We start from the raw sequence: 259771 nt of genomic DNA, 5'->3' as shown, positions 1-259771 counted from the left end.
GTATTTGAGTGTGTGTCTGTGTGTGTGTGTGTGGATGTGTGCGTGTGTATGTTGTTTTTGAGAGAGAAAATAATGAGGATTTACGTGGGTGTGTGTGCCAGACAGACATCAAGTGTGGTAATGGGTGTGTGTGTGCATGTGTTTGTGTGCGCGTATGTTTGTGTGCGCGCGTGCGCGAGTGTGTGTATGTGTGTGTGTGGCAGGGGTGCATTGGCAGAGAAAGAGTATATGCATGCACTTGTCAGTGACAGCATGGCTATCAGAAATCTGAGACAGCTGGTTGCTCAGTCTCACCCTAGCACCCCCCTGAGGGTGAACCACACCAGATACCTCCACCCCAGCTGTTCCCTGAATGTGTCTGTGTGTGTGTTATGCCAGATAACTGGGTGGTACATTTTGAGTTAGACATGAGCAACTTATGGGCAGTGTGTGGTCGAACTGTTGCCATAGCAACCGAGGTGAGCCCAATTTAGGAGAGTCCGTAAATTTACATTGGCGCCTCCTACAACACTCGGTTTGGAAGCATACGATTGTTTATAATTAGCGAGTCTGTCGCGCTGTGTGAGTTTGTGAATAAATCGTCCTGCACACCGTATCTAGTACTCATCCACTAGTTCACTTAGCGGCAAGAATCACTGAATATTCAGTATATTGTGGAAGCAATCCCGCATCATCTTCATTTGGCAATGATATTTAGTTCATGAATCCTTTGCTGTAGATGAATATAGCACACCGTGACCAGTGTGATTTCATCCTGTACATGAGGTAATGTGTGTATGAATGCTGTGATGAATCAATACCAATCGAGTCATCAAGGTCTCAGTGGCCTGCTGTTTGTGTTGCTGTCATTAAAAATGAGTAGTATGCAAATCTTCCTGGAAACGGCCTTTCTAAAGAGTTACTGTTATGAGGCCAATGTTCGTGTTAAAAGAAATAAAGAGTTACTGTTATGAGGCCATTGTTAGTGTTAAAAAATATATAGCGTTACTGTTATGAGGCCATTGTTAGTGTTAAAAGAGATAAAGTGTTACTGTTATGAGGCAATTGTTAGTGTTAAAATTTAACTCTGTAAGGTGTCAAGGGTTCACAGAATGGCTCACTGCCTGTGTTTCAAACTTTATTTGCTAAGTATATTGACCCATACCCAGACTTTACAGTCAATTCCAATGAAATAATGGATTGCCAAACAATATCGTTACAAAATCCCTTGCAGAATGTTGAGAAACATCAAATTACTTCAAAACAAATTACTTCAAAACAACATTTTAAAAAGGAGATATTCTCTGAAAAGTATTTGTAATCTTGTGATTCTTGGTCATATAATGTTTGATATTTCAGTTAATGCCAATCCAACTCACATTCACTCCTTGAAGGAGATTTAATTGTAATTCACTGCACAAACCATTGAAACTGTCACAACAGTAGAAAAACACAAATAAATGAAAACATGTATATAACATCCTACTCCACAACTTTAGATGGTGATTGCCGGTTCCGAAAATGGTCCCAGTGGACGACACTGAAGAGTGTTGCATAATTGATGTTGTTACTTTTAATTCCCCTCAAATTACTGACATTAGGGTGCCATTGTATAACAGGAATTGAACTATTCATGTCTCTGTAATTCTATGATTACACTGCTCACTCGTGTTGCCAGTTGGACATGGGCAGAGAGGCACATTTCTTTTGGAGCGGATGGTCGAGGGGGCCAGAAAATAATTCTGAAAAATAATTTGTACTCTGCAATTTCACCATTTTCAACATGATTTTACAGGGTTCCTCAAGGATTACATTTTCTTCTTTCAGTGTGACCCATCTAAGGGTTCATAAAAACTGGAAGCAATTTGGGATGGACTCCAGCTATATTGTTTTTGATATTTTCTTTGTTGGCTGTGAAAAGAAAGAGAACTCACTTCATACATTTACTGTGAGCATGTATAAAGTTTCAGCTTGGAAACTGATGTAAGCTCATCAAATAACAATTCAAGTTTGCTGTGAATGTCTACATGAGGGAGTGTTTCTGATAATTAAAGCAGTTTATCCTAAAACCAGCCAGTAGGGTGTTTTGTTAGTTTGTGTGTTCCTCAGTGCTGCAGGGATCTAGAGGATAGGCAGCAGGAACAATGTGCAACGTTTGAACAGTATAAGATGGTGTCTTCCTCAACAGTGTGGATTGAGAGGAGTTAGTTTACATCATGCCCCCCTCTGTCCGGGTAAACAAAGCGGTACCAAAGTATCTCCTCTAAGACTCCAATAACTCATTTTAACCAAGCCTGAATGATGGCAATTCAACAAAGATATTCAGACTTTCCTCTTTATGACTGGTCCTCGAAAGGAATGGCAGCAACCAAGCTGAGACTCTTGATATGGGCAATGGACCTAGAGATGAATACAGTGAAACTGTAGCACCAGTATAATATAAATGGAGAAATTCTGTGGCTGCATTTTTACGCATTAACTAACAAGCTGTGACCTTTGGGTTCTGGCTCACTGGGATGAACCAGTCACAAAGTTTCACACAGATGATGCACATCTGATTGAAAATCAGGTTGAAAATCAACTCTAAGTTTTATGGACAGGCTGTTTACTGGCATAACTCATTGTTCCTTGTGCTTTTTCCAAAAACCCTAGTTAAAACCAAATTGTGTAGTAAAACATTTGTCAGTAATGACCAGAAGTACTACATAGTTATTACGTCAACATGTTGTTAGCCAACAGTAGCTACAAACCTTAGCAAACATAAGCCAGCCACGCTGTAACGCAACGTTAAAGCAAGCTAACGCCTATTAACGAGCAGCAGCAGTTAGCTAGCTGTCACTATTACAGTAGGCGAGTCTTCCATGCACTCGCACAACACTGGTTCAATAATGTTATTGTCATTGTCTTTGCATTAAAAAGTGTAGCTAAATTGTTACATTGTCTGTAGCATTTAAGATACACTGGCTAACTAACATCAGCTTAAATAAACATGTTGCTTTTTTCCATCAAGCATTATGTTTTACACATTTGTCCCCTAAATTAACTATGACTGTCCAACATGGTTCTGGGGGATTATGTAATTTAGTATATCTATGTCTGTGACAGACTAATTTGCATGTTTCGTTAGGGTACATTACAACACTATGCTAAAATATATGATAAGTTACAAATTTATAAAAACATCTGATTTGTTACGAGATTAAGATTTAAGGTTAGGCATCACAGTACTGAAGACGGGTAATGGTTAAGGTCAGAAAACAAAAAGTATAGGTTAGGGTTAAAGCTCGATATAACAGTACCAAGGTTGATTTCTATACATACGCTTTTTGAAATTGTAAACTAGAATTAATCAATGAACACAACAGGGGATATAGATTTCTTTTATTAGGATAGTCTTTCCAATCATGTTACTTTTTTATTTCTTCATATAAGAAAGCCCAGTTCATCTATCTTAAAAATACAATATACTTCAGACAGAAAACACCACTTATTAGAGAACATAATACAGCAATGTACATGCAATGTCTTGGCATGAGGTTCTGCTCCTTTGGGGCAGTGCCGGCTCTAGCCTTTTGGGGGCCCTAAAAAAACTTTTTGTTGGGGCCCCCTCTCCCCTGTCGGTCGGGGGCTCCCTAGCAGTCGGAGGCCCCCATCAGTCAGGGGCCATAAGCAACCGCTTATGATGCTTATGCCTGGACCTGGCCCTGCTGTGGGATAATTCTTTGCCATCACCTGATTGTTTATGCAATACTTCCAACAATAAAATAAACATAATATGACTAACAGCAATCCCCATAGCTAATGAGCAACGTACGCAGTATTGATCCCGCCCACAAAGGAAACACAGAACCAAACAGGTGTTTTTGTTTTTAACCAGCATGCTAGGACGACCATCAGCATATTAGATGTCAGTAACCTGATGCCTAAATAGACAGGTATAAAATCTGACATTGTGATAGGAGCAATCTGCATCGGCTGATGTATCGCTGACCAATAACCACTCAGGTTTCCTGGCTGAACTGCCTAGGCTAATTTCTTATGAACAATTAGCAGGTTTGTTCAAAATGATTTCATCCCCTAGGCCAGCAGTCCAGAAGTATTTTTAAATCCATGCAGCCAGATTAGAAAACCTTTGCCTTTATCAAGTCCTATATTCATTTATATATAATATATTCCCGTTTACGAGACAGGGGGACCCATTTAACATCCAAAAAACGGCAACCTAAGTAGAGCAATGTCAGTTTTACTGCCTGGTGATTTGGTATTATATTCGCACCATAGGTAAGCGTGCCCTCATACCATAGCTGTGGGCCTTAAGGTGCTACGAGTGTTGTAGCTCCACCTGTTGTAGCTGGTCATAGCTTCTGCACTACCTGACTAAATTCTGAGAGACACTTTTAGCTTTGTATTGTTCGCTATTCACACTACCAATCTGCTTGTGAAACAAGTCTGGTAAACCACTGAGATACAATTGTACTCAAAAGTTTGCATTCCCTTGGAAGATTGGTAATATTATCCCATTTGTAAAGAAAACATGAGTGAGTAGGCAAAAGACTTGTCTTTTATTTTTTATGGGATTCATATTCAACTTTAGGTTATAACAGAATGGCACAATCATAAAACAAAACATGGTAACACAGAAAAAAATAAACTGACCCCTGTTCAGAAGTCTGCATACCTTAAGGTCTTAATACTGTGTATTGCCCCCTTTAGCATCAATGACAGCGTGCAGTCTTTTTTAATAGTTGTCTACGAGGCCCCGAATTCTTGCAGGTGATGTACTGGCCCATTCGTCTTGGCAAAATGCCTCAAGGTCATGCAAAGTCTTTGGTCGTCTTGCATGAACCGCACGTTTGAGATCTCCCCAGAGTGGCTCGATGATATTAAGTTCAGGAGACAATGATGGCCACTCCAGAACCTTCACCTTTTTCTGCTGTAACCACTGGAGGGTCAACTAGGCCTTGTGCTTAGGGAATTAGGCCTTGTCGTGCAGGAAAGTCCAAGTATATCCCATGCGCAGCTTTCGTGAAGAAGAATGCAAGTATTTTCTGATAACATGCTGAATTCATCTTGCCATCAATTTTCCACACTGTCTTTTTCCAGAGCAGCCTATTTTTCTCCTGAGGTTACATGTGGGTTTTACTTTGTATCCCGAACAATTCTTCTGGCAGTGTTGGCTGAAATCTTTCTTGGTCAACCTGACCATGGCTTGGTACCAAGAGATCCCTGAATTTTCCACTTTAAATAAGTGATTGAACAGTACTGATTGGCATTTGCAAGGCTTTAGATATCTTTTTACATCCTTTTTCATTTTTATAAAGTTCCATTACCTTGTTACGCCGGTCTTTTGACAATTCTATTCTGCTCTCCATGGCTCAGTATCTAGCCTGCTCAGTGCATCCAAGTGAAAGCTAACAAACTCATTGACTATTTATACACAGACACTAATTGCAATTTAAAAAACCACAGATGTTGGAAATTAACCTTTAATTGACATTTTCACCTGTGTGTGTCATCCTGTGTGTCTGTAACTAGGCCAAACATTCAAGGGTATGTAAACTTTTGATCAGTTCCATTTAGGTGATTTCTGTTATCATTATGATTTAAAATGGAGCCAAACACCGATTGTGATAATACATGGCTTCATATGATCACTATCCTTAAATAAAAGACAGGGATTTTTTGCATGATGACTCATATTTTCAAAATCAATGCCAAAATGTCCCAATTTCTGCCAGGGCATGCCAACTTATGCGCACAACTATATCTTCAAACATATATATATATATAAAAAAGAAACAAAAGATAACACATTGAGCTAGTTCCTATTTACATTTTTAATGCACATCAAATCCATTTGCTTTCTGTCTTTCTCTCATTTTCATCCGGATGTTATTCCTTGCCTGAAGCTCAACGCTCCATTTCCCCAGTGCCTAATGAAGAAGCCTTGCTGCTGATATTAACCAATGCATGCTCCCAGCTCCTCTCCTCTCAGCATGTCCCAATGTCCTTTACATGTTGTCACCAGAGATAGTACAAAAAGACAGCCATCCAACTTGGAGGAATGCCCTCATTATTTTTAGGTATGGGCAGAGACACTCTTGTGGGGATCACAGTGGGGAACCTTCAGGGCCCTCTACGCCCTCAGAGATGGCCTAAGGATAGAAACAAATATATATTTTAATCTATTATAACTTGGAATTTTGTTTTAATTAATAACATATTTTTTCCTTAATTGTATTGATCTTCCTATTGAATTTGTGTTGGAAAAAGAAGAGTTAATATCCATGTGAAAAAAATATCCAATCAAAATTTTCTGTGACAGTATCTTGGTAGAAAATATATTGCTCTGCTCAACACTCATTGGCTAGGTCCTCAGGCTTTGAATAGAAGGCACCAGCCAACCTCTTAGACATTGACTTCAGTTAGAAAAGCATTTTGGAATGACAGTAAAATCAGCCAATCACAAATTGTCTTGTAATTGATGGGACAACTGCATGACGCCTTAAGGCCCTGTAGAGGGCCTAAGTGTGCATCCCTTATTCAGAGCCAATAGCGAGCCTTATCTTGTTTTCTCTTGCTTGAGCCTATAGCTAGCTGGCTAGCTTTTTGCAGCGAGTGTGTGTAAAGATGGCGATGGCCCGACTGTGAGCCCTGGCTTTGATCTTAATCGAAAAAGGACTTATTTTGGATTAAAAGTAGAAAGACAAGCTACATGAACCTGCCATTTCCCATTTCATAAAGTAGGACAGGAGAAAGGATAATCATAATGGTGAGTGGACTTTTCATCAACATCTTGCTTTTTGTTGCTATCTCGTTCATATCATTTTGAATGCAATGTATAAAATATTTTAACTTAGATCCCTCGTTATAGGGTGAAAACAAAGGAAATGGCGTTGTCATTGGAAGTACTGGGTAGGCCTACATGACATTTCCTGTTGGGGTGATTTTTTTTTATTGTTGCATGCTTGAGATAGAACATCCAATAGCCTGCAGAGCAACTTTTCTCTTTGACAGCATTTGCTGTCCGTGGTCTTGAAACAATTTTGGCAGATTTTTCTTTGAAATGCCTGTATTTTCTTCTGATGTGGTTCCTGCTATCTATTTTATTTGCAGCCGTTGTGGGCCTAGCTCCAATATTCACGGGGCATAGCCAGGACATTACAGTATTATTATTCCCAATTTTTTTAAATAATTGTGTTGGGTTGTGTTTTTGAAAATAATAGAGTTTAACCTAAGTAGTTAGCATTACACAACTTTTACAGTCTTTTAATCCAAAATCTTGACAAAGGCAATGCCCATGTCCTTGGACTGATGCATTAGCCATAGGTGAAGAGACCAAAGATGACTACACTTGTCAGCCCTACTGGAATTGGGCCAGATGCAACAATATTTTGAACAAAGTTCCAAGCATTTTCCAGGAGCACCAGGACATCATGATCCAGTGCAGAAAAATTGTCTGATATTCATTACTGACACCACCATAGAGAGCAAATTAAAGTGGCAATGTTATGATTTGACCCTATAATAATTTTTTCATTCTGTGTTTGGCCTTTCATGAGGATTGTTTAATAGGTGCAACATGGCGGGACCACCCTCTCAAAAATAATGGATGGTCCAGTGGAGTTTGTCCCATGTTGGTGACGTCCCAACGGAAGCCACATCTTGTTTTTAGTGGGCAGGAGTGATAGTCAGTTAGGTCACTCCTCTGCCCATTTAAACCTTAAATCAACATGTTTCACAATGGCTAACACACATTTCCTAAATGTGTACTACATTTTCCCAAAACTATAAACACACTTCTCGAAACGTACACTTTACTGACAAAACCCCAGAATTCTCATGCAAAACCATAAGTTATAATCCAAACCAAATTATCTACCATATAAATTCAACTTTATCTTCAAAAGTCACACAAAAGCTTCAAATACAATGACACTACTGAATACCCATTGCACAGCAGTGAGTGGAATGGAAAGCACTATTATAAAACGGTATTAATGAATCGATAACAATAATGTATTCCAGAATTCCCACTAACAATTTTGCACTTTGCATGATTATGATTATTATATGATTATTAAAGACTGTTGAATGATTATTACTATGATTATTACAGACTGTGAATGTAACGTTATAAGAATGCAGGACACAGGAGCAGAGGCACATCAAATGAAGTAAATCCAAGTAAATCCGAGAACATCCAAGAACATGTGACAGACAAGATACACTAGGGCAAGAGACACTAATGACAGACAAGAAACAGTAGGACATGAGGAAATTAAATAGGGACTTAACAAAGGGTTAACGAGACAGTGGAAACCAATTACAAAAATGAAACTAAACTAAACATAGAAACAGGACATAACTACACAGAACACAGAAATATAGAGACCAGCACGGCACACTAGAAGATAAGTAAACAGAACATAGAAATGTAACGACCGGCAAGGCACACTAGAACATAAGTAAACAGAACATAAAAATGTTATGACCGGCACGGCACACTAGAACATAACTAAACAGAACATAGAAATGTAACGACCGGCAAGACACACTAGAACATAAGTAAACAGAACATAAAAATGTTATGACCGGCACGGCACACTAGAACATAACTAAACAGAACATAGAAATGCCATGCTATGCTGTGGCGGTCGTTACAGTAAATGATATACAGAGAATGCTGAAGTGTATAGAAAATATACAAAGTCTATGATTGTTCATTTTGGGGTGGGTTTTGCATTGTAATTCACCAAAACCTAAAAAGTACAAATTAGGCCCAGATTATAAAGGTAAAAATAAGTGGGAGGGGGCAGCAACAACCCCACCCCCACCACCTCTACTTATGCTTATAAGGTTATTGTCATAAAAAAAATTTTTTATTTGGCTTCAGCATCCTGTGTCTGACCTGAGTCTGAGATTTCCACCAAATTCTCAGGCTACATTTTCTGTTTTCATTTCTGAAAGCAGCAGTGAAATCTCTCGGGTTTGTCTGTACTTTCCGCCCAGATTCCTTCATTGTCATGTCATGTACAGTACAAGAACAGTTGCACTGTTACAAATATCCTTAGAGATTATTCCTCTCCCTCATCCACCTCCTCTCATTCTTCCTCTTCCCCTTAATCTCTCTCTGATGTTGTCTTCTATTTTTCCAAAACACAGGTGAGCTTACCTGTGGCCCATTTTACTTGTGCCAACGTCCTGATTGCTTATTGGCTCATTATTGCTACTTTGCTAGTTGCTAATTGCTAGTCTTTACACCTGGACAACTGTTTGTTGAGAGTGCTATAATTGCAATGATTTTAGTTTTGTTTTTGAATGGCTCTGTTTTCCACATGATGTTGTGACAATTGTGATCTACAAAGAGAGTTGTGTGTAGATTTTTGTAAAAAGAAAATGTGAATGGAACAGAGATTTGTATGAAAATAGGTGAATAGTGCTTATGGGTTTGAGTAAATGGTCTTCCTCAGCAAAATGAATTTAGCAAAATGGTTTTGTATGTACAGTATTGTTCATAGAATTATTTTTGTGTCTCAGTGCTTGTGAACTGCATGTAGCAATCCAAAGGTATGACTCAGAACTTGCAGGATTGATCCTTTTCCATGAATGTGGTGGTGTACCAAACGTTTTATGTAGAAGCAGCAGTGGAGACAATGAACAAGTAACAAAATGGGCAGCAGCTCTGTGACTTGGAGGGGGATGTTGCCGGCTGGAAGTTAATGTTGTCCACCAGCCAGCTCTCCGATGTTGAAAGGTCTTGTCTCACAGCAACTCGTATGTGAACATGAAAGCAGCAGCGTTGAAATCCACTAGTGGTTTTAATTGGCTGGCCTTACCATCGCCATCAGCCTAACCCTTTGAACATTATGGGCTTAAAGTGTGATCCACCCTAGTGACTTAAAAAAGGAAGTGAGTTCGGAAATAGTTTTCACGTTAACCTTATTCGCCCAAAGAAATAATTAATTTCTACAAAATAATTTCTACTTCCATTTACTTTAATTGAAAATGTTCACCAAAATGTCAAGACCTATCTAATACAATTGGGTCACCCCTAACACAACAGGCTCACTCCCATCTCCATTTACAACCACAATATACAGATGGCGATTTTTTGAGAATTTAGTAATTCTGTAAATCCACAATCTCTACATTCCAAATAGTCTCACACTGTTTACACTGTGCACCAGCAATTTGTGCCTGGGGATTAAGCTCTCTATAAGTGGATCCTGAAAGTGCAAAAATATACACATCAATTGATAGAAAAAGATTCAAGAAACTCCAGAACCACCTCCACTCTGGGAAAACCAAAGTGTAGACCATTGTACCCTCTTGCCAAACCTGCCTTATGAATAACGCTGCATGCCGTTTGCAACCACAGATAAGATGCTATAATGTTGATTCAGTACACCAAGGTAACCAGTGGCGTGTCCTTAATATAACCTCCTGTCAGAACAAGCAAAATCAAGCTAGCAGGTCATCACACCAGCATAGTGGTGTGAAAGATATTCACAGCTTCTCTTGTAAGTCAATCTAAGCAGGTCTGTTATTCATGCGTCCCTGAGGTAAACAAGTCTGTGTTTGTCTCATTCACACTGCTGTATGACTCAGACCTGGGTTAAAATACATTTGTATTTGAGTATCTGTTGTGACATAGTTTTTTAATACTCAATCATGTAACAGGTCAGTAACATGATTGAGTATTAAAAGATCATTCCAGAGAGGATGGGCCTGTCAGAATGAGTACGGGGAGGGGTTCACCACATTGTGAAAGACCGCATAGGCAAATAGTGCAACAATTTAAGAATAACGTTTCTCAACGTAAAACTCCAGGGTTTGGGGATTTCATTATCTACAGTACATAATATCATTAAAAGGTATTATGTACGATGTGATGTATGATATTATGTATAAGGAGGAATCTGTACGCAAGGGACAAGGTCAAAAATGCATCCGCCATGACAACGAAGCAACATATGCTGCCATCCAGACAACATCTTTTTCAGGGAAGGCCTTGCTTATTTCAGCAAGACAATGCCAAACCACATTGTGCACATATTACTACAGCATGGCTCCTTAGTAAATGTGACTGCCTTAACTAGCCTGCCTGCAGTCCAGACCTGTCAGCCATTGAAAACATTATGAAATGAAAAATACAACAAAGGAGACCCTGAAATGTTGAGCAGCTGAAATCCTATATCAAGTAAGAATGGGAAAACATTTCACTTTCAATACTACAGCAATTGGTCTCCTCAGTTCCCAAATGCTTACAGAGTGTTGTTTAAAGGAGAGGAGATGCAACACAGTATGTTTCAACACAATCTGTGTCTGTGTTGCTGACATCAAATTCAAAATGGGCGTCTGTTTTTCTAAAAACAAGAACATTTCTTTGGTTCATTATTTGATATGTTGTCTTTGTACTGTTTTCAATTAAATATTGGGATTAAATTATTTGCACATCATTGCATTCTGTTTTTCTTTGCATTTTTCAGAGCGTCCCAACTTTTTTGGAAACTGGGTTGCAAGAGAAAATGAAGCCAGGCTCATGTCCTCAAACATGGAAAAGGTACTTGGTCAATCAAACTGAAATAAGGACAATGTTCACCTGACCCATGTCAGTCAGTTCGTGACATATGTAATTTTGTTTTAAGAGTGGTGAGAGGCCTCAACATTGCTCAAGCTCCCTCAAGTCAGATGGGGAAAAAAATCCACATATTCTCAACTGTATTTATGTCCGGGCTTTGACTAGGCTACATCAAGATATAGACCTTTTTTTAAGCCACTACATTGTGACTTTGACTGCATGTTCATGGTCATTGTCCTGTTGGAAGATGAATGTTCTCCCAATTCCCAGGTCTCTGTCAGACTTCATTGGCTTTTCCTCTACGTATTCCAATGACACCAGGTTAGTTTTGCTGCATCCATTCTGAACTTTATCTTCACAAGCTTTCCAGGCCTTGATACAGAGAAACATTGCTATCTCATGATGCTACCACCTCAATGCAGAATGCGGGCCAGTGGTTGTAGCTTTGGTGAATCCTTCGGCACCCTCCTGGCCATCTTCCTCCTCTTCCACCCTCTTGCAGCTTCAAGTCTGGCTACTGTACTCCTTGACATACTGCAGGCTTGCTCAAAGGTTTGGAAAAACAGCTTTTTGCTATTACGCACCCCACTCATGGAATACCTTGCAAAGTACCTGTTACATTGATATTCTGGTGCTTTTCTGGTTTGCAGCTCTCAACATCAAAATTGCCAGCTCCCAATAAGGGGTTAATGTATAAATGCAGGACTTTTGGAGAACAGTATGCTGCCTCACACTTCAGGCTGCTTCAGTGAAGGCTGCTCCATTCTCTCTCTCCATTGCTCTACTTTGCCAATCCTCATCTGTCAGAGAACTTCTACCAAATAAGAATTGCACATGTAATGATTTACTTTGTATTTCTCAAAAGGGGAGATAAATTGGTAACGGTTAGATTGGGGTCAATTGTAACAGTTAAACGACAACCATGGCAATATTATGATCTTTAAAACATAGTTTTCTAGCAGGCTATGTAATTGGATCCCTCACAAAGAAAGATTGCCAATAAGGCGTCCAAAATTTCATCGCTTTAATGCAATTTCAAATCTGCAATTGTTTCTCTGAACCTGAGGCAGTAAGCTCAAGCTATTTTATTCTTCATTCAGTGGCAGGCTGTGGGAATAGGTTGGGTAACCACTGATTTAACTTCTGCAAGTTTTTCATTCAAAACATATTGCCTAGGGCAAAAACATAGCCTTCAGCTGTAACACTCTAGCTCAGCACCTGGATTAAAACAAGTTTAATGTCAACCCTTACAATAACTGCAGTCGGTGCAGTACAACTGTGATATGCTGAAAATACTGTGTCTAAATTGCAGTTTGTTATTTACAAAAATAATTTTGCATTCTATCTGCAGTTACACCTGAGTTGCAGATCTGGCTTTTCTCAGGCTTTTATAGAATAAATGAAATTTTTGCTGAAAATCCAGAAGATTCTGCATGTGTATTTATTCTTCAGTTATCAGAGTTTGACAGGAGAACTACTTTCTAAAAGGCCCAATATCCACAAAAAGTCTGAGGCCACAGAAGGAATAATACAGGTGTTTGAAGCGATGCACTTCGTCTTGTGCTATATGTGAGCGCCTTGTTTTGTCTGATCTGTGTTTTTTTCTGTCTTTAACTGTACATTAACTGTATGTGTAAACATCTATACACAGGGTCAAGCTGTAAAAGTGACCTTGGTCTCAGTCCGTGTTCCTTGTTAAAATAGAGGTAAAATAATAATAAGATTTTGTCTGGCTATATTTTTAAGATGATTAGAATGCTGTTTTGGTGACCGCTTTGATATGACTGTTGAACGTGAGGTCTGAGTCTATCAGAACACCAATATTACGCACTTGGTCCCTAGTTTTTATGGCCTGAGAATTCAGCTTGTTACTAATACTAGTTTTCTTGTTTTTGTTGCCAAACATAATAATTTGTGTTTTATCTTGGTTTAATTGTAGATCATTTTGTTTCATCCAGGTACAATATCTCACAAAAGTGAGTACACCCCTCACATTTTTACAAATATTTGATTATATCTTTGCATGTGATGACACTGAGGAAATGACAGTTTGCTACAATGTAAAGTAGTGAGTGTACAGCTTGTATAACAGTGTACATTTGCTGCCATTAATGTCTAAACCGCTGGCAACAAAAGTGAGTACACTCCTAAGTGAAAATGTCCAAATTGGGCCCAAAGTGTCAATATTTTGTGTGGCCATCATTATTGCAATTGCAATTGATTTGAGCATTGCTTATTGAAAACCATGCCTGTGAGAATTAACGATAGACATCTGTGGATAATAATCTGCTGTAAAATGTATAGATTTTTGTTTTTACATATGGCATGCCAGATTAGTGGAAAGTCGAGAAAGCATGAATTCTTGTTTCTACTGACAAACATGCTTAATGTTTGTATTTTTGCCAAACACCTGCAAAGATATCGCCTAGTCCTCAAGTACAAAACATCAGTGTTTACAATTCTGTTACAATTCTGCGTATATTCAATCCCTTAGGAAAACAGTGAAATAAATTAACTTAGCTTTTCGACAGAAAATAACAATAGAAACAGTAATTTCTACATGTAAATTTTAAGTTACTGTTTGTTGGTATGGTTTATAAGTGGTATAAACGCGAACGTTGTGTTTCTTGGTTTGATCAGTTACTTATGGCTGCATTACTGGCATCAAGCAAAGAAATGCAAGGGAACACTTTTCTACATTGCTTGTAAATTCTACAGCCGTAACTCAACACGAGCAAGACAACCTTAGATTTTCCAACAATATCTATTTCTATTATATCTATTGTTTATGTTTTTGCCGGACCGCGTAAGTGGAGCCGGCCAAAAAGAGTGAATGTCTCTTACTGACTGAGTGAGTGGGTGAGTGACTACTAGCCCTTGTCAAATGGCGTAGTGGTTAGAGAAGCGGTCTACGGAATAACAGGTCCTGCGTTTGACCTCCTGTCATAGTCAATACGCATTATGCCTTCGGATTTGTTCCGGACAAACCAAAGCTTTGTTAGCTACAACCTTCAGCAGCTACTTTATAGGAAGCCTAAAATAAAACCGTTCTGGTGGGTATTATGATATGTTCAGGATAGACAAACACTTTGCTGGCTACACGATTCTCTCGTCTTTTCACTATATGAAAAAGTCAGTTATCGTCACCTATATTGATAGATACTGTATCAATGTAATTCATGAATGGCTAATTAGCTGTTAAAACCGCCAGTGACAAAAGAGGATTTGGATTGACAAAAACTTTCCTGTCTACAACCTAGTAGATATGTTATCGGAAGCCTTAAATGAAACTGTTTACTGTTATATTGCAACTATTTCTGGTGGATTTTCAAATGATGTCTTAGGATTTGTTCAGGATAGACAAAAACGTAGATGACTACACGATACTCTCGTCTTTTCACTTAAGGAGAAAATCTGTTATCGTCACCTATATTGATACAGTAGTTATTGTATCAAAGTAATTTACGAATGGCTAATAAGCTGTTAAAACGGCCAGTGGCAAAATCCATACAGAACATTTATGCTGTTTGTGGTGGAGGTAATTTATTCAGTAACGTTACTCTGTTTAACACAATGCCTAATGGTGTCTAGTGACATATTACTGGCTATTAGGCTTTTTAAACTGCCAGTGGCAAAAGCCATACAGTTCATAGATGCCATTAGTAGTGGAGGTAAACTTAATTAGAAACGTTACTCAGTTTAACCCAATTCTTAATGGTGTCTAACAAAATATTTAAACTTGGCGTGATGTTAATGCATGAAAACATTGTATAATGTCAAGAGGCTATACTGACACCCAGCTGCTGTATATTTCTGTGGCGTAGTGGTTAAAGACAGCCTTTCAACTGGGCGACCCGGGTTTGAATATCAAGAGGCCAACAGTTACTTTTTATTGCGGCCGGCTAAACTTGGCTTGCCTGGTTTCTTGTTTAAAGTGTTTTTTTCATCTTCTAAAGATTCTTATCTTATCCTCAGATTGACATTTTGTTATGGAGGCGTTTATCTACGTTTGCTGTGAAATCTGATATTGTGCTAATTTAACCTTAACACAAAGCATGCATCACCATCAAAGAAAACACTGATGGTTTCATGACCGAAGCAATCTGTACACTGTCTTGTTTGTTTATTATGCTAAATTATAAACTTGCAATATGCACATTATAAAAGACAGATAGCCTTCATAATGATGTGGCAATGTTTATTAAATAAACAGATACATCATCATGTCAATCTAATTAGTTCAGAAGAAAGTCAGGTAAAGAGAGAAACTCAAATGTGTAAAACCCACATGCTGTGCAGAACATGGTTCTTATAAAGAATTCCACAAGGGCTGTCAGCATAAGGGCCTTGGTAATTTTTTAAAGATTTCTACCAATGATTGAAGTGCACAGAAAATTATTTTATGAATTAAAAGGGACTGTTAATAATGAAGTTATCCATTGCCTAATTGGCCACAATTAAAGGGCTTCCATTGCCATTCATTACGTAGGATCTATGAGTGAACTTAAAGAAACATTTCATGGTAATTTTTTACCTGATGGTACAGTACTTGATGAGTAATTCAGCTCTTTTGAGCCGATGGGATAGAATGTCCTTAACCATTTCAATTCAGTGACATTTCAAAGAATGCTTTTCACTGAACTCATTTGATAAAGATGGTAGAACTTTTCTTAATGAATACAAAAGCTCAGATTCATTAAGTATGAAAACTTAAGTCTTATTATTATCATATCCTTGCTCTATATAAAGATAACAAACGCAATTCTGGCCACTCCGCTAGTTTTCCACCTGATTACAGTTGATCTCTCAGTTGGCGCTTGCGTTCTATTGGACTATCATTCATGGCAGAACAGTCATTGGCAAATGTGATCACTTGTGGCATTGAGAAGAAGGTCATATAAGCATCAGGGACCAAAATCCAAATGATTAAATGCATATCAAAACAAATGACATATTGCCTGGAGCAGGGAAACCTTCCCACTGTGCCAGAGATACTGCTGTGATTTGAGAATGCATAGCCACTTTATTCCAGCAAAACAAACAGCAAAATCATTATTTATGATATTCTGAGAGAGAATGAAGGCAATCTCTTCCCTATTTTTTTCTTTTCATTATACTTGGTTGATATCAAACCATCCTCACCTTACCTTCACTGACGTTTCTCAACAAAGAAAAGAAAATCAGTTTGGTTTTCTAAGGTGAGGTTTGTCAAAAAGACTTAGTCAATAAAGAAGTTCTGGATGGCAACTTCAATCATTATATTTTCAAATATTTCTTCAGGCTACTACGTAATGCTGCACTGTTTAGCTTTGTCATTATGGGCTATTGTTTGTTGATTGATGAAGAAAATAATCCTATATTATTTAATAAGGCTGTAATGTAAGAAAAATGCGGAAAAAGTGAAGTGGTCAGAACACTTCCCTAATACAATGTATTAATCTGTCTTTCTTTTTTAGATTCCAATTGGAGAGATGATTGGCTTCCCAAACTTGAAAATTTAGTATTTGTCTGCAGATATCTGGGTTGCAAAGTTTTGGGTTGATGATGCCCTTGTATCATTCCGTTGGAATAAAGAATAGAGCTTTAGGATTGCCACACACATTCTAAAGGCACAATGTTTATGTCTCCTATTTTCATTGAGAAGTCTTTTTTGTTTACCATAATACCATTATGCATAGCACAATTCATATTTGGAAGCAAATTAAAGTACCCTTTGTACTTAGACCACCGACGATCCCTTTCTCCCAACAACGGTGATTCCTTTCCTTTGCGCTTTCCAGCCTTTGAGGGAAGGGAACATTCCTGTTTCCTTTACATAGTTTTTTGTTTGTTTTTGTTCTCCCCTTTTATTTGTGTGTTTATAAAAACATAGGGAGAATAAAGAGAGTTGATAAAGCAATACATTACTGGCCCTCTGTATAAAGGCTTATTCATGCAATAACTGTCAATAATTTCTGCCATACAACCCACATATCAATCAGTTACCCATCAAAATTCCTAATGGTGCAGAGAACCTTTGACAAATCTATTTTGAGATTCCAGCAAACACATCAAAATGCTCATCCTATTTGTGCTCACAGGGAAGACAACAAAGTCAAATGACTCTGAATGAAAGACTAAGTATAAACAGAGACTCAATTAACAAACCGAATTGAATAAGAGTCAAATGACCCGTGTTGCACTCTATAGCTGGATTAAGTCGCCCAGTCATAATTACAATATGTTCAGAGTCTAACGAAAGCTTGTTACATAACAAAATTCACAGCATGGGTGGTAGCAGTTGATTAGATTGGGGTCATATTATATAAGACTGTCTTTAAAGCTTCCAGACTGCCAATTACTGTGCATTACAATAACGTCCAATAATAACAGGTGTTTTAATATTTAATCTGCCTTAAAACATGGTGCCAAAGTGAGATAGAGTCAGGTCAAGTCAAGTTGAGGCAGCAATATTAGCAGCTGTTGGGATTTTAAATGAGGAATGACATTTAGAAGTCACCTTTTCTTTTTCTTTGCTCTGCAACTTCAGGGCCCTTTGCCTGGGATGTATATTCCCATTCTGGAACTTAAGAGAAAATGGAATGACGGGAGTGCTTGACAACCACCTCACACCAATCAACTGGCCAGTGTCAGACTTTTAGAAATAAGGGTTCCAAAAGGGTTCTTCTTAAGGGGTTGAAGTTCTTCCCAGAACCATTTGCTTTTGAAGAAAGTGTTCTTCAAGGGTTTTTTGTAAGACTAAAGAGTTCTTCAAGAATTGTTGAAATCATGGGTGTTAGAAAATCTCAAATATTCAAATGTTTACCCATGTTTCAAATGTAGATGTATGTGGAATCCCCTCAATCAAGTCATTTGACTTGTGTTCTGGCATAGTTGATATCTTTACCATCATTTCATGCCATACAATAGTTATTCTTTCAAATAAGATTATTTTTAGGTAATTTTCATGCTTAAATGGGATAGAGACATAGACATGAAAGTTGGGGAGAGAGAGGGAACTACATGCAGGAAAGGGCACAGGCTGGATTCAAACCCAGCCTGCTGCTGAATGAACTCAGCCTTGTGGTACACACTCTACCATTGAGCCAACACATTTGGCGACTGATTAGTTCCTCCAAGGTGAGATACAGTGTGTTTTAGGCTGTGGAACTCTTACCCTACAAGGGCCGAAGCCTGCTTGTTTTCTGTTCTACCTCATTGTTAATTGGACCCACCTGGTGTCTCAAGTCTGAATAAGCCCCTAATTACTACAAGGCTTAGTCCTTACCGCAGCTGTCCGGGTTCAAATCCAACTCCCTCTTTCCTGTCTATTTCTATCCCATGCGCATAAATTGTTGATCGTTGATCATTCATTATGGCATGTTTACTGTTTTGGGTGTGTTACTAACATAGTGAAATATGCCTACATTTTTGTCTAATCTAATGAGTAGCAGAATACCTCCTTGGACCATGATGCTAGCCTTACAGTAGGAAAACTGGAATTTCGATAACATCCACTTCATTACCAATCCTACATACAGCAGAAGTTGCTTTCGGAGGTTAAGGACCTCCCCCATCTTTAATCGATGGCTTGTGTCTACAGTCGGCTGCTTTAGGCTTATCTCTCGAGTGGGGCCAATGTGCAATCACCTGTCTATCTGTGTAGGAATTAATACTACACGCTGGATTGAAGTGATAGAACATCAGAAACTTCAGGTAAGCTAAATGTAATATCTTATTTCAGCATGTTTGGGTCTAGCTAAGAACTTTATGGTGAAAGGTGATCAGTTTTAATGCTAGCATTTGTTTCTTGCTTTTTTGGTAGAAAAGAACTATATAGCCTGGACAAACTATGAGGTGTGCCTGTGGATTGAACAAGAGGGTTTAGGTGTTTACACACTGGTGAGATGGTATAAAGCATTATCATTATCCGTGTTGTCCAATTAAAACCAGAACACAGAAGAAATATCTAAAGCATCTTGAATTGTATCATCAACGTGAGATCAATTTTGTTGTTGAATGAGGCCAAAATGGATGCCTCAGAAAATATACACTGCTCCAAAAAATTAAGGGAACACATAATCATCACAATATAAAACCAAGTCAGTTAAACTTCAGTCTGTCCAGTTAGGAAACATAAGTGATTGTGAATCAATGTCACCTGTTTTGGTGCAAATGAAAGTGACAACAGGTGCACAGGAGAGGCAACAGCAAGACAACATCCAAAAAAGGGAATGGTTTTGCAGGTGGTGGCCACAGACAATAGCTCTCTCCTTATCCTTCCTGACTGATTGTTCTCTAGTTTTGTATTTTGCTAGTGTCCTTGTCACTACTGGTAGCATTGGGCAGTACCTGCAGCCCATTCAGGTTGCACAGGCAGTCCATCTCCTCCAGGATGGCACACAAGGAGAGCTGGACAGGGTCGTAGAAGGGCGTCAACCCAGCAGCAAAACTGGTATCTGCTCCTTTGTGCGAGGAGGAACCGGATGGCTACTGGTGTGCATGTTTCAAGCTCCATGAGGGTGGCATGAGGGCCCGACGTCCGCTAGTGGGATCTGTGCTCACAGCCCAGCACCGTGCAGCTTGATTGGGGTTCGCCAGAGAACATCAGAATTGGCAGGTCCGCCATTGGCACCATGATCTCTTCATGGATGAGTGCTATGATTAATGTTATGCTGCCTGCAAAATCATACAGCATGATTGGTTTGGCAGTGGGTCAGTGATGGTCAGGGTAGGCATATCCTTGGGGGGTTGCACAGACCTCCATATGCTAGCCAATGGTACCCTGACTGCTGTTAGGTACCAGGATTAAAACCTCAGACCCATCGCCAGACCTTACGCTGGTGCAGTGGGCCCTGGGTTCCTCCTGGTGCAGGACAATGCCTGGCCTCATGTAACCAGTGTGTAGGTAGTTTCTAGATGATGAAGGCATTGATGCCATTGACTGGCCCTCACGTTCCCCAGACCTGAATCCAATTGAGAACCTCTGGGATGTTATGTATTGGTGCATCCGACACTGCCAAGTAGCGCCACAGACTGTCTAGGAACTCACTGATGCCCTGATCCAGGTCTGGGAGGAGACCCCCCCCCCCCCCGGACACCATCTGCTGTCTCATCAGGAGCATGCCCAGACATTGTCAGGAGTGCATACAGGCACGTGGGGGCCATACATGCTAATGAGTCTCTTTATGAGTTGCCGTGATGAAAGGTACGCAAGTTGGAAATAGTTTACTTTGATTTTCAGTGTGAGTTTGAATCCAGTCTTCAATCGGTTGTTGACTTTTGTTTCCATGGACCATTGCTACGTAATTTTGTTCTCAACGAATGACACAATGAATAGTAAAGATTTCAATGTTTAATGTATTTCATTCATCAAGACCCAATGTGTGTGATTAAAGTGTTTTCTTATTTTTTTGAGCAATGTATTTTAATGTGAAAACTGTAGTGTTCCCTCATTTTCACCTGATTGTGTGCCAGTGGAGGCTGTTAGTATAGAAGTTGGAGGACTGGCTCATTCAATCTGTTCAACTGCCAACGTTATGTGCCCATACTCCCACTTCTCTCATTGGACCCTGCATTACCTTGTTGTATGTAAATGGCTTGCTGCTTCATCTGGTGTAGAAAGTGGACCTTGGCATGATGCTACTAACTGTCTTTTTTCTTTTCTCTCTTTTCTATGTCACCATTGCCGGAGATTTCATGAATTTATCTGTTGAGGGCAGCATGATGTCCCTGGCTTGTGTCCTGTCATTTGCTGATTCCACTGGTCCTATGTTCTTTTTGGGACCTACACAGCCTCTCATGTTCTGTTAGCTTATTCTGGAGAGGCTCCCCTCCTTATTCATCATTGTTCCAAGATTAGTAAATAATAACATTTCTATTAAAAAGTGTTTGAATGTTTTCTCAATGTCCAGAAAACATTGATAATTGTAACCTAGATTGTTAAAATGATGGATGACCACAACATATGATATATGTGATTAAATAATTTTGCATCATCTGTAGAATATGGTTCTTTGTAGACCCTGCATAAGACAATAGGGTCATAGGAAAACAATTTAAAATGTTATTTTTAGAGCCCCTGGGTGGTTTCTTTATGAAACCCTTGGAATATAAAAGGGTTCTCAGTGAAACCCCCTGGGTGTGTTCTAGATGAAACTCTTGGAATATAAAAGGGTTCTCAGTGAAACCCCCTGGGTGTGTTCTAGATGAAACCCTTGGAATATAAAAGGGTTCTCAGTGAAACCCCATGTGTGGGTTCTTAATGAAACATTTGGAATATAAAAGGGTTCTCTGTGGAACACCCTGGGTGGGTTCTAGATGAAACCCTTGGAATATAAAAGGGTTCTCAGTGGAAGCCCCTGGGTGGGTTCTGGATGAAACCCTTGGAATATAAAAGGGTTCTCAGGGAAACCCCCTGGGTTGGTTCTAGATTAAATCCTTGGAATATAAAAGGGTTCTTGGTATAACCACTTAGGTGGGTTCTTGTAAGCACCCATAGAAGATAAAAGGTTCCGGATAGAACCCCCAGAGAGAATTCTGGGTGAAACCATCACACCATGGAAGGGTTCTCTGTAGAACCTCTCATAGGGGTTCTGGGTGGAACCTTTTTCAGACAGTTCTAGGTGTAACCCTGTATGTTTGGTTCTTGGTAAACCCTTTGAAAGGGTTCCAGATGTAGCCTTTATAAAAGGTTCTACCAGGAACCAAAAAAGGTTATCCTGTGAGGACTAGCTGAAGAACCCAAAAAGGGTTATACTTAGCCCCTTTATTTCTAAGAGTGTATGGATGACTAAAAGACTTGGACTTCATCCATTACTAACTGCAAGGTACCATTCAGCATATCTCTTTATTGCCATTTTTAGGTGGTCAATAATGGTTGGGCATGTGGAAGTGTAAAGCAAAAGGATTGTGTATAATATTTTATACTGACATGACATTACATACATTTATTGAAATAGTACCTATATCAGCAAGAAAATATAATTTAGAAAACAGGTAAACAATGGAGTAATTTCAAATGACAACTAAATAAATTAAATAAATTTTTAGGAGCAAGCAATTAGTTTTTAAGATGAATAAACATTAGACATTTTGAAAAATAGTACATTGAAACAAACTTGGGAAGGAAGGGAAAGGTATTGGTAATTTCCCGAAAATCCAACCAAATGTACAAAATACAAGCAGTTTGAACGTCAAAAAAGGAAAAAGAGACAGAAGAACAATAGGCTAATAATAATAGAACATCATGAATAAGACAAAATTAGAGGTGGATAATTCTCAAATGTATGCAAAGTAAAGTACTTTATGTTTCTGGAACCTGGAGTCTAATACAATTTCAGTAGTAGTCCAAAAAACCATTCACAAGGTCATTCTTGAATAGTTTTGTTCATAAACAACACCAACTATGGATGGTCTGTGGTCTGAACACAAAGTGTGATGTTCACATTTTCAGTTTATAGTCTTGGTACAGGAAGTATATTCTCTGGAAGTATTCTCTCACATTTTCAGTTCATAGTCTCAGCTCACAGCTTGCTCAGGAAGTATTCTCTGGAAACAACACGTTCGGAGGGGAGGGCTTTCAACAGCCAACAACCACAATTGTACTTGGATGCATCGAACAGCCACTAGGAGAAGCTATATTGCACCAGCAGAAGGCAAACCCTGTCTGAATTTGTAACCAATCTCCCAGGAAAGTACGGAGCCAATTTGCGCCGTCCCTTGCTGGACAACCCGTGCTCTGTCAGGATTGGACCGTTGGTAGGGATGAAGCAACCACACAGTGGGGCAGTGCCTTAGATGACCATGCGGATGCTGCTGATAGGAGATTTGATAGAGATAGAAAGTGTGAGGGAATGCGGGGGCCCACAGGGGTGGGCGGGCCTTCCTGCAGGGACCTTGTTCCACTGTTTTGATCATTGAGGGGTTTGGTCTGCATACCCTTTGACCTTGCTGCTGTCTTTCATGGATATACTGAGTCGATACTGCTCTTTGGTAAATATATGACATCTACAGTATGTGGTGAGGTGATTAATTCATGGTTCTACTTTGATGTTGCTCAAATGTATTAGATAATTTATGACCTTTGTGATGAAACAGCTACACTGTTCTCTGAATCACATTAATATTTGTGTTAGTATTGGGCGGTTCTTGAATTGCATTTTTTGCTCAATGTATGTGGATATTTTTACCATAATGAAAATATTGTCCACAGAACGTAAAACGTTTAAAGTGACCAATACTGTTATTTTTCCCTCAGTGAAATTCACATAGAATCATAAGTTTGATTGGATTGAATTCATCAACTGAATTGGTCTGTCCCCACTCAAATCTGAAATGTCCCCACTCAAATCTTGCAGGGTGACACACGTTCATTTTAAATAAAGCTTGTCCATATAGCCCCTCCCCTGCTGCCTTTTACCATTGCTGAAAACTTTGTGTGTGTAGTTTAGATAATTTTAACATTGCTGAAATCTAAAAGGTATGTCTAATACAACCAGAGCTGCATTTGTTCTTTCTGTCATGGTTTTGTGAATGCTTTCAAATCACCATTTTGTGAGCCGCTTTAAACATTTTACCATCTGTAACATATTTTGATTTGACAACAAAGTACATGCTATCTAGCCGCTACCTTATGATTTGATTACTGGAACAACGATTTACAAAAATCGGATGGCCCAGGAAGAACAGGGAAAAGGGATAGTCAAAGCTACATTAGAGATTCAAAAAGTAAGATATGCAAGAGTGGGGTCCCCCTACAGTTTTAAAGCTGCAGTCAAATTGCAGTAACAGCACGGAACCAATACGATTTCTAAAAAAGGCAGGCTTATTGTAGTAATTTCAAAATAAATGCAGTTACACAACATAATTATTGCAGTAGAAAATCTTTGTAAGCAGTGTTTGCAACATTCCAGCACTCTAACTGCAATCATGCTGTAATCTGACTGCATCCTTTTTTGTAAAGGGTTGTGTATGCGTGCCACAGAGAGAGAGGGAGAGAGAGAGAGAAAGAGACCATACATGTGAGACAGGAAGTAATGAGAGAGGGTTTGTGAGAGAGAGAGAGAGAGACCATGTAGATGTAGGACAGTTTCTGGTGAGATGGTCAGTGTTTTCCTAACATCGTTGGATGGGTCTAAAAGCTATTTGTTCTTTGTATCCATAGAGACAGTTCTTTATTCCTATAAAGTAATCAACGCTCCAGTTTACAATATCTGTAGCTTTAACGTGTGTGCGCTCTGCACAAATGTTTATAAACTTCAAGACAATTGGTAGGCCTAATTAATCGTTGGTAACATTAATACAGTAGCTGTATGTAACAGTGACTTTTGTGTTTTCATCATAATGCTTTAAAGAAACACATTCATGTTGTAAACTACTATTACAGCTGGAAACTGCAAGTTTTTTATGGAATATCTACACAGGCCCAATATCAGCAACCATCAGTCTTGTGTTCCAATGGCACATTATGTGTTAGCTAATCCAGGTTAATCATTTTAGAAGGCTAATTGATCATTGCAAAACTATTTAGCAATTTTGTTAGCACAGCTGTTATACTGATTAAAGAAGCAATAAAACTGGCCTTCTTTAGACTAGTTAAGTATCTGGAGTATTGCACAAATGGGGGTTCAGTTACAGACTCAAAATGGCCAGAAACAAATAACTTTCTTATGAAATTCGTCAGTCTATTCTTGTTCTGAGAAATTAAGGCTATTCCATGTAAGAAATTGTCAAGAAACTGAAGTTCGCATACAATGTTGCGTACTACTACCTTCACAGAACAGCGCACACTGGCTCTAACCAGAATAGGAGTGGGGGTGCCCAATGAGCAAGAGGACAAATACATTAGAGTGTCTAGTTTGAGAAACAGCCGCCTCACAGGTCCTCAACTGGCAGCATCATTAACAGTACCTGTAAAACACCAATCTCAACATCAACACAGAGATGCTGGCCTTCTAGGCAGGGTTGCAAAGAAAAAGCCATATCTTAGACTGGCCAATAAAAGGAAAACATTAAAAGTGGCAAAAGAACAGAGACACTGGACAGAGGAAGATAGGAAAAAAGTTTTAAGGACAGAGGTATCTAAATGTGAGGTTTTCGGATAACACAGCAGACCAATTGAAAAGATGCTAGAGGAGGGCTTGATGCCATCTGTCAAGAATGGTATAAGCAATGTTATGGTCTGGGGGTGCTTTGGTGGTGGGGAAGTGGAAGATTTGTACAGGGTTAAAGGGATCTTGAAGAATGAAGGCTGTCACTGATAGGCAAATTGACAACTAGAATGCTAAAAGTCTGCAAGGCAGTAATTGCTGCAAATAGAGGATTCTTTGACGAAAGCAAAGTCTCAAGGACACAATTATTATTGCATTTCCTATTCATTTTGCTGATTCCATTTCAAACACATTTCATGTATTTCTTTAATGGAAAGCAAGGATATTTCTAAGTGACCCCAAACTTTTGAATGCTAGTGTACATATCTAACCTAATTCAACTGAACTCCATGTGCAGGATTCATTAATCAAATAGTGAATGATAATGATTAATTAGGTTATCCTAAATTGCAGCCTTAAAAATTTCACATATTCTACTGGAAATCCCTGCATAGGATAACAGATTGCAGACTGAAATAGAGATTATTGCAGGCCGTTACGAATGTGGAAATGACTTCTGCCCTCCACCACCACTTGGCGCTGACAGGAGGCTCTTGACAGAACAGCATGAATGCAATTAGAATGTCGGAACTGTTCTTCTTCAGAGCGAAGCAGTCAAGCGCAAACGTACATAATTACTGACACTGTAGTTGAATTGTGTGAGCTGTGCACTTTCATCATTCATACAGTAATGTGCATACGTTTTTTTCCACCAAGCCTTTTACTTGGATGAAACCAGGCAATGAGGGACCGTCTTCAGGAGAAACAAAATCACGAAGGAAGAAAGACACTAAAGAGCAAGTGGTGTCGGAGGGGCACTCTTCCATTTTGTGGTATGGTCCAATCTTAATGCCCCAGGGCAGTGAAGGGGAGAATGCACTGCTCAGGGATGTTCAGGGATAGGATGTTGAATTGGGGTTCTGACTGTCTGTGGCTGAAAGTCCAATGGAGTAGGAATGTTTAAAAAATAGCTGTGGCCTCAGTTGAATTATTAGGATAGTGAAGTTTTTTTTTTGCATGTGGGTTTAACCATTTAGAAAAAAATATCATTTTTTGCAAGGAACAAAAAGTATTAGGACAATTTGCCTAGATGTTATTTTGGGTTGGGTTTCCTTCAAATGATTTGTGCAAGCACAAGAAACCTTTAAATATTTAGTCTTTATTCTTGGCTTTGCATCATCTTTTGAGTCTGTTATTGGTTTCTGTCAAAATGAGGACCAAAGATCAAATCAAGTACAGTAAGCCATTTTAAATACATTTCTGAAAAACAGATCAGGAACACTCATCAGTAGATGGATGTGGATATGTCAACCACAACAATCAACAGAAGACCACCAACAAAACTACTGTGGCTACACTGCAAGGTGCCAACCACTCAGATGGCCAGGTTACAGCATCAGAAAAGAGCCTGCCTCTCTAAAAAAAAAGGTATTGTGGACAGCTGAGACAGATTAACATGTACCAGAGTGACGGAAAGAGGAACGTGTAGAGAAAATAAACCAGCACACCTCTTCAACTGCCACTTAAGCTGATACATTTTCTGGAGTGTACGGACCCATCTTGTCTGCTGAAGTGCAAGCAAATGCCTCCAAACTCATTGGCTGGCGTTTCAGCAGCAAGGACTTTAAACATACTCCCATCAACAGAGAAGATACCCAGCGTCTGGGTGGCAAGCTTTCAAGTTGTATTGCATGTTATTCAAATGCGACCAAATGGTAAACATAAGTGCTTGGATTCGATATTATATGATTTTGACCCAACACTTTTGGTGCCCTGAAATGTATTAAGTGTTGTCATTTCTAAAGCTCAATATAAACAGAAATAAATGCTGAGAATATTTTAACCTCTGGTCAGGTCTTAGCTAGGGGCCTCTAGACACCTGGGGGCCACAGTCAGGGCCTGAACACAGAGGTGCCTCCAGGCATCTCTGCAATCCATTTTTATTGTCCTCAATTAGAGGCAGCTGTTGCCTCTAATTGCGGACCCTATTTAAGTTGCCCATGTTTGCCTTGGTTTGTTGGTCATTATTTGCTGTTTGCTTCAGTTCGTGTTTGTTCCCTAACTTTATTATTTTGCAATTGTTTCAAGTGAGTGATATCAGTAATGAAGGAATGTTTCATGTCCTGCCCCTACACCGTGACAACTCCTATTGCATGATTTCATATCCAAACTTTTGGAGTATGAAGAAGAAATGTCACTGTCCTAATTCTTACAAAGGACACGATATATAAGTATTTTGTATAGGCAGATTTGCCCGTCTCAGTACATTTTTGTGATTTATGGATTTACAGATTTATATAATTTTGAACGCTATTGTATTTTACAACGCTGTTTTCAAAAATGTGGGACACTTTGTAAAATGCAAATGAAAACTGAATGCAATGATGTGCAAATAATTGATCCCTATATTTATTTGAAAACATATCAAATGTTGAAACTGGGAAATGTTATTGTTTTTAGAAAAATACATGCCCATATTGAATTTGATGTCGGCAGCACGTTTCAAAAATTTGGGACAGGGACATGTTTAGCATTGTGTTGCATCACCTCTTCTCTTAACAATACTCTCAAAGCATTTGGGAACTGAAGAGACCAATTGCTCTAGTGTTGAAAGCGGAGTGTTTTCCCATTCTTGTTGCTTGATATAGGATTGCACCTGCTCAACAGTTCAGGGTCTCCTTTGTTGTATTTTTCGTTTCATAATGCGCCAAATGTGTTTTCAATGGGTGACAGGTCTGGACTGCAGGCAGGCAAGTTTAGAACCTGGACTTTTTTACTAGGGAGCCATGCTGTTGTAATACGTGCAGAATGTGGTTTAGCATTGTCTTGCTGAAATAAGCAAGGCCGTCCCTGAAAAGGATGGCAGCATATGTTACTCCAAAACCTGTATATATTGTTCAGCATTTATGGTGTCTTCAGAGATGTGCAAGTCACCCATGCCATGTGCGCTAATGCACCCCCATAACAAAACAGATGCTGGCTTTTGAGCTGTGCGCTATCAAACAACTTTTAAAATGTTTGATTAATACATTTTGTTAATCACTATTATTAACCTTTTTTGTAAGCTAATTGAAATAACAGTGCATTGAGTTAGAGGCATTGATGACGTTTGATTGTAAGCCTCTCATGAAAATACAGATTATTCAGCAGGGAGGTCCTCACACAGGGGTTCATATCAATTGGTGGTCCATGGCACTAAAATATTGGGAAATAAATCTCTGTTAAATTACTCAAATGTAATGTTTCCACTGCTTTCCACTGACCTAAAAAGCATCCGGTGAAGAATGAATTGATATTCAGTGCCTGTACGCTCAAGTTATTCAAGTGATATTGATTGATATTGATGAATTGATTGTAAGTTAAGTATTTCTGATCAAATTGATGTGATTTTAATGGACAAATAATGTGCTTCTCTTTCAAAAACAAGGACATTTCTAAGTGACCCCAAACTTTTGAACGGTTGTGTGTGTGCTTATAGGACAATAGATCCATCGACACTATTACACATATTGTTGGTATTGATTGTGCAAACACACTGACACTTGTTTATGTATGCCTTCTATTGCCATAGCAACAGCAAAAGTACACTACTATCTGACAAGAATTGTACTGTTTTACCAGTTTGGGTACCACTTTCTTGAGCTAACATCCTATTCCTTGCCAGAAAGTCTTTGGCTGGTGAAAGGAGTGGCAAAGAGTAGAATGTTGTAGCTTATATAGCGACAGCACTTAGACAATTGTTGTTCTACCAAAGCAAAACCAGTCTAATATACATGGTATCATATAGACAAGCATGCTCTTTTCTGACCTGCTATTCTGTTTCACACACTGTCCCTTTGTGCAACCTACTGTGCTCATTTTCTTTCACTCTTCAACTGTTACTTTGAAAGGACAGCATGCTCTGAGTGTGAACAGGATGAGCACAGTTACACTTACTGTATGTCACATGAAACAAATGGCAATGAATATTAATAAACACATGGTTGGTATGCTAATTAGCATTGCTGCTGCAAAAACTTTGGACGTTAGTTTTTTCCAAGAATCTTTACATTTGATTTTAAAATAGATGTTGATGAGACCAGAACCATTTATTAATGTTATATGTTATTCAATATCACAATCGTCAAGACAGGATGAAAAGTCAACAGCAGCCATTTGAAATTATACATTTCAATTAAAGTTTGTTAATGTTTACTGTAATGATTTAGGAAACAGGACGCCACACACAGACCCAAAGGACAGTGAAGGCTTTAACAACTATACTCAAACAGGCCAAAAAAAAACTACAGGTAGTCAGGCAAAACTCAACCAGGGCTGAACAGAACTGGGCAGACTAAATAGGGAGCTAATGAGGGCAAATTACAAACAGGAGAAAGCAATCAGGACGAAGAGGACAGGCGTTCAGGAACAAAAGGCACAAACCCAACAGAATAAAACAGAACCTCACATTAACATCGCAAGTGTGCTGTAGAAGTGTTGTGCAGTGAGCATTGAAAGTGACCTGAAAACAGGAATGGATGCTGAAATAGACGATGCTAGGTCCTGGTGTTCTAGCTATTTATACTGCGCTCCGGGGAGAGGAAGTATAGAGAGATAGCCTTTACAGTGCCATCCTTTCTACCTGTGAAAATAAAAACGAGCTGTAAGTTATCTGTAAGTTGTTTTGGATACGAGTGTCCACTATGCCAGAGAATCTACAAAAGTAAACATTTATTTGTATTCATTTGTTTATGTTTTTCTTAGTCCCTAAATTCAAATGCTGGTTTTAATATACATATTTTTAGTAAAATACTTATCAATATTCCTGTCTTTCCTATCCATCTCCAATGATAACTTTTCATAACAAGCATATAGATTTTGCCCTTGCCTATCTCAATCTGTACACAAGTTATAGTCAAATCATGTTTTCTTGGGCCCCAAACTCCAGATGGCCCCAATCCAGTTGGGAGCAAGAGAGGCCCCTCAGCAAGACGTACTGGTGATGCTCCAAAGGCCACCCTTAGATAGCAGGAAATTGGATTTATGCAACAGCATTTTCTGTCAGCCTCATGGCATAATGTGTCCAATAGTGGGTTTACCATTGGTAGTCACTGCACAGCTCGCATGTTGCATGCGCCTCTCATGAAAATACAGATTCTTCAGCAGGGAGGTCCTCACACAGGGGTTCATATCAATTGGTGGTCCGTGGCACTAAAATATTGGGAAATAAATCTCTGTTAAATTACTCTAATGGAATGTTTCCACTGCTTTCCACTGACCTAAAAAGCATCCGGTGAAGAATGGATTGATATTCAGTGCCTGTACGCTCAAGTTATTCAAGTGATACTGCTCTGAGAAAACACCCTGCGGTCCTCTAGGGGATTTTCTACACACTCAGAGTTGTCCTCATAGGTAACAGTAATAATATTTGTTTATTTGTAGTGGTACAGCAAACTATAAATCAAGCTTAAGGAGGATTAAAACAGAAAAACAAGGGAGAGTTTTGGGTGTAAGCGGAGCTCCCCTGTGTGCTTGTTCTCTATTACTTCAATTCAGAGCCCTTTCTTGGCGTCTTCAATTGGCTAATGTGTTGCCAGAGCACGCACGAATGTTAATTCATTCTTTCTCCATCTCTCTCCCTCACTCTCTTCCACTCTTTCAATGCAGCCCCCCCCCCCCCACCTCCTCAGCCAACCCCTTCTGCTGTCTTCACTCCGAAGGACCACACGATCCAGCCTCGTGAAAACATCTGCGTCATTTCATCCGGAATAAAACTGCATTACCACCCCCCCCCCTTTCTGAATCTGGGGGAGAGTGACTTGAATCGTCCTCCAAGAGCCAGGAAAAACTGGAGCATTCAGGGCATTATCCAGGACGGAGAGCTAAAGCCAGGAGAAGGAAAGAGGGATGGGTGGTGGTTAAAATGGAGAGAAGGGAAGAGTGGGGGGAAATGAAGGAGTTACAAGAGGAGGAAGGTGGAAAGATGAGTTTAGGGGAAATGGGGGGGGGGGTACAGGGCGGAAAATGATAATGGAGAGGTGGTGGAAGAGGAGAAAGGAAGAGGAAAACATGTAGGGAATATGCTCAGATAGAAGGAATGCATTATTTTGCTGGTCACAGGAGCACAGCCTCTCACTGAAGGCCCACTAGCTTGGAGGAAGATGGTCCTGGAGCACAGTCAAAGCAGCTCTCTTCCACCTGGCCAGCATTAACCTCCTCAAAGTGGAAACACCACACCGTTGCAATATGTGTGGCAAAAACACTGAGCAGCACACCGAGCCACTGATGTCACGCACAGCAGTGCCACGGAAGACATCACCCGTCTAGAATTTTAGGTTTCAACTGAGCTTTTTTTTCACTGGTAAATTGCCATGTTTTGTCTTAAGTAGCAGCTGGATGCCTTTCACTGAATTCAGAGAAGACTTGACAACCCAGAAAGCTAGTGTGTTGCGCTTGAATATACATATATTATCATTTATTTATTTTCTCCCCTCCCCTATTTCTTCTATTTAGACCAGGCCACATCGCGGCCACTCCCAGGAGGGCCAGTTGTTATGAATATGTTGTCTCAAGCAAATCCTGTGGGGACCTTCTGCTTTTTATTGCGCCGCACAAACTGGATGTCTCAGCTAAAAACCAAATGCTTGGAGAAGAGCGCGTTCTCTGGTGGGCGACCACAATTGAGCTTGCAAGGTGCCCATCCAACCACAAGGAGTCGCCGTAAGCCAATGATGTAAGGCAACCCTGCCCAACATCCTTACCACCCACCATGGATAGTGACAGTTGTGCCAACCGGCACCTCCCTCTACGAGTGTGAGTATGGCGTCATCAAGATTCAAACTCCCGATTCGCTGACATGTAAACATGCCTGGGTGTCTATGTGACTTGTTCTAGCAGAGCCAGTATATGTACCAGGCATTTCAGTTGTGTAATGGTTTCAATCCGGTGTGCACACAAAAGAACTCTATCCTACTCACAAGCCTCTGGATACAGATATACCCATTTCATTTCGGACCTGAACTCAATGAGCTGCCAAATGTAATCCTGATAGTGGTGGTGGCCATTAGCAGTCTATCTGGGTTAATAAGCAGTATATCAGACGATAATCGGAAGGAAGCCTGGCCGTGTGCCAAAATGTGCCCCCTTTTCCTATTTAGTGCACTGCGATTAGTGTGCATTATATAACATTTTGGAAAATACAGGGTGTAGGATTTCATTTGGAAGGCACCCTATCACTCATTTCCACCGTCAGCCAACTGGCCTGTTATTATTATGGCCCCGAGACTTATCTCTCGTTTAATGGTCTATTCTTATCATTCAAGGCTATGAGCTTTCAAAAATGAACGGGGGAAAAAAGGTTAGCTATTAAACCTCTGGTGGAAAAAGGAGAGGCTAGCACTAACCTTGTGTCCCTTATGTTATGAATATGTACAGTGGGGAGTATTTGATACACTGCCGATTTTGCAGGTTTTCCCACTTACAAAGCATTTAGAAGTCTGTAATTTTTATCATAGGTACTCTTCAACTGTGAGTGACGGAATAAAAAAAAAATCCAGAAAATTTTTTAGTAATTAATTAGCATTTTATTGCATGACATAAGTATTTGATACATCAGAAAAGCAGAACTTAATATTTGGTACAGAAACCTTTGTTTGCAATTACAGAGATCATATGTTTCCTGTAGTTCTTGACCAGGTTTGCACATACTGCAGCAGGGATTTTGGGCCACTCCTTCATACAGACCTTCTCCAGATCCTTCAGGTTTCGGGGCTGTCGCTTGGCAATTACAGACTTTCAGCTCCCTCCAAAGATTTTCTATTGAGACACAAGCCCAGCTCAGAGAATGAGGCAAAAGTCTGTTGTGTCTTTGTTCCTGGCACTTAACCCCAATTTCACCTCTAAGTTGCCCTGGATAAGAACTGCTCAGTGACTGAATTATCAAATGTAAAGTTGATGGTCTATCTACAGTAGACATTCTATACTATATGGATACAGTTGTGATATTGCCTGACTGTTTATTTAACTACACTTTTTCAGGTGCCATGGTGGGAGGTGACAATGCTCAAGGATGTTAAATATACACCCATTTGGTTAGAACTATTGAGAGACTAAATAATATTCTCTTGCCAGTTTATGCCTGTCCCCAAAAACTGTGGGAAATGGGAACCATTCCAGCAAGCTGCATCAAAGTGTTTCTGGGGTGAATCTGTTTGGATAGATTGATATTTTACCCACTTTCTATTCCCTATGTTCTCACTCTAACCCCTCTCCTTTCTCATGTTCTCTTAATGTAACACTGCTCTTTTTTAGAAAGCTTTGGCTTATGTAGAAAGTGCCATCTGTCCCTGGCATGGTGAGTCATGGTGCGCTTCTGACAAGCTTCTAAAAATAAAAGCAGGGCCTGTAGTGACTGCAACATGTTAGTGTGGATATAGTAAATAATCACATGCCATGTGTCACTTGAATGGTGCTTACAGCTCTACATCCATAACTCCATGTGAAAAATGGCCCCAACATCATTTTGTCCATGTCATTTTTTGCTTAAGACGGAATGATCATAAGCAAAACAAACAATAGTAATCTTAAAACATCCTAAAGTGCCGTTTATAACATGTTGAAGTTTAGGATCTCTAACACAACACAAAAAAATATGAAGATAGGTGTTTCCAGTGACCTAAAATATTTCGTTGTAAAACTTTGTGTCCTCCTGAACATGCCCCCAGTGTGCCTTGTGATTTTAATCAACTATGAACTGACAAAACTGGCAAGTGTTAATGTTTGGAAACTCTTTCATTCCTCTAGCTTTTCTTTACTCAAAACACAGTGCAATCCATTAGTGTTTGGACAGAGACACTAGTTTTATTTAGGCTCTACAGAGTTCTGGAAAATGGATTGTGAACAGATGAGACAGTTTACATGTACCAGAGTAATGGCATGAGAAAAGTGTTGAGAAAAAAACAAAATGGGCTGACAACGTGTTTGTGAAATAAGGTGGAGGGTGTGTCATGGTTTGGACATGCATGGCTCTGACTGGAACTGACTTGACTGTCTTCATTGATGATATAACTGAAGACGGCAGCTGTAGGATGAATGCTGAAGTGTACAATGATGATGATGATGAAAATCTTCACTGATCAACAATGTAACAAGACTAAGAGATAATTGTGTCTCCAAAAGCCAGTTTGAATAAAAACAAGAACAGCTCTAGGTCTACCAAGGTTTGATCTCTGCTACACATCTGATCTCCAGACCTCAGTCCTTCCATCTCTTGTCAGGTACTTGTGAATGAAAACAATGTTCAGTGGCTGATACATGCAAGAAACAAGGAACAATTTGATACATGCACTGAACATGTGGTATCCTCAAAAGTATCCAGGAACTGTTTAGCCCATCCAAATCTTAATGAAGGTCACAATTTAATTAGTATTTTAATTAACCATTATTTAGGAAAGTCTCTAAAGAACCAATTCTCATTTTCCTTCTAGGCCTGGCTGAAGCCATTTAATTGCAAGATAAGAAAATCAACACAACAACATAAATACAAAAAAAAACCTACTAATAAAAGTAGACATAGAAAATTGACAAATTGACAGTATATAACATTATACCACAGTGTTGTTGAATAAATATTGCTCATTAGCTAGAATGAGTTCTGGAATGCTCATTAATTCCTCAAATGGAACAGTTGGATGTCTTTGGGACAGATGTATGGGATACCTAATTATGATGTATTACGGACACCACATCACTACATTAAGAAACATTTTTGGAGGTGTTTTTTCCATTTCACAACAACATATGAAAAACAAACAACAACATAAGATTTTCCAGCAGATTACATGTTAAGTTCTTAAATTCATTCTTAAGTTCTATATGAATACAATTAGAGCTATCTATCAACTATCAATCGAACCACTGGGTCGCATCTACCGCACCCAAAACATGAGGAAGTAGAAATACTAATAAAACATGGATATGTAATCTAGCGTGTATGATTTTGTACTAGTGTTTTTTTTTTATGTTGGTGTTTGTTCCATTTAAACCTGTAAATCGATACCTGCAGGCTGATGACAATCGTCTCGTTAGTCCTTTCCCTACATTTCACGAGTGAATTCGATTTTATGAATTTACAGGCTTAACAGGCTTAACATTTTTGTTTACCCGCTCATGTTGTTGTTGTCTGTGTACTGTGGTATAAACAGGAGAAACAACTCAGTGCAGTACATTACCTTTGGAAAATATCCTTGTCAAAGGACATAATTAGTGTCAACCAAAGAAGGTATAGGGTGTTTTGAGTGACCAGAGTGACATCTCTACTGGAGCATAGGTTACTAATGGAGTAGCAGATGTTGAGTGAGGTAGAGTGGGCATTTACCCATAAGAATCTTGTAAATTAGTTGGTAGTGTACCCTTAAGTCTGGTGTTATGGGGGGGGGGCACTTTCCGTTGTAAGTTTGTAAGTCACAAATATATACAGCGATATAGTCACAGATACATAATGCAACTTTCAAATTAAAGTCATATAGTATATGCATATAGTTTCACAAACATATTGTCATGAACACTCTGACATGGGATGTGGCTCCAAGCGCAGAGCGCTGTAATGTTTAATAGTAAACACACTCAGTCCACAAAGACCAAGTCACAAGGCAGGCAGCAGAACAGTACACGGGTGAGCAACAATCAGCGGGAGCAAAGGTACAAACGGGCAGAGATGAAGTTGAAAAACAAATGAGATAGAGAGGAAATTATATGCATATATTTCTTGATAGTGATTTTTATTTGACATTTGCATTCTGTATCTGTGACTCGCTGTATATGTTTGTGACTCTCTACTAACAAGTTTACAACATTTTGATAGAAATCCATCTCCATAAAATCTACTTAGGCATAGAAGCCTTGCACTCATGTAGGTGCATCCTTATGGGAACTGGAAAATATATTTTCCTAACCTTAATCTAAAAAATCGATGCTTACCATCCACTGTGGCTAGTGGTTTTCCAAAGTTAGTAGCCACTCAGAATTTTCACTACTGTAGACACAATTTTGTTGTTGAAATTACGTTATTTGATTAAAGTTGACTATGGTGTGCTACATCGTAGCCTGTATTGTTCACGCTGTCAGTCACTGGCAATAGGCCTAATACAAATGGACCAGAATCAAAAACCATATGCAGGGAGTGCTCATGGAAGTTGTAGGGACATTGCTTGTAGTGTCACTCACATTGCAAAGAGTTTATTATTTATTTTGTCTTTTGGCTTAGAATTAAGCCACCAAAGTGGGCGGTAAGAGTGACTGCATTACACTCCACAGCCAAATTCGACCCACTTTTGGCGAGTGGGCAGGTGCAAACGTCAAGCCCTGATCCTAAACCAAACCCAAAACGCAGAAACGTTAAAATAACTTAAGGGATAGTTCGTCCAAAAATCATATTTGTGTAACAGTCCACTTACTACAAGTTGTTCCTAAAGGCACATTGAGTCATTTTTTATAACAATCCATTACTCAACTCTGTCTCAGTCCGTAATTAGCATTATTAGCATCATCCAAATTCATGAATGGAAACGGTGCATACCACTATATGGACTGTCCCTTTTTGTAAACATTTTCTTTTTATGTCTGTTTTAGTTTTTAGTTTTAGTTATTTTTATTAAATGTACTCTGTCCTCCCTGCGCGAATGTCTTCCTTCAAACAAGCAAACGTACACATCACCCTATTCCTTACCTAATTGTTAAGTCAACACTAAACCTAACCTCTAAGCCAAAATGTATTTTTCCTAATTGATTCTGCAAAAAGGTTTTCCTTGTTTTACTGTGCTTAATGGGATGTTGGATCCCCACAAATGCACAGGCGCACACACCCCCCAATTGCAATCTACATATCTAATGAAACGCCTAGCTTCCGAAAGAAGGGTTTTCAATAAATAAACAATAGCACAGGAGTGATGCTTAAGCAAACAAACCTGAGCAAACATTAATATTCATAAACTATTGAACACTCACAATGACACATTAATTATAATTTTGAAGTGATTTCTCACACCCAAAGCAAAAAAAATATAATAATCCACCGACGACAATAAAGCTACGGTTGCCAACAAATCTGGAAGGATAAGACAAAAGAAATGATCAGAGGTGGTTGATTCTTGACCTGAGTTTTGATTAGGGCAGAGTCTACACAGCTGTAAATATGTCTGGGTGTGCGTTCTAAAGCCACGGAGACACTCTACTGAAAGCTTTGTCACCAACGGTTCACACTGTACGATTTGAAGAGGTAAGTGATGTCTATGCTGACGTTGTAATCCGAAACGATAAATGATGCTCAATAATACTGAAAGAAGTGGGGGATGTGGAGTTGGGTGTAAACAGCTTTAAAAAGGAGTGCAATCAAACCACACGTCACGCACAATCTCTGTTCTGCTGTGAGTGGTGCCTTGTACAGTCTGTGCAGCTGTCAATTTCTAAAATGTGTACATAAAGATCAAAAGAGCCTATAAAGAACATCCGCCATGCCTCTCTCTATCATAGCAGCCTGATAGAAACAAGTCAGTTTTCCTGTTTGAGAATCTAGTCACACATCTCATAGTGCTCCAGGTCTTAAAATATGATTCCACATTAAAACAATAAGGCATTCAGGATTATCACTAGTGGTCGTACAGTATATTGCCCTTATACCACACTCCCTTAGGCACCGCACTATGTTATAATCCACCAGTTTAGTCTAGCCCAGCTTTCAGCCAATCAGCATTCACAGCTCAACCACCTAGTTAATTAAACTGTATGGCTGACTGAAAACTGAGGAAATGGTTTGGTTCACCCAGCCCGGCACTCTCTAGTGAGTGCTGCCCCATGTGACATTCAACACTGTCTACTACTGTTCCTCACCATAGACCATTCTATACACTACAGAACATATAGTACCCTTCTCAATGTATTACTATGATGTACACCACACCTTTCTATTCCCAAATGTTGACATTGCTCGTTATATATATATATATATATTTTCTCGCTGCACCACTGAAGCAAGGAACACAAGCACTTTTCTGCACCTGTTACAGCATCTGCCAAACTGCACCCGGCCAGTGAACGTTGATTTTATTTGCATTTGTTCATGAGCTAGAGAGTTTCTTAGGGGGAGTTTCTAGGTTTTTTGTAATGGCACCCCATTCCCTATATAGTTGTGCACTACTTTTGAACTAGGGAGTATTTTGGATTGCACAAATATAAGATAAAGGAAACGAGGTCAGTCTAAGTTAAACCTGTGGTGCCGTGTGGCTTAGTAGACATACATTTCTGTTTTTAAATGTAAGCACTCACGGGTGAAAGTTCCTCCGGATAAAAGCTCTAAATTACTCAAATGTAAACCCAAGGCAGCAATTAAGCTGTTCATCGACTAAAGCTCAGTGTTTAATACCTTACTGCCCTCTAAGCTCATCACTTAGCTCAGGATTCAGGGACTGAGCACCTTCCTCTGCATCTTCAACTTCCACCATCCAAGGGGCCAACAGCACATCCAACATAAGGGGCCCCTCAGGCAAGTGTGTAGATTGCAGGGGACGGTGGTGTCATGACCCCCCCCCCCCCCCCAAATATTAGTAAGAGGTTAATTTGCCTCAACCATGAAAATGTACACTGGTGAATTAAATTGCCAAAGCAAGGAACAATAACTCAGGAATAATTACTTAACTGTGTTGGCTATATCAACATGCAATTCAAGGTCATCAGGTGTGAATTTGGAATGGTAATTATAACGTACAGTGGGGAGAACAAATATTTGATACACTGCCGATTTTGCAGGTTTTCCAACTTACAAAGCATGTAGAAGTCTGTAATTTTTATAATAGGTACTCTTCAACTGTAAGTGACGGAATATAAAACAAAATTCCAGAAAATCACATTGTATGATTTTAAGTAATTAATTTGCATTTTATTGCATGACATAAGTATTTGATTCATCAGAAAAGCAGAACTTAATATTTATCCAGATCCTTCGGGTTTCGGGGCTGTCACTGGGCAATTACAGACTTTCAGCTCCCTCCAAAGATTTTCTATTGGGTTCAGGTCTGGAGACTGGCTAGGTCACTCCAGGACCTTGAGATGCTTCTTACAGAACCACTCCTTAGTTGCCCTGGCTGTGTGTTTCGGGTCGTTGTCATGCTGGAAGACCCAGCCACGACCCATCTTCAATGCTCTTACTGAGGGAAGGAGGTTGTTGGCCAAGATATTGTGATACATGAACCCATCCATCCTCCCCTCAATACGGTGCAGTCATCCTGTCCCCTTTGCAGAAAAGTATCCCCAAAGAATGATGTTTCCACCTCCATGCTTCACGGTTGGGATGGTGTTCTTGGGGTTGTACTCATCCTTCTTCTTCCTCCAAACACGGCGAGTGGAGTTTAGACCAAAAAGCTCTATTTTTGTCTCAGTTGGTAGGTGATCAAATACTTTTGTCATGCAATAAAATGCAAATTAATTATTTAAAAATCATACAATGTGATTTTCTAGATGTTTGTTTTAGATTCTGTCTCTCACAGTTGATGTGTACCTATGATAAAAATGTCAGACCTCTACATGCTTTTTAAGTAGGAAAACCTGCAAAATCGGCAGTGTATCAAATACTTGTTCTCCCCACTGTATCTGGTAGATCCCATTAGTAAGACAAAAAAGTATTCACCAGCTTTTGTAAATATTTAGTAGAGGGACCTTTGACAGCATTTGTAGCCATGAGTGTGTTTGTATGAGTCTCTACCAGCTTTGCACTCCGGACACATCACTTTTTGTTCATTCTTCTTGCAAATTGCTTAAGCTCCGTCAAATTGGTTGGGGACCTTTGGAAGAGCAATTTTCAACTCTTTCCAAATATTTTCAATTGGATTGAGGTCTGGGCTATGACCTTTTTTCAACTCAATTCAGTGTGGCTTTGGCTGTATGTTTGGGGTCATTGTCCTGCAGGAAAAGGAGTCTTCTCTTAAGTCCAAGGACTGTTACTTCAGGATGTTTTCTTCAAGGATTTCACTCTACTTTGCTCCATCCACTTTGCCCTCAAACCTCAAATGCTTTCCAGGCCCTGACGCAGAGAAACATCCAGTTAGCATGATCATGTTCCACAAGCAGACATATTTTGTTAATGAATGCAAAATATGGGGAAGGAATCCAGATTATATTGATTTTGTAAAACCCTTTTAAATCAGTAGTGGTATTTTACAGGTACCCCGCCTGAAACCCCAAAGAGCAAGCCACAACACAAATTGATGCACAATGGCTAGGCAAAACTTCTCAAGCACAATCATAACCTAGGAAAAAACCCAGAGAGGAACTAGACTGCGGGGAGGCCAGTCCTCTTCTGGCTGTTATAAGAGTGCATGTCCTTTTGTGCCTCATCGACATCTTTGCATATTCAGATGACCAACAAATTTATAGATGAACGTGTTCTGTGTCCAGAGTCACACCCAAGCCAAAAGCTGATCTCTACTATCACATGGCAAGCAGTACCAGTGCTTCCAGACTGTAATCTAAATTACCCAGCAAAGTTACTACCCCCAAAGTTTCTGCCCCAAAAAAACTGTTAAACAAGATGGTAATAAAATGGCCACCTGGCTGTCTGGTCTGGGTTTACTACTGAATATACACGCACAGGCTAGACTTTGCCCACACAGTTATACATAATGTACTTTCCAGCACACTCAAATACACACACACAAACACACACATCTAGGTTAACACGTGCAGACATGTACTGACGCAGCACACACACACACACTCACACAGACACACACGCTCTAACACACACACACACACGTATCTGCTGTTACCCCTCCTACAGTATATGTACAATAAATAAATGATCCACATTGTTAGTCATATCAGTATTATCTCAATCAGATTCAAGTGAAACGGAAATTAACAAATGCTGCAAACAGCTATGATTCTCAGTTTAGTGAATACCAACAAAATTGGTATTGTGAGTAGTGGCCAATATAAGCAGGTCAAGATCAGTATGCTATGAAATGTCATGACATGCACATGCAGACCACACATTGCTTAGCAAAGGAGGAATGTGTTCTACAATGTGTGAAAAGGTTTGAAGCTGTAGATTGGAAGAGACTTGGGCAGGAGATTTTATAACGGGGCTTTGATGTTAGAAGCATCCAACAGGATTTTTCCTTAACAAACAGTCATGCAAAATGTGATGCAATCCGGCAGGGAATAATATGCAATCTTCACACTTTGTGTGTATTTGTGTATTTGTGATTGTACACTTGTGCTACAATTATGACTACAAATCACCTCATTAAATCCAACGGTAGCTATGAATCCAAATGTAATTCCAAAGGAACTAGCATACTGTATCTCCTCAGCTGTCAAAACAATTTAGTTTGAAAACAATGAGAAGCAGACAAAAACACTGGGACTAGGCAGTAGGATGAATAAACAAACAACATTATGATTAAAATAGAGAAACAATTGATCTGGGAAAGTTAACCAGCTACAGTGTTGCTCAGTTCAAGTTCAATTGGAAAACTCCAATTGCTTCCATTTCACACCACAAGGCATCCCTTTCTGGTCAACACCAACTGACCACAGACGTCCATTGGCGTCAGTTACAATCTGGCCAAAACTATAGACATCTTTGACTGGTCTATATTAATCCATCTGGACTGGTTTTGATCTTGCCAAAGAAATACAAGTCCATGATTGGTCCATATTTAGTGTGTCCAAATCAGCCTTGATCTGGCCCAAACCGTTGATGTTCGTGATTGGTCCATATTTAGTCTTGTCCGGACTGATCTTGAGCTGGTCCAATAATTACATCAGATGTTCATGATTGGTCCATATTTAGTCTGTTCAGGCTGGCCTTGATAAAGTCAATACGGTGATTGGTCCATATTTAGTCCGTATAAAGGATTTATTTCTTCTACTTATTATTTCTTCTTAATATACATTTTATGTAGTAATTTATTCCCTTTGTTTTAACTTCATGTTTTTTATTATATTTTTATTATTTCATTTTATTTCATTTAAATCCTTACTGTAATATATTTTATCAAAACATTATTTATTAACTGTTTTTATTCAGACTTTTGTTTGCAGGTTGGCCCTCGTTCCTCATGGGGGGATTCACTGATTAATTTGTACAAATAATTGTATCTATTACTTTTACCCTAGTCATGTTACAGTAGATATAACATAAGATCTGATCATTCAATCATATTTTATGTACAGTAAGATCAATTTGGCACCAGGTTTGTAATTACAATACAAGCCCAATTTCTAGAAATGCTTAACAAATGTATTTAAACATTTTTGTTTCAAATATTCGAAAATGTAAGTCTGGTATGTTTATGTAGTCCAACATAATTATAATGATAGAGCTACAAATGTTTTAGCTGTTTACTATCACTGTGCTGGTGTGTGTGTGTGTGTGTGTGTGTGTGTGTGTGGACAAAGCAATTTCTCAAAATGTCAAGAGAAAGAAACCAACAACATAATTTAGATAGCTAAGCTAGCCAGCAATCTCATTTTGGTAGAGCTACTAAAGCTAGGTATCAGTACTGTAATGAAAGCTGCAATGCCATGAGTACATAGGTTACTTATATTACTAATGTAATCTAGACGATTAACATGATGAAGGTCAGAATGTATTTAAGTTAGCGTCTAGTTACAACGTTAGCTAGCTAGTAAGTTAGCCGGCCGACAGAAAAGGCGAAATATTTAACTGCTACTTCTTGATTGGAACAGTGATTGGATTTAGCCACAGAGTCAGATGGGTGGTACTGTATGTGGTCCAACCCATAGTAACAAGCTGCAGCATTACAACTTACTAAAACGTTGTTATTAAGTTATGTTGACAATGGTTTATTCCTACTTACCTCTGGACCTCAAGGGGGCTTACAGCTTCCCTTTCCTGGACTTTTACTGAACTACTCAGGAAAATTTATTTTTTGAAAGAATACTTATTTATTTCAGTACTTTGATTAGTCCTTCAGAGTTCCTGTAATTATATTTACCTATTGCAGTGTGAATGACAATAGTTACAGTTCTGCTCAAATGTTTGCATACTCTTGGAGAATTGATAATATATGTACCAAGTAAAAACACGTCTTTTAGCAAGTAAAGCACATGTCTATTATTTCTTATGGAAATCACATTCAACTGTAGGTCATAACATAAAGGTACAATCATAAAACAATATATGGCAACAAAGAAAAAAATTAACTGACCCCTGTTCAGAAGTCTGTATACCCTTAGTTCTTAATACTGTGTATTGCCCCCTTTAGCATCAATGACAGCGTGCAGTCTTTTGTAATAGTTGTCTATGAGGCCCTGAATTCTTGTAGGTGGTATAGCTGTCCATTCGTCTTGGTAATTTTCACACGATTCCCTGTGCCTTTAGAGCTCACACACCCCCAAAACATCAGTGAGCCACCACCATGTTTTACAGTGGGGATGATATTCTGTTTCACTATAGGCCTTGTTGACCCCTCTCTAAACATAACGCTTATGGTTGTGACCATTAAGCTCTATTTTGGTCTCGTCACTCCAAATTACAGTGTGCCAGAGGCTGTGAGGCGTGTCAAGGTGTTATCGGGAATATTGTAACCTGACTTTTTTGTGGCATTGGCGCAGTACAGGCTTCTTTCTGGCAACTGGACCATGCAGCTCATTTTTGTTCAAGTGTCGTTTTATTGTGCTCCTTGAAACAACCACACCGTATTTTTCCAGAGCAGCCTGTATTTCTCCTGAGGTTACCTGTGGGTTTTTCTTTGTATCCCAAACAATTCTTCTGGCAGTTTTGGCTGAAATCTTTCTTGGTCTACCTGACCTTGCCTTGGTATCAAGAGATCCCCGAATATTCCACTTCTCAATAAGTAATGGAACAGTACTGACTGGCATTTGCAAGGCTTTGGATATCTTTTTATATCCTTTTTCATCTTTGTAAAGTTCCATTACCTTGTTACCACGTCTTTTGACAGTTCTTTTCTGGTCCCCATGGCTCAGTATCTAACCTGCTCAGTGCATCCACATGAGAGCAACAAACTCATTGACTATTTATACACAGACACTAATTGCAATTTAAAAAGCAACAGGTGTGGAAAATTCACCTTTAATTGCCATTTTCACCTGTGTGTGTCACCTTGTGTGTCTGTATTGTTGTGGAAATTTCTTTATACAATGTATTCTCACTGAGTAAAGGACTGAGTCCCACTGTTAAGATAGGTAGAGGAATGTGGGGGATCTGGTATTTGCATAGGGGGCATCTATTGTCTGTCCAGATGCAGATCAATGGGTTCTAGGACAAGATAGGAGAAGATAGAACATGGGGCAGTAAGGTCAGTTGGCCCTTTGGGTAAACACTACAGTAAACATTATGGCAGGAAGGATAAGGTGGGGGAAGATAGCATTTGACTTGTGTGATAGAACAAAGGGAAAGGTGTTTGATTGACATGAGACAGATGGCAGCATCTTACCACACCCCTTTTCCTATGTAATAAATACTGTCGAAATGATGTTTTTATTTAGAGACTATTCACTGTTACCTTGTAACCTGCATACTTTCTCCTTGCAAGTTTAATTAAAACTGTTTATTGCGCAATTGATTTCTCCTGTCTTACCTACCATTTTCATAGAACTATTTGGATTTTAGAAATTGCCATCACAGTATCAAGGCCAAACTTTCAAGGGTATGTAAACTTTGATCAGGGACATTTGGGTGATTTCATTATGATTTAAAAAGGAGACAAACAACTATGTGATAATAAATGGCTTCATATGATCAGTATCCTTTTTTGTTTTTTGCATGATCAGTCATATTTTCAAAATAAATGCTAAAAATGCAAACTTATAAGTACAACTGTATGTCTTCCAGGGTCAGTGTCTTTGTCTGTGTCCAGGCACATTGTAATGAATGGAATGTAAGCTGAGCAACGCTCCTCGTCTCTGTTTATTGATGAAGGACTAGGTCTTGGGCCCAGCAGAAACCACTTCAAGTGTCTCTTGTTAGGGAAGACTCATTGATAGCAGCTGGGGGGCTCCTGCTCCTTTTGTACAGTTGAACATTACTCTATTCCTAACTGGGAGAGCTGAGATTAGCCAAACAAACTACAGTAAAGTGCCCCAGCGGTCGTGCATGCGATTTGACCAGGTTGTCTGGGCAACCGACCTTCCATGATTACATATGTCTCCTGGATCTATGTCTGTGTGTAACCTTGCATTCCCCTGGCTGCATCACGGCAGCAACTATTCCTCAGTGTAGTTTGAAAGGAATATAAAATCGAACCATGGCAATGTAAAGCCAGAACTACTCTCATGACATTACTCTGTACTGGTCTTCGTACTTCTACTGTGTATCTGTTGTGACTCTTGTTCCTGTATATATATGACTAAACCTGAAATAATCTAATGTTATACCGACGACTGAGTCTCTACTTGTTAAATTGTGAACACCTCTTCCATTGATGTACACCACAACTGATTATAAGTGAACTACGAGGCCAAACTCTGTAATAACATTAAGGAACATAAATAAAACATGCTTTTGGTTTGATAAGAAATGTATAAAGCCCAGTCATTTTACACCCAATAAAATTAATTTCAGAAGAGCAAAATATAGCAGCACTCAATGTCATAATCAGTGATATCATCTTCAGATCTCATACACTTAAAAAACAGGTATTACACAGGTAGTGATAGCGATGCCAAAAGTTCACAATTTCTGTACATCTGAAAAGGAGTTTACTTTTTACTGATTCCTTTTCTACTACTCGGCTCATGAATGCTACAGAAAGGAAAATGGTTAAGGGAGGGAAAGTTATATCCTTTGGATACAAGGTTTGACAGCAGCTTTCATTTTGTTTACCTGACCACTATATCAAATGCCACTTTTAATAAACTGCATTCGTTGCTTAATTAAACGCTTTTAAAATATATTTCAGTGGTTAAAATGTTATTCTGGTCCAGATTTCGATGTTAGTTTGTCAATTTTGAAGACTATGTTTATAAAATGTGTCTTTTATCTCCATAAAAAATGTAGTAAAAGAATCAGGATATGGCTAAACATCCAACAAAGTTTTACGTACATGATTTATGTCTTTTATTAGGGCCATGAAAGACGTCGTAAAAACTTTCATTCTGGCCCAAATCTGGACATTGGCTGAATGTCAGAAAGTCACGTCTTATCTAAGGCTTTGTGCTCACTGGGTCTGGTCTTTGCTCTTTTTAGTGAACCCCACACTAGTGAGAGAGACAAAAATAGCATTCTGCTGCTAGAGAGAGAGGGGGGGGGGAGAAGGAAAAAAGAAAAAGGGCGAGATAGATGAGTAAAGAAGACAGTGTGGAGAAGGAAAGCTTTCCAGGCTAATTGTAACGGTTTCTCATGCATAGTGCAGTGTAACAGCAAACAGCTTGATGTCAGGAGATTTCCGTGCCAGCAGAAGGCGCCTTCCTTGGGCGGCACAAGGGGAAATTATGTGTGGTCAAAACAAAAGCTTGAGTTTTTCTATCCTTGAAACTGTCTTGAAATGTTGAGCCATTGAAACATAAGGGTACAGCGGCACCCAAATGTAAATATCCCGAAACCAGTGTTATTGCCAGTGTTTGATACATAATGCTCAACAGAACAGATTACATCATCTCTCCCCATTCCAACTCGGAGAAGGTATTAAAAATTAATGAACCCCAAAAAATGGTTGCAGTCCAGTCACTGGATATTTTTTAATTAATCTGAGCTGTTCAAGCAAGAAGGATTCATAGTGAAGTCATGCACCTGAATTGCTTAAGGTACAGTATAAGAATAAACCAATTCTGGAAGGGACGGGATGCATAAGGTTAGACTTGCATGAACACAACTGACATTTTCTACTGCATTATAGTTCTCTTTAAATAGTTCAGTCAGAGACTCTTCTTTTGCAGTCATTTAACTGAAGTCAGAATGAGGGGTGTTGTACATAACAACCAGTCAAATTGCGATTTAATAATAACCAGAGTCTCAAAGCTAGTTTCAGGTTTTGATGTCAATAGTGTAAGTGCATTCTGGCTAGGGCCCACCCATTTATTTAGTGGAAATGTTTTTGTGATCTTGAAATCATCTTTGAGGTATATAGATCCAGAGCCTTAAACATTTTTGATCGAATGTCAGTATGGCTTAGGATTTGGTCGGAGCCAAGGAGTTTGGGTAAGGGTTTAAGCCTCAGCAATTGAACTATTGCTTACTTTCAGTCACTCTCTGATTTAAAAGTTTAACAAGTATCATTACCATTCCATTTTATAACCCATTTTTCTCCCATATTATTTTATGTCCTATTTGCGATTATGGCTTTGGTTCGACACAACAAATCCAGAGCAGGTGTGAAATAGATTTACCACAGCCATGTTTTTCACAAGTTTTGCGGGACACAAGCACAGGAGGCGATAGCATTCCCCAGCCACTTACCACGATTGATCTCATAGGTTCCTCTCCTACCCCAAGTGAATAACAATACTGACCTCCTTTGTGGTGGCTGCCTGTCCATGCAACGTTGAGGTTCGATCCTTGACAGTGTCACTGGCTGCCATGTGGCTGGGAGCTCCAAGGGGCAATGCATACTGGGTTATTGCTCTAGCGGCTCCCTCAAGCAGGGGGCGATAATATGCAAAAGCTTACGGAGGGTATCATTCGAGCGAGCGTGTTCTCATTTGCACTGATCTGACTAATGTCTTGGTTAGACTTGCAGTGAAAATATGACTGAGCATGCAAAAAAAAAAGTATTTTATTTAAGAAGTGGAAAATTTGGGGATCTCTTGAAGAATTGCCAGAAGAATTTTTTGGGATACAAAGAAAAACCCACAGGTAACCTCATGAAAAAATAAAGGCTGCTCTGGAAAAAGATGGTGTGGTTGTTTCAAGGAGCACAATACAATGATACTTGAACAAAAATGAGCTGCTTAGTCCAGTTGCCAGAAAGAAGCCTTTACTGCGCCCATGCCACAAAAAAGTCAGGTTACAAAATTCCCGATAACACCTTGACACGCCTCACAGCTTCTGGCACACTGTAATTTGGAGTGACGAGACCAAAATAGAGCTTAATGGTCACAACCATAAGCGCTATATTTGGAGAGGGGTCAACAAGGCCTATAGTGAAACAGAATATCATCCCCACTGTAAAACATGGTGGCGGCTCACTGATGTTGTTGGGGTGTGTGAGCTCTAAAGGCACAGGGAATCGTGTGAAAATTGATGCCAAGACGAATGGACAGCTATACCACCTACAAGAATTCAGGGCCTCATATACAACTATTACAAAAGACTGCACACTGTCATTGATGCTAAAGGGGGCAATACACAGTATTAAGAACTACGGGTAAGCAGACTTCTGAACAGGGGTCAGTTCATTTTTTTCTTTGTTGCCATATATTGTTTTATGATTGTACGTTTCTGTTATGACCTACAGTTGAATGTGAATTCCATAAGAAATATTAGACATGTGCTTTACTTGCTAAAATACATGTTTTTACTTGGTACATATATTATCAATTCTCCAAGAGTATGCAAACTTTTGAGCAGAACTGTAACTATTGTCATTCATACTGCAATAGGTAAATATAATTACAGGAACTCTGAAGGACTAATCAAAGTACTGAAATAAATAAGTATTCTTTCAAAAAATAAATTTTCCTGAGTAGTTCAGTAAAAGTCCAGGAAAGGGAAGCTGTAAGCCCCCTTGAGGTCCAGAGGTAAGTAGGAATAAACCATTGTCAACATAACTTAATAACAACGTTTTAGTAAGTTGTAATGCTGCAGCTTGTTACTATGGGTTGGACCACATACAGTACCACCCATCTGACTCTGTGGCTACATTGGAGTCAGATGCATTTAGCCAAGACGAATGGACAGCTATACCACCTGCAAGAATCCGGGGCCTCATAGACAACTATTACAAAAGACTGCACGCTGTCATTGATGCTAAAGGGGGCAATACACAGTATTAAGAACTAAGGGTATGCAGACTTCTGAACAGGGGTCAATTTTTCTGTCTTTGTCTTTGTCGTCATGTTTTGTTTTATGATTGTGCCATTCTGTTATGACCTACAGTTGAATGTGAATCCCATAAGAAATAATAACAGGTGTTATGCCTGCTCACTCGTGTTTTCTTTACAAATGGTACATATATTACCAATTCTCCAAGGGTATGCAAACTTCTGAGCAGAACTGTACATGTGGGAGTTAATGTGTATGTCTATGTTGGCAAAACCTTATAAACATGTATCTGCAGTAAGTGGGAGTGATTTTCCCTGGATGCAAGTTTATGACACATTACAAAAACTTTAATTGGTAGACAGCTTGACATCATACTTTACTTGGTACCTGTCATCATGCATAAACACAAGCCTATCTCAAGCACTGCCTCATCTGCACTTATCTGTTCACTGCCACGCTTTCCCCCACAACAGCCCTGCATCATATCAGCTTGGATCTTGGGCGGGTTTATTCTCTACCTCTCCCCATATCTTTCGCATTATTCAGGCCTTGTTTTAAGTGGGTTAGGCCTCTGTGGACATGAAGAGGATTCTGAAATAGGAAAACAGAGAGTGGAACATCCCTGTATTTGCTCGTGGGTCTGTTGTGCTACAATGTTCCCAAAATATGCATGGTGGATTTAGGCCATTTGTTTTTGACAATTTGTGCTTTGCTAAACCTTTTGGGACAAACATGCATCCATCCAAGCCTATTTGGATTACTATGTCCCCCAGTAAAGTACACTCACAAAATGTTTTATTAAAATCACATGAAAAGCCTTTTTTAGAAAGCCAGTGGAAAATCGCTGAGTTCTCAGCCGAGTACAATCAATTTGCTAGCTGGCTGGTCTTGCTGTTGTGGACTAAACGGTCACAATCACTACGCAGGCTACATTCTCTACTGTGTAGAAATAGAACAACTTTATATTTTCCCTGTCTTCACAGTGGCCTTCACATGCACAATCACGCTGACCCTGTCTAGATAGAATTCCACCTCCCACCTAGGGTTCATAGAAAATGATCGGAATTATGATTTGGTCTTGCATAGAAGTTTTCACTTCAGCTTTTTCCCCAACACAGTGGAAGAAGTGCAGGGTCACATGGGGTAACTGGGAGGAAATAGGGATACTGCTTTGTGATTACCTTCCATGTCTTCACTTCACAATGTGGGTGGATTGACTTCCTGCCTGTTGGGCCCTGTCCGGGGCCTCCCCTGAATAGGGCCACAGTGTCACTGGACCCCCGTGTCTCAGTCCCCAGGTTTTACGATGCTATATTAATGTGCCGGTGGGAGTAGGGTCAGTTCTCCTTCTCCGCTGTAAAACCTTGTAAACCTAAGGAATGCACTCTCTTAATTTTCTTGTCTCCTGCTCCATTCAAACTTCAAACCTCTTAGGGAGTTTTTCCTAGCCACTTTGCTTCAACATTGTTGTTGCTTGCTCCTTGGGGTTTCAGGCTGGGTGTTGTGTAAAAGCACTTTGTGACAAGGTCAAATGTAAAAAGTGCTTTATAAAAAAAATTTATTGATAGATTGATTATACCAATACATTTTGACGTCTCTAATTTAAGGTTATCATTTACATAGAAGATTGGTTGTCACTTTCCACTGACTAATCAGCAAAAAGTTATGAGGTTGAAGCTGTGGTGATGTCAACAATTTTTTTATATTGTAATTGTTTATTTGAAATCATATTTACAAACTATTACAACTGTTAAAATAACATATTATTATCTATATGTATATTATTATTATAATACCCTTTTTTATTAAACAGCAAAAGTTTTGGTTTAGGTAGGATTGAACTTTTGGCCAACTTTGTGTCTCCAACGTAATGTCATTATACTAGATGCTGATAAATGGCCAATGGAACTTGCTCTAAACATTGGAAATGGCATGAAAATTCTAGTGGAAAAAAGCATGTATGTTGGGAAGCAGAGAATTACTGGGTCATCCTCTGATTCCTAACCCTAACCCACTCTGTGTGGGGCAGGCAGACTGTTAGAGGAAGCTAAATTGTTTTCAGCAACACATTTTTAGTTCCACAAGCGGTGCAGTAATGGTTGCTGTGTTTTCTTTCTTTCTTCCCTAATACGATTCATTTTTCCATTCCCTGTAGTAGCACTGGTGAATGTTACTACCCATTTTAATACGCAAAAACGTATATACATGATTTACATAAAACAGGATATACAGTGGGGAGAACAAGTATTTGATACACTGCCAATTTTGCAGGTTTTCTTACTTACAAAGCATGTAGAGGTCTGTAATTTTTATCATAGGTACACTTCAACTGTGAGAGACGGAATCTAAAACAAAAATCCAGAAAATCACATTGTATGTGATAATTAAATAATTAATTTGCATTTTATTGCATGACATAAGTATTTGATTACCTACCAACCAGTAAGAAATCCGGCTCTCACAGACCTGTTAGTTTTTCTTTTAGAAGCCCTCCTGTTCTCCACTCATTACCTGTATAAAAGACACCTGTCCACACACTAAATCAAACAGACTCCAACCTCTCCACAATGGCCAAGACCAGAGAGCTATATCAGGGATAAAATTGTATACCTGCACAAGGCTGGGATGGGCTACAGGACAATAGGCAAGCAGCTTGGTGAGAAGGCAACAACTGTTGGCGCAATTATTAGAAAATGGAAGAAGTTCAAGATGACGGTCAATCTCCCTCGGTCTGGGGCTCCATGCAAGATCTCACCTCGTGGGGTATCAATGATCATGAGGTAGGTGAGGGATCAGCCCAGAACTACACGGCAGGACCTGGTCAATGACCTGAATAGAGCTGGGACCACAGTCTCAAAGAAAACCATTAGTAACACACTACGCCCTCATGGATTAAAATCCTGCAGCGCACGCAAGGTCCACCTGCTGTAGCCAGCGCATGTCCAGGCCCGTCTGAAGTTTGCCAATGACCACCTGGATGATCCAGAGGAGGAATGGGAGAAGGTCATGTGGTCTGATGAGACATAAATAGAGCTTTTTGGTCTAAACTCCACTCGCCATGTTTGGAGGAAGAAGAAGGATGAGTACAACCCCAAGAACACCATCCCAACTGTGAAGCATGGAGGTGGAAACATCATTCTTTGGGGATGCTTGTTAGAGTATGTCTGACCCAGAACGCAGAGAAATCACACAGACCACGTAAGGTAGGTTCAAAAAAGGTTTTAATGGAGCAACAGGGTACTCAGAGAGTACTGTGTAGGCAGGGTCAGGGCTGGGAAACTCCTGGCAGGTCCGAAGCCGGGGGACAGCTGACGGCGAAGGCTGGGTGGTGAGGCTAGGAGCAAGTAGGTGCAGCAGAGGAAGCAGCAGGTCTGAGCAGGCAACAGGAGAGAAACACAGGGTAAGTACAAACTCAGGGAACAAAGGCAAAATAGAGTGCACGAGAATACACGGATGATAACAGCAAATAACTAGAACTGAGAGCCAAGTACCACATGGGTAGCAGTTAACGAACTGGCGCCGAAGAGGTGATCAGCCCGGGTTTAAATATTGCTGGAGTGAATCATGTGGATGAGGTGTAGCTGCGAAGAATGGCTCTGCAGTGAAGACTCTGCCACGCCCCCTGACCTACTGAACACACCCCCAGCACTCCAGATGGAAAAACAAACAGGGACCGAACCACCCGACTCAGGGCGGAGGGGGAGCAACCCGTAACAATGCTTTTCTGCAAAGGGGACAGGAGGACTGCACCGTATTGAGGGGAGGGTGGATGGGGCCATGTATCGCGAGATCTTGCCCAACAACCTCCTTCCCTCAGTAAGAGCATTGAAGACGGGTCATGGCCAGGGCAACTAAGGAGTGGCTCCGTAAGAAGCATCTCAAGGTCCTGGAGTGGCCTAGCCAGTCTCCAGACCTGAACCCAATAGAAAATATTTGGAGGGAGCTGAAAATCTGTAATTGCCCAGCGACAGCCCCGAAACCCGAAGGATCTGGATAAATATTAAGTTCTGCTTTTCTGATGTATCAAATATTTATGTCATGCAATAAAATGCAAATCAATTACTTACAAATCATACAATGTGATTTTCTGGAATTTTGTTTTATACAGTATTCCGTCACTCACAGTTGAAGAGTACCTATGATAAAAATTACAGACTTCTACATGCTTTGTAAGTGGGAATACCTACAAAATCGGCAGTGTATCAAATACTTGTCCTCCCCACTGTACATTACGTCATTGGAATTCTTAGATTCAAAGTTTCTAGGTTTCCACAGCACCATTGTGTCATTCTACACAGAGAGCTCCTGTACATTTTGTAAATATTTTTTAGAGTTCATATTTTTCATTACATCCTGAGAAACATATTGTTCTCTTTAACTTAATACTATAGTCTGAATAGTTTGAATTCATGTTTTCTTAACGGAATGTGGCAGTTGGTTGAAAATGTTTTGATCTACTAATACTCCGGAGGTTGGTGGTGTCCATATGGTAGTTCTGAAGTACTACTGTGTAGTGTGCTTTCCGGTTCCTTCTGACTGCCACTGCATTCAGCCAAGCGTATGCTGAATTTTACCATAGATCATTATTCATAATGTTTTTTTTTTTTTTTTATTCATTAAATATTTTGCAAATATACAACGCTTAAAGATTTATTCAATGAACAATGCTATTCGCGTTGAATATATTATTATTGTTGTTACTACGTTCAGGTAAGAATCAGAGTACATGCCTGTCAGTATACGTATTGAATATCTGAAGTGAGCTTGCTGTGTACTGTAAACACAGCCTTTGTTTCCTAATGCCCCACCATCACACTGAGCATTTCAAGGAGCTAAAGAATGCTCTGGGAAATAACTGATTAAAAATGGATTTTGGACTTTTTTTTATTGTACACATGCAGTGATTAGATTTTTTTATTATTACAACGTTGGCACGGGGCTTTAAGAGATGGGACCCATTTGCATGTTAGACAAAGAAACCGTGCTGCGGCAAGAAATGTCACACAACGCTTATGACTGATACTGGGCCCCCAAAGGTCTCACTGACAGTCTGAAGCAGAAATGGAAAATCTGACTGTTCATGCCTAATCCTCTCCTGACTCATCTGTTCAGCACCAGCGTCAATAAATAGTCTCTAGGCTTAGGACACATAAATGACATATTTCACATTTTCTGTCACTAGTGTTGGCTAACTCACTTCTCACTCCCTGATGATTCATGCAAATAAAATGAGTGAGTGAATTCAAACGGATGTTCTGGAAGACGTCCACATGGTTTGGCAGAATGAGCTACGGAATTCATATTTCATAATCCATTTGAAATAATTGGTGGAAAAGTGGATGACAAGTCGGCCTCAGATTCACCAAGAACAGAATACTGACATTCTGTTCTGTCTTTTATGGTTAAATTGCTCTACTGAATGACAGGCCGTCGTTTCCATTTGGAGATAGGAGAAATCATGTCATGCATCATGTTAAGATGAGGTTCTTCTTCAGCGTTGACATTTTGGCTAAATGTTCTCTGGAATCAAATTTGACAGTGTTGGAGTTTGTCAGCGTTGGAGTCAGGGAAGCAGAAGAGGCGTCATTAACTAGTTCCATTCCGACTTCGCACAGGAAGTGAGTCAGAGGATGGACCAATCATCTGATTAATTATCTCACTGATCAGGAAGAGAGGCTTTGAAACAAATGATATTTCCCCAAACCAACCTGCAGGGTGCCATCTTACAGCACAATCTTGTATATTGATGACGCTAATTATGAATCGCTCGAATTCTAAACTTCCAATATGATTTACAGACAGCTATTACGTCAAACATTATGACACACCACAGGTGTTTGACAGTCATATCAATAGCTGCTTTAAATGAATAGGAAAAATAGGATTTAATTGCACCCCCACAAGAAATTAACAGTTGGTTTGTTCGATAGACAAGATCCGAACACTTGTGTAGCAAAATGCAGATCATCTTTTGGGAATTTCTCTTCATCTGCTGCTTTTCCAGTGAGAGTTAGGCCTTTACCACATACTGCTGATAGCTTACAAGATGTAAACATCATACATCCCTCAAGGACACATAAACAAACGGCAACATTGTTTATGAATACTAATAACTCTTGCCCCTAAAGTTACACTTGTCGACAGAGTCCTAATTGGGATATTCTGCCAAGCTGACCAGGTACACATGTACATCGCTTTTATGCTCTACTTTCCACCATTTTATGGTTATATTTATCTGAGTGAAAGTGGGCCAGGCCCTTTCCCATGAGTCTCCACACGCAGACAGGAATTTGATTTATTATCCTGTATACCCCCTGGGAGTCCACTGTCCCCTAACCTGTCTCTGCAGAATCGATGAGACAAGGAAGAGAGAAGCCATTTTTAATGCAGGACACCCAGGAGAGAAAGAGCTGTGAAAGGTAAAGACAGTCGAGTAATAGAACAAAGGAGTGAGCGTGCAAGTGGATCCTACATTTCTTAACAATAAAATATAAGCTAGATTAAATATTGTTACATATATCATTAGGTGTCTACATAATTAACATGGAACATTAAATGCAGACCTCTATTAGAAAGAATATAGTTGTGAAATAACGCTGAACACTGAGAGGCCAGGCCAATTTTAAGGAAGGTTATAGAAATGCAATTAGCCTGATACCATGCCACGTTACCAACTGATGTTCTGAGGTAGATAGCTCATCTGGCCACCAGAGGCCCTCACCGTGGCAGGGAGAGTTAGGCCTTTACCACATACTGCTGATAGCTTACAAGATGTACACATCACTGAGTGAAAGTGGGTGAGAGACTTTTCTTTGTGTGATGACATTAGAAGTCGGGTATACATGTCGACAAATTAGTTTATAGTATCTGTGTCCATCCAACTCACATGGATCTCAAACTCCAAACAAACTTAATCCTAATTAGCTGTACAAAATACATCATGCAAATCAAAACTTCAACTACTTTAGATTAAAGCAAAAAAACTGAATAGCCTCTCAATCACAATGACAGAAGTCCAATAACATCCTGTTTGGTAATAAATCATAATAACATAAATCATAATTACATAAATAAAAATGTGTCATAATAACACGTTTAACTTTAAGCACTCTACTTAATCAATTGTTGACATGATACAGTATCAGGAAAACAGCCGTAAACAAACAGTGTCATTGAAACTGTCCTAATGAGAAGCTGTTGGCCTTGACATACTGTAACAGTTTACACATGTGGATTGTTCATCTTCAAAATGCTTGAGGTCTTCTCAGCAATGCTTCTTCTCTGCAGGTTACCTACACAGAGAGTTTGACAACAGAGCCACGCCATGTGTTTGCTCTTGAGGCTCAGACAACAACACTTTCCACTAGCCTGTGTTGAGCACTGCTAACAGATGGTTAGCACTTGTTTTGTGCTGCACATGTATGTCAGGTGCATCATGGTGGTCAGTTACCATGGAAACTGGGGATCAAACATGTCTGAATGCAGCCTCCTGGCGAAATCGTCTCAAACGCAAACGCAATCTCATTCACTCACTCGCTCTCTCTCTCCCACCAGCCGAGGCTGAGGTTGCTCCGTCTCATCCCTACTTCTCATGATTGAAGCCTTTCCGAATCTCCCAAAAGATAATGTGGGGATTCCAATCCAATCTGAAACAAAATAAACAGATGCTTTCTGCTCTACTGAGGGGAGACTACTGATGTTTAGCATCAATTGAAGTCAGGTTATCCAGTGATGGACAATTTCAGTCATACTGCAAACAGTATCCCAGGCTATTTGTTTTTCGATGACAGCTCCTACCACAATGGACTTAGAAACATACAGTAATATGGGTCACTTCCATGTTTGTCTACTAATCTTAAATGCCATCTACTGTATCCATTAAAGTTGAAGGTTTCTATAGAATAGGTTACCTTGGGAATAAACAGGGATTCTCCCTCAGTCTCTTCCAAACAAACACACGCACACACACACACAGTACCGGGGAAATGTCACGTGATTGGATGAATGAGCTAACGATGCATATTGAATGCTGATGAGCTGTTTCAGAGAGGATACATCATTCATCAATGTCAGACAACAGCATCCTCCTTATGCCCCCCCCACCCCGGGTGGACCTTACAATCACTTACAATACACACAATGCACTTATGAACTTCCGCACAAACCCCCCCACACACATACACACACAGACACAAACAGACTTACAAAACACACAATGCACTTATGAACTGCCGCACAAACCCCCCCCACACACATACACACACAGACACAAACAGACTTACAAAACACACAATGCACTTATGAACTGCCGCACAAACCCCCCCCACACACATACACACACAGACACAAACAGACTTACAAAACACACAATGCACTTATGAACTGCAGCACAAAAACACACCCCTACATACACACAGACTTACAAAACATACAATGCACTTGTGAACTGCAACACAACCCCCCTACACACACACACGCACACATAAACACAGACTTACAAAACATACAATGCACTTGTGAACTGCCGCACAAAAGCAGCCCCACAAACACACAAACACACACTTACAAAACACAATGTACTTAGGAACTGCCGGGCAAAAACACCCCACAACACACACACAAACACACACAACAAAACACAGACACAGACTTACACTCACCTAAAGGATTATTAGGAACACCTGTTCAATTTCTCATTAATGCAATTATCTAATCAACCAATCACATGGCAGTTGCTTCAATGCATTTATGGGTGTGGTCCTGGTCAAAACAATCTCCTGAACTCCAAACTGAATGTCAGAATGGGAAAGAAAGGTAATCTAAGCAATTTTGAGCGTGGCATGGTTGTTGGTGTCAGACGGGCCGGTCTGAGTATTTCACAATCTGCTCAGTTACTGGGATTTTCACGCACAACCATTTCTAGGGTTTACAAAGAATGGTGTGAAAAGGGAAAAACATCCAGTATGCGGCAGTCCTGTGGGTGAAAATGCCTTGTTGATGCAAGAGGTCAGAGGAGAATGGGCCGACTGATTCAAGCTGATAGAAGAGCAACTTTGACAGAAATAACCACTTGTTACAACCGAGGTATGCAGCAAAGCATTTGTGAAGCCACAACACGCACAACCTTGAGGCGGATGGGCTACAACAGCATAAGGCCCCACCGGGTACCACTCATCTCCACTACAAATAGGAAAAAGAGGCTACAATTTGCACGAGCTCACCAAAATTGGACAGTTGAAGACTGGAAGAATGTTGCCTGGTCTGATGAGTCTCGATTTCTGTTGAGACATTCAGATGGTAGAGTCAGAATTTGGTGTAAACAGAATGAGAACATGGATCCATCATGCCTTGTTACCACTATGCAGGCTGGTGGTGGTGGTGTAATGGTGTGGGGGATGTTTTCTTGGCACACTTTAGGCCCCTTAGTGCCAATTGGGCATTGTTTAAATGCCACGGCCTACCTGAGCATTGTTTCTGACCATGTCCATCCCATTATGACCACCATGTACCCATCCTCTGATGGCTACTTCCAGCAGGATAATGCACCATGTCACAAAGCTCAAATCATTTCAAATTGGTTTCTTGAACATGACAATGAGTTCACTGTACTGAAATGGCCCCCACAGTCACCAGATCTCAACCCAATAGAGCATCTTTGGGATGTGGTGGAACGGGAGCGTCGTGCCCTGGATGTGCATCCCACAAATCTCCATCAACTGCAAAATGCTATCCTATCAATATGGGCCAACATTTCTAAAGAATGCTTTCAGCACCTTGTTGAATCAATGCCACGTAGAATTAAGGCAGTTCTGAAGGCGAAAGGGGGTCAAACACAGTATTAGTATGGTGTTCCTAATAATCCTTTAGGTGAGTGTACAAAACACATACTGTAATGAATTTATGAAATGCCTCACAAAAACACCCCCCACACACAGACACAAACACAGACTTACAAAACACACAATGCACTTATGAACAGCTGCAGATAACCCCCCCACCACACATACACACACACACACACATTTACAAACCATGAATTTACTTACGAACAGCCACACACCAACGCAGGTGCGCACACGCGAACACACACAAAACACATGTATGTGCACCTATGAATGGCCACACATACAGATATATCATGTTGTGGCACAAAGCCTTGGAGGTAACATCCACGTCACAGCACACTCACTCCTCCAGCTACCCAAATCCATGTTCTCCTATAAAGGGCATTCGTGCTGCTCAAGTCTGTCCCGAAAATGGCCCTTCCTCCTGTGAGAGCTAATGAGGCGGAAAATTAGGTTGAGAGACACTTGGGGGAAGTCAGTGGATTCATTAGCATGCAAGATAAAAGTCATACCAACATGCTGGTTATGGTCAATGTTCCTAGACGATTTTAACAGTCTTATTTCCCAGCATTAGCAGGTTAGAGGCCTGAGAAGGAACTGAATTGATTCTTCTGGATGGATCGCTCATTTTCAGTGAAAACCTTTCCGATCAAAGTAGATCTCTGGATGGGGGTTATAGGAGCCCGTGTAGCGTCTGTTGTTTGATCAGTGTTTTCTTGCGGTTGGCAAAATACTCCAGGCGGGTGCATATGGTCTCCCCATCGCCTAGGCCGGAGCAGCTGAATTGAATCTGATGATTCAGGAATTGCAATTCTGTGTTTTTGCCACTAGAATGAGTCAAAGTTTTTTTCAGATCCTGGGATCAGTCACACCGATGTCCACCCTCATGACAGAGAACAACATCTGTTTTCCGGCCATAGGTCATAGGCTACTGCAATGCAGATTTGAAGGAGACACTGTACTTGGATGATTTTGTGTTCTCTGTCATGTGGGTGGACATTGGGCAATGCAAAACCATAGGAGAACTCTGAGTTGGAGTGTTGCCTGAAGGACAACAAAACTTAGACTAAAAGTGGGAGGGAAATGGAAGGAAGTAAGAGAGGGGGGGGGGCTGTCAGGAAACTCATTCCTTGCAGGTTTGTCAATATGCTTTTGCTGGGATTTTTCGAGGAGTGGAAATTGTTTTGACAGGAATTAAATTGAAATGCTCAAGGACTCACAAGAGGGTCCTAGACTAGAAGAACTGCATTGCAGTTTACTGCGATACTCTGATGGCCAAACAAATTTGTACACCATTACATTTCTATTGATCTTTAACCCTTTAACATCAGAGATGTTGCTTAGGACCTAAAATCCTGTCTCAAACATCAGCAACTCAAATAGATGGTAGGTCTAATAGGTGTCATCATAAACAATTCAAACCATTTTTCTGTACCTCTGGACAGGTCCACCACAAAGTGTCAGTCAATGGTTTTAACACTTTTTCACATAAGGGACCACGAAAGAAAGACAAGTGTTTTTTCAGTGTTTTTTTCTCTATTTAAAAAAAAGTACTTTTAGAAAACAACAGCCTTTAGAACTATTATCCATAGCAAACAAATATTGGATTTTTGGTCTAACAGATTTTTTTTTTTTAAACATCCAGGAATCCACGTTTATCTCACTGGCCTGGTAGGCCATGGACATGGAATATTTTGTTATTGTATTTGATTGGGTTCATCCAGGGCTAATATAAATTGGTATGCTAGAGCATATACAACACGGGTAAAAGTACCCTAAAGCTTTTTTATTTAAGTATATTTCTTTAACTACCACACTGCTTCCACAAGTGACAACTTCAAAAACACTCAAGTAGTCGGTTATAGTAGTTGATTCATTAAAACAGAACATGCAAGCTGTTCTGGGCTATAAGAATCACCCATCAATACACTCTTTAGCTTATGTATTTTAAAGTGATAGTTTGGCCTTGATTCATATTTGGGTGAAGTAACGCTTACCCTGAGTTATTGTTGGCCCATGGAGTCATTTTTCACAACAAGTCATACCTCACCTCTGTCCCAGCCTGGAATAAAAAATGTTAGCATCGTCCAATTTCACGAATTGTAACAAAAGCTGCATTGTGCCTGCGCCTGGTTCCTCTCTTCCGCCACCGTTACACTTTCTTTGTATGGAGATCTGAGGTGCCGATAACTTTAACATTTTGTATTGTGTTTTGTGAGGGCTAAACTCCTCCTAAGGCTATTGGGCCCAGTGCATATGAGTTTGTCATTATTTAATTTGAGTGAATAACAACACAGCAAGGCTGGGCTCCAAATGGAGGCAAGACTTTGGCGGGAACTAGTGGTGTGTACGCACAAATATATTCCCAATGAAATAAATCCCTACTATCCAGCTACTTAATTAGCAAAGGGCATATCTGAGCTAGCAAGCTAATGGCCTTGCTGAGAATGAACATCGCCCAAAAAATGTATCTGTCTCTAGACTTTGGACAAATACGATTACACGAGGGCACTACCCTGCATTACATCACTGGTCCCATTCCTGAGGGGATGATCTTCCTAGATCAGTCTGTGAAGATTTTACCTGGTTACCTGGTTACCTGGAAGTTGATGTTGGGAAAGAACCAGTACAGTACCTATCAAAAGTGGTCCAAGGAAGGAAAAGCGGTGAACCGGCGACATGGGCAGCCAAGGCTCATTGATGCACGTGAGGAGCGAAGGCTGGCCCAAGTGGTCCGATCCAACAGACAAGCTTGCTGGTACTGATAGAAAGGTGTCAGAACACACAGTGCATCGCAGTTTGTTGCGTATGGGGCTGCGTAGCCGGAGACCAGTCAGGGTGCCCCCATGCTACACATTTTGGCACAGATTTTGGAAATATGACTTTTATTTAAGGGTAGTGATCATATGAAGCCATGCACTGAACAGGCACGATACTGAGCCATGATGAGCAGAAAATAAATGTCAAAAGGCCTGTGTAACAAGGTAATGGAACTTTGTAAAGATGGAAAAGGATTTAAAAATATATCCAAAGCCTTACAAATGCCAGTCAGTACTGTTCCATTACTTATTAAGACGTGGAAAAGTGCTATGTTTGGAGAAGTGTCAACACGTCCTATAGTGAACAGAATACCATCACCACTGTGGTGCATGGTGGTGGCTCACTGATGTTTTGGGGTGTGTGAGCTCTAAAGGCACAGGGAATCTTGTGAAAATTGATGGCAAGATAAATGCAGCTTGTTATCACAGCATGACAATGACCCTAAGTACAAGGCCAAGTTGACCCTCCAGTGGTTACAGCAGAAAAAGTGGAAGGTTCTGGAGTGGCCATCACAGTCTCCTGACCCTAATATCATCGAGCCACTCTGAGGAGATCTCAAAGGTGCGGTTCATGCAAGACGACCAAAGACTGTGCATGACTTGGAGGCATTTTTCCGAGACAAATGGACAGCTATAACACCTGGAAGAATTCAGGGCCTCATAAACAACTGTTACAAAATACTGCATGCTATCATTGATGCTAAAGGGGGCAATACACAGTTTTAAAACCTAAGGACATGCAGACTTTTGAACAGGGGTCAGTTCATTTTTGTCTTTGTTGCCATGTTTTGTTTTATGATTGTGCCATTCTGTTATGACCTACAGTTGAATGGGAATCCCATAAGAAATAAAATGTGTTTTGCCTGCTCACTCATGTTTTCTTTACAAATGGTACATATATTATCAATTCTCCAAGGATGCGCAAACTTTTGAGCACAACTGTATGGCTGATCGGTGTAGTTCACCAACTGATCATTCTGCGCAGTTCATCCTCAATTAATGATTGTGCATTACTGTGGCTAGAAAACACAATACTATTTTTAAAGGTAGCTCAACCCTTCGTCATCATTTTTGTTTGAACAGATTTTTATTTTATTTTTGTTAGCTAATGGCAACACTATTACCTGTCTAAACAATTTTGCTGACATGATAATGGAGGCAATGTTGTTTCCTAATCAATATTTACCCACTTGCATATTTGCAATGTCAGTGTACAGTATTACAAAGCATATTCCTCAGTTTAGATTATGTTCTAAACAGAGTTTGGCGCAGTGGTAAAATTCTGTAGTTATTGTAGAGTCTGTGTCTTGCTGTTGCACGGTCCTGTCCAAATCAGGAGTGGCTGTGGGCTATATTCTGCTTCAGGGGGTGGTATATCATGAAGGAGGCTGGAATTGTTTTGTCCAAGTTCTTACATGTGGATTTCCAAAAATCGATTAGATCGATTTGAGGACTAAGGAAAGTGCATTAAACCACATTTCTTGACTGCTACAACTGGGGTTTGCTCTTTGTAAGCTACTTGGGAAGAGCATGAGGCCAATCACCCCCTCTCTTCCCCAGATCATGTCTGGCTCATGCAAATTAATACCTAACTGTTTAATGTTTAACATACATACTTTCCTCATATAGTACATGGCTCTTAACTGGTCTTATTGACAAATGTGTCTATGGGAGAGAAAGGGAAAGGTTCCAGCGTGGCATCTCTGAGTGTCAGCCATAAACGGCTGAACTTCCCTCACAACAAAAGGGTGCTTTCAATCATCAGCCTGGGAATCTCCTCATCCCCTTTACCATCATAAATTCTACAACATTAAACTGTCTTTCATAGCTAGAATTCAAGACTTTGAGAAAAGGGCTGAAGAAAGGTTTGTTATATGGTGAGCCTTCTTATGGCTTAAGGATTGTCCCAACAATGTTAAATATCTGTCCTAGGTTGAGTGTACAGCCAACATTTCTTTGGCTGTCCTTTTTAAAGTTCTTCACCCTTTAAACGGTTTTCTAGGACTATATCACTTGATTGATAATAGAACTAAACATTGTTGGGATATTTATTTACAGGCAATATCAACAGATATAATACAGACAGAAACATTAATACCCTTTTTGAAACACAATGGTGAAAAGAGGAATGTATTACAAAGGAAACTGTATCATTATAAACTATTGGTAAAGATGGGCTGGGTTAACTGGAAAGAAAGAAATCTACGTATTGGTAATTATTATTGTTTTATTATTAAGTGTTTTTTTTTAATGCTGTGCATCTTTTCTTTAGTGAAAGAATGGCCCCAAATGAAACTTGGAATTTGTTTTTGTAATTACACATGTGAAGGTTTAATCAAACCATTAAAGTATTTTGCCACAGCAGTTTGCTATAATGTTTTCAGATGGATTAATAGCTCTCAACATAAAAAAATACAACATTATTTTGAGTCCACTTTCTCTAGGTCACAGAGCCATGCTCTAACTATCATATTTAACGTTCTGTTGGTGATATATAACACATGGACATATTGATTACTTATCTGGAAATTTCTGGACATCCTCATTCACTGTGCACGTACTACATGAATCTAGTTAGGGCCATTGGAGCTTCATCCTTGAAAGGAAATTGATCAGTTTGACAATTCATAAGACATCACAGTTTTACAACATGTTTCTTCCTGTATTTACCAAAATGTTCTATTGTGGACTTCTCCAGGCCTCCTGTTTAGGTTTTCAAGGCTAGCCCCCTGGTGTCTGGTGAAAGGTATCAACTTAGACATAAATTGGTTAGAAGCTAAATACAGTTTTTGAAAAATCAGTATCAGAAATACTGCAATTACATTGGCTATACGGGGAAGTCATAGCAGTCACAAAACTAGGATAGTTTCCAGTGCAACTGTCCTTCCTTTCACTATCAGAGTTTTCAGTTCATAGCCGTTCTTCTCTTTATATCATCAGGTGGTTAATGCAAGGCTATGGAAACAATCGGCCTCTATTCTCTCTTTCGTTTCTCTGCCTCTTTTCTCTCACTACTCTCTTTTCTCTCTGCGTCTTTCTCTACCCTCTTCTGTGACCTTTCCAGTTGAATGTCACCCTCATACTGACACATACCCATGAGCCACCACTGTCTCTGTTCTTCTGTCCAGAAAGTGGACACTGTTGTTTTTGAGTAATTAGGGAAAGAAAAACACCCAAATGTTTTACAAATATTTACCAAAAGTACCTGCCATGCAGTTAGACAATAATAAACAAAAAAAGGACATACATAGGTCTCTGGCCTAAATGTTGTTTCTTTGTTTCAGAAAATCTTATTTCTATAATAGTAAAGAAAAACATTTTGAAACCTCTATCTATTTGAATCTAATTTAACCTCCTGAGACCCTGTGTCCACATAGGAGGACACTATGTTTCAGGCTTCCTGCACCATGTACTTCATTCTGCTTAACTTAAACCTATTGGCCTTATTAGAGGACAGTTGTCTGCGCCATGCTTAGATAGTAGACTTATCAGGTCCTACTAATCCCAAATAGCTAAGTGAAATAAAAAATGCATACATTATCAAAGCTCATGTCTTAGGAGGTTAAGATAACATTAAATTCAAAGTCAGATTTTTTAATTAAAGTCAGATTTGTATGTCTGTCAACAATTTCATTGTTTCTATCAAAGTTGAATGATTACCTTCATAAGAGCATACAGTTCATATTTCTAATATATGAACTTTCTAATAATAGGTTTCATGTACCTATTTCACACAGATCACTGCAAAGTGAATGCCATTGGTATCTCTGGACTACATATAGTATATAAGTAGCCAACAGAATCAGAATCAGAAACCCATGATTACCCTGTGTTCATTGTTTTCACATCAGATTACAGCTGCATGGACAAACACAATTGACATTTTGGGGTAAAAGCGTCATTGGAAATAAATATAATTTATAGGCCTACTGTCGGTCAAACACTTATAATAGAGTTGAATTTGTAGAAAGATTAGAGTTCTGGAGGTAGTCTGGAGAATGACATGTTGTGCCTAAGGTTAATGCTGAATTATTTGTTCAACGACTTCAAACAAAAATCTGTGTTTAATGTCGTATTGGAATCATGATTTGTTCAATTGTATCAGGATTGAGCATATAGGGCCATCTTGTGGTTTTTAAATGTATTGTAATGTAAAGTATAGTGGCAGTTATTGCCTAATTAGTGGGAGGTTCCATCAGAGGCGTCGCTAGGATCACAATACATTCGGGGATTAGCCCCACCCGGGACAGGAAGTACAGCGTTTTTAATGTGCACGCAGAAAATGTTGATGTACACGCTATCGGCCTACACGTCTACATTGTCATAAAGCGCGATCGGAAATATAGATGAATAGATCAGGGGCTATTTTTTATTATTATTATTTTTGACTACTGTGTCTACTGTGTCTGCTCGCCAGAATAAACGAACACGTTTGCTATCACAGCTGTCCACATGGGACGAAAGAGCAATTTGTATAAGCAGGCTAATTGACTTTCATTGAGTGACTGAACATGAGGAAAACTGCAATTGCACAAACACATTTTTAAATTAATCTGGGGTATTATAGCTTCTACTCTCATTACTGCATTGAACTAATGGGCAAAAAGTGGGAACTGATTATTTCCATGTACCTGCTATTGGAATTATTGAAGGTTACAAGTTCCCAGTGGAAAAGTTCACTTGAAGGACACTTCAGGTCGGAACTATAATTGAATAACCCTTGCCTATGTGCCTAGAAATCATGCAGGGTCTAACGGTCATGTCACTAATAATAATAATAATAATAATAATACATTACAGTTCAGATCAAAAGAAAATACTAAAATAATGTTGCCTATGTTTCCGTGTTGTGACATTTCAACACTGACCACCAGAAGACCACCAGAGGCTAAATATTACAATAATCTATTTTTGACTGTTATAATTGTAGTAGAGGTTAGCTAAACATTGTTCAAACTATAAACTCTTGAATACTATTATTGTTGGATTTACCACTTCCCAATTCCTATTTCAAACAATCACGTTAAGCCACTCTCGAGTTTTCCACCAATTATTGCCAGCTGGAGGGCAATAAACATCTGGACTCACCAGTCAAATGTTGTGAATTCCCGTAGGAACGCACCACTGGACCAAGCTCCCGGATGAGACCCAAACCTGTAGACACTGACCAACACTTAACATATAGGCTATAGCAGGGGCATAGAATTAGTGGGGGCGGGGGTGTCATGACCCCCCCCCCCAATATTACAGACAGGTCAGTGTGAACCCCCTGGAAAAGAGTCAACATCCTGGGATTTATGGACCTCGAACCCCCCCCCCCCCCCCCCAATATACACTACAAACCTACACCATTGGGCAATAGTAATTGCATATCTTGCAACCAAATATCATTGCTCAAATTGGGGGAAATGTTACATTCATTTACATATACACAATGCCTTGCAAAAATGTTCAAATCCCTGACCAATTAAATTATTTACTATTACTTAATTACAAATGGTATATTGAACCCCTGTGCCGAGAAACTCCTGCACTGTGGAAGCTCCCAGTTTACACAGATTAAAGAAATTCCCCCTAAACAGACCGTGTTACCTTACAACTGGTCTCTGCCTGTGAACCATTAAAGTTGCTGCCACACTCTGGATAAAAAATACCACTGTTGAAGGACTATTGGTCAAGCTGTAAACCTGAAGCAAAATCAAGACCAAAGAGCATTTTACAGTATTTAGAAATAAACTAATATAAATGTTTAGATTAAGGAAATGTTACAAAATAATAATGGATATCCCAGTAAGGTACAGTTTGATCAATAATCTTAAAGTGGAACTTTCATCACAACCCTGGCACTGACAACAAAACACTTTCCTTCAAAGTGTCAGTATACAAATAAGAAGTCTTACAAAAGAAGCAGTGATGCCAACAATCATTCTGAAGATGTTACACAGTTGAATGACTGGGAGTGGAGTAATAGTGGTCTAGTCAATCCCACTTTGAAGAACTCTGCATAAAACTGACCTGTATTGGAGGGTGGCAAGATAGAAGCCATTAGGTATAACTTCTTGGTATCATCCAATTACAAAATCATCAATGTAGGACTAGACTAAAGTCATACAGATACTATGCCATCAAAAGAGATGATAAATAGCACACAATACTTTAGTTAACCAGGCCAGGACTAGTTGCTGTCTCTCTCATTCCTCTGATCACTCATCCTGTTTACAGGCCCCTCATCCATTGCAGATAACATCTTTTTTTCTCTGACAGCATTGTTTCATTACCTAGGTATTGGGAACTGTTCTGATGATTGGGAGCAGTTAATTGTAGTAATTGTTGTTAAAAAGAACTGTGCTCTGATTTTAATTTGGAAAGATTTTTTTCATTTAGGAATTATTCTTAAAACGTGTTATATATATTCTATGGTCAAACCCTTTACAAAACTTTATTTGGAAATGGAAATTATTACAATATTTTGTGTCTTTTGTTAAAATTGAAGGATGAATGGATGGAGCAAAATACAGGACTGCAAGAAAACCTTCTTCAGTTGGTTAAAATCTAAAGGTTTAGAGTGAATTCACCTTTCAGTAGGACAATAATCCCAAGCACAGGGCCAAAGCAACAGTGGAATGGCTCAAGAACAAAACACTCAAGCAATCACTTTACAACTGTGCAATTCAGGGGCCTCAGTAAGAAGCAATGTAAACAGAGATTCCAAATTGTTTTGTTACTATATTCTAGTCAGATGTTTTCAGCACCATCTTCTTTTCTCAATTGGAAAAGGTAGTTCACTCATATGCATTATGACTACACTTCCATTGTAATAAAACATTTACAGTATAGTCATGTCCAAAAACCATTATCTCACATTTAAAATAATTTCTGCATATTTCAGCTTGGGTAATTATGTTATGCTTTGTATTTCAAATAAAGCGATGACATGTATTGGCAATGTTCAGATCAACAGAGGTAAATGTTTATATTAGCTTTCTATCTTGGACTGCTGCCGAGCAATTATTGTTCGTATTAGAATAGTATGTAACCAAGCCTACAAAGAAAATAATATGTGTAGAAATTTTAAATAAAACAAATTAAAACACTTCACATGTCCTTTGAAGACTACAATGACAAAGAGCATATTTGGAAAATGTATTGTATTGACCTGTGTATATAGAGAACATACAGTATTAAAAAGTATCAAATATATAGAGAACATACAGTGGTAAAAATTATCAAATAAACAAACAGCTTACCTTCCCAATGTGATTTTAACTAGGAATTAGGGTGCCTTCAACAACTGGGAACTCTGATAATGAAACTACTAAACAACTTTCAAATGTCCAACTTGCTTAATGGTTGTAGTTATAAGCCTATAGCATGTGCAGTGGTCTACTAATTTGCAAGTTGACAATTTTGGTATCCTAATTCTGACTAGTACACAAGCACAACATCAACCAATAAGGTTTTAACCAGCTTGATAAATGTATGTATACTAAAGTTGTCTAGCTGTAAGATAAATTGATGAAACTAGCTACATGATCCATATTGGTAATACTGTTATTCAGTGCTTGACTTAAAATAGGTGTAGGTAGAGGCATCGCTAGGATCACAAAACATTCGGGGCTTAGCCCACCCCCCGCCCCGCCCGGGACAGAAAGTACAGGGTTTAAAATGTACATGCGGAAAATTGCGATTTCATGAAATATTTTTTTTTTAATAAGGCTTGTTCCAATGAGACTTGCTCTTTTGCCTAAAAAAGCAACCGGAATGCTGTTGCATAAAATTAGAAGTTCCGGAACACCATTCCGGACCGCTCCAGCCTAAGCCAAGCACTGCTGTTATTGTTAAAAACAGTGGTGAAATGAAACACTAATACTAACTACATTTTCTCTAGAAGTTATATTTCCGCTGGGACCACCAGATTTAGATAAATCCAGCAGAAAAAGGTGCCATAAGATCTGAAATGTGTCCAGGGGCCTTTTTTCCCCTCAAGTCTTCTTGCCTCCTTTCTCCTTACCCTGTCTTGGTCCCTCCCCTCTGGCATTCAGGCGCAAGGAGGCAAGGAGAGAGGAGGCGAGGACAGAGGAGGCAAGGAGAACACAAATATTTCTTTATTATCATTCCTTACACAATCTCAGGGGTCAAGTGGCCATATTAATTATCAGCTCAACATTTTCCCATATAATATTTGAACATAACATTTAAAGGATTCCCACCTAAATTATTTCACAAACCTAAGGATATGTTTTTATATAGATTTTTTTAAATAATTAAATAACTCTTAAAATAAGTAAAACCATTTCAAGTTGGTTGTAAACACAGGCCGACCTCCGACCAGATCTGAGCTCGAGTTTGGGTTTATTCATTCCAAACAATAACACTTTTTTCTTGAAACCAACATTTTTATAGGTCCCTCCCCATTTGGTTCTGATTTAACGAAACGTTTCCCAAGTAAAACGTTTAGTTTGACAGAATGAATACGCCCCAGAACTTAGATGGCCTGGAATGTTACGCAGCACGAGAAGGATACCCAAGAATCATCCCCCTCCGACCGCCCACGCACGCGAGAAAAGGGGGAGAAAGTGCTTTGTCAATGAGGGCACACAACGCTGGGAGCGGCAGAGAAATAAAGTTTCCGAATATCTCTCTCTCAGAATACTGAAACGAATTAATTAATATCTGTTGGATTGTAACACTGTTTCAATTATCCCTTCGTCGCGGACTGGGACTCTGAAATACAGTAAGTCACGTCTCTACTTTGTAACCCTGTGTGGCATTGATGAACTCGACTGACAACCGTTCCGTCTCTGAGATAATGCCATAGCGTACCGTGACTTGAATAGCGTCTTCTATGCAACAAGTTGTGGCCTTGAAGTGGCTCTGAACCGATGTTCAATACAGTCCCAATATGTAACCCCTAGCTCCAAAGAACGTAGAGTAGGTTAGATTAAGCATTTTAATACAATTTTAGTAGGCAACTTTATTTTTTCATGCACTAGGCTACCGCTAGAGCCAACACATTCTCCGTTGTTTTAAGCTTTTATTGCCTAATCAATGATCGAAAATTTCATTTGGCACATTTTGTATTTGTATTTTTTACGTTTTCTATCTAAGAGAGCAACGGATTGGTTAGTTTAAAGTCCAGGAACCTTATTAAAAAATCATCCCTCGCACTTTTGAGAATCTGTATATAACACTGCATTATGTTAAGCAAGTCTACATGTGCTTTTCAAGAATCCTGGGTTTACCCTCAGTGTTTGTGATTCATTATATTAATATGCCATCCCGATCACACCCAAATATTAGTGTTCATTAAGTGTGAGTCATTCAGTGATCCGGTGTCGCAAATGTCAGTTTCTACTGCTGCATTTAAATAGCCTGTCTAATTCTTATATTTTGTTACACCTTTGTATGTTTATTTATCTTTATGAACGTTTTCAGTGCCTATGTAATTGGTCAAAAGACCAATTCATAAAAGAAAGATCAGAATTGGCCTGCCTGTGTAAACGTAGCCCACTAGCCTAGATTGCACCAGCACCACATTAGCCTATAGCCTAGTAGCCTGGTCCTCAATCTGTCTGTTCTTGGCAAAACAGGAGAAAACACTTCTGTGGTTCCGAGGTTGCCCCTGGGTGAATGAAGACAGTTCAGTTGATATCCTCATATCAACTCCATTTTATGTTGTGTGCCTTCTGTGATTTGTCTTCCTCATTTTCTTAATCTTTCAGGGACGGTCCTTCTCTCCATGCATTTTAGCACTTTGAGGAAGTAGTAAGCCATGGTGGTCAGATTGACGTTTCACTTGGTCGCAGCATACGCTGTCTGTCTGGTTGCGTCGGTCAAGGGAGATCACTGCCTCATCATCAGCGAGGTCAACGCAGACAACCCCAGACTGGACACCACAGAGTTTGTCGAGCTGTATCACACTGGAGGTCAGAGGGCATCATTGGATGGCTACACTCTGGTGTTCTACAATGGTAACGGCAACATAGCCTACAAAGTACTTGACCTGAAGACCCACACCACAGATGACCGGGGTTTTTTCTTGGTTGGATCGGTGGACATGGTGCCCAAACCTGCCATCCTCCTCCCGCCCAATACTGTCCAGAATGGCCCGGATGCCATCGCGCTGTACCACACGTCTGCCGCGCGCTACGTGGAGAAGATGAACGCTACGGCCGTGGGTCTGGTGGACGCCATAGTGTACATGACGCGACGGTCTGGTGGTGCGGAGGTGCTTGCTGAGATGCTAACCCCTGGGGAGCAGGCCTTCGTAGAGGACGAGGGCGTCCACGAGGGAGACGAGTCCATCGAGAGGTGCCTGGAATCTGGGGAAAGCTGGGTTTTCCAAGTTGCCCTGCCTTCACCCGGACAACGAAACCACTGCAAGCCCCCTGGTCCTGGCGCAGGCACCCTCCGTATCAGCGAGCTGAGGCTGGGAGGGGGGCAGACGGATGGGTTTGTGGAGCTAAGCAAGTCCCAGGCTGCAGGGCCGTTCGTACTGCTGGTGCTGGATGGGCGGACGGACACGGTCAGTGAGAGTGTGGATGTACACACCTCCGGGGGAGGCCTGGTCCACATCACCATTGACAAGAAGAAAATGAAAGGTCAGTGAACTGTGTACCCTGACGAGCCCCGGCTAACACAGCTTTTCAGTCCTCCCAAAAGCCAATAGTGCCTTCGATGAGCGGCCTTGCAGAGAGCCAGTGAGCCGGCCCTGTACTGCTTTGTGTGCGTGAAATCAATGTCAATCGAAACTGTTTGAATTCCCATGTGAAATAAGTGTTCTGTTTGTGTGAAAGTTGTAAGTTAAAAAGTAACCGAAACCCTGCTGTGTTGATCATTAGGAGATGAGTCGTGGGCTGTTGCGCTTTATAGTGGCAGGGCCTCTGACTTCCCTGTGGGGAGCCCCCTGAGCCAGACGCAGCCCCTAGATGCCTTTGTGTTTGCCGGACCAGGGGACCAACCTAGTAATAACCTCACAGAGACGCTAATACCAGGCAGAAAGGCCTACCAGCTCAGCGCCAGGTAATCAAACAATCTTTTGATCTCGTTCTCATCCATCTTATTCATCTATTGATTGTTTACTCATGGCTGAAATTCTAATCTTCCTGAAATTTCTTAGGTTTGGGGATGGAGGCCTCTACTTGAGTCGATGTGGTGTTGCTAGTTGGACAAGAGACCCTGGTGTATTCTGGGAAGTGCCGCAAACCCCCGGGCAGCCCAACCAGTGCCCCTGGCCGAAGATCTGCCCTCATACCACTGGTGAGTGTTTTGTATTTCTACATGAATTAAAATTACCAGGTTTCTGTCCAACCAATTTAATGCTGATGAATTACCTGACACTTTTAAAGAAGTTATAGTTGGGCTAATGTAAACAGGATAAGTTGATGGAGATCAATCGATAAACAGCAGTGGAAACTCCTTCATCTGCAAATACTGATTGAAAAATAAAGTAAGCTTTAGGTCATGTTTTATCTTATGTGGTTCTCCCGCTAAATTGCACTAAAGAATGCTTGAAAAGATGTTATGATTTATAACTTCACAGGGTGATTTACAGTGTAAGGAGATGAACTTGTTCTTTTTCCATTACTGATTTTGGTGATATTTGGTTGTCCTACCACATTATATCTACAACTCTTTGGCTTATGGGCAAGTGCCAAAATCAGAGTGCAACATTTTTGTTTCATGTAATAGTGTTTTTGAGTTGAAAGTGGAAACCCATAGAGTTTTATTTTATTTAGACCACCCAATGTAAATGAAAAACGATCATTTTTGTGCACCACACCATAACAAATGTATTGCTCTTCCACAGTCAGTTGAGCGGAAACGCATCACTGGTGGGCAAATGCACATTATAGTTTTCTTGGTGTGTTTTAGAGCTTGTATAATAATCTGTCAGTATTTGTGTGGAAACCTTGCTACTGCCAGACCTTTACATTGGTTAATCATATTGCCGTAAGTTAACCAGGGACCAAACTCAAATGATAAATGATTTTGGAACTGCCACCATTTGCTCTATCCACTTTCTGTAATCAGTGGTCCCCGGCGGTACCGAGGTGCCCCCTCATCTACCTCCTTGGAGCCGGGGGGACTTCCTGATTAGCGAGGTGAACGCAGACAACCCGGGTTCGGCAGAGGACGGCGAGTTCATCGAGCTGTGGCACCCGTCGGGCCGTCGCGTCTCCCTGCAGGCCGTGTGGCTCCTCCTGTTCAGTGGACACAACCGCAAACCGTACCGCGAGATCAGCCTCACCGGCCACTTCACTACCGCCCAAGGCTACTTCCTGGTGGGCAGCGATAGGCTCGTTCCGGCCCCGTCGGTCCGTCTGCCCCCTAACACCATCCAGAACGGGCCGGACGCGGTTGCCTTGTACCGCAGCCCCTTGGGTCCTCCCTCCGCCTCCCAGGCAGGGATCCCAACCCAGGGGCTGCTGGACGTGGTGGTGTACCGCCTGAGGGGCTCGGACAAGGACGCCCAGGAGCTGAGCGATGCGTTGACCCCGGGACAGCTCCCCCTGCTGGAGGACCCAGAGGTGCAGCCGGGGGACGAGGCATTGAGCCGCTGTAACAACCTGCTACCCGCCGACCTCTCTGCTTTTGTGGTGAGGACCACTTCCTGGAATACGTCAGGCATTTCCCAGTGTCTTTGCTGTAGTATTTGCTGTACGTGCATTAAGAAGCTGGATACTCGGCCCATCCTGAACCAGGGCAGCTTCAGTCAAATACCCTGGCTACTTTAAAACATGTCTAAAAGCATTGGATTGTTGGATGTGTGGTCTAGCTTGAGTAAATCTGCATCATTAGATGAGATGAGATTAGCTTGTGTACCTGTCCAGTGGCCCAAGTTACCGAACGCTTATCATTTCCATTGTTCTTTAGGTGGCCCCACCCACACCTCTGAGGGAGAACTCCTGCCCACGCCCGCCCCCTCCCCCGGAGGGTGTGGTCATCAGTGAGGTGGGCGGTGCCCGCTGGACCAACCATAGCCAGCAGAGGGGGTTTGTGGAGCTGCTGGGACCGCCCCTGACATCTCTACAGGGCCTTGTTTTGACTGTGTTTGAGGAACATCGTGCTGGTACAACCATGGCCCTTCCTCTGACCGGCATGACTGACCACAATGGCTTCTACCTCATTGGGAACGTTACCGGAGCAGGTGAGAGCAGGGTTACGTCCGCAGGGATGTGCGTTTACGGGAAGGTGCAGTCTAAAATTGATGAGAGAATTTTTTTTCCACCCGATGCACAATACCTTGAAATAAAGAATAAACTAAATGAAATGAAGTTCTTATTTTTCTAATGCGCTTTTATTCCCTCACTTTCTCATTGGTGTTAATCTGTGCTTTGGGTCTCTGTGTTCTGTTCTCCCTCTCCTCTCACACAGACCAGTTGTTTCCGGTCGGGGCCACAATTCCACCCAATGGGGCTGTAGTCCTGTGTTCTGACACGGTGACAGTGTGTAGAGCCGGCACCACCCTGACCAACAGCACGCTCCGTGACACCCTGGTGTTCAGTGATGACCTCAAACTGTTGGTCAAACTCTCAGCCACTAGAGGGCAGCAGGTGATGCCTGTACTCAGGTAGCAATGGCGTTTTACCTGCTTGTTGACTACTTCAATCAAGGTAGTAGGTTAAGTGTAGCTACTCAGTGTGTGTCTGTGTGTGTCTGTGTGTGTCTGTGTGCGCACACGTATGCGCGCTATAGGTCAGTGGACGATGGCCCTTTGTCTCTAAGCCGTTGCTCCTGCTGCGAAGCTAGAAGCCCTTCCTCCTGGACCAGCTCCTCACCCACTCCACGCCTGACCAACATCTGCCCCAGTCCCGCCTTCTCCAGCAACATCGACATATGCCTTGCGCCCCTCTCTGGGGATTGGCAGGAGCGCCCAGGAAGTAAGCTATGCCATTCCTATATCTAAAGACTGTGCTTTTTCTTGACTAAATTTAGAAAGGGAAATGTCCTGTGAAATCTTTCACAATTTCCTGCGAAAGATTGAACCCACTGTCTGGGTGACGTCTGACCAACTATCAGGATGACGATTGCCCAGCTGTCTGCTCCATGACTCAACATAACGTATTTCTGCGGTTGTATTTTAAGGGAGAATTGCAAAATATGTTTAAACTTTAATTTTTTAAGAAAAGCATGTTTTTGTCATCAGATTGATCAGAAATACAGTGTAGATTGTTAATGTTGTGACTGTTGTACTGGAAAATGGCTGATTTTCAATGGAATATCTACATAGGTGTACAGAGGCCCATTATCAGCAACCATCACTCCTGGGTTTCAGTGGCATGTTGTGTTTACTAATCCAAGTATATCATTTTAAAAGGCTGAATGATCATAAGAATTTTGTGATTATGTTAGCACTGTTAAAAACTGCCATCTAGGCAGAGTTCTTCCTCTGTCCAGTGTCTGTTATTTTGCCAATCTTTATCTTTTCTTTTTATTGGTCAGTCTGAGATATGGCTTTTTCTTTGGAACTTTCTTTGGAACAGTATCCCAGAGTCGCCTCTTCACTGTTGACATTTAGACTGGTGTTTTGCGAGAAACTATTTAATGAAGCTGCCAGTTGAGGACGTGAGGCGTTTGTAGATGCAAAAAAGGGTTTTCTAATGATCACTTTTAAAATGATCAACTTGTATTTTATTGGGAAGTGTAATGTTTCAACTTGTCTCGACATATGTGTGTCTGGCTCAAATCTCTCTGCTTCTGTCTGTCAGACTGCAGTGGGCTGGCACAGGATCACAATGAAGTTGATGTGGCCGGCTACCTGGAAGAGAGATGTCACTGTGGTATCTCTGCCCTCTACCTGCAGGGTAAGACAACACTTCCACATGTATAGTCCTTTTACTGTAACAATATTGTAGTTTTTTCCATTGTGTTGAAACTGGGGAACCAACCTGTGTAAATTCTCCAAAAAGTCACATCTGACCGAAGCACATGGCTGCGGGAAGTATGTGTGCTGGGAAAAGGATCCCCAAAATGACTTGTTTCAGTCTGCCTCTGATGTTTTTGGTTTGTTGGCGAGACGCGCTTTATTTTGGCCGGCGGGCAATAGCACTAAAAATAAAACAAATTAAAAATATTTTTTTATATTCAATCAGTTTTGGTAATGAAAAGGTCAAGTAGGGTAAAGGGGATTCATTGTGAGGAATATTAGTCAATAACCTAATTTGCGCTCATCTAATAATTATTCCTCTTTTTCAAAGCATGAGATCAGAGCATCAAGACAACTGCCCCCTGTGCCCCCTGGGGGTTTCTTTATCTCCTTCTCCAGTTTTGCCCAGTGGGAGGCATTTCTTTTTTGAAGACTGAATATTCAGATGGTATGAAGTCTCCATAAGCCTAACTTTGTAAATATTTTAGTAATATCGTCTGTATTTATATTGATCATCGCCAGCGTAGTGTAAACTAATCCACCATTTATACTACCTGCCTGTTTCCTGTTAAATGCTAAGGTCCCTATTTTTCAGCTATACATTATAGCATGCTAGGCATAGGGATAGGGTGAGAAGCTCAGCCATCCGTGAGGAACTCGGAGTAGAGCCGCTGCTCCTTTGCGTCGAAAGGAGCCAGTTGTGGTGGTTTGGGCATCTGGTAAGGATGCCCCCAGGACGTCTCCCTAGGGAGGTGTTTCAGGCACGTCCAGCTGGGAGGAGACCTCGGGGTAGGCCCAGGACCAGGTGGAGAGATTTTATTTTGACACTGGCCTGGGAACATCTCGGGATCCCCCAGTCAGAGCTGGCAAATGTTGCTCGGGAAAGGGAAGTTTGGGGTCCCCTACTGGAGCTGCTGCCACCGTGACCCGATACCGGATAAGCGGATGAAGATGAGATTATAGCATGCTATAGTGAAATGTTTTGATCAGTCATGCTAATATACAACTGCAAAGCCACTACTTTCTTTTTCTTTGTTAAGCAGTCAACAACTATTATTAAAGTTTTGTAGAGACAGTTTTAAATTCAGCGTGCCACTGCTGCTGGCTGTAACATACCCGGAAGAAAGTATTACCGTGAAATAATCTCCACATGTGGTTATATACTAGGGGAAAAAAGTATCTACACACAATATCTGTGACTAAGCAAAGCCACGTTTTAGAAATCCATAACATGTTGCTCAGATGCAACGTGTTTCCTTTGATCATCCTTGAGATGTCTGTAAAACTGGATTGGAGGCCATCTGTGGCAAATTCAATTGATTGGACATGAATAAGAAAGCACGTGTCTATACAGTCATTTGAATAACAAAGTACACCCTCTGGAAAGTTGTCTTTTTACCGGACCGCGTAAGCAGAGCCGGCCAAGAAGAGCGAATGTCTCTTACTGACTGAATGACCACCCGTTGTTCAATAACGTAGTGGTTAGAGACACGGACTGCCATGCAGGGGACTGGTGATCGAGCCTCGCTGCAGTCAAAACAGATTATGCATTAGGATTTGTTCAGGATAGACAAACGTTGCTGGCTACAACCTTCAGTAGCGATGTTATAGTAAGCCTAACATTGTAAGCCAATAGTGAGCCATAAATTGTTTATGGTTATATTGGGACTATTTCTGGTGGATTTTTGAAGTGAGCACCCGTGCATCCTTTTTGGGGTAATATAGATCACAACCCCTTGCTCAGTAAAAGAGGAGGGTTTACCACGATTCGTCTTTTTACGTGACAAAAATGTTTTGGTTACCATCACCTGTATTAATAGGTGTTATATCAGTGTCATTCATGAATGAAAGAAAAACAAATGTTGTTGTTGTGCCATTAAATAGCTTTGGCAGTATAAGGTTCATCTTTAGTCTCTGTAGCAATTGCTCAATTCTTATGACTATTTCAAGTAAGAAGTTAGTAGATACTAGTTAGCCCATTACATGTTAATAAGCTGTTAATGTGACCGATGACAAAAGTCATCATAAATGCTATTTGTGATTGAAGTAAACTTAATAAGAAACGTTAGTCAGTTTAACACAAAGCTTTATGGTGTCAAGTGAAATTTTCTAACTTGGCATGATGTTAATGCATGATAAAATGATATAATGTTGAGATGCTGTACCTACACTTTGCACACATTTAGCTTAGTGGCATAGTGGTTAAAGATAGAGCCTGTCACATAGGCCGGTCCAAATCCTGCGTGGGCAACAACATTCACTCTTCCTAATCGCAGGCTGGCCGAACTAGGCTTTCCTGGTTCCTTTCCTTGTTTTTTCATAATTGGAGAAATTGATATTTGAGAACTTCTAACCACATTTATTGATGAAGGTAACTCAATTTAACAAATTGAATCAGGTGAACCAAAACAGGTGCTATAATTAGAAAATCATTAGAGTAACTTGGGGTTCAAGTCTTCCATAAATAGTTAAAACCTGATTTGGACATAACCATATGGATGTGTAACACATGATGCCAACTTCAAACTATCTCTCTGAGGCCCTCAGAAGAAACATTATTGATGCCCAAGAGTCTGGAAGGAGTTACCAAGCCATTCCAAGTGCATCATTCCAGTGTCTGACAGATCATCAACAAATGAAGGAAATTCCAGACCACTGGAAATCTACAAAGGAAAGGTCATCCCACCAAATTCAGCCCAAGAGCTGAGCCAAAGATGCTCATAGGCGTCTCTTAAGAACCCCAGGTTAACATCAAGGGATCTACAGGCCTATCTTGACACAATCAATGTTGAAGTTCATGAGTCAACTGTCATAAATAGACCGTATGAACTTGGCCTACAAATGAGGTCTGGAAGAAGCCTCTGCTCTTGACAAATAATATCCAGACACAATAGACATTTGTCTGACTACACCTGGATAAAGACCAAAACTACTGGGTCAGTGTACTCTGGACAGAGGAGTTGTTTGGCTGTAATTCCAAATGACATGTTTGGTGAAAACAAAACACTGCCTTTGAACAGAAGAGCCTCATATCAACCTTTGGGTCTGCCTCAGCGCCTGGCCGACATGCCATCACAGAGTCAACCATGAATTCCAGAGAATTCTTGTGGAGAATCTGTCATAAATCCGACATGGATCTTACAGCAGGAAGTTGAAGTCCAAGCTTTTAAGGAAAAACAACTAGGGAAAAACAACACAGGAACAAGTCAAAAGTGAATTACCATGCTTTGATCTGGATTCACATTGTTCAAGTTCAAAGTTCAAAAGGTTTATTTGTCATTTGCAATAACAAATGACAAATAACATTGTTGCTGTTTCACCATATATACCATCCTGGGTGTGTTCCCAAAATATAATGTCTTCTGCTCGAGATGAATACCAGGAAAAGAAGTCGTCACACAAACATGAAAATAGGATAGAATGCTACGCTGTCATGGCAACCATGGTTCTAGGTCAGAGATGAGGCCTCCCTGACTGCACTACTATTGTGTCTCTGTTCAGCACACCAGAAAAGAGAGACTCAAACAACTTTATCTTGGAGCCGTCTATAGCTGTGCACATAGATAAGAGAGTTTGAGGCCTGGCATTTAGAAATAGGTATTTTATGACCCCAAGGTCTGCTGCTCTTTCTGGTGTCAGTGTATTTAAATGACACATTTTATGGCAAATTCGGCTTAGTCTAACACAGTACTTTTTTTAGATTGGATTTTGGAGAGTGTTTTTTGCAGATTTCTAATTAATAAACAGAATATACTTCTTACAGGGACTTGTATTCATTATATTATGCAATTAATACATTAATGATCAATATAATTGAATGAATGCATTACTACTCATTGTCTTAAAAATTCTCTACAAGGACGATAATCCAAAACACACAAGCAAAAAAACAACAGAATGACTTGAACTGATAAGCATGATATGGAGGATTGTGGAATGGCAGAGCGAACGCCCAGATCTAAATACTACTGTAATGCTATTGGGGGACTTGAAGAATGCCCTCGAACATGACACTGTTAAAGCAATACAGTAAAAAAGAATCGATGTGAGACAGTTACAGTTACAAGAACCAACTAAACATGAAGTTAAATGGGACAACACCAGAAATTGAAGCTAGGGGTGTACTTATATTTTCCGCACTATGAACCAGAATTGTTTAAAATAGATTTGATGAATAAATGACTGCAAAATATAACTGGGCAAGAAGGGCCTTGGTCAGGGAGGTGACCAAGTCGGATGAAACCTACCTAAATCACTTCTAGGCCTGAATGCAAAGCACTATGTCTGGGTTAAACAAGGTTATGCTGATCACCTGGCTAATTCCATCCCTATGATGAAGCATGGTGGTGGGAGCATCATGTTATGGGGATGCTTCTCAGTGGTATGGACTGGGTGACTGGCCAGGATTAAGAGAATGATGGATGGAACATAATACAGAGAGGTCCTTGAGGATAACCTGATCCTGAGCATTCAGGACAATGACCTGAAGCACACAGCCAAGACACAACGCTGTAGTTGATTCAGGTCTTGAAATGTTCTTGAGTGGCCCAACCAATGCCCAGACTTCATGCCCATTGAACATCTGTGGGGAGGCCGGAAGATTTCAAGGAAATTGGGAGGCCGGAAGATTTCAAGGAAATTGGGAGGCGGGAAGATTGAGCCCCCCCCCCCCCCCCCCACAAGACTCACACTTTGAAAACTACTGGTCTAGATGGTTCACCATGGGTGAATAAAACTTTATTTACTGTATATACTGATGAGAGCTATTAACAGGACTTGAATGGGGCATTACAATAATGAGGCACATTTCCACGACAGTTTTTATGCTTCTATACAATTTATACAATGACACTCCCAAAAAGGCAACGTCTTCACTCTCAGAATTATTTTACCTGTATCTCTATTTACTAAGATGTTGTTTTGACAATCGTGTGTGTGTGTGTGTGTGTCAGTGGCCAACTTCTCCTGTGTGGCTGGGTGGCTGCGTGTTCGGGGAAACATCCAGGCGCTGTCAGACCACCAGAGGGGCCTCATCCTCCAGACCTCCCCCACCCAGGGCGACACCTGCACCGGCCCAGCGATCAACCGGCACATCAGCTCAGGTGAGATTGATTGTCTGAACAACAATCGCTAACTTGGTTTGTGCTGGACAGAACTCTCTTCATGTGTATAAGTGAACACAGCTGAATTTTAAGCAACACGATTTCAGGAAATAGGTCATTACTTAACATGGAAGTGTTTGCAGTTGGAAGTGGGAGATTCCTCATTCAAACCAAACATTTATATTTGCTTTTGCTTGGTTAAACACTCAAATCAAAAGTGTTTTGATTGGAGGAATGATTACACTGATTAATTGGGTAACAGCCAATATATGCCAAAATGCTGTTGAGCATCAAATTCAAGGCATGGTTATTGAGTAGAATTAAACCACTGTAACCCACAGTATTTGTTCTCTAACCTGCTGTTCTTCTGGCGTGATTGACTGTTTATAAGAGCAGCACCATTTATAATTTTAGTTCAGCAACATTGAAAATCTGTGCTAAGTTTTTCCATGTAAGATTGATTGAGTATTCATGTAACATGTTCCTGTTGTTGCCCAGAAGGTGGCGATCTTTTTACAGATTTACACATCCAGTGGTCATAGCAGACATAATAGATAGGGGTGTAACGATTCATTTTAACCACGATTCGATTCGTATCACGATTCGTGGTTGTCGATACGATTCAAGGCCGATAATGGTTCATTTAGAACGATACGATCCGAAACGATTCAGTGACTTGAAATCGATTCAGTATCTTTTCAGCCAAAAATTCAACCCGTTTGACTGAAATAAATACCTGGATACTGGACAGTGCAGGTGAAGTTTCCTAGATTCCTGTTGTTTCTTGTAAGGGAATCGGGTATCAATTAATTATAGATATAAACACACAAGTAAACAACAATTAATGGCAAATGCATTCACATTTTATTTGAATAAAGTGCAACCAACACTTTAGGTAGAATTAACAGGAAGTTAAAATGTTATATAAGTAAAAAATATTCAATACATTTTCAATAAAAGTACAGTAAGTGCAACCAACATTTCAACAGTAGGTTTACCTGCTACTTGTGCTTTTGTTTTTCAACATAAAAATACTACTATATTACTATCAAAAATAAAGTGCAACCAACATCTCTTCAGGTTGAATTAACAGTAGGTTTACCTGCTACTTTTGCTGTTGTTTTTCAATATAGAAATAATACAAATACAGTACTAATATCAAAAATAAAGTGCAACCAACATTGGTTTATTTCCTAGTATCGATACAATCGATTGATTACATTTTAAAACGATGTTAGATCGATATATGTCGTCCGGAAGGCCAACTTGCTGAGCACAGATCGATGTAGTAGATGGATTGTTACACCCCTAATAATAGACATTTAGGTGGATGGTGAAAGCCTCCTCATTGTCTTCTGATTGGTGGCCTTCAGATTCAGTCTAAAAGGAAGGCATTCGATTTCTTTCCTACCACTCTCTGTTGTAGATGAAATATGAACTCGGTAACACTAAATGAAAATGAGACTTGAAATGCAGAACTGTGAATTGTAAATGAAAATGTCAAATTGAACAAATTGATCTAAAACAGCGCTAAAAATTAAAGAGCAGATAAAAAACATATATATATATATATATATATATATATATATATATATATATATATATGATTTAGCCCACTTTATTTTCATTTCCTTTTAATTAAAATGTCCATGTCCATTGCTTCCCAGAGTGCTTGACAACTAGCAAAATGAATTTACGTCAGGCAGCCCTCAGGACAAGGCGCATCTTGCAAGCTGTCGCTTTAATGCCATTAGGCCCCTCGTCATTAATTAAAAAGCCACTGCAGTAACATGATTACCCCATAGCAGTTGCCAGCTTGTCCAAAAGCACATTGTTCTTAATGTGATCTAGCAATGTCTGACACATCAGCATCTTTGACAATCCACATGAGGTTCTGATGAGCAGGAGGTTGTTTGGAAAGGGGATTTACTACTGTGTTCTAGATGTTTCAATAGGCTGCAAATGGTCGTCTCTTATTTTGTCTTCTAAAACAATGTTTGGTTTGGTGGGACATTTTAGCTGGAAGGACATTTCACAGAGTTGATCGTTCAACCTTAAAAAGGAGTTCGAATTAATTTGACACAGTGCCCCTTATTTCTGAGATTGTGATTTCGAAACAAACAGCATTTAATTTGCCCGAAAAAACAATTTGAAGACATTGCTGGTTGTAATACTTCCAAACATTGAATAAGTACAATAAGCCTCAGTGGTAAATTATTAATTAAAAGGATTAGCGAATACTGTGTCTTTTCTTCGACCATTGAGAGGATGGTGTGTGTGGCAGGGCAGAGAGTGTATTGTTAGTCAAATCTTCTGTGCAACGAGTCGATTTGATGCCAGTTGAACACACCCCAGTTTGAAACATGTTGTAGGCTGTCTGATATAAATCCCTTTTCCTTGACTTGTGTTGCGTGGCCTTGCTTGTCCAGGCAATGTGTGAGAAAAAGGAGTTGTGAGAAATGAAGAGGCAATTTAGCTTCTACTTTGATGTTAAACTTTTTTTATTAGATCATCTTCCACAAACCATTTTCCAAATAGCATCTATATAATCATTCAGCATCTATAGACAAAGGTTGCTCAATCCAATATATTTATTTATACATTTTTTAGGAAGTACCTAAAATAAAATGTCCACCACTTACCAAGAAAGAAAGTATCATTAATATGTTGAAAACACTGTCAAGACATTGATGAACATTACGAACCACAAAGTGGTGCTGTAATGTGCACATGCTTATCATTTGATCTGTTGAAGTTGGTGATGACATTTGACATACATTCTCACTCGTCAGTGATCCAGATTAAGCCTTGTCTGTAGACCTAAAGGACCTCCATGTTTGGTTCTCCTTAGTCCTGGACTAGGTTTGGCTGACTGATGTTTCTTCTCAGAGTCTGCCTTGGGCCTGCAGATTGGCCTGGTGCTGGGTGTTCTGGTGCTGCTAGGACTGTCCGCTGTTCTTTTTGCCTACCTCTACAAGAAGAGGTGAGACTATACACGCACGCACACACCCACACACTTTTGTTTGTCCTTGTGGGGACCTATAACCTAACTGAGAAATCTTGATTTACTGACCTCAGTAACTAAACCTTTATGCCTAAACCTATCCATAAAAATTTTATTCTAACACTGGTCAACTGTAAAGTCTTCCTTAAGCCAAACCCGTAAGCTGGTAATTGCCGTTTTCCTAGTTGTGATTGCCTGAAAAACCTGTTGTAACCACACATGTACAGGCAGACTTAGTCTTGCATGTGCAGACGTACGCACAACTGCACATTCACACTTCAGTTTAGTTTGGCTCAGCATTTTACTGTTTGCTGCCTCACCTAAGCAGTGAGGGGCCATTGTACTCCAAGGCGAATAGTGAAAAAACTGTCCTGCCTTGACCTACCCCTCTGACAAAAGGACATACAGTATCTCACAGAAGTGAGTACACCCCTCACATTTTTGTAAATATTTGATTACATCTTTACATGTGACAACACTGAAGAAATGACACTTTGCTACAATGTAAAGTAGTGAATGTACAGCTTGTATAACAGTGTAAATTTGCTGTCCCCTCAAAATAACTCAACATACAGCCATTAATGTCTGAACCAAATTGGGCCCAATTAGCCATTTTCCCTCCCCGGTGTCATGTGCAGTGGGGAGGACAAGTTTTTGATACACTGCCAATTTTGCAGGTTTTCCCACTTAGAGAGCATGTAGAAGTCTGTCAGTTTTATCATAGGTATTCTTCAACTGTGACAGAATCTAAAATAAAAATCCAGAAAATTACATTGTATGATTTTTAAGTAATTAATTTGCATTTTATTGCATCCCATCTTCAGCTCCCTCCAAAGATTTTCTATTGGGTTCAGGTCTGGAGACTGGCTAGGCCACTCCAGGACATTGAGATGCTTCTTACGGAGCCACTCCTTAGTTGCCCTGGCTGTGTGTTTCGGGTCGTTGTCATGCTGGAAGACCCAGCCACGACCCATCTTCAATGCTCTTACTGAGGGAAGGAGGGTGTTGGCCAAGATCTCGCGATACATGGCCCCATCCATCCTCCCCTCAATACGGTGCAGTCGTCCTGTTCCCTTTGCAGAAAAGCATCCCCCCAAAAAAAATTCCACCTCCATGCTTCACGGTTGGGATGGTGTTCTTGGGGTTGTACTCATCCTTCTTCTTCCTCCAAACACGGCGAGTGGAGTTTAGACCAAAAAGCTCAATTTTTGTCTCATCAGACCACATGACCTTCTCCCATTCCTCCTCTGGATCATCCAGATGGTCATTGGCAAAATTCAGACAGGCCTGGACATGCACTGGCTTGAGCAGGTGGACCTTGCGTGCGCTGCAGGATTTTAATCCATGACGGCGTAGTGTGTTACTAATGGTTTTCTTTGAGACTGTGGTCCCAGCTCTCTTCAGGTCATTGACCAGGTCCTGCCGTGTAGTTCTGGGCTGATCTCTCACCTTCCTCATGATCATTGATGCCCCACAAGGTGAGATCATGCATGGAGCCCCAGACCGAGGGAGATTGACCATCATCTTGAACTTCTTCCATTTTCTAATAATTGCGCCAACAGTTGTTGCCTTCTCACCAAGCTGCTTGCCTATTGTCCTGTAGCCCATCCCAGCCTTGTGCAGGTCTACAATTTTATCCCTGATGTCCTTACACAGCTCTCTGGTTTTGACCATTGTGGAGAGGTTGGAGTCTGTTTGATTGAGTGTGTGGACAGGTGTCTTTTATACAGGTAACGAGTTCAAACAGGTGCAGTTAATACAGGTAATGAGTGGAGAACAGGAGGGCTTCTTAAAGAAAAACTAACAGGTCTGTGAGAGACGGAATTCTTACTGGTTGGTAGGTGATCAAATACTTATGTCATGCAATAAAATGCAAATTAATTATTTAAAAATCATACAATGTGATTTTCTGGATTTTTGTTTTAGATTCCGTCTCTCACAGTTGAAGTGTACTTATGATAAAAATGACAGACCTCTACATGCTTTGTAAGAAGGAAAACCTGCAAAATTGGCAGTGTATCAAATACTTGTTCTCCCCACTGTATGTGTGGCCAGATCTATAGTACTATAAGTATTCTCCTTATGTAACCTACAACATGTAGGTCTCATTATTATTATTATTATTATTATTATTATTATTATTAATGGATGATTTTATTTATAACAGACTATATATTGTCTGTTTATTTACCTGCACACCTTAAATGATGCTCATTCAATAGTGAATCCTACAGATTCAAAGCTTTTGAATGTCAGCTTCCGAATCAGAAAGAAATAACAATAGCTTCAGTAACTGCAATCGCAAAACCTTGAATAGTCAGGAAAGCCAGAAATTGTTGTAACTGAATGATGCACACCAAACAGTTTTTTTTTTAGAAACTGATATGCACTTTTTCTCATCCCTTGGGCCAGTCTTAGCCTACTCCTTTCATCCCTCTATGCGTAATTGTCCCCTGTAATGATTTTGAGGGGACTGCATAACGACTTCTGTCTGTGCGTGTCTCCTTAATTCGCGCACAATGTCTTCGACTCCATTGACACTAGAGATCTAGCCCTTACAAAGTGACAATGATTGGTCCAGAGCGAGAGAGATAGTAATTAACTGAGTTTCCTTATAACATGGTTTCCCAAACATTCTTTTGTTTTAAAGGGGCACTGTGTAGAATTGTGCCTATGAACAATAACATGACTAGTCTCCTCCTAGTCTTCCTTTACCGAAACAGGCCAGTACAGTGCTAGCTAGTTCAGGGGGGTTTAGGGTTGGAAGGACTGCGTGTGTCTAATTCGAGTGTAAAGTCACTGAAAACCGATAGACGGACTGAGAAAGTTTGAATGGGGATCATTCGGATCAGTTTCATAGAAAAAGATTAATTGAAACATTTACTTAAAACATCAACTGTAGATGTCTACTTGTCATTTCTGCTTGTATTTATTCTAGTAGTACAGTAAAAGTCTTAAAAATTGCTCCTTTAACCTTAAACCTTTTTTTATCAGTCAATTGACCATTCACCACCAGGTTTTTGACTAATTGCATCAGGTGTGCTAGGTTAAGGTTAATAGCCAAAATGTGAAAGGCCAGTTGAGAGATCGAGGAAACCGTGTCTGAAAGTAAACAGAAATGTAGTTCCTTGTAATATCTCAATATACCCAAGAGAGGGCGCTGCATATTTATAGGGTCTGATATGTTAACTATTGCCTTTTTTTAGAGGAGTTGTCAGTGTTAACAGGTGCAATGTTGCACTCTTATTAGTTTCCTGTTCTTGTCAAGTGAACCTCTTATACATTCAAGGAACTCTTGCCTACTCTGTTGAGTAGGAATGACAACCCATTATTTAGGCATTGAGTTTGAACCAACAACCCTGGCGTTTCAAGCACCTTGCTGGTACTGTACACCGATAGACTTTTATTTGCTAAGGTTTAGTCAATGTGAAATCACTGAACCTGGAAAAAAGGTATTGAATCTGCTCATCATTTGAATCATACAATTGCATGTAGCCTTACAACATCTTACCAACCAAATTTGAATGTGACCGTTTTGTGGTTATTTCAGCACTATCCAAACAACAAGGAACATTTTTATATCAAGCCCAGATTACAATTCAAATAACTGATCAGTCCATGATAAGGACTGGCACTCTAGAGATTAATAAAAAGCAAATACCCGAAAACTTTATAACTTTATAATTATGAAAGTACAAAATGTCGTTCTGTTATGAGCCGATTGACCTAATGGTATGGTAATGCTGGTGTGCTTTTTGTCCTTAGGCGACCACTGGACTATTACTCTATGGAGTTGAATGAACATGGAGAGGGACTTTCAGAACTTTGAGAGTGAGCAAGAGAGAAAGAAAGAGAGAGAGAGTTTGTGTGTGAGTGCGTGTGCGTGTGTGTGTTTCTTGTGAAGAGTGAAGGGAAGTCCTTTTTTTTTTTTTTACATTGTGTTCATCTGTTTGTTTTGAATGGGGATCTCCAACTAGATAAAGGACCAGCACCATGTTTGTTAATGTATACAAATTGCCATACTTTTCCCTCCATCATAAAATTCCCAGTCAATGTTGCACCAGACGTACTGCTTTGTAATAATCATGGTAACACTGTCCTGTGCCTATGTTTTTATATTTCTTGAATTTAAAAAATTGTTTTAATGTTTTACTTAAAAAAAAAATGTATATGAAGTGACAAGACTACAAATCTCAAAAGCAATCACGAGTTATCAGTACTAAAAGTTCCGTCGAATTGTTTGGTGAAAATGTGAATGCTTGTGATTAACCAGCAAAGATGAGTGTCTGTAAAAAACCATTTAAACTATTACAATGTTAATTGGCGGATAGGTGTTGTTTAAATGTTATTATGTGAGGACTAGCAAAGGAATGTGAAATACCCTATTTAGCCTCTTTCCTCTCCTTGGGGGCTGTGAGTCCTTTACAAGCACAAAGCTATAATATTTTATAGTATTTTGCCCCTAACAAATCTGGTACAAATTAAGATGTAATTAGGAGACCATTTGAAAACTGTCTGTATCCTACTTGGCTTGCCCACCGTTATTGTGCCTTTCTACTTTTATAATGAGGCCTGATCCGATGGGTATTTTGTAGAGAAGAGCTATAGCAATGCCTGTGGAAGCCTAGTGTGTAAATATGTCTTAAATGTTCTCAGGGGGAACCTATATGCAGAAGTAACCATAAATGCAATCAGTCACAATGAAAGGGTATTTTCTGTTGAAATCACCAATGTTTATAGGTTTGCCAATGTTTGTTTAAATTTTGAGCAAAAACTTGGCTGTCCTTTGTATTTAATCTTCTCCATTTCTTAGTAAATACATTTGTTTTGCTGTCAACATCCAGTCACATCCTAAACAACTGGCACCATTGTTGAGTTGAGTGAAAAAGATGGTCTAATTGTTAAATATTGTGCTTAACAAATGCTCAGATAAAAATGGGAAAGGGCATTTCAAAATGGGTGACAAAGTGTATTAGGGTTCTGGACAGATTCTGCACAGAGTAATGGTTTAAGATCATCCTGTCTAGGGCATTGTGCTGGACGATAAAAAATTATGTAAAATCTCTAATCACTTCAGCACAAACTCTAATCTCACAATGGTTCCAAATGTCCAACAGTCATCCATACTTTTATTGAAATGGAGTGGAATAAAACAATAGTGTGACTTACTAAACAGGAATTCTAGTCATGTAAATTTTAATGGTCAAAACACAGCCTTATTTTTGCTCTTATAGATAGTGTTTGTGGCTATAAAAATAATTGTTATACTGCTTAGGAATGTGGTGTTGTTTGTTTTCATGATCAAAGTAATTTAGATAAAACAAATTATGAAAAGGTTAGATGTAAAAATAAAAACCACTTTTTGTTTTAGTGCAAAAAAAATGTACATTTCAATTCAATGCACTTTTGGAGATATATTTTTTAATGCATTGTAGCTAAATTTGTATTCAAATAAATTGATATTTCTTTAGATGTATGAACATCTTTGTATGCATTTCCTACTCTTCTACAGTATCTGTCAAGTTTCACCTGACTATTTATGTGTTTTACATCTACCAAATTCTACCTGTGAACCCCTGTAAAGGGTTGAGTGAACCTGAGGGGTCAAATTAATGGGGCTGTATAACCCACTGCTTTACTCTTACCTAAAGCTTTAATTGCTCCCTAAAAGACTTATTACAATTATTTGTCCATATATTCACTTAGCAAGATTTGCTGTTTGTGATAGACATTTTACATTGGAAGGTCAAGACTGTCTCTGCTTGTGATAACTTCACCATCTCCTCTATTGTCAGGAAGTTGTTTTGTACCATATTTGTAGTCTACACAGTACGAGATGAGGCCATTTGAAATGTCATTTTCACACACTTATCTCCTTTTGTCAATACCTTGATTTCCTGTCTAGGTTATTTCTACACAGCAATGCGATGAGTTAATTACATCATTTCTGTTTGTTAAATGTTAGCTGTTCTGTTCCTTCCGTTATATACTGTAGCGTCCAGCCCTCTTTGGATTATTTTGACAGTGGATATAAAAAAAGTCTACACACCCTGTTAAAATGGCAAGTTCTTGTGATGTAAAATAATGAGACAAAGATAAATAATGTCAGAACTTTTTACACCTTTAATGTGACCTGTAATGTGAACAATTCAATTGAAAAACAAACTGAAATATTTGAGGGAAAAAAAGAGAAAAGGAAAGAAACTCAATAACCTGGTTGCATAAGTGTGCACATCCTTAAACTAATATTTTGTTGAAGCACCTTTTGATTTTATTACTGCACTTTTTGGGTAGGAGTCTATTAGCATGGCACATCTTGACATGGCAATATTTGCCCTCTCTTCTTGCAAAAGCATTCCAAATCTGTCAGATTGCGAGGACATCTCCTGTGCACAGCCCTCTTCAGATCACCCCACAGATGTTCAGTTGGATTCAGGTCTGGGCTCTGGCTGGGCCATTCCAAAACATTCATCTTCTTTGATTTTGATGTGTGCTTTGGGTCATTGTCGTGCTGAAAGGTGAACTTCATCTTCAGTTTTCTAACAGACACCTAAAGGTTTTGTGCCAAAATTGCCTGGTATTTGGAACTTTTCATAATTCCCTCCACCCTGACTTTACAGCCCCAAAGCATGATCTGCCACCACCATGCTTCACCTTGGGTGTGGTGTTCTTTGGGTGATGTGCAGTGTTGTTTTTGCGCCAAACATACCTTTTGGAATTCTGGCCAAAAACGTCAACGTTGGTTTCATCAGACCATAACACATTTTCACACGTGCTTTTGGGGGACTTGATGTTTGTTTTTACAAACTTTAGCCAGGCTTGGATGTTTTTCTTTGTAAGAAAAGGCTTCCGTCTTGCCACCCTACCCCACAGCCCATTCATATGAAGAATACGGGAGATTGTTGTCACATGTAGCACACAGGCAGTACTTGCCAGAAATTCCTGCAGTTCCTTTAATGTTGCTGTAGGCCTCTTGGAAGCCTCCTTGACCTGTTTTCTTCAAATTTTTATACATTTTTGAGGGATGTCCAGTTCTTGGTAATGTCTCTGTTCCATATTTTCTCCACTTGATAATGACAGTCTTCACTGTGTTCCATGGTATATGTAATGCTTTGGAAATTATTTTGTACCCTTCTCCTGACTGATATCTTTCAACATTGAGATCCCTCTGATTTAACATGAGTTTGAATGTGATTGGTTAATTCTGAACACAGCCACATCCCCAATTATAAGGGGGTGTGTACACTTATGCAACCAGGTTATTGTAAGGTTTTTATTTTTCATTTGACCCCCTTCAAAGATTTCAATTGGTTTTTCAATTGAATTGTTCACATTATGTCACATTAAAAGTGGAAAAAGTTCTGACATGATTTATCTTGGTCTCATTCTTTTACATCACAAAAACCTGGCATTTTAACAGGGGTGTGTAGTCTTTTTATATCCACTGTATATCATTGTCATTTTGCGTGCGTACGTGGAGGGGGCTAGAGTTTATGCAATTGCAGACTTCATTACAGTATGTTAAACTGAAATTTTGCCTCAATACAGGAAGACTGATAGCAACACAGGAAGAGGGGAAAATTCATAGTACTCAGCGAAAGCGGAGTCCTCTCATATGTTTTTTTTTGTTTGATGTGCAATGTCATTTAGGTGCAATGTCTCACATTATCTTCAGGAGTGAGGCAGCATTGTTTTGGGAGATAAAAAGCCTTTGGGTTTCTCCTAAGTTGTCTTTTTAAGGTGCTGAAGAGAACAAGTGAGATCCACTGAAGCAAGGCAGTTGTTCGGTTTTCAGCCCCTTCCAGGGGAAAGGGCCATTTACACCTGTTGACCCAGTCACCTCTGCACCAGGAGCCCATGGTGAGTTGACCTCAACAAGCACTCTCCACTGAACCTTAGTTTCACTCGAGCCAAATTCGGCAAGATATAACACTGTGCAAAGATGCACATTGATTGTGTATTTGGTGAAGGTGTGTCTCATCACCAATGAGGGCTTTTTTTTTACTTCTGGACTGGGCTTTATGTCTTTAACTTATTTCTTAACATAACTTATGTCATAAACGTACTGTATACTTGATAATACGTTAATGAAATACTCAATCTCTGTTCTGTTTTTCCCCATGGAGGTCCACATGGCATTACTGTAAGCATAGCCACTTTCACCCACTTCATTCACTTTTTTTCACTACTTCCTCATTTCTCTTTAATAGCCATTGTTTCTAAACTCTGCTGCAACCAACAGACATGTGCAAGCAGTCAAGTGTGGCCCCACAAACCCGTACGCAGGAAGTAAGATATGTTATGAACTCTGTGGACTGCAAATCTTGACATACTTTTTTAACTCCAGCTCCCCTAACGCTTTCTCGTTGACAATGAGGTGTATCAACGCTTATGCACCAGGAGTTCATATGCCGTTCCAATAGCTACTTGACTATCGTCAAAGAGTAGCACACTCCTTTGCTCCCGTTACTATAGTAACATCAGTGTGTCTCTCTGTTTTTGTGTCTAAAGCGAGATATGATTGTCGATTCCAGGCCATTGTGGGTTTTATCTCAGCGTCTCGTCACTGAAATTGCGTGTGTCTCGCACCAGACCGGAAGCTGACAAACTATCTCCACACCTCAAGCAGTACTTTTTGGGGTTCGGTTTGGCGATGAGTTGAGTCAACTTCCGCTGGTTAAGACAGACATACTTTACAGGAAGATGTGCTTTGCTGTCTGTGTGTCTCACTGGAGTGAAAACATGGTATTAGCTACTAAACTTTGTATACTATGCTACTTTAACACATCAAGATTTTAACGGTAAGGTGACCCTTATGTTCTTCTGTTAATTAGAACATTTATGTAAATTAAGTTGGGTCAGTGGGTAGAAGGGTGATTTTAATGATAGATGTTCTTCAAAGAATTTATACTTCCATCAGTGACTTATACTTCCATTTTAAATCGCTTAGAGATTTTAATTCATTATGATTACTTAATTACATAATTGCATCTCATCTTATTTGTAATGCATCATTACCCAGATTTGGAAAAAACTAAGAATGCTTTGTAGAGTACTGAAAATGTGCATGCCCTGAATATCTATGGACATTTATTTCAAAAGAAAATAATGGAACTTTATTCATAATAGGCTGCACAGCACCGTTTCTTTCTTCAGTTGAATTGTAAATGGAAAATACAGATTGTCAAAGAGAGACATAATGCTTGTTTTTTGGGGGGTTTTCACATAAGGCATACAGAACATCACAAAATGGTCTATTTTTAGACCTAAATCTGTACAAGCCTGATTAAACAAGTAACTGAAAACATGCATACAATTACCAGAGCAAATGGATCACATGTTGCATTTCTTTTTTGGAAATAATGTCGACCTAGATTGATCAGAGAAATGAAGTGTATTCAGGTAGTAAAAAGCTCAGTTAATGGTCCTATTATTCTTTGACATTCAATGACAACATCAAGCTTGTAACTCCACCAGCTCTGATGCATCTGCACATTTTAATGTTTTTCTCTGTGTTGCCCAAAGGTGGGTAAGATACCTCTGAACACTTCTAAATTAATTCAGATAAAACCATAATTAAGATAAAACAGTAATTATTCATTTTCAATTAAAAGTAAGTTAGCAAGTTGGTCCTCAAAACAAAACATTCTCCTTCAGTTATTATATTAGCTGTCCTGTTTACCCCTCTGTCTTTTTATTATTTTACTATTTATTTACCGGGTATGTATATACTAAAAATTATTTTTTATTTTCTGTAGGATCTTGGAGCAATTAATACTAACTGCCTAAACAACAGATTTTTCACCTTGTCTGCTCTGGAATTTGATCTAGCAAAGTTTTGATCATTGGTCAGATGGTCTAACCCCTAGGCTCACCTTCTGCTCGAAGCAGTGTGTTCCCCACCCGCTTTGTCCATATGCAGTGGGGAGAACAAGTATTTGATACACTACCGATTTTGCAGGTTTTCCCACTTACAAAGCATTTAGAAGTCTGTTATTTATATCATAGGTACTCTTCAACTGTGAGTGACGGAATCTTAAACAAAAATCCAGAAAATCACATTGTATGATCTTTAAGTAATTAATTAGCATTTTATTGCATGACATAAGTATTTGATACATCAGCAAAGCAGAACTTAATATTTGGTACAGAAACCTTTGTTTGCAATTACAGAGATTATAGGTTTCCTGTAGCTCTTGACCAGGTTTGCACACACTGCAGCAGGGATTTTGGCCCACTCCTTCATACAGACCTTCTCCAGATCCTTCAGGTTTCGGGGCTGTTGCTGGGCAATACAGACTTTCAGCTCCCTCCAAAGATTTTCTATTGGGTTCAGATCTGGAGACTGGCTAGGCCACTCCAGGACCTTGAGATGCTTCTTACGGAGCCACTCCTTAGTTGCCCTGACTGTGTGTTTCGGGTCGTTGTCATGCTGGTAGACCCAGCCACGACCCTCTTCAATGCTCTTACTGAGGGAAGGAGGTTGTTCGGCAAGATGTCGCGAAACATGGCCCCATCCATCCTTCTCTCAATACGGTGCAGTTGTCCTGTCCCCTTTGCAGAAGTGGTCTATTTTTGTCTCATCAGACCACATGACCTTCTCCCATTCCTCCTCTGGATCATCCAGATGGTCATTGGCAAACTTCAGACGGGCCTAGACAAGCACTGGCTTGAGCAGGGGGACCTTGCGTGCGCTGCAGGATTTTAATCCATGACGGCGTAGTGTGTTACTAATGGTTTTCTTTGAGACTGTGGTCCCAGCTCTCTTCAAGGCATTGTCCAGATCCTGCCGTGTAGTTCTGGGCTGATCTCTCACCTTCCTCATGATCATTGATGCCCCACGAGGTGAGATCATGCAGGGAGCCCCAGACCGAGGGAGATTGACCATCATCTTGAACTTCTTCCATTTTCTAATAATTGCGCCAACAGTTGTTGCCTTCTCACCAAGCTGCTTGCCTTTTGTCCTGTAGCCCATCCCAGCCTTGTTCAGGTCTACAATTTTATCCCTGATGTCCTTACACAGCTCTCTGGTCTTGGCCATTGTGGAGAGGTTGGAGTCTGTTTGATTGAGTGTGTGGACAGGTGTCTTTTATACAGGTAACGAGTTCAAACAGGAGCAGTTAATACAGGTAATGAGTGGAGAACAGGAGGGCTTCTTAAAGAAAAACTAACAGGTCTGTGAGAGCCGGAATTCTTACTGGTTGGTAGGTGATCAAATTCTTATGTCATGCAATAAAATGCAAATTAATTATTTAAAAATCATACAATGTAATTTTCTGGATCTTTGTTTTAGATTCCGTCTCTCTCAGTTGAAGTGAACCGATGATAAAAATGACAGACCTCTACATGTTTTGTAAGTAGCAAAATCAGCAGTGTATCAAATACTTGTTCTCCCCACTGTATTTACATTTAAGTTGTTTATCAGGTTTGGGATCAAATTGTGTTGACTAAGAAAACATTGTATGGCTGAATTGTTACATGATTTCGGGCTGCTTTACGTTTTATTTTATAACACGTTTTAGGCCAATGAGACCGTTGTTCTCCGATTTCTCCGCTCATCACACAGAGTAGTATTCTGGAATGCGTTCATCAAACTGTATTATGCTCAGTGGATGTGGAGGGGTGATTGAGGCAAGGGTTGTACGCATGCCTGCAGTAGTTTGGATACTGGGTAACTTTTTGGCACTGAAAGCTAACCATGGGCCTAATCAAGGGGCTCCTGCACACGTCCTGGTGTATTACATTTGATTCGTATTCTGAAGCACTGGCAGCAAGAGTGGAGGCTTAGATGGCTGGGGGGGGTCCCCAGGAGAGATTTGATTACCACTGCATTACGGTATAAGCAGGTCTGTTCCCAATCTGCATTAATGGCCAGATGTTACAATGTCCATTTCTGTACTGGTAAGTATTGCTTACATCTCTTTGCATGTCAGGTTGCCTTTTTCGTAGGTTCATCTTCAATAATAAGGATATTAGCAATGGCAAAGTATTTGTTTCACTACATTAAATGCATGTCAATATTTTAATAATCAAACTTTAGTCAGCTCAAAGGTTTGTAGGTTTCTATGTACAAGCTGAAATACAATCCGCAAATAAAAGACAAGTTGTATATTGATTGATGACAAATTTATGGTTCTTAAAACTGCCTGGCTACCCGGAGCTCTTAATCTAGCCAAATTATATAATTTTCAGACTGAATTAAATTGTGAACAGTTGTCAGGCAATCTAACATATGCAATCAAAATGTTTTTCTTAAAGAAAGTACACATGCTTAAGAATTTTCCATATTGTACTTGTCAAAATAAGTATTTCAGACACTTTTTACATATGCACCATTGGACTTTACATGCCATTCCTTATCAATGGCTTGTAAAATAGAAGTTTGGAAGTTAAAGCAGATTCCTGGGCATTTGGCAGAGGGACGTGTCGACAAGCAAAGCAGTAGGCAGAGTTCTGGCTTTGGGAGTAATCAAGCTATGGATATTTGAATCAAGAGTCATTGAATGCCTTGCATAGTTCTTCGAAATGCTACCGTTACTAGGATACCAATAGGTGAACTTTTAGATATTTTATTCAAGTTAATCTTAAACATTTACAAATATGCGGTGAAAACAACATATACTGGATAAGGCATTTGCTAGGTAACGTACCTTGACAAACAAATTCCACAGCCGGCTGTGCTGGAGGGATTGTATTATCTCGATGGTCACCCCCAAAATGGAAAATGGTAGTTGACTGCAACTGCTGTGCTTAGAGCTAAGAGGCCATTATCTTTTCCTGTAATAAAACATGAAAACTAAAGAACTGGTTGTGTGCAATGTGGTGTTTAACATTTAATATTGTTAAAGTATTCTTATTTGGCTACTTGTTTTGTACTATGAGTGAGGACAGGGTTGGTTTATCCAGTGCCCAACTCAAAGCTAGATAGTCAGTTTATTAACCTGAGGTAACTCTAATGTTACTGTTCTGGAGATAGTTAGCTAAAATTGCTTTGCTTATGTACTGTACTGTTAGTATCAGAGGCAACATTATATTTCTGAAGGACTATAATCATGCAAAATGAGTTGCAAAGTCACCTTAATGTCCGCTAGTTATCATTATTAGTTAAAACACTAACATGATGTAGCTAAAGGTGAAGTAATCCATACTAGATATGTAAAACATGACACCAACCTGTTCAGTTTCACTGGTTTGCATGTTTGTTGACACCCCCCTGCTTGGATGACCGGATTTCCTCAAAGATGTAATTTGCCTTGCCAATGGAATCCATGCAGGCTTGATTCAACTAAAGGGTGAATCAAGATCATCCCAAATTATCCATCATTGCTGTGGCTAGTTTGACTCCCAGAACTCCAAGGCCTCTCTTTTAGACAGCACCAGACTCCATAACCCATCTAATACTTTACTCTTAGAGGTTGAAACATTACTAAAGTACACAGCACAGATGAAGATGCAAACTCGGCAAGAATTCAAGGACAACTGCTACAGTTAATATTTCTTGGTCCCCAAGAAGGCTGGGATGTTACGTCCCATGGACTGGTGTACCTTCAGCTTCTATATGGTCAAAAGCCACCAGCTGTCTGGGTCACAGTGGATGGTTCACATCAATCTACAGCAGCGTCTCCAAACCCTGTTCTTGGGCGCCTGCCCTGCATGTTTTAGATCTTCCCCTGCCCTAACCTGATGTGTCTCATGAAGGACTTGATAATGAGGTGATCATTTGAATCAGGTGTGACAGATCAGGGAGAGATCTAAAACATGCAGGGCAGGGAGGTGCCCAGGAACAGGGTTGAGAAACTCTGTTTTAAAGGACGCATACTTCTATGAAGGTTCATCAAGGCTGTAGCCTGTGAGTTTATAGTCCTGTGTGCCTTTTCCCAGGTGGTTGAGGACAGCCTGGCACCCATCTGGGACAGGGGGCTCAGTGTGCTGACTTGTCCAGACTCCATGCTAGTGGCTGGAATCAAGGGAACATGTAATAGCACACTTCAAACCTGGTATTTCACATCCTTAGTGCATTTTAGTCCTGGGTTTTGAGTTGGACTGAGTAGAAAAACATACTTATCCCCATAGAGGCTGGCACGCGTGGTATGTTTGCGTGTGTACTTGCACATCAGAATGCCTGATCTCTGAGAGTCCCCATCATACCTGAGCTCTTAGCCCCATCTAGACATCTGCAGTTATTATTCCTCCCTGGTAGAATTCCAAATGTTCCTATGAGCCTTTGAAAGAGGGCCTATTATTTCACATTTTAAATGTCCAAATCACCTTTATAGTCAAATCAAATAAGGAGTTGATTTTCAGGTGATTCAGGATTTTTTTAAATACTTCTTTCACTTCCAATAATGTACTGGAGGCTTGTAATGTCCTGTAGCAATGCCACCTATTTACTGAAGTGCAGAAACCCAGTTCTTACTTCAATCGCTAATCTGAATCATTTCACTTCACCCTGGTGACTCTTGCTTGTACCATTAGTTTTGTAAACACATGCAAAAACCGTCCTGTTAATTGGCCGCGATGAATAACTGAGGAAAAAACGTTAATGAAAGGATTTTAATGCCTGCTGATTTGTTTTTGTGAACAAAAAGAATGTTGTTCCGATCAATGATAGAAAAGGCCATTATACTGTGCTGACAATAAAGAGTGCTCCCATCACAATGTCATGATTCTGTGCCTTTAGGCGAAACATGTTTTTATGTATGTTTTCAAGAGTTATTGGATATGGAGAGAGGTGGACAGGAAGATCTTTAGGCTGGAACTTGCAACACATCCATGGAGAAAAGCAGTCATTACGATTCTATCCTGGACCTGAGCAAACGAATCCCATGGCAAGAGGACTGCTATGTTGACCTCCAATCTAGGCCCAGCTCTTCTTCCTCCAAGGGACAGATTGAAGGTAATGACCATTACTGTTGGTGCATTATAAGCTGTGTTCGTGTTATTTCCCCAGTCAATGAAAACAGTGCATGAATGTATGCACATGTTGGAAATGTATTAATGTATGTCACTCTGGATACAGTCGTCATGAAAGGGTAAAGTGTAATGAATGTAGCCATGTACAAGTTGTACCAGACAACCATTTATGTACCACATTTAAAAAGAACAATCAAATAAATCTGTACTCATTGACAGTGTACAGTATACCATATGATTGTCTCTTTTTTTTTTTTTTTAAAGAACAAACAAATGTTAAATAAAGACTACCTGAATGGATATGTCTTTTTTTTTTTTTTAAATAAACAACGTGATGACCTAATGTCCCACTCTCAAAACTTGATTCAGGTCCTATGGGGTCCTGTCACAACATCCAAAGTTTTTGAAAGGCCTAGTGAAACCTTATTCAAATATTGTGGCAGGACCTTAAAAGGAACAATTCGTGCACCTTTTTCAGTTATTTTTCAGTCACAATAAAATACAAAAAGAAAGAAAAAGTGAACATAATTCTTTATGACACTGTAAATGCATAAATGTACTTAAAGTACAAATTGCAGATACATCATTGTAATTAGGATTCAGAGCTGTGTGTATGATAGATTGATTCGCCCTCATCCTGTTGTGGATTTTTTTGTGCCCCAGAAGTGGGCTGGATCCACCAACACCAGAGGCAGCTGGAACTCTTCATTAACTCTACCCTCCTGGAGAGAGCACTGTCTCACATGAGGAAGCTGGACCTGCTGAACCAGGCAGAGGAGGCACACGTGCAGGCTGGTGGAAAGCTTCCAGAGCAGATTGGCAACCTCACCTCCATCCTAGAAAGCAAGGGTCCCAGGGGCTCCAACGCCCTGCAGGCCTTCATTGAGAACGTTGACTCCCAGGTGTCCCAGCTGATCATGAAGCATGGTGAGAAGCAACCTGTTGGTTGGCAAATGTATAGGCTTATAAAGTGTGCCTGAGGATTGTAGTGCATCTTATCCACATATGCCAGTGATACAGCTATATATGTTAAATTTTTTTGCTCCAAAACTATTGTAAGCTATCGTTATCAGTAATTTAATCTTCAACTTCACACAGATCCTATGGTTCAAGAGCACAAGAAAGCTCTTCTGTTGCAGTATCCCACACCAAGTCAAAACCCCTTCCCTAGTCTGTCCAGCCCAGACTTCTCCTCTTCCAGAGTCTTGCTTCTGGTTGATGGCCTCTCAGACCTCCAGCAAAAGGAGCATGATATCATGCAGGTGGAGGCCACCCGTGGGTCACAGAGACACCATGGCAGGCAGCTGGCACTTACCAAGTTCCTGGAGCCGCTCACCCGGGTCAGCCTGCCACCCAGGGTCTCTCTCACAGTGGGTGTTGCTGGTATCGGCAAGAGCACCTTGGTAAGCCATTTTGTACAACTTTGGAGCCGAGGCGAGATCTACACAGATGTGAGTTTTGTCTTGCCCTTCGCCTTCTGGGAGCTGAACGCCATGGAAAAGGTATCTGCGGAGAGACTGGTGAAGTTGGCCTTTCCTCACATGACGGACCCCAGCCTGGTGCTGAGTGGTGCCTGTCGGACATTGCTGATCTTTGATGGTTTAGATGAGTTCCGATGTCCCCTGGATTTCTCAGAGGCTGCACCATGCACCGACCCCAAGAAGGAGGTGTTGGTGGAGGACTTGGTCACAAACATCATCCGGGGAAACTTGCTTCCTGAAGCAGTGGTCTGGGTGACCTCCAGGCCGGCGGTGGCCTCGTTAATTCCCGGGGGACTCGTGGACAGGGTGACTGAGGTCCCTGGATTCAGCCCAAAGGATATGCAGCAGTTGCTGACCCAAAACTTCCCTAAAGGAGAGACAGCAACTCAGATATGGGCTCACATGCAGTCCAACAAGATCTTCATGGTGATGTCTTACATCCCTTGCATTTGTTCTATATTATTGGTTACCCTTGGGTACATGTTGGAGAGTGGCTGGCAAGAGGGCCTTCCCAGGACCTGCACTGAGCTTTACTCCCATTTCTGTGCCATGAGGGCTGAAGCCGGTGAACCCAGAGGCAGAGAGTCCAAGATGGACCCGCTTTATGGCAACAATCGCAAGCTGTTGGCTAGTTTGGGCCGACTGGCATTCTATGGACTTCTAAAGCACAAGTATACTTTCAGTGAACAGGACATGAGGGCCTATGGAGTAGACCTTCCATCCACACAAGGTAGCCTCGGAACTGGAATACTAATTCGCAAAGAATCTCTGATTTGTGTGGCCTACCGTTTTAGCCACCTTACTGTGCAGGAGTTCTTGGCAGCTACATATTACCACATTTCCTCCAAACGGGCCATCTTTGACATGTTCACCGAAAGTGCCATGTCCTGGCCCAAGATCGGCTTCCAGAACCACTTCAGAAGCGCACTGCAGAGGTCCCAGCAGGCTGAAGATGGTCACTTGGATGTGTTTGTACGGTTTCTGGCAGGGTTGCTGTGTCCGGCAGCAGTGAGGCCACTGGCAGGGTTGCTGGCCCAGGGCAAAGACGATGGGGGCCTCCGGGTTTGGGCGGCAGGGCTTCTCCAGGGCCTGCTGGGCAGCGGGGGAGCTGTGGTGTCCCTGCGTTCAGTCAATGTGGCCTACTGCCTGCAGGAGTTGCAGCACACAGAGGTGCTACGCAGTGTCGAGGAGGATCTGCGCTGTGGCAGCCTGGGAGGGAAGCTAACACGCACACACTGCACTGCGCTGGCCTACCTGCTGCATGTGTCTCCAGAGTGCAACGAGGAGACCAGTCTGTCGGCCTGTCTCGACTACAGCACCGTCAAGAGCCTGCTGCCTCAGCTGCTGTACTGCAACCATCTTAGGTTAGTTTATTTCACTTGGTCTGTGAGAAATAAAGCTAATTGATTGAATCCAAATTAGCCATTTACATTTATAGTATTCATCTTATATTCATTATATATAATAACCATTTGGAGCAAACTTCTTTTTGAAATTTTTTTTTAAAGACATTTTCAAATGCCGTGATAAACCCCTTCATACCATTTTAGATTTTTTTGGGATTTGTCTCATGCTTTTTATGAGAAATATAATTGTAAGATAAGGATGTCCATAATATATCTCCAGTAATAGTGGAATAATAGTGTTTCACAACATTTATTCACCAGCAAATTATTTTTGTTGCATTTTTGCCTACATTCCTGAATGTATATTCATCAACAGAAGACAGTATTTGCCCATTGACAAAAAAACATTAAGTTGTTGCAAAATTTTCAAATTAAAAACAAGGACTGCATGGTTTAGGGAATCATTATGCCATCTAAATAATTGTTTATATCATTTGAATAATAAGATGTTTACAGCTTTTGTAAGATGGTCAGTAAAAGAGGAATCTTACTTGAGTTAGTTGCGTAACCCCGTCTCACAAGATAGACAACATAGTATTTGTACATCTAAAATACTATTTATTTGTATATCTTTCTTTGAAAGTAGGTTGCATTTCATAAAGGTTTGCTAAATGTATGATATAATAAGAATTTAATAACATTTATGATATGTTATGAATTTGAGAAAAAGTAAAATTTTTGGGGGGGGATTTGCTAAAACATATGACATGATATTAATTGGATTGGAACTGAATTGATGTTGATGAATAATAATGATGTAATGCAATTCTCTTAGATTCCACGTGGAGAATACATTCTACATATTAACCCTTTAAGAGTAAAAATCAAAAAATGTATTATATTATCAATAATTGACCGAATTATTGACAAAATGTTCTGCCTCTGCGTACATTTCAGCTAATTGTGTAGTCATGCGGCCTCATTAATATAAATATCACTTTGATGTCACACACAAACAATCTCACATGGCTACTTTTAAAAAACAGCAAGAGCAGTGAATCCACCTCAGTGCCAAATGTGGCGCAACTTTATAAAATAACTTTTTCTCACATCTGAGCTGTACTAGCAAAAATTGCATGTCACTAGTTAGTGTCTAGTTAAAGTTTTTTAAGATTGGTAATTAGATGCATGATCAGGTATTGCTGAACGGCAGGTTCTGTTAAGTTAGACACAAAGCAGCTCTAACAACTATGGTCAAGCTGGCTAATAATGCTTAATCTTGATGGAAATGTGTAAAATTGTCAGGAATTAAATGATTGCTTGTCGCTGTTAAAACAAATTGGCCCTCTACAAACTTAGTCCATTTTTGCCTGACACTGGGTTTTTTAGGGAAGCTGAATTAAGATATATTGCTATAGGCTCTTAGCCTGACTGGTGTGGCATAATGCAGAAGACCATTATTTCAGAAGAATCTGGAATTATTTCTGAACCATCTGAGATGGTAGGTGTAAATCCTCCAGGTTCATTTTGAAGTGGAATGACTCTCAACCTCTGTCTCAAGAGGTCTTAAACCCTTTTAGGTACGCTGTTCCCCATCATATTATAGCCCTTGCCTGTCCCAGAAATAAAAAAGGGGGAAAGAAATATGTCGATACATGACAAAAGTTAACGGTCAGAGGAAGTCCTTGCCATATTTTGGAAGTATTTATGGTTAAACATATCATTGCCAGTCCCCTGTGATGGAGTATTGATATATCTTGACATTTTCAGATTGGAAAATAACCATTTTAAAGATGATGTCATGGAACTACTGGGAAGCTTACTGAGTGCGAAGGACTGTCATCTTCAGAAGATAAGGTCAGGAGCTATTAATACATTTCTCAAGAGTGACTCTATTCAGTGTTGTGTCGGGGGAAATAGCTGGAACCAAGCAAAGTCTATGAGCCTTTGAGTAGCTTCTATAATGACCGTGCAGGTGTAATCCGTTATCAACTTGCCTTGTTTCCGTACTTTAGTGTATGTTGAACTCGTTCGTAAGTGTCCAATCCTGTGCATAGGGCTGCCACTGGGACTCTTCGAGTACTTGTGATGTTATTAGATTCAATCACAGAACCTAATCAAATAATTAGTTTAATTTGTTGGGACCCCGACGGCGACACAGCTACTTCTAGCATTATAAACCCCATGAGACCTCGGGTCCTTTTATTCTGGTAAAATTGACACAATAATTAAACAGTTTCTTCTTCACACATTTTGCATTGGTGGCCTTTCAGTTCAGGTCATTCAGGTTCATTGCAATGCTTTCAGTGCAATGTTTCATTTTATTTACAGGAAGATATTTATGATTCACTGCAAAAGCACAGACACACAAACACAGGTCATGATTACTATTGAATGTCCAGAATTGCATTGTTGTATTATGATGGTCTTTTATGCTCTTTTATTAGTCTGGCAGAGAATTCCATCGGTAACAAAGGTGCCAAAGCCCTGAGTCGAGCACTGCTGGTTAACCGGACCCTGAACACACTTGAGTAAGTGAGACCAATTTGACCCCATATTTATGAATAGCAGGGGACTTATCTTCATGACAATGTCACTTAACTGAAACCTTCTAAAGAACTAAAAGAAAACCATCTATTGGTTTTATAATAAGCATGAAAATCTTGTATACGATCAATATGTTTTCCTTTGGTTAAGCATAAGTTGTTTGTGGCTTAGTCTCCGTAGCAACAACATTGGATCTAAAGGCACAAAGTTTCTATCAGAAGCCCTCAAGATGAATCAGTTCCTGGTGTCCATTAAGTGAGTAACTACAGCGCTGAGTGACATTTTTCACATCCTTTTCATCAGTGTCTCCTTTTGCTGTCTCTAATTCAAAAAGGGATTGTGTTTTTCTTAGTAACTCAATCATTTCTTGAAACAATGTTGATGATTTTCAAGACACAGTAAACAACAGTTAATGTAGACGACAATACACAACAGTAAATGTTTTCAAAATTGTTCAAATTGTATGCCTTTAGCAAAGTTGACAGTGAAAATGAAAAGTGGCTCCCTTGTAAAAAAAATACATGCAAAGTCAGAATGTTGTAGATGATGACTTCGGAGTACCCAGAGTGACTTTAAAGTAGGTTTGTTTTTGGCCCTATTGGTTAGTGGCCATAGAATGCTTTCTTCTTTAACCAGTTGAATGCCACAGGGTTAAACAAGCTCTGTGATAAGAAGCAGAACACTTTTGCAAGATGGGCATCAGAGGACACATCTTTATACAGCATTTTCCATCCCACAATTATTAGAAAGGGGCAAACAATGGGTTAAAACATTTTAAATTAAATCAAAACATTGATGTAATCCAATTGAATTATCTGCATGTCCACAATATTGTATAACAATGTATGTAAATCGACAGTTACCTATATCTTTCCTAATTTTGTATCTGATTGACTACTGATAAAGCCATTCACAATTGTGGGCAGAAGTATTTACTGATTGCAGTAAATACTGAACAAATTTGCAATGTGAAATCTTTAATTTGAACAAATCACTTTACAGTGACTTTTTGGTATTCATTCATGAAAATGTATTGGGCAATAAATGCACAAAGGGCAAAACAATTATCAGACATTAAATTGTGTTGAACCATTTATCCCTTGTTGTTCTGCCATAGGTACAGTTTAAAAACAGTCAGAAATTACATATGACAGAAATCTATTCAAACCTTTGGTGTTTGGTGGGGGTGGGTGGGGGGGGGCTAATGTGGTCTGATTCTCTGGAAGACATGCAATTGAAACCTCAAATCTGCAAAATGTTACAGCTGGGGGGAAAAGGTGATGACTGACAAGTTTTTGATTGTATTTGATTTTAGACTAACTTATCCTCTCAGTGTAAAGTTGCTGTTGTTCACTTGTATTTTTCAGTTTACAGAATAATCTGATTGAGGAGGAAGGAGCTCGTGCTCTGGCTGATGTGTTGCTGTCCAAATGCAAGCTTGTCTCGCTCAAGTGAGTTAATCCGTAGTGTCTGTGAGTGTCTGTGGGTCTCGGTGAATGTCTGTTTGTGTGTTTTTGTGTCTGTGACTGTGACTTTGCACAGCAACCGGTCAACATGTCCTGACCCCTGTTGTTCCAGTGTACAGAAGAATTGTATTGGACCGGATGGAGCCAAGAGACTTGCAGAAGCACTGAAGACAAACCGGACACTTACAGAGCTGATGTAAGGACGCTTGACCGTCATTTCATTGGTTCATAATACTGGCGGTCTGACCAGAAATGAATGTACACGTATTATGATGGTTACTCTCCACTACGCAACAAAAGTACTTTTATTGATTAGTTTGGGTTGTATTACCTTGAAAACCTGGTTACCACTGACTACGAGTATTGATGGAATGTTGCTTCTTTCTTAAATTCAGTTGGGTTTTTGTGTGTGTCTGCAGTCTGTGCAGTAACCAACTGGGGGACAAAGGCACTGCAGCCCTGGCCCAGGCCCTGACAGTCAACCACTCTCTCCTTTCATTACAGTCAGTGTCCTACCAACGTGATGTTACGTTACCTGACATGACGTCACTGCAATGCTGCTCTACTGCTTAAAATTATATTTTTTTCTGGCGCAATTGCCTCCTGCTGGTTCTTTCATGATTGCTCTGCTATACACTCACCTAAAGGATTATTAGGAACACCTGTTCAATTTCTCATTAATACAATTATCTAATCAACCAATCACATGGCAGTTGCTTCAATGCATTTAGGGGTGTGGTCCTGGTCAAGACAATCTCCTGAACTCCAAACAATGTCAGAATGGGAAAGAAAGATGATTTAAGCAATTTTGTGCGTGGCATGGTTGTTGGTGCCAGACGGGCCGGTCTGAGTATTTCACAATCTGCTCAGTTACTGGGATTTTCACGCACAACCATTTCTATGGTTTACAAAGAATGGTGTGAAAAGGGAAAAACATCCAGTATGCAGCAGTCCTGTGGGCGAAAATGCCTTGTTGATGCTAGAGGTCAGAGGAGAATGGGCCAACTGATTCAAGCTGATAGAAGAGCAACTTTGACTGAAATAACCACTTGTTACAACTGAGGTATGCAGCAAAGCATTTGTGTAGCCACAACACGCACAACCTTGAGGCGGATGGGCTACAACAGCAGAAGACCCCACCGGGTACCACTCATCTCCACTACAAATAGGTAAAAGAGGCTACAATTTGCACAAGCTCACCAAAATTGGACAATTGAAGACTGGAAGAATGTTGCCTGGTCTGATGAGTCTCGATTTCTGTTGAGACATTCAGATGGTAGAGTCAGAATTTGGCATAAACAGAATGAGAACATGGATCCATCATGCCTTGTTACCACTGTGCAGTCTGGTGGTGGTGGTGTAATGGTGTGGGGGATGTTTTCTTGGCACACTTTAGGCCCCTTAGTGCCAATTGGGCATTGTTTAAATGCCACGGCCTACCTAAGCATTGTTTCTGACCGTGTCCATCCCTTTATGACCACTATGTACCCATCCTCTGATGGCTACTTCCAGCAGGATAATGCACCATGTCACAAAGCTTGAATCATTTCAAATTGGTTTCTTGAACATGACAATGAGTTCACTGTACTGAAATGGCCCCCACAGTCACCAGATCTCAACCCAATAGAGCATCTTTGGGATGTGGTGGAACGGGAGCTTCGTGCCCTGGATGTGCATCCCACAAATCTCCATCAACTGCAAGATGCTATCCTATCAATATGGGCCAACATTTCTAAAGAATGCTTTCAGCACCTTGTTGAATCAATGCCATGTAGAATTAAGGCAGTTCTGAAGGCGAAAGGGGGTCAAACACAGTATTAGTATGGTGTTCCTAATAATCCTTTAGGTGAGTGTAGAGCACCAGTTCTGTTAGTCACATCCAGTTAAAAATCTCTGAACCGGACACATCTTTGGGTTGCTCCTCCTTCCAGTTCACTGCACCTAGCAATTGGAATCAACTACAAAATACTATAAAACTCTCTACATTTAAAGACACAACCACACATTAACGTCTGTCTGTAACTGCTTCGTATGATGTGCCTATTCGTTGTAGTGTTTTGCATTGTTGTCCTCTTGTCTTTGCCTACATGTTGCAAAAATGTCTGTTTTGTGCTCTATTGTTTTTCCTTTGTCTGCTTCCAGGTATGCTTTTTAATCATTTATGTTATTAGTTTCAATTTAGTTTAGTGGTCTCTCTACACTGTAACTGTGCTGTCTGTGTTGTCCCTTTAATTAAACCCAATACCCAATGCTGATATTGTAAATAAGAATTTGTTCTTAATTACTTTCCTGGTAAAATGGAAAAAATTGGTCATTTCGTTGGTCTGTTCCCATTTACAGTCTGCAGAGTAACTCCATCAGTAACAAAGGGATGACCGCATTAACCAAGGCTCTGCGGTTGAATCGTGGACTCATCTGTCTGAAGTGAGTACATTTCATACACTGCTCACATCAAATTATCTGTAATGAGTGTGACTGAAGCATTAATCAGTTGAATTATATGACGGCTTATCTCAACTGTGATTGCAATTATTATTTTTGTGGCTCCCTAAACTAATGTTGTTGCTGTGTTCCGGTTGTACACATAATCTGAACATCTGTCTCCCAGACATACACTACTGTTCAAATGTTTGGGGTCTCTTAGTGATGTCCTTTTTTTTGAAAGAAAAGCTTGTTTTTGTCCTTACAAATAACATCAAATTAATCAGAAATACAGTGTGTAGACATTGGTAATGTTGGAAATGACAGATTCTTTGACTGGCCAATAAAAAGAGAAGACTAAGTTTGGCAAAAGAACACAGACACTGGACAGAGGAAGATTAGAAAAAAGTAAATGCAGTCAGCTTGTATTCTGTCTATAATGGAGTGGCCAGCACAGTCACCGCATCTCAACCATATTGAGCTGTTGTGGGAGTAGCTTGACCGCATGGTATGTACATGCCAATCAAGCCAGTCCAACCTGAGGTGCTTCAGGAAGAATGGGGTGAAATCTCTTCAGATTATCTCAGCAAATTGACAATTAGAATCCAAAGGTCTGCAAGGCTGTAATGGCTGCAAATGGAGGATTATTTGACAAAAGCAAAGTTTGAAGGACACAATTATTATTTCAATTAAAAAACATTATTTCTAACCTTGTTAATTGCTATATTAACAAGGTTCATTTTGCCATATTTCTTATTCAGACTCATTTCATGTATGTTTTCATGGAAAACAAAGACATTTCTAAGTGACCCCAAACTTTTGAACGGTAGTGTATCTGTCGATTTTGTCATTGACTATTTAGAATCCACTGAACACATACTGATTAGAAGAATTGGGAGGTTCATTTAAAACTGTCTAATTTGGTTTTGGTGAGAGTTAATCCAAGCGTGCTAAGAAATAAATGCAGCAACCTGTTGCAGTCAATTTAACACAATGAACCTTTGGTTTGTAGCTAGATGATTATTGTAAATCTTCTTAACTTTCCTAACCTTCTATACTCACCTTTCTAAATTCACCATTGATCCACCCTTGAAGTAAAGTTAGCAAGATCCAGATATCAAATAATTTGATCCAATACATAACCAACCTCAGACCTAGTCCTTAGTCCTGTCCTGTTTTAGTCCTAGTCCTGTTTTCCTTCCCCTCTCTGCCAGTCTGCGTGAGAACTCAATTGGAGTGGAGGGGGCTAAGGATATGGCCAGGGCTCTGCAGGAGAACAGCACTCTCCAAGATCTTGAGTGAGTCACAACACCACCTGTCAGAACAGGCCATTACCTCCACCACTCGTAGGCACAAAAAGGGACTAGCTTTCTGGAAATGTCTCCATCCTGGTGTGTTGCATAGTGAGGCCTCTGTGATTCATTTCGACAGCAGGAGCACTGCTAAGTTTTATATATAGAGCTGGAGTCATACAGACTACATAAATGTTAAAGGTTTCTTTGTTTCTAGGTTTGATATTCATTTACTTTCTTTTCATTTCTAATTTGTGTGCGTCAGTCTCACAGCGAACCTGCTGCACGATGAAGGGGTGAAGGCCATTGCAGGAGCTGTGAAGGTCAACCGAGCGCTTACTTCTTTACAGTAAGTAAGATCTGGCAACGTGAGGGGAATATCTGCAGACTACAAAACCATCTTAATTCCTGGCTGCAGAACAATCAGAATCACCTTTCATTACTAAGTAAATGTATCCATACTCAGAATGGCAACTGGTGTTATGGTACCACTAGCATTAGACAACATGAATGGATACACAGAGTTAACATTCAGTTATAATATACAATGAGCATAAGACGAGATATGAGAGGTGAGTATATAGCATTCAAACATTAAAGTTTGGTTATAGTGTACATAGATGCAGGGAGGTGAAAGGTTTGAGTACTGTATAGTTAATTTATTTAGTTTACACATTAAGAGTTGTCTTAATGTGTCGGATCTGTTTGCACATCTTCTGTGTTGCTTCCACTTGGTCAGGAAGCCATGGATGCATTGACAGATGGAGCTGGAACTGGAGAGCTTGTCTTGCCGTAGTTCTTGAACGATGGTGTTGAAGGCAGAGCTAAAGCCCACAAACCATATCCGTGCTACGTCCTTGGCTTTCTGAAATGTTGGAGGAGGTACTGTAGTCAAGGCCCGTAGTGCCGCGTAACAGCCCTGCGGGCCCTCTAGGCAGTGTGTCGAGGGACGCGTCTGTGATGATGAGGTGAAAGTTACAGGTCTGAAGACATTCAGGCAGCGCAACCTTTTCAGTTTTTTCAGAAGCGGAACAATTTGAAAGAGGCAGGATTGGTGCACTGTGCGGGAGACCGATTGGGTGTCGACAATATGTCTGAGTGCAGGAACACTCACAAGCTTACAAAGTTTAACATTTACTTTCCTCCTGTGTTTCCCAGTCTCCAGTGGAATTTCATCAAATCCACAGCCACTAAAGCTTTGGCCCATGCTCTACTCACCAACGCCACTATGAAGCTACTCGAGTAAGCACTGAAACTCTTGCTGACACATTTAATAGGAATTGTTAGCCTCCTTTTGTTGCTGGTCCGATGGGGGTTCCACTCTGTCAAAACTCAGTTGATAGTCACGAACAGTAAATTGGCCAAGTCTGGAAATCAAAGATCCGTCATATGCCATTGATTGACTGGGGATATTTCTCTAACTGTGTGTGGGTGTGTTTAGTTTACAGGAGAATGCCATTGGAGACGAAGGAGTTGTGGCGCTGGCCGGAGCCCTGAAGACAAATGCGTCTCTCTGTACTTTGTGGTTAGTTTGCCATATCTGTATTTAAAACTGACCTAATGAGGTGCCTCAAATTCTGCAAATATCACTGATGGAGGTGAATGACTAAACCAGGTGTATGTGTGTGTTTTCTCTTTTTAGTCTCCAGGGTGTCTCAGCTGGCAGGAGTGGTGCCATCTCGATGGCAGAGGCTCTGATGGTCAACAAAACCCTGCATACTCTGGAGTGAGTCTCTCCCTCTCTAATTAGCCAATGTTATCCCATTTACTCCTGTTATGTCGACATGCAGTGGTTCTCTCTCCCAGTTTCCCTCCCATATCCTGCTGTCTTTCATGTGTTCCTCTCTTGTAAAAACATGTTGACAGCCACGTTTAGCTCGCTCTCATGATCACTTAGTAGTCCGCTTCCGTGCAGTGGAGGGTACATTAGTGTTGGCTCAAAGGGACGGTACATATTTATAGAAACGGTAGCAGTTAAAGAAACAGCAGCAGGCATATCCTTACATTTACCATTTCACTAGTTCCCATTCCAGCCATTACACTAAGCTTGACCTCTGACCTTATCAGCCGTTAATGGTCCTTTTGTCCTATAATGTTTTTTTTTTCTTTCTATCATGTTCTTTTGCATATTCCAGCCTACGAGGGAATGCCATAGGAATGGAGGGAGCCAAGGCCCTGGCCAATGCACTGAAGACGAACCGAACACTCAGATCTTTAAAGTGAGTCCTTTTGGTCCAGTGGATGCTTCAGTTCAGAGAGGAGAGTCCTGTAAAAGCATGTACTGTGTGTGTCCATAATAGTCTACAAATAGCACATCCACATTACATTCCCACTTGCACCTTCATCTTTCTAGGAAACATTGCACCATTAAAAGAGCATTCTACTGGTTGTGAAACTGGCCCTGTCAAGCCAAAACAGGTCTCAAAGAATGTTGTGCTATGTCACGTATGTGCCAGTTCCTGAAAGGTCTCTAGTTTGAATCCCTGAGTCAATAATGTATGTGCTCTACAGTGGATATAAAAAGTCTACACACCCCTGTTAAAATGCCAGGTTCTTGTGATGTAAAAGAATGAGACAAACATAAATCATGTCAGAACCTTTTCCATCTTTAATGTGACATGTAATGTGAACAATTCAATTGAAAAACAAACTGACATTTTTGAGGGGCAAAAATAAAAACTCACTGAACAAAATTATAAACGCAACACTTTTGTTTTTGCCCCCATTTATCAACTCTAAGATCTAAGACTTTCTCTATGTACACAAAAGGCCTATTTCTCTCAAATATTGTTCACAAATCTGTCTAAATCTGTGTTAGTGAGCACTTCTCCTTTGCTGAGATAATTCATCCACCTCACAGGTGTGACATATCAAAATGCTGATTAGACAGAATTATTATTGCACAGATGTGCCTTAGGCTGGCCACAATAAAAGGCCATCAGTCAGGAAGTTAAAGCTTTGTTGCAAATGGGTCTTCGAAATGTACAATGACCCCAAGCATACTTCCAAAGTTGTGGCAAAATGGCTTAAGGATAACAAAGTCAAGGTATTGGAGTGGCCATCACAAAGCCCTGACCTCAGTCCTATAGAACATTTGTGGGCAGAATTGAAAAAGCGTGTGCAAGCAAGGAGGCCTTCAAACCTAACTCAGTTACACCATTTTGGTCAAGAGGAATTGGTCACAGTTAACCAATTCCTCTTGACAGTTAACCAATTTCCATTGTGGGAAGCTTGTGGAAGGCTACCTAAAACGTGACCCATGGTAAACAATTTAACAGCCATGCTACCAAATACTGAATGTATGTAAACTTCTGACCCCCTGGGAATTTGATGAAAGAAATAAAAACTGAAATCAATTATTCTCTCTACTATTATTCTTACATTTCACATTCTTAAAATAAAGTGGTAATCCTAACTGACCTAAGAGAGGGAATTTTTACTATGATTAAATGTTAGGAATTGTGAGCAGCTGAGTTTAAATGTATTTGGCAAAGGTGTATGTAAACTTCCGAAGCTGGAAGCAACCATCACAATCAAATGCTCCAGGTTTCTTGCTGACCAGAAGTGCTAACCCTGGTTAAATAGAATGGGATGGGGGAGTGCTTTACCATTTTCCCTAAAAGCCATTGTGGGTGCAAAAATAATAAACACGGTATCTTTGAATGGACAGACTAGGCTGATCAACAAAAAATCACATGTCAACAATGTTTCTCTCCCAAATATTATCAGAGGACTGTAAACCCAGGTAAACGAAATTGTATATGAACATATACAATATATCTGAACACACATATTGCTCTGAACACTGTAACATATATTTATATTTTGGTTTACAGCCACCAATACTAAATTGAAACGTGCTGTGGTATTATTAGGAGACTGTGTCAAACATGGAATTTCAAATTAGTAACACCCAGTGTTTTTTTGGTTTCAATTCCTGAACAGCCTGTCTGTTTGTGTGGTATAACAAAAATATTTGAGAGACATTTCAAATTAGTTATATATCGTATTAAATTATTTTAATGTCACTGGTGTCTGGCAACAAGCACTGAGGAATCCACAGAGGTGTATAAAATCTGCTCCTCAGGGGCTACACTTTCTGCAGATAATGTGTTTATTAGTAATAATAAACCTGGCACCAAACATTTGTGGCTTTAAATGTATTACATACAGTGGAGATAGGTACAGAAACCTCTGTTGAAACTTTGATTGTGCTGGTTGTTTTTCCAACTACACCCTCCAAGATTTTACATTTTTTATAGATATCATTAGTCACACTTGATCTCTATCTTGCTTGGAACTAAACTGATGTATTTTCGTTGTTTTTTTCATTACAGTAGTCCAATTAAGCACTGAGTCAGTGTTGAGCAGAAAGCATTTGATTTATGCCCCGGACCATAAAATGCTAACGCACATGTACACGGTTATGGTTGGATCCCGCTGTGAAAGCACTTTCCTTGAAGCCCCATCACGTGCAATAGACAGGCTGTACTGTCCCTTAGGTTTATTTTGGCCTGGTAGTGCCTCAGACCTAACGATGGATTCTCAGTAAGCATTTGATACCTTGTTAATGGATGTTTTGTATGTGCAGTCTGCAGGAGAACTCTCTGGGAATGGATGGAGCCATATTCATTGCCACAGCCCTGAAAGGAAACCATCAGCTAACTTATATAAAGTGAGTGTATTTTGTGATAACTTTTAATATATAATAAGTATTTGTGTGGTTTGTGTTTGCTCAGGCATCAATGCATTCTTCTTCACTAGTTTGCAGGGGAATGGCATTGGCGAATCGGGCGCAAAGGTAATCTCAGACGCAATCAGAACCAACTCTCCTGACTGCGTGGTAAAGATCTGAAGGCATGGGGCACCAGGAGTCAAAAGCTGGGCTTCGAGTATATTACCTGGGACATGCTTCATTCAAGTGCTATAGAAATTAAGTTCCCAGTGGGACATTTGACCTGAATGACCCTCCACGTCAGACAAAGTGTGGAAACTCAGAATATTTGTTACCTGAGTGTCCGAGCTTCTTCACCACCACGCTTTTAACCATGTATGCTTGGTTTTTTAAAATAACTAGCTGTATTTATGAATAATGAAGGTATTCTGTTTATTATCGATGTTAAGCAGTCTCTTATTTTAGGATTAGCAATGTCAGGAAATACATCAAGTTAGCTAAAATCTTTATTGGTCGACAAATCCCAAGCACTTCAACACAATTCATGTCAAACCTACAATTTCCCACAAAACACATTCTGGCTCTTACCAGCTGTTGAAGCTAGCCTTATTCAGGAGTCATAAATGTTACTGAACATTCTGAGCATTTTTCAGATTAGAGAATCAACGATCTTGTGTCAGCTCAATACTCCAATACTTAACTTTTCTAAAGTTATTTGTAGTTCATTGGTACTCTCAGGAAATGTGTACATTTGGGGATGTACTGTATTGTGGAACCTTGGCAGTACAGCTTAGTACTGGGTTCTTGGGAAAAGCTTGTTCATCCAGGTTGCCACATTTATTTTGCTCTGCATTGCTTCAGTGTTAAATATTGAATGGAGTGCTAAAATGGTTTGACATAAAGGTAATTTAATGTAAATATGTATTACATGATGTATTTTTTTATTTGTTTATTTAGTTCAATTGTCTTTATTTCCACTGAGGAAAAATATGTTAAACAGTGCAGATGACATAAAACAAAGCAAACATGCAGTAGTGTTTGGAAACCCAAGAGGTTTTGCATAAAAACACCATGCAAAATTGAAATACTGTGAAAACACAAAAACCATCAAAACAAACATTACTTCTCAAAGCACCTGCATGCACAGTGCCTTAAGAATGTATGTATGTGTGACAGGACATGCAGAATACACAGAATATAGAGTGTGTTATAGTGTGCATTGACCAGTATGCCCATATGGGAAGATCTCATTACCTACACAACTAGTCAATATAATACATGCAGAAGAAGGGCAGGATCATCCATACAGGGCATTAGTAAATATGTGTAATCTGGAACTTACCCAAGACAGATCCCTCACTGGTTTTTAATGTGAGGCTAATCAAGCCAAATGCGCTGAACTAGGGAAGAGTGGGGCAGAGGCAATCAACAGCATGCAAGATTTGAACTTTCTAGCATATATTAAAATCTTTTTAGAAGAAAATGCCAACTCTCTGTAGCGTTTGTGCAATAACTCAAATTGCCCTGCACTCCTCAAAATAATAGCATTTTTTAACATTTACTTTGGCTAAATGTATAATATACAAAATTGTCCACACTGTCCATCCATCCATCTTCTTCCGCTTATCCGGGGCCGGGTCGCGGGGCAGCAGTCTAAGCAGAGATGCCCAGACTTCCCTCTCCCTAGACACTTCCTCTAGGTCTTCCGGGGGGACACCGAGGCGTTCCCAGGCCAGCCGGGAGACATAGTCCCTCCAGCGTGTCCTAGGTCTTCCCCGGGGTCTCCTCCCGGTGGGACGGGCCCGGAACACCTTCCCAGGAAGGCGTTCCGGAGGCATCCGAAACAGATGCCCAAGCCACCTCAGCTGACCCCTCTCGATGTGGAGGAGCAGCGGCTCTACTCTGAGCTCCACCCGGGTGACAGAGCTTCTCACCCTATCTCTAAGGGATTGCCCAGCCACCCTGCGGAGAAAGCTCATTTCGGCCGTCTGTATCCGGGATCTTCTCCTTTCGGTCATGACCCAAAGCTCATGACCATAGGTGAGAGTAGGGACGTAGATTGACCGTTAAATCGATTGACCGGTAAATATGTTGTTAACATATTAAATTTTGGGAACAGAAAACTGTACTGAGAAGATGTTTTGCCAATTAAAATATTATCAGAATTCTGGCCCAGGTTGAACTCACTGTCTGTTCACACTGCTCAGCTACTGGACTTCTGTCTCCTGGGGAGTGGAAATAACAACCAAATGCTTAGGATTTATACATCCAGTGGGCCATCTGGCTCCAAGTTCTAACTGTGGGAGTAGTGTTACAAATTTCAGCAGGCATCACATCAACAAGAGGATGATAGACAGTTGAAGATATCTCCATGATTCAGCTGGATCCAGCATTACATCCAGCTCATGTTGTTTTCTTGGACTAGATTCTATCGGAAATGTGGTAACTCAAGACCTTGAGACAGGAAGCATCAAAGTTTTCACACTTTCATAGTTAATTCCACTTTCATAGTCCAATGAGATCCTCAAAGGAGAAATGTGAAATCTCCGCCCAATGAGTATCAAAACTCTGAGAAATTTTGAAATTGTTTTCTTATGGGTGTGCAATTGTGGATATCACCTTATGTTTCATGTCAATCTCAGTAATTTTTTGCACATAATGTTCAAGTTATTTGTATTTCAGAATAAAGGTAGTGTATTTAATGAGATATGTATTAATAAATACAGAGAATGCCTTTTCTAATCACACCTTTCAGTATATGCTAATCCTTAACCTAATTAAGTGTCTTTAATTACTAAAACTAACAGTATTTACTGTAGTAACAAAATATTTACATTATTAGTAGTATTACTGAGGAACTACCTGGTGATATGGTTGTTGAGGAATTGGTTATTACACAATTGGAATTGGAATGTGTAATAACTAACAATACAAAATGTAATTACATGTTTGTAACCTGGTAATTACAATATCAATAACTCGTACCAAAATATAATCTTGGTACATGCGATTACAAAGTAACAACCGCTATGTGGCCTTTTTCAGACTATAAAATGTTTTTCTTAAAAATACTTACCAACATAAAACCAATACTAACAAGCAATAGTAAGATCAATCTTGATGATTACGGCTACAGCTCATTGAAATTGAAAATCCAGTATCTCAAAATATTAGATAAAAAAAATCTATAATACAGAAAGTGCTCATACTGCATCAATGCGGCGTGGCATGGAGGCAATCTGCCTGTGACACTGCTGAGGTGTAACAGAAGCACAGGTTGCTTTGATGGTGGCCTTCAGCTCGTCTGTGTTGTTGGGTCTGGTGTATCTAATTTTCCTCTTGACAATACCCTATAGATGCTCTATGGGGTTCAGGTCAGGCGAGTTGTTTGGCCAATCAAGCACAGTAATACCATGGGCAGCAAACCAGTTAACAGTCGTTTTGGCACTGTGGCCAGTTGCCAAGTCCTGCTGGATCAGGAAATCAGTATCAGTATCAGTAAAGCTTCTAAGCAAATGGAAGTATGAAGTGCTCTTCAATCTCCTGGTAGATGGTTGCATTGACTCTGGACCAACACCAGCAGATGACATGACACCCCAAATCATCACTGACTGTGGAAACTTCACACTGGACTTGACTCTGTGCCTCTCCACTCTTCCTCCAGACTCCGGGACCTTGATTTCCAAATGCTAAATTTACTGTAATCTAAAGAGAGGACTTTGGACCACTTAGCAAAAGTCCAGTTATTTTTCTACTAAGACGCTTCTCAGGTCTAGAGATCTTCTCAGGTCGACATTTCTGTATTGTAAATAATTTATTGTAATATTTTGAGATACAGGATTCTTGATTTCCATGAGCTGTAAGCCGTAATCATCAAGGTTGAAATAAACAAGGCTTGGAATGTTTCACTTTGTGTGAGGAATCTAGAATATATGAAGGTGTCACGTTTTGATTTGAATTACAGAAAGAATATTCAAAATTCTGGTGATGTACCTGTAGACTGTAGTTCACTCAGTGGATGATTGTCTCTTGAATACTGGCAGGTTTAGTTACCATCAAGAAGACCAGCCATGGGGTCTCACATTATCGGTGGGATTATTATTATAATAATGTTGATTCAATTAAATGTCTTGTCTTGCATACGTCTGACTAGGTCCCATATTGTGAGAACTTATTCAGGCTGAAAAAATCTTGCCGTGTTCAGAAATAGAAAGACTGCGGGTCTCCCTTTAAACAGCTGTAATCACTAGCAAGATTCCAATATTTGGAAATGTACATTAATAATTTAGTAGATGCTCTTATGACATTCTTATACATGTTTCAAATATGTACGTGGACCACTGTTCATGCGTTTTGTGATTGTGAACCTTTAAAGCCTAACTAATCCAAATGGTATCTTCTTGGTGTTGGCTTGATCTATTTACTTCAGAATAAAACATGCTTTCAAACCACAGGGCCTATGCGTTACTATTAAAATGGATGTTTCGCTTCAATTTATGTATTCATTTATTAAAATTTGAAAACAATATAGTTGCTTGTATCAAATGGCATTATTGACTCTTCACGTGTAACGACATGACTATAAGTTAAGACAAACCTGTCTGAGCTATATGTTAAATAGACTATGTAAGGATATATTATATCCTGAACCCCAACCAAAAATAATACACTTCAGTTAGACTATCGCAAGCCATTTTAATTTGGTTTTTAATACATTATAGATGAACAACCAAAAATAATTATCTTGCACATCCAAAGAACAATTAACTAAATGCAAAGAAAGTGATTCTGTAAAATAGTTTGTATAATGTTTGGATGTGCTTTTAGGAGTTTTACTAGGCTTATAGGCGACAACTCCATACATGCCTTCAACTGTCTTAGCTTAGTTTATTCAAATGTTTGTTGAATAAGGTGAGCCTTCCTCGCTTGCTATTCTAAAATAAGGACTGATTAGCCTTAATCCCCTAATCTACAGCCACAGGCCTCTGCTGGGTTTTCAATTCTAGTTTGTGTCAATATACTGTTCTATGGAAATCTTGGAGTCTCATACTGCCGCCTTGACTCCTGGGGCCTTCAAATCAAGAAGCTCGTCCCTAAGAGCAGTCTTTATTAAAGCAGAGGCAATGGTTCCTTTTCAGTAATGGCTTTTGTGGTCACCCTCCAATACAGGCTAGTATTATGCAAAGCACTTGATATGTTTGATCTATGCACCATTACTCCACTCCTGGCCACTGAACTCTGTAGCTCCCTCAGATTGATTGTTGGCCTCATTGACTTCTCTCACAAGTCTCCCTCATGTTTGAGTGCTGAGTTTTTAAGGATAGTCTTTTTTTCTTGGTGGTTTGATGCAATTTCCACATCCTGACTATTGATCCTACTGTGCTCACTGTAATATCCAAACACAAATAATGTTGTTTTGTTCCCTTTTCCTAATCTATGTATTTGTAATACTTTATCTCTAACATCTGTAGAATTTTGTTGCACATTCACATCACGCCAAGTTTGAATATTTATCTAGACACCCTTAAGCATTGTGTTAAATGTACTAAGGTCTACTACAAAAAGTTTACTTCCACTACAAATAGCATTTAGATTTGAGTCCATGCTAGCGAGACTAAAGACAACCTTTAAACTGCCAAATCTATTTCATTTAAAGGCACAACAACATTTTTCTTTCATACTTGAATGACACTGAAGCAGAAACGATCAATGTAGATTTCTCATCTTTTAAGTGAAAAGATTAGAAAAACTTTGCAAACCCCTTCTCTTTCAATGCACAAGGGGTTGTGGTCTACAGTACCTAAAAAACCATGCACGGTTGCCAGGAATAGTAGACCATTCAGGCACTTGTGGCATACTATTTTCAGCGTACTATGGTTTGGGGCATATTATATTTGATGCATAGCATGCAATTTGAGATTCAACCTCAGATTAGAATTTAAAAAAATAACTAATTCAAATGAAAATACTAAATCTCTAGATGATACCCACTCACATATAGGAAGGTCTGATTAACAAGTGTCTTTATTCAAAGTAATAATAGTTTAATGGATAATTTTTCCTTACCAACATTTCCTTTGTGGTCAAAAACATTGAGTGAGTAAGTGAGTGAGTGAGAGAGTGTGTGTCTGTGTGGCTCAGAAGTCATTATCACTCTCATCTAAAAGATTGGGCCTCAGGGGCCCCCTGGATGGCCCGGATGAATTGGGTGCAGGGATTTCCAGGCTGTCATTATCGTCCTCCAGGTCTTCATTCTCCTCCTCCTCTCCTTCCTCATCTTCATCATCCACATCGATCTCGCTGTCCTCTGTCTGAAAAAACGAATTAAGTCAGATACAGTAACAAGGTACCATTGTGAACTGATGTCTTAATGCAACCACAAGTCAAGGACTGCTGTGTTCTACAAATGGCAGGAAAGTCTATACACAATACATGGATTAATGCTTAGCTACTGCTAATACAACCATCTGGGAACAGTCTCTAAGTACTACAAAACTATAAGCTTCTGCCATCCAATGGACAAGCTAACTGATCTGCTCAGTTCACATGCCACAGACTAGACCCCATGGCCCCACACCAACCTTTCCTTCTGTCTGAGTTAGGGCCCAAGGAAGAGACTTGTACACCACTGGTTTAGACTTTTGAAATGTTAATGGTGAAGAGAAAATAAGGTATATGAAATGAAATGGAGAAATAAGAGACATTGAGTGGTAGTGTAGAAAGAGAAAGATGGGGAAGGGAGAAGCAAGCAACGACAGGCTGAGAAGTCTCTGTACACAAGATTTTACATGGACCAATGTCTAAACACTTATAATAAACCTCTCTGGAATATAACACAGATTACCAGGCACTTTGACCCCCCCAGCTCTAATTTATCAGATGTTTCACCGGTCTCTTGGTGCGGCATTACCGGTGAAGTGCTTTTTGTTTGGCAGCGGGAAAATCTCCAACTAATGTCCTTTATCTCCAGTGATTAAACCTCACTCAATAAGAAGCAAATCACCAGTGTTAAAAAAAAGGAATTAGAAAGAAATACCACTGTTAGTGCAAGGAAAGACGATTTAGGATTATAAGTTGATCTTAAAATCGGTAGGACAATAGACAAAGGCTGAGTATGTTTTTATCTGCTCGTCTTTGGGGTCAAATGTACACCTCCTGAAATGATCCTACAGTAAAAAGAAAAATAATTATTTAAATTGATGCGCACTTTCCAAGCTAACTAATCTCTTGTTCTCCCAAAAACTGCTCGCACATATTGACCGGTCGTAGCAGCAAATTAGCACCCAAAAACAGGTTGATACCGTTACTCTAAAACTACAGTCTTTCTCAAAAAAATAACAGCACCATGTAAAACATTTGCTTAAACTTCCAGGAAAAGCAAAGAAACAGATGGCAGAAGCAAATACATGTTTTCCCCGTCTGGTCCCCGCGTCTGTGTTGCCTAGCAACGAGTCTGTACTCCGGCTTGCTCATTAGCTAACATTATGAAAGCTTCTTTCAGAGTCTCTACACTCGTTGTACATGACTAGTTAAGGTAAGCTCCCTCCGGTGTGCTGCTGGGTTTCAGCTCCAGCCCACAGCTCATCCAGCACCTCTCTTCCTCTGCTCTATCCAGCAAAGCATGACATGCCAAAAATAGACAAATATTTTTTTGATATATAAATCTGTCATTTTATGCTTTAATGACCAAACATGGTGAAAGATACAATGGAAAAAAAAAAAGGATTATTATAATAATTCTGGTCAACTGTTCACAAACTGTTTTATGAAAGACAATACTTGTTTAATTCTGAAATTAATATAACCTTCATGAAATAATGCACATGACCCTATAGACCAAAAAGCATGACCAAATATCAGAACTGACCTCCTCACTGTCTCCCCCCTGCATGTTACCGATGAGCCGGGCTCCGCCTCTCCCTGTTATGACAGAGGGTAGACATTCAAAGGTGAACTGACCTGGGTTTGGACCTTGTGCCTAAACTGGATGGTGCAGGCTTTTGCTCCAGCCAAACTGTAGTCAAGCCCTCCTGATTCACATATTCAAATGACTTCCAACAGGCATGGAGTTACTTTCGTTTAATTAGGTGCTGGGCTGCAACAAAAGCCTGTAAAGCACATTGGAGCCTCCTGGCTGTAAATTACTTTGATAATTGCCTTAAGAGAACCAGTAGTTCTACAGGGTTAGTACCTGTAATGGGCATGTTTCTGGTGGGACGAGGCTTAGGGGGTCTGCGATCCTCCATATCACTATCTGAGCCCTCATCCTCAGGGATGTCCATATCAGAGTCCTCGTCTTTGTCTATGGAGACACGGACCCAGAGAATCACGGGCAAGGGCAGAAAATATGAACCGAAGTATGACAAGTAATATTAAGTAGGAAAGGTTAATCCTTTTCCATGTGTGAACCGGAAAGATGGCTTTTCTAGTTGTGTGTTTCGTGCTTCCATGTGCTGAACTGGATTTAAGTTTTTGTGGCCGGGTGTGGGCTCTGTATTGTGATTTACTGAGTCTATTGTATAGTTTCTAAGTACAGAGCATGTTTTATGGTGTGTCACCTCCACTCCTCATCAGCCTTCTCTCCTCCTCCCGCAGTTTGTGCTGCATCATCCTCAGAGTGTTTTCAGTCTCCTGAAGAAAAAGACAGAACATCTTTTGATAAAACCTGTACTCAAAATACAACAGCCAGTAGAATGTATACCCTGTGTGTGTTCATTAACGTAATGTGCGTGTGAATGTTTCACGGCGGCCACTTGAACCGGTCTACCAAGCCAGTACAACCATGCGAGTGTGAGGAGGACTCTCACCCACCTCAAACCTCTCCTGCTCCTGTCTATGGTACTCCTCCAGCTGCTGCTCCAGGAAGCTCAAGTTCAGGAACTTCTCCACGTAGGTCTCATACTGCTTTTGTAGGTCCTCCTCAATCTTCTCATACTCATCCATGAACGCTGGTCTGGGAGAGGTGTATGTTACAGAGGGGTTGAAAAGGAATCAATTAATACTGTTATAGAAATGTGTTGAACTGATGTATTAGTGAATTCAACAAAAGTTTAGGAGAGTAGAGAATTACTGGTTTAGTATTGAGCTAATTAGAAAGGTACCAAGCCTGTAGGAAGAATGCAAGATACTGTATAGTGGTGTCGTTTGTAAAAGGGGGACAAGACATGGATGGATAGTTAAAGCCCACAGGTGGGCAAACTGCATTTGGAGGAATAAACCAAACTTGTTTAGACCTGATTAACATGTCTTGATGAAATGTCAGTAATTTTGTAAGATGTTGTCACACCTTACCTATATATAAGATTTTTTTTTTAAACTGTTCTTCAGGCCGACAATAGCACAAGATCAGTGAGAGTCTCTGTCCATATTTGCAAATATTATACAATAAACTGTTATTTGTGTTTAAGAGCATTTTGATTCTAATTGGTGAATTTCTACCACAATTTGGGGGCACGTCCTTTGGATCCCGAACCTGATTATCTCATGCTCATGTCCTGGCCATGTCAACTGTGCACGGCCAGGGACGTGGTCTCTGGAGCCTAAATCCTCCCCCGAACGTAGGCTGGCTACGAACGGGGTGAAAGACAGGGCGTCCGGCTGGAGTGAGTTTCGGGATTGTTCAGTACAGGTACCCAGAGTCACATTTTTAACTCAGGAGGTAAGAACACAATACAGTTAAATAGAGTTAAAACTGTTAACAGTACAGTGGTGGGACCACAGTTAAATAATCTCACATAAAGGACTGATGAGTTTATAAATGCATGTGGGGCACATTAGTTGAGATAAAATAGATCTGATGTGCGGGGGACTTTAATTAAAATAGATCTGATGTGCGGGGGACGTTAATTAAAATAGATCTGATGTGCGGGGGACGTTGATTAAAATAGATCTGATGTGCGGGGGACGTTAATTAAAATAGATCTGATGTGCGGGGGACGTTAATTAAAATAGATCTGATGTGCGGGACACGTTGATTAAAATAGATCTGATGTGCGGGACACGTTGATTAAAATAGATCTGATGTGCGGGACACGTTGATTAAAATAGATCTGATGTGCGGGACACGTTGATTAAAATAGATCTGATGTGCGGGGGACGTTGATTAAAATAGATCTGATGTGCGGGGGACGTTGATTAAAATAGATCTGATGTGCGGGGGACGTTAATTAAAATAGATCTGATGTGCGGGACACGTTGATTAAAATAGATCTGATGTGCGGGGGACGTTAATTAAAATAGATCTGATGTGCGGGACACGTTGATTAAAATAGATCTGATGTGCGGGACACGTTGATTAAAATAGATCTGATGTGCGGGACACGTTGATTAAAATAGATCTGATGTGCGGGGGACGTTAATTAAAATAGATCTGATGTGCGGGGGACGTTAATTAAAATAGATCTGATGTGCGGGGGACGTTAATTAAAATAGATCTGATGTGCGGGACACGTTGATTAAAATAGATCTGATGTGCGGGGGACGTTAATTAAAATAGATCTGATGTGCGGGGGACGTTAATTAAAATAGATCTGATGTGCGGGGGACGTTAATTAAAATAGATCTGATGTGCGGGGGACGTTAATTAAAATAGATCTGATGTGCGGGACACGTTGATTGAGAAAGAAATCGCCACACATAGAATTACAGGGTAAATCAAGGAAATGGATAAGTGAGGTAGTAAATCTTTGAAGTTCTCTCATGCCTACGGTGGGCCAGCAATAATAATGTAACGTAACTGTGGTGTTTGGACATGTGAACAATAGTATCTTTGGGAGTTGTTAGGTTGTCCGGTTAATGGCAGTTTCCATCAGAGACTGATGCATGGCCTTTCAGACAGATTGGAGGAATATGGATGAGGTAAGGTAAAGGAGTTGCAGTTGGAACAATGGCAAGTTGATTGGAAGGCGTATGGTATGTGGAAAGTGGTGACTGGTGAAAGCTTTAGGCAAGGTAGTGTTGGGTTTACTGATCTGTGTTCTAGTTATTTACGCTCAGGTTGTTGCGGACCTGGACTGTCCCTCTGACCGATATCCCACCCCCTCTTAGCGCCCCTGCCGGCCGTCCTACCAGCTATCAGCCTCAGTGCCACTTCGCCGACAGCGGGCCTGGTCCCCGCCTCAACAGTCAGCCTCAGTGCCACTTCACCGACAGCGGGCCTGGTCCCCGCCTCAACAGTCAGCCTCAGTGCCACTTCACCGACAGCGGGCCTGGTCCCCACCTCAACAGTCAGCCTCAGTGCCACTTCACCGACAGCGGGCCTGGTCCCCGCCTCAACAGTCAGCCTCAGTGCCACTTCACCGACAGCGGGCCTGGTCCCCGCCTCAACAGTCAGCCTCAGTGCCACTTCACCGACAGCGGGCCTGGTCCCCGCCTCAACAGTCAGCCTCAGTGCCACTTCACCGACAGCGGGCCTGGTCCCCGCCTCAACAGTCAGCCTCAGTGCCACTTCACCGACAGCGGGCCTGGTCCCCGCCTCAACAGTCAGCCTCAGTGCCACTTCACCGACAGCGGGCCTGGTCCCCGCCTCAACAGTCAGCCTCAGTGCCACTTCACCGACAGCGGGCCTGGTCCCCGCCTCAACAGTCAGCCTCAATGCCACTTCACCGACAGCGGGCCTGGTCCTCGCCTCAACAGTCAGCCTCAGTGCCACTTCACCGACAGCGGGCCTGGTCCCCGCCTCAACAGTCAGCCTCAGTGCCACTTCACCGACAGCGGGCCTGGTCCTCGCCTCAACAGTCAGCCTCAGTGCCACTTCGCCGACAGCGGGCCTGGTCCCCGCCTCAACAGTCAGCCTCAGTGCCACTTCACCGACAGCGGGCCTGGTCCCCGCCTCAACAGTCAGCCTCAGTGCCACTTCACCGACAGCGGGCCTGGTTTCCTCGCCTCAACAGTCAGCCTCAGTGCCACTTCACCGACAGCGGGCCTGGTCCCCGCCTCAACAGTCAGCCTCAGTGCCACTTCACCGACAGCGGGCCTGGTCCTCGCCTCAACAGTCAGCCTCAGTGCCACTTCGCCGACTGCTGGGTGACCTCGGTTCCACCCCGCCCGGCGACACAATTTTGGTGGAGAATGCCTCCTCTCGGTTGACGTGGCCAATCCCGCTGGTGAGCGAGACAACCCTCAACCTGTTGTACGCTATGGCTTGAACTCCGTAGTAGTGGAAGTGGTGATGCTGACTGGAAGCTGTTTTTGCTCCACTTCACTTTAAATGTACTGGGAGAGTCTAAACAGGTAAAGAAAAGGAAAAAGGGGGTAGAAGGATACTCTAGATACGTAACTTCTGCTGGCCCAGCCGGTGTTTACAGTGACGATGACCAAAGACGACTACAGACCCAGGGTAGAGGAGGAGGCTATGCTAACCGCAGCATTTCTGATAATGTCTGCCACTGTTGTGGTTCGACTGGACATTGACTTTATGAAGACACCCATGGAAAACGAGAGACAGCGGCTGTTTTAGATGTGGTGCTCCCACAAGAACAGAGACCGTTCCGGCTACGACGATGGAATAACCGTGAACGACCCATGGGAAACACGCAGGAACGCTGACCGCCAGAGGGAGGGGCCAGCGGAGACGATCCAGGACCAACATCAGTCAGTGAGATCATTCCTTTACACAACCCTATAAACTCTGATATATATAGAATATACAGGGCTTAAACATTTCATTGGATTTGGTAAAATTGCCGATTGGTTTCAGAATGTCAGAATTGATGGTTTGTGGAAGTAGTTTGAATGGTTTGAGGAAGAAGTTTGAGAGAGTAGTGAGATGGAGTTTTATGGGCGACTATGTCTTCTGTTGTTCGGTTGGTTGTTGGGGTTATAGATTGGAGTCTATAACCTGTGTAACCAGAGGCTATTGGATATATAACTCCCATGTTTACAGCATAATTACAAGGCATTATTGTTCAATATCCAGATAGGAACACATTCCATAATTTACGGTAAAAGAATTTAAGCCAAGGGTGAGGTCAGTCTAGGGCGTGGCGATTCATGTAGGATCTAGGGCTGTCACGATTTTAGTTGACGATTCACAAATAATTGCAACATTAGGCCTACACGTTGCATTGCTGCACAATTCTGAATGGGGTTGAGACGTTTCTAACATCGGCATGAAACTCCCTTATTCAGGTAGCAAACATATGATTTTGGGACCTAAATATTGTGCAAAATATTTTTGTCATACAAATGATTGCGACAGCCCATAACAGGACCTGAAGGAGGTTGCTGAGACGGTGTTTGCGCTCACACCTATGTTTTCCCCAAGCCCCGGGCCAATAGTCTGTTTTTATGATAATGGTTCATTTGGCCTGTGTTTTTGTATTCCTGTGAACAAGGATTCTCAATGTTGATTTGTGTTTTCTTTTCTGGTCTAATGTATCCTTGGACATGTTTACCAAGGTTATTGTTACGGTACGTAACATGTTTTTATTAGGCATCTGTGGAGATGTTTTGTTTTGTCATGTTTGGTGAACCAGGGCTGGATGCATTTCTTGCATCAAGGTTTGTTTATTCAATTCAGCCTTATCATAGGTGGCCAGGTGTAGAGATGTTAGCTGTCACGTGTGGGGATCTAAACTGAATGAAATATTAGACTTTGTAATGGGATTCAGTATTAATTTCATTAATTTTATAATCTCATATTTTTTAATGAAAATTTTAAATAGTGTCCCCCCCCCTTGCTGGATACAGAATGAGTAGTAGAGAGAATGGCTACACCTCAGTAATAATCTCTCAAAGTTTAGGAATAAACGCAGTTAATCTGAATCAAATATATCACATACGTAGGGGGACAATAGCCAATAGAGGGTTTTTCCCCCACAATATAATTTGTTTTACTTTATATTGCGAGATGGAGTTTGGTTAACTAAGAAGATTTTCATTTGTATGTTTCTTGTGTTTCTATTGCAACAAAGATGATGTTTGTGTTTTAAAGTGCATAGTCAGATACCTGTAGAAAATTCTACAAAGTGTTGGCTGACGACAACTGCCTCATCCTCGGCTCAGAGAGCAATGTGGTAGTAACATTTTCACCTACAGTGGGGAGAACAAGTATTTGATACACTGCCGATTTTGCTACTTACAAATCATGTAGAGGTCTGTCAATTTTATCACAGGTACACTTCAACTGTGAGAGACGGAATCTAAAATCCAGAAAATCACATTGTATGATTTTTAAATAATTAATTTGCATTTTATTGCATGACATAAATATTTGATCACCTACCAACAAGTAAGAATTCCAGCTCTCACAGACATGTTAGTTTTTCTTTAAGAAGCCCTCCTGTTCTCCACTCATTACCTGTATTAACTGAACCTGTTTGAAATCGTTACCTGTATAAAAGACACCTATCCACACAATCAAACAGACTCCAACCTCTCCACAATAGCCAAGACCAGAGAGCTGTGTAAGGACATCAGAGATAAAATTGTAGACCTGAACAAGGCTGGGATGGGCTACAGGACAACAGGCAAGCAGTTTAGTGAGAAGGCAACAACTGTTGGCGCAGTTATTAGAAAATGGAAGAAGTTCAAGATGACGGTCAATCTTCCTCGGTCTGGGGCTCCATTCAAGATATCACCTCGTGGGGCATCAATGATCATGAGGAAGGTGAGGGATCAGCCCAGAACTACACGGCAGGACCTAGTCAATGACCTGAAGACAGCTGGGACCACAGTCTCAAAGAAAACCCTTAGTAACACAATACGCCGTTATGGATTAAAATCCTGCAGCGCACACAAGGTCCCCCTGCTCAAGCCTGCGCATTTCCACGCCTGTCGGAAGTTTGCCAATGACCACCTGGATGATCCAGAGGAGGAATGGGAAAAGGTCATGTGGTCTGATGAGACAAAAACAGCGCTTTTTGGTCTAAACTCAACTCGTTTGGGGGAAGAAGAAGGATGAGTACAACCCCAAGAACACCATCCCAACCGTGAAGCATGAAGGTGGAAACATCATTCTTTGGGGATGCTTTTCTGCAAAGGGGACAGGACGACTGCACCGTATTGAGGGGAGGATGGATGGGGCCATGTATCGCAAGATCTTGGCCAACAACCTCCTTCCCTCAGTAAGAGCATTGAAGAGGGTCGTGGCTGGGTCTTCCAGCATGACAACGACCCGAAACACTAAGGAGTGGCTCCGTAAGAAGCATCTCAAGAACCTGGAGTGACCTAGCCAGTCTCCAGACCTGAACCCAATAGAAAATCTTTGGAGGAAGCTGAAAGTCTGTATTGCCCTTCGACAGCCCCGAAACCTGAAGGATCTGGAGAAGGTCTGTATGAAGGAGTGGGCCAAAATCCCTGCTGCAGTGTGTGCAAACCTGGTCAAGAGCTACAGGAAACCTATGATCTCTGTAATTGCAAACAAAGGTTTCTGTACCAAATATTAAGTTCTGCTTTGCTGATGTATCAAATACTTATGTCATGCAATAAAATGCTAATTAATTACTTAAAAATCATACAATGTGATTTTCTGGATTTTTGTTTAAGATTCCGTCACTCACAGTTGAAGAGTACCTATGATATAAATAACAGACTTCTAAATGCTTTGTAAGTGGGAAAACCTGCAAAATCGGTAGTATATCAAATACTTGTTCTCCCCACTGTAACAACGCTAACACAGTCATTTCAAATCCAATTCCTAAACAGATACTGAGGCACAGTTGTAGCCTACATTTGTTTTTAACAGACATGGTCATATGGTGAAACTCTGCTGGAGGCTAGGTAGGAGTGTCCTCCCTGACATCCCATTTTCAATAGCAGACTGGCAGGCACATGGTTGGACCGAGGTGGTGGCACAATTGACCACTACAGATAAGGACTGTTACACCCCGTTAGCCACTCCTGACTAGCTGAGTAAGGTGAAATTAGATTTGGTCTATATGGTGATAGCAGAACTGAACAACTGCCGTCATCCTACGGGAGTGAACTTATCCACATTATTTAGGTTAACCTACGATGCGCTGATAGGCGCACGTGGCTTCACTGGAAGGATGCAAAGGACCCTGGTGCAGACAGATTAAGATGAAGCCAGATCGGGTATAACCTGTAATCCCTTACCTTTAGGTTTCTCTATTCGCATCAATGCAGTGGTTAACTGGGTTTCATTGGCAACACACACTAGCATAGATTCAGTGACCATAACTTTGCATAATTATTCCACTACTGCCACACCAGAGAAGCTCCGCTTGCATGATTGTGTCCAGACCTGGTCACCAATACCTGTTCATGAGTTATATAATGTATTTGTATTACAGATACGTTATATAACGTTATATAGCCACAAGGAGTTTAGGACATAGTGATTGTCCCGCCATGACTCAAAGCAACTTCACAGCTCTAGAACCATTGTCAGAGCAGGTCTATATAGTCTGTGGTGGGAAAGCATACAGTTGCATTCCTATAGACGCAGGTGGGGTATACTGTATGGCGTACTTGGTATCTTTGATTAGGCAAGCAGACCAGGGGGAAATGGCAGCCTTATATCAACCCCAACCTCGCCATAAGCGAACACTAAAACCCAGCGTATATTCAGTGTTCTGATCTCAGGATATGGTACATACACCTCACAGAGAGAGATAATTGCCCTGTCCAGTGTTGGAGAAACAAATGATTTTAACCGCAGACATGATCACAGCAATAGGCAAGGAGCTCAGTGAAACTCATTCCGTTGTCTTACTACATTGAATGGCGTTCGATATGATCTTGGCCTCCTAAGGCGGTGTCTGCAAGGTGGTGGGGTCAGAATGCTGTACTTTTATTTCTGATGCGTCAGACAAAGTAATTAATTAGGTGCACAAAACCAATAAAGGAATTGCAGAGATTGACAAACTCCATGGATGGAATCCAATCTCAGGGTTACTGGTTTAGCAATGGGCTAATTAGAAAGGTACCAAACCTGTATTCTGCCAAGTAGGAAGAATGCAAGATATGTTAATGGTGTCGTAAGTAAGAGGGGGACAAGACATGCGTGGACATTTGAAGTCAAGAGGTATTTGAAAAATGCATATCTTTATATCATTTACAAGATGCTCTAATTAAGGGTGCCTTTCTTGTGATAGACAACATTTATGTATTGTTACAATTCTTGTCTCAATCACGCATTAGCACAGAACACTATGAATCTTTACTTTCTGTCAATAATGCTTCATAAAGGCTCCAAAACTACATGAGGCATGCCAGTATTTTGCTGGCTTGTGATATACTATTTTTGCATGGCAAATGTCTGCTATTTATTCATCCGCTACCAATTGTACTATCTTGTTGATATGAACTGATGCATGGTGCTTTCTCTCTTACTGCATATCTCAACCTCAATCACACAAAGGTTGAGTGCTTCCATAATTGAACGGAAATAAGAAAGTATCAGAAATGAACTAATCTTCCTCTCTGGTGTCTATAAATGTTCATGATATAAATCGAATTAACTCTTGCAACGACAAGAGTCCATCAGAGTTGGAATGAAAAGAGTGACATTCAATGTAATATGAGGAATATGAGGAGAAAACAACAGCTATTTGCTCTGAATAGTACCTGTTACTCAACAGTTATAGTACTACAATTTAAATGTCCCAGCAGTTTCCCTTGACTCACCGTACACTCTGTAAAGTAAGGAGTCTTTTTTGGTTCCTTTCCAGCTCCTGTTTCTTCTTCTCTATTTTGGACTCCAGGCTTGTCTCATCGGAGGACACATTGTTTAGCATGTCTTTGGTTTTATCCACACTTTCCTGAACCATGGAGCAAAACACAAACACTATTTAATGCATTAGCTACAAAGGTTTCTACTGATTGTGAATGGAAGTACATATATGAGCAGTGTCTGTACGCGTGCATGTGTCTGAGGAAAACACACCAATACTTCTTTGATAGCTGCTCTGAGAGCCTTTTCTGTCTCGTTAATCTCCAGGGGTCTGGAGATGGCTGCAGTTCTCATCTCCTATAATGAACAGACAATATTAATATTCAATGCATGTTAGGATATTACAATTCAACTCTCAAAGACATCTTTCTTCATAGTCCTTCACAGATACAGGTGAATAATTACAGTCGTTATTCTCCAAAGACTGCGGGTTTCAAGCTGTTAAGAAACCAGCCTTTCTAAAGCTTTCCAATTACTTCTCAAATAAATTACTGAGGTGAACAGTTCATTTGGTAACATCTCCATGTTTCGGGAGAGCTGTCAATCTGTTACCCAGTCCCTACCATACTGTAAAGCAATCTCTTTCAGACAGCCTGGATGCTATTCAAGTTTCCAGAACGTTCCCTTGTTTCCGAGTCAGTGTGTGTTGTGTGTATGTTTCTTTCCTCACCCTAAGTTCCACCTCCTTACCCAGGAGGTCATACAGCGACGCTCCTTTAGACGTGATATCTGAGGCCAGCTGCCTCGCTGCCTTTAGCTCTGCAATCTGTATCATATACAAAAGATGAGGACAATTCTGACAAACCCTAAGAAAAGTTGCATACGGTGCAACCAACATTCAAATTACATTTCTGAATACATAACATCCCTGTCTACAGTACACTGTAGTGGTCCCTTCAACTCAGAAGATAGATAACACAGAGAAATGTGTCCACAAATGTAACTTTGTAACTTCATTAACTTGATTATTTTCAGCCTAAAAATATGAAATGCATGCATACAAATTCTTACCTTCGAACCCAAGTCAAACTTAAATTTGCTATTTTCCTCCTCCACTTTGTCCCCAGAGGCCATCTCCTTTGTCTTTATAGTACTGTACAGCACTGAGGTCATCTTTAACATCTCTTTTACAGCGTAGCCATCAGCCTGGTACAGGCGCTTTGTGTTAACCTTGATGTGAGCCTTTGTTGCCTGAAATTAAATAATGTTTGTCTTTCTTTCATGAAGAGGTTAACACTCATAGTGGCCTTGCAGAACTGTTCAAAAATAACCTACTAATATTTAGATGTAAATTGTTAAAAGTAGTCTTTGTGCATAGACTTGTGTCACTGAAGGGGAATAAGATTTCAAAGTGAAAGATCAGAAGCTCAGCATATTAGAGGCTCTATCACATTCATTTACTGTGGAACTGTCCTCAAGTAAATGAAACGAAAGCTATTGCAAATTTACCATAAATTGGGCCACTGCCTTTATGAAGAAAATCCTGTCTGCCTCTGTGTCCACATCAGTTGGTATGTCCATTTGCGGTTCATATCTATTGGAATGACAGGAAAGTAGAATGAAAGAAACATTGTAGCAGCAGTGTATTGTTTACAACTGTCAGATAACTAACTACTGCTTTTGTCTGAATGTGTCTATTACTCACCTAATCACAAGCCAGATGAGAATTTCAGCCACAAGGGTAAAGTTTGGGGTCCTGAAGTTCTCCATGGATATCAAGCGAGGATAGCCCAAGGCTCGCATCATTTCTGTGAAATCTGTCAAGAGATACACAATCGTAATGTACAAAATACCAACTATTTGCTACCACAATAACTAGTTCAAAACTTGCTGGAAAATACAACTTGTGACACCTGCATATGATACATTTTAGCCCTTGGACAACATAGCCGGGTCTATTTATGTTGATGAAAACCCATATGCCCTGTCCAATGATCCCTCCTAAGATGTTATTTCCCCTAGGACTACCATTTACAAAACATGCTGGCCCAAAGGTGGATATTAGGAGAAATAGTTTTTTTACAAAGTAGTTAAAATGGCTAATTAGTTTCATTTCTCCAACAAGCCTATTTTTATTAGTCCACATTTTGCTATATACACTCCCACCGCCAAGGAGTATATAAGGGTAGTTCTATTCTGTTTGTTCATTCTGAGACATCAAATGTGGTATGCAAATATCACATCTGTATTAATGGTTGAATTGTCCCAAAAAAAAGTTTTTTTCAAAATGTGGAAAGTGGCTGTTTCAAAATGCCAGTTAATGCAATGAAATGTAATGGTTTAAAAGCACTCTGAATTCTCACATACAAAACAGTATGCTCTTTGGCGTGTTCCTAGAGCATACATTTCTATTTATTTAAAAGGGCACAGAGAAGGACACTCATTTGCTGACAGCCAAAGTCTGACTTTTAAATGTTTTCAAGTTTCATGTCAAATTCACCATAATTATTTGTAAAAAGCCCACGGGTACGTCGTATTATTATATCTGGCTGACAACAGTGCATAACAATTTGAAAAAGTACCTTTCAAATTTAGAAGGATTGACTGCAAAATGCTACCCTTTATTCATAGGCTGGAAGCATACTGTAGCTAGCAATACAGACATCAGTGGTTGTAGTGAAAGTTGTTTCTAGCAGCTGTAATGCAACAGATTGGTAACAATAGCATGAATATATTGGGATGAAGTCCATACCGCCATCTTACTTGACTTTTTACATGAACATCGTTAGAAATACACACACAAATAATAGCCTACAGTAATTTTGCTGGGGGGGATCAGGAGATTCACAAATGTTTAAATTAAATTGTTTTTGTCATTTAGCTGACACCCTTATCCAAAGTGATTTATATTGGTGAGTGCAAACATTTATGACCTGCTCCCCCATGGGAATCAGACCTACAACCTCTGGCGTTGGAAGTGCTATGCTCTGCCAACTTATCTACACGGAACCCCTCTGGCATTTTTTGTTTCCATGACATTTCCATTGATTGGGTTCCAATAAAATCTTTACCACATCTATAGATCTTCAGGTTTGTTTTTTCAGATGTAATGAAAGATATTCAGTTTGGTCTATAGGTATTTTGATAGTGACCCATGCTTTGTTTTTCCCTACTCCAGCACACTGGATTTGAAATGGAACAATGACTAAGAGATCAAAGTGGAGACTGTCAGCTTTTACATCCATGAACCATGGATTTTGTAGGAATTGCAGACATTTTTATAAATAGTATGGAGGAAATGTACTGAGGTGATGTATTGGTTAATTATACCATTATATAATTAAGTGAAAAATCACTAGCTACCTACTGTGTTGATAGTAAAGTACTGAGTCCATGTAATTAGACAGTAGGAAAATGCTAGATTTGTTAATACAGAGCTAAACTAATCAAAGGAACAAGCCTAGGCTGATTGACACCATAGTCATGTGTTGCTCAAAGGTCAGTTATTTTTCAAAATGTTGTCCAACATTCTTGTTCATACAAAAGGTGTTTCTGAACTGTACGGCAGACAGACTGTCACTGATCTTGTGTTAGTGTCTTTCTTTCTTTCTTTCTCTATTTGCAAATATTAATAAACTGTATTTGTGTTAAAAAGTATTTTGATCTCTGCCTTACCTAGGAGTTCTAATCGATGGAATTACCATCACAATAGTCCCTCTATTTTATTTGAATAAACCTAATTAGACAAACTGAAATTGTTGTCATATTTAATATTTGGTTATTCAATGACTGCCTGGAGTATGTACTGCCACCATCTATAGGTCCTGTTTTTTAGGGGCATTTTTGCCTTCAGAAATGAATGCTCAGTTGGATTCAGGATGGGTGATTGACTTGTCCAGTCAAAAACATTCCACTTAATGTCCCTGAAAAGCCCCTTGGTTAAGAAGTGTATTTGGGGTCATGTTCCTGTTGCATGGTGAAGTGCTGTCCACTGAGCTTAAGTATTTGGTTGAATCTGAAGACTTCAGAATTCCTCTTACAGCTCTCCTCTTTCCATCACTCTGGTACAAGTTAATATTCCTCTCAACATAATACATTCTTCCAAAATCCTACAGGTTTTTTTTATGTACTTTTAATTAAACTGGAATCAGGCCGGTCTGTTCCTGAGGCTTACAAGTGGTTAGCACTTTGTGGTAAAGCTTATCTGAGTAAGTTAATTTAGTCTTCTCTTTATGGTACTATTTAACAAATCTATGTTAGGTCTGTTTCCAGCTATTGATACTGTATGACACATTTCTCCAAACTAAGATCCATGGTCTCAAAACAATTAACAGAGCCATCTGAACCTTTCATAATTTAGCAAAACTCATTATACATTATTAATTATTACTGATTTCACACAAATTACAAACCACATACACCGCTTTCCCCACACACTAGACACAAAACGTTAGAAAAGGTGTCATCTGTGAAAGCCATGGAGCCTAAACAAACAAGGTGAAAGATGAGGTAAAGGAATGAGATGAGCTAGAGTAGGTGGGGAAAGGAGAACAGGGGGGAGGAAGAGAAGGGGACAGACAAAGAGGAGAGGGAGAGGAGGAAAAAGAGGAGGAGAAAGGAGGAGGATGAGAGGAGGAGAGAGGTTAGGAAGAGGAGATGAGAAAGGAAGAGGGGAGTAGGCAGAAAGAGCTGAAGAGAGGAAGAGGAGAGGGGGTAGGAAGAGGAAGAAGAAGAGAGGGGTAGGAAGAGGAGAGAGGGCAGGAGGGAGGGAGATGGGAGTGGAGAATAAGCAGAGCGGAGAGGAAGAGAGCACAGAAGGTGCAGATGAGTTGAGAGCAACACTAATTGAGCATGTATTTTCCCATTCTCCTCCAGGTTTAAACTTTAGGAGGACATGAGGTCCTGGTACACATGCAGAGTACATGGTTTGGGGGGCCCGTTGCTGTCCCTGTCCTTGTCCATCTGGTCATATTTCTGACCTAGTCTAAATTTAAATAGACTCTGGATTTAGCCCAGAGAAATATATTAATTATTTCAATTGGACTCTTAATATCTCACCCGGCACAGCCAGAAGAGGACTGATCACCCCTCTGAGCCTGGGTCCTCTAGGTCTAGGTTTCTTCCTATAATTCGGCCTTCTTAGGGAGGTTTTCCTAGCCTCTGAAATTCAACACTACTGTTGTTTGTTCCTTGGGGTTTAAGGCCGGGTGTCTCTGTAAAGCACTTTGTGACAACTGCTGTTGTAAAAAGGGCTTTATAAATAAATTTGATTGATTGATTGATTGATTGATGTCTTCAACCATGGACAGAGTTTACCCTAATGATAGAAATATTACTGTGGCTTTACTCATTCAAAACCTCCAGTGCATTTTACTGTACCTTGTGTCAGTTTAAGTGTACATACCGTAAAATAAGGTAGTGCTATACCAACCATTTACTACCTGCTAAATTTATATTTTTCCCATAGATTATTCAGGACAAGAATAACACGACTTCTCTCATACAGAACCACACCATCCACCTCAAAGTAGTACAAAGAATAATCAAGGACAATCAAGTGTTTCATAACATTCAACGATGCAGTCTGGCCACAACTAATTGAGTCCTAAAGAGAAATGCCCTCCGCATGAAGCAGGTGTGCAGTGCCCTTTGAGAGAAACTCTGGCTGAGTGAATGAGTTGCCATTTCGGTTTGTTCGAATAAGTGTCTGTACGCACGTTATGCTCTACGAAATAACTATATTACAATTGTAATGATGTGTGAAGCTGACAACACATGATCACCAGCAACTTTGGTGAGCCAGCTGAGCCATTGTGTTTTATTTCTATAGAGTGGTGCTGAACCCAGTGCCAGGCTACATCACAAAGTGGTCTACCCATTTCAGACCCCTGATCATGTGTTGCCAGCTGTCAGTTCCATAAGTAACCAACTATGTTTTTCATTTTGTTTTTAAAGGTTTGCGGAGTTAGACCAAGAAATTATGAATACATCCATGTTGATGAAGCTGCCCCACCCCAAAAAAGGGAGGGAGGGATGTAATTGGGCAGCGTGCTGCAACGGTCAATGTCCCTGGTCATTGTAGGGATAACGTTACCATCTGTAGTGCAACCTCTGTGACTGGGGTTGTCTTGGGGACATTCATTCATTTTTCAATGTTCCCTCCACAACAACCTCATTCCACAAGAACAAAACCTCAAACAACTATGACGGATACAGTTTGTGGAAGTTCTGTCTGATTCCACCATTCAGCACCTGTATGTGTATAGTCTGAAAGCTACTCATATTTTTGATGGTGTTCCCATACATTGTGATGTTGACGCAATACACTTTGGCCTGACAGATGAACAGGATAAATTAATTAGTTACAGAAGTAAACATGTTTGTGGTTTGTTACATATATAACACACAGACACACATTTATGAATATCAGATGTACTAAAATTGACAAATTGTATTTCCAAAGTTTTGAGGAATAGCCATTTTGCTTAACTCACGGAAAACACTTCAACACTTGGAAAATAATGTTCAGATGAATGTGTTTTACAATTAGTACACCTGTGTGGCTATGCCTGACTATATTAACAAATCAATAACAGACTGGAATTGGACTGTTTGGCAAAATGAGTCTGTTACAATGGCTGTGTTCAGTTTTTTGAGACCAGAAATATTTGGAGAAATGTGTCTTATCAACTGAGAAAAACAACAGTTGAAAATGTTTTTCTTAACAATTGAAAGCATTCTTCGTTCATCCAATAAATTGGTCAACCGGGTTGTTTGCTGTTGCTGAGCTCACAAGCGTATTCTTCTTAACAAGGTAACAGTCTATTTTGACACCCAAGGTTTTGCCTATAGTTCTGATTTATAATTGTTTTGCATCACGATGGCATACCTTACTGCTGTTGTTATTTGCTCCTCATGGTAAGCGACAACAGCAACAGATTCCAAATGCAAATGCCACACCTAAAATCACTGCTAGAACTCTCTAGTACAAGAACTAACAATGCAATAACACACTACTTTTGGTCCCCTAAATTGGGAAGACTATGTAAAAAAGGGCTGCAATTCCAAACAGTTCATGGTTTATGGATGTAAAAAAAATAATATTAGATTTTATATTGCACTTTTAACTCCTATTGTTACATTTCAAGTCAAGCAATTTCAAGTGATGGAGTACAGAGTCAAAACAACAAAACTTTAGTCACTGTCCAAATACTTATGGACTGCACTTTATCCTCATATCATAGTCATCAGTCAAAAGCATTACACCTAACATCAAAATTGCTTTTACTAAAACCAGTGAATACTAGCAATGGTAAGATTTGCCAACTATTGTACTAATCTTAAGTTATCATAATAATATCACACACTGTATGCTTTCGAATTATGCTGTTCAGATTGTATTTGTTTTGAATGGTTAGATTTATATGCACTTTGTTTATATACATTAAAAAAGTATATATTAAATGCAAATGTTTAATAGCATTATTTTTTGTAACAAACCAATACATTTGAAATACATTGTGGTTAAGGTAGTTTATGATTTAATTTAATAATTTTATTAGATTTGTTTTAACACCAATCATAGTCAACTATGGCAAACTGTTTGACTTGAAAACCTTTTTTTTTTAAAGAGCCATTTGGGAGTCAAAAGAGCCGGCTCTTTTTGGTGAGCTGAAAGAGCCGCCTAACTGAAAAGAGCCAAAATGCCCATCACTACACTGTTCTCTGAGTGTATCTTTATCAGATTACGTAAATCATATCTAGATAGCTGGCAACAATACGTACTTTGATTAACTTGCTACTTACTTCGTAAGTCTCTAAATGACATGATTTGTTCTTCTTAACGTCACGTAACGTTAAACGCCCACTGAAATCTTCTTGACCCTGAAAGATTAGAGAATGAAAACATATTGCCTCTTTTTAGGTTTCACCAAGGCGTTACTGCAAAGTACCATAATGCTAGCTTGCTGCGTTAGATAACTAGCTAGCTACTAATTTGAAAAAGTAACGAACTTACACACCTAGGAATGTTTCTAACAGTAACATTATTTAGCTATGTTATCGAACTGTAGTAATAGTGTCGATGAATAACGTTAACCCAGAACGTTTGCTAGGATAAATTATCGTATTGAATTGGCTTAAAACCGCCATTTAACGTTGCACACAATACCTTAATAAAGTATAGGCGTTTACCTTTTTTGGGCGTTAGATTGGTTAGCTTTCTTGTTACCTAGCTAACGTTATCCGACAAAAATAATAATATAGCTAGTAACTTGGCCAGACTTGCCCGTCTCTATGGAATCCAACACTACAGAATCATAATGGAGACAAACCTAACGGTTTTAATGAAACGCATTTCCATCACTTTACAAAACGTGTTAAAGCCAAATTCTTATTCATTATAGAACCATTCGATATAGTTTAATTATCATAACATGAGCTTTGTAAACTCAGTTAGCATAAACGTAAATTGGTACACACTTAAGAGTATTTGCAAAACGAGTAAAGGTTATGAAATTGTGCGTATTATCATTATGGGCCTTGATCGCTAGAATTGGATAGGGTAACCGGGTATCAACCAGTTATCCACCAGTTTTAGTGCACGCAAGAAACGTCCGTATAGTTCTCTTCTGCAACGCTACAGGTGCACTGTCTGCAACTCGCACCAGGCTTGCCACAAGACGCAGCATCCACTTAAAGGTATATTATGTCCTCTATATTAAACTATATACTCGGGCTGTGGAATTGTTCTTTGTTTATAGTTGATGTTGTCCGGTTGGGTTATTGCATTGCAGCACGAACTTTAAAACGACTTGCATATAACCAACGCTTCTCAAATAGCATTGTGCAGATATCCGTAGTTCAAGTTCAACTAGGTACTGGGAATAGAGGAAAACTGCTGTTTTATTCTAAAGCCTATCTGTATACGTGTGCATGTACATTGAAATAAAACAGTTGAAATGTTGTTCGTCATTAGATACTTCTAAATTATGTATAGCCACAAATCATGTTTGTGATTGTATCATGTAATGGAATGGAATGCTTTAGCTGAAATATATTTGTAGCAACACAAATGGTTTAATTGACATATGATTTAATTTTAAATGTCAACCCCTTGGGCAACCTAGACGTTTTGTGCATCTTGGCTTGTATATAGCCCATTGTTTTTGTAAATGTAATTGTTACAGTTTATTCAAAAGTAAATCTCAAAATCGAAATTAACATTTTGGTTTTAACATACAACAAAAAGTTACTAAAAACAATTGGGGTTTAAGCACCGTTTTAAAATCTTAAATTCTTAATTATTGGAGTTTTATCTTTGCATCATTAATCGTAACTAACGCTGGCAATTCAGTTTTTATTTTTATTTTATTATACTGACAATTGACAATTATAATGATGCCAAAGGGACGTCAGTTCAGAAATATACCTTATAATGTGCGTTTTAAGGTTATTTGACAAAGAATATTAAAGATGTGTAGTGTGCTTGCTACTTTTTCTCAAGCAATCTTGTTTTTGAAAAGTTATAGTACTGGTGACTGCAATAGTTATGGTAATGACTTGTTATAGTTGAAAAAGTAATTATATAAAATATTTGATTGAATATGATAAGAAAGAATAGCCGAAATATATGTGACAGTTGTCTTAGCAATTTAATAGTTCAACTATTCAATAATTATTGTTATTGGTTTCTAAAATTTGTAAAATGTTGTTTCATTGTTTAAAGGTAATATGAATAGCAAGCAGTGAATGTTCTAATGTAATTGAGTGATTTGTTTGCATACAAATCCCATTCCCTCAATTATTTAGCTATTCCCATTCCCTCCTTCTGGCCCTTCTGGATCCTTTTAAGGGTCCCCCAAAATGAAATGCAGCCGTTAGAGTAAGAAAATACTACAAGAAAATACTATGTGATAAACATAACTGAGCAAATGTTCACAACTCTGTGTTTTAGGACATTGTTAGCTAAATAATTAACTAGACAGTGGACAGTAAAGAAAGAATAACTAAAATCACAGCTATATTTCAAGAATTATTAAAAAAAATATTGAGTAGAAATTTACAGATTTCCATTGCTTTGTAAGCACACCGAATGAAAAAAACAAAACATGTCAAAGTTGTTTATTATAGGTTATTACACTTGTTTGGGTTTTTCTAAGCCTGAACAATTATATGCTCAGCATCCTGCAGTTAACTGTACAGCACTGTGTGTGTGTGTGTGTGTGTGTGTGTGTGTGTGTGTGTGTGTGTGTGTGTGTGTGAGTGTGTGTGTGTGTGTGTGGTCATTCGTTTAAATGTTCTGTCATGAATAACCTGGAACAAGGTTAAAAAACTAAAAATATGTTGTTGCACTCTAGCTTTTAATCAGATGTTGTACATTGCATAGAGAAGAACCCTGGCATAAGTTCTCATTTTATTTATTTATTTGAGTAAATGCACAGCTTAAAAAAATTTTATATTTATATTACCATGGTAATCTTCTGAAAAGATGAGCCTGTCATTCAGTTCAGCCACAATGAATGTTAGACCTGGTCAAGCAATTGTGAAGCCACTGGCATTATATTTTTCTGTACCATGAGCAGAAAATGCTCTACTCCATATAAATATTCCCTCCTTGTACAGTTAATCTTCACTATCATTCTTTACTCTGTTTGACAGAGAAAGCAATGGCTCAACCTGTTGCGCATAGAATACGTATTTCACTACTTTGTCACTACTGTGTCCATAGGGAAACTACTTTAGCTGTCACTGAAATTACTTTCAAATTGCTCCTGGGAAAATATAAAAACAACTAATGTGATCTGCCAATCTTAGCCCACCAGTGTGTGTATGCTTCAACTCCAAGAGGGTTTGAGGATTGATTCTGGGGCCCGATTAGGCCAATATGGCAAGAATTCCAAGAAATTAGTTGTAAAAAAGTAATAAAATGTAAATAATACGTTTATTATGAACTTTATTACTAAAATATTTCTTTCCACTTTAATAACGACTTACACTAAAATGTTGTGCTTCGAAGTGGGCTGGACCGCCCAACTAAATCTTGCCTGTCATGCCAAATTGTGTTTGCCAAAAAAATATCCCCCTGAATCACAATGGGATTCAAGCAATTCTAGTGTCCATTGCTATATGAACTGTAGGATGATCTAATGTGTCAAATTTCAAAGATCGTTATAGCATAAATGACCTTCTAGTAATTTAAATAATGCACATTGGGACCTGTTGTTCTGAGGTGTGGTTCAAGAACTCATGTCTTCCTAAGTTTAAACGGAGTAGGACGCAAGGAAAATGTAGAGAGCGCATTCCTTAGATTTACAAAGGATTTACAAAGGAGAAGGAGAACTGACCTTGCTACCCCGACACAATAATACAGTTGTGCATATAAGTTTGCATACCCTTGGAGTGCTTCTTCTTGAGCCACTACTTTGTTGACTTGGCCGTGTGTTTTGGGTCATTGTCATGCTGGAATACCCATCCACGACCCATTTTTTATGCCCTGGCTGAGGGAAGGAGGTTCTCACCCAAGATTTGACGGTATATGGCCCCATCCATCGTCCATTTGATGCAGTGAAGTTGTCCTGTCCCCTTAGCAGAAAAACACACAAAGCATAATGTTTCCACCTCCATGTTTGACGGTGGGGATGGTGTTCTTTGCGTCATAGGCAGCATTCCTCTTCCTCCAAACACAGCGAGTTGAGTTGATGGCAAAGAGCTCGATACTGGTCTCATCTGACCACAACACTTTCACCCAGTTCTCTTCTGAATCATTCAGATGTTCATTGGCAAACTTCAGACAGGACTGTACATGTGCTTTCTTGAGCAGGGGGACCTTGTGGGCGCTGCAGGATTTCAGTCTTTCTCTGCATAGTTTGTTACCAATTGTTTTCTTGGTGACTGTGGTCCCCGCTGCCTTGACATTATTGACAAGATCCTTCCGTGTAGTTCTGGGCTGATTCCTCACCGTTCTCATGATCATTGCAACTCCACGATGTGAGATCTTGCATGGAGCCCCAGACCAAGGGAGATTGACCGTTGTCACCTTCTCACCAAGCTTCTTGGCGATGGTCTTGTAGCCCATTCCAGCCTTGTGTAGGTCTACAATCTTGTCCCTGACATCTCTTGGACAGCTCTTTGGTCTTGGCCATGGTGGAGAGTTTGGAATCTGATTGATTGATTGCTTCTGTGGATTGATGTCTTTAAGAGTGTGCTCCTAAACTCAGCTCGTTACCTGTATAAAAGACACCTGGGAGCCAGAAATCTTTCTGATTGAGAGGGGATTAAAAACTTATTTCACTCATTAAAATGCAAATCAATTTATAAAATGTTTGACATGTTTCTCTGGATTTTGTTGTTGTTATTCTGTCTCTCACTGTTAAAATAAACCTACCATACCTACTGATAATTTCTTTGTCAGTGGGCAAACGTTCAAAATCAGCAGGGGATAAAATACATTTTTTCCCTCACTGTATAAGAAAAGCAGTCAATTGAAATATATTCCTTAGGCTCAAATCAATGAATTTGATGTTAGCATTTGCCCATGGAAATCGTTTACAATGCCAAACTGCAGTCAGGTCAAGACCCTGAGACACTTTTTGACAGTATGTGCAGGAATTCAGTTAGCATGGGTACTCATGGTGTGTGGAAGTGAGGCCGGTTTGAATTATTTACAAATTCATTTGAACAACGTTGGACATAGCTTATAGTAGAGAAATTAACATTCAGTTATGTGGCAATAGCCCTGATGCACATTTCTCCAGTCTGCATGCCAATTGCACATTTCCTTAAATCTTGAGACATCTCTTTATTGTCCCCAGCACCAGGTGTACCTTTGTAATGACCATGCTTTTTGACAAGTTTATTGATGTGCCATATCTGTCAGGTGGATGGATTATTTTGGAGAAATACTCACTAACAGGGATGTAAACAGATTTGTGCATGAAGTGGAATGGCATACCCCATTTCTGGGATGTTTTATTTCAGCTCATGAAACATGAGGTCAGCACTTTACATGCTATGTTTATATTTTGTTCAGTGTATAAAGAACAAAAAAACATGTTCTTAAACTATTTTGACATTACTACTCATGCTTAAATTTAGGTAAAAAAAACTGCAGGTAATTACTTCCAAAGGACATCAAAGCAAATCCAATGGAAAACACAAATAGAATTCCCAAGGGCTACAATCACTGAATGTCTACACAGTGAAACGTAACTGATTATTATGGATTTTCAGGACAATAAATTGGCCTATACAGTCAATGTAAATTCACGCTCATCCACAAATTTCAAACTGTTTTGCTACTACATCTCAATGGCTGAGTACACTATATAAAGTGTCATCAGATTTACAGATGTATGCCCCAAGAGAAGGATTGCATGTGACTAATAATTGTGAAGACAACTCTTCTACAGAGCTGATTTTACAGGGACATTTCTTTTTTACAAAGTTTTTTTTCACTTTTCCAGAACTTGACTATAATGTTGTATTCATTATGTAATGTACTGAAATGTATTTTATTTATCCTAAAATAACACCGGGCACGAAAAAGCTGTCCCTGTTTTGGAGGTGACTGCAGAATGCTGTCCTTTTAAGCAGGTTACAAATAAAAAGCCATATCTCAGACTGGCCAATAGAAAGAAAACATTAAGATAGGCGAAAGAATACAGGCACTGGACAGATGAAGAACTCTGCCTAGAAGGCCAGCATCCCAGAGTCGCCTCTTCACTGTTGACATTGAGACAGGTGTTTTGCGGGTACTATTGAATGAAGCTGCTAGTTGAGGACTTGTGAGGCGTCTGTTTCTCAAACTAGATACTCAAATGTATTTGTCTTCTTGCTCAGTTGTGCACCAGGGCCTCCCACTCCTCTTTCTATTCTGTTTAGAGACAGTGTGCGCTGTTCTATGAAGGGAGTTCTACACATCGTTGTACGAGATCTTAAGTTTCTTGGCAATTTCTCGCATGGAATTGCCTTAATTTCTCAGAACAAGAATAGACTGAGGAGTTTCAGAATACATTTCTTTGTTTCTGGCCATTTTGAGCCTGTAATTGAACCCACAAATGCTGATGCTGGAGATACTGAACTAGCCTAAATAGATACAGTTTTATTGCTTCTTAAATCAGCTCAGCAGTGTTCAGCGGTGCTAACATAATCACAAAAGGGTTTCTGATGATCAATTAGCCTTTTAAAATGATAAGTCTTCTTAAAAAGCATTAGGCCATCTGATAAAATAGTTTAAAGCTATTAATCTCTCTTAAAAACACTATTACATTAGAATAAATACAAATAAATATTATTTTGAATCCTTTGGGAAGAGGGGGGATAGGAGTGTCATTTTTGGTGTCAGGTTTTTGTCTGTAACTTATGTCTGTCTTTTTTGCTTTCCTATGTGGATAGAATTGAAACAGCTACATCAAACAGAGTTTTCCCCAAGGACGTGCATCAGGTGATGACTACTGTGAAAGATACGTGACCAACTTGTTATTTGAAAAGTCAGAGAAATTCTCTTCCTCAAGGGTCACTTAAAGACTAGAGCCCCAGGTCTTCAGTCCCTGCAAGCCCTCAACATTTATTTTATCTAAAATAGAATATGATGCATATTTAAAAATAATATGGTACTAATCGTTACATCAATAAAATACATTTTTGGGGACAATAACCAGACCAGCAGTTTTTGTCAAAAACAACCATGAATTGAAGGAATGCATTTTGATTTAATGGCTTGTACAACCATTAGTCAAAATTGAATATGTCAGACTTAGGGTTGTGCTTTAGTTTAGGTTTTTGGGGTTAAGGTTAGAGAAGATAGGATTTTGTACTGGAATTACTCTCTGCCTATTTTAATACTGAACTATATTTTGTTAATACCTCTCTGTCAGGCATGGAGGAAGGAGGAGCAGGAGAACGAAAGCGAAACGTATTTGCTGTGTTCTTTATTGTAAACGACAGCTGCGAGGCTTAACAATAATATTTTCTAAGAGATACAATAACACACAAAGACAGGGGGAGCAGAGGGAACATATATATTGGGGGGAATGATGAGGATGAGAACCAGGTGCGCTAAACAAGACACAGGTGAGATGCATAATGAGATGGGCGGTGGTGTCAGAAGGTCGGTGACGTCGAACGCTGGAGCCCGTCTGCTGCAGGGGGAGGTGAGGCAGCAGAGGACGCAGTCGTCACACTCTCACCTGTGCAACATCAACTACGTTTTTATAATCCCCATTTGCTTTTGTCATAGCATCAGCTATGAGTCGTGGTAGTCCACAAAAAACCCAGACCTGACAGTAACAAAACACAGAACCAATTTAAGACAGAATCAAAACAACTACATTTTGTGTATGTGTGTGTGTGTATGTATGTGTGTGTGTGTGTACCCGTCTCTTTAGTCATGTGTTTAGTTCAGTTTAGTCCTGACAGTTGTTTTTATGTCATATGGTGTAGTTACGTGATGAATTTCAATCTTAGGAAGTGGGCCTTCTTCAAAGCAATGCACAAATTATTGAAAAGAGTGTGACAGTCCCTGTGAAAAAAAACAACAAGTGCACCATAAACACACACAGAAAGACCATAAACACTCATAAACACACACAGAAAGACCATAAACACTCATAAACACACACAGAAAGACCATAAACACTCACATGAACACACAAAGAAAGAAACAGGGGAGGAATGAGTATACAATACCTGAATGAAGAGAGGTTAGGAACAATGTGCAACACAGACATATATCAATAACATTTGTATTTAACAACTGTGAATTTGGTAGCCTACCTTTAAGTTGCACAAATGTTTTTATTAAGAATGTTAACCATACGCTACTTGCCCAAAGAGCTTATCAAGAAATGTTTTCCTATATTCTTGCCCTCATATAGGTGATCCACTGAGCAGAAATGAATTGGCCCGGCAGAAGGTTAGTCCTGACCTGCCTGCTGCTGCTAAAAATTCTGAAGGTAAACCATAATGAGATGCATTATTCCCTTATTGAGGCTTTTGTGTTGTTCAGCTTGTGAAGCTACTGTTTCCAAAGTTAGTGCTGAACACTATAATATAGGATATACTGATGCTGAACACTATAGTAGAATACATTGTGGTACTGAACACTATAGTAGAGTAAACGATGGCTACTGCAGAGCAATACATGCTTATCTGCCCACTACAAAACTTTAATTAATTTGTTCTTTCATCTCAATTTTTTATTCTCACTAGATGGCAAACAAGTAGGCCATTTATTACTAAGTAAATAAATGACATAGAGCAAAGTTTTAGCAAACATACTGTAGTATAGAGTGTAGGATATAATGTTTCCATAGACATTAGCGCTTGGTGTTTCTTAACTCCTCCAGGTGGAGCTGGTCGGTGGGAAAGTATTAGAGGAGACCTACATGAAGTGGATCCATTACAAGGACGAATGTTTAAAGATGATTCACAATGAGCCGGTACCTCAAGGTAACAACTTGAATTACATTTACTTGATGAACTTCCCAGTCTCTTATCGTATCTGCTGTGTCTCCCATGTAAGTGGGGGGGTGCCCTGGAAAGTCTGGCAAGCAAGACTAATAAAGGATAACAGTACTGGTGCCGGTGGCATATTTTATTTTGTTGTATTTAAGAAATGAATGATGTGACCCAGAAGGCGCCATGGGAAAGATGTTGTTCTTTAGCAAAGTAAACACACACTGATGAGCCAAAACATTATGCCCGCCTGCTTAGTAATATGCTGTTGGTCCTCTGCATGCGGCCAGAACAGCATCGACCCTCCGAGGCATGGGCTCTACAAGAGCCCTGAAGGTGTCCTGTGGTATCTGCCACCAAGACATTAGCAGCAGATCCTCTGAGTCCTGTAAGTTGCGAGGTTCAGACTTGTTGGTCCAGCACATCCCACAGATGCTAAATTGGATTGAGATCTGGGGAATTTGGAGGCCAGGGCAACACCTTGAACTCTTCGTCATATTCTTCAAACCATTCCCGAGCAATGTGTGCAGTGTGGCAGGGCGCATTATCTGCTGAAAGAGGCCACTGCCATCAGGGAATACCGTTGCCATGAAGGGGTGTACCTGGTCAGCAACGATGTTTAGGTGACGTGTCAAATTGACGTCCACATGAATGCCCGGACCCAGGGTTTCCCAGCAGAACACTGCCCTGAGAACACTGCATCACACTCTCACCACCAGCTTGTCACTTCAGGGCATCCTGGTGCCATCCCTTCCCCAGGTAAACGGTGCACACGTGCATGGCCGGCCACGTGATGTAAAAGCAAGGGACTCCGTGCTCCACTGCTTCCGACGCTCGCATGCCCATTGTAGGCGCTTGTAGCGGTGGACAGGGGTCATCATGGGCACCCTGACCGGTCTGCGCAGCTCCATACGCAACAAACTGCCATGCATTCCATACACTCCTCCCGTTACCATCGTTAACATGTTCTGTGACTCGTGCCACAGTAGATCTTCAGTCGGTTCAGACCAGATGGGCTAGCCTTCATTGCCCTTGTGCATTGATGAGCCTTGGGCATCCAAAGCCCTGTTGCTGGTTTGTGGTTTGTCCCTGCTGTCAGTAGGTACTCACCACTGCTGACCGGGAGGACCCCACAAGCCTTGCCATTTTAGAGATGCTCTGACCCAGTCATCTGGCCATAAGAATTTGGCCCTTGTCGAAGTCACTCAGGTCTTTTCTCCTGCCCATTTCTCCTGCATCCAACACGTTGACTACGAGAACCATCTAATCTACCCAGACCTTGACGTGTGCAGTTGTTAGGAGATGGTCAACGTTATTTGCTTCACCTGTGAGTGGTCAAAATATTTTGGCTCATCAGTGTACTGGTGATTGACGTTTGCATTCAAATGCCGGTAATAGCAGTCTTTCTTCTTTCCTTATTTCAACGGAATACTTGTTCCAATGGAATAGCTGTATTAACTGCTGTGGGTGCCATTCAGGTCTGTTTGGTTGACCTGAATTCTCATGGTAATGCTGTTTTTATCTGCTCCCAGGCATGTTATGTAGAAGGACATTTGACCACTACGCCTGCTGGCCGGATGGTCCTCCTGGGTCTGTTGTCAATGTGTCCTGTCCATCGTATCTTCCCTGGTTTGACAAGGGTGAATTATTGTGATTATACTTCAAATATAGAATGTTGAGCAAATCATAAAATACATCAAAGTATAAGTCTCATATAATTATGTACAATTATATTCATTATGATCACAGTAGCAAGATTCTGATTCTATTTTAGCACTCCTTTGTCCATTTGTGTCCTGTAATAATGACCATTCTGAACCATTGTTTGGCCAATTAGTTTTCAGAATAGCATGTGAGTGTTTCTTTCAGGAGATTTGTGATTTGTGCACACTGAAGGTGTGCATGTGTGTGAGTGTTCATTGTTTTGGGGACAGAAATCTCCACATTACAGTTCATTTTTAGGAATACAATTGTGATTATGGTCAGAGTTAGGGTTAGGTTTGTGGTGAAGTTTAGGTTTTTGGGGTTAAGTTTAGGAGTAGAGTAGTAGTGTTCAGCTGTGTTCACCAGTTTGGGGAAGTTCCTAATTACATCCTAGATGACCTAGTAATGGGAGTTCAGAACTATCCAGTGGTCAATTCATTTTTCATTTATTTTAAACTTTATTTATACAGGGAAATCAAGAGACAGAAAGTACAAAAAACACATGGATAAGAAGCAAACACATTAAGAAAAGCAATCACAGTTCACATAGAAATGGTCTCATATCAGACATTTGAACTGTCTTATAGTCACCAATCCTTCCCATTTAAGTTCACCCTGCAAGGCATTCCACTAATATTGGGCATGGTAATCAGGGTAGTGTAGGCCCTCTGTATCTCAAGTACTGTCACGGTCGTGGGATGGAAAGGACACAGGCGCAGAGTAGAGGTAGGGAAGGTAATCCATTTTTAATCAAACAAAAGAAAGAAGGACTCCAACAAACAAAAAGGCAGCAACCAGTGACGTGGGTCTTCCTTACACAGGATACACAAAACCAAAATGAACCACGCCTTGGGGCCTAACAAACTAAACTTAAATAGGGTCCCCAATTGGAGGCAAAAACTAACACCTGCCTCCAATTGGGGAAACCAAAAAAAGGAGTAGAGGTGGCTAAAGGCCACCTCCTGTCCTGTCCCGGCTATGCCCCGAGCCCAGCGCAGAGATGGCTAGGGGCACAGCCGGGACGTGACAAGTACTAACAAATCTTTTGAGTGGGTCTGATAACTGCTGTTTTTCCAATGAATTTATGCAGTGCTTGATACTGTAGGCCTATAAACAAAGCATCAATCAATATATGGCTCTTGTAGAAATCAGTGAGCGAACAGAAAGATATAGAAGACAATGATGTGTTTGCACAAAAAACACAGAGCTGCATGATAGACTGAATCTAGAGGTATCAATACTGAAGTGGAAGCATGCATATATATCACATATTTCACCATAATCCAATACTGACATAAAAAAGACTTGAACCACATTTCTATGCTGAGATGACAGACATGATTTGTTTCTATAAAAGAAAAAGATATTGACCTTTTAACTTCTTAACCAGTTCAAAAATCTGAGTTTTAAAAGACAACTAGAATGAAAGAATGAAACTCTTCTATAACAGAACCATCTAAGGTAATAATATTTAGATATTCCAATCTAAGTTTTGGGACCTACTGTAGTGAATAGCATATACTTTGTTTTATTTTCATTTACTTTAGCACCAACCTAAGACCAACAAGTGAATTTTGCAGAAATTGGAAATCAGACTGTCGATGAGGAAACGCTTGTGCAAGAGAAGGAGCAGACTATCATCTGCACAAAAATAGGTTTCTCACTGAATTACAGATCACATTTATATACTGGCTGAATAGTAACAGACCTAAAATTGTACCCTGGGGAACTCCTTCCTCACATATAAAACATTCAGATTTGACCCTAATTGTTATAATAGCTTGAATTATTTTGCTAATCTAATTCTGAAACCAAAAACAAGTGTCCATGGCCAGGCCTAATGAGGTCTTTATCAATGTTTCTTTATCAAGATTGAATTATCAACTGCATCACAAGCATTTGATGGGTCAATAAATAAAGCAACACAATGGGATTAGGTGGATACCTAGCTATGCGATTTGGCTTATTCTTTAGTGAACATGCTGAGTAGAAAATGTTGGCTTTAACAACAGAAGGTTCCATAAGAATTTCTTTATTTTCATTCATCCCTCTTTAATTTCGGGTGGACCAAGGAGGTTGTATCAAAAAGATGGAATGCTGCAATGAAGTCATCAACAAAACATGTTGACTGGAAGGTCTTGGGGGTGTTGAATTGTTGTATTCTATGTCTTGTTATTTTCCCATTCTAGTATGTTGCATTTATTTGCTTGGTTTGATTCCTGTTAATGTTGATTGTTTTCACCTTTGGCACCCTCTATTTAGTTCTGTTCAGTCTGTGTTTCACTTTGTGAGGTATTGTTGGTTTCGCATTGAAATCTTGACACCTCTGTGATTGATAAGGTTACTTATCGTGATTTTGGATTCTGCCTTTTTGACCTATATTCTTGCCTACTCCTGTGTACTTTTGCCTTTCTCTTTAGGGTTTTTGGATTAATTGGACTTTCTGCTTGCCTTTGGATATTCGATACAGTCTCACCCTATTGTAACTCTGCCTGTTTTTGATTCTGTGCTCCTATAAGTCCCAGAGTGGTTTTTAAAACCGTTCCTTCATTCAATAAACCTGCTGCGCTCTGTGCATAAACCACCACCCTCGCCTTGAGTGCATTCGTTATATTGATAAGTAATTGGTCCAAAACTCTCTGTTGCAGTAGCAAGATGAGCAGACTGTATGTTAGGGTTTATCGATTTGGTTTATGGTTATGGTCAGGTGATAGCTCTAGGTTAGGTTTAGTCAAAAAAAGTTAGGTAATTGATGTTAAGGAAACATTGATTTAGGGGTTAGGTCCCCACAAGGACAGAAACACAAATGTGTGTGTGTGTGTGTGTGTGTACATGTGTCCATGGAATTTCCAGTTTCTCAGGGTTTAGTTTTTAGGCGGTGTGGCTCTGATGGCCACTGGGTGGAGGTGGAGGATGGAGAAGTCTGGAGGGACATATCTCAATGTGAAGAGGAGCCTGAAGTTGAATTTCAGGAGGTACAAAACAAAGACATTACACTACACAATTTATATATTTATAGCTTTTCATTTGCGCTGAGCTCTTCAGGTTACATTTCTTTCATTTGGAGTGCTGTACTACTGCTAACTAATGTATGCCTTTGACACAAAGTTTCCATTGTCTAAAGATCTGAGGGTCTGGAGACCATATAAGTATATGCTTTGTAATATACAGCTCTGTGAACACAGAAAGATTAAGGCCTTGCGAGAAGCTACAGTATATGGAAACCTCTGATCCATTTCAATTGTGTTTTTCAAGTTGTCTTCATTGGCAAAGAAATGTACTGTATATAAGGTTTTCCTTAATCTTTCCCATAATATTTCTTTGGGAGGGACCACTGTAACATGCTCTGTCTTGTGTTTCCACAGCGGTGGTTCAAGGAGTTGATGGTGAGCTTTAAGACCCTTTACACGATTGGCTACACCCTGTCCCTCTTTGCTCTTGTCTCGGCGCTCATCATCCTATTGAGTATCAGGTATACTGTGCCTGTTTTCACTTCTGCTCTCTAAAAAGAAACACTTAGGTCTAACTAGTATAGCATGTCACTGTCCATTCTAAGAGAGCAATAAGAATGAGGTTGACTACTCACCGTTCGGCTCCATGGTTGACTATTCCTATTGTGTTGGGCAGATACACTAGCGTTTCTTCCGCCATTATATCCAGTATGACTGGTGAGCCAGAATGTTCTAGCTGTCTTAACCATAGTGAACCACCTCTTTTTTTTGCTTCCCATGTTTCTACGATTGACTTAATACGCATGAATAAATGCATTAAAGTAAGCACAATTCAAACAGTTTATATTTTCATTATATATATATATATATATATATATATATATATTATAATAATAAAAAATTGAGTAACAGCCAGCTCTCTAATTGATTTTGTGTAACTTAACACTAGTACATTTTGAGGACATATACTTTAGTAGTCCTTCTTTGAAGATCATTCTTGGTAGTAACATTTCTTGCAAATCTTCCTCCATTGTTTCCTGTCAGGAAGCTTCACTGCACTCGTAACTACATTCACGCCAACCTGTTTGTGTCTTTCATCCTGCGAGCCGTGTCAGTGATCGTCAAGGACACCATGCTGGAGCGTCACTGGGGCCGGGAGATCATGAGACAGGCAGACATTGGAGAGATGCTGAGTCACAAGGTGGAGTTGGGCTGGAGGTTGTCCTATGACCAAAAATAGTCCTGTCTAAAACAACTAAAGTATTTGAATATTTTATAGGATCTCTAAAAATAAACCCCCTATCCGTATGTCCAGGGGAAGACTGCTGTATGACTATGATATAGTTTCCTTGTCTGCAAACACTTGAACAAGCCTGGCCTTGGGCAGAAGCTACAGTACATTACATGAAAATAATTATTCTGAAAAAAGTCAGGGTTTTAACTTAGAGGACTGTTGCGGGATTCAATACTCAAATAGATTAGATGCAGTTTCTAAATTTGGTTGTGTGACTGAACAGTAGTTCAGTCAGTAATTGACAATAAATAAATCTGCTTTTCAGCTACACACATTTTATTGGTATATTAGTACACTGAGCTTTGGGAAAATCATGGTAGAGTATTTGACTGGCGATTAAGGGTATGTGCCCAGGGGCTTTGTCTCTAGAGGGCCCGTATTGATTTGTTAGTCACTCTGACACTCTGATATCATATTCAATCAGTCAAAAGTATCTTAGAAAGTAATTTTCTGATGTTGAAGCACGGTGTTGCGAAAAAGTCAGGTACAGTGGGGAGAACAAGTATTTGATACACTGGCGATTTTGCAAGTTTTCCTACTTACAAAGCATGTAGATGTCTTTAAATTTTATCAACTGTGAGTGACCAGGTTTGCCCACACTGCAGCAGGGATTTTTGCCCACTCCTCCATACAGACCTTCTCCAGATCCTTCAGGTTTCAGGGCTGTCGCTGGGCAATACAGACTTTCAGCTACCTCCAAAGATTTTCTATTGGGTTCAGATCTGGAGACTGGCAAAGCCAGGACCTTGAGATGCTTCTTACGGAGCCACTCCTTAGTTGCCCTGGTTTTTTGTTTCGGGTTGTTGTCATGCTGGAATACCCAGCCACGACCCATCTTTAATGCTCTTACTGAGGGAAGGAGGTTGTTGGCCAAGATCTCGCGATACATGGCCCCATCCATCCTCCCCTCAAAACGGTGCAGTTGTCCTGTCCCCTTTGCAGAAAAGCATCCCCAAAAAATTATGTTTACACCTCCATGCTTCACAGTTGGGATGGTGTTCTTGGGGTTGTACTCATCCTTCTTCTTCCTCCAAACACGGCGAGTGGAGTTTAGACCAAAAAGCTCTATTTTTGTCTCATCAGACCACATGACCTTCTGCCATTCCTCCTCTGGAACATCCAAATGGCCATTGGCAAACTTCAGACGGACCTGGACATGCGCTGGCTTGAGCAGGGAGACCTTGCGTGCGCTGCATGATTTTAATCCATGACGGCGTAGTGTGTTACTAATGGTTTTCTTTGAGACTGTGGTCCCAGCTCTTTTCAGGTCATTGACCAGTTGACCAGCTCTCTTCAGGTCATTGACCAGGTCCTAGCCTTATATTCTTCACGATAATCTACAAACAAGGTGAATTCTCCTTTTGCAGCTGAAAGTTGGTCTGTTATAAAAATGGTTGTAGGCTATTTTTACAGGCAAAATATAATGATGGCCATCCTACTTCTTACCAGTTGATAGTCTCACCTTAGCTTTACCTGAAAGCTTTATCTTCTCCAAATTTTTTGGGATTCTGGGGTTAGTCCAAATATCAAAATACCTCTCTGCTTTTTGGCACATTCGCCTTCAACACACCAACATAGTTAACATGCTCCCCCAGTGTTTTTCTCCCTGTCTTTGTTAGCTTATGCTTAACTACCGACAACCTACGCATTCAACATATTTCTTATCTATGTGATGGCTGTTTTATTGGTGTCTTTTCTGTTTGTACCTTTCCAAGGCTCTAAGCATAGTGTTTGGCTAAGCTTTCTAGCTGGCTAGGCAAGTTACCTGGCTCAATAAAGGAACTGGCTAGTTTACAAGCTACTGATATCTACATAAAATAGTAACTGGTTAGATTGTGTTATGTAGGCTATGTACAAAAACCTTTGTTTAATTGTGATGCACTTTGCTATTACAGATTTAAATTTAGCATTTTTTTTTTTGCTATGTGTTCAAAGCTACAGGCTGAGTCATTTACTGCTAAAGCAGTGGTTCTCAACCTTTTTTGGGCCAGTGCCCCCATGTCTATTATCCAGGTCACTTATAGCCCCCCTTCAAATAAGATGTAGGTTAATTTCCCTGAATATTAATGATTATTATCATTATTATTGTTATGATTATTATTATTGTTTTTATTATTATTATTGTTGTTGCTATTTTTATCATCAAAAATCATCAAAAAGGCACATAATCGAATGACAAACAGATTCATTAGTTTCCCAGGGAAACAAACAGCAGCCAATCAGAAATGCCAAACAATAATAATTATTGTAAATTGTTCCAACATAAAAAAAGCTGGCACATATCAAGGGGTAAAAGCTTTAAGTTTGAAACCTTTGAAAGTTAGTGAGAGCCCTGCACCTGGTTGTATTGCAGTCGTCAACAAAGCCACTTATATTGAATAGTGTTTTAATGCGCGTCTGGATGCTGGACACTGTTGCTTTCAGGGGAAGTTGGACAGCGGAATATCCCTACATGTGTAACCACTGCGATTACAAGGCGCGTGTTCACGGTGTGTCCCTCACAGAAATTATCGCTTTTAAGTGAAAGAAAATTCTTCCACAGGTAATACCAAGAAAGAGACCATCCATTCTCCAGAGTTTGCACAGTAAACGCCATATGGGTGAAATGTCATAATTGATACTCTGACGTTCGGTGAAGGCATTACGGAGCTGCGCCACAAGAACCGGACAAACACTAAAGAGAAGAGTTACGATACACTGTCTCATCCAGTTTTGCAATTAGTTGAATGCTTAAACTCTTATTGTTGTGAATCTTCGGCGTAAATTTGCCTTAAAACAAACACCCTCCAAGGGCACCTCATCCTCTGAACGCCCCCTGGGCGGGAAACACTAAAGGCATAGTTAGCACGCTAGTTGGATAGCAATCTGGCACATTGATTTCTAACTTTTATTTTTAGAAAGTACTTGCAAGTTAAAAGATAACTTAATTTGAACCCAGTAGTCCAGTAGGAATATATATTTTTTGTGAATATACATATATAAAGATACTCTTGAGGCAGAAAAGGCTGATTCAGACAAACAGTGCTCTAGTGTACCTATTTTACTTGCACGTGCATGTTAAGGTAATTGCCCCCAAACCCTTAACACCAGCAGAATAGAGCCCCCAAGAGATAAATAGGTCAAATGTATTATGGATGTTTTTTTTCTGAAATGTTTGTCTTTTCAATATCTATCTCTAGGCTGCCATTGGCTGCAGAATCGCCCAGGTGGTGATGCAGTATTGTGTTCTAGCTAATCACTACTGGTTCTTTGGGGAGGCTATCTACCTTTACTCTGTGCTCATCGCTTCAGTGTTTATTGACAACAACAAGTACCTGCCTTATATCTGCCTCGGCTGGGGTGAGGAACAAATCATGTGTCTGCATCCGAAATACCACTTCTGCCTAGTTCATCTGTCTTAATGTTCATTTTGTATCCTTGACAGGAACTCCCCTTTTATTTGTCATTCCTTGGGTGCTGGCCAAGCTACTGAGAGAAAACAAAGAGTGAGCGTGCACCCGCATGTGACTTTAATCAGTGCACACTCCACAGCCTGATGTTTGTATTGATTTGTCTGAGACGTGCGTAAACGATTAATGTTTAAATCTGGTTCTTATAGGTGCTGGGCTGTGAATGAAAATATGAGCTACTGGTGGATAATACGGTTCCCCATTCTTTTTGCCACGTTGGTGAGGACGATTATTGGCTCTGTTATGTAAATCTTTCTCTCTGGGGACTGGGGGGGAGTGCCTTCATGTGTTTGTGTTTGTGTAAATGGGTTTTGTTGGTCAGGGAAATAGAACCTATTTGTCATACATGGATTTCTATACGTGTGTTCTTTCAAGATTCATTGTTCACTTTCAACAGATCAATTTATTGCTATTCATTAAGATTTTGAAGGTGATTCTGTCCAAACTACGCGCCAACCATCAGAATGGCTATCCTGACTACAAGCTACGGTAAGCCCGAAAGAGTTAAGCAATATACACTTATCTTACCGGTGTGCCATCCAATTTGACACAGAGCAAAGAGAAAAAGAAAAATGTAAATATTCAGTTGTAGAGAAAGACAAATGGCATTATTTTGTCCTGTTCCCCATAGGTTGGCCAAGGCCACTCTGACCCTTATTCCTCTGTTTGGCATCCATGAGATCATCTTCATTTTTGTCACTGATGAGCAGACCTCTGGCGTGCTTCGCTTCGTCAAGGTCTTCTCCACACTCTTTCTCAACTCATTTCAGGTGAGAAACATGAAAGAACACCCACCGTAGGTCAATCCAATCAATCCAAACCATACCCTAGCATTTAACCATACCCTAGCATTTAACCTTGCAAACAAAGCCAAACATTAAGCTGTTTTAACAAAAACTTTTAATCTCTGTAGGGCTTTCTGGTGGCTGTGCTGTACTGTTACTTTAACAAAGAGGTTTGTGAGATTTTCTATTGTTTTTCCTGTTGTGTTGTAATTTCTATTGTTTACCCTCCATCAAACTTGTCACCTGCTGCTCTCTGAAAGATGATTTCCATCCTTTACTATATAAGCTGTTACTGTAAACATGCACCCTTACTGACAATGCACATACAGATCTGCTTCCTCATAATTGTGACAGAATTGCTGTAAAATCTCTGGGCAGTGGTGTAATGCCATATTGGATGATTTACAAGTACCTGACAGGCACACCAGTGTCTAGCAGAAATATTGATGACATTTACAATGCCTAACAGAGTGTGTGACTGCTGTTCGTTGTTTGTCTTTTCAACATCAGGTGAAATCAAACTTTTATAGAGATTTGTCTGTTTGTTGGCTGTATAATTTGTTATGGATGAATGTTTACTTTTGCCTGGTGTTTGGACTGTCTGTTAAAGACATTCAGATATAGTGGATACATCACCCGCTTAGGATTTTCTTTAGTATTGCCTCCAAACACGCCAAAAGCCTTGCTTTAGCGGAGCTCCAAACGGTGCTCACAAATTATATATAAAATATAACAAAAACACACATCTATCACTCTTTCCACCCTCATACCATTTTAGTTTACTTAGCCAAAAACCTGCTGAATCCAAAATGGACACACTATACATCACTAATCACGCATGGTGGGAACCTTATCGATTGCATTTGCAGAACAATGGTGTTTGACGCAAGCATTGCTATTTCTCTGAGCCAACAAAAGTTCCAATATTCCTGAAGATAAGATCAAGTACAGCAATCTCCCTTCACCATATTCTCTTCTTCCAATTCCTTTTGAACCACATACTGTATGTAGCGGTTTCAAATTCAATGGATTACTTTTCAGTGTATAGCATCAACCTAATCTTGGATTGTTGAAATCAGTGGAAAAGTTACTATCATTGAGTTCTCCAAGTTCCATTTCAAAACAACACAGACTATTGGCCTTTCTTGGTATACTAAACAAACTTTTTTTTGCCTCTACTGTAGTTAGACACTCCAAAATGTCTCTTGTTCATTGTTTAGGCACATTGTTTGTAATGAATGTACTGATCATTTTATGAATACAGTGCCCTCCACTATATGAATATGAACAAAATGAGCTGTAAAAGAAATATCTTAATTGTTCATTCAAAATCTAGAAAAATCTAACCTTTAATTGAAGTAAAAAAAAAAAGAAAAGTAAATTCTTAGAAAAAACTATTAGTGGCACACCTTAATTTTTGTGCAACCTCTCTTTGCCAAGACAACAGAATCTTCTCCTATAATGTGTAATGAGGTTGAAGAACACATGGCAAGGGATCTGATACCAATCCTCCATACAGAATATCTCAGATCCTTTGGATTTGGAGGTCCACACTTGTAGACTCCTTATCAACTCATGCCACAGGTCTTCTATGGGGTTTAGGTCAGAGGGCTGGGATGGCCATGGCAAAGCATTTATTCTGTGATCTTTTCATGTTGATTTTGAGGTGCGCTTTGGATCTTTGTCCTGCTGAGAAATACAACCACTGCCTAGTTTAGTGGCAATAATTGTGGCACATGTTTTGGAATACAAATATTTATGTATTTATTTCAAACATTTTACTCCAGTTAAAGGTTTGATTTTGGTTCATATTTTGAAAATAAGTCCAAGAGGATAAACTGCAAAGACATTTTATTCACAGCCCGTTTTGCTCATATTTACTGAGGGTGCAAAGCACACTTTGTGTAGCATCAACCAACAAGAACAGATATTTTCTTTATTTCTTATCTCATAATTGTAACTTGTTTTTTCCTCTCTTGGTTGTAGGTGAAGATGGAGCTTACAAAAAAACTGCGAAGCTGTAGAATGGAGAAGGGCGTTATCTGTTGTCCACAGTGACTAACCGACACAAGAGTAGAGCCATTCTCCGTCGCTACAGTGCAACACAATGGAGCCTCTACACCGACAGTCCAGCCTAGTAGTCCTCCCACTCCACATGCTCGAAGGTCACGACAACAGGCTCAGAACACACTGACACCAGAGTCTCACTCTTTACACCATTGTCCTACATCAATGACTCGGGACAAGCGTATAGACTGTACACATCTAACTCATATTGAGACCGCATCTCAATCTATGCAGGTGTCGTTAATTATTCACTTAAATGACCCAGTAGAGTTACCTCCAAATGTTGTAAATGTTGATTCAGATTAAGATGTATAACTTATATAATTATGTATTATGACAGTGTATTTTTCCAGTAGTAACATGTATGTTGAAATGTGAATAGGCTAATGTGACAAAACACTTTCAGTTGTTTTTCTAGACGCAATGGGTTGGATAACTGTCAGTATTGTGTTTATACCCTGACCCATATATTTGTGACAGACAGAGATTAGTATTCAGAGCGCTTTACTTTCTCCACATGTTATGGTCTTTTTATATAATAAGTTAAGCAATTTTTTCGCTATAAATCTACAACTCTGTTTCCAAAAAAGTTGGTAACCTGTGTATAATGCAAATAAAAAAAGAATTAAATGATGTGCAAATTATTTAATCCCTATATTTTATTGAAAATAGTACAAGGACAACATATCAAATGTTGAACCAGAGAAACTTTGTTTAAAAAAAAAAAGAAAAATCTCATTTTGAATTTGATGCCTGCAACATGTTTAAAAAAATTGGGACTGGGGCATGTTGATTACTGTGTTGCTTCTCTTTTTTTAACAACCCTCTGCACGTGTTTGGGAACTGAAGAGACCAATTGCTGTTGTTTTGAAAGTGAAATGTTTTCCCATTCTTGCTTGATATAGGATTTCAGCTGCTCAACAGTTCGGGGTCTCCTTTGTCATATGTTTCATTTCATAATGCACCAAATGTTTTCAGTTGGTGACAGGTCTGTATTGTAGGCAGGCCAGATTAGCACCCGGACTCATTTACTTCTGTAATGAACGAGTCAGAGAGCAGGGTTGCAGGTTCCAGACATGGAGCATTTGTATTGTTTATTAGAAGGTTGACTGTTCCAAGGCAAGGCAGAAGGCAGAGTCAAAAAGGCAGGCCACAGGTCAAAACCAGTAAGTCAAAAATGAGAGGCAACAGTACAAAGGCTAAGGCAAGCAATGGTCAAAAATGCTCCAAAGGCTAAGGCAAACATACAAAATCATAAGGCTAGAGCGATGTTGAGAAATTCCAAAGCTAAGATCTAAACATGGGATATCTAAATACTAGGGATATTTTAGGAGTATGCTAAACAAAGGCTCAGAACATTGGCGAAAATCAAGCAATACCTCACAAAGGAACTACAAAACAGAACTGAACTACAGTGGGGAGAACAAGTATTTGATACTGTTAGATTCTGTCCAAGTTTGATCCATGAACAAAATAAATGCAACCAGAAGTCAGGGGAGAGCCTTTATTCAGCATGAGGTTTACGATGATAACCTTCCATAGTTCTTTCATTGTTCTCTCCAAATGCTTACAACGTAAACACAGTCATTTATACCAGGACACATAGGAGGTGGTCAGTGTTCATAGCCAACCATTACACAGACTATTATAAGTCCTACAAAATACCCTTATATGGCGTATTCCAACCTATGACCCAAGGGTCTATTCAGAGAGTCCTATGACAGTCACATACACAGTTCCTAACAGGTGGTATGGACAGGGTGTTTGGGACCCATCAGTAATGGGACATCACATTTCCTACCTAGTGTCCTCCATGCAGAGATAGTTAGTACTCTCATACATTGTGTCAAGCTTAATTCAATTACTTTCATGCTCAATATCTATCAATACACTGCCGATTTTGCAGGTTTTCCTTCTTACAAAGCATGTAGAAGTCTGTCATTTCTATCATAGTTACACTTCAACTGTGAGAGACGGAATCTAAAAACAAAATCCAGAAAATCACATTGTATGATTTTTAAATAATTATGACATAAGTATTTGATCACCTACCAACCAGTAAGAATTCCGGCTCTCACAGACCTGTACATTTTTCTTTAAGAAGCCCTCCTGTTCTCCACTCATTACCTGTATTAACTGCACCTGTTTGAACTCGTTACCTGTATAAAAGACACCTGTCCACACACTCAATCAAATAGACTCCAACCTCTCCACAATCCCTGAGATCTACATTTTTCTGAAAACAAGGTTGTACAAGAAACACCCTATAATGACAATCCAAAACATGTTTTTAGATATTTGTGGCAATTCTTTTAAAGAAAAAAAATATCTCATGTACAACAATTCAAATACTTGTTCAGTACTTTGAGTCTTCTTGGGTATGCCTCTACCAGGACACCTGGATTTGGGCAGTTTCTCCTATACTTGCTTGTAGATCCTCGCAAGCTCTATCAGATTGGATGTGGAGCGTCGGTAAACTGCGATCTTCAGGTCTCCTCAAAGATTTTCAATGGGGTTCAGGCTTTGATTGGGCCACTCAAAGACATTCACAGACTTGACAAAAACTTGAACGTGATTGTCTTGCTAAATGACTAATCTATGCCCCAGTCAGAGGGCCTGTGCGCTCTGGATCAGGTTTTCTTCTAGAATCTCTCTGTTTTTTGTTTCTTTCATCATTCTATGGTAGAGTGGGAGAGGGTGAGTGTGGTGGAGTGGGGTCATTGAGCCCCTGCTTGGGACAAGGACAACTTCTGGATGCATTGGGTGATTTGTGTCCTAGGGTCAGATGAGGGACGTGGATGTTCTGCTTCATGTTTATCTTGTTTGGGAATGTAGGACTCCACTCAAGATGTAAAGACATCTCAGGGATGATCAAACCGGGGTGCAAACTTGTCACCTTTCAGCGAAATTCGCAGTTTTTTCTCCAAAACAGGACATCCACTTGAATTGCGTAGACCTGCAATAAAAATTTAATTGTGTGTGTGTGTGTGGGGGGGTGGGGGGGGGTGGGGTCTGGTCAACATCTGATCTAGGTCATCTGTTCAAAGTTCAAAGGTTTATTTGTCATTTGCTATAAGTTATGGCAATGAAATGATGGGTTTTCCTACTCCTGACAGTACTGCTTAAATTTAAAAAGTAACAGTAATTATAATACACAATCAATCAATCAATAATACACACAATCAATCAATGATAACACTATACAAAAACACGCATCAATAATAATAACTATACAACTGTACAACCAGAGTGCAATGTAAAAGTGACAGGTGTGCATGATATTATTGGCAGATGATCATGATATAAAGTGACAGGTTTGCATGGGACTATGAATCGAAGGGAGGAGGGGTTCCTGAATTGAGCAGCCTTACAGCCTGAGGAAAGAAACTGTCCTGTAGCCTGTTAGTTTTGGACGGGATACTCCTGTACCTTCTGCCTGATGGCAGCTTGGTAAACAGTCCATGGCATGGGTGGCTGGGATCTGTAATGATTTGTTTGCTCCACCTCCTACATCTCTCTGTATAGAGATCCTGCAGAGATGGCAGGTCAGACCTTGTGGTGCGCTCTGCTATTTTAATCAATCTCTGAAGTGTTTTGCATTCAAGGGCAGTGCAGCTGCCATACCAGGCAGTGACACAACCGAAAAGGATACTCTCGATAGTGCATCTGTAGAAGTTGGAGAGTATCCTGGAATCCATGCCAAATCTCCTTATTGGCTTAGGAAGAAGGGCCGTTTCCTGGCCTCCTTCACCACGATGTTAGAGTGATGAGACCAGGTGAAGAGAGAGTACAGGAGCGGGCTCAGCACACGGCCCTGGGGGGAGCCAGTACTGATAGTCAGTGAGGAGGAGGTCGTGTTGCCCATCTGTGAGTAGGAATAAAATATTTTCTGTTTCATGAATCCACTACACCCTGTGGAGATCTTTTTTTCCCATCTGGCCACCCTGTGTCATCACATAATGTGCAAGTTAGAGGAACCTTCCTGTCTGCTTTCGTGCTTTTTTGCTAAACTAAGCTGTTGCTGGACAGTGTAACAAACACCAGGACCAGAGTGGTGTGGGTCCAATTGCAGGAGTGCAATGGTAGATTTATTTTTTCGTCGCACAAGGGAGTAGGCTAACACACAAACGATAAAGCCAGGCAGAGAGTCGGGAACCAGAAGATCAGTCCTAGAGGGCGAAGGCACAGGCAGGGATGAGCAGAGACGTGAAACCGAAATGCAGGCCAGCAGGTCAGGAAGCCGGGAGATCATACAGCGGAGACTACAGTACAGCTGGGAGAGACGGTAAGGATATCCAGGGGCAGGCAGAGGTCGGTGATCCGGGAAGGCAGTCCGTACAAGTAACTACACCGGGAGGGTAGGCAGGGAGAGACACGACGGGCAGACGAACAGGTCAGGACGCAGGATACTGTAAACGAGGAGAGAGGACGGGACAAGAGGGTAGAGAACACAACAGGCTGGGAATCAACAACGAAATGAGAGCGCGCGATCGATTGCTTGGCAGGTCCACAGGGACCAATACCTCACGCTGGAGGGGAGGAAGAGCACAGGTTAAATAGAGGGGTAAACAGGGCACAGGTGTTCAATATTCAGGTGATTGGGATCTGGAGTGTTGGGTGCGTTCATGTGTGCTGGGAAGTGGACTGGTGGCAGGTGCAGAGTGTGGCAGGGAGGAATCGGACCGGGAGTGACGGGAAGACCTCACAGACAGCCACATATTCTGAAAAACTCTGAATAATCGGGCGCCTAGCTACACTTCCAAGCAGCGATGAACACGCACAGTAAGCAACCTGTTTTTGAAGAAATTATGCAGGTGGTAAGGTTACCTTGTCAACTTAGGTTTGTTGTAGCTTTCTAAGGTAGCTAGCTAAGTAGGCTAAGGCGCTTCTCCATTGACCAGCACGGTACAGGATGGCAAGCATGTATCTGACCCGTGCAGTGTTGCATGCACCGCAAAGTAATGGAGAAGTGCCAATCATAATGCAGATGAGATACTGTACTGTACATTTTAGTTTTTCCCTTTCAATAAATGTCAATAAAATAAAATAAAAAAATCACTTTGTCATTAAGGGGTATTGTGTGTATGTTATGTAATGTAGGTCTGTAGGTTTCTTCTTGGTTTTTGTTTCTTGTTCTTTTTTTGTTTGGTCCGGTATTTGTCCCTTATTTGACACCATTGTACCAATCAAGTTCATTGTATATCTTTGTTCTACTTTCTAGGTTCTGTATTTCTATGCTCAGTTTGGTTTTTCATTTGGTTTGATCACTTTCACCTGTTTGAAGTTCCAGTGCAGTATCGTTGATAATGTTCAGCACCTAGCTCTCTGTACATTCAATGTTGACAAGCACATGGTTAAATCACTTAAAGTTAATCTTTACCACAACTTCAGATTTGTCATGGATCACATTATTTGATTGGATCATCTGGCCAACACAACTGCTAAAGTGTGGAAAATTGTGCATTAAAGAAAGTCACTGCAATTTTTTGTAGACAACATAAAGCACTAAAATGTGTTAACAAATAAAGCAATTGCATTGTCTTCTTACCAGAGACAAATACTCAAATGTACAGAGTAGTGTCTCAATGTCATGACAGTGTTTTTGCATTTGGTTGAATGTTATGGAATGTTTCTTTACTCTCCAGTAAGCAGAGCACCACCAATCTATTAGTTGCTAGGAAACCTAGGAGACAAATAGGAGCTATCCCAATTTTTATCGGAAGGTAATTATTTTGAGTTAAAAGTCTGATTACATTATTTGAGGAATGTGGTATGAATTCATTACACAAACATGACTAATAATAAAAGCATGGTAAACAGCACTGTGGATAAATAGATCAATTGCAGATTGTGGTGAAAGAAAGTGGCACATGAGCATCAGAACTGGACCACGGTGCAAGGTGGCCTTTCCTGGCACCACGATGCACTAAGGGAAGAAGGCAAGCCGGCGGAGGCAGTGTGATGCTTTGGGAAATGTACTGCTGGAAAACCTTGGGTCCTGCCATTCATGTGGATGTTACACGGACCACTTACCTGAGCATTGTTGCAGACCATGTGCACCCTTTCATGGCAATGGTATTCCCTGATGGCATTAGCCTTCAGCAGGATAATGTACCCTGCCACAAAGCAAAAATGGCTCAGAAATGTTGAGGAACGTTATTGTGTTTGAGGAACACAATAACGAGTTCAAGGTGTTGACTTGGCCTCCAAATTCCCCATGTCTCAAACCAATCAAGCATGTGTGCTGGACAAACAGGTGTGCTGGACAAACAGGTCCGATCCATGGATGCCCCACCTCGCAACTTACCGGACTTGCTAACGTCTTTGTGTCAGATACCACAGCACACCTTCAGAGGTCTTGTGGAGTCCATGCCCCACCGGGTATGGACTGTTATGGCGGCAAAAGGGGGATCCACACAATATTAGGCAGGTGGTCATAATGTTATGGCTGATCAGTATATGTATTAGTATGGATTACTAGCCTTGTTATGGTCATGCAAGGTTAATATAGTGTATGTGGCTGGCCTTCAGTGGTGTGAGCTTACTTGTAGCCTCCGGGTATTAGTTGTTTGGGAGAAAGAGAACTGAAGACAGAGAATGGGACACCAGCATTTAAATCAGGGAAGTTATAGTCTGTACTGGTAGATCGGTTTGCAGTCTGTAATAAGGATTAGATATGTTATTATGGGTGTAGCAGGGCTTCTGTTATGAAAATTTGTCAACAGACCATGTGACCGGGATCATTTTATTTTCCCAGACATTTCAGAAATATACTGGACACGTAGCCTACAGCAAGGTGAACTAATGAAAACCCTATAATATGTAATTGTTATCAAATGTTAGTCACGATGTTCATACGATTAAATAAATTAGGAAAACAATGTTCTTCTTGTATTGAACAGCAAAACATTAGTCATTGCCTCTTTACTGCTATGTAATGTTTGAATAGAGACATACACTTATAGCCTAAACAGTAACAATTGCGGTCTCAACCTTTCAAATATGCTTAATAAATTACAAAACACACAACACAGCTTTTTGTTTAGGCAAATGTTATATTTATTTTTTTAGAACTGCTGAATTTTCCAAGTTCAAAATCAACCCCACAATTTTCTCAAAACCAGCGACAGCACCAGACCCACGCTTCTAGGCTTAATATGTGGACAATTAACGCAGCTAGTGCTATGAAACGCATGCAACCCTGAGAAGGTGACTGCTCCATCTTCTCTGGTATCAAATGTTTCATTACACCAACTGTGTTAACATTTTCATTGCGAGAACTTTGTTTCAGTTGCACAGGGTTGTTTGGCATATCAGCAGAGCATGTCAGAATTTGCAGCACATCTTAGCCTGCTCAAAGTGAGCTATTTCTGCTGGGAAATCAAAGTGTCAAAACAAAATCAATTAAAAAGCCAGCTATAGCCTAATAACAGAATCCATGGTATATAGAATGTGTAGACACAGTTTATAGACTTAAAGGCTGTGACTGTTTCATTGTCTATTGTTTAACATGATAGAACAGCCCTATTGGGTCTTTTCTACTAAACAATATGTGGTTTGATGTTCATCTTCATGCCATGTGTTTTTATTGATTTAGTTTTATAATGTGCAACATATCACAATCAAAGGGTGTAAGCCCTTGGCTACTGGGATGCATCCTCTGTCTTGACCTCAAGTCCTCACAGTAAATAATATTGCTGAATAAATCATTATACATCCATGTCGGTCAGGTGGTGATTTCGGAGGTATGGGCTTTGGTCACAGATATTTCTGCGGTCTCTCCACCCTTTTTTCCATACTGTTTCTCTCCCTCCTGGGCTTCTGTGCCCCTGGGGCACACCAAGGGCACCATGACCTAGGGACCAAGGGGCGAATACTTCTGAAAACCTCCAGTATCCACAGATGTATTTCTGTATGTGTAGCCATGCAGCCTGTGTAGACCAGCAAAATATGATACGCCTACTCCTTTTCACTTGTAGCTAGACATTGGAGCCTGGAAGTGGTGTTCTGATTGTGTAGGTAAGAGGTGTTGATAACGATTGTGTTGCACACAGCTGGTTGGATGTCCATATCCCAGCAAATAGCAAGTAAATGAACAGTCAAAACACTTTTCTGGATGAATAGTGTGGTTACAATAGACTCTTCCAAACGTGTGAGTCACATACATAGAGAATCAATACAACATTGACCATATTTAAACTGAATATATACATAGCCTAAAGAATAAATGTTTTAATTTAATAAAAATTAAAGTGTTAAACTGATTGCAAAATGTGGTCAGTGTAATTTATTACATACCATACAATTTCAAGTATGAATTTAAATATCAAATTTGTGGATTCAACACTCATTTAAATGAAATATGACTATGATGTAATTTTCTTTTGACACTAATGTCCTTCCGTTGATGGTCTTTTCCATACGATATTCCTACGCTACAAATTCACCTGACCCCTCTCAAACTCCGAACTACATCTCCCAGAGGCACCAAGGCATGGGACGTAACTGAACACGCATCACCGTTGGAAACCGCGGTGGCTGTAGCGGGAGTTTACAGATTTCCAATTGCTATGCATATAATCTGTTGTTGACATGGCGAAAAATAAAAGAGACCTTGCTTACAGAAGCACGTTAACTGTTGTGGTCGCCTTTGTTACAACTGGCGAGTTGAACACAGAAAAGTTTGCTCGCTAACGCAAGTTAGCCACAGTGGGTAGCTTATACAATAGCTAAAAGTCAACAGGTGAATTGGTTGCTAGCAAGCTAACTTTAAGGAATCCTCGACACCTTAAAACAATGGCCTCAAGAGGTAAGGGTTCATTTGCATATTGCAGCAAATTGCCTGTTAGTTAGGCAGTTTCCTTTACTGCTGGTTCAAACGTGTTATGACTAATATCGCTTGCTGTTAAAGACTGCATACAATATAGTTGCTGTAGTTACTGCTGCAGTACAATGTCCTTCAATATTCCTTGTGTCTTAAACAGTCTGGCAACACCCGTATGTCAACATCTTCAAGCATGTGAGAGTTGACGAATGGAAGAAGTCATCAAAAGAGGGAGAAGTGACAACCTATATGGTATGCTACACTACTCATAGCTACCGTATATAATTTCGTATTACTTTATAAAGTTATGTCCTGTGTTTGGGAGACACTTAAACTTGCCCCCCCAAAAAATCACACAACAAAAACGTGTCACCAAGTCTTTAGTGTGCTTTTAAGTTTCAGTTTTCTTTATGACGTTCTGACAGGACAAAACACTGAAGTGTTCAGTGTTTCGGATCCGTGGGTCAGTTCCTGCCAGCAACTACATCTTGCTGCCTAAGACGAGCACTCAGTCCCTGGGGCTGACAGGACGCTATTTCTACCTGCTCTTCAGACCCAGTCCTACTAAACATTTTGTTGTGCATCTGGACATCGCTGCTGAGGTACTGGAGATTATTTTGAAACCCTGGTCCTTTCTTTGGTTCAATTCAACATTACTTGAATTTCTTTCTCTGTCCTTTCTTGTACTGAATTTAGCGTTTATCCTGGGAGTGCAATTATTTTCTGTCTTTACACACACTGTTGTGGTTGTCTTTACAATTTCTGGTAGACAGTAGCTTTGCCAGGCATTTATTGACATAGTGTATAACAATTAAATTGGTTCTCAGTGGTGTAAGACCTGCTGTCATTGTATCTATACTGAACAAAGACATAAACACAACATGAAACCATTTTAAAGGTTTTTGCTGAGTTGTAAAATGTTCAGATATGGAAATCAGTCATTAGTCCCTAATCAGTATTTTACAGGATTGAGAAAGTGTGAACACAGAGGTATATCTTTTGGTCACTGATGGTCCAGAAGAAAGTTATTTGTAATCAAACCCACAATTGCTGATGCTTTAGACCCTCAACTAGTCTAAAGTAGGAGTTTTATTGCTTCTTTAATCAGAACGTTTTTCAGCTGTGCCAACATACAGTAATTGCAAAAGGGTTTTCTAATGGTCACATAGTCATTGGAACGCAGGACTGATTTCTGCTGATAATGGGTCTCTGTAAGCCTGTGTATATATTCTGTTCGTAATCTGCTGTTTCCAGCTACAGTTTCCAGCATATATAGCTGTACCACAGCGTTTAAAGGACCGTGTGGATAAACATCAGAGACAAAATTGGAAAGTCAGAGGGGGAATTGAACCGGGGTCAAAACTATGAGTTTGTTTGTCACAGTTGGGAACGTTCCTGCAAGCCCACTGGGTCTATTGGTATTGATGACTATTCCACATAGTCTACAAATGCAACTTTTACCATTGCCATTACAATTGCTTGAATAAAATGTGATTGAATTTTTCTGAAATACAGAACATTTATTATTGGAACTAAAGTGTACTCTTGTGACTCCCAAACAACCCCGTTTGCCTTATGCACTTTGAGTGCCCTCCTTAGTGATTTTTTCTTAATCTGCAGCTACATGTTCATTCAGATTGAGCATTCGTTTGCTGGGAAATAATGGAAGATGACTTGGGATTTACTTTGGTTGTCCAACAGAGGGTGATTTGGGATCGAACTTTGGTTGTCCAACTGGGCAAAGATTCCAGCGAAATAACAGCATCCCTGGTGACTGGTTATTGGGGAGGGTGATTGGTGACTGGTTATTGGAGAGGGTGATGGGTGACTGGTTATTGGGGGGGGTGACTGGTTATTGGGGAGGGTGACTGGTTATTGGGGAGGGTGACTGGTTATTGGGGAGGGTAATCATGAGTCAATCTCCCTCGGTCTGGGGCTCCATGCAAGATCTCACCTCGTGGGGCATCAATAATCATGAGGAAAGTTAGGGATCAGCCCAGAAATACACGGCAGGACCTGGTCAATGACCTGAAGAGAGCTGGGACCTCAGTCTCAAAGAAAACCGTTAGTAACACAATATGCCGTCATGGATTAAAATCCTGCAGCGCACGCAAGGTCCCCCTGCTCAAGCCAGCGCATGTCCAGGCCCGTCTGAGGTTTGCCAATGACCATCTGGATGTTCCAGAGGAGGAATGGGAGAAGGTCATGTGGTCTGATGAGGCAAAAATAGAGCTTTTTGGTCTAAACGCCACTCGCCCTATTTGGAAGAAGAAGAAGGATGAGTACAACCCGAAGAACACCATCCCAACCGTGAAGCATGGAGGTGGAAACATCATTCTTTGGGGATGCTTTTCTGCAAAAGGGACAGGACGACTGCACCGTATTGAGGGGAGGATGGATGGGGCCATGTATCGCGAGATCTTGGCCAACAACCTCCTTCCCTCAGTAAGAGCATTGGAGATGGGTCATGGCTGGGTCTTCCAGCATGAAACCATGCGAAACACACAGCCAGGGCAACTAAGGAGTGGCTCTGTAAGAAGTATCTCATGGTCCTGGAGTGGCCTAGCCAGTCTCCAGACCTGAACCCAATAGAAAATCTTTGGAGGTAGCTGAAAGTCTGTATTGCCCAGCGACAGCCCCGAAACCTGAAGGGCCAAAATCCCTGCTGCACTGTGGGCAAACCTGGTCAAGAACTACAAGAAACGTATACTCTCTGTAATTGGTTTCAGTACCAAATATTATGTTCTGCTTTTCTGATGTATCAAATACTTATGTCATGCAATAAAATGCAAATTAATTACTTAAAAATCATTTTTGTTTTAGATTCCGTCACTCAGTTGAAGAGTAGCTATGATACAAATTACAGACTTCTACATGCTTTGTAAGTGGGAATACCTGCAAAATCTGCAGTGTATCAAATACTTGTTCTCCCCACTGTAGCCATTAGCTAGCCGTCTACCATAATCTTTGTACAAGAGTACACTTCAGTTCCATTAAAAAACATTCTATTTCAGCAAAAATGTAATGGCTGTTTAAATAGCGTAATGGTTAAAGACACCGACTGCGACACAGTAAATCGCAAATCGAAACCAGCCAGGGACAACAACATTCATCCTTTCTAATCACGGGCCGGCTGAACTAGGCTTGCCTGGTTGCTTTTCTGGTTGATTAATATCCCCAATACAGGTAAAACGATTTGCATGAAGCTAACTTAATAGAAAAGAGTTAAAAAGAGTAAAGGATATTGTTTTTATTTTGTATCACTAATAATGAATTAGTGTAATACCTTTGATTAATTACATAGAAAGCTGATTCCTCCTCATTGTTTGATAAAATAATCAGTAACATATCCTATATTCAGACAGATATATTTGAAATGTTGTCTCTTTCCCCCAAAATGTTTTTTGTTGGTGTTAAGCAATTTGATTTTAGAAACATGGCTAGTTTTTTTAATTACATTGGATATAGAGATTTTGATTGCATAGGCCTATACAAATAGCCAGAACTGTAGTCGAGACCACTTAAAGTTAGACCAGGTCTAGACCAAGATCGAAGCCGAGACGGAATCAAGACCAAGACGGAATCAAGACCAAGACTTGATCCTGATAGAAAATGTTTGGAATGAACTGAAAACGTGCATAGCATTCATGTGCACAAATATGGCTTTTCGTTAGTGTAATTCATCCTTTGCAATTCATCATGTTTATCAAGAATCTGTGCTATCATCAAAATACACTCAAAATAAAACAAAATTCTAATGTATTTATTTGTGATTAAGTGTGGTGTACCTTTTAATCTATACATTTTGAGAGTATTTGGAACTAATGAAAATTCTATAGCCTGTGTTGTTTGAAATATCTTTTTTTTCATAGTCAATACAAACAATTATTGTAATCTTTAAATTCTTTAGATATTTAATACAAATTCTGTAATTCATTCTTTTTCATATTCTATATGGTTTGCAAATGACACAGTAGATGAACTGTTGCTGGTGCTGTCTGGTAATGCCAAACGGTGTTGGGTCTGGCATAGGGTTTCACGATATTGGAAATAACTGACATTGCAATATTTTCTTTGTCTGCGATTATATATTGCGATATGAAAAAATACAGGATGTCTTCACCAGATTACTTGAAAAGCTCTATTTGAGAATAATTAATTATTCTAGAATGATTGGGGTGATTTTGTAGGGTACTGCATCTTCATAGAAAATTAAAATGACTTTTTACCTTTTTTACAAATTAAAAAAGTAGTTTAATTTGTTATATTAATTAATACACTGTTTAATTCACCATGGCTCTATTTTATTCATGTAATACTCTTCTATCAGTTCAGGCTCAAGTCAATGATCTAACATGTTATGATATTAATAATGCATGTTGCTTACCCTAAAATAAAGGGGCTCATTTGTGAATGAAGAGGTGTGGTGTCTATAAGAGATCCAGGAGATTACAGGAGGCTTTATCTCAGTACTCCAACCAGGTTAAAACAGAGCATTCTCTACGGAGGACGTTTCATTATCACAATAGGGAATTCATTTGAATGACAAAATCTAATCAAAAAGTAATTTAACATTTTATTACATTACGAATAAAATTACAAACCTCCTTTTTGAAAATAGAAACATTTATTTATTTAAACCATTTGAAAAATGAAAAAGAGCAGCTATACACCAATCCTGAGTGGTTTACAAAAACCAAATACAGTGTTTATAAAACTAATAATTTGTAATAATAAAAGCAAAACCTAACTAATAAATACCAATGAACTTAACATGAATAACAAATATCAACACAGAACCATTGTATTTCACAAACTTTCCTTTTTAAAATAAACTTTTCTTAGCAACAGTGCCAAAGGAAAACAGTGTTGGTCATCATGGCGAGACAAATGCCGATTTAAATTTAACTTTTCAACTGTATAAAATCTTGTTTCTTTCAAAACAGAGTACCTGGTAAAATAAATACATTTCTGTAGAATAATATAGTAAATCTAAATTCTATTCAAATATAATAACTTGACTTTAAGCATGTATACATTACTCACTCAAACATGAAGGTTTTTGGCCAAGAATACCAGTCTGTTCACCATTACAGGCAAAACTGCCACTTGTACCGAAAAGCCTCTCTGAGGGGGAACGGATAGATACTTGCGGGAAAGCTTGGCGAGATGTGGAAAGCTTTTGTGTTTTGTGTTTTCCACCATGCAAGTGGATCTTCCTCTTTGTCCAATGGAGGTAGTTGTTTAATTCTGCTTCCACAGCATCCTTGGTCATAGAGGAATCACCCTTTGCTGCAGCTCCGCTCTGTTTAAAGAAACTTCCCAAGGATTTCTTGGCGTTATCTTTGCCTGGGACTTGCAACCTGCAACTTCCGGCTCCACTTCAGTGCTGCTGCCTGACGTCTCCTCCTGGCATTCCATCATTTCTGATGCCACTCTGGCCTTGACTTGGGGCTTGTTGTCTTCACTGATGAAGTCCATCTTGAAACGGGTGTCCAAACATGAAGCCGCATCTAGCAGCTCCTGAGTAGCTTCATCTCTATATTTCTTGTTGATGTAGTGCAACATCTCAGTTTTCAATGTCTTGGTCAAGTCTGTGTCTCCTTCTTGTATTAGCTGCATTGAAGTGTTGAAGAATTGACAGACTGGCTTCACATATGAGACACTAACATAGTCTTCTCCTAAAAGTGCATCTGTAAAGTCCAGCAATGGGCCCAGTGACTTAGTGACAGATTCTAGGACATCCATATCTTGCCAGGTTAGAATTAGATGCTGTGTCTTCCTGTCCTCAGACAGGACCTGAGTTATAGCCTTCTGCTGCTCTAGTATCCTGCTGATCATCTTCTGTCTGGAACCCCATCTTGTTTGGCATTCTGATATGAGGGAATGTGAAGGTAGATTGAGTTCCTTCTGGGCTCTTTCAAGAGCACTTCTAGCCTTCCAGCTATGAGAGGTGACCCACCAGCTTCTTGCAGACACCTGCAGCACGGTCAATGCGTCCATCCTTTTTCACTGCATTTTCTAAGGGAAAAAACCAGACAAAATAAAGTTCTTATTATTATACACATTTAAATAAATAGAGTTTCAGCATGCTTTCTTTGTTTTAACCTATAATACAACACATTCATTCTCATATAACTTATATCTCATGAGTTCAGCACTAACCATTTTACTTAATGATAACCCAAAATATAGGGGCATTTCATTCCATTGTTTGTTATTGTAAGCCAATACAACGTTTAAACTTAAAAAGAGATATATAGATATGAAACATTAATGCCATAGGATATCAGCCCTGGCATTCAGAGCTTTGGCTATCAACCTGACAGTCTGTATCCTTCATTCTTCTCCAGCCCCATCTCTACAATAAAAATATATGAAACTTATGAAAATGTATATTTCAGAACAGGTTGCTAGGTAATAACATTGTAATAGTGTAGCAATAGCAACAGCAGTAAAATAGAATGCGCAATTGGGCATAACAACTGCAAGATACAGTCTGTGGCCATAGCACGGCAATCTGGTCCACTTGTTCAGGGCAGCAGCCTTCACCATGTTCGCGGCATTGTCTGTTGTTATACAGACTAGACAACTCTCATCTAGGCCCCAATCAGCTAAAGCTTCTCTCATGCCTGCCTGTAAACCGCGTGTCAACCACGTGCAGGAACGAACTCCGTGTTTAAAATAATAATAATAAAGTGTGTATCCAATAACCTATAAATCGGAGTAAATTACGTTATATCAGACAGATGTAATGCTAGTTTAACATAAATATATATATATATAAATAGTAGACTGATATATGTTTACCTTACTAAATCGTACGTTCTGCTATGTGACTATTGCGGATTTATACATCGCAATGTCGATTAGGAGACGATATATCATGCACATTGACCAACATAGCATGCACTTTTTTTACCAAGGAGGTTATCTTATAGCCAACAGCCAATATTTTCTACGAACTAAACATACTTTAAGTAAGTTTACCTTCAAGTATATGCAAAGAAGCGAAACAATAATGTGCATAGATATGCCTTTGACTGCATACTTTTATTCTGAAGGCAATGATTGAGAAAAACAATGATGCGTTGTAATTGTAAGGAATTTGCTTGCGAATATTTCCAACCAATTATTTTTGAGTGGGATGGATTTTCCTATGAATAGCTATTTTCCTATGAATGTTGAAATGTATTCCAAAATTAGATTGTTAAAGGTCAAATACAAAATTACTATTCAGAGTATGTAGTGTGTCTCCTTGTTCTCCTTTGTAGGACTCGTCTGAGTAACGTGATTCTCAGTGGATCACCACCTGCCAGAGCTTGCTGCTTCCTTGTGTCTTTTAACATCTTATTTGAAAGTGCTCTAATTTCCATGGATTTAAAACCCAAGGTGGTTTTGAAAAATGTTAATTGGGGATTATTGGAATTTGGGAAATGAGCATCTTAAGCTGTCACTCTAAACTTTTCAGCCTTGTTAAACTGCTAGGTTCGGTTGCCCATGTTTTTTTCTGTCATATTTTTTTTAGTTAACTTATGCGCCAGCCTGAAATTGTTCAATTTGAGGGACCTAGGACATTCTTGTTTTGAAGCTCATGTTCTGCAATTCTATGTAGGGTTACAACAGACATTATGTGGGGCAAGTACATAATCACTAATTAGATCATCAAATTAAGTACTAATAAGGAAAAACTTATTGAACAGTCATATCTTAAATAATTCTTAATAAATTGTAATAACACATTTGTTGTCATTCTGTATGTTTCTATAATGTTAGCATAAAGCATAGATGTTCGTATTCACAAACATTGTTTCAGTTTGAAATGTTTTCTAGGTTTATCTTCAGCTGGAATTTCCCGTATGTCTGCCATCCTAAGTAGTTCAAAAGAACATCCACAACACCTATAACACGGTTGGGGCTATGCATCAGGGTGGCTTTTCAGCATACATGACTTGACACCTGCAGTGCGTCAGCAGTGGAAGTGCTCCTGTTGGATTGGTGGATTTGGATTCAGACCTTATCTCTGCACAGGCCTGCTCCTGGAGCTGACGCACAAGCTGTATCAATGGGCAGAATGCCTGGGGTGGCTGCATCCTGTGTAGCTCAGCTGGTGGAGCATGGCAATTGAGTGCCAGGTTTCTCGGTGGAATTCCCAATGAGGGTCATTACTAAAGTGTCTGCTGAATTACCTTACTCAGGCATTTAATGCTTTACTGAATGGAGAAGTTCAGACTACTGGATCCCCCAAGGCCACACTCATTAGTAATTCTTTAATTATTTCCTTCAGACCTGTGTGTTTTCTGTGCTGTTTTGTAGGAGGGCCAGGTGATCCGTGTCTCCTTTTCCAACCTGTTTAAGGAGTTCAAGTCCACAGCCACCTGGCTTCAGTTCCCCTTTGTGTGCGGTGCAGCCAAGGGCTCGGTGTACGAAAGCACTGCCAAAACAGCCCGACATGGTAAAATACACAAACAAGTTGGTTATTTAAATCAGAGTTGCTCCATTTTAGTGTCTGGAATTTCAGAATTGAATATGGCTAAACCATCCAGTGTCTTTTTTGCTGTTCCTTGATAACTGATATGAGATAATAACCAAGTTATTCTAATGGCCAGGTCTGGTGGGTCCCGCCCCCTCCACGGTGCGTTGGACCTGTCTGATGTTGGACCTGCAGTACGTCCTCTCCATCTACCTCAATCGCCGCCACAGCCACTTGAAGACGGTCAAACTGTGTGCCAACATGTCTGTGAAGAACATGTTCACCAGTGACCTGGTGCTAGACCCTGGTGAGACAGAGAGCCATCACAGTTCACTACAGGGTTGTAGTATAAGGTTGTGTTACAGAAGTGGTTATCAAAGTTTTGCCGAATCAATAAATTAAAAGAAAAAAGTGCTATTTTTAAAATACCTGAAAAATGCTATACTACAGGTGCATCTCAAACAAGAAACTAGGCAAGCCTAGTTCAGCCAGCCCGCAATAGAATGTGTTGATCGTGGCTACCCTCTCGAGAATAGAACCCGGATCGCCCATGTGAAATGTTGTTAACCACTATGCCACCAAACTACACACATGCAGCATGGGTGTTAGTATAGCCTCTTGACATTATATAATTTTCACTCATTAACATCACGCCTGTGATGGTAATTCCATCGATCGACACTCTTAAAGGAGTAAGTACAGAGACAAAATTATCTTGGCACAATTAACAGTTTATTTGCAAATAGAGAGACGCGTCAAACGCTTACAGAATAATAATCTGAGGAGTCTCTAATTTAATACATGACAATCATCAGTACTTATAGGGGAAAAAGTGGTGTGGTAAGATGCTGCCCACATAGGTTTTACCCCAAGGGTGGGCTGTCCCCCCACCTTATCCTTCCTGACATAATGTTTACTATTGTGTTTACCTAAACAGGCCATCTGATCTTACTTCCCCCCAAGGACCACATTCCTAAGGAACAAAGGACTAATACCCTTCTTTGTCTAGGAAGAGGAACAAATATATACACAAATAGTATGTATATATATATGAACTGTATGACTTTTACCACTGGTCGTTGTAAAAGCTTATTAGCAAGTAATATGTCATTGTGTTATTAAGCATTGTGTTAAACTGAGTAACGTTTCTTATTAGGTTTACCTCCACCACAAATGGCATCTATGAACTTTATGGCTTTTGCCACTGGCCGTTTTAACAGCTTATTAGCCATTTGTGAATTACATTGATACTAACGACTGTATTCCAAATTCCAAAATCCACCAGAAATAGTCGTAATATAACAGTAAACGGTTTCATTTTAGGTTTTTGTCTATCCTGAACAAATCCTCTTTTGCCACTGGCCGTTTTAACAGCTTATTAACCATTCGTGAATGACATAGATACAGTATCTATCAATATAGGTGACGATAACTAGTGATGGCCATTCGAGGCTTCATTAGCGTTATTTTGGCAGCATGATATTATACTGGCAGCACTCAGATTTTCTTTATCACACTAAAACCCATCATTGAAATGTATAAGGCAATATAGTTAACAATCTAGTCTGTGAAAAAGAACAGACAAGAATAACATTGGAACAGACATTAAACATAAAATGTACAGACAAGATTGTTAACTATATTAACTTATATAGTTTAATGATGGCTTTTATTTTGAAAAAGAAAATCTTAATTATCACTGCCAGCATAATATCCTGCTGCTAGAAGAATGGTAATGGAACCTCGAATGGCCATCACTAACAATAACTGAATTTTTCTCAAATGAAAAGACGATAGAGTCGTGATTCCAGCGAAGTGTTTGTCTATCCTGAGCAAATCCTAATTTCCACCAGAACCGTTTTATTTTAGGCTTACTATTACGTAGCTACATAGGGTTGTAGCCAGCAATATTTTTATCTGTCCTGTCCTGAGCATAATGCGTTTTGACTATTACGGGAGGCGAACACGGGACCTGTTGTTCCAGAGCCCACGTCTCTAACCACTACGCTATTTAACAACGGGTGGTCAGTCAGTCAGGCACTCATTCCCTTACTAAGAGACAAGAATTTGAATATCGTGGAAAAGTTCATTTTCTTTGTTTATTCAAATCAAAAAGTAACACCTTCATATATTCTAGAATCATTACACCAAGCGAAACATTTGCAGCCCTTTTTGTTTGAATATTGATGATTACAGATTACAGCTCAAACAAAAAAGTCTTGAAATATTTATCTTTATGTGTAATGTATCTAGAATACAGCTCTGGAAAAACTTAAGAGACCACTGAAAAAGGATCAGTTCCTCTGGTTTTACTATTCATAGGTATGTGTTTGAGTAAAATTTATAGTTTTGTGTTATTCTGTAAAGTACTGACAACACTACTCCCAAATTCCTAATAAAAATATTGTCATTTAGAGTATTTCTTTGTATAAAATTAACAACTGGTTAAAATAACCAAAAAAAGACCTCAAATAATGCAAAGAAATACAAATTCATATTCATTTTTCAACAACAAAATACAAATGTTTTAATTTAGGAAAGTTCATAAATCGATATTTGGTGTAATAACCCTGATTTTTAATCACAACTTTCAAGCGTCTTGGCATGCTCTCCACCAGTCTGTCACATTGCTGTTGGGTGACTTTATGCCACTCCTGGCAAAAAAATTTAAGTAGCTCAGCTTTGTTTGATGGCTGGTGACCATCCATCTTCCTCTTGGTCAAATTCCATAGGTTTTCAATGGGGTTCAAGTCTGTAGATTGGGCTGGCCATCACAGGGTTTTGATCTGGTGGTCCTCCATCCACACCTTAATTGACCTGTCTGTGGCATGGAGCATTGTCCAGTTGGAAAAAACTATTCTCAAAGTTAGGGAACATTGTCAGAGCAGAAGGAAGTAGGTGTTCTTCCAGGATATCCTTGTACTTGTCTTGATTTATGTGTCCTTCACAAAGACAAATCTGTCAGATTCCAACCTTGCTGAAGCATCCCCAGATCATCATCGATCCACCAAATTTCACAGTGGGCGCGAGACACTGTGGCTTATAGGCCTCTCCAGGTCTCTGTCTAACCATTAGATGACCAGGTGTTGGGAAAAGCTGGAAATTTGACTTGTCAAAGATTCCTCTATGGTCCAATCCTTATGGTCTTTTGCAACCTTCAGTCTGGCTTTTCTTTGCTTCTCATTGGTGATGGCTTTTTTATAGCTTTACACAACTTCAACCATGCCTCTAGGAGCCTGTTTCGAACCATTCTTGTCATTCTTTTTCTAGGTCACTTGATGTCATCCTACAGTTGTTGAGTGAAATTCGAATGAGTTGACGGTCATCTCGATCAGTGGACAGTCATTTTCGCCCTCTGGCAGTCTGTAGCTTTGTGGTCCCCGATGTCTGTTGCTTGACCTTGTTATGAACCGCCGTCTTTGAAATGTTCAGGTTGGAAGCAACCTAGAATAGGGGAATACAACTAGAATAGGCAAAATATGGAACATTTTTATATTTTTTTATTTACGTCATGTCGTAGAATGAAATATTTTGGTTGAAACTGTTGTGCAGGTTAACATAACATCTACGGAGCCACACTTAAACAGTTTTTGCTGTGTGCATGGTTTTAGTTAGCTAGCAAATATGCATGGATTTGAGGAGAATTCGTAGTTCTACAAAGAGAAGGCATTGCAGGACAACAGTTTCTCTCAAACAGCATTCCTTCAGAAAAGCAAACAACTTCCAGTGAAAGTAAGCCCTACTGGAAATGAGAAATGCAAGGGTATGGCCCTCCACCCCAACAAGCCATCTGAACATTAAGTATATCAAGCAGAATTCATACAGTTTGGATTCATTTGCTGTATCATTAATGATGTGCATCATCCCCAATGCGTTCTTTGCTCAGAGGTTCTTGCACTTGAACATTTAAAGCCAGTGAAACCGAAAATACATTTGCAAACCAGGCATCCCTCTGATGTCGATAAATCAACATGCTTTTCTTTTCCACCGAAAGGAGGAAGAGCTATGTGGTCAAAAGCAAGCGATAAATCAGCAAGCCACAGTCCCCGCCAAGGTGCAAAAAGCATTATATGAGGAAGCGTCACTAATATGGCCAAACAGACATATACCATTTGGGAGTGTAAAAGAAAATGTAATCGGTCTTGAGTCCAAAGTTCTATAAAGGTTTTAACATTTTTACATGCGCATAATCGATATACGGCCACCTAGTATGACCGCCCTCCGAGTAATCAATGAATCTAGGTACGACAGGCTTCTTTGTAGCTTCTTCACTGGCCACGCCCCTACTCATATTACTCACACATTGAACAAAGAACAGAGGCTAGGTCATTCTCTGGTCAAGCTAAGATCTCATCAACAGATAAACAGAGGACCCTATGGTCTGTTAGTTACTTATTTACCTAGGTCACAGCATACTAAATGAAACCACCATAGAAATGAATATAAACTCATAACTGCCAATGTAATATAAAATGCTAACATCAAAACAGCAGTGGCTATTTGCCAGGCCATGCATGGTGATAAAGTGGCCGGTGAGCTTAATACAATCCCCCTATCTAATGACACCCTTGCTAGGCTAATTAATGACATTGCTGCTGAGTGAATGGCGACAAAAATGCTTTGCATCTAGACAGGTCAACGGACATATTAAAATGCTGTCCAGTTACTTGTATTCATCAGATACAGTTTTGAAGGGACACTTCAAGAGGACATGCTATTTTCTTTTGCTTTGGAAGGTTCTTGCACAGGCAATGACATTTTCACATAGCTGGAAACCAAAAAAAAAAAAAAAAAAAAAGACTTAAAGCAAGTTTTAAGTCGGGTCGGGGGTCGCGCGTGAAAGTTTGAGAACCCCTTTGTTACAGAAACATTTACCAATGAGCATGCTCGTGGCTCAGGATGGTTTGCAACCTGTTTTAAGCATGGGGGAAGTCAGCCCAGTTGATTAAATCAGGTTAGTCTTCTGAGTGTTTCTAACGTTTATTACATGAGCTATTTGTTGTTTTTACCATCCATCCATCCATCTTCTTCCGCTTATCCGGGGCCGGGTCGCGGGGGCAGCAGTCTAAGCAGGGATGCCCAGACTTCCCTCTCCCCAGACACTTCCTCTAGCTCTTCCGGGGGGACACCGAGGCGTTCCCAGGCCAGCCGGGAGACATAGTCCCTCCAGCGTGTCCTAGGTCTTCCCCGGGGTCTCCTCCCGGTGGGACGGGACCGGAACACCTTCCCAGGAAGGCGTTCAGGAGGCATCCGAAACAGATGCCAAGCCACCTCAGCTGACCCCTCTCGATGTGGAGGAGCAGCGGCTCTACTCTGAGCTCCTCCCGGGTGACCGAGCTTCTCACCCTATCTCTAAGGGATCGCCCGGCCACCCTGCGGAAAAAGCTCATTTCGGCCGCCTGTATCCGGGATCTTGTCCTTTCGGTCATGACCCCGATCATGTTGTTTTTACATTGTTTATAAATTGAAACATTTCTGTGGAGAGGTCCTTTTATGATGGAGTGGATTCAAGGCCAGCGTGGTCAGAGAGTAGTCCAGAGAACTATACAGTAGTTAAGACCCTTTTAACCATTCCTTATAGAATGGTTAAAAGCTTTTCTCTTATCTCTGCATTTCTATATAAATAGCTGAAATGCAGAGAAGCCTTTAGCTGAACCCACATCTCCGGACCATCTTTAAGAGAGCTGCCCTTTAAAACATTGCATTTTAGGCCTTTTTGTAGTATACTATAATCTGCTGAATCTACTTATTCAAGACCATCTTCTGGGTTGAATGTGCTGTTTTGTGATTTTATTTTGTAAATCATTAAATATATTCTTCAGTGCAACTACAAAGGACCAACAAAATACAGTTAAGCCTGAAATAATTAGTTTAGTTATAACAAGGTTTGTCATTTTGTCTGTCTATCAAAATATATTCAAGTTACAGTTTAATTATGAATATCGTCTTAAAGTGCGGTCTCTCAGCTTTAATTTGAAGGTATTCACATCCAAATTCGAGGAAGGCTTTAGGAATTACAGCTCTTTAATATGTAGCCCTCCTCTTTCAAGGGACCCAAAGTGATTGGACAGTTGACTCAAAAGCTGTTTCATGGTCAGGTGTGGGCTATTCCTTTGTTATTTCTTCATTAATAAGCGGGTACAAAGTCTGGTGATGATTCCAGTTGTGACATTGACCTTAGGAAGCTGTTGCTATGAACCCACAACATGCGGTCAAAGGAACTATAGAGATGCAAGTGTAACAGGCCATCCTTAGGCAGCAAAAAAAAAAACTCAGTCAGAGAGTTAGCAGGAACGTTTGGAGTGGCCAGATCAACAGTTTGGTACTTTCTGAGAAAAAAACAACGCACTAGTGAGCTGTGCAACACAAAAAGGCCTGGATGTCCACGGAAGACAACAGTGGTGGATAATCATAGGATCCTGTTCATGGTAAAGAAAAACCCCTTCACAGCATCCAGCCAAGTGAAGAACGTTCTCCAGGAGGTAGGCATATCATTATCCAAGTCTACCATAAAGAGAAGACTTCACAAGAGCACATACAGAGGTTTCATCATAAGGTGCAAACCATTCATAACCCACAAGATTAAAAAGGCCAGATTAGATTTATTGTTTGGACAGATTAACCTGTACCAGAATTAAGGAAAGAAAAAAGTATGGAGAAGGCTTGGAATGGCTCATGATCCGAAGCATACCACATCCTCTGTAAGACACTGTGGGGGCAGTGTGACGGCATGGGCATCCACAGCTTCCAATGGCGTTGGGTCACTAGTGTTTATTGATGATGTGACAGAAGACAGAAGCAGCCGGATGAAATCTGAAATGTATATGGATATATTGTCTGCTCAGAGTCAGCCAAATTCAGTAAAGTTGATTTGACAGCGCTTCAATTTGCAGATAGACAGTGACCCAAAACATACTGTGAAAGCAACCTAGGCAAAGAAGTGGAATATTCTGCAATGACCAAGTCAATCCCCTGATCAAAACCTGATCAAGCATGTATTTCACTTGCTGAAGACAACTTTAGGCAGAAAGGCCCACAAACAAACTGTGGTAAAGGCCTTGCAAAGCACCACAAAGGAAGAGACACAGTGTTTGGTAATGTCCATGGGTTCCAGACATCAAGCAGACATTGCCTGCAAAGGTTTCTTGACAATGTATAAAAATTAACATTTCATTCACGATTGTGTTAATTTGACCAATTACATTTGAGCCCCTGAAATAAGGTGACTGTGTATGAAAATGGTCTCAGTCCCTAAACATTTCATACAATATTTTTGTTCAACTCATTGAATTAAGCTGAAAGTCTGCACTTCAATTGTATCTCAGTTGTTTCATTTCAAATCCATTGTGGTGGCGTACAGAGCCCAAATTATGAAAATTGTGTCAGTGTCCAAATATTTCGTGGGATACACGATCAATAGTCCAGATCTGATTCAAGTTATGCAGCTAATGTCTCTCCATTGCCTTTAAAATGTCTAATCTCAGTCTCAATGTTTTTACCTCCAGGAGTGTCCTTTAGCGAGGCACGGCAGGCCGGGTTGGCTTCCTCGCTGGGGACAGGCCCTATGCCCCGGGAGATGTGCTTTCCTGTGTCTAAGGGAAGCAGCTGGCATGACCTCTATGACTATATCAGGTTGGCCTCACCAGGGTATCAAACAGGGAAAAAACCTCAGCTACCTTGTTTTTGTCTGTGATGCACTGTTTCTTAATAATGAATAAATTTTGCCATAATGAATGCAATCTGCTTGCCACAGATGGTGAAAATAACGGATGTCACATTTAATGACTAGCTGGCATTATGAACATGATCCTCATGGGTTTCACTGGATATTCTCTCCGTTTAAAACACTGTTTAATCTGACAGGTTTCCCTCAGATGGGACAAAGATGCCCTTTGACTCCATTCAGAAAGGCCTTCCCAGCCCTGTGCCTGGTATGTGGACAACCCCATAACTCATGGCCTAGGCGGCGGTCATCACAAACACAATGATTACTGTGTGTCCCCACAGTACAGTGTAAATGTATCGGTGGCACGGTACATATTCCTTGGTAACAGAATGTGTTTATGTTGTCTTGTCCCAGGATGTGCCCCAGCTGAGAGGAGTCCTGTGCGGGAGATGTCTCGCAGTGTGAACATCAGCAAACCGGTGCAGGACAGAGTGTCACTCATCCAACAGATAACCACTCCCAAACTTGTAAGACAATAGCCTTGGGTGGGGTGTGGGTGGGGGCTGTGGGTACGGCTACGTGCGGTTGTGTTTGCCATTGTCACGAGGGACTGTTTCTTCCTTCCAGCACCCGAGGCCTCGCACCGCCTTGGTGACGTCCCGTGTTCCTGAGCTGGGAGTGGTCACATCTGGCCTGAACATCCAAGACGCGCCGCAGGACGACTGGCGTTGCCACGGAGACCCGCTGGATGGCGGTCAGGGGTCAACGGTGCTGCGCGCAGACGATAGGGGTGTTCACGTGTACGCCCACACGGAGGTTGCCATCTGCAACCACAGGGAGGCTTCAGAGGACAGTGAAGTAGAAGAGGCAAGATTTACGTCAATAAATCTGTCCTTTTTACAGTATATCCTTCACATAGCTCAAGCACTTTCCCAGTGCCTTTACATTTCAGCTTTTTGTCTTTGTGATTGTTTCTGTTCATCATTCATTGTATTTCCAGATTGTCTGTACAGCTGTTTCTAGGCCTATAACACTTCCCTCAGCCAAGGACTCCAAAAAACAGGTAAGAGCAGATAAGCACCAAATTACATTGAGTATTTAAATCTCATTGTACAATATACACTCACCTAAAGGATTATTAGGAACACCTGTTCAATTTCTCATTAATGCAATTATCTAATCAACCAATCACATGGCAGTTGCTTCAATGCATTTAGGGGTGTGGTCCTGGTCAAGACAATCTCCTGAACTCCAAACTGAATGTCAGAATGGGAAAGAAAGGTGATTTAAGCAATTTTGAGCGTGGCATGGTTGTTGGTGCCAGACGGGCTGGTCTGAGTATTTCACAATCTGCTCAGTTACTGGGATTTTCACGCACAACCATTTCTAGGGTTTACAAAGAATGGTGTGAAAAGGGAAAAACATCCAATATGTGGCAGTCCTGTGGGCGAAAATGCCTTGTTGATGCTAGAAGTCAGAGGAGAATGGGCCGACTGATTCAAGCTGATAGAAGAGCAACTTTGACTGAAATAACCACTCGTTACAACCCTGAGGCGGATGGGCTACAACAGCAGAAGACCCCACCGGGTACCACTCATCGCCACTACAAATAGGAAAAAGAGGCTACAATTTGCACGTGCTCACCAAAATTGGACAGTTGAAGACTGGAAGAATGTTGCCTGGTCTGATGAGTCTCGATTTCTGTTGAGACATTCAGATGGTAGAGTCAGAATTTGGCGTAAATAGAATGTGAACATGGATCCATCATGCCTTGTTACCACTGTGCAGGCTGCTGGTGGTGGTGTAATGGTGTGGGGGATGTTTTCTTGGCACACTTTAGGCCCCTTAGTGCCAATCCCTTTATGACCACCATGTACCCATCCTCTGATGGCTACTTCCAGCAGGATAATGCACCATGTCACAAAGCTTAAATCATTTCAAATTGGTTTCTTGAACATGACAATGAGTTTACTGTACTGAAATGGCCCCCACAGTCACCATATCTCAACCCAATAGAGCATCTTTGGGATGTGGTGGAACGGGAGCTTCGTGCCCTGGATGTGCATCCCACAAATCTCCATCAACTGCAAGATGCTATCCTATCAATTTGGGCCAACATTTCTAAAGAATGCTTTCAGCACCTTGTTGAATCAATGCCACGTAGAATTAAGGCAGTTCTGAAGGCGAAAGGGGGTCCAACACAGTATTAGTATGGTGTTCCTAATAATCCTTTAGGTGAGTGTATATCAGGTTGGTGGCATATTGTGTGAACTCACCCAGCAATTGGGTTTGTCCTGTCTTTCCCTGTACTCAGAAGCTGCACCCGGACCCGATCCTCAGACTCAGCCGAATCATTGGTTTCGGGGGAGCCACAATGAAATGTGTGAGTGTCGAGCTATATTCATTTTGCTTCTTATGAGCTGTGTTTGAATGAAATACCACGGTATAGACCAGTGGTCACCAACCTTTTCAAGCCTAAGATCACATCCCAAGTCCAAATGTAAACCAAGATCTACCACTTTCAAAAAAATATGAAAAAACGAGGCCACAATGTAGTTAGACATTCTTTGTTGCCTGTTAGTCACTAGCAAAATATTTATTATACAAATAGTATATATTATATATCACTCTGGCGCGTTCTGTGTAGATCGCAGGTCAGTATCATCTACTTCATCTTTGCAGCCAACACAATAAAAACATTTGTTTATTAATAAACAATGAAAACGTCTCATTGAAATATTTTACATATTCGTAATCATTACTTGAAAAGCTGGTTCTTTGAGACAGCTTTTAGGTGCCGTTTACATGAACGCGTCACCACTCCATCAGAACCGAAAACATAGAGAGAGCTCTTCATATGTAAACTATAGGCTATTTGATTGGACAGCCTCTCCCTCCCCTAGACACCATTTACTGCACACAATAGGCTCACACATGGTGCATTTTAAATTAATAAATAATAATGAATACAAATATATATATTTTTTCCTCTGATTTTGAAAACTCTTCGCGATCGACTTAAAATGCTTCCAAGATCGACTTGTCGACTGCGATCGACGGGTTGGTGACTTGTGGTATAGACTATCGTGACAAATGCAATGGTAAACAATAAAAAATTACATTCAGTTTGGTATGTTACAAATATAATATCAGATCTGTCTCTCTGTCTGTAATCATATATTTGATGACTAGGTATCACCTGCACTAGTAGTGCTAACCCTTTTTGGATCCTTTCATGGTGTAAAATCAGTTATTAATTCATTTAGTGCATTTGTTACAACATAGTTGATACACAGTAAAACATGATAATGGACAAAGATGTCATAGAAAAATATATTTATATTACCCGTGGTTACTGTAGCTCCCACAGAATGACATCGGTTTTCCTTACAGTCCACGCAGAGTTTTGTGATTTGATCTGCCTACGACACTTCACAGAAATGACAGGTTCTGCTGCTGCCTTGGCGCTGGTGTCTCTCCATATGCCCGACTCATGATGGAGTCTCTCCTAGTCCTGCTGCAACCCACGCACCGCTGAGACAGGATGTGTGCATTGATAATTACTGAAAACAACACGGGTCATTACCCATACGGTTACCAATTCCTTACGTTGGTTTGAAACGGCCATGCATATTATGCTGACATTCCTTTGTGTGGTGTTATGGTGTTCTTTTTGTTGTCTCTGTGTGTCGATGACAATTGCACAATACTTCATGCGCATGCATTTTACACTAACATAAGTTTTCTTGCTTTGAAGGGCGATTGTCATCTTGCCATTCTTCAGCACTGTTATTGAAAACGGCTGCTCTGCATGTGCCTTGTCTTTTCACTGATGAGAAACCCTGGTCCTACTTTGTTTCTGTCAGAAGCGTATGTGCGTCAGGGTTTTAAGTTACACCGTACATGTCTAAGAAGCTTTACAAACGCACACTCCTTCTGCCAGATGCTCTGCGTGCTGACAGAACAGCAATGAATGCTTTCAACTCATCTAGTCACGTCCCCCTCAGTGTCACCTTACTCCCTGTCGGCCTCAACCAAAGTCCTTGATGTGCTGCTGCATGTCCATGTCACATTAACAACAAAACGTGTTTGAGTTGCTGGGTTTGTTGTTTTTGTCTGGCCCTGTAGGGTCTGCTCTCTCCCTGAAGATGTTGTGCACTGGTTATATTCATAACAGCTTGTTCTGCACAAATGCTGCCATCCCAATATGCTGTCTGACTCTTCAGTTCCGAGATAGCTCAGGCGCCCAGATTTTTGGCCCCAGAGATATTCGTTCAAGCCGAGACTCATCAGTGATGTCTCCATCCATTTCTTCCCTCCCATCTGAGTCATTTTAGATTTTCAATGATGTCTCCATCCATTTCTTCTCAGCCATTTTTGCTGAGATCTTGCAGCGATATTAACCCTGCGTGTGTCCAGTCGTCTAGGTCTTGCCATTGTGACCCCCTAAGGAGGCCTTGAGGAAACTGCTTGAAACCAGTTGGCTTATCCATCAATCAGTGTATTTATAAAGCCCTTTATACATCATCGGCTGTCACCGTGCTTTTACAAAACACCCGGCCTTAAACCCCAAGGAGCAAACAACAGTAGTGTTGAATTTCAGTGGCTAGGAAAAACTCCTTAAGAAGGCCGAATTTTAGGAAGAAACCTAGAGAGGACCCAGACTCAGATGGGTGACCAATCCTCTTCTGGCTGTGCCGGGTTAACGTATCAAGATTACTAGTTGTAATAATTAATAAATGCATGTGGCCTGAGTCCAGAGTCTATTTAAACTTAGTCCAGGTTGGAAGCATGACCAAATGGACAAGGACAGGGACAACATGGGGGAGGGGGAGGTGTCAGCACAGTGGCAGCTGATAATAGTCAGGGAGCAGGTCTTTCATATCAGATGAATTCAGGTCTTTCATATCAGATGAATAGACTTGTCTGGCATTTCCATTTTTATTTGTAATATGTGGTAATTATGTTCGTAACTATGCTTCATTTCCTCATCAAGTTAATCGCCCCCCCTACTCCCTTCATGTATTACAACCCCATTTCATAAAGTTGGGACGCTATGTAAAATGTAAAGAAAAACACAATGCAATGATGTGCAAATCATTTAAACCCTATATTCAATTGAAAATAGTACAAAGACACCAATATTGGATGGCTGTGATCAGGCGGCAATTAATTAATTCTGTAGTGGAATTTACTGCATGGGCTCAGGAACACTTCTGAAAACCATTGTCTGTGAACATAGTACATCGCTGCATCCACAAATGCAAGTTAAAACTCTACCATGCAAAGAAGAAACCAGATATAAACCAGATCCAGAAACGGCAGCGCCTTCTCATTTTAGTTGGACTGATGCAAAGTGGAAAACTGTCCTGTGGTCTGGCGAATCAATATTTGAGATTCTTTACGGGAATCATGGACACCGTGTCCTCCGGGCTGAAGAGGAGAGCGACCATTTGGCATTCTGTCAGTGCACAGTGCAAAAGCCAGCGTCCATGATGGTGCTGTATGGGGGGGTGCATTATTGCACATGGCATGGGTGACTTGCACATCCGTGAAGGCACCATTAATGCTGAACAATATATACAGGTTTTGGAGCAACATATGCTGCCATCCAGGCGTCTTTTTCAGGGAAGGCCTTGCTTATTTCAGCAGGACAATGCCAAACCACATTCTGCACGTAGCACAATAGCATGGTTCTGTAATAAGAGTCCGGGTGCTAAACTGGCCTGCCTGCAGTCCAGACCAGTCACCCATTGAAAACATTTGGCGGATTATGAAATGACATGCGACAAAGGAGACCCTGAACTGTTGCACAGCTGCAATCCTATATCATGCAAGAATGGGAAAACACTCTGCATTCAACACTGCAGCAATTGGTCCCCTTAGTTCCCAAACGCTTACAGACTGAAAGAAGAGGTGATGCAGCACAGTCTATTTCAACACAATCTATTTCAAATGTTGTTTAATTGTAAGTAAAGTCAGGAAGTTGTGTCATCCTAAAAGTGGTTATAACACCAGTTCTGTTTGTGATCTTAATTCTGACAAGTACAGTGTGTCATGCAGACTTATTTAGGAAAGGTCAATGAAGGGGGCGGGCATGGGGGAAACAAATAGGCAGAGTAAATGACATCAATTAGACTAGCACAGTGCTGCTAGTGTTAATGAGAAGTAACGTCAGAACAATGCATTTGTATTCTGGATACCATCAGAACATTGTATTTGTTCTCCAGAGACCATCATAACTATGTATTCAAAGTATGTACTGTTGCTATTTTTTCTTGTAGGCTGTCTGGACTAAGTCTGGGCTTGCAGTGGTGTATCCCTGTCACGCCATCATCGTCTCCATGGAGATCTCTTCCGGTCATCAGAGGTTCTTCATCGGTCACACTGATGAGGTGTGACACAGTAGGATAATGCGTACACACACACACACACACACACACACACAAACACAGGGGATGTTGTTACAGAATGCCACGCCACTTAAAATTTCTTGCACGACCACACCAGTGCTGTTTTATAAAACCTTATCTGATAACATCAATATTTTTAGATACTTATTTGATTAAACCTCAGATACTTTGTTTGGTACTTTTGTCTGATGACAAATCTCAGAAACGTTAACCTCATCTGATTAAATAAATCATTACAGAGACTTTTCCACTACAGAATATATTTTCCAAATGGTATCAAAGCATACTTAACTCCCTTTCTCATCTATAGCCTAAAAATGCATGTCAAATGTGCTGCTCCTAGTGTATTTATGTTAAGTGCAGATTGTTGAAATCAATGATCAAAGCTTCCTTACTTCAGATATTATTGCAACAGACACTGAACTTGAGATTGGCTCCCACATGTAATGTGGTTAGTATATAAAAAAAAGACTAATTATGAAGAAGCCTGCTATGTCGTTGCCAGTTCTTGTTAGTGGTGTGCCGGAGTACATGGCACTCCGGAAACAATAAATTAATATCAAATGTTCAATGTTATAATAATAATACAATGTAATAATATGTCAAGTCAATTTAAATGTATCAAATTTCAGTACATGAAATGCATGTTCAAATTAGCTAAATGTATATCTGGTCTAATTATCATGGGTGATCAAGTGAGTGGAGTGGAGTTTTTATATTCTAAATATATGGTGTAGTTTTTGTATTGACTACTTTCTGTAGTGTATTAAAATGCCTCTGGACAGTGGACACTAATGCGCTGGCCAGGTTTCTATGTGCACACGTCCCTTGATTCCAGCCCACAATCCTCTGTTGGCCTGGATGTTTTTGTAAACTGAAATGTTGTGTAAATGATGATATAAAATAAGGCACCTTTTTTAGTCAATTTAAAAAAGTGTTTTTTCTAACCTTATCTGATTAAACAAATATTTGTTTTAGAGTTTATTTGATACTTATATGAGACTTTATTTTTGTCTGGTAACGCTTTGTCTGATAAAAAACAAAACGAAGATCAGGTTTGATTAAACCTTAGAGGATGAACTAAGTCATTCCTGATACTGAGTTTAATACAAAATTATCCGATAAAATAAATTATTATTCAGAGACTATTTGATGACCTTTGATCATTAAATAAATTATTTCAGATACTTTGTTGATATTGTACAAATAACAGATTGGAAATTAATGTCAGCTTCAGGTAATGGGCGTCTTCTCTTTGACACAGAAGCCACATTAGATCATCATTAAGTTGTCCTCAGTGTCGCTGTGTATTTCTCCTGTGCTGTCAGGTGTCTGCTCTTACGTTCAACGGCAACAGCACAGTGTTGGCCTCGGCTCAGACAGGAGGTCAGAGTGTGGTACGGGTGTGGAACTACCTCAAAGGCATCTGCCTGGCCTTGTTCAAAACCCACGCACACTCTCTGTCCTCGTTGAGGTGACTATTCACAAATAACTTCGCACACACTCAGCTGCAAAACCCACGTTCATTATCCCAGCTTTACGTAACACTAATCTTTTTCTGAATCCCCTGTGTGTTCCTGATCCTTGTTTTTATCCTCACTGACCTATCCAGATAAAACACACACACACAGACAATTGCTGTGAGGACTGATTCACACTATTCCTGACTGGTCCTTGTTTTCCTCAGCTTCTCCTACAGTGGTGGAGTACTCTGCGGTGTGGGGAAAGACAGCCACAATAAAACCGTAAGCACTGCAGCAAACATAGCCACCACAAGATACTGACTGCAATGAATGATCCATGAATATTGTAATGAAAGTATGCATTTCATTAATAAGAAGAATTGTGTACACATGGCAGTACTGATATTATCCATGTGCTGTATAACTGTCTGTAAATAATTATGTTTATGCATTTTGTGGCTACGGTTAAGACGGCTTCGCTCATCTTAAATGTCGGTTGAAGTAGTGTTATCAATGTAATTTACTTTTTGTTTGGCTTTCTGGGGGATTTCTTACCCAAAAACTAAAAAGCCTGTTTGCTAGATGGGGGCAACCAATGTCTATAAAGAAAGCATCACTATTTTACTATCAACATACATTTCAGCCTTGCTTTGCAGTTACTTTTGGTTGACCGTTTGTTGTGACCGTGAGGTTTGATTTGGTGGGCTGATTGAAATATTCTTCACAGATGGTGGTCGTGTGGAACACCCAGCATGCCACAAAAGGTGAGGTGTCGGTCATAGCCAAAGCCCACACTGACGTGGACATACAGACCTTGAAGATCGCCTTCTTTGATGACACACGGTAACGTATTTCTGTTGTGCTTCAGTAGGTATAGCGCCATTAAGAAGTCAGAGCAGTTCTAAAGAAACAGTGGCAGAAATATGTGTTTTACCATCATTAAGTTTGTGTTTAACAATAAAAAAAATGGAATAGGTTGTTCTAAATGTCCAAAATGTAAATTAGGTTAATGTCTGTGTTGTCTCCCTAGGATGGTGTCATGTGGTCGAGATAATGTTCGGTTGTGGCGTGTGCGAAGCGGGGCCCTAAGGTCGTGCCCTGTCAATCTGGGCGACTACCATGCCCTGGACTTCACCGATGTGGCCTTTGAGGAGGGTCATTCTGCTGACTGCGACCCTGAGGACCGCACACTGTGAGTCCACACACACACAGCTCCGGAAGAAATTAAGAAACCACTGCACCTTTTTCTTTCATTTCCAAAATAGTCGGAAAAGAGGGTTTTGAGTGAGGAACAGAAGGGTTAAAATTCAGAGACTACTGCAAATTGAACGCTTCTGTTCCTCACTCAAAACTTTCCTTTTTCAACTCTTTTGGAAAGGAAATAAAAAGTGATCTCTTAATTTTATCCGGAGCTGTATATCCTTTCATATATTGGTTATGTTCATGGTATATTCATTATTATGTCAGTAGTATGACTTAAGCTCCAATCTACATTCTATCATTGTTGATTTGAAAAAACAATCATTTCTGTTACTACTTATCCAGTAGGGATGCAGCAATACTGTACATGATATGTTATCGAACCATTTGGTACGCCTACAGTTCAGTACGCACACGTGAACCATAGAGTTACAATATGCAAGTAATTTTTATATAATTTCCAAAACATACTTGTTGCGCTGCAGACCACACGCACGTTTTAGATTCAGATCAAGATGTAAGCAAGATGTCTTGCTTACATCTAACATTCTGAATGAAATTGTGGTTCCTCTCTGCACATGACCAAGTGCTTTCATAGAGAAGAAAATTTGAAGAGGCACTGCCGTCTTTCAAATCCACTGTGTGGGTACATTTTGGATTCAGCTTTGAATACGATGATGAGGGTAAGAAGACCGTTAACAAAGTATAGTCTGCAAGCATTGCTTTGCCACTGTCCACTACTTTAATGGAAACACTTGTAACATGATGTTATTCATACCAGAACCATACCATTACCGTGACCCACAAACCGCGATACGTACTGAACCGTGGGCCCACTGTACCGTTGCATCCATATTATCCTGTTATTCTGATGTTGTCACATAAACAGGTGAACACAGAGGGTTTTCCACTGTGAAGGGAGTTTGACAGATGCTATTTCTGTTCAAGCAAGAAATCAAAAATCCAGCCATCATTCCCCCGAAGATTTTTGCATCCAAATAGTACATTTTTCACCGTCAACGTGATGAAAATTGTCTTTAGGGGATCTACAATTGCTGGGTTTTGTATAAAATTTTTTACAGTATGGTATTTTCTTAAAAATCTGGTCAATTGAAATGCTCCCAGTCATTTTGTATGGTGACACAGTTTTATCTAGAAATCCTGATTGTAACGACCCCAGATATGTTGAATCAAACAGTGAATAATTCATTTGGCATGATGCCCTGCAAGTCTGCTGTGCTGTATCTATGTATGTGTGACGGACACGATTATGTCTTTGACATTATGATGTCATTCCCATCCACTATGATTGTCAGCCATTGTTTCTAGAATGTATCGTCCCATGGCCCACCCTATTAAAAACAAAACAAGCATTTCTAGGACCCCAGACAGAATGAGCTTTGTTGGCAGATCTCTCTGTGGACCTCAACGGCTGCATGGTCGTATTCCAAAAAACTGTAAGAAACCTTGGCGTTACCCTTGACCCTGACCTCTCCTTTGAAGAACATATAAAATATGTCTCAAGAGTTGCTTACTCTCATCTTCGAAACATTGCAAAAATCAGAAACGATCTATCAAAAACTGATGCAGTAATCCATGCTTTTGTTAATTCTAGATTAGATTACTGCATTGCTCTTCTTTCGGGTTACCCTGATAAATCAATAAATAAACTTCACTAAGTGCACACAGCGGCTAGAATCCTTCCTATTACAAATAGATTTGAACACATTACTCCAGTACTAGCCTCTTTACACTGGCTGCCTGTTAGGGTTAGGGCTCATTTTAAGGTTTTATTGTTAACCTATAAAACAATACATGGATTTACTCCTACTTACCTTGCTGAAATGATCCAGCCATACATACCTACACGTAACCTTAGATCACAAGATACAGGCCTTTTAATTGTACCTAGCATTTCTAAACAATCAGCTGAAGGCAGGGCCTTCTCTCATAGAGCTCCACTACTGTGGAATGATTTGCCAATTAAGGTTAGAAATGCAAACTCAGTGCAAACTTTCAAGTGTCTACTAAAAGACTAATCTCTACAGCATGGTCTATGATTAAGTGTAGTCTGGCCCAGGGGAGTGAAGGTGACTGGAAAGGCTTGATACTGTCCATCCTTGCTGTCTTGCCAGGTGGGCTCTCATCGCCACTGGGATGCCCTCCCTCCAATGACATTCAGGGACAGAGTCACTGGCTTGTTGTTGTCTCTCTGTTGCACATTTGTGCAATTGGGCTGTACTCTGCTGGCAATACTCGGCCCTCATTCAGGGTGGTTGCAGTTGCTGGGGGTCCATTTGGTTGATGATTGGCAATGTGGCTGGATTGATTTCCTGGCTATTGGGCCCTGTACTGGACCCCCCTGTCTCAGCCCCAAGGTCTTACGCTGCTATATTATTGTGCTGGGGGAGTAGGGTCAGTTCTCCTTCTCCACTAAGGAATGCATTTTCTTAGCCTGGGTCCTCTCTAGGTTTTTTCCTAAATTTCGGTCTTCCTAGGGAGCTTTTCCTAGCCACTGAAATGTAACGCTCTGTTTTTGATCCTTGGGCTTTAAGGTGGGGTGTTTTGTAAAAGCACTTTATGACAACTGCTGATGTAAAAAGGGCTTTATAAATACATTTGATAGATTGATTGATTGCCACCTTTGACAGATCTATGCATCCATAGTTAATTTGCATGCTCATTCTGGAGCTGCAGCAGCTACAAGGGAAAGTAGCACCTAGGACGCATCGTTTACCTGATGAATAACGTACATTCAATTAATTGGACATCTAGTAAGATTTTATAAAGTTTTTACTACAACCAGTAAGCTAAAGAAAAATAAACTTGCAGAGAATTTATCTAATAATTTTGGTTCTCCCAATCACTTATTGCTGCTCACCTGTTTTAAGTGTAAAACGCCTGATTCTGATCACTGGTCGATCAATCAGTGCATCCATAGTCATAACAGTTTAACTGCTGTTCCATGAAGGACAAATCATTGCACTCAATTGGACTTCTTCATGGGGGATATTCCACGGACTGGCTAGCATTCCTCTAAAAACCTGTGCCGGCTCCGTTGACAGGGTTTTGAGAAACGCTGATTAGTCCTTCACCATTTGCAAACCCAGTGCCTTTTCTAACTATATATTCTTCCCACTGAGCCAATTAAGGATTTTGAAAAGCTCCATTCGTGCAGCTGAGCGACAGACATGTCACCTGCTGCGTCTACAGCACTCAAAGCCCTTCATGAACTCCCCCTCCCCAGGGGAAGAGCCTGTCAGAGCCCGTTATATTTTCTCCTTCAGGAGACCTTGAACCATTATGGACTCCCAGTTTCCTCTTTTCCAATAGGTTCGCCAGTAGCCGCAGCGGGCATATCCTGGAGATAGACTACAGTAGCGTGCAAATCAAGAATGTCAGGAGACTGCTGCCTGCCCAGCAGCTGCATGTCCAGCGCCGGGAGAAACAGACTTTCAGCACGGGTGAGACAGGCTGGAGTTTTCGGGAGGGGAAAATAGAGGTAGAACCGTGATTATAGGGGAATAGAAAGACAAAGGGAGAGAGAAGGATATAGCAAGGCTCCATGTGATAAGAACACTGTTCTCAGCGTAAACTGCCCTGTTGAACAGTACCATCTCTGCCCCAGCAGGTCCGGGCATTGCTGTGAACAGCATCAGCGTGTCATCGGCTTTCTGCGCCACAGGCTCAGAGGATGGCTTCCTGCGTCTCTGGCCCCTGGACTTCTCCACCGTGTTCCTGGAGGCTGGTGAGAACAGACAGTCCAACAGCAGGGTCCCACAGCTTAACATTTAGCTCCGTCCCTGCTCTATCTGTCAATCAGAGGGATTTCCGTTTCAGTCACTCAGCAGAAGCTGTTATCCAGACCACAGTTGGTACATTTCGCTGCGGTGTGTAAAAACAGCCACATTATCAGAAGAATTCCTGAAGGAATTCAGGAATCAGTGCCAGGAAGAGAATAAGTATCTCACTCTCTCCAATAAGTTGATGGTGTTGCTTGGCATATGTCAAAGCACATATGAAAGAACCGAAGGCTAATGTGATACCTGTCATAAGACCTTTAAGCATTGAGGAGTAATATAATGTCAAAACCCACATGTGCAAACAGACCCTCAGTATAGGCGCGCACGCTCCTCGCACCATGTTCTTAGTAAATGCGTGTCTTCCGCCTACAATACACACACAACCTCCAGTTCTGCTCAACCCCCTTGTCTTTCCTCCTCAGAACACGAGGGTCCTGTGTGCTTTGTGTCCGTGTCGGACGATGGCCTTCTCGTCATGGCGGCCACCTCCAGCGGTAACCTAGGCTACCTGGACGTGAGCAGCCGCGGCTACAGCACCCTGATGCGGTCACACATGGACAGCGTGCTGGGCTTCAGCGTGGACGGTATCCGCCGGCGTATCACCACCGCGTCACGCGACCGGACCGTGCGCGTCTGGGACATGGACTCCATGCAGCAGGTGGGACTGACGCTGTCGAACTGACCCCACGCCGTGAAGCTCAAAGCTACCTCGCTCTCATCACTCTGTCCAGCCTGGCCAATCTGTACCTAGTGGTCCTGCTCACACCTGTACCGTAGTTGCTTGAACAATGTTCTCAATGCCAAAGATTATTCCAGGTCAGCGCAATAGTGAGAAACAGGCGACAGGTTTGTTTGTAGAGAACTGTAGAAGTATTTTTCTCCAATATTCATCCAAGTATAACAATTCTTCTGATGCCTATGGTGCACATATATAACGGAAGCATGTGTTCATTTTATTTGGTTCTTTTTTTGGGAGGTTCTCACACTGAATGTCCAATCTTTCATGACTAATGGTTTATGGTAACATGCCTGTGTTATGTCCCTCCTCCAGCTGTATGACTTTGTGTCTGAAGACACCCCCTGCTCCGTGGCTTTCCACCCCAGCCTGCAGGTCTTCTCCTGTGGATCCAGCTCCGGTCTAGTTAGGGTCTTTGACATCGCCAGTGCCAAACTACTGGCAGAACACAAGTAGGTAGACATTTACTGATTTACTGCATGGTTCTGTACATGGTGATTTCTACAGTTGATTGATCGGATGGATTAATGAACTGGTTGCACAGCACCTCGGTCCAACAGAATCCAAACACAGTCCTAGAGTTTCAAGACCTTTCGACCGGCTACACTACCGTTCAAAAGTTTGGGGTCACTTAGAAATGTTCCTGTTTTCGGAAGAAAAGCACTTTTGTTTTACCATTAAAATAACAATAGATTGATCAGAAATGACTGTTGTGGCTGGATATGGATGATTTCTAATGGAATATCTACATAGGTGTACACAGGCCCATTATCAGCAACCACCATTCCTTGTTCCAATGGCATGTTGTGTTTGCTAATCCAAGTTTGTTGTTCTAATTAAAGAAACAATAAAACTGGCCTTCTTCTGACTTGTTGAGAATCTGGAGCATCAGCAATTGTGGGTTTGATTACCGGTTCAAAATGGCCGGAAACAAATAACTTTCATTTGAAACTTTTCAGTCTATTCTTGTCTTAAGCATTGACGAGTATTTCATGCGAGAAATTGCCAAGAAACTATGTTGTGTACTACTCCTTTCACAGAACACAACAAACTGTCCATAACCAGAATAGAAAGGGTGGGCAGCCCCTGTGAACAACTGAGCAAGAGGACAAATACGTTCTAGTGTCTAGTTTGAGATACAGACGTCTCACAGGTCCTCAATAAAATAGTACTCACAAAACACCAGTCTCAACGCCAATAGTACTCACAAAACACCAGTCTCAACGTCAATGGTACTCACAAAACACCAGTCTCAACATCAATAGTACTCACAAAACACCAGTCTCAACGTCAATAGTACTTACAAAACACCAGTCTCAACGTCAATAGTACTCACAAAACACCAGTCTCAACGTCAATAGTACTCACAAAACACCAGTCTCAACGTCAATAGTACTCACAAAACACCAGTCTCAATGTGAAGAGTCAACTACGGGATGCTGGCCTTCTAGGCAGAGTTGCGAAGAAAAAGCCATATCTCCGACTGACCAATAAAAAGAAAAGATTTAGATGTGCAAAAGAACACAGACACTGAGGAACATTGGGGAAAAAAGGTTATGGATAGACCAGTCTACATTTTAGGTGTTCGTATCACAAAGAAGAACATTTGTGATAAGCAGACCAAATGAAAGAAATTTGGGGGGAGTGTTTGATGCCATCTGTCAAGTATGATGGAGGCAATGTAATGATCTGGGTTGGGATATTGAGTAAAGGGTTCTTGAAGAAGGAAGGCAATCACTTCATTTTGCAATGCCATGGCATGCGCTGTGGACGGCGCTTGATTGTAGCTAACTTCCTCCTACATCAGGACAATGACCCAAATCACAGCTCCAAACTATGCAAGAACTATTTTGGAAAGATGCAGTTAGCTGGTGTTCTCTCTATACTGGAGTGGCCAGCACAGTCACCGAAAGCAAGGACATTTCTCTGTGACCCCAAATTTTGGAATGGTAGTACAGGTCCTCGACTCTCAATACCCCTTCAATTCCGATTGCATACCTTGTGGTACTGGTTATGAAACGTGTAGCTAGGAACAGCCAGCAAATCTGTTTCTCCAACCAGCCGTGTCATTATGGCAAAATTCTGACTTAAGCATGCTACATGTGCTGACCTTGCATTCTTCTGGCCTTTTACAGACTTGGGTAATGAATAAATGTGTAGGAAGAGTGACCCAGGGGTGAATCTTCTCACAGTCTGTCAGTAGAGCCCAGTGGTGTACCTCATTAAATTAGAATGGAACAGAGGTCCAAACATGGGAAACCTCCACATGCAAACGCACGTCGTGTTGTAGGGCACAGGGATGTTACATAGACCTTGACAAGTTTAGAAATGTCGAAGCCACCTTTATGAGCATGTGTGGCTGTCACAAGGCCACCTCTTGTTAAGGTTTGGAGGGTGTGACAGGCTGGAAGTGGATATCATATTCAATACATGATTAATGCAGGAACATTTGGTCTGGGCCTTTCGGTGAGCTTTATGTATTTGGAAGATTTTTTTGAAATGTCATTGTAAAGCATTGGTTTGGTAGACCGTATTAGTGACTGTGTGGACAAGCCTTTCTGCCTGTGTGTTTGGTTGTGTTAATAGGTCTTGTTTGTTTTGGCAGGCAGCACAGGGGGGAGGTGGTGGGCTTGGCCTTCTCGCCAGATGGAGAGTTTATGTACAGTGCCGGATCCCTGGGCGCCCTGGCTCTCTATGTCTCCTCTCGGGTAGACTACCATGTACTCCGAGTACTGGGTGAGTCAGCGGCCCTCCTCAGCGCTTCTGAGAATTCTCCCTGGTGAACTTGCCGGTCACATGGCCATTTCATCAACCCCGATTATCAAATGTGTAACGGGAAAAGAGGAGCAAAAAAAGATTTATCAAAAAAGAAGTAACATTTCCTAAGTTAAGGTTTACTCAATTTAATGAGCAGGGGGAACGTGGAGAGACATTCTAGTAATACAAGCAGCGGGTAGCTTTGTAGTTTCCCAGGGATAATTAAACAGCGATTGGATGGTGGTAATCTGTTCTTTCTTTGCGCTCTGCACATGAATGGTCCTGATGAGTTGATAGGCCATGAAACCTGTTAAAAGCCTGGGTGGTTAATGGCCTGGCACTCAGCACTCAGCTGAGTTAACACAATGATAGAGACCCACACAATACAGCTCTGATTGAATAGCTTTTCAGTCTCAAATATAAATTCAAGAGTATTGTTTTAAATTGCATTCTCTTGTTTTGCATTGTACAGCTTTTTATTGGCCAGTTAATATGTCTGACAATTTAATTGAAAGTACGCTACCTTCAGTTTTCAGTTATTTTGGTTAAGTTGGCCTGGCAATGTTCTTTTTTTTAACTTTTAAATCAAAAACAAAAATGTTGCTGCTCTGAGGTGAACTTGGTAATTTACAAAGAAGGAAGTGGCTCCACCTAAATAATGGAAAAGTTAACTTTAATTTCGTGGGGAGAGAGAGAAAGTGCAGGACAGTAATGAGGGAAGCCGTAGACTTCTTTAGTGCTGTAATGCAAAGCAGAGGCCACACCATAATTAACTGGAGGTGGTCAGCAATGGTGCAAAAAATGTCATCTGAGTAGGAATAGGGATGTCGCCATGAGTCATTAGTTAATTAAAATTCCACATGGCTTTGGCTGGATGATGATCTACTTTGCACTCTATACAGTACATGAATTGGGTGTATTGGTAAACTACTGCACTTGCTAATAGTCTAGGTCGCTAATGCCCCAGTACCTAGTGTGAAACTGTCCCGCTAATCACTCTGACATCAAAGCAAATGCTACTGAAAATGTCATCATACATTTAATAATTGAATTGGGTTCATCAAAATGTAAATGGTGACAGCCGACGGTGAGGATGTAACATCTCTATCAACTGCTAATTATTTCTGGTGGGTTAGAGAATCATGCTTTTAAATCTCACCGTTAGGGTACGTTGTTTGACCTGACTGATCAATTAAAAAAGACCTGTTCAAACTGAATGGAATATGTGGTCCTTTGAATCTTGTTCCAGAACATCCATACACAACTAAAGTTCTCGAGGGCAAGGTAATTGGGTAACCTTTTTTTTCATCAATTTCTTTTTTTTTTTACCCACCCAGTATAATTTTCCTGTGTGTTGGTCTGTTCAATTGAACATATATACAAAACATTTTTGCACTGGGTGAGCATGCAGGAGCAGGGAATCATACTGAGTTGGACAAAATATCTCCTGTCACTCAAGATGCTACAGCTGGTTGAAGCATGGAGTGAAATAAGTGTTCATGAGTAAATAAGAATGGCGGAAGTATTCTTCACAGGTCAGACTATATAATTCCATGTGGCAGAGTTATTGCTCCTACTGCTTCTATTATTACTTCTCAAATGCTGAAACTAAGCACATCGCTTCACTTAACCCGTGGTATCCTAACTCACAAGAGTTTAGTTCCCATTTCAGTCATTATGTTTAAAGTCCCTCATTCTATTATTCTGAAAAACATTTTCTTCTGGGAAATGCTAAATGTGTGAATTAACTTTAAATTGCTGTGAGACCGGCAGTTATTAGCATGACATGCTGCCTTGCAGATCTTCATGACTGCAACAGCTCTAAATGGGCCTAATTAATTAAAACAATTGACTTAACTTGCAATGAGGGCTTGGAGACTATTTCTGCCTATCCATATATTTTTTAAACAGCACCAATCATGGGTAGGAAATAAGAACATTTCCAAGACATTGAATCACCTGGAGCACAGTAGGATGTTCAGACATGGAGCGAATATGGTACAACTGTTAATCTGTCTACAACATGCCCTCTACAAAAACCTGTATCCAGGTGAGAAGAATACTAATCAGGGAGGCCACCAGAAGGCCTATGGCAACTACAGGAGTTAGAGTCTTCAGTAGTTGAGATGTAATAACAGGCCAACTTTAAAACTTGCATTTCCACTTTTGCAGGACATTCATTTTTAAGTAGATAATTTATTTCACATAATTCTATCAAATAACATTAGTGGGGAGAGAGCAATAAAACCAGATGACAGTGCCCTCGCGCTAGCTCCACCCTGCTCTTCCTGAGAGTTTTATACATAGAGGGACTTTCCAAAGTTACTTCAAGCTATTTATAAACTTAGATAAATTGTAGATATTCATAGTTTTTCACCTTTAAAGATATAGGGCCAACTGATGCCGCAAAGTACAGAAAATTCCTGGAAGAAAACCTGCTGAAAGTGGACAAGATTCATCTTCCAGCAGGACAATGACTCAAACAAACTGCCAAAAGCACTCTGAAGTGCTGTAAAAACAAACATGTTAAAAGGTTCTGTCAAAGCCTGGTCCTCAATCCAGTTTGGAATATTTAAAAATGTATGCCCCAGCATCTTGAGTAATTTTGCAAAGAATGGACAAAAATTTAGGTTTCCATACATGCAACTGGAGTCAGCCAATGGCACCTCTACCAAATATTGACTTAATGGGGTGAATCAGTGACAAAGACTGACATTTATAAATATATATTTTATTTTCTATTTTTGTCATCCACCTTTCTTATGAGTACATGAATTGGGTGTATTGGTAAGCTACTGCACTTGCTAATAGTCTAGGTTGCTAATGCCCCAGTACCTAGTGTGAAACTGTCCCGCTAATCACTCTGACATCAAAGCAAATGCTACTGAAAATGTCATCATACATTTAATAATTGAATTGGGTTCATCAAAATGTAAATGGTGACAGCCGACGGTGAGGATGTAACATCTCTATCAACTGCTAATTATTTCTGGTAGACACATTTGATAGACACATTTTCTCATAATTGACAGCTGTTTTTCCTTTGAAGAACATATAGGAAAATAGACATTACAATTTCTAATTTCTTGAAGTCAAAATAACAGTAATTCTAATACTTATGAAATGAGCTGCTTAATGTTCTGACCTGACAGCTATGAGCTCTGAGAAAGTAATTGCAGACCACTGCAATGCACTCTCCCTCATTAATTTCTTGTCTAGGCAATGTGGTGGCACGAGGCACTGCGGGAGCGCCGGATGCCCTCACAGTGAGCAGTGACAGTCGCTGTCTGGCCTTGGTCGGGCCATCTGAGTTCACAGTCACCATCATGGACGCTCGCTCACTAGATGAGGTACTGTTTGTTGGTTGTTGTGCCACTTATTTTGTCTTTGAGCTTTGCTCTGCTACTCTGCAAATGCTAAATCTTTTTTTTTTTTAACTAATGTGACATGGTACTTTGCAATAGGTCTCCACCCCCTCGTGTTTGTCTGACAATTGTTGATGTCATCTTGCATTGGAACGTACACTTCAACTCTGCTACACGTGTCACATACCCTGGCCATTCGCGCCATGTCAGCTCATTCATTCCATTTATTAGATAGAATGAACCAATGAATCTAACCGTGACTATTCTTGACCTTGGATGCTGCAGTTGGATCCGATACAACATGGGCAGTGTAGCAGCTTTCGTTGATTTTGAAGGAAACGTTCCTTGGATGGCTTATAGCCATTTTGTAGGAGGACCATTAGTCTTAGTTAGGAAAATGTTTGTCTACTTAAAATGAAAGTTCCCAATGACTTGAATAGGGTACCCTTTAAACAACCTTACTAACCAGCTGTGACATGTCACCTGAGCTGAAGTAAGAAGTTGTCAATTCTCCAATCAACCAGTTGCTGCGTGTGGACGTGAGTATCCTGGATGTGGAGAGCACCAGTCTGGACTCGGCCCTGAAGGTGTGCTTCTCCCCGGCCTCCACCGGACACCTTCTGGTTACCACCTCCGCCAACAAGATCCTGTGGATCGACGCCAACTCTGGACGACTGCTCAGAGAGGTAATACAACTGATGTGAGGCTGGCCCTCTGTTTCTGAGCGTGGTGCGTGGATGGAATGTAAGAGGTGTGTCATTAGGTGTCTGATTGAACATGTATCATTATGCACTCCCGTGTATGTTGTTGCTCTGACACTGATTGACATTCTTCTGCAGGCACTCTGTAGAATGACCTCGACTGGTTTGTGGAGCATTAGAAATGTCTATTTAAGTGTATTTACCAGTGCTCTGAGATACTGTCTATAATATCTTTCCATGGAGGATGTGTGAGCGTTCTTCAGTGCCTGTTGAGTACATTGTTCTCCCCACCAGGTGTCTGAGGTACACAAGAACCAGTGTTCCTCTCTGGCAGTGAGTGAGGATGGACGTTTCTTACTGACAGCAGGACACAACGCCGTGAAGGTGTGGGATTACAGCATGCAGCTGGACGTCAACTCCCAGGTACAGTTCATTAGACCACAATGCCGAGCAGCATTTCAAAATAACCAATGAAAAGTGTACCATTTTCAGACATACTATAGAGTAACGTGTTGATAGCGGAAACTGATAACCTTTCAGAGAATTAGGTGGCGCATGAGAAGCAGCTGTTATGTTCAGCATTGATTCCTTCACTATAATTGTTGCAGATTTATGTGCTACATTTTGGTTTTATTCCATTTAATTAATATGATAGCAAGATGCAAATTAGTTTGTACTACTTAAGTTTGTTAGAAATATGTTGTTAGGTCATGGTTTAAATGAATGGTAATGCACTTGTCTAAGAGAGCGGCCTTCAGATAGACAGAAGACAGACATGCTGCTGTAATGTAGTTCTAGATTATTTGATATACAGTTCTGGTTGCATAGTAATGACATATCATTTCTTCACGGACTATGGAAATGCTGGTACAGGGGCAGTTCGAAACATCTCCAGAGAAGGTTTTGTGCGAGCATTTGAAAGGCTGTCATGTGCCCTCGCAGATAAACAACTACGCCGTAACCCAAGTGGGTCTGAGGCGCAACGTTCCAAACGTCTGACATAGTTTGAAAGGTGATGACATGAATGTGTTCAATGAATCCATCATGTCCGTCCCAGCTGTTCATAGGTCACAGCCAGCCTATCCGCCAGGTGAGCTTCTCCCCAGACCAGATGGCTGTCATCTCAGTGGGAGACGCCATCTTTTTCTGGGACTTCTTAGCCCACCCCCTGGAGACTGGTGCTGATGGACGGTAGGAGTCCTTGTGTCTGAACATGCACATGATTTCCTCTACAGTGGGCGTGGCCTTGTCATACTGTTAATTGCGTCAGTTCATGCATCTGTGTGTCATTTACAGTTGTTTTATTTCTCTCAGTTCACCCCCACAAGCAGCCTCTGTTTCACCTCCTACACCAGGTAAATGCATATGAAAAGATGAAAAAACATTGTCATTCCCACCATCATTCAATAACTTGAAATTTGCTAGTAAACCGAATATGGTGTTTTTGTAATTTTTTTTCACAATGTATTGATGTCAGTCCTTCAGTTTTGACTATTAGATAACGAAAATCTGGGGGTTCCACTATAGCCCCTAAAGGTCATTCAGAGCCAGAGGTCAGTGGAATGCATTCCAACGGAATGCCCCGACGGACAGCGCCCATCCCCTCCTCACCCGCTCCCTGTTTTAACATCAGCACCACAGACAGGCTTGGACAAGAAGGTGAACATTGCTGTTCTATATTTCACCCATAAATAAAGCCATTTTCCACCCACCCTTGGTCATTCACAAAATGCTGGAAAAGTTGACTGGCGATCACTTCATGTAGCTTTGCCATTGGGAAATTCCGCCATGTTTCTAATGCCTCTAATCTCCAAGACGTTGCCTCCTGTGTCCCCCTCTGTCCTGCTGTAGCGCTGGACCACCTCTCTCTGTGTGAGGAGGACACTGACGAGGTCCTCCCCAGCCCTCTACCACTCCCCTTCCCCTCGACAGGCCCCTCCCATCCCCATCACCCTACGTCTGGCTCCTCCCATCCCCATCACCCTACGTCTGGCTCCTTTCTCAAAGTTACTGAGATGGTAGGGGGTGGAGACACATCAGCACCCCTGAAGGCCAGTCTAAAGAGAGCAGTGGACAATGGTTAATAGTAGTGTACTTTTTTGTAAAATAATGACATATTTATTTAAATATTTTACACTTTATAGTTGAATTAAAGCAGAAAGTGAAATCTTTCTAGAAATATTACCTGTATATAAATAGATTTTGTCATTTTGCTCTCATTCAGATAATTTGGAGGCAGAGGAGCCAATGCGTCCCGACTGCTACAAGCACTTCACTCCCCGTTTCAAAACCTCCACCCTCGACCAGGTAGAAAGCACCACTCCCCAGTCAAGTTCCATAATTGAGGAGCAACAGCCAGCTTTCTTAGGAGTCAGTTACCCAGCATTCTGTCTTTCTCCATTTCAGAGTGCTGAACCTCCCCAAATGGGGGAAGCAAGCCTGAGTCTGAAAGCTGTGATTGGCTACAATGGCAATGGGCGAGGCAACATGATTTGGAATCCAGACACAGGTAAAACCGTGCTCTTGTCCAACTGATTTTATTGGCAGGCTGAAATATAAAGGTTTGGAAAAGCATGGATCCAGTCCCTTATATGTTTTACCATTTCATCGCTGTGTGTACTCTATTTTGTGTGTGTATGTCATGCGGTTCTGTGTGGGATGTTGTTGCATGTGTGTTGTCTGGTTGCAGGTCTGTTTGCGTACTCCTGTGGTTGTGTGGTGGTGGTGGAGGACCTACACACTGGCTCCCAGAGACACTGGCTGGGCCACACTGAGGAGATCTCCTCTCTGGCTGTTACCAATGACGCACAGGTAGGCGGGAGGGTGGTGTAACCAATGAGGGCGACGACGGTTATGAGGGCGGCGACGGTTATGAGGGCGGCGACGGTGAAGAGGGCGACGACGGTGATGAGGGGGGCGAAGGTGATGAGGGCAGTGACGGTGGCGGTGGACTGTGCACATGGCGTTAAGGAAGGATGATGCATTCACTCTATCTTTCTTTATCTGAGTGGGGTTTCTTTGTGGCTGACTGAGACCATGCCCAATGTATTGGGTGGGTCTGTTGGATCATCAGGTTGATAGTGCCAGTGCTACAAGTCAAGTGATTTCACCACACATCTGAATGTCTCTTCCAGACGGTAGCCTCAGCAGCAGGGGGCAGCGGTGACTCTACCAGCCTCATCTGCATCTGGTGTGTGCAGGATGGATCCTGCCGTAATACCATCTCCTACCACCGGGGAGCCGTCCAGGCCCTGGCCTTCTCCAGAGATGATCTCTTCTTCCTCACCGTGGGTCAGTGGTGTCCTCCAAGAACAGTGGCCCCTTCTAATTATTTCATCCTTCCCTGAAGAAATCAGTGATAAAATCACGATTGCATTTGCAAAAGCAACCGTTTCCCAATGGTTGATCATTATTTTCTGGACGAGAAATGGATTATAATTTTTTTTTAATGGTAATTGAACCTGGGCCTCTAACTCCTACGTCTCTCCTGCAGGAGACTTCAGTGATCCGGAGGTAGCATTGTGGAGCACTAGGACGTACCAGCTGTTGTCCAGGGTCGCTGTGTCCGACCCCCTCCATGATGTGGCCTTCAGCCCGTCAGCAGCCAGCCAGCTGGCCTGTGTGGGCAGCCAGGGAATCTACTTCTGCACCACTCACACCCTTGGCCTGGAGGTGGAGCTCAAGGTAGTGGTAGAAGTAGTATGATCTGATCAGAAATGTACGTTTTGTTTACTTAACCAAGGCAGACTCAATGCTATTTTTCTCACTTTATTGAACATTTGCTTGCGGTTTAATATGAAGGTTCGATACGTATTGGCAAAGTGCACAGTTCTAACTCCGCCTGTCTGCTCGACAACCTGTATTGTGACATGTCCCCCCGCTCTCTCGGTAGCTCGCAGAATCGCGTGTTTGTATTCTCAAAGTAATTTGTAATTTTATTCTGTTCCCGAATACTCTCCTGTACAATACTTTATGAAGTTTAGCATTTATCTTTTGTAGAACTAAGTCACTTTAGTACAATAGCAAGCAGCTGTTAAGACAAAACACCTGTCTATGAATGCCGCCTAGTGGTCATATGCAGTAGCAGCAATGGGACCTTTTGCAGAAGTGCAGAAACACTTCTTTTGATTTTCGTGTGCTTAGCTTTTGAAGAAAAAACTATTGCTGTTTCAACTTTGCCCTCCCTAGTCTAACACAAACCTTCTTTTGTTAAAAACTGTTTTTTAAGCCTTATTTAACTGGAACCCCTTGTCTTGGATTGGGGAGGTTAGCATCACATCTTTTCAAGCCGGCTAAGCTCCCTTTCAGTGACCTGAGCCCTGAATTCATTTAACCTCTTATCAATCACTATATGTTATTCTGTGTTTCTCCCGAGTGGTAATGTCCTGCAGTGGCCCAGTCTTCCCTTTGGATTAAAATGCAGTCTTTTGGAAAATGCTCATACCCATACAAATATGAAACTATTATTGCTCGTAAAGTTTGTCAAATTCAAATTCTAGCTGCAGCACGTGTGTGTGCCAGAGGAGGTGGGGGACGTGGTGCTGACGGCCCTGTGCTACAACGCCAACTCCGTTCTCTTCACGGGCACTAACAGCGGGCACGTGTGCGTGTGGGACTGCGAAACCCGTCGGTGCTTCATGACCTGGGAGGCTGACCAGGGGGAGATCGGTTAGTTGCGTGTGCGGCGACCGTGCCGACACTAGCAGTGTATCTCGCATGTGCGTGCGTGTGCGGTACCACAATGTGAATGTGTTTCTAGGGGTGCTGCTGTGTCGGAGGAACCGTCTGTTGACGGGCAGTAACACGCGCAGGCTGAGGCTGTGGGATGTAGCAGCTGTCCAGAGGATGAGGCCTGGAGACGAGGCCTTCTGCATAGAGGACAGGTGGGCCGCTCTTATTTCAAAACTACCACCAGTAGGTCCCGGTCGTCATTATGAGGGGAAACATTTTCATTAAACGATTGTAACGTCGGTCGGAAGGATCATTGTTAACATTTGGTAACATGGAAGCTACAATGAAGGCAACGGCATTAAGGTGGTGATATATGGACTCTGCAAGCTGGCATTAATGGGCGGTGATGGCATCAGCCTCAAAGACGTCGATTTAAGTTTAATCACGGTCGAACAGTCGGCGAGGCTGCATTTTGGGAAAGCAAATAAATGTAGAACAGCTTGTTGTGCTGTGGCCACATATGATCCATAGCAGGGTTTTGGAACTAACCTGGCTTTCAAACATATGCTAACATTGGCTGCCAATCCTGACTTAAATGAGAAATGCTGCCAGGGAATTATATTTCAGTGTTGGCCTAACACTCTCCCCAGCTGGGAGGATAGTCACCTGGAATAGTGCTGTGTTTTACTGAGATGAAATTGGCTGCCCTATTGTGTTCTGACCTGTGTATCTCTGGGTCTCTATTGTGTATCTATTTTGTGTCTTTACTGTTCTGACCCGTTTATCTGTGTATTTCTGGGTTGACGCATCGACCCACCTCCGCCCGATCTGATGGTCTTCCCTCACTGGTCCTTGGCCGTGTGCGTCAGGGGCGCTCTGGTGCTGCTGGAACACGAGATGACTCTGGACGGGGCGGTGGTGGCCGCCACCTTTGACGACGTCATGGACATGGGCATCGTGGGCACCACGGCGGGCACCCTCTGGTACATCAACTGGCTGGGACAAACACCAGCATCCGCCTCATCAGTGGGCACAAGACCAAGGTATGCTGGGCCGGGCCGGGGCGTCAGTGCGTGCCGATACAGGCTTGAGTGTATGCATCATGTGTCCGGCCTTCAAATAGCACAGGGCACGTGTCAGCCCCTTGGAGACTGCGTGGGCGTACGTTGTCGACGCCACCCACCACACACCCTAATGCCCCGCCTCCATCCCTCCCCTTCATGGTGGTCAGGTCAATGACGTGGTGTTCAGCCCGGACGAGAGCCACTTCGCCACCTGCGGGGAGGACGGCAGCGTCAGGGTGTGGTCGGCCCCCAGCAACGAGCTTGTTGTACAGTTCCAAGTGCTCAACCAGGTGAGACTGCAAGACGACTTGAGGAAACGGGGGTCATATGACCATGTGTCCTCGTTCATTTAAGCCGGTGGAGGTGATATATTGTAACAGCAGTCCTTAACTGGTTGAAAACGACAGAGTTAATGAAGAACGTACCAAGTTCTCGTAATTAGAGTGCTATGAGAATAATGGCATAAATGTTATTTTCTATTTTCGACTACCACCATTACAAAGCTGCAGCACTACTGTATTGTATGACATAACAAGCCATACAATTCTTTCACGTTCCGCGTTATGAGAGAAAAGCTGGGGAGCAACATTTACAGTTAGGTCTGGAAACAGTGTGACACTGACAGTTTTGTTATTTTGGCTGTTTACCTAAATATATTCAAGTTACAGTTAAATAATTAATATTCACATCCAAACTGGGGGAAGGGTTTAGGAATTACAGCTCTTTAATATGTAGCCCCCTCTTTTTCAAGGGACTAAAAGTAATTGACTCAAAAGCTGTTTCATGGTCAGTGTGGGCTTTTCTTTCGTTATTTCTTCATTAATTATGCAGGTACAAGGACTGGAGTTGATTCCAGGTGTAGAACTGACATTTGGAAGCTGTTGCTGTGAACCCACAACATGCGGTCAAAGTGAAACAGTATAAGTGAAACAGGCCAATCATAGCCTGCAAAAAAAAATCCATCAGAGAGACAGCAGGAACATTTGGAGTGGCCAAATCAACAGTTTGGTACTTTCTGAGAAAAAAAGAACACACTGGTGAGCTCTGCAACACAAAAAGGCCTGGACAGCCATTGAACACAACAGTGGTGGATGATTCTAGGATCCTTTCCATGTCACAGAAAACCCCTTCACAACATCCAGCCATGTAAAGAACACTCTCCAGGTTGTAGGCATATCATTATCCAAGTCTACCATAAAGAGAAGACTTCATGATAGCAAATACAGAGGGTTCACCACAAGATGCAAACTGTTCAATAATAGAAAGGCCTAATTAAACTTTGCCAAAACATCTAAAAAACCCAGGCCAGTTCTGGAACCACATTCTTTGGACAGATGAAACTAAGATCAACCTGCACCAGAATGATGGGAAGAAAAAAGTATGGAGAATGCTTGGAACGGCTCATGAATTCTGAAGTGTATATGGATATATTGTCTTCTCCGATTCAGACACATTCAGTGAAGTTGATTGGACGGCGCTTTACAGGTGGACAGTGACCCAAAACATATTTCAAGAGTTTTTTAAGGCAAAGAAGTGGAATATTCTGCAATGGCCCGAGTCAATCACCTGATCTCAACCTGATCAAGCATGCGTTGCACTTGATGACGAATCTTACAAAAATAAATGTATGATTGTGTTAATTTGTCCAATTACATTTGAACCCCTGAAATAAGGGGACTGCGTATGAAAATGGTTGCAATTCCTAAACGTTTCATACCAAATTTTTGTTCAACCCCTTGAATTAAAGCTGAAAGTCTGCACTTTAATTGCATCTCGGTTGTTTCATTTCTAATCTGTTGTGGTGGCGTACAGAGCCCAAATTATGAAAATTGTGTCAGTGTCCAAATATTTCCGGACCTAACTGTATATACCTGTGTCAAGCTGACTGTGTCAGTGTCTAAACCTCTGATATTCCCTTCTGCCCTTCTGTCAGAGCTGTGGCTGTGCCTCCTGGAGCCCTGTCCTCAGGCCCTCTAAAGGGGGTCAGTGCGTGGCCGGGGGGTACAGCGACGGGAGCCTGAGGATCTTTCACCTGGCCACCTCGGAGATGGAGCTCAAGCTGCATCCTCACTCTGTGGCTGTCACCGCCATGCATTACTCCTCTAAGGGTGGGTGGGGGGTTGTGGTGGGTTTGTGTGTGTGTGTGTGTGGGGGGGGGGGGGGAGGGGGGGGGGGGGGGGGGGGGGGGGGGTCGAGATGCTGTCAAGGGACAATTGTCTCTCGTGTAAATTCATGGTGGTCAGACGCGCATGTCTCTGCTCTCCCATTGCCGTTAATGTTCAGAAAGTGATGACAATCTTTTTTACAAGTTCACAGTTGTCATTTACTGTTGTGTACTGTAATTTACATGTTTAATGTTCATATTTCACTTAGAACAGATTGTCATTTCCACTTTGTATTTAATTCCTCCGGTTTGTGTGTGACACTGTTTATTTCACTAGAGTGTGTGATAGTATACGTAGCCAATGTCGTAGACTATTTGTGACCTCTGATTCTCAGGTCAGGTGATTCTATCGGCGGGGAGGGATGGCCTGATTGCTGTCAGCAGCCCAGTGACCGGGGTGACAGTGCGGATGATCAGTGACCACAAGGGGGCGATCATTACCACCATACAATGTGTGAAGAAACAGGTCAGTGCCAAATTTAATTTGTGTTCCCCATTCTTGTATAGCTGGCCACCAAGTTAATTCCAAACCGTACAAAAATTGTGCTGCTTATGTGATCCCCTTGTGCAATTATTGTTTGTTTTGTGTTCACCATTATTTAATCAGAACCAGTCTTTTTTATTTGACATAACAGTTTTATAGTCACCAATTCCTTATGGTTGGTTTAGAGGATATATATTGCACAGTTTTCATTTCATGTCATGAGTAGGAAAACTACACCACAATTTATTTGAAATGAAACAACTGAGATGTAATTGAAGTGCAGACTTTCAGCTTTAATTCAAGGGGTTGAACAAAAATATCATATTAAACGTTTAGGAATTACAACCATTTTCATACACAGTCCCCTTATTTCAGGGGCTCAAATGTAATTGGACAAATGAAAACAATCATAAATAGAATGTTGATTTTTAATACTTTGTCGAGACTCCTTTGCAGGCAATGACTGCTTGATGTCTGGGGGTTATATACCTCACCAAATGCTGGGTTTCCACTTCTTTGCCTTAAAAAAACTCCTGGGTTGCTTTCACAGTGTGTTTTTAGGTCATTGTTCATCTGTAGAGTTAAGAACCATCCAATCAACTTGGCTGAATTTGGCTGAATCTCAGCAGACAATATCCATACACTTCAGAATTCATCCGGTTGCTTCTGTCTTCTGTCACATTAATAAACACTAGTGACCCAGTTTCATTGGAAGCCATGCATGCCCATGTCATCACGCTGCTTCCACCATGTTTTACAGATGATGTGGTATGCCTCGGGTCATGAGCTGTTCCAAGCCCTTCTCATACTTTCCCCCCCATCATTCTGGTACAGGTTGATCTTAGTTTCATCTGTCCAAAGAATTGCTGTTCCAGAACTGGACTAGCTTTTTAGATGTTTTTTGTCAAAGTCTAATCTGGCCTTTCTATTCTTGAGGCTTATAAATAGTTTGCACCTTGTGGGGAACCCTCTGTATTTCCTCTCGTTAAGTCTTCTCTCTATGGTAGACTTGGATAATAAAAGACCTACCCCTGTAGAGTGTTCTTCACTTGGCTGGATGTTGTGAAGGAGTTTTTCTTTACCATTGAAAGGATCCTACAATCATCCACCACTGTTGTTTTCCGTGGACATCCAGGCCTTTTTGTGTCCCAGAGCTTACCAGTGCATTCTTTTTTTCTCAGAATGTACCAAACTTTTGATTTGGCCACTCCTAAGGTTCCTGCTATCTCTCTTATGGATTTCTTTTTTTTGCAGCCTAAGACTGGCATGTTTCACTTGCATTGAGAGCTCCTTTCACCACATGTTGTGGGTTTACAGCAACAGCTTCCAAATGCAAATGCCACACCTAGAATAAACTCCAGACCTTTTACCTACTTAATTGATAATGAAATCATGAAGAAATAGCCCAGACCTGTCCATAACCCGGCTTTTGAGTCTAATTACTTTTGGTCCCTTGAAAAAGAATATGTGAATACACTCAAATTAAAGCTGAGAGACTGCACTTTAAGCACATATTCCACTATTTTACTGTAACTGGAATATATTTTGGTAAACAGAATAACATGTGTCCGTGTCAATTACCTAACCTAACAGTAGTTGATCTTTGATTACCACAAATAGAATGACTAGGAAATGCATCAGTTTGACCTATTCTGAGGTTGATTGTGTTCCTGTTTTTAAGAGCTACAGTACTAAGAGTCTACATGAAGTCATTGTGTATTTGGTTCACCAGTACAAAGAATATGGCCTGGAAGGAAATGAGATGTGGTTGGCTGCCAGTGCAGATAGACGGGTCAGCGTCTGGGCAGCTGATTGGATGAAGGACAAATGTGAGCTTCTGGATTGGCTCACATTTCCAGCTCCTGCCACACCAGAGGTGAATCTCTCTTTATAGCTAGCCATACATGAATGTTTACACACACATGCTTTAACACAGGTGATTAGCTTGGACTTCATTCCATAGTGATAACTCTTGGTTTACACCTCTTCTATGGCTGAACTATGCGAGGCCTTTCAACTGGGGATGTTGTTCAGAATATCAAGATGGGACAGTATATCTAGATGGGACATTCATGATATCAATTGATGACTCAGTTTTTACCTTTCTTGACCTTGCAGACATTTAATATTGACTTCTGTGTATACAGATGGGTGACAAATTAAAGGAAAAACCAACAAAGTGTCTCAGTGAGGTATTCAGGCACCACAAGCCGCCAGAACAGCTTCAGTGTGCCTTGGCATAGATTGTACAAGTCTCTGGTACTGAGGGATGGAACACCATTCTTACAAAATATATTCCCTCATTTTGATGATTTTGATGATGGTGGTGGAGAGCGCTGTCTAACACGTCGGTCCGAAATCTCCCATAGGTGTTCAGTTGGTTTGAGATCTGGTGCCGGTGAATGCACGTATAATATCAGGCATTTTATGCTTTTTTGGACAGAATATAGATAGAATATAGTTTTTGCAGGAAGAGCAGTGGGCTGGTTTGGACCCACCAGCAATATACTGTGCTGTTAATTTATTTTTATTTTGTTTCAGGTCATTTTCTTTTGAAAAAGTCCAAGGGGGTGGTGAATACTTTTCACAGGCACCTAATTTGCACCCTAGGCCACTACCTTATAAAGTTATTTAACTTTCATAAATCTCAATTATTTTCTCGCTTTTTATGTCTCTTTCTCTTTAATTGTCGTTGTTTTGTCTTGCTCCCACCCTCCTCCAGGAGTCTGACAGCCTCCCTCCAAGTCTGGCTGCTTTCAGTCCCATGGACCCTGGCCTGGTGGTGTACACAGGCTACGGAGTGGAGAGGGAGCTGTGCTTCTACAGCCTGGATAAAAAACAGGTCATGAAGAAGATTGCCCTGTCGCATTGGGCCATTTGCCTGACACTCTCGTCTAAGGCTCACCTCATAGCAATGGGTTCAAAAGGTAAAGGTTGCTTCTGTATTAAATCTTTCTCATTTCAGTACAAACGTTTTACAATGTGATGGGTATTTCTCATGGGTTTTGTGAGAGACAGGGCTTTAGTAAAGTATTTAGAATCACTTTCTCCATCTGTTGTTGTGTTGACTTAATTTATCACTGATTAAATATATATTTTTTGCCATGAATCTACATACAATTGCAGATAAAGGCAAAGTGAAAAAAATTTTTACTCTCAAAATAAAAACTCTTAAATGCAGTACTATACATATAGTCATGGAACGTTTTTATTTTATTTTTGCTTATTTGTGCCAATGGATTTGAAATCTTCACTTACGGATAAAGGTAAACTAATTTTTAAAAATGATACTGAAAGATTATACTTTTCATTATTATTATTTTTTTTAATCAACTGAAGTGCATTTTAATTGTGGGGACAAAAATATGTATGACCCTTTAAATATGTAAATATCTTAATATAGCCGCTTATTGTTAGTGTCTACACCGATCAGCCATAACATTATGACCCCCTACCTAATATTGTGTAGGTCCATGTGTTCTCCAGGTATGTGATGCACACGCACCCGGGCCATCCACATGATGTAAAAGAAAACATGAATCACCAGGCCACCTTCTTCCATGTCTTCGTGGTCCAGTTCTGATGCTCATGTGCCCATTGTATGTGCTTTCGGCAGTGAACAGGGGTCAGCATGGACACCCTGACTGGTCTGCGTCTACGCAGCCCCTTATGCAACAAACTGCAACGAACTGTGTGTTCTGACACCTTTCTATCTGTACCAGCATTAACTTTTTAAGCAGTTTGAGCTACAGTAGCTCGTCTGTTGCATCTGACCACAAGGGCCAGCCTTGGCTCCCCACGTGCATCATTGAGCCTTGGTCGCCCATGACCCTGTGGCCGGTTCACCGCCTTTCCTTCCTTGGACCACTTTTGATAGGTACTGACCACTGCAGACCAGGAACTACCCACAAGGCCTGCAGTTTGGAGATGCTCTGACCCAGTAGTCTAGCCTTCACAATTTGGCCCTTGTCAATGTTGCTCTGATCCTTACGCTTGCACATTTTTCCTGCTTCTAATACCTCAACTTTGATGACAGAATGTTAATTTGTTGCCTAATACTGTATATCCCACCCAGTGACAGGTGCCATGATAACGAGGTTATCAGTGTTATTCACTTCACCTGTCAGTGGTCATAATGTTATGGCTGATCAGTGTATAAGTGTTATTCACTTCACCTGTCAGTGGTCATAATGTTATGGCTGATCAGTGTATCAGTGTTATTCACTTCACCTGTCAGTGGTCATAATGTTATGACTGATCAGTGTATCAGTGTTATTCACTTCACCTGTCAGTGGTCATAATGTTATGGCTGATCGTGTATCAGTGTTATTCACTTCACCTTCAGTGGTCATAATGTTATGGCTGATCAGTGTATCAGTGTTATTCACTTCACCTTCAGTGGTCATAATGTTATGGCTGATCGTGTATCAGTGTTATTCACTTCACCTTCAGTGGTCATAATGTTATGGCTGATCGTGTATCAGTGTTATTCACTTCACCTTCAGTGGTCATAATGTTATGGCTGATCGGTGTATCAGTGTTATTCACTTCACCTTCAGTGGTCATAATGTTATGGCTGATCGTGTATCAGTGTTATTCACTTCACCTTCAGTGGTCATAATGTTATGGCTGATCGTGTATCAGTGTTATTCACTTCACCTTCAGTGGTCATAATGTTATGGCTGATCGTGTCTATAAGTCTCTTACATCAACTGGGAGAGGTTTTTGCTCACTTTTAACAGTATTGCTACAACTGTGTCTTGTTTGGGCGGCGTTCTGACATGTCTGGCCTACTTCAAGTCCCTCCACAGCATTACAGTAGGATCTGGGCTTTAATTTGTCCCTCCCGTAACTCTTTGAACAATTCTGTTTTTGCTTCGCGTGTTTCCGATCATTGTCCTGTTGCAAGATCCATGTTCAGTTCAGATTCAGTTTTTGACAGATGGCCTCACTTTCTCTCATGTAATCTCTGGTACAATATGTCATTTATTATTCAGTGATAGCACGCTGGACCATGCCCTAAACTGCAAAGCAACTCTAAACCAATGTCACTGCTTCCATGCTTTACTATTAGTATGATTTTCCGATACCGGATAAGCGGATGAAGATGGACATCTTCATCCGCTAGATTGTCAGAACATCGGATGGCGGGCATGGATCAAACAACTCCATCTTTGACTCGTCTGTCCAGAACATATAGTTCCATTAGTTTTTGTCTTTACCCAGGTGTGGCCTGGCAAATTTCACTCTTTATATTGTTTTTTGAGAGCCGAGACATCTTCCATCTTGACTTCCCATTTAGGCCATGTTGGCCAGGTTTTCACAGTCTCTTTCTAACAGTTGACTCATGCACTTTAACACTGATTATGGAAAGAGAGGCCTATAGATCCCATGTTGTGACTCTGTAGTTCTTAGGGACTTCTATGAACATTTTTGGTCAGTTCTTAGGCTGAATTTGGTCAGACCAGTCAGACCATTACAGTGTAGATTGCTAGTTGCCTGGAATATCTCCCTTTGTAAATGATCTGTCACACAATAGATTTACTTCGAATTGCTTGGAGATGGCTTTGTAACCCCAGACTCCTGGGCATCAATAATCTTTCTTGAGATCCATGGGTAGGTCTTTTGATCTCTGCATGATGTGTTACCATACACTCATATAGTTACGACCAAAACCAGGCCAAGTTTCTAATCTAATGGACAGCTGGACCCTCCCAAGTTACTCTCTAATGTTTATGTTTTAGTGTACCTGATTTACGTTTTAGTCATTTTATATAATGGCAGTGGTCTAACATTGTCTGCATGAGGTAAATTTCATTTCTGTTTATTTTAATTGCAAATACTTGTCCTAAAGCCACTCCATCATTGTTTTGTATGTGTGCTTTGGGTCATTGTCATGATGAAAGATTCATCTTCACCCTTTTCTGAGTCCCTCAGGCAGCATGTCATATTTCCTCAGAAGTGGCTAAAGTCTCAAAACTACACCATAAAGGCTGGTTTGTTGTAGTGCTGCAGAGTTTGGTGTCCTTCTGTTAGGTTATCCTATCTCTGCAGAGAAACTCTGAAGCTCTTTGTGAGTGACCATCAAGTTCATAGTCACATCCCTGACCAAGGCCCTTGTGGCCCAGTTCTTTAGTTTGGCTGGATGGCCAGCTCAAGGAAGAGTGTTAAAACATCTTCCATTTCACTGTAGCCCACTGTACTCCTGGGATCATCAATCATTTTGCATTTTTTTTCTAACCTTCCTCAGATCTGTCTAGACCAGGGCCGGCCCTCCAGTGAGGCAAGATTAGGCAGCCGCCTGTGGTGTATTTCCGTCAAAATGAATTGGTGCATGTTTCTAAAGAATGTTTTCACTTTGTCATTATTGGTATTGTGTTTAACTCAGCAAAACATGGAGAAAGGGTGTATTGTATATGTAATTTCCTCCCTCTGTGTTAACAACTGTAGCCTTAGTTGCAAACTAGATAAAAGCTAGCTAGCTCAGTAATTTAGCTAATGTTATGTATAGCAGGCTGTTTTAACTTTAATTCTGCAGTATTGAAAACCTACTAGAACTTATTCTTTAGTTAGTAGTAACTATTCCAATTGGTGCTATTTTATTTGACGAATGTCAATTCGATTTTTTAAATTATTTTTTTTTACAATGAACTCAAAGTGGCACTACAGTTCTGACATGAACTACATACTTCAGAGTAGTAGCTTTTTGAATAAACAAAAAATTTCCTTTGCAATTTTCGTAGTAACAATGTTTTAGTTACCAAATCTTTTTCATGATGACACATTTTCACTAGTCATTATCTTAATGTTACTATTCACTATTCAATAAATGCTAGTTGTACTTCAGCGACAATGAATCCTTAATTTGAAATAAGATGTCAACATTTCTTGTTTTTCTAGGGTTTCTTTTTTCCTTTTCACTGATGTTTATAATAATTAATAGTAGTAATAAATAGTAGTAGTAATTAGTGAATTACTTGCTGATAGTGTAATTCGAAGTCTTACTAGTCATGATGCAATTGTATTACTTTCAAATAGAATAGAAACAAGTATATGTTGGAATTTTACTAGTTGTTTTTAAATTATGACTATTAAAATGGAATTGCAACTAGGAACTTCGAAACAGAAAGTAGTTGTTTATGAAATGTTACTAGTCACCTTAAAATATGACTAGTAAAATTAGATTATTGACTAGTACAAACTGTTTAAAATACCAGTAAGAGCAAAATTGTTCTCATCAGGGATTGGAATAAATACATTGCATCTGTTTTAGATACAGTTGTGCTCATTCGTTTGCATATCCTGGCAGAAATTGTGAAATTTTGGCATTGATTTAGAAAATATGACTGACCATTTTATTTTTATTTAAGGATAGTGATCATATGAAGCCATTTATTATCACATAGTTGTCTCCTTTTTAAATCATAATGATAACAGAAATCACCCAAATGGACCTGATCAAAAGTTTACATACATTGAATGTTTGGCCTTGTTACAGACACACAAGGTGACACACAGGTTAAAATTGCAATTAAAGGTGAATTTCCCAAAGCTGTGGCTTTTTAAATTGCAATTAGTGTCTGTGTATAAATTAGTTTGTTAGCTCTCACGTGGATGCATTGAGCCATGGGGAGCAGAAAAGAACTGCCAAAAGACCTGCGTAACAAGGTAATGGAACTTTATAAATATGGAAAAGGATATAAAAAGATATCCAAAGCCTTGCAAATGCTAGTCAGTACTGTTCCATTACTTATTAAGAAGTGGAAAATTCGGGGATCTCTTAATAACAAGCCAAGGTCAGGTAGACCAAGAAGGATTTCAGCCAAAACTGCCAGAAATATTGTTGGGGATACAAAGAAAAACCCACAGGTAACCTCAGGAGAAATACAGGCTGCTCTGGAAAAAGACAGTGTGGTTGTTTCAAGGAGCACAATACGACGATACTTGAACAAAATGTAGCTGCATGGTCAAGTTGACAGAAAAAAGCCTGTTACAATATGCCCAACAACACTGACATGACACGTTATAATTTGTAGTGACGAGACCAAAATAGTGCTTTATGGTCACAACCATAAGTGCTATGTTTGGAGAGGGGTCAACAAGGCCTATAGAATAGAATACCAGAGATGGAGTCAAGACCACAGCCCTTCTGCACGAGAGCTGCGCATGGGACGTTCTTGGACTTTCCAGCATGACAATGACCCTAAGCACAAGGCCAAGTTGACCCTTCAGTGGTTACAGCAGAAACAAACATGTGGTTCATGCAAGACAACCAAAGACTTTGCATGACCTGAAGGCATTTTGCTAAGACAGGGCAGCTATACCACCTGCAAGAATTCGGGGCCTCAAAGACAATTATTACAAAAGTCTGCATGCTGTCATTGATGCTAAAGGGGGCAATACACAGTATTAAGAACTAAGTGTATGCAGCCTTCTGAACAGGGGTCAGGTCATTTTTTTCTTTGTTGCCATGTTTAGTTTTATGATTGTGCCATTCTGTTATGACTCCCATAAGAAAGAAAATACATGTTTTTTCTCTGCTCACTCATGTTTTCTTTACAAATGGAACATATGTTACCAATTCTCCAAAGGTATGCAAACGTTTGAGCTTAACTATCTTCAGAATGGATACATCTACTGTATTTTCAAATTAACATTAGCCCCTGCACAGTCTCGATGAATGCAGGTAAAGTAGCCTTTTATACAGCCTTATATACACCAAGTCTATACATGTGCCTACTGCAAGCCCCAGTATAAGCAATTGCAAACGGATGTTGGATACTTGTCATCATGCTTGGAAGATGCAGCCTAGATTCATTGATGGTTAGCTTGACTTGCCACAAAGTTATACAAGTTGACGGCTTGCAATAGGTATACTATATGTGGTTTAGAATTACCATTACTGTATCCTGTCCCGTCCATTTAATTACGTTTATTTCAGAGGCTTATCTATTTTATATTATATTTTCTAATAGTGTTTACAAATAATGAGCCTATCTGTTTTTGTTCAGTACTGCACACAGTAATACATATACAGTACACACAGTACTCCTGTTTGTTATCGGGCATTTTTGCCTTCAGTGTTTTCTTACACAAGTGAAACGCACGCTCATTATATTTAAGTTGGATAATTGACTTGGCCAGTGAAGAACATTCCACCTCTTGGCTGTGTTTTTTGGGTCGAATTAGTTTTGAGGCATTTGGTTGGATCTGAGTAGACAAGTTGTTTCTGTTAACTTCAGAATATGGGCGTGATTGGTAAAACGTTGTAGCGTTTAAACAACCATGAGTTCCCTAATGTTTATTGGAAAACCGATACGATTTTCTTTGCTCTTTGTAGTCCAGCCTGTGTAGTCTGGTGGGTGAGGTCTTTCACAAATAGTAGTGGCTGACACACCCAGGCATACCCTCTGGATCTGATCTGTTTTGTTGTTTTTTTGTGTGGTTTTTTTGCGTTATGGGTGAGCATTGTTTGGTCCTGCAATATAGAGATCTTCCTTGGTCTGGCTGGTAATTCACCATCACTTGGCTAACCAGTGCTTTATTTCTTCTAGATGTACCAAATGGTTGATTCTTCACATGTCAATATATTTTAATTTATCTGCCTTATAATGGCAAACTTGACTGTGATTTACACCTATTTGGTCCTTTTGTCAGACACCTGCAACCAACTCCAAATGCAAACACAAAGCCTAGAATCTATACTAGAACTTGACAGCTCTCTTGTGCATGTACTAATGATGCAAACTCACACACACACACCTACTTAATAAGAGAGAACTGCAAAGCCAAATCAAAATATTTTTGATACTCTTAAGTGGGATTTGTATCCAATATGTATGAAAATACCCTCAAATTAAAGATGTATCATTTCAAAGTGCTTTTTTCAAACAAGAAGACTTCTGTCATTGTCCAAATTCTGACAAGCCTGCGCTGTATTTAAATAGATTGAATTAAGCTGTTATGTGTTTTGTCTCTCTCTCAGAGCGAGTGCTGAAGCTCATCAAATCGTCGAGTGGTAGGTTCCAGGACTTCATCCACCACAGTGATTCTCTGCAGACCTGTCGCTTCTCTCCCTCTGGGGAACTCCTCTTCACCGTTGCATATAATGAGATCCTGCTGTGGGAGGTGCATGGCCTATAGACAATTATGGACTGTCAACTGGGGTGTACTAAAGAGCTTTCACTACTGTTCCTGGATAGCATGGATTTATAGGTGGACTTGGCAATCACTCCTTCAGTTAGGCATACGTCAAGTCTTCAATACTGACATCACAAGTGCCTCAGCTCAACCGAAAACCAAAGAATTTATCAATTTCTTTTTAAGTCTCTGGGTTTTTATCAGTTCTTTAAAATAGCTTTTTATATTTGAAGAAAATGTTTACTTGTATTTATATGAGAACTTCTTTGGGATCTGTTCAGTTGTTTTATACTTGACAGCAGTCATTTTTTACGTTTTATTTTTCATCATATTAGTTCTGTCAGCCTAGTGTTAAGTCTTTAAATTATGCAAAAAAAATGTTTTGTCCAGCAATACTTGCCACCTAGAATATTTTTGGACAATAAATTCAAGATTTTAACCTTAAATTAAACCCTAACTTGTGTGTCCTTTGTCTGAACTTTTCTTGACTGGAGAAAATTGGTGGGAGTTTAGAGGTCGACATCTACCGTTTTTACCGGAAGTTATGTTTTCACACACTTCTTAGAGTGACGTGCATTTAGCCAGTGTTGAGAAATATTGTTTTTGTATGTATATGTAGATATTTATCTATAGTGTAACATTGTGAATACACAATAACACTTGGGACTGATACATATAATTGTATTTTGGGGTTTTGGATTGTAAGAAAAAAGAGAAGAATGTTTCTTAACATTTTTATTTTCTAAACCCTTTCTAATCTCATCATTAGAAGGTGGAGGCTATGATGAGAATTGCTGCTACCGAGACTTCCTTTTTTTCTTTTAAGATGACATTGAGAAGAAGAAAAAATCTATAAAAGGAGAATGTTGATAGGCAATCTGCTCAGTTTCATGTCCATAGGCAAGCAGTTACTTGACAAACAACCTCCTTTGCAATGAAAGGGCATTTGCTCTTCTGGATTTCTGGTGAGTCCGCTTATTTCCCTGTTTTTGTTGGACCTTGTTTTTGTTGGACCTTTTAATTTGAGATTTCAAGGATGGTGAAGCAGCTTTTTTGTGCCTTAAGTTAAGATCAAGTTTAAGGCACATACATAATGAAGGAATACCCGTGTGGTATTCATGTTTTTGTTTTTTGCATGTATATATAAAAAATATACATTTTTTGCATGTACATTACCTACAAAAGAGAGGTTTAATTTGTTCATACATCTGATTCTGCTGATTTTTTCCATAGGTCTCTACCTGGCCCAAGCTTCACCATTTGCACTCTGTCCAGCTGGATATTCGATTCAAAATATTGGGGGTGGATGTTATGGTAAGCTCAATTGATTTACCTCGGGGATGAAAAGGTTAACTTTTCTTTAGGTTAGGGGTCTAAAAAGAGACTCACTACGCGGTAATGGTGATGAAATAGATTGCTTGTTTTATTTTTCATTGCAGTCTGATTTAACTTAACTGGAGCAGGTTCAGACATACAATTTTGGGCTGGTTTTACAGACACAAATTAAGCCTAGTCCTGGACTAAAATTCCAACTCAATGTATAAGCTCAATTGAGTTTTTTATTTTGGTCTAGGGCTAGGCTTCATCTGTGCTCGCAAAATCAATCAACCACATTTATTTATAATGCCCTTTTAGCCGGATCGCGTAAGCCTAGCAGAGCGAATGTCTCTTATTGACTGACTGGCTAACCAGCCCTTGTTAAATAGCATAGTGGTTAGAGAGGCGGACTACAGGTCCACTGTTCGACTCCTTTCACAGTCAAAACGCACTGTTTGTTCAGGACAGATGAAAGCTTAGCTAGCTACAACCATCTGTAGATACATAATAGGAAGGCCTACACGATTCTCTCGTCTTTTCACTTGACAAAAAAGTCAGTTATCGTCACCTATATTGATAGATACTGTTTCAGAGTCATTTACGAAATGCTTATTAGCTGTTAAAACAGCCAGTGGCAAAAGAGGATACGTTCAGGATAGACAAAAACATTGCTGGCTACAACCTTCAGTAGCTGTTTTAGGAAGCCTAAAATGACTTTGTTTACTGTTATAACGCGACTATTTCTGGTGGATTTTCAAATTATGTCTTAGGATTTGTTCAGGACAAACAAAAACTATGCAGACTACACAATCATTTTGTCTTTTCACTTGACAAAAAGGTCTGTTATTGTATCAATGTCATTCATGAATGGCTAATAAGCTGTTAAAACGGCCAGTGGCAAAAGGCAAACAGTTCATAGATGCTATTTGTGGTGAAGGTAAACTTAAGAAACATTACTCAGTTGAACACAATGGTTAATGGTGTCTAACGAAATATTCAAACTAGGCGAAATGTTAATGCATGACAAAATTGTATAATGACAAGAGGCTATACCGACACCCAGCAAATGTATATCTCTGTGGCATAGTGGTTAAAGACACAGCCTTTCATGTGGGTGACCCAGGTTCGAATCCCATTTTCAGCCTTCCCATTCATTAATGCAGGACCCATCTTGGTCACAGAGTTGTTGCTCATTGCCTCCTTCAGGGAACTGGTGTTGAGCGTTGTAGATGTACGTTCACTTTCAGTCTCTCATTCGGTATGACTCATTATGGGGATATTTGAACAGTCATTCCAAGCTGGCCTAACAAACACAGAACCAGGCGGCCCACAGACTTGTAGTCAGCATTGCCATTGCGTAATATTCAACTTCTCACCCTCCTCTGACAGCCAACAGCACATTGAGCAAAGCCAGGAGCCGAGACAAACAGGCTGTAAAACATGCCGTACCACAAATTTCCACCACTGTCAATCCTTTATACAGTGCCGACGCTGGAGCCATGAGCACAGCAGTTTTGTGAGAGAATCCCTTAGATTAAGACACTAATGGTTCACACACTAGCCTGAGGAGATGCACAACTTTCAAAAACTTCTACCCCATGGCATGTGTTTCTGGGATTACACCCTCAATGCCCACATACTTTTTTGTGTAATAGAGTTCATTACTAATTTATTATTTAACATATAATACCCCATAGTGAAATATATAATCTTAAACTTGAACGGACACGGGAAGCAGAATTATGATCCTAGACAAGACGCAACAGGCAAAGCTTGTGAGGATTAGTTGGAGAAATGTTGAAGCCAGTGCAGATAACTTGTTTCCAGACACTTCTGTCCTAATTTGCGGAAGGTCTGGTGCCCCTGGGCTTCAGACGTTGGGTCAAACAGAAAATGGAAACAAGCAATCTCCCTGTACAACCCCACCACATGTCTTGTAAGCTGCTGTTTATATTTCCTCTCTATGGCTATTGGATTGACTTCTAAAACCTTCTAAACTGAAATAACGTAGACAACAGAACATTTATTAACGGACCTAAAGTGTACTCTTGGCCAAAGATTACTGTAAATGGCTAGCTAATAGCTTTACAGCCAGAATACTCCTTGATTGCCAGAAAGAAGCCTTTACTGTGCCAATGCCACATAAAAGGTCTGGTTACAATATGCCCGACAACACCTTGACACGCCTTCTTGACACAGCTTCTGGCACACAAGGGAGTGGCGAGACCAAAGTAGAGCTTTATGGTCACCACCATAATCGCTGTGTTTGGAGAGGGGTCAACAAGGCCTATAGTGAAAAGAATACCATCCACACTGTGGTGCATGGTGGTGGCTCACTGATGGGGGTTTTGGGGGTGTGTGAGCTCTAAAGGATCAGGGGAATCTTGTGAAAATGTATGGCAATATGAATGCAGCATGTTATCAGAAAATACTGGCAGATAATTTGCATTCTTCTGCACGAAAGCTGCGCATGGGACGCTCTTGGACTTTCCAGTATGACAATGACCCTTAGCACAAGGCCAAGTTGACCCCAGTGGTTACAGCAGAAAAAGGTGAAGGTTCTGCACCTCTGTAATTTGGTCGCATGTATGGTGCTAATGGATTCAATAGGGGTTGTGTTAATGTCCTCGCGATTCTTCATACTCTTACCAGTTAGCAGTGTCAAAAATCTTAACCTCGAAGAGATTCTGGCAAACCATCCGGCGCCTCAGGAGAGGGAAACAGTGCCCTACCAACGCTGTTTACAGTAGAGGTGGGCAGCTGTTGACATCAACTGAGGATGTCGTCGGGCGGTGGAAGGAGTACTTCGAGGATCTCCTCAATCCCGCTGTCACGTCTTCCATTGAGGAAGCAGAGGATGAGGGCTCAGAGGTGGACTCGTCCATCACCCGGGCTGAAGTCACAGAGGTGGTCAAGAAACTCCTCGGTGGCAAGGCACCGGGGGTGGATGAGATCCGCCCTGAGTACCTCAAGTCTCTGGATGTTGTGGGGCTGTCTTGGTTGACACGCCTGTGCAACATCGCGTGGCGGTCGAGGACAGTGCCTCTGGGATGGCAGACCGGGGTGGTGGTCCCTCTTTTTAAGAAGGGGGACCGGAGGGTGTGTTCCAACTATAGGGGGATCACACTTCTCAGCCTCCCCGGGAAAGTCTATGCCAGGGTTCTGGAGAGGAGAATACAGCCGATAGTAGAACCTCGGATTCAGGAGGAACAGTGTGGTTTTCGTCCGGGCCGTGGAACACTGGACCAGCTCTATACCCTCTACGGGTTGTTGGAGGGTTCATGGGAGTTTGCCCAACCAATCCACATGTGTTTTGTGGATTTGGAGAAGGCATTCGACTGTGTCCCTCGCGGCATCTTGTGGAGGGTGCTTCGGGAATATGGGGTCCTGGGTCCTTTGCTAAGGGCTGTCAGGTCCCTGTACAACCGAAGCAGGAGCTTGGTCTGCATTGGCGGCAGTAAGTCAGACTTGTTCCCAGTGCATGTTGGACTCCGGCAGGGCTGCCCTTTGTCACCGGTTCTGTTTGTAATTTTTATGGACAGAATTTCTAGGCGCAGCCAGGGGCCGGAGGGTGTCAGGTTTAGGGACCACACAATTTCGTCTCTGCTCTTTGCAGATGATGTTGTCGTGTTGGCCCCTTCTAACCAGGACCTTCAGCATGCACTGGGACGGTTTGCAGCCGAGTGTGAAGCGGTGGGGATGAAAATCAGTACCTCCAAATCCGAGGCCATGGTCCTCAGTCGGAAAAGGGTGGCTTGCCCAGTTCAGGTTGGTGGAGAGTGCCTGCCTCAAGTGGAGGAGTTTAAGTATCTAGGGGTCTTGTTCACGAGTGAGGGAAGGATGGAACGGGAGATTGACAGACGGATCGGTGCAGCTTCTGCAGTAATGCAGTCGATGTATTGGTCTGTCGTGGTGAAGAAAGAGCTGAGCCGCAAGGCAAAGCTCTCGATTTACTGGTCAATCTACGTTCCTACTCTCACCTATGGTCATGAGCTTTGGGTCATGACCGAAAGAACAAGATCCCGGATACAGGCGGCCGAAATGAGCTTTCTCCGCAGGGTGGCCGGGCGATCCCTTAGAGATAGGGTGAGAAGCTCGGTCACCCGGGAGGAGCTCAGAGTAGAGCCGCTGCTCCTCCACATCAAGAGGGGTCAGCTGAGGTGGCTTGGGCATCTGTTTCGGATGCCTCCGGAACGCCTTCCTGGGAAGGTGTTCCGGTCCCGTCCCACCGGGAGGAGACCCCGGGGAAGACCTAGGACACGCTGGAGGGACTATGTCTCCCGGCTGGCCTGGGAACACCTCGGTGTCCCCCTGGAAGAGCTAGAGGAAGTGTCTGGGGAAAGGGAAGTCTGGGCATCCCTGCTTAGACTGCTGCCCCCGCGACCCGGCCCCGGATAAGCGGAAGAAGATGGATGGATATTTTTCTTATAAATCAAATATCGGCCACATATGGGATGGATCAAATTTTTCCTGCGTGTATCCCCCTTTTTTTTCTGTTTGGAATGACACAAACATGGAATGATGTGGGTATGTTCTTAGAATAGAATATTCATTGGCCAGCAAGCTCAAACATTCAAGAAGGATTTTCTTGTGTTTAGTAAGTAGCAACATTATTTGAGTATGATTTAACAGAGTTTTTGCCTTCACTTTTCTCATCACATTTTCATCTTCTCTTCACAATTCTCTTCTACCTTCAGACACAGATGAGTGTGCAGCGGACAGAGGTATTTGTGGGAAGTGGGGAATCTGCTGGAATTTAGAGGGAAGCTACATGTGTCAGTGTCCTACTGGTCTCACTACCAGTGGCAGCAATCAAACTCAGTGTCCAGGTGAGAGGAGGTTTTTCTCCAAACTTAGCCTTGGAATGAGTCAAATGGACTTCTCACTTCTTTTTTACTTTTACTTATTTTTTTCTCAAAGTCTCAGCTTGGGGGTGATCTGTTCAAAGTATATTCCATTGCTGTACTCAGGGGCGCAGGTTTCATTATACATGAGTGGGACATGTCCCCTCCACTTATTATAAGAAAAGCTCACCCTCTTTAGAATGTTGCAATGGCAGTACGGCAAGCAATTGCGTAATTCGAATGAGATTGGCTTTAGGACCACACTTTGCTTTGAGGTAGGTGCTGGTTAGGTCTGGTTATGGTTGTAGAGGCTACCGTTGCTACTAGCAACTGTGATCTCTGGCTCTTGAAAGTTTGGTAACCTAGCTGGCTACCTCTAGCTAATGACCTCTCCCTTAACATATATATGAGGTAGATATTTAGCTTATTAGAGTGTTTTTCTAAAAGCGGTAAGGTGTAGTTAGGCTAACGTTATATATGAATGATAGTTGGAAAATATACAGCTACGGAAAAAATTAAGAGACCACTGCACCTTTTTCTTTGAAAAGGAAGGTTTTGAGGGAGGAACAGAAGCGTTCAATTTGCAGTGGTCTCTTCTTTTTCTGCTTTATTGGAAAGGAAAGAAAAAGGTGCAGTGGTCTCTTAATTTTTTCCGTAGCTGTGTATTAGCTTGCTAGCTAACATTATTTCGTTATCTAGCAAGCAGTCTACATTACAACTAGGTTCACCTCACTCACAGCTAGCACCAGTATGACACCAGCCAAGAAAACACTTGGTGGCCGTGAGAAGGTCCTTGTCATAGCTGGATCAGACAGCCAGGGTGAAAAGGTCAACCGTGGAGCGGAGGTGAAATGTTGTCTTTAAAGGTGGATAATGTAAATAAAATGTGTTATGTTATGTGTAGCCCATATGTTGAATGTTCATATTTATTAGCAGAACCAGAAGGATGTTGAGTCAACCAGTGTAGTAATGCAAGAGTGTGGTGGAGCTTGGGAGGTTAGGTTGTGAAATTCAAATACAGTACTGGCCGTGGGTGGGGGGCCCGTGTTTGATTACCTTGTAATTGTAATTTTTAATGTGTGTTTGTATATGTGGTTATCACAGTCAGACCTCAGGATCAGAATTTCATGCCTATATAGCGCAATTTTTCATCCCATGGGGGTCCATGTAAGGACAACTTGCACCTCGGCCTTGTGTCACCACGCTACGCCAGTGTTTGTCCCCCTCACATTTGAAATCAAACCTACGCCCCTGGCTTTACTAACTGTCTGCTTGAGACAGATGATCTTGGGGTTGACACCATCTGTTGAAACGTCTTCACAGCCGACCAGTTACCGGTTTTGCAACCTCGATGACAGACCTGATACTATACATGTTTGTGGAGTTTTGAGTTGTAACTGATATTATTTGGATTCATGTCTTTCCTTTAGATGTAAATTGTGACCAATATATAACTCAGAGCATACCTGAGCAGGTAAATTCTTTTTTTATGTTATTATTTGGGTACTTCTCATCTTGAGGTATTGAAATGATTTACCATTTGATCCTCTCAGTAACACCTGGTGTACTCTCTCTCCCTTTCTTAGACTTTACCAGGTTTTAATAGCATCATATCAGTCCTGAGAGACAACTGTTTGATGTTAAATAAATCTGGGATGACTGTAGCTACAAATGAGACTTTCACAGTAAGTTACAGTAAGCCCCCTGAGGTACATACACATACAACCAAGCACTCTGTATATGAAATGACTTGGCACTGTTCTCTGTGAAGGTCCTGACCAATGTGACAGATAGTCTTCAACTCCTGTTCAGTGGTGTTTGTGGTAGCAGTGAAGTGACTACTTTACTTAAAGCAACTGAAAACCTTATCAGACTGATGTCCCCACTGCTAAGAGACAACGTGAGCAGAATCAATACAAGCCACACAGGTAGCACACATTTAAGGATGGTACACCTTGCAGGCCACTGACTTTGTAATTTTTAATTGTTGTGATTTTTAGTCACTATAGATTTTTGTGCCTTTGTTGACAAAACAGAGATAGAGATTGTGGTTATTAGGGAAAAGACGCCACCTCAAGGACCAGTCAAACTGACCAATGAAAATATCCAACTTGACACCACCTGGGAGACAGTGATTGGAAAGAACTACCCAGGTACAGACCCACTCAGCTCTGTAGCATTAGGCTTCTTAAAAAAACAATGTAACTGAGTTTCTGAGTGTATTTACTGACATTTTCTATGAGGCTGTTTAGTTTCTTGTATGATTTTGTGGAGGCTGTTGTATTTTGTGCCGTATATTCTGTGGGGTTAAAGTGAGGAATGTCTGCTTTAATTTGAGTGTGTTTTTATTCTTTGCACATAGCATTTGTTGCGTGAAACCATCTGAGGTAACAGTTTTCCTACAGTAGTGTCTACGGCTACTCATGTCTTGCAGTGTGTATTGGATTGGAAGGACTGATGACATAGGACGTTTTTCCTTCCAACTCCATCCAATCTTGTAACCCGTATTTCAGGTGTAAAGGGAAGTTCAGTGAAAGATTCTGGAATTTTGCAACAGTACCAGAAATAGTTTTGACAAAACTTCCTTAACCACATTCTTTGTGGTTTCTTTCATCAGACTCAATGAAATAATGATCTGTATGGCTTCATTGAAACAAGCAGCTGAACTAACCATTGGCACGTCTTATCCCACTCTCCCCTTAAGGATATGTTTTACTTTATTATTGAATGGTTTTTCTTTCATATTGTTTGTGTTTTTGTATGTTTTATTTGTTTTGTACTATGTTGGTTGCAGGGTTTGGTTTTGCCGTTCTGCTTAGCTACAAGAGTCTGCAGATTTTGACAAACATCTCTGACAAGCTCTCCTCCAGAGTGGTGACTGTATCAGTTAGCAATCCTAACATTACAAACCTGTCTGAACCTATCATTCTCACCTTCAAACACTTGACGGTAACTACTTTGTCTCTATAAACCTGTTAAATAAAGCATTTTACAATTTTTGGTTTCTTGCTGTCGTGCAAAAACAATCCCTGATGGTTGTATATTCAAAGCCACTTTCTTTCAAACTTGAAATTTCCTTTGTTTTGGTGATACAGTATAATAAAGTTCCAGAATGCATTTTTCATTTATTTTTGACTAGGTTGTTCCTCAAAATGTCTCAAATGTCTTTTTTTGCTGATTATTTACAAACTCGCACAGTCCCCTAGCCATTATTTTTTGGAAATGTAGCAATGTTATTGGGATCGTATTTTGTATTTGTCAGCAGTGCGTTCAGAGGCATGGAGTAAGAACGCTGCACCTCCGTACATTTAAATGCACTGTTAAAAGGACAGTTTGAAGAGAAGCTCCTAGTCTAGGTGTGAAAAATAAGCATAACTATCCCTTTAATCGTATTATTTTAAATATTATTTGGCATTAAATACATTATTTTAACACGCAGGCATTGAGTTGACCCAAGCTGTACATGAAATCATGAGTTTCTTCTCTGTGTCCAGCTCAGTGACCAGAACGCCACCTGTGTTTATTGGTCGGAGGTTGGAGGGGGGGCGTGGTCAAGCCAAGGCTGCACCTTAGTGGTGTCTAACTCTACCCACACTGTGTGCTCCTGCACCCATCTCAGCAGCTTCGCCCTGCTCAGTGAAATGCAAAAGATGAAGGTGATGCACTAGAGCAGTATAGAACTACTAAGAGGAAAACAAGATCTGTGACTGAAACATTGTTGCCTACGACTATAATTTAAGTGTTTCATGCTTCGTGATAGTTCTGTGATGTTTTAGGTTTTTAAAACGCTGTGTTCTATGTGCGTTTCATTTCAGGACCTATGTTTTTTTTCAAGATTATGTGAGTTCAGTATGCATTTTTAGATTCTGTTTAATTTTTTCCATTTCTTATTTACAGGAAGACGGAAAGATATCATTGGTGATGTCGGTTTGCGTTTCCGTGGCATTTGCCTTGATGGTCCTATCCCTGCTCACTGCCCTGTGGTGTCGCTTTATGAGCAAAAAGCACAATGGAGGCCGCCAGCGGCTACAGCGATCCAACCTCAAAAGCACGTCAAATATAGACAGCAGGGATTTCTAAAATCTCTTTGCATTGTGTTTTTTAGGTAATCCCACTTTTTCAATCACTGGTAAAATAGCTCTTTAGACTGAAAGAACTATTAGAAAATAGGAATGATTCTGTTTCAGAAAAGAATAAAGGTTTCTAGCACATTACATGATAAAAAAAAAATCATTAATTGTTTGATTGTTGTTTTTATAGTATTTGAGATCATTGAGACATTATTACATACATTTTAAAATATACACATTTTAAGAACATAGTCTATATAACATAGGTGGCTTATGTTAGGCAGTCTGATGACCTGGGCTGATGTATTACAGATTCATAGAAGACTTGAAGAGAAATAAAGCCAAACTGAACAACTTTAGTTAGAGGATGTACAGTACCTTTGGAAAGTATTCACTTTATCTACATTTTGTTTTGTTACACACCTAAATTATTATTGATTATTATATATATATACACTCACCTAAAGGATTATTAGCAACACCTGTTCAATTTCTCATTAATGCAATTATCTAATCAACCAATCACATGGCGGTTGCTTCAAGGCATTTAGGGGTGTGGTCCTGGTGAAGACAATCTGAACTCCAAACTGAATGTCAGAATGGGAAAGAAAGGTGATTTAAGCAATTTTGAGCGTGGCATGGTTGTTGGTGCCAGACGGGCTGGTCTGAGTATTTCACAATCTGCTCAGTTACTGGGATTTTCACGCACAACCATTTCTAGGGTTTACAAAGAAAAGGAGAAGAAATCCAGTATGCGGCAGTCCTGTGGGCGAAAATGCCTTGTTGATGCTAGAGAGACAGATAGCAATTTAAACATGATTTTCAGTGCCTTCCAGAATTAACAAAATTATCACTCTGATGATTATTGGATGTTGAAATATGAGGAACTACAGCTGTGAAAAAGTTTGTTCATCAGGTTGTTCTTACACGTAAAATATCATATTAATCTAACATTTAATGTAGTAAAAACATTTTAAGAAAGAAAATTGTCATCAAGAAATGATTATTTTATTCCGAAATAAGTGTGGCACAATTATTTGCACCCATACAAAATCTTATGAACAAAACTTGAATTAATGTATATTCCAGTCGAGACTTGATTTTAAGTTATTCTGATTCTTTGGACATCTTAACTGGTCATCATCCATGCCATCCTGTTTCGCTGGGGGTTTCAATATAAGGTGAAACATAGGCTTAACTCCACAAATCAAGCAATGGCTATAAAAAGAAAGCTTGCCTGATTGTACCGATCTCAACAACTAGGACAATTAAGAAATGTTAACCAACGGATACTGTGATGAATCTGCTTGGTCCTCCCCTTGTCAATCGTCAACCCTACCGTTGTCAATTGTCAGCCCTCCAGTGAAACATCGGCAATCCCCTAAGTAAAGTATCAATCAAAAGTATACGATTTTTCCCAGCGAATAAAACGAGCAGAAAAACTGGAGCTGTTATCACATGGACTCAATACAGAAGAGGTGATAGTTATGTTGTTGCGCTTTCATAATCTCAAAATGATTATAGATTCATGATTTTCAGTTAAGCCGTTCTACTAAAGAATTGACTACGCCACTGAATCTAGCTAAGCAAGTATACAACAGTATTTCAATAAAGGTGACATTTTGTGATTATGAAAACGCAAAAACATAATTTTCAAATTGATCTTAGCTTAGACAAGCTAGCACCTCTTCTGTATTGAGTCCATGTGATAATAGTTCCAGTTTTTCTGCTTGTTTTATTCCCTGGGGAAAATCGTATACTTTTGACTGAGACTTTACTAGGGGGATTGCAGATTTTTGACTGAAGGAGGCCCTACGGTAGGATTGATGATTGACAAGGGGAGGGTTGAAGCTTAAACGGGTGATGTTTGACAAGGGGAGAGCGGATACTTGACCAGGGGTGACGTTTGACCGGGGGAGGGCGGATTACCGAGGAGGAGGAAGAACAAAGTTTTTGGGGAGGAATGATAATGTTCCTAATATGGATGCTGTATGGGCTATCCCTGACCTGGGTCATCACGAACGGCCACCAGATAGAAGTTAGGAAGACATTGATTAAATTCCAACGTTTTGTTCTTCTAACATCACACGTTGATTATAATGGCGCAAATCTTGATTATGATGGTGCATAGCGATAGTGCTACTGATCCCAAATTAGCGATGTTGACATGTTGGCTCCCCAAGAAATCTGACAGTGTAGTGACACCGAATATAATATCTGTTTCAGGTATATGTGGCCCTCCCAGCTGACAGAGAAGGAAAGGTGCAGGATAGTGAGAAAAGAAAGATATATGAATGCACTCGATCATGATTAAGAAATGGTACACTTGAACATAATGGCTAAATGCTTTTGCTTCACTATATTTGTAGCTTATTAGGCAGTATGTACCCTTCAGAAAATTATTTTTAAACTAATTGATTTACTCTACTGAAAGGGGCAGCCAGTGTCTTTGGACGTGGCTGTTCCATTCATCAAGAAAGAAAGAAAGAAGGTATGTTAAAATGTTGCCAGAATGGCTTTGAAGGACAATAAGGTCACAAAATAGATGTTGGGGCCTCAACGAGTCTCTGCCTTGGGCCCAGCCGGCGATCGTACACTGTTTAACAGGGGGGCAGAGCAACCGATGTAGCCACAAATCTGGGGTTGGTGCTAGCGAAGTGTAAAATAGAAAACGGTTGGCTGAAACACTGACTGCTGAAGATCGACAGATTCCATCCTAGCTGGAGTGGTGCTCTTCTTTTATCTAGGAATATTGACAGAATATTGCACTAAATGAAGCCTCACGTCCTGGCTACACTAGTGATCATATCCCAAATGCATCCCGAAAAAGGAGGGGGTGTTGCTTATATTTATGAAAGTAAATAATTGTACTCTGAAACACATCACTGGTTTTCATTCTTTTGAAGTTTGACTCATGAAAGCTAACCAGGCCGATAAATCGTTTTACATAGCTACTATTTACAGGCTCCCCGGGCCATACGCAATGTTCCTCAATGAGTTTCTGATAGTAGTTTTTTTGATTATATTGATGAATGATTTTTCGTATCAAAATAATCTTGAGAAATTCATCAGTGAAGAACATTTTACTATGATAAAACAATGCAATGCAGGGCCAACCCAGATGGATTTTTAATTGACAGACCCAATGGGGGGTCAACATTGAAGTGCCAGCACCTCAATACACTGTAAATATTTTAAATAAATCCAAAGAAATCATTGATACTGTCCAAATACTTGGATGAGGTCAAAAGCAATTCAAAGAGCAATGTGCATGTTAGAGTAACACGGAAAAAGGAAGGAAACACTGGGCAGAATGATAATGTTCCTAATATGGATGCTGCAGTACAGAGAAAATGACGTGTGTCTATAATAACAGTTGTTGCTTAACGGCTGCGGCTTCTGCTTGTGTCATAAACATGAATAGCTACGGCTACAGCTATTACTAACTGAATCACTGACAGTCACATAAGAAAGGGCTATCCCTGACCTGGGTCATCACGAACGGCCACCAGATAGAGGTTAGGAAGACATTGATTAAATTCCAACGTTTTGTTCTTCTAACATTGTGAGGGAATTTCTACAAAATGCTTATAATCCCACGTATTATGAATATATCATTATGTAGGTTGAAGGTTAAGTTTGTGAAATATTTTATAATCCCACGTGTCACGAATATATCATTATGCATGGTAAAGTTTAAGCCTGTGAAACATTAAGAAATATTACTTATGTGAAGCCCAGACACACCGGCAGCGACTCCCTACATGATCTAGTCCACCCACACGCGCAGCTGAACAGTGAGCCGAGCCCTTATCATGATATGTGCACATGTGTGCATATTGACCCAGGGGTCACCACAGAAAGACTCCCTAATATGATAAGTACTGTACATGTCCTGTACACGGACAGCCGCAAACCTGAAAATGTATGACTATGATAAGTTCTGTACATGTCCTGTACACGGACAGCCGCAAACCTGAACATGTATGACTGTGATAAGTTCATTGGAGGGGTGACCCAAAAATGAACTATAAAGTTGTCAAGAGTAAGCACATTTTAATTAAGAACATGCAGAAAGAACTAGAGAACAAGGGAAAGGGCCCCACCTCAGGGGACTCTCCAAAGATGGTGAGATGGCGTTCTGAGTAGAAGTTTTTGTATATAAGCCACGGTCCTGAGCTCAGTAGTTAGGGGGTGTATCTGTAGAAGGACCTGGCTTTAATGTCTGTCATTCTTGTATGATCTTTCATTAAAGTCTATTGGATTCACAAGTTTCTGAGTTGACGTGCTCTTTGTTTTAGTCGTTGTGGACGTGAGTTTTCCACAACATAATCACAAGTTGATTATAATGACGCAAATCTTGATTATGATGGTGCATAGCGATAGTGCTACTGATCCCAAATTAGCGATGTTGACATGTTGGCTCCCCAAGAAATCTGACAGTGTAGTGACACCGAATATAATATCTGTTTCAGGTATATGTGGCCCTCCCAGCTGACAGAGAAGGAAAGGTGCAGGATAGTGAGAAAAGAAAGATATATGAATGCACTCGATCATGATTAAGAAATGGTACACTTGAACATAATGGCTAAATGCTTTTGCTCCACTATATTTGTAGCTTATTAGGCAGTTTGTACCCTTCAGAAAATAATTTTTAAACTAATTGATTTACTCTACTGAAAGGGGCAGCCAGTGTCTTTGGACGTGGCTGTTCCATTCATCAAGAAAGAAAGAAAGAAGGTATGTTCAAAATGTTGCCGGTATGGCTTTGAAGGACAATAAGGACACAAAATAGATGTTGGGGCCTCAACGAGTCTCTGCCTTGGGCCCAGCCGGCGATCGTACACTGTTTAACAGGGGGGCAGAGCCACCGATGTAGCCACAAATCTGGGGTTGGTGCTAGCGAAGTGTAAAATAGAAAACGGTTGGCTGAAACACTGACTGCTGAAGATCGACAGATTCCATCCTAGCTGGAGTGGTGCTCTTCTTTTATCTAGGAATATTGACAGAATATTGCACTAAATGAAGCCTCACGTCCTGGCTACACTAGTGATCATATCCCAAATGCATCCCGAAAAAGGAGGGGGTGTTGCTTATATTTATGAAAGTAAATAATTGTACTCTTAAACACATCACTGGTTTTCATTCTTTTGAAGTTTGACTCATGAAAGCTAACCAGGCCGATAAATTGTTTTACATAGCTACTATTTACAGGCTCCCCGGGCCATACGCAATGTTCCTCAATGAGTTTCCAGAATTCTTGTCTAATCTTCTAGTCATTGCTGATAGTTTTCTTATTTTTGGCAATTTCAATATTCATATGGAAAGTCCAGTGGCCCTCTTCAAAAAGCCTTTGATGCCATAATTGACTCAATGGGTTTTGTCCAACATGTCTCAGGTCCAAAGCACTGCCACAATCATACTGTAACGTGGTGGTTGATGTGGAGGAACCAGGAACAGGCAGACTTGCACTTAAACGAACACGGAATGCTAAAATGAACTATTTTTTGCTCCTTGGAGTTTAAGGCCGGGTGTTTTGTAAAAGCACTTGGTGATACCTGTTGATGTAAAAAGGGCTTTATAAATACATTTTATTGATTGATTGAATGCTCAGGTAGGTGGTACGTGTCAAAGTAACATTCACATGAATGGCAGGACGCAATCTCCTGCATCCGCTGGCTTGCTATCTTCCCACAGTGCATCCTGGTGCCATGTGTTCTCCAGGTATGTGATGCACATGCACCCGGCCATCCACATGATGTAAAAGGAAACGTGATTCATCAGACCAGGCCACCTTCTTCCATTGCTCTGTGGTCCAGTTCTGTTCTCATGTACCCATTGTAGGTGCTTTTGGCAGTGGGCAGAGGTCAGCATGGGCACCCTGACTGGTCTGCGGCTATGCAACCCCATACGCAACAAACTGCGATGAACTGTGTGTTCTGACACCTTTTTATCAGTACCAGCATTTTTCAGCAATTTGAGCTACATTAGCTCATCTGTTGGATCGGACCACATGGGCCAGCCTTTGCTCCCCACGTGCATCAATGAGCCTTGGCCGTCCTTACCCTGTCGCTGGTTCCACTTTGGTACTGACCACTGCAGACCAGGAACACCCCACAAGGGCTGCAGTTTTGGAGATGCTCTGACCCAGTCGTCTAACCATCAGAATTTGTCCCTTTTCAAAGTTGCTCAGATCATTACACTTTCCCATTTTTCCTGCTTCTAACACATCGACTTTGAGGACAGAATGTTCAATTGCTGCCTAATATATCCTACCCACTAACAGGTGCCATGATGACAAGATTATCAGTGTTATTATGCTGTTTGCAGTTGCTGAAATCTGGCAACCCTGGCGCTGGCAGCAACAATGGGTCTCGCTCAGACAGATGACAGACGAAACTGGCTAGCTACATGTGAGAGACTGAAAATGAGCATTAAAGAAACAGTAAAGAAACATTTGGGGAAGAGAAAGAGCATAGTGGTACAGAAAGAGAAGAGGTTAGTTGTTTACTACTGTTAATCATTGTTTTGTTGATAATAAATCCCTAAATAATTTATCTAATCCACTGAAGTGGGACAATTAATGTTTGCTGGTCTGTGTTTTCAGTCCAGATGTGTTTTTTTAGATTAATAAGCTGATTAATTAACTACACTAGGCATTCACTTTTTAGTAAACCTCAAATGCAATTAATTCATACTGTTATTTATTTTTTTCATTATATTGATGAATGATTTGTCATATCAAAATAATCATGAGAAATTCATCAGTGAAGAAAATTTTACAATGATAAAACAATGCAATGCAGGGCCAACCCAGATGGATTTTTAATTGACAGACCCAATGGGGGGTCAACATTGAAGTGCCAGCACCTCAATACACTGTAAATATTTTAAATAAATCCAAAGAAAACATTGATACTGTCCAAATACTTTGGGACCTCACAGGTCCCTGGATGAGGTCAAAAGCAGTTCAAAGAGCAATGTGCATTTTAGAGTAACACGGAAAAGGGAAGGAAACACTGGGCAGATTGAAGGATTACCTTTATAAGTGGTGGTGTACTGGCGCATGCAACATTTCATAATACATCAACTCAGAAAATACATATGTTGATTGCTGCTTTTGAAGTAAAATGAGATCCATTATATTTCTCCAGGTTCTGGGTAAGTCCAAATTCAACTTTGTTTCCTAGTAGAGAACTGCTGACTGTATGTGAGATGAGAGTATGTCCAGGGCAATGTGGGCATGAGTGTGTGCACTTGTGTGTACAGTGCTCATAAGTTTGCATACCCTGGAAGAAATTGTGACATTTTGGCATTGATTTAGAAAATATGACTGATCATGCAAAAAAAAAAAAGTATTCTACTTAAGGATAGTGATCATATGAAGCCATTTATTATGACATAGTTGTTTGGCTCCTTTTTAAATCATAATGATAACAGAAATCACCCAAATGGCCCAGATCAAAAGTTTCCATACCATAAAATATTTGGCCTTGTTACAGTATAAATAGTGAATGTGTTTGTTAGCTCTCACATGGATGCAATGAGCAGGCTAACCTCAGGAAAAATACAGGCTGCTCTAGAAAAGGACGGTGGGGTTGTTTCAAGGAGCACAATATGATGATATTTAAACGAAAATGAGCTGCATGGTTGAGTTGCCAGAAAGAACCCTTTACTGCGCCAATGCCACAAAAAAAGCTTGGTTACAATATGTCCACCAACACCTTGACACGCCTCAGCTTCTGGCACACTGTCATTTGGAGTGATGAGACCAAAATAGAGCTTTATGCTCACAACCATAAGCGTTATGTTTAGAGAGGGGTCAACAAGGCCTATAGTGAACAGAATACCATCCCCACTGTGAAGCGTGGTGGTGGCTCACTAATGTTTTGGGGGTGTGTGAGCTCTAAAGGTACAGGGAATCTTGTGAAAATTGATGGCAAGATGAATGCAGCATATTATCAGAAAATCCTGGCTGATAATTTGCATTCTTCTGCACGAAAGCTGCGCATGGGGCGCTCTTGGACTTTCCAGCACATCAATGACCCTAAGCACAAGGCCAAGTTGACCCTCCAGTGGTTACAGAAGAAAAAGGTGAAGATTCTGGAGCGGCCATCACACTCTCCTGACCTTAATATCATCGAGCCAAAAGATGTGTGTTCTGCCTGCTCACTCATGTTTTCTTTACAAATGGTACATATATAACCGATTCTACAAGGGTATGCAAACTTCTGAGCACAGCTGTATGTATTTAGATTTGTCACTCATCTGAATATATATCTCAGTAAGGTTTTTCCAATAATTTGTCAGTCTGTATTCATAAAAACATGTTCATCTGTCTTATAGACTTTCTTTTTTACTGCAGGTCACCTTGGCCTACCTTTGGAAGTGTTTGATTGTGGACCAGGGTATTTGAAAGTTGGGGGAGTTTGTTCTGGTAAGATGATTAATCACAATGGAGTCCAGATATCAGAATATATCGGCTATAATGCTGCCATGTATCTGTGTTACTTTTGTCTCATATAATTTCATACTGAATTAGAAAACTAAAGCCTCATATTATACTAATCACTGTTTACAAACTAGTATAATATTTTACTTACTTATTACTATTGTTTGTGTATCTGTTTCCTGTTGATCAAGATGTGTGTGTGGAAAATGATGTATTTGTATAATATAGTATGTGATGGCTATGCTTTTCAGCAGCAGGGACTAGGGGTTGTGTCAGGATACAAAAGAAGCATGGAGCCAAGCCTCAATATAAAACTGAGAAAAACCTACAGAAAACCAAACACTGAGATACAGTTTTACTTTTCATCTTGATAATGAAACAAATATTAATGCCAAACACACATCATGATTGCTTTCTAAGAAATGTTGAATATTCTGTAGTGGTGCAATTTCGGGTCTTGCCCTAAATTTGCTTTAAAAATATCTAAATCAAATTCAAACATGATGCATCTTATGTTGTAAAACAATTGAATAAATTGGAAGCTTGTAAAAATTGGAATAAACAAGACATACCTTAGAGGGACATGCTGTATGTTGCTCAAGAGGTTGCGAGCACCACTTCCTTTAAAGATAAACGAACAACAATTTGACTCTGTCAGATGTAGATGAATGTTTGACTGGGATGATCTGTGGCGAGAGGAGAGAATGCTCCAATGTGATTGGAAGCTACACGTGTCAGTGTCTATCAGGATTTACTGACTATGGCAACCAAAAAGCTAAGTGTCAAGGTGAGATTCACCTGATGATTATATTTTGATACATTGTTGGGTTCATGTATTTGAGTATTGTGATTACAAAAGAAACTTAGGCTTACATTGACATCCAATGCTGCTTACTGACGATCTTTAAGTTCTCTATGTTGAACTCAGCCCAGTCGATCAATTTTAACAATTATAATGACTTGGCTGAAACACTGAGGGGTGGTGTAATGTGGGATAGAACTGAGAACATCTGTTTTTATTTGCTTGACTTCAGAGCTGAATTGTGACCAGTATGAAAAATCGAGTACATCTGGACAGGTGAATTCCTTATAATGACCAATCTCTTAGAGGATTTTTTTCTCCATTGCCTCTATTGCCCTTGTACACCTCTTACTCACCAAGTCTTTCTCTCTCAGAGTCTACCAGGTTTTAACCGTATTCTATCTCTTATGAGAAGAAACTGTATGACGTTGACTAAAACCGGACCTCTTGGAATGAGTGGGAATCTTGATCCTGAGAAGCTTTTGACAGTAAGTCCCTAACTTAAAGTACTGAACCCATACACACAAATATACACCCAACCTTGTCTGCTGTCTCTCTAAAGGAACTGGTTGTCTTCACCGATGAGTTTCAACTGGATACTGATAGTCACCATGGTAACAGCATGAACATGACTGGGATCCTGAGGACAGTGGAATTATCTGTTGGACAGATTGCCCCACAGCTGAGACAGAATGTGAGCAGAGAAGAGAATAATAACACAGGTAACATTCAGTGGATGTGAAAGGAAAATGCAGCTTTTGGGGAAATGAATAAGAATTGCAACTTTTCACCTTCAATAATATCTTGTAACCAACAATTTTTAGGTGAATATTAAATGGATAATTTCTCAAAAATATATAAAACGCTGTCAATGACTTTTGTATAGGTGTGCATAACCGTCCCCTAATACTTTGTCTAAGCACTTTTTGCTTAGATTAAAACAGTAAGTCCATTATTTTCACTCATGCTTTGTCTTGATTTCAGCCATTACATAAACAATAGTTGCATCCCCAGTGTTTGAAAGCCAACAGCCCTTCAGGCTTCCCCTTGACCCTCACATCCACCCTTCAGGCTTCCCCTTGACCCTCACATCCACCCTTCAGGCTTCCCCTTGACCCTCACATCCACCCTTCAGGCTTCCCCTTGACCCTCACATCCACCCTTCAGGCTTCCCCTTGACCCTCACATCCACCCTTCAGGCTTCCCCTTGACCCTCACATCCACCCTTCAGGCTTCCCCTTGACCCTCACATCCACCCTTCAGGCTTCCCCTTGACCCTCACATCCACCCTTCAGGCTTCCCCTTGACCCTCACATCCACCCTTCAGGCTTCCCCTTGACCCTCACATCCACCCTTCAGGCTTCCCCTTGACCCTCACATCCACCCTTCAGGCTTCCACTTCCAGTTCACCTCAATTTCTGCTGTCTTTTTTGTGTGGAGGTTGGATGCATATGCACACACACAACTGATTATGACATTATTTGCGTTGGTTCAGTTGTGGTGTGTTCATGGCCCAGTGTTGGTTTTTATCTCCATGTTGCAAGCCAGAGGTGAAGGTTGTGGTGAAGAGGGAAATAACTCCACCCCAAGGAGCAGTCAGACTGACCAATGAGAACAGCCAACTTGACACCACCTGGGAGACTGTGATTGGAGAGGAGTACCTAGGTACAGTCACACTCAGCTCAGTAGCATTACAGGGAGGCAGTGACCTGGCGGTGTGCTGCGAGGACAACAAACTGTGGACTACAGGAGTTTAACGGAGGGGCACACCTATTGTTATTCTTATCATTTTGTATAAATTCCTTGTCATTCGTTATTGTTTTCGGGAAATTCTTTTTCAAAAATGTCTCTTAAGTATTTAAATGTTGGTTTTCTGCTGTTTATTACGAAGCATGTGACAAATACCTTAATTTGATTATGCTATATGATTTGTGCATGTTTCTTAATGTGTTGTTAGCAGAGCTCATGATCTATAGTTTAAGAGTTCTGTTTGATTATGTATTTTGTCGTTCCCAGGGTATGGGTTTGCCAGTCTGTTCAGCTACAAAAGACTGGGGAATCTGACCGACAATTCTGAGCAGCAGTTACAGTCTGAAGTAGTGACAGTAATCACTAGCAATCCTAACACAGGAAAACTGCCCCAACCTGTCAGTCTCACCTTCACTCATCTACAGGTAGCACTTGTATCTTCCTTGATTATGTGACAGTGCGATAAAAGTTTACTTTTAGACATTAGAATACATTTTAAACTGTTGTTATGATAGGATCTTTATTCTTTAGACTTATAAATTTACCAATGTCAAAGACATCTAGACTAATGTGTTGTTCATATAGCCCACTTATGTAGTGTAAATGATGTCTTTGTTTTCCTAGGCTAGTGATATGAAAACCACCTGTGTTTATTGGTCAGAGGTTGGAGGGGGGGGCGTGGTCAAGCCAAGGCTGCACCTCTGTGGGGTCTAACTCCACCCACACTGTGTGCTCCTGCGCCCATCTCAGCAGCTTCGCCCTGCTCAGTGAAACACAAAAGATGAAGGTGATGCACCAGAACAATATAGAGCTTAGGTCTTCAACCCTCTACTGGGGACCCCCCAGCCATCTCACAGTTCAGTTTTTGCCCTGAACTAGCTCACCTGATTCAACAGGTAATGAGGCTTGTTATTTAGTTAATAAGTTGATTCAGGTGTGCTAGCTCTGGGATACATCAAATAAAAAGATTAAGAGGAAAACAAGATGTGTAACTGAAACATTGTTCTCTTTGACTTGTTGAATATGTGTTTTTTGCTTGCTGATTGTTCTCTGTTCTTTTTATATTTGTCAAGAATATGTGAGTTTAGTATGCATTTTTAGACAGATCTGTTTGATTCGTTTTTTTCCTGATTTGACAGGACGGGGGAAAGCTATCAGTGATGATGTTGGTGTGCGTTTCCATGGCATTTGTGTTTGTGGTCCTATCCCTGCTCACTGCCATGTGGTGTCGCTTTTTCAGCAAAAAACACAATGGAAGCAGCCAGCGGCTACAGCAATCCTACCCCTAAAGCACTTCAAATGTATACAGTTGTCCATCTCAAATGTAACTTAAAAGCAGTTCAGAGAGCAACGTGCATAGTAGGATAAAAGATCAGGCTACATAGTAGCAAGGGGGTAATGAGTGAGATTGACCTGAACCGTGGCAGGAGTCTTTTGGAGAGATGGTGACAAGGTTTATAAAGGGTCAGAGATTATCTATTTTATTACATTTAAAAAAAAATTTACTTAAAGGACCAATAAGCTAACTGAATTGAAATTTTACTGAAAACCCTAAAGAGGCATTGTGCAGATTTCTGCCTCTATAGTTTACAAGACTGAATTTGGACAATAACACAACTTGACCACTCTTCCCTTATTGATCAAAACCAGAGTAGTAGTAGCTAGTCCAGGTTGGTTTAGTGTGAGTGTCTAAAGTGAATATGAGAGACTACATATCAAACTAATCGAAGAACCAGTGAGACTGTTTGAACTGGGAATATCTCAGGCACTCTAAAGAAAATTTGAGCCATTAACTAAAAACCTGATCTTCAGATGTATTTTGATCATTTATGCTTGTATTTATGTTAGTAGTACAGTAAGAATCATACATATGACCCCTTTAACTGTATCAGTAATTTTTTTTTAAATGTGAGTGGAACACTTTAAAGGAATATGTGAACTTTAATTTTAAACCTCTCAAGTTAGGAGCTGCCTTTGATGTCACCCATGAATGGACTGTATGCACAATACCAGTTCACATGTAGAGTTCCAGACAAACGTTTGGACACACTTGCCTACTCACTTGAATGGGTGTGTCCAAACCTTTGACTGGTACTGTATGTAAATGCTAATGTCAAAATAACAGAAAATCATAGATATGTATGTATTAGTACTGATCATGAGGATTGTAATATTCAAGTGAAATTAATATAATGTAGATTTCCATATAAATGTATACAGGCTTTCATAGTAAACATTGTGCTTTGAGCTTATCATTCACTTGTCATGTGTATTACATAACTCATGTGGAAAAGAGCAACTTAAAAGATGGTTCATCTAAAAATCATATTTGGGTGAAATACCCCCTACCGTGTGTAAAGGTCCATATTTTCATAATCCACAATAAACCATTGTTTACTTCTACCTCAGCCCAGAGTTAGCTTTAGTATAATAGAAATTCATAAATATCTCTTTAACACTTTATCTCCATTCCCCTGTGGGTGATTGAGCAACTGATTATGTGAGAGAGTAAGGAAACAGCAGGCAGATCAAATGATTAATTCTTACAACGATAAGTGATGTGTAAGAACATGCAACATTTCACTATACATCAACTCAGAAAGACACATTTCTGAACGCCTTGGCTTACCTGAAAACGTGAGCTCGCAGATTAAAACGCTTGGTTCCAGCAAAGATTACTTCTGAAAAAGCATGGGATATTTTCTATTCTTTCTGGTTCTGGGTCAGTCTATTTTCAACTTTTTGTCTAGTAGAAGATTATTGACTGTATGAATGTGTCTAGGGGAACGTGGGCATGAGTGTGTTTGTATAAAAGCATTATTTAAAGTTTCTGTTTTACAGTGGATATAAAAAGTCTACACACCCCTGTTAAAATGCCAGGTTCTTGTGATGTAAAAGAACGAAGATAAATCATGTCAGAAATGTTGCCACCGTTAATGTGACCTATAACGTGAACAATTCAATTGAAAAACAAACTGGAATCTTTGAGGGGAATTATTCTTTTTTTCAAACCTCACAATAACCTGGTTGCATAAAAGTGCACACCCTTAAACTAATACTTTGTTGAAGCACTTTTTGATTTTATTACAGCACTCAGTCTTTTTGGGTAGGAGTAAATTAGCATGGCACATCTTGACGTGGCTTTATTTGGCCACTCTTCTTTGCAAAAGCACTTCAAATCTGTCAGATTGTGAGGACATCTCCTGTGCACAGCCCTCTTCAGATCACCCCACAGATGTTCAATTGGATTCAGGTCTGGGCTCTAGCTGGGCAATTCCAAAATGTTAATCTTCTGGTGAAGCCATGCTTTTGTGGATTTGTATATGTGCTTTGGGTCGTTGTCGTGCTGAAAGCTGAACTTCCTCTTCTTTTTCAGCTTTCTAATGGACGCCTGAAGGTTTTGTGCCAAAATTGCCTGGTATTTAGAACTGTTCATTATGGCCAAAAGGTTCAACCTTGGTTTCATCAGACCATAACACATTTTCCCATGTGCTTTTGGGAGACTTGATGTTTGTTTTTGCAAACTTCAGCCGGATGTTTTTCTTTGTAAGAAAAGGCTTCCGTCTTGTCACCCCACCCCATAGCCCATTCATATGAAGAATAAGGGAGATTGTTGTCACATGTAGCACACAGCCAGAACTTGCTGCAGTTCCTTTAATGTTGCTGAAGGCCTCTTGACCAGTTTTCTTCTCGTCTTTTAAATTCTGAACTCAGCCACATCCTCAGTTATAAGAGGATGCACACTTATGCAACATGTTTATTGTAAGGTTTTTATTTATCATTTTCCCCCCTTGAAGATTTCTGTTTGTTTTTCAATTGAATTGTTCACATTATAGGTCACATTATAAGTGGAAAAAGTTCTGACATGATTTATCTTTGTCTTATTCTTTTACATCACAAAAAAATTTGCATTTTAACAGGGGTGTGTAGACTTTTTATATCTACTGTATATTCCTATTCCATTTTCCTACAGGTCACCTGAACCCTTTGGATGGGATTGATTGTGAACCAGGGTTTTCACTCATTGGAGGAGAATGTTCTGGTAAGATGATCAGTAATGACAAAGTCCAGTTGTTACACTAATCATGAAACAGTTGTAATGCTGCCATGTCTCTCTCATACTTGTTTCATATTTAGCGTTGGGTAAGGCACTATCTAAACAGCTACTGGCTCATTGGATCGATCGAACTGGCTGAAGGGACAGGACATCTGTTGCCTTTTAGAGTCACAGCACATTCCACTCATGTCATGGCTGCTTCTGCTGCTCGACACCTTCCGCTTTTATCCAATACTATCTCATGGCCATGTCATTGAATTCTCTTGTCCAGTCTGTGCTTGGTGTTGCCAAGGGGACGGGTTGAGAGGTGAGACGTCACAATTCGTGTGAATTGTCTGTTAGTGATTTTAGCTGGTTAAAGCGTTCATGCATGGCTGCCCAATGGTCTGTCAATAGGTGTGGCGGCGCCGTTGACACAATTGATGCCACAGTTGTGTGCATTTTTCTGTGGGATACGGCCGTTCTTGGTTTTAGCCGGACTTGACCTGATTCCTTGTGGGTCTGGGTCTGTCAGAGTATATTTGGGCAGTGCGTAGCTGCGCTCTAAACCACTTGGAGTAGAGGTCCTCCTGTGGGCAGAGTTCCACCAAATAGAACCATAGTTACCAGAATTATCTAAATCCAGTTCTATCAATGTAGCGGAGCCCCAGAGGCTTTTAGGCCCTGAGCAGATCTCCCGGAGTCGCCTGAAATATTTGGGAGGACGAATTATGGGATTTCTCTCCTAATATATACGCTGCTGCACTCTCGTTGGCTGACGTTGAGAGCATACATTCCAATTCTGAAGCTGGCTGCCCCTTGTGCAGCAAGGGTAAACCACTAGGAGCAGAGCTCCCCCTATGGGATGCTCCGCGTAGCGTTGCCTGCTCTCGCTCTCCTGCGCTCCACCTCGCCAGTGTACTAACTGCATGGCCGGAGCGAATGGCCGCAGCACACACAACACACCCTCACCTGTTTGGAGTTAGTTACTATTAATTACTGGTGTTCACCTGCACCTCACGGGTTATTTTGTCTGTATGTTGGACGTGTGGTGCTGCATTTTTCAACTGCTTTATTAAAAGAGAGCTAAACGTTTTTTTTCTATTTTGTTTTATTTGCCTCGCCTTTTACACACTCGCCTCCTTCACACCTCACACTCCTCTCCACTCATAGAACTGGAGTTCCCTTTTTTCCCTTTTATTTCCCTTTCATCTCCCGATATTAACTCCAGTAAATATCGTTATGTAGATCAATAGCAACATTCCCTTTTGAGATTTTATTTATATTTATTATAATGTGTATCAAGGCATTCAAATGTGAAGACTGCAGGGTGTGTTGACCTTTTCAGGCAAATGTGGGTGCACCACTTCATAAAAAATAAAAAGGTTTTTAGGGGTTTTGATGACTGAGGCTGCCTTCCCTACCAAATTTTTCAAGACTGAAAACATTGCTATATTTTTTTGGAATATCAATACTAACACAAAAACGACCAAAATGAAAGGAGACTGAGACTGAGATCAATAAAACGAACATCTGCATAGGCCAATGAAGTGTGGATGGAGATTGTATAGAAGATGTTAAGTTATCTGACTTGCGCAGGCTTAACTTGACGTGAAAGTATAAGCGAAGCGTCTTTTCTATATAGTTATTTATTTATTCCATACATGTACACAGCTCTGTTCATCCGTCCTCATCATTGCATCCAAAATAAACTCAACTGGCATACATTGCATACACTCAGGTATATGAGAACGTAATACCTCAAATATAGCAACCAACACTATTACCGTAATGTATTGATAAGAGCGTTATCCAAAAATTATATTTAACAGAAGAACATACATTTATAATCCAAAAACGTTCTAGTGGCACTGATTGACATTGTGAGAGGTCCTGTCTGCTGTGGATTGATGACAACTTTGGAAGCCATAATAACAATCAGCTTAGACCTTTACCTTGCAAGCTTCCAGACTAACCCAAATACTAAATGCCAGCATGATGTGAAGAAACTAAATTAACAGAATTACAAAATAAAAATAAACAATTGATCCTGGTTGTTAAATAATCTTTTTGTGTATTAAATTGGTGAACAGCAAAATGATAACAGGCCTTTGCACACTGGCTGCTGCCAATTTGTGTGTAATTACTGCAGTTTTCTCAATTTAATTGTCAAGTTTTGCGGATGGGAGGCCTTGTTATTTTTAGGTTTGAATACTTAATATACAGAGACTATGACATTTATATAACTTTGTTAAGTAGGCAACATTTATAACAATCATTGCTAGTGCTGTGTCCCGTTGTCATAGAGACGAGTTACCAGTTTTTTTATTTACCCTGTTTTCCAACTTAATAATACTTAACATCCCACGCCACTTAGCGTTGGTACCCAGGAATGCCTGACGTCAATGGATGAATGCGCAATACTCCTAGAAGGATGATCAGACCTTGGTTGAATTTGAATAACTTACAAATGGCTGAATTAAGCTATTATTGAAACACAATAGAAATTATATAGGCTACTTATCACACGTTACCGTTTTTCAACAGGAGATTCAGCTTATTGTGTAGGCTATAATTCATCAAAATTAAATCTACAAATGTTTTGTCCTAAAAAAGTAATCACTAAACGAAATACCAAGGATATTGTTTAGCAGTCTCAACTCAATAATTCAAGAAAGATATTACAAGTTACTGTTTTTATTTTAGGAGAAAAGGCGAAACTAATTCGCACATACATCATATTGTCTCTCCTAGATTTTTCTCTGCTTATTTTACTGAAGATTAAGAAATTGCATACGTTGTTTACTTTCCTTGTTTTTCAGTTGTTACATGTACATGTCTACCTCTGGAACCTAGTCTAATGAATCTAATGAATAGCAAGGGAATAGCAATGGCGTCAATGGATGAATGGGCGATAACCCCTCATCAACCCAGACACAATATGCATGTGACTGAAGTGCGATGATGAGGGTAGACATTGTATATAATCTGAAATCAGTGAGCAAGTCAGACACAACTCAGACACAATTTACAGCGTTTAGTTTACAATGGTAAACCAAACCCGACGGTTTGACGCCCTGACAGCATTGCAGATGCTGCAAGATTTAGATGAGATGGAGTCAGATGAAGGATCAGAAATAGATCCCGAAATCAACGAGTCAGATGCCTTCATATGATTCAGATAGTGATCCGCCACTGCTAATGCCTGAGCCTCCTCGCAAAAAAGAAAGAAACTAACCAACAGCGACCCCAGATGCCACTACGAGATAGGAGTCTGGAAGAGGTACGATTTGGGTAAAATTAATTTTATCAAATGTATCTATTTTTATTTCTGTGTTATTCATTCTTTGAAATGTATTGTGTTTATCAAGTAACCGTACTTTAGGCCTATGTAGACTTCATGTGCATATCCTTTGATTGTCGCAAACTAGTAGATAATGTCTTATTTTACCTTGTACATCATCAAAATGAAAACTAAATACTAAAGCATTTATATTGTGTATTGTGATGAGTAATTAAATTTTTTTACATTTGTAGGGCCTAATAAATGAATTAAAATATTATAGCCTGTGTTCTTAAAAATAATTGTTTTATTTTTTTCATATGATAAAACCTTAAATAAAAACACATTCTTGTATTTTTCTAATTAATTGACCATTTAAAACAAACAAATTCTATTTTATTTTTAGACTTGTATATAGATTGATGACGACCTAGTAGATGAACTGATGCTCTGGCTGGATGGTGATGCTGCGGAGGAGAATGTCCATGCTAATAGGGACCATTCGTATGCTAATGACACCAAACGGCAAAAGTCTCTGGCGGTTATAGGGGGTAAAAAAGGCAATTCTTAGTCTGTGGGCAAAAGTACAAAATCAGCAGGGAATCAAATAATTTTTTCCCTCATTACATGCATAATAAAATGTTCAGTCCTGCTAATAAGCAAACCAGACAGGCTCCGCTTTCTCTATCTAGCAGTCAACAACTATATAGTTACCAGTTGCAAATTTAGAAATGAGATCATCTGAGTTAATTTGCATGACTTCAGAGTTGAATTGTGACCTGAATAAATAACCGAGTAAACCTGATCGGTTGGGCTACATGTCACATGCTTTCCTAAGGGACCCCAAAGTCTTTGCCATGCCCAAATCCACTAAAACCTGAGGCCTCTAAAGGAATAACACCTATGTTTAAAGCATTGTATTTTGTCTTCTGCTATCTGAATCATCTTCTTTTTTCTGTTCTCTGTGTTTTTTTTGGTTTGTTTTTAATAATTTTGCCTGAACTGCATGTGTAAACATGTATACGCAGGGCCTAGCTGTAAAACGCAGGGCCTAGCTGTAAAACGCAGGGCCTAGCTGTAAAATGCAGGGCCTAGCTGTAAAACACAGGGCCTAGCTGTAAAACACAGGGCCTAGTTGTAAAACACAGGGCCTAGCTGTAAAACACAGGGCCTAGTTGTAAAACACAGGGCCTAGTTGTAAAACACAGAGCCTAGCTGTAAAACGCCGGGCCTAGCTGTGTTCCTTGTTGAAATAAAGGTATAATAATAATTATAATAAAACGTCCATGTTTTCTTAATTTTCTTCACCTGTAGTGAATGTATCCATTCACATTTCTGAACCCGGACAACTGCCTGAACATGTCGATCATACTTACCAGCAGGTAACACATGGATCTTTCTAGACTGTTTCACTTATAGATGTAGATATAGAGCTATATGTAGCCATTTGGTAACTTTACACTTATTCATTAACCAATGTCAAAGATATGTATACACCCCTTTTTGAATGATTGTTCATTACATGACTTGACTTGCCCCAGCCTAGTGATGAGAAACCCACCTGTGATGTGTCAGATAATGGAGCGGGGGCGTGTTTATACCATGGCTACGGGCCAGGACCTGGAAGCAGCTACAACATGTTCGAAAAAATTAACGAGATGAAATCGGATCCAAAAAATGTAAGATATGAATTGCAGTCCCCTGCTGTTTAATCTTTCTTTATGAAAACAAAACACTGTTGCCTATGACAAGTGCGTTTAACGTTTAGCAATAGGTTTGTCATATTTTGATGTTGTTTTATAAGGGTTTGTTGAATATTTTTTGCATGTTTAATTCGTTTCATTCCTCATTGATAGGACGACCCTCCGCTTTCATCCATGATGTGGGTGGCCATTTCCGTGGCATTTGCCTTTGTGGTCCTATCCCTGCTCACCGTACTGTGGTGTCGATTCATCAGCAAAAGACGCAAAAGAGGGCGCCAGCAACAACAGCAGTTTAACCTCTAAACCAGTTCGACTGTATATTTTCCTCAACTTTCCGGCACTAGGTCCCAGTTTTAAAAAAGGATCGATATAATTCCACTCATTATATGCCATTCAGTTTGTTTGCCATTTCACCAGTGTATTAAAATTGTTATTGTTTTGTTTCACATGCCAATAGTTTATTTCCTTGCTTTTGAATTTGCTAGTAATGGCAACCGTATCACTGTAATGACTACTAAACATATGAAGTTGTGGACACTTTCTGAACCTAAAAATTAAATTGAATGTAGTTGGTCTCAGTCTTGCCCTTTAAGTTTAAGTTCCAGTATGTTATAGGCTACATAACACATAGGCTATAGCCTAAACCTACAAACTGTTAGACATGAACATTTTGGTAATTTAGGTGAAGCTTTAATTCAAAGCCATGGACAATGGGATTCCATCATTAGACCACAGGGAAGAGTGCCCCCTACTGTCATTCCAACTCCATGTTCAGCAGAACCTTTACTCCCAAAAGTTATTGTACATGATCTGTACTACAGAAACAATAACATATATTGATCTGAACTGCTGAGGGAATGTCCACTGTTTTAAGGACTAATTTAGTCTGCGCCAGAGGCAGGGAATTGTCAAAAGAATTGGAGGGAAAATGGACAGTATTTTGTCACATGCACACAATGACCACTCATGAATTCCTGCAACTGCTTCAGAGTTGCTGTAGGCCTCTTGGTAGCCTCTCTGGCCAGTTTCCTCATGGCACTTTCATCCAGTTTGGAGCGAGGTCCTGACCCAGGGAGTGTCTGTGTTGTACCAAATACCTTCCACTTCTTAATAATAGACTTCACTGTGCTTCTAGGCACTGATAAAGCCTTTGAACTTTTTTTGTATCCATCTCCTGACTTGTGCCTGTCCACAACTTTATCCCGGAGATCTTTTGACAATGCCTTGCCACCCATAGTTGATTATTTTTTTCAGTTGCACTACCAAGAACTGAAATGCTTCAGGTAAAGCTTGTTTCATGCTGAGCTAATCAAAATGACCACAGCTGATCACAGTTGAAAGTCAATTGGCTTTGTGTGCTATTGAGAAGGTGATTAACTACACCTGGTTGGGTTTACAAGTCATTTTTAGGAGGGTGATTCTTTTTCCAACTCAGTGATTCTGTTTTTTTATTTGTAATTTTTCTTTTCTGACAAGTTGGAATTATATCTTTCACTTGGATGTTGTCATCTTCTTCCGCTTATCCGGGGCCGGGTCGCAGGGGCAGCAGTCTAAGCAGGGATGCCCAGACTTCCCTCTCCCCAGACACTTCCTCTAGCTCTTCCGGGGGGACACCGAGGCGTTCCCAGGCCAGCCGGGAGACATAGTCCCTCCAGCGAGTCCTAGGTCTTCCCCGGGGTCTCCTCCCGGTGGGACGGGACCGGAACACCTTCCCAGGAAGGCGTTCCGGAGGCATCCGAAAAAGATGCCCAAGCCACCTCAGCTGACCCCTCTCGATGTGGAGGAGCAGCGGCTCTACTCTGAGCTCCTCCCGGGTGACCGAGCTTCTCACCCTATCTCTAAGGGATCGCCCGGCCACCCTGCGGAGAAAGCTCATTTCGGCCGCCTGTATCCGGGATCTTGTCCTTTCGGTCATGACCCAAAGCTCATGACCATAGGTGAGAGTAGGAACGTAGATTGACTGGTAAATCGAGAGCTTCGCCTTGCGGCTCAGCTCTTTCTTCACCACGACAGACCGATACATCGACTGCATTACTGCAGAAGCTGCACCGATCCGTCTGTCAATCTCCCGTTCCATCCTTCCCTCACTCGTGAACAAGACCCCTAGATACTTAAACTCCTCCACTTGAGGCAGGCACTCTCCACCAACCTGAAGCGGGCAAGCCACCCTTTTCCGACTGAGGACCATGGCCTCGAATTTGGAGGTACTGATTTTCATCCCCACCGCTTCACACTCGGCTGCAAACCGTCCCAGCGCATGCTGAAGGTCCTGGTTAGAAGGGGCCAACACGACAACATCATCTGCAAAAAGCAGAGACGAAATTGTGTGGTCCCCAAACCTGACACCCTCCGGCCCCTGGCTGCGCCTAGAAATTCTGTCCATAAAAATTACGAACAGAACCGGTGACAAAGGGCAGCCCTGCCGGAGTCCAACATGCACTGGGAACAAGTCTGACTTACTGCCGGCAATGCGGACCAAGCTCCTGCTTCGGTTGTACAGGGACCTGACAGCCCTTAGCAAAGGACCCAGGACCCCATATTCCCCAAGCACCCTCCACAAGATGCCGCGAGGGACACAGTCGAATGCCTTCTCCAAATCCACAAAACACATGTGGATTGGTTGGGCAAACTCCCATGAACCCTCCAACACCCCGTAGAGGGTATAGAGCTGGTCCAGTGTTCCACGGCCCGGACGAAAACCACACTGTTCCTCCTGAATCCGAGGTTCTACTATCGGCCGTATTCTCCTCTCCAGTACCCTGGCATAGACTTTCCCGGGGAGGCTGAGAAGTGTGATCCCCCTATAGTTGGAACACACCCTCCGGTCCCCCTTCTTAAAAAGAGGGACCACCACACCGGTCTGCCATCCCAGAGGCACTGTCCCCGACCGCCACGCGATGTTGCACAGGCGTGTCAACCAAGACAGCCCCACAACATCCAGAGACTTGAGGTACTCAGGGCGGATCTCATCCACCCCCGGTGCCTTGCCACCGAGGAGTTTCTTGACCACCTCAGTGACTTCAGCCCGGGTGATGGACGAGTCCACCTCTGAGCCCTCATCCTCTGCTTCCTCAATGGAAGAAGTGACAGCGGGATTGAGGAGATCCTCGAAGTATTCCTTCCACCGCCCGACGACATCCTCAGTTGAGGTCAACAGCTGCCCACCTCTACTGTAAACAGCGTTGGTAGGGCACTGTTTCCCTCTCCTGAGGCGCCGGATGGTTTGCCAGAATCTCTTCGAGGCCAGCCGATAGTCCTTCTCCATGGCCTCACCGAACTCCTCCCAGGCCCGAGTTTTTGCCTCCACAACCACCCGGGCTGCAGCCCGCTTGGCCTGTCGGTACCCGTCAGCTGCGTCAGGAGTCCCACAAGCCAACCAGGCCTGATAGGACTCCTTGTTCAGCTTGACGGCATCCCTTACTTCCGGTGTCCACCACCGGGTTCGGGGATTGCCGCCTCGACAGGCACCGGAGACCTTACGGCCACAGCTCCGAGCGGCCGCTTCGACAATGGCGGTGGAGAACATGGTCCACTCGGACTCAATATCTCCAACCTCCCTCGGGATCCAGTCGAAGCTCTGCCGGAGGTGGGAGTTAAAGATCTCTCTGACAGGAGACTCGGCCAGACGTTCCCAGCAGACCCTTACAGTTCGCTTGGGCCTGCCGAGTCTGTCCAGCTTTCTCCCCCGTCATCGGATCCAACTCACCACCAGGTGGTGATCAGTTGACAGCTCCGCCCCTCTCTTCACCCGAGTGTCCAAGACATACGGCCGCAGGTCAGATGAGACGACAACAAAGTCGATCATCGACCTGCGGCCTAGGGTGTCCTGGTGCCACGTGCACTGATGGACACCCTTATGCTTGAACATGGTGTTCGTTATGGACAAACTGTGACTAGCACAGAA

The 259771-nt window shown here is 40.7% G+C and overlaps 7 protein-coding genes and 2 long non-coding RNA genes across 16 annotated transcripts; 7 read left to right on the top strand and 2 right to left on the bottom strand.

Moving 5' to 3' along the window:
- The first annotated feature begins 18901 nt into the window (after positions 1-18901).
- LOC109615790 lies at positions 18902-21497 on the top strand. The gene is made up of 3 exons (XR_002196785.2): positions 18902-19258; positions 19368-19444; positions 21237-21497. It is a non-coding gene; the product is annotated as an uncharacterized LOC109615790 (long non-coding RNA).
- Positions 21498-70829: 49332 nt separating this feature from the next.
- Positions 70830-90590, top strand: si:ch211-183d21.1. Its single transcript, XM_010888828.5, has 12 exons — positions 70830-71025; positions 72014-72892; positions 73133-73313; positions 73411-73550; positions 74325-74890; positions 75168-75441; positions 75669-75864; positions 75990-76174; positions 77003-77098; positions 82113-82262; positions 85152-85245; positions 89032-90590. The coding sequence occupies exons 2-12, from the start codon at positions 72064-72066 to the stop codon at positions 89093-89095; spliced, it is 2775 nt and encodes a 924-aa protein (XP_010887130.3). The 5' UTR covers positions 70830-71025; positions 72014-72063; the 3' UTR covers positions 89096-90590.
- Positions 90591-92827: 2237 nt separating this feature from the next.
- nlrc3 (NLR family, CARD domain containing 3) lies at positions 92828-117013 on the top strand. 5 transcript variants are annotated; one of them, XM_020046958.3, is made up of 19 exons: positions 92828-93126; positions 99979-100162; positions 100843-101106; positions 101278-103024; positions 104777-104863; positions 105454-105537; positions 105725-105808; positions 106921-107004; positions 107132-107215; positions 107439-107522; positions 109360-109443; positions 110655-110738; positions 110998-111081; positions 111891-111974; positions 112174-112257; positions 112375-112458; positions 112868-112951; positions 115324-115407; positions 115497-117013. In XM_020046958.3, exons 2-19 carry the CDS (start codon positions 100039-100041, stop codon positions 115585-115587), a joined length of 3405 nt encoding a protein of 1134 aa, XP_019902517.3. In that variant the 5' UTR covers positions 92828-93126; positions 99979-100038; the 3' UTR covers positions 115588-117013. The 5 variants fall into 5 exon arrangements, with proteins under 5 accessions (XP_019902517.3, XP_028975942.2, XP_019902516.3 ...); XM_029120109.2 differs by lacking the exon at positions 92828-93126 and adding an exon at positions 93770-94067 and having other exon boundaries at positions 99977-100162; XM_020046957.3 differs by lacking the exon at positions 92828-93126 and adding an exon at positions 96580-96619 and having other exon boundaries at positions 99977-100162.
- Positions 117014-121119: 4106 nt separating this feature from the next.
- cluap1 (clusterin associated protein 1) lies at positions 121120-141307 on the bottom strand. 3 transcript variants are annotated; one of them, XM_034292427.1, is made up of 14 exons: positions 141176-141307; positions 140789-140866; positions 134688-134799; positions 134492-134576; positions 134054-134233; positions 133713-133808; positions 133256-133339; positions 132997-133130; positions 124219-124360; positions 123966-124038; positions 123599-123709; positions 123275-123327; positions 121989-122045; positions 121120-121718 (listed from the first exon to the last, which is right to left on the bottom strand). In XM_034292427.1, the coding sequence occupies exons 2-14, from the start codon at positions 140808-140810 to the stop codon at positions 121545-121547; spliced, it is 1323 nt and encodes a 440-aa protein (XP_034148318.1). In that variant the 5' UTR covers positions 140811-140866; positions 141176-141307; the 3' UTR covers positions 121120-121544. The 3 variants fall into 3 exon arrangements, with proteins under 3 accessions (XP_034148318.1, XP_010887136.1, XP_034148319.1); XM_010888834.4 differs by lacking the exon at positions 121989-122045; XM_034292428.1 differs by lacking the exon at positions 141176-141307 and having other exon boundaries at positions 140768-140829.
- A 7550-nt stretch (positions 141308-148857) lies between these two features.
- LOC105021316 (glucagon receptor) lies at positions 148858-162315 on the top strand. Of its 2 annotated transcripts, none has more exons than XM_034292095.1 (13): positions 148858-148935; positions 149329-149431; positions 150970-151077; positions 153995-154116; positions 154507-154613; positions 155137-155293; positions 158566-158725; positions 158811-158871; positions 158985-159054; positions 159257-159324; positions 159467-159605; positions 159749-159790; positions 161607-162315. In XM_034292095.1, exons 1-13 carry the CDS (start codon positions 148876-148878, stop codon positions 161676-161678), a joined length of 1269 nt encoding a protein of 422 aa, XP_034147986.1. In that variant the 5' UTR covers positions 148858-148875; the 3' UTR covers positions 161679-162315. The 2 variants fall into 2 exon arrangements, with proteins under 2 accessions (XP_034147986.1, XP_019901885.3); XM_020046326.3 differs by having other exon boundaries at positions 159233-159324.
- A 7903-nt stretch (positions 162316-170218) lies between these two features.
- On the top strand, positions 170219-226024 carry wdr90 (WD repeat domain 90). Its single transcript, XM_010888837.4, is given in 43 exon segments — positions 170219-170496; positions 170672-170763; positions 170937-171113; positions 178828-178966; positions 179121-179291; positions 186490-186616; positions 186848-186915; positions 187065-187177; positions 187278-187517; positions 187651-187713; positions 188965-189033; positions 192935-193045; positions 194392-194537; positions 194751-194808; positions 195254-195369; positions 195557-195718; positions 199060-199190; positions 199358-199474; positions 199952-200187; positions 200581-200717; positions 202871-203001; positions 206242-206372; positions 206912-207073; positions 207383-207511; positions 208146-208279; positions 208403-208443; positions 208616-208747; positions 208940-209167; positions 209313-209395; positions 209495-209597; positions 209778-209899; positions 210223-210379; positions 210582-210772; positions 211588-211756; positions 211848-211971; positions 212629-212755; positions 212758-212802; positions 212991-213113; positions 214757-214931; positions 215323-215453; positions 217204-217347; positions 218194-218398; positions 225457-226024. Coding segments are annotated over 43 exon segments (5631 nt in total). The 5' UTR covers positions 170219-170483; the 3' UTR covers positions 225615-226024.
- On the bottom strand, positions 175283-190269 carry LOC117594536 (zinc finger BED domain-containing protein 4-like). Its single transcript, XM_034292466.1, has 2 exons — positions 189997-190269; positions 175283-176532 (listed from the first exon to the last, which is right to left on the bottom strand). The coding sequence occupies exon 2, from the start codon at positions 176512-176514 to the stop codon at positions 175783-175785; it is 732 nt and encodes a 243-aa protein (XP_034148357.1). The 5' UTR covers positions 176515-176532; positions 189997-190269; the 3' UTR covers positions 175283-175782.
- Positions 226025-226417: 393 nt separating the features above from the next.
- Positions 226418-235975, top strand: LOC105021278 (adhesion G protein-coupled receptor E3). Its single transcript, XM_010888838.3, has 10 exons — positions 226418-226576; positions 226845-226925; positions 231626-231757; positions 233203-233246; positions 233359-233457; positions 233544-233700; positions 233809-233925; positions 234567-234721; positions 235267-235428; positions 235670-235975. Exons 1-10 carry the CDS (start codon positions 226546-226548, stop codon positions 235850-235852), a joined length of 1161 nt encoding a protein of 386 aa, XP_010887140.3. The 5' UTR covers positions 226418-226545; the 3' UTR covers positions 235853-235975.
- Positions 235976-242935: 6960 nt separating this feature from the next.
- On the top strand, positions 242936-249360 carry LOC105021279. The gene is made up of 10 exons (XR_002196776.3): positions 242936-243003; positions 244208-244279; positions 244953-245081; positions 245329-245372; positions 245471-245584; positions 245659-245818; positions 246645-246761; positions 247113-247270; positions 247470-247632; positions 247985-249360. It is a non-coding gene; the product is annotated as an adhesion G protein-coupled receptor E5 (long non-coding RNA).
- Positions 249361-259771: the final 10411 nt, after the last annotated feature.

This window comes from Esox lucius, chromosome 5 (genome assembly GCF_011004845.1).
Source record: "Esox lucius isolate fEsoLuc1 chromosome 5, fEsoLuc1.pri, whole genome shotgun sequence".
In the NCBI taxonomy this organism is placed as follows: domain Eukaryota; kingdom Metazoa; phylum Chordata; class Actinopteri; order Esociformes; family Esocidae; genus Esox; species Esox lucius.
This window is presented reverse-complemented; position numbering and strand designations above follow the sequence as displayed.

Bases quoted from the DNA above. Each gene is read 5' to 3' on its own strand.
- LOC105021316 (XM_020046326.3), top strand. From the start codon at position 148,876: ATGAATTGGCCCGGCAGAAGGTTAGTCCTGACCTGCCTGCTGCTGCTA. The intron at 148,936-149,328 runs GTAAACCATAAT...TAACTCCTCCAG, and splicing joins TGCTGCTAAAAATTCTGAAG to GTGGAGCTGGTCGGTGGGAA. The intron at 149,432-150,969 runs GTAACAACTTGA...ATCTGCTCCCAG, and splicing joins CAATGAGCCGGTACCTCAAG to GCATGTTATGTAGAAGGACA.
- nlrc3 (XM_020046958.3), top strand. From the start codon at position 100,039: ATGGAGAAAAGCAGTCATTACGATTCTATCCTGGACCTGAGCAAACGA. The intron at 103,025-104,776 runs GTTAGTTTATTT...TGACATTTTCAG, and splicing joins CTGTACTGCAACCATCTTAG to ATTGGAAAATAACCATTTTA. The intron at 107,216-107,438 runs GTAAGGACGCTT...GTGTGTCTGCAG, and splicing joins CGGACACTTACAGAGCTGAT to TCTGTGCAGTAACCAACTGG.
- LOC117594536 (XM_034292466.1), bottom strand. From the start codon at position 176,514: ATGGACGCATTGACCGTGCTGCAGGTGTCTGCAAGAAGCTGGTGGGTC.
- cluap1 (XM_034292427.1), bottom strand. From the start codon at position 140,810: ATGTCATTTAGAGACTTACGAA. The intron at 124,361-132,996 runs GTGAGTCAAGGG...CACCTCTCCCAG, and splicing joins CTTACTTTACAGAGTGTACG to ACCAGCGTTCATGGATGAGT. The intron at 123,328-123,598 runs GTACTAACCCTG...CTGTCATAACAG, and splicing joins CAGAAACATGCCCATTACAG to GGAGAGGCGGAGCCCGGCTC.
- LOC105021278 (XM_010888838.3), top strand. From the start codon at position 226,546: ATGAAAGGGCATTTGCTCTTCTGGATTTCTG. The intron at 226,577-226,844 runs GTGAGTCCGCTT...TTTTTTCCATAG, and splicing joins TTTGCTCTTCTGGATTTCTG to GTCTCTACCTGGCCCAAGCT. The intron at 233,701-233,808 runs GTAGCACACATT...TTGACAAAACAG, and splicing joins AATCAATACAAGCCACACAG to AGATAGAGATTGTGGTTATT.
- si:ch211-183d21.1 (XM_010888828.5), top strand. From the start codon at position 72,064: ATGGTGGTCAGATTGACGTTTCACTTGGTCGCAGCATACGCTGTCTGT. The intron at 75,442-75,668 runs GTGAGAGCAGGG...CCTCTCACACAG, and splicing joins TGGGAACGTTACCGGAGCAG to ACCAGTTGTTTCCGGTCGGG. The intron at 75,865-75,989 runs GTAGCAATGGCG...TGCGCGCTATAG, and splicing joins CAGGTGATGCCTGTACTCAG to GTCAGTGGACGATGGCCCTT.